The 251,454-nt window shown below is 41.1% G+C and overlaps 4 protein-coding genes across 5 annotated transcripts in view; 2 read left to right on the forward strand and 2 right to left on the reverse strand.

The window, feature by feature from the left end:
* ATP6AP2 (ATPase H+ transporting accessory protein 2) overlaps positions 1-7,741 on the forward strand; it is an 11,958-nt gene extending 4,217 nt beyond the window's left edge. The window contains exons 3-9 of the mRNA XM_009100223.4: positions 990-1,112; positions 2,437-2,532; positions 2,725-2,862; positions 3,172-3,225; positions 4,597-4,746; positions 5,756-5,872; positions 6,649-7,741. Of these exons, the coding sequence (XP_009098471.4) occupies positions 990-1,112; positions 2,437-2,532; positions 2,725-2,862; positions 3,172-3,225; positions 4,597-4,746; positions 5,756-5,872; positions 6,649-6,843 (873 nt within the window). The 3' untranslated portion in view covers positions 6,844-7,741. The remainder of the gene's footprint in view (positions 1-989; positions 1,113-2,436; positions 2,533-2,724; positions 2,863-3,171; positions 3,226-4,596; positions 4,747-5,755; positions 5,873-6,648) is intronic.
* Positions 7,742-23,420: 15,679 nt separating this feature from the next.
* MED14 (mediator complex subunit 14) lies at positions 23,421-58,334 on the reverse strand. The gene is made up of 31 exons (XM_030234427.2): positions 57,980-58,334; positions 56,632-56,658; positions 52,184-52,289; positions 51,422-51,595; positions 50,869-50,998; positions 49,040-49,168; positions 48,562-48,669; positions 47,538-47,670; positions 46,856-47,006; positions 44,269-44,380; positions 43,538-43,663; positions 42,670-42,748; positions 40,921-41,080; positions 40,343-40,537; positions 39,662-39,796; positions 39,160-39,236; positions 37,503-37,663; positions 37,084-37,230; positions 36,901-36,992; positions 35,458-35,610; positions 35,001-35,270; positions 33,648-33,803; positions 33,003-33,114; positions 32,255-32,386; positions 31,038-31,220; positions 30,129-30,364; positions 29,236-29,415; positions 28,930-29,037; positions 28,349-28,474; positions 27,545-27,734; positions 23,421-24,014 (listed from the first exon to the last, which is right to left on the reverse strand). The coding sequence occupies exons 1-31, from the start codon at positions 58,153-58,155 to the stop codon at positions 23,941-23,943; spliced, it is 4,338 nt and encodes a 1,445-aa protein (XP_030090287.2). The 5' UTR covers positions 58,156-58,334; the 3' UTR covers positions 23,421-23,940.
* A 55,654-nt stretch (positions 58,335-113,988) lies between these two features.
* Positions 113,989-210,841, forward strand: USP9X (ubiquitin specific peptidase 9 X-linked). 2 transcript variants are annotated; one of them, XM_009089622.4, is made up of 45 exons: positions 113,989-114,237; positions 137,803-138,056; positions 141,685-141,830; positions 142,127-142,206; positions 146,237-146,349; positions 146,684-146,902; positions 148,070-148,185; positions 148,438-148,689; positions 148,767-148,905; positions 150,399-150,551; positions 154,279-154,383; positions 155,873-156,079; positions 156,906-157,042; positions 162,153-162,286; positions 166,583-166,670; positions 168,263-168,605; positions 170,037-170,132; positions 171,706-171,917; positions 173,436-173,676; positions 173,887-174,036; positions 174,135-174,255; positions 174,717-174,847; positions 175,106-175,384; positions 178,566-178,691; positions 180,721-180,846; positions 183,507-183,673; positions 186,954-187,062; positions 187,648-187,794; positions 187,924-188,070; positions 188,879-189,101; positions 191,391-191,611; positions 192,009-192,199; positions 192,620-192,793; positions 194,693-194,834; positions 195,010-195,760; positions 196,266-196,389; positions 197,562-197,787; positions 198,863-198,992; positions 200,655-200,840; positions 202,468-202,688; positions 203,727-203,815; positions 206,527-206,683; positions 207,074-207,286; positions 207,726-207,821; positions 209,246-210,841. In XM_009089622.4, the coding sequence occupies exons 2-45, from the start codon at positions 137,961-137,963 to the stop codon at positions 209,378-209,380; spliced, it is 7,659 nt and encodes a 2,552-aa protein (XP_009087870.1). In that variant the 5' UTR covers positions 113,989-114,237; positions 137,803-137,960; the 3' UTR covers positions 209,381-210,841. The 2 variants fall into 2 exon arrangements, with proteins under 2 accessions (XP_009087870.1, XP_018769035.1); XM_018913490.3 differs by having other exon boundaries at positions 188,879-189,086.
* A 10,294-nt stretch (positions 210,842-221,135) lies between these two features.
* RPL8 (ribosomal protein L8) lies at positions 221,136-224,978 on the reverse strand. The gene is made up of 6 exons (XM_009089621.4): positions 224,851-224,978; positions 224,564-224,707; positions 222,964-223,105; positions 222,502-222,720; positions 221,595-221,710; positions 221,136-221,335 (listed from the first exon to the last, which is right to left on the reverse strand). Exons 2-6 carry the CDS (start codon positions 224,699-224,701, stop codon positions 221,177-221,179), a joined length of 774 nt encoding a protein of 257 aa, XP_009087869.1. The 5' UTR covers positions 224,702-224,707; positions 224,851-224,978; the 3' UTR covers positions 221,136-221,176.
* Positions 224,979-251,454: the final 26,476 nt, after the last annotated feature.

A 251,454-nucleotide genomic window follows, 5' to 3' on the forward strand; every position in this document is an offset into this window, starting at 1 on the left:
GAAAGCTGTCCCTAAGGCAGAGGTCGCTGTGTGGGCAGCTTCCAGCCCTGGTGAGGAGAATATTGCAAAGCCCAGACACTTCTTTTGCTGCTCATATCAAAGCTGTAGTCCAGGAACATAAACTGACAGTGCAGCAAGGCCACTGTAGAGAATTTGGAATTCTTAGTGCATTACATTGGGAATTCTCAGAAAGAGTCATTCAATATTCTTCCCTTGGTAAAAGAAAACAAAACCAAACGCCATTTTTGTCCCTGATGATGCTTTAAAGGGTTTTTAGTTTGTTTCTGTGAGGTGATACAAATCATAATGTCAATGATATTTAATTCTAAAATGTCTAAAATGCAATTAACTTGGCTTTCAAAAAAAAAAAAAAAAAAAGAGGCAGTTATGTCATTTACACAAATGGGGAAATATGTTTGCCTTTAGTCCAGCTGCATTTGTATTTTGTGCCTGAATAAACCAGTCAGTAGCCTCCATTATGCTCTTACTGATTTGCAATTGTAGTAAGCTACAAGAAATATTTTTATATTTCTGTGCAAATTTGTTAATTGAAGTTTAGTTGCCTGTTGTTGTGATTGACACATCCCTCTCTTCTCCTTCCTTTCCACCCTGTTTCTTTCTTGTACTGATAATATAAAGATATTGGTGGGTTTTTTAAGTTCAGCCTTCACTTACTAAATACAGACTAAAATATTTATAATTTAATTTTGGGAAATAACTCCTCATGTATCCATTATATATAATGTTTTCTTAGGGTAGACCTTACTATGAAGTTACTGGCAGCTTTTAAACTAACAGTCCTTCATGGTTGACTTGGAGGCATTACTCAAAATGAAAGCAATGTAGTATTAACTTACTTCCCCATGAAATTTCCAATAGGCTGTCCTGCACAGAGGCATTAACAGGATAATAAGTTGTTTTGCTTTAATATTGGGATAAACTCTTCCCTTTGCCTGTGAAATACAACTTTTTTTGTTATTTTGTGCTAGGACCTCCCCTGGCCTGGGCTGGGCGTGGGTGATCTGTTTCACCGGCCCCAAGCCACCGTGCTGGTGACCGTGAAGGGCGTGGACAAGTTGCCTGTGAAAGGGTTTTCTTACCCCATTGAGAATGTGAGTATCCACATTTGGAACTGTCACCTGATTCCTGGGACTCTGTGGTCTAATGACAAGTACATGATTCTCTGCTGTAGTCCCTGATGTTCGCTTATTTCCTGCTTCACTTGAAGTTTGCATATTCCCATAACTCCTGGATATCCCCATAACCTAGTCAGGATTCTGTACAAGGTACAAGGCCCTTGAGACCACCCAGGGCTTCCTGTGTTGAGTTCAGTTCAACATGCTCTGCTTGAAAGACAGCGAATTTTAATGTTTGTACCAATCCACTTCTTCCCATGGTAACTTAATATTTTAAAATCAGAATTGTTAAGCTTTTTGCTTCAGCTGAGTGTGTGATAACATTTTATATGGAGTTGATTTTTTGATGTACTGTATTGCTCTATAAGTGGTCTTTTGAGTTTTCCTCAAGTACTTGACTGTGAAATACAACACTTTAGAAACTCCATCCCATTATATTAAATCAAAAGAAAACAACACACATTACATTTACCTATCACTGTCTATTTTTGCTAAGGCTTCTCAGGCTTCTTACAGCAACAGAGAATCCTTTAGGTTGGAAGGGAGCTCTGGAGATCATCTCAGCCAATACCCTGATCAAGCAGGATCAGCTGGAGCAGGCTGACAGCACTGAATTCAGTCAGGATATGAGCATCTCCACAAATGGAGACTCCATGACCTCTGGGCTACCTATGCCAGTATTTGACCACCCTTGGAGTAAAAAACTTTGTACTTGTGTTAAAATTTTCTGGATTTAAATCTATGCTGTTGCCTCTTCTGTCATAGGATACTTGTAGTGAATGGAAATGTGCCATTCTGTGTCTTTTTTTAATAAAACCCACAAGTAAATGTTTAAAAAACAGTTCTATTAGTGTGCCAGTAATGGCACTATGCTGTGCTAGCATTTCTTCTATTTTAGTAGGGTTTTTTTTATAAGTGTCTGTTTCAGTAGTTGGTCTTTCTGCTGGTATATTTTCACCCATCAGTTTTTTGTGGTTCATAACTTTCCATCTGCAGTGAGATTGTTTCCCTTTTGCATTGCTTCTATATTTGTTGGTCTTGTTTTACTGATAAACAAGGCTATACTCTAAGCCTAAATAATCCTCTTAGTTCACAGTTATGGTCCCTTGGAGTTCTTCAGAGTATATTGTATCTGCCACTTAAATAAAATGTCTGTTCAGAGATACACAGGTGATGTTTTGTTTTGCACATAGGTTCTTATTACTTATTATCACTTTGGAAATGTGCATCCCTTTACTTTTATTTTTTAGTTAAGATCAGTAGCCCCTGTTTAACCCAAAAGTCTGACTTTGTCTTCCAGGCTGTTCCTTTCAGTCTGGACAGTGTTGCAAATGCCATCCATACTCTGTTTTCTGAGGAGACACCTGTGGTGCTGCAGCTGGCCCCCAGTGAGGAGGTGAGTATTGCTTCACTCCTGGTTCCACGTGTCCCAAATAGGGAATCCTCTTTCCACTTGTGTGGCTGGAGCAAACCCAATTGATCACACGAAATTCTGGACTGGAGTTTGCAAGCGTGGTTGGTTGTTAGTGTGTGGCTGGAGGAACTGAGCAGGAGGCTGTGCTGTCAGTAACCATGGCTGTTCCTGCAGAGGGTGTACATGGTGGGCAAGGCCAACGCTGTGTTTGAGGATCTCTCTGTCACCCTGCGCCAGCTGCGCAACCGCCTCTTCCAGGACAGCTCCATCCTCAGCTCCCTCCCTCTCAACTCCCTCAGCAGGAACAACGAGGTAAAGCACATTCATCAGTGGGAACTTCTGTGGGCTTTTTTTCCTAATATTCTTAGTTAGCTTGTGCTTTTCTCCTTTCCCACTTTTTCTTCCCCTTTTCTTTGCCTAGGAGCCCACTCCTAATTTTTTCCTTACTGAATTAACTAAGTTCAAACATTTTTTTCTAAGTAACTTTATTGAAAGAGTTATTTCCTTCTAGCATGTTCTGATGTTGTAGCAGACAACTGTTATAAAATACTTGCAACAAAACAAGGCTTCCCTAACTTGGGTTTCATCAAAGGAAATACTTGTCTCTGCCTCTTCCCTCAGGTTGACTTGCTTTTTCTGTCAGAACTTCAAGTCCTACATGATATTGCAAGCCTGGTAAGGTGTTTTGAAACATTTTCACCTGTCTTGTGTTACAAACTTCAGAGATCTTTAAAGTATAGAAGCCATAGCCAGGATAGGTGGCAACCAGTGATACATGATTCTAGTGTGTCATCAGCTGGTTCCATCAGTTTAAATAATGCATTCTATTTGTACCAGCCCCATCACTGCAATTGTGAATGAGAACTTAATCACCTGTAGTTTTCTTTTATGTTGTGTTTGGTCAGAATGGGGGCAATTCTGAAATGAATTGGGGGCAATTCTGAAATGAATACTCAATGAAGAATTTGCTGGGGCTTTCTTTGGTGTCTAAGAGAAGTATAGTGGTAGTTAAGAACATGTTCTTTGCCCTGTCCACCATTTTATTTCAGAATATCACTTTGTCTGAAAAGACTGGAGTGACTTTTGTGCCATTAATAGTGATGGTGATAGAAATGCTCCAATGAAGGGGTGAGCTTTTAATTCTGAGGATCTTTTTACTAAGAAGCTGCTGTCTTGTTGCTCTGTTTTAGGGTTTGTTTTAGTGGGTTAGTGGTGTGTGGGTCTTTTTGTTTCATTTTGGTTTGGTTTTTTCTGTGTGTCCTTTAAGATGCAGCTCTGAACTACTGAAGTGAAAGAATTGTGAAGAAACTCAAAAATTCATGTTAGATAAAGGGCTAGTGGAGAGCAATGGTGCTCTTGAGAAAATGAGGTAGAACAACTTGGGTTTTTTTTGCAGGCTAGAAATGCTGTAGTTTAATTAGTTGAGAAGATGGGATTAAATTTCTTGTTTTCAGAGGCTGTTGTCTTGTGCAGGCAAATATCAGTGCTGCATCTTCTCACTGCGGAAATGCAAGAATGTCACTACTCTCCTTTGAGATAATTTGGATTGTATTAGTTGGATTTTCTGAATATTGGATAATACTTCTTAAATAAACTACTTTTGTACATGGACAACACAAGGTAGAAGTTGCAACCTACTGAGCTTTGCAAGGGCCAGCTTCAAACAAGAAATTGCTAGCATCTAAGTCTTGTAGTTATGTGTTTTTGTTTTCTCTGAGTTTTATTTTCATGGAAATTACAGAACAAAGATTCTGATGTCAATGAGTATTCTATTTCTTTTTAGTACAGCTCTCTATTATGTGGATGTAACTTCACGTTAGAAACAGATGCTACATAATGATCATCTGTTTTCTGCTGTAGAGTTAAAAAAAGAAACAATTATAGACAACTTCTAGTTAAGTTGGCAAGAATTCCATTTCCTGATGATGGAATATGACTGTAAAAAGTGAGACAGGATTAGTCCAAGTAAATTGACTTTGTGCAATGTGTTTTTAAAGTAACCTGTGTATGAATTAATATCTTTCTGCCCTCAATGTTGTGCCCAAGCTGTCTCGACACAAGCACTTAGCCAAAGATCACTCTCCAGACCTTTATTCCCTGGAACTATCTGGTTTGGAAGAGATTGGGAAACGATATGGGGAAGACTCTCAGCAGTTCAAGGATGCTTCTCAAATTCTTGTAGACTCTTTGCAAAAGGTATATTGTCTACCTAATGAACAAAACTCATGGTAATACTAAGCAAATAATTTTTATTTTAACTACAAAGAAAGTAACTTCAATAGTGTTGGCTTGCCTAATGCTTGATTTTGTTGTTTGGTTTTTAAAATGCTGTTGTTTAGTTATAAAATTGAATGTTACAATTTGCTTCTCTGGAAAGTGTTGGTGTGATTCTACAATGTGTTTAGATATTTTGAATAAAAGAGTAGGGGTGTATTGAAACCTTGTATCAACAGGACTTGATATGTTTTTTTTTCTTAAACAAACACCTTGCATTTGAAAGCACCAGAATGTCTCACAAAATGAGGCTCTTGGAAATCTGGAAATATCTTTATCCCAAGATGCAGTGGTTAGTTTACCCTTGCCCACAAAGCTATGTAAATGTAAATTTCTAAGACTTTAAAATAACTGCTGTTCATCCATCAGTGTGCTCAAGATCATTACATAATCATTAGTTAAATTTTTATTAAGATCAGTCACTTTTGAGAGCTTCCAAAGCGTGATGAAAAATTCAAAACCATCAATTTGTTAAGCCCAGTGCTTGTCTTCTCTAAGCATTGCTCTTTGGCCTCTTTGACCTTAAGCAAATATATTTAAATATTACACATTTTAGCATTTGATTAAAATATTCAGGTTCATAGTTTCCCAATGGGAGTTTGAGAACCTGAATATTTTGTTGGAACTGACAGACACACAATTAGGAATGATGTGGGGATGGGCCTTTTGTGAAAGAGATAACAGAGTAAGTTTCAGGCCAGAAAGCAGGCATAAGCCACAGTCTGCTGAACAGTGACTGGGGGTTTGAAAGGGCCTTGTAAACCAGGGGAAGTCTGACACTTAGTGAAATTCTAACAGTATAAACTTTTATAGCTTTCCATAATTATTCCGGAAGCTGACATCTTTTATTTTACTACGTCTTGCTAACAAAACTCTGCTTAATTCATGGCTACAGTCTAGGCTTTCAATTAAACCACCTTTTCTTTTCCAGTTTGCAGATGAGATGTTTAATCTGTATGGTGGCAATGCAGTAGTAGAAGTGGTGGCTGTGAAGGAGTTTAACTCTCCCCTCTCAAGGAAGACTCGCTCAATTCTCCAGGCTTCACAGGTAGTAGAGCCACATTTTTCTACATCTCATTTATTAAAAGTGATCCAAAGTGTATCAGTTCACCGAGGTGTAACTTCTTTTTAAGGACTAAAATACTATGGCTTAAGTGTGGGTGCAGCTTACTTACTTGTCTTGCTTTTCACTTTGTCATTCAGTAACTTCACCTGAGGAGGCCTCTGGAGGTCATCCAGTCCAACCTACTGCTCAAAGCAGGACTAATTTAGAAGCTAGATCAAGTTGCTCAGGTTCTTGTCCAGCCAAATTCTTGGAAAGTCCATCCCTGGAAGTCCCACAGCCTCTCTTGCTCCAAAGCATTAACCACTTTCATGGTGAAAACTCTTTCCCTCATGCCTTGTAAGAATTTGCCTTTCTGTGCTGCATTCTCCCCAGTGCAGGCAAGTCCTCCCAGCTATAGGAAAACCTCTTTTCCTTTGTCCTGTGTCATTCCAGAGGCACTGCTGCCTCCTATTCCCCTTCTCCTCCAGGAGCTCCAGTCCCTCTCTGCAGCTGCTCAGCTGCTCAGTGCCCAGCCTGTGCTGTCACCTGGATTGTTCTGCCCCAGGTTCAGGACTTTGGATTTCATTTTCCTGTCACATTCTTCTTTTGGATTCCACTGATGCCACTCTCCTAATCATGTTTTTGCATTCTGTGCCCTTGCATCAGATTTGTCTAGATAAAAGTGCATCTCTCTTATTTAGTCTGCTCAGACTTTGGATGGAGTCAGATGTTTGGTGTGCAAGCTCACTTTAAATTAATAAATATTTTCTTTATTGCAGAGTAAAAATGAAAATCCATATAACCTTGCCTATCCATATAACTACGACTACTCTGTAATCTTCAACATTGTTCTGTGGATGATGATAGGTCTGGCTTTAGCTGTGATAGTTATCTCCTACAACCTCTGGAACATGGATCCTGGCTATGACAGCATTATTTATAGGATGACAAATCAGAAGATAAGAATGGATTGAACTGCACCGTATTTCAGCGCAGGAAGATGATGAAGAGCATGGTGTCCTTTAGCCTGTGTGGAAAACAAATGTTCTGACATGGTTAATTGTGGGAGTTTTTTAAAGGTGTATTTATTTCTAAGTATTTTTTCCCTCTTTCAAGACTATTTTAAATGTTAGTAGTAGCACCAGATGGAATTTAGAAATTGAAATCTGCTTGTTAAAAAAAACCAAAACAACACTCCCTGGAGTAATAGTTATTAAAGTGATATCATTCCATTTTTTTAATCTTGTAACATGAGTTTTTGAAATGCCCTGTACTGCCTCTGCCTGTGCAAACCAGATAAACTGAAATTATGATAGCAACATATTGTTTGAAACTTTTGCACTGGAAGATCAAAAATTATAGCTAAATTGTTGTGTTGTATATTATGAACCAGCTGTAAATGTTTGATGTAAATATTTATAATGATTATATGTAACTTCAGAGAGGATAGTAAATATTCTTCAGTAAAATACTAAATATAGAAGTACTTCTATCAGGCTAGGACTGTAATAGCATAAATGGCATTTTGATCTCATGTTGATGGCTCAGAGGTGAGCTGTACACAGAAGGATCCTTTCCCCGGGACTTCAGTGGTTGGGAGGTGACTAACACTGGTGTGGCTGGTCTGTACAGTGCAGTCTGCAAATCCTGAAGTAGCACCAGTCTGGTCGTGGTCTAATGTCACATACAGTTGAGAGTTCCTGTTATGATGCTTCATGTTCCTTCCATTTGTGTTGATGTTATTATTATTTAAAAAAAATCAGTTCTTTTTGATGATAAGAGTGGACCAACACTTGATTTAAGTATACCTGGATTATAGTCCTGCTTCAACCATTCAATAAAACAAAGAACAGTTGTTCTTGAATGCATTTATTCCTTGTGGCTTTGTAGGTGTGGTTACTTCTATTTAGGATTTGTTCAGCTGACCAGGGCAGGTGTGGCAGCATCTGATGTGTGACAATGGCCCTAAGGCTGCAGCAGTTTAGTTTAAACTGTCCTTCAAAAGAAAAATAGTCTTGTGTGGATTTTCCTAAACCAGACAGTGAGTGTAGTTAAAACAAGTGGTTGATCTCTGGCTTGGGTCTTTTTTAGAACTGCCTCCTTTGGAACTCATTTGCTCTTGTGGTAAAAGGAGATCTTCCAATCTTAGAGTGGCATGAATGGAAACTACATTTTTTATCGTCTTCCCCTCTAATGTGTTAAACTTTCCCTGCCATTAGGAGATAATTGTTCCACTTCCAGAAAAAATGTTCTCACTGAATCAGTCTCATTTACTGGGAATGTCTGAACTAGGGGTATTGAAATAGTTCATGTCTTGGAGATCCTGGACAGTGATTCAGGTTGAAATGAGCAAATTGCAGGTTTACCTGAGTCCAAGAAATCCAGTTCAGCATATGCTGCAATCACTTGAAATTGCTTTTAATGGCATTTAAAGTTAATCTGGATGATTGATACCAGTAGATGGAAAGGAAAAGTTGCACTGGCAGTTTCTCTGACAGGAATGTAATTACTGAACATTCTGTAACACACCATGACAGAGTAGTCAAGGGAAGGCTCTCAGCCAGCCAGGTGTGAGAAGTAGGACACAGTGATTATGTCAATGATTATGATTAAATTTATTGCTAATACAGTATCTAAATAACAATTCTGTCATCTCTAACAGTGGATTCAGAGGTTTGATCAGATTAGCAGTCCACTTCAGATACTGGTACAGAGTTTTGCAGGAGCTGGTGGTTTAAGGGACTGTAATTCATGGTAAGTATTCAACAGCTGTATTTTAGTCAGTGTGAAGTTGGCAGTGTAGATTTGTTTAAATGCAGGACCTGCCATTGAGATGGTGTCTGCATGTCAGCTCTCTCCCAGCTGCTGCTGTAGGCTCTAATTTTACTTTTTAAAGCTGGTCTTAGACTACTTTGAAGGGTGAATTGCAATTCCCACTTCTCCTGTTAGTAACACATTTGTTCCTTCTCATGGCTGTAGGCCTCCCGCTGGTACTAAAGGTTCTTTAGAGCACTATCATGTGTGCTTTGTCTTAAATACCAAATGCTTTGTGCAGCACAGGCTGCATTTTGAACCACTCCAGAGCCCCTGTACTTCAGTTTGAGTTAGGAAAGCCAGACACACTTTATTATACAACAATACTGGTCCATAACTGCTAATCAAACAGGAATAGCCTTTTCATACTTTGAATTAAGTTAATTAGAATGAAAGTGCCATCAACAGTACCAGACCTGCTCTTGATTGTTCTCTTTAAATTTAAATCACCCCAAGAATATAAATTGTAAAAATATTTGTGATACGGCAGAAATCATAGGTTTTGTGCACAGAACTATGACGAAAGCAGTGAAACTGTCAGGTGAAGGAAGGAAGGTAACAGGGAGAAGCCAAGGCAGGAAGGGGATGCAAGGAAAATAACAGCTGGTATTGGGATCCTGTGTGTGCCCAAAGTGAGAAGGGAAGGATGGTTGTTTTGCAATATCTGGCAGCAAGCAGCTTTCTCCAGGCTGGGACAGGCTCCACAGAGTGCTGTCAGGGGGATTTAGGATGCAACTGCTGCAGGAGTAATGATCTGATCATCAAAGAGAGTTTTTCTTTGGGAGCTTGGCCTCTGTCACAAAGGGTGATGTGTATTTGGTTGGGTCTTCTTCAGACCTTGGTGTTATGTTGTCCTCTCTTTGGCTTGGGGTCTACCTAAGCTGTTCTCAAGAAGTGCTGAAATCTCTGAAGAAGGAGAGAATCCTGAGTCAGAATTGAAGACTGACTGCTGCTTTTGATACTTAGGTTAAAAAGAGAAAATAAACCATAAAATAAAGGGTTCTTTGAAGAGTCAGTATGCTGCTTTTTCTAGATAATGCCCCAAAGTCTAAACCTGGCAGAGGGAGGTTTAATCAGCCTTTGTGCCTGCATCAACTTTCCAGACTTCTCTGTGGCAGGAATGGCAACTTTCAGAGTTCTTGCAGCTGTAGCACCACACAGGCAGGTGGAAGCCTAAAGCAGATCTGAAATGTGTAAATGTTATGTCTAAAAAAAGGAAGTGGAAATGAAGAAACGTCATTGAAATGCAAATGTTGAGCAACCTGGCAAGTGCTTGCTGAGATTTATAGGTCATTCTTCATGGTTCTAAGAAGCACCCTGCCAGAGTCTAGGTAAGGAGATAAGCATCCCTCAAAACAAAACAAAAACCCTCCAAAACAATGACATTCTGTATCCTATACTGACACAATTTTTGGCTGTGGTGAAATGGGTGCTTTGAGCTAAAAGTCACAAATGTTCTCTAAAAAAAAATTTTTTTTTTTTTTCTCAAGTGAGGCTTTGGAACTTTCCTGCATTTTTTATTTTCTCCTCTGCAGGCCCTGAACCACATTCTTAGGAATTTTCATCTTTGTAGAATCAGGGAGAACATTTCCCCAAGTATTGCAGGACATAAATGGAGCAAGATCAAGGAAGACAGAAAGTGGAACGATCAGATTTCACATCTGTCAGAACAAAAGAAACATGAAAAAAATGGGGAAGCTGAACTTTATTTCCTGTCCTGTTGTGCCACTAGTGCAGAGCACTGCTGTGGAGGAACTGAATGTTAAAGGGCTCCTACAGCTCATGGTGTGAAATCACCACCCTGGTGTTTCTTCCCAGACTTGTGCAACGTGTCCTGCCTGCCCAGGGCTGAGGGGCAGGGACAGAAAGCCCAGCTGGCCACACTCCTCTCAAATAAACAGAGCAGAAACTGAAGGATGGCACAAAGCCAAACATCCAAAGAGTCTGCTCCAGTGCCCTCTCCTACCTGAACTGCTGGAAAAGCAGCTGCTACAGATGGTGTCTGTGTGTGGCAGGCAGGAGATGGGGCCGTCTAAACCAGGAGCGCATGGCACTTCCAGTGCTCTGGAAGTGTAGAGATTCTCCTGGATCTCTGTAGCAAATCTCATGAATTATGTTCTAGAACAGGTCAAAAAGGCATGTACTGCATCTATACTCTACAATGGTTGAGGACAGCACCTAGACCTAATCCCATCCTTAAATAGGGACTTGCCTTCTCATGTGCTTTCAGAGTTTAAAGAAATTCCTCTGTTGCTGAAGGATGGATTCACACTAAAGGGCTCTGGCAATCAAATTTAGTATTGTTGTTTATGTCACCCAACATCAACAAAAATACATAGCTAAGTTCTTGGCATGAATACACATCATAAAATGTTTAAAATGTTTCATAAGGGGAACAAAATTGATGGTTGCACATAATCACAAAGCCAGTCAAATTCCATTTAATTATGCTCCAGTGCATGAATTTGTGATGACAAATTTACTTGTTCTTAATCTAGTGAGCATATGCTTTTCATTAGGCCAGGGACACAGAAGCAGTGGCTAAGATAAATAAATTCAGAGTATTTTAGCTAGCAGCTGATGGCCAGCACTCTGAGGTCACAGACTTGAACAACTTCAGTACTGCCAATCTGCTCACCTGATCAACTCCTGTATTTAAATACTTCTTTACAATGGCATGGTCCAAGTACCCAAGCAATTGATATAAAAAAAAAAGTCTGCTGCAACACCTGAGTGATCAGTCAGAGCATTTGGAACACTGGAGAGCTAAATGGGAGCTCCAACCACACCCTATCTTGACTATGGTACAGCATCAGCTTGGAAAGAAAAAAAAACAGCTCTTAACTATTTCTGTCACTTTTAGACTCTGCTGTAATAAAAAAAAAAGGAGGGAAAAATACATAAAAACAGCTGTACCAATTATTTTACATGAGCCCATCCCAACTTTTCTGCAGGCTGCAGAGCTAAGAGGCAGCCACATCCTGCTGCCCGTGCTACCCACAGCAGAGCTGCCAACTCCAGAGCACCTCTGACTCCTTTGGAGACAGATGAGTCTGAACCACCTCTGCCCCACTGGTGAATATGCAGCTCTCCCCTCTGGAAATCTCCAGGGAGCTGTGTCCAAGCTGTGGTGGATTCCGTGGGAGCAGGGAGGCTCTGCTCCATGGCTGAATGGGGTCACGTTCCCCAGGGAAGCCTCGTGGCACCGCACCCAAATGGCAGCAGCTCTGGATAACCTGACAGGAAAACAGGCTAGAAATAGGAAGTGCAATCAGCTGTCATGCACAGAAGCAGATGGGGTGAGGAGGCTTAACTGGAAAAAGCACAAACTAAGATAAGCTTTCTCTATATATGAAATGGTTTTGATCTCCTTCCTGCATGTTTGCATGCACACAGTGTTATATGGGTCTTTACAAATGAAACCTTGGAAGAAGCTTCCTCCCCCCATTAAAAACAGTACTTTTAATAAAAAGTGAAAATATTGTTAAGCTATTTCCATATTTTAAAGGAGACTGAAAAAACAACAATATGCTCAATATTTGGTAAAAATGAGGATTTATAAACTCAGAAGATGAACAGGAATACATCCACCTAAAAAAAAGATGTCCAGGAAAAAAATCTTCAGGAAAACTGTGCCTATACCACTATCATCCCACAGGTGATGCTGACCAGAAGCTGTCTTTGATGTGTATTACTTCTGGAGAAAAACCAAATAATCTATCAAAAATAAGCACAAGTGAATTAGGAAAATAAGCAGGACACAAACAGTACTGTTGGAGTGTAACAGCCCCAGTGCCAACCTGCAGCACAGGGATCACTTTAATTTCACCTTTGTCCCTGAAGTACTGTGTTTTATCCAAGGGAATGAAAGAGTCAGCTCTAAAGGGGACACACAGGGAGTCAGAGGGGCTGACTCCTCGCTTCCCCAGGCCCCAAACAGCAGTGAGAAGCCTGAAGTTTTAGAAAGTGATTTCAGGGCAGCACTCCCTCCAGCTCTGCCTCCCCAGCCATCCCAGGGCAGAGCTGGAGTCTCCTGTGCTCCTGGTGAGGGGACGGCTGCCAGACAAACCACTCCATCCCAGGAACATCACTCTGGAAAGTGGCCCCTGACATGTCACAACTGGAGTCATGATCTTGTCATGAGACCAGCTTCCTGTCTGGGACAGACTGTCCAGACTAGAACAGCACAAACAACCAGTCTGCAGCTTACTTCCTCCTCTGCTCCCTTTCCCCCCCTTTTTTTTTTTGTTTTCTTGTGGTTTTTTTTTAATTATTTTTTGTTTTGTTTTGTTTCTTTGTTGGATTTTTTCCTGTTAACCCAGAGGTATCCAAGAATTCATCAGCATAGGAATCATCTTTGTTTCTACTTTCGACCCTGTGTTCAGCCACTTCCATGCCACAGACCCAATGCTGTAAAAATTCCACAGCTGCTGAAGTATTCAGGTTGTTGGAAGTGGTGAAACAAGTCCTGCTTGCCATCATTTCCAGCACTGTGTGGGAGTAATTGGTTACTGTAGCCTAAATTAACTATTTGGCAGAGGGGAAAATAATCTAAAAAGCGGAAGTCTCTAAATACTGACAAATTCCTTTATGAATTTCCCTGTAACATTCAGCTTAATCTTAGCTGGAAAATAAACACATATGCATTCTCAACTCTTTTTTTTTTTTTTTTTTTTTTTTTTTTTTTTTTTTTTTGTTTCTCCTTAAGCTCTTCTTCTCTGGTCTCTGTTAAAATTTGGCTTTGGCCATGTTTCTGTTTTTTGAAGCATTGTAGCCTCTGCACTCCAATCCTTCAAAAAGTCCTTTATAATCTGCACCTCTTGCCTGCGTTGGAGTAGCACAAATGGACAAGACTATTCTGATGGAATTAACTATTCCTACATAGGACATTATTCCTCATGACATCCCTCACTCAGGAGGAGGACACAAGAATGAATTCTCCAGGGCTGACCTGTTCCTGCACAGTCAGGTGATCTTCATTTCATCAGCTGTAAGCTGCCCTCTGCCACTCCCTGAACTAGGCTGCGCCTGCATTGGCAACATGGGACACCCTGGCAAATATCTGGGATGGGATGGGATGGGATGGGATGGGATGGGATGGAGGAGGTTACTTTTATTTATTTATTTGAATGCCTGTACAATTCAGATGGGGAGGAAAATTTGGAAAAGCAAAGAGAATCAGAGTAAGACTTTGATCTCTTTAGTTAAAAATGAAGGTATGGAAAGCACTGCAGAACAATGATGCAGGAAGGATATTCTGGCTCCCTCTGAGTTGCAGGAAGGATGTGCCAGCACCAGGGCTGGGAGAGAGGCCACAGGGAAGGAGGGAAGAAGCAGCCAGGGGCTGTCCCTCTCCAGACCTCTGCAGGACACTCTGCACTCTGGGCACCCTGCTGCTCTTTTCCCTCTGCTCCCTCCACTCCTTACCTTTAACATCAGTCTTCAAAAGAGCTGAGGCTCTTTTGTGTGGATTTTGTTGTTGTTCTTTGTGCCAAAGAAAGAAGCAAGATGCTTCTAAAATCACAACTTAAGAATAGCTGCCTGATTCTGCTCCTAACTCTGCCCAAAGGGACTGAAACAAGATGGGAAAAGGGCAGGTTTTTTCTTACAATTCTTACAAATATCACCTCATCCTCACAGCTTTCTCCGGCTGACTTCATCTCTGTAGTGCACCACAGAGCTCAGAGCAGTGAGGATCTCCACGAGCCTCCCTCCCTGGGGATTTGGGGAGGCCTTGGGAGTTTAGGCAAAAGCCTGTAATTAAGACACAGCCTGCCGAGTTTATAACAGCATTTTACAGCACATTTGCCTGTAATGGATCTGGGTTTGGAGACACAGGAGTGCCAGTCCTACATTGCTTATGGAGTGCAAAGCAGAGCCATTTGCCTTATTTTTGTTTTTACAGCTGTATGAACCATGGCACCTTCTGCACTGCACACAGTGGATCTCATGTCTCCCTCCCAAATTCCTTTGGCCATGAGGAAGAAGAAACTCTCATTTCTGAGGAACACTGCACCTCGCTGAGGTCTCCAATCCCCCAGGGAGAAGAGAAGAGCTGCAGCAGTGCCCCTGCAGGGCCATGACTGTACTGAGCTCAGCTCTGGCACTGCTGCCCACAAACACCCTGCACAGTGTGGGGCTGTACACTGTGGTGTGCTGTGAAAGGAAAGAGGGCTCTTGGGAAATACTCTGGTCAGGGTCACCTCTGTGACTTTCTGCTGATATCTGTAGTCCCAAAAGTTCAAAGGATGGAGGAAAGCTGCTGTGCTCCACCAAACTGGCCCAAAAACTTTAATCTGCCCACAAGCCAAGCAAATCTGCACAACAAAACCCATATGGCTGATGGCTCACCTTGGACCTGCAGTCACTACCCGCCATGAATGCCACTGGAGTTTGAAATTAAATTAAACAACCTGGAATAATCCTCTTCCACGATGCCCAGGATGTGCTTTTTGCATGCTGCAAACAACAGTGTGTTTGAATAAAAGGTTGATTCCTTCAACATTATCCCTGAAAATCTTCAGAAATCTTTCCCTGTTTGAGCAGCTGACTCTTGGGTAAGAGCTGCACATGGATGGTACCACGCTGTGCCAAGCTGTGCAGCGAGCAAGAGGCAGGAGGTGTGTAGGCAAACTCTGGGTTTTTTTAAGGCACCCATCTGCAACAAAACAAAGCAGAAAAACAAATGCAAAAGTGTGTCAAGAAAAGCAACTTACAAACCTTACAAACAGCTACCAAGTGTGTTTGCAAATCTAAAATGAATTGAAGTTGACTGTGACCAACTATGGATGGATCTGGGCACCAAGAGCATAGAAAAGAATTAATTTATTTCTAAAGATTGCCCTGGTCCCTGTCTGTGAGATACCATGAAAGGAAAGGTGCTACCCAGCTCAACATTTGCTCCCAAGGTAAATTCCAGCCCACAGAAATCATAAGGAACTTATTGTTTCCAAGCACCCAGACCTACCTGAATGTGCACACCAGGCCTGTACATTCATCATGGAGCTTTGTGAAAGGGTGAGACTGTGCCTACACTGCAAAGTGAGAGGGGCAGAGCCCAGTGTGGGCCCCTGGGGCAAACATCCCTGACTGACTCACACCCAAACACTTCCACACCCACCCTGAGCCAATTCAGCTTGCAGAGATCTCACTGGAGCAGTCCCACACTGAGCCAGGGATCTTGCTGTCCTGCAGCTTCTGCACAGCAAGCCCTAGTCCCCTACCTGGCCCACTTTATCTAGCAGAGGAAAACACACCCAAACAGAGACCACCCTTTGGAGACCACTGCAGGGGCCAAGAGTTGCCTGGCAAAAGCCAAGGTCTGAGTTTGGGTTCCCAGCTGACTCCTGCCTGGCTGCTGGAGCTCTGTGATGGTGGAGAACACAAGGGCTGTTTCTCCACAGCAGCAGCTGCTGGGAGAGTCAGTGAGCAGCTTCTGGTGTGGTGCCCTGGCACCTTAATCGAGAGCTGAACTGGAAAACTTGAACTCTGAGTGCAAAGCAGATGGAAAGGGTAGAGCTGGGTTCAAACATGGGTTAGGTCTCAGCTTGGAGCTGGTAGCTCTCCTCTGGGCACTGAGGTGACAGCCAAGCAAGACTGAGCTAGGCTTAACCAGATGCTTCAGTGTGGGGGGAGGATGTCTCAGTAGTATTTGGAGTTACACTTCAGTTCTCACAGAGTACTGTTGTCAAAATAGCTATTTTCACATAGCTAAATCCCTAGATATCAGTCAGCTTTACAAGCTGTCCAAGGAGTTAAAGCATACATCCATTTTCCCTTTTTTTTCTTCAAGATCATTGATGGCACATGTACACAAACACCTCTTTTCTTTGCCTTGTCCTTGTCCTCCTTTTGATGGGAGGACAGAGCACAGATGTAAGTAAACAAGATGTATCTGCCCTGCTAGCTGATGTTTACACAGATCAGCAAGTCAGAGCGTTATTCCACAGCACCAGTGGGATAATCCCAGTGGGATAATCCCAGTGTCAGTTTGTGGAGTAGCTTCTGTGGGGGCAGATGCATGGTGAACAACGTGGGTGTGGAAACCATGACAAGTTCCGACATCTCAGCACTTCACAAGCAGAGGCCTCGTAGGTACAGGAGGGAGAGGGAATGGCTGGAGGCAGCGCTGCAAAAAGGGACTGGGAGGAGTCAGTGCAGCTCCAGCAGCCACGAGTGCAGAGCCCATCCCGGGGTGCTTCAGCCATGGCACAGTGAGGTGCCAGCAGTGATTATCCCTCTGTACTCTGTGCTGGGCCCGTCTGTTTAACAAGGATGTTGAAATCCTTTAATATGTCCAGAGGAGGGCAAGAAAGCTGATAGTAAAGGCTGGAAGGAATGTCCTGTGAGGAGTAGTTGAGGACTATGGGCATGTCTCCTTTGGAGAAGAGGAGGCAGAGAGGCGGCCTCATTCCTCCCTGCAGCTTCCTGAGTAGGGGAAATGGAGAGAGAGGTGTTGAGCTCTTCTCCCTGGGATCCAGGGACAAGGTGCATGGGAATGGTTCAAATCCACACTGTCAGGAGACATTTAGACTAGATATCAGGAAGCATTTCTTTACTGAGATGATGGTCAAATGCTGGGACAGGCTTCCTGCAGAGGTGGCTGATGCCCCAAGCCTGCCAATGTTTAAGAGGCATTTGGATTATGCCCTTAACAACATGATTTAAATTTTGGTAAGCCACAAACTGGTCAGGCAGTTGAACTAAAAGATCCTTGTAGGTCCTCTCCAACTGAAATAGTCCCTTCCTATCCTATCCTATCCTATCCTATCCTATCCGATCCTATCCTATCCTATCCTATCCTATCCTATCCTATCCTATCCTATCCTATCCTATCCTATCCGATCCTATCCTATCCTATCCTATCCGATCCTATCCTATCCTATCCTATCCTATCCTATCCTATCCTATCCTATCCTATCCTATCCTATCCTATCCTATCCTATCCTTCCTCTGTAACCTCTAGCAGCAAGGTGGGAGCTTACATGCAGAGCAGCACCAGAGGCAGCACCACAGCTCCCAGACCTGTGTCAGGCTGGCTCTGTCCCTGCTTTTTGGGATCGACATGACAGAGATCTGTGCTGAAAGCACGGCAAGGCCCAGCCTGGCCTGCAGGCCCCCAGCCGCCCTCTCCCTCCTTCTGCTGCAAAATCAGCTCTAAAGGACAGGAGTGCTTTTCTCTGTCTCTTTTAAATGCTGTTTTGCCAGCTTGCCAGCTGCTTTCAACAGCATACTCGTCAGGGAGGAAGCCTCAAAAACAAAGGTGCAGGAAGGATCGTGGTGCTGCCGAGGCAGGGCCGCAGCACCAGAGCGCCCTGGGCAGGCTGCAGGGGCCGGGGGTCCCGGGGGGGGCTGCAGGTGAGACATGGGGCCTTGCCCACACACACCAGGTCATCACAATGTGGAGGTCTGAGCGCTTCAGGGCCACGGGCAGGTTTCCTGAGGGTGGGTAGGATTCCTCGTCTGTTTCTAATCAGCTGCAGTGACCCTGAGGGCAGTTGGACACCCATGAGGGAGGCACATCCCCAGATGGGGCACAGGAGAGGGAGAGGACCCCTTCTTGCCTGAACCCCCTGAGCCCGGGGAGCTGCTTGCCCTAAGGCAGGGACGTCAGCAACCTCCTTCCCACCCTGGAGCATTCACACCCCTATTTTTGTGATTTCTGACGAGCTCCCCCTTCAGCCGCTGCCCTCCAAGAGTGCAGGTGCGGGTGACACTGCCGGCGCTCCGACAGCCTCAGGCAGCCCTTCCGCAGGCCCGTGAGGAGGTGGGGCACGGCCGGAGGAGGAAAACCACTCCGTGGCAAGGCTGAGCACGACGCTTTCCCCGCTGAGGGAGCCCCGTCCCGCCTAGCAGGGACACGTTTTCCCGCAGCACTGGCTGTGAGCCGAGCTCTCCAGCAGCCTTGCTCCAGGGGCTGTGCCTCCAGCGCTCCGGAGACCTCTCCGAGCTCCTGTTTTAGGGCAGGGATTGAAGCTGGCCTGGCTAAAGCTGCCGCATCCGTGCTGCACAGCACAGCCTCACCCAGCCCTTCCCTCTCAGCATCCCTTATCTCCCGGAGCAGCGGCCGCACGCTTCCTGCCAGAGCCTCCACGAGGGTCATTTCCCAAAGAATTGATTCCTGCTCTGGAGGAACGTGAGGAGCTGGGAGTACGCGGGAGAGCGGCACGCAGTGAGGGGGCAGCTCTGCACCTGCTCCCGGAGCCAAAGTTCAGCCTTAAAAACATTCCCCTAAATAATGATCCACCCGCTGAGCAGCAAACCCCCGGCGGCTGCTGGAGTACCTCCGGAAAAGCGTCGCATATTTGAAGTCAGCATGATTTAATTTAAATGTGAAAGTCTCAATTACATCGCTATTATGGGGTTACGCAGAGTCACAGCTCGGTAATTATAACCTCGATGCTACATATGGTTAATACATTTCAATTACACGTTAATTTATTGAAATACATTCTTACCTTAAAAACCTCTGAAATTCTGCGGTAGATGGAAAATTTGGGCCAGGGGAACAACTATAACTGCTTGAGCTGAAATGGCCAGTGTAGCACAAGTTATGAAGTCACACCTTTGATGAACTAATCAAAGATCTGATTAAAATGACCCAAATATTCTCCTAGTAGCCTATTTTTCATACAGAAGATTTTGCTTTGAAATGCCTGTGAACCACAGTAACTTCCAACTACAGATGAAACTGAGCACATGCCTAAAGACAAACTGCAGCTCGTAAAGAAAAACAGCTTCTGGTTTTATGGAGCTTTGTTTTGTCTCAGCAGTTTATCATCGGAGCTTGTTTCCCTGCAGCCTTTGTAAACTCAGTTTAAAAAAAACATCTGCAGACTCAAAGGCAACCTGTGGAACATTCAAACGTGGAAAGATAACAAAGAATTAAAACTTAGTTTCTAACCAAAACCCCACATCACCTCACCTTGATTCTGCTCCTTGTCTGAGTATTTGCAGGGCTCAAAAAAGTCTCTTCCCTATTTTCTATCTAGAGGAAACCTTTAACAGGATCAGTATTTGTTATCTGGAAAGCCACAAAATCTATGGCTGCCATTGGGAATGTCTTTCTGGACACATAAAAGGTGTTTCCATCTGACACTGGCTAACATTTCTAAGCCGGAAGTGTGGATTAGCTCAGAACAACTACTTTTCCTCTCTGTAATTCAATCATTCAATAACTCATCCTTGTCCCACAGGTGGATTGATCGGGAACTTAGAAACCTCTGGAAATACTGAAGGATGTGGAGTCACTGCAGCACTTTCAGTGAAATAAATGGACAAAGAAATCCACCATAAGGAAGAAATCTACAAATAGTCCCAATGCAGCAGGTGGTCACATCATCTGGCTGCCAGAAAAAGGGACTGAACACACTGAAAATGAAACTTAAAACTGAAATTGTAAATACACATGGAAAAACAAAATTTAAAACTGCAATTGTAAATACAGTCATTGCTTTGAAAGGAACAAGTATCTCTGGTGAGTGGGAAATGCTTCCTTTTAGTAGTAGCATTTACCTTAAGAATTTCATTTTTTAGGAGAAATGTTTAAAATGTGGTGTATGTTACGAGTGCTGTGTATAATATAAAACAAAATTCAACCTTCCCATCATCTGGGATTTGGAGTGTTGTTGTATTGCAATGTTATGCCCACAAGTCGGTGATGACTTGAGAAATCCCCAGACCCAGCATTGGGAAGCTGATGTTGAGTTTGTGGAGGCGTCGCCCCAGGTCGCCAAACTGGCTGCAGTCGTGAGAGCCTTTGAGAAGTTCTCAGAGCCAATTGATTTGGTTACCGATTCAGCCTACATGGCAGGAGTAGTGTCCAGGGCGGAGCAGGCAGGTCTCAAAGACATTGAGAATGAGCATCTCTTCAGGTTGCTCTCAAAACTAATTTATTTAGGTTTCCAGCGGGAGCACCCTTTCTATGTGATGCACGGAAGGTCACACACCGATTTGCCAGGTGAGATCGCAGAAGGCAATCGCAAAGCAGATTCCCTTGCTGCTCCAGCAGAAATGGCACGCCTTCCAGACATCTTTCAACAGGCAAAGCTAAGTCACCAGCAGTACCATCAAAATATTCCAGGTCTAATCCATCAGTTCCAGCTAACACGAAGTAAGGCTCGAGCCATTGTGGCCACCTGTCCCAACTGCCAGCTTCAGGCAATTCCATCACTGGGTGTTGGGGTTAACCCCTGAGGCCTTGGGAGCTGTGAAGTGTGGCAGACGGACATCACACACATTCCCAGTTTTGGTCGCATGAAATATGTGCATGTCAGCATAGATACATACTCGGGTGTGGTTCATGCCTCTGCCCACGCAGGCGAAAGGGCTGCGCATGCTAAACAACACTTGGTGCAAGCCTTTTCAGTATTGGGGATCCCTAGGGAGATTAAGACTGACAATGGCCCAGCGTATGCCTCCAAGGAGTTCCTAGAGCTTGTCCAGCAGTGGGGAGTGGAGCATAAGACAGGCATTCCCCGCTTCCCCACAGGTCAAGCTGTGATCGAGCGTGCCCACCATACACTCAAACAAGTCCTGGCTAGGCAGGGCAGTTCTGCAGTGTGGATGACACCACAACAAAAGCTCTGCAAAGCCCTGTTTACCATCAGTTTTTGGAATTGTTCTTTTGAAAACATGAATCCTCCAGTAATACAGCATTTCCATAATAACAATTGGTTAAAGTTGTCACAGTGTCCACCAGTTCTCATTAAGGACCCAGGAACTTGGGAAACCAAGAGTCCTTATGAGCTCGTCACCTGGGGGCGTGGTTATGTGTGGGAATCCACCCCCTCAGGCCTTAGATGGATACCCCAACAGTGGGTAAAACCTTTAGTCCCCATAAGTCCAGCTCCAGCAGATGGGGATGAGAAGCAAGTAACTGTCGCCTCCAAGAGAAGATGCCATCGGAAAGAGGAGGAAGAACCTTCCTGAAAGAGTTATATGCATTCCAGCAGACCCATGAACTTGAATATGTTTTTATTTATTTTTATTATTTTTTTTAACAGAAAAGGGGGAGGTGCTGTATTGCAATGTTATGTCACATGGATTATTCCCTTCTCCCATCACATGGTTTCTCCCTCATCCACCTCTCTGCCCTGTACCCCTGGTGTCTGCCCCCCTGGCTACCCCTCCCCTCACCCCTCCTCAATGGTATCCCATTGCCTATGGTTCTCTTCCCGCACCCCCATTCCCTCGGGTATCAAAGTCCCGTGCAATAAGGGAATGGCCTCTTTTCTACCGGGGAGGTTGCCAAGTGTCCCTTCCCAAGCCAATAAACAGGACACTCATCCCCACGTGGAGAAGAGCGTTTCTCACCTTTTGCTTTTGTCCATGTAAGACCGTGTGGGCCAGGGTCCATAGCTGGCTGGAGTGGACTCAAACAACAGCCTGAGAGAGATAGTTTTACACAGTGTCAGTCCCTAACCATCTGTCAGTAGTTACATGTTTTGTTTTCTCTGCCCTGTGGGGAGGCCTCTCCCCTCCCTTTTATTTCCAAGTGCTGAAGCTCTGCTGCCACCACACCTGACATCCCCTGCCCCTTCCCACAGGGCAGCAGGTACTGCTCACGTGTCAGGAAGCTGATTTTGGGCATGGGAATGCTCCCACCTCAAAACAAGACCAGTGACCAGAACAACAGCCAGTGTTTTTCAGACATCCTTGTGACACCTCTCAATTTTAAAACATTAGTTTAGCTGTAAAAAGGCAGAAATATGGGCTCTTTCCAACTGAGCAGCAGCAGCATTTAAAAACGGCAGGTTTTCACTCCAGGGGATGGGTTCTGTCTTTCAGAAGCAGAAGCTATATAACCATCTGTTAGATACACACGGGTGACACAGAACCCACTCTCACACCACAGGTCCAGGGCTGAAATCTGTGGTGGGCACCAACTAAAAGGTGATTTCTAGCAGCAAGAGGTTCAGAGAAAGAAGCACTGTGACAGTTGTAGGGGCAATGGGTAGCCTTGAAGACAGTAAGGCAGGCTGGAATACATTCACTTAAAGATATTTAAAAACTAGTTTAAAGCATCCTTCAGCTGAGCAGGGAGCTGCCAGAGCTCTGCAAAGGCAGGGAGGCAGCACAAGTGAAAGTCACTGTTGTAGGAAGTCACAAAATCACCTCCATAAAAATTTGAGAATACTGATCCAGGAGGACAAACAGTTAATTGACAGAGTAACTCCTAAGGACAGACATTTCATTCAATTACAAGAACCTTCAGTCATTAATGACAAAGTTATCTACAAACATCCAATTCAGGAAGTTAAGTGTGAGGTTGTTTCTTTTTTGGATCAGCCTCTCCAATTTTGTGGTAGCAGGTCCAGCTTCTACCTTACCTCCCTCTACAATAAGACAAGAGTCTGTTATTACAAAGATTACAAAGAACATGATAAAACGTTCTTTCTTCCACTAAGCTTTGCTTTTGGGACAGAAGAGATGTAGTTCCTGGTATAAGAAATAAAGCACCATTTTAAATAGTTACTCGTTATTTTTACATCCAGGAAAATGAACAAACTCTGTTCTACTCTGATTAGGAACAAATGGAACCCAGAGGATAAATAAAGATTTGTTTGGATTTTTAAGTTAGAAGTGTGTGTGAGTGTGTGTGTGTGTGTGTGTGTGTGTGTGTGTGTGTGTGTGTACCAAGATCACATACAGAGATAGTGCAGGAAGTGTGAACATAAGAAATCTGATCAGTGGCTACAGGGCAGAGGAATAAAGTTTAAGATGATACAACATTCAGTTTAAGATTTTTTAATCCAGTTTATTAAATATTGCTTTTTGGGGACATGTTTACAACAAGCCCAAATAAATTGTTTAAGGATTCAAAGCAGTCATATTAAAATACAGCTTCAATATAAAGTTTGTCACAGTTTTACAGTATTCAAAAATGACAGACCTGCCTTAAAAAAAGACTATTACACCAAAACATAAGAAAAACAGAAAAACAAACAAGTTTGGCATTTTCATAATCTTTATAGTATAAAACAGATTATTAAATCTATTACCAGCAAGCTGATACTTCAATCTATTACCTAGTCTGAAGTGTCTCCCATTAAAACACACTATACAACAGCACTATACAAAAGTTGTGGTGATACTCATGTGATGAAAGTGCATCCCTGAAAGTTTGCCAGTTTATAGTTAGCTCTTAGAAAAAAAGGTAAAATTAAAACGTCCTCTTTTAACTGAAGGCTTTATTTTATTTTTTTTTTAATTTTTTTTGCTGTTTTGTCTCACTTTCAGCCTTCTTTTAAAAGTGTCTAGGGACGCCCCCCAGGGGGCAGCGTAAGATTAACCATCAAATCACGAACGGCTGCAAATATTGTGCATTCACCTGGAACAGGGAAAAGAGACAGGTTAGCACCGCGCCCCGGACAGCCCCTCCTCACTCTGGAGCAGGGAAAAGAGACAGGTTAGCCCCACACCCACAGCCCTTCCTCGCTGAGCCCCCTGAGCCTCCAGGGCAATGCCGAGGGTGCAGAGGCTGCCACTCCCAAACCCCAGCCACCTCCAGGGACTCAGGGTTTGTGGGAGTTACCAGCTGAAGGAGCTCCAGCTTTCCCAGCAGGACTGCTCGTGTTGCTGATGGAATTGCAAGTAGCTCTTAACTTTTAATTGCTTTTGAATGTCAGATTGAATCTATGCCAGAATTGATTGCACATGGACTGTGGTCCGATTTTTTTCTGTATGTTATTAATTAAGAGCACCTCATCTTACGAAAAAAATAACCCAACTTTTTCAAGTTTTATTTCTATTGATTACAAGCAGAAACGAAACATTTTGAAAGACTCAAGTCTAAAACAGCTGGAAGATGTTTTCTGTCCTAAACTTAGTCTTGGAAACATTTCTAATTCCAAGACTGGGCAACAGCCAGGAATCTGTTTCTTTCAACCAAATTGCTCTGGCTCCACCCTTGACATCCAAACTGCAAAATAAAATACAGAGCAGGTGGACTTCTGTTTCAAACAGCTGAGATTCAATACTGAGAGGAAAAAACAGCCACAGCTACCCCAAGTTTTAAATAGCACTTGTTGACAAAAACACACATGTTCTGAATAGCTTAAAGAAGTTAAAACCAACAGAAGTGAAAGGGTTAAAGAACAACAACAAAAGATGAAGCAACAGGCAGCTGTGATTTTCATCTACTACTTCCTGCTAAGAGAATACAATTAGTAGCCACTGTTGTACCCTAGTCACTGTGGGCTGAATTTTCCCTGCATATTTCAAGAACTATCAATTAGAAGACAATGAATTTTGCTGCTGAAGGAGCAACAGTGTGAGCAGAGAGATAAGAGCAGAGCCTGTTGGGATGCATTAATCTTAACTGCCAGACTAGGGATTCCCAAGATTATTTTGGGCAAGTCATTATCATATCAAAGCTACAAATCTGGGCTAAATACCATCCACTGCATCACTGAAAACCAGACACTGAAAAATGTTTAGTCGTGAAGTGCTTTAAGAACCATCACGAGTCCCCTGATCTCCTCTCTAAGGGTCACCTCCAGCATCCACAGGGACTTCAATTTCCTTACCAGACTGATGTCCACTACCTACTGTAGGTTTTGGACTTACAGCTCAAGTTTAAACTTATTATTGCAGGGCATTGATTTCCTCTCAGTTCATACAAGTATTTCCCCAAAGTATTTTCTCCCACGGAGGCATAGGTAAAGTGGTCTTAGACAACATGTACTCACAATGAGTCAAAACTTTACTGTTAAACACAGCAGAATGTGTTTGCCCACAGATCTGAAAAGAAAACTCTTTCAAAAGAACTTACTTTTCAGGCACTACCATTTTATTAAGAGGAAAATTAAGCTGAATACAAAATACTTTCTCACAAAGAGAGAAAGGTAAAAAAGATACAGCCAGAACAAGGCAACACTGATTCCAGGTTACAATGACAGTGCCAGTAACATCAGCTGTGCACGATGGGAGGCCCTGCTCCTTCCTGACCCAAATAGTGAAAAATTCCCTTAACCAAGCAGATTGCAGTTAGTGCAGCAGAGAGCTAACAGGTAGGAAAGTCAGGAAAATCCTGGGTACAGCACAGGAGCAGCACAAGAGAAAGGAGCATCAGACGACAAAGGACACACATCTGGGATCTCCCATGTCCTGCTGTTTTAAGAGAAGTCTCCCAGCTATCTACCTTCATCTGTTGGCTCTCCTATCACCTTTCAATGGTCAAGAAAAGAAGGTATTCTTGTTCTCTTTGATCAGCTATAATAATGTATGTTTTGACAACAGGAGCAGAGGAAATTGCATTTCAAGTGTCCTCAGGGAAGATCCTACTTTTGCTGGGTGATGGTGGAAATAAATAAAATCATACAAACTCATTCTTTCTTTTGGAAATTAGAGGAAGGACTACTAGAAATTTCTTCTGCTCAGCCAGCTACATTTTCCTTTGCCTGGGCAAGGTTCTGCTTGTGGCTCCAATGCTTTTCCTATGCTTTTTTTTCCACATCTATACTTTGCTCCCTGTACTGGATTCCAAAACTGCTTCAAAACTTGCACGACAAACAAAAATTGTCCATTTTGATCTATCTAGTGATCATTAGAAAACATCTCACCATGCATGTCCAGAGCAGCTTTGACAGTTACTTGCTCGCCCTGTGCTATTTTGTGGAGGGTTTACTTTAAAGCACAACTCAGGGCAATAACAAACAGCAAAGCAAGAACCTACCCTTCCCCACACCAGAGGAACTCTGTGGGGAAGCACCTTCCAAAAACAACACCTGAAGTTTAGTTAATGCATTTTGAAATAAAAGTGCTATACAAACAACAGCTCTTTTCCACATACAGAACTCCTACAGGGAAATCCACATGCCCTCAAGGCTATTTTCTCTCCTATTTACCTACACTATTACAACATCTTAAACAGAAAGTGCATATTAATTTAAATCCCATCACAAGTTTCAGAAATGTATGCATATCCACACCAATTTAAGGTAAACATTGCTCATGTTCTACCAACTGAAATAATACATCAAGCATAGTTAAAATTACTGCATAACAATGAGATGAATAATTACACAAAAGAGAAGTAAGAGTCAACCTCTGGATTCACAACTTCAATCTATTCACTGGGTTACTGGAAAAAGTATGTTCTTCATCAGGACTGAAAGTTATTGTTCTTATGAGCCATCTGTGTACTAGGACCCCAAACCACTGCTACAGACAACATGCTGCCCAAAGAACTTGCTACTGTTCTTCCATGTTTTAGATAAGGAAAGAAAAATAAAAGGTATGACAAACAAGAGGGAAAGCAAAGCACCATGCTGCTCACAGTGTACTACCTACAGGCCAATGAACACTCAGAACAACCTAGCTCAAACACTTCACAGCACGTCTGGTGGACAGAACTGTATGCACCTCTGCTAGTGGACACACTGACAAAGAAGTATACAACCACTGCAATTACTTTTAAATCATTCACAGCATGTGGACAAGTTCTGGTAACTATTTTAACATCCCTTTATATTCTACTGTTAAGCTGAGTAACTTCATAATTAATCATGAAAACTGACACTTGGCCATAGCATATTTCTTGTGACTCATTCTAGGCCCATTTGTCAAAAAGTGTGACTCTTACTGAGCAGCAGGAGTTGGGCCAACAAGAGGCGGGTGCATTCTATCACTTGGGCAGAACAGCAAAACCCAGCCTGAATCATCAGTGCAACTTTCTGCTGTGTTGCCAGTACTTCCTATTAAGTTATGTATTGCCTGTCACATCAGGAGTTTGTAATCACTAAAGAAGTAAGACAGAAACCAAGAAGAATTCAGACTTAAGAAAAATTTAGTTTTACACTGGAGATTTGTCACAGATGTCTGGGTGAAGAGAATATATCTACTGGACATGTACAGTACCTGGTCGTGGTGAATTCAGTTCAGCAAACCTCTTTAGAATATTGCTAACCATCATTGGAGCAGCAACAGAAGAGTTCTGCTGCCTGGGAATGTCAGCCTGTTGCGTTGTACCCGAAGCCATATCATAAATAATTGGGACAATAATACTAACAGCTTCCTGTGGGACTGTTGTTTTCTGTGTTAGCTGAAGCTGTGGGGAAATAAACCAAAAGGTGTGGTAAATTGAGTGACCATGTAATTCAGTGCAACCTCTGATACAGTTAAACACTCCAGGCCTACAGACAGCATGTACTCCCACTCCCCTGTTTTCAGACATCAATTCTGTATCAGAGAAATTATCAGTAAGGTGGAGACTATTGTCTTCTCAAAAGCACCCCACAGTGAGCATTGCCTCGGGCACAACACTAATGCAGATTTGTTCTGAACATCTCATCTCTCTCTCCTCTCCTAGCTCCACTAAATGTGCTCTTCACCAATCTAGGTGGTTCGTGCCTCAAAGAACAACTAAACACCCTCAAGGGGAGCACTTGAAAATGCAGCCCAGAGGGAGCTGAACTTTATATACTGTCAACATCTCTCCAAGAACACAAAACATGAGGAGGTGCTGTGCTTTAGTAGGAAGGAGAGTAGGAATACGAACCGAACTCATTACAAAAGAGACCGAAGCAAATCAAGGATTCCAAACAGCACAACACTTTTAGCTATTACAGCTGTCAGATACAGTGGGTTTATGTTTTGCTACAAACTCGTGATGATCTCAGAGACATGCAGGGCTAGAATTTTAAAACAGATAGCTCTACTTACAAAAAACAACATTTTGGATTTCAGCACAACAGCAGGTGTTCCTGGAGGCGCAATTGGTGGAGCGCTGGGAGGGATTGTTAAACAAAACTGCACGTTCCATTTCAGCTGACTTGCCTGATCAGGGAACTGTTCAGAGAGAGCAGCACAGAGAAAGAACAGCAAAGTTCTCATGTCAGTGACAAACACAGCTATGAAACAAGGAAGCACCACAAAGTACAATGTGCCTCTTTTGGTAAACCTGCAGATGTTGTCAGGTTGAGAGAAATCAGAGTAACTCTGAAAGAACTGAGCACAGTAACACAATCAGAGAGATTCAGGTCAGTCTATGCACGTGCCTGTTGTAACATGCCTGCAGTTCCTTAGAATCATCAGTTTAAAGGAAATGTAATTTCCTTTAAAAGGAAATTTTGAGCATTTCCAGGAAAGCTAGTAACAAAATGAAAACTTCTCCAATAACATTAAATAACTTATGCATATATTTAGAGTAATTCGTGTGTTTGCAGATAAAGATACATCAGCTTTTTTTCAAAAATATAACAACCAAAGCTGGATGAAGTAAATAAATAGAACAGTTGACTTACCAGCTCCAATTTCATGATGTGTACACAGTCCCTGAGGATGTGCGTGGGAGCCCCTAGTAACTTGGTGAAGGCTATCAGGGTGTTTGCTTTAAAAGGTGGTCCTGCAACCTAAAGAAAGACACTGTTTAGTAGTGCCTATTTAGATAATAAATATATCATTTAATAAGCAACCAGCATGCACAGCTGTCAGCTTTATAGTTTGCAGCTCTTACACATGCCAGTGAAAGTCAGCAGGACCACTCAAAACAACACCTGAGATTAAAAGCAAAGCACAAAAACATCAACATGCTTGATTTCAGTACATACCCTTGTTTCAAAGAACTTCTCCAAAACCTGTAACTCCTCTGATTTCCATTGTCCTGTATTTTCAGGTGTTACTTTCAGCTGCAAGGTCTGGTTGGTTTTGGGATTGAGAGCAACCCTGCATTTCAGTGCCTCTGTCTTAAACATAATGACACCTGGTTCATTGGAGTTTATTAACTGTAGCTGCATAAAAAGGAGAGTCACAGTCAATTAGTCATTCATTAAATGGCATGAACTCACAGACAGACAGACACAGACACGCTCTCTCACTCCCTCCCCACAGCGTAGTGATCAACCTCCCTTTCCAGAAAGAAACACATGATATTTTAACACAGGTAACTTTGCCTTGGGAATTAAGCTTGTGCCAGATTTGGCTTCTTTCTCTGTCACTGAATCCATGCCATAGAAGTGAAGAGGCACATTTGTCTGTCCCAAACTCTAAGGTAACGTTCCTGACCGAGCAATTAACATTAACTAGTAACTCACTTCTCTGGCAATCCTGCCAAGGAGTGCTATCCACAGAAACCCTGTGGCTGTTCTAGTAAACTCACAATGGACACGCTAAACCCAAAGAACACACGGCATCTGAAACTTAGATCATATACTTGGTCATAGACTTAGATCTGAAACTTGGTCATAGACTTGGTATTTTAACAAATATCAAATATCACCTGACCAAACTCAATTTGTGTGGAAAAGAAGTGAAACTAAAAGATTTCTCTAAATTTTGACATTTTAGATGGCAAAAATCAGAAGTACAGCACAAGTCTAACAGTTATTACATTTAAGTCTAACTGTTATTAAAAAACAGTTGTTTGAAGCATTTCAGTTTGTGCCTGATTTAAAAGACATGGAGCAGTCACATACCCACAGGTCCATTCAAACTGAAACCATACCGTTTCCTGTTGAATGATCCTCTGAAGATGCCTCCTCATAATCACTGACCCAAGGAATCGCTCAAGAGGGGAGCACAGATAGCTGCCAGCTAGTCCTGGCACAAGCCCAGGGGTAGGAGAGGGCAGGAGCAGAATATTCAAGGCACTGTGGGTGAGGATTGTAGGAATGGATGCAGCCCAAGAGCGCTGAGGTAGTTTCCGAGGTGGAGGCATGCTTGTTGGCATGACTTGGGAACCTGTGGGGACACAAGGACTTGCAGTAAGGGAGGATTTAAGGTGAAACCTTAGATATATGCTCACTTCAATTGTCTCTTCTCATAAATAAGTCCTCTGGGCCAAAGCTCAATCCTTCTTATTTAAGAAATTGCCTGCCTAGTGATAGGCATCAGACAGACAAGGAGTTAGTTTTGACCCTGAACCCATGCAAAGAGTTTCAGTAACATTAAAATCCTCCTCCTTTTTCCTCTTTCTGCAGCATGCCAGCAGACAGCAGGTTTGCACAACAAACTCAATGGGACGTAAAGATGGCTAAATCAGTCGTGCAAGAGCAGCATTACAAATCTATGATGTGAAAAGTTAGTATTTGGGTTGGCAAACGTGCCTATCATTGCTTTCACTCCGAAGACTTTTCTCTTAGTCATGGAATTTAATAGTTTCAGACTGATTTCTGCACTGCAACAAAAGCTATCATCAATCCTGCTGACATTTATGCTGTATGCTTTAGCTCACTTTTCCAATTTGTTATTGAAGATTTGAAGTAGGACAGAATCAAGGCTTAATTTCCTTAGACATTTTACTGCACAAGGACAGTAAGAACTGTTAGACCGACACAAGAACTACCAAAAAGAACACAACCAGAAGTGTTAAACATGAGTGTTTCACAGTTATAACACTGATAAAGAAGCCTACTTGTTCCAGCTCGTGGGGAATGAGAGGCATCAGGGACAGGTGAATGAAGGGAAGGGTTGGCTGGTGACATTCCAGGCATCCGTGCTGCTGGTGATGGACCAGAGACCTGGGGAGATCCCGGCCAATTCCCTGCACGTTGACTGGGTGACATCATGGTGTATGGTGAGCTTGGGTCTATGGTACCTACAGATGTAACAAGACCATTATTATTTCTTTAAAAAGTAAAAGGCTTTCTAATAGAGAAATCTAAAAGAGGCACCTGTGAAGCATGAAAGTGCCTGCAAGCTTTTAGACTACTTTTTACAACCATACAAAACACACGAGCGGGGACAGAGACTGAAAATCAAGATACAGATTTCAAGGGTTTCCAGGTTTATGTTTTAAAAAGTAGAATGTCACGGAAAATAGTCATGTTCAACAAGTAAAAGGTTCTAAACCAAAAGGAGCTCTTGCCTACAGACTTGGACTTCTACTGCTCCTTAGCAAAGGAAGCCTCAGCTAGACAGTTCCTTATTTATTCAGTATTTTACAGTTATTGCTGCAAAGGTATCTCTGCTATACAGACTGATCAGAACCTTAAACCTATTCTGTGGTACATCTCTCTCACTTTGTTCATCTCAACAGTCAAACTGATGTGTGGAAATTAACATCTGAACTGTTCATTTGTTGTGATCTATAGGACAGTTTCCAATGCACTGATTACCCAAAGGATTGTTTTGTCAGCTTTCCAATAAAACCAACCAAATTAATAAAGGAAACAACCAAAGGCATGTTGCTCATATACAGATATGTCAAACCAGCCAGACTTTGACAACATTTTCAAATTGTAAGTATGTGAATTTCTAACCTGTTCCAGTTATTTTTCCAAGAAATGTAAGCAGTGAAAATTCACTAACTAATCTAATGAAAGAAAATGCTCATTAAAAGCTGCAGCCACTGTTCTGCTACAAGACCACATTGAATTTCCCTACATTCGTAGGCAGAAAGGAGTGACTGAGAGTCACTTTTTACTATGTTAGGAATGCCTCAACATGCCATGCAGCTGCTTTTGACTACTGTTAACAATTCACACTCACATATACAAAAACAGCTACTTGAGCCAATTACAAACCATGAATTTTTCTCAATTAACTTAGATCTGCTATGGAAGACTTAATTTTAAGAAACAAATCTGTCCTCCCTGTCACTACATATACACCTGCCAGTAAAGAACTCACCATGTGGGCTGGCAAAGTTAGCTGTTTGTCCCATTGTGATTCCAAGAGAGGAAGGTGAAGGAGTTGGACCAAAGGATGCTGGTGATGGTGCTCTTAAAGCCCCGCTAGGTGAGCTTGCAGCATGCAAATTTCCTGATCAAAGACATCACATCACTTGACATACACATTTCCCATCTTTCTGTTCTAATTTTTTTTATCAACTGCTCCCTCCTTTTTAGGGAGACAGCAAACAAGATTCAAGAGAATTTGGTTTTGCACTCAATGACTTTATTTTGTACATGCATGACTGTTGTATTTTTCAGGTCGATTTACCACACAAAGGAAACCTCCCATGATATCTGGCTTGAAAAATGGCATTTCCCCCCTGCCCAGCCCTTCCTCAAATTTAAATATTTTCAGCTGTTGTTCTACAACAGTTGGGAGCAGAAAGCAGAACTTTGGTAATGAAAAGCTTTTCTGAAAAAGTAGATATTGAAAATTAAGGTTTATGTCTTAGCAAGTTCTAAACAGTAATGATGAAACACCCCAAATATTACACAGCTAAAGATGGCAGTTTTACTTAACAGTTTTTTTTAGCTTCAAAATGTACTTTTAAAAACATGCGTGGCAGGACCCTGCTTTTTCTACCCACAGTGTAAGGTGCATTCTCTTGCCTAATCTGGGGCTAAACACAGCTCAAATAATAGAAGAAACACACAAGCACAAAGACCTATTTTTCTAGGACAGGATCAGCTCCCAGCCATCCTACCTGGTGACTGTGTGTGCATCATGGAAGGGGAGGGTGTCACTGTGTTGTGGTAGGAGGTGGGTGGTGAGGTGAGAGGATATGCTCCTGAGGCTCCTGCCTGTTTTGCAAATGGCTGAAATTGTCAACACAGAACAATTAAACTTTTGATCATTTTGTACCAAAACAAAAGTTAAGTATATGCAGAAGAATACTAATGAGGCTTTGGTCTTACAGGTTCATCCACACAATTGTGGATGATTTTCTATATTATCTTGTTCAGTGCTCTCTGTTTTTTTCAGTTTCTTCTAAAGACATAATGCCTCTGTACCTCTCTCCTTTTATCTGCCACCCTGTAACAGCAAAGCCTCCTGACTCTCCCTCCCATCTTTTATCTTAAACAGTTGTTTTCCCTCCCTCAGTCCTTTGCTTCTAGGCAGCAAGTCTCATGTGACCTTCCAAAGCTGCTGTTCATATGCTATGGGCTGTTTACACTGGAATGAGAAATGCAAAATAAATTAATACATTTTGCCTGGAGGGGAATTCTACAGCAGAGTGGGTTTACAGTCTCCCTTTCCATTTTGTTACTGCTAATCCCTTTAGAACATGAAGTTCTTAGAAATCTACTATTGTGGAAGACAATAAACATTTATTTTGCCTGAAGGGTACCTGTTGTTGTGGCTGCTGTGGTGGCTGCTGGGGTTGGAGCTGTGATATCAAAGAATCCATCATGTCCCCTCCGATAGGAGAGGGTGGGTTATCATCTTCATTTACAGATCGTCTCCGTGCATCCTGGTTGCTGTCAACAAACATGTTCAGGAATGTCTGTGGAAAAAGCAGTGTTGTTAGCAATTTGCTCATTTGCTTCATTACTATACAAATGAAGGCAGTATTTGCTTAGCTTTAAAACTACCTTTATCAGCTACAGCACATAGGAGACAGTCAAGTCTCTGGAACTAAGTACTAGTGGGCAATCATTAATTCCAGTGTAATTAGTCTGCAAAATATATCAATTAATAAACAGACACCTGGCTCTATAACAAGAAATATTTCCAGTAAATTGAAATACCAACATTTTTATTCTCTCCTTAAAGATAAGGAAAAGTCTACACTTGGAAATATCTGTTCCAGAACAACTCCTGAGTATCCAGAACCTACAGGGCTGTTGTATCACACCTACAACTGCTCTGTTTGGTTAAGAACATCTAAGTCACCTGCTCCACAGCATTCCCTTGCACCCAGAGGAACCTGCCAACTTTTTTGAATTAATTCCTCCTCTACTTTCCCACTTCCATTCTCTTCTACCAGTTTACACTAGTATCTACAATATCCTTCTTTCCATTAGCTTTTCATTTGGCATTTGTTAAAGGGGCAGATGTTCAAGATCAGTTAAATGCCATACAAGAAAATCAATATTCAGTTGCAACTGTCAGAAAAAAAAAATAGCAAATTACCCTGTTTCTCAAAGGGTGCCATTTTCCAGTATTTCACTATAACTAGCACTGGTACAGATATTCTGTCAGTGTGCAGATTCCTTTTTAAGGAAGAGTGAACCAGCACTGCATTTAGAAGCAAAGCCACAGGCTCCTGCCACATGCTGATGGGAAGTGTTTTAAGAGAAGTTTCTGTCTAGAGTCATCTGACATGGAGGATTGTCCCACCTGCAACTTATGAGCACTGTACTGCCACACAGAACAGTCTGTGAGGAGCAGTTGCTGCTAATCCTGGAGCACACATCTAGCCTAGGCACAAAGCTTCATCAAGTTTCAACAAAAGGATGCCTGAATACACAGATAAGAAAAAAAAAAAGCCTAGAACTTGATGTTATTTTTTTTAAGGAAATGTTTTAATTCTAACTAATTAACAGATCTACCAATAAATCAAAAACTTCCTTCTACTCTCAGAATTTTGGAAGAACTGCATGTCTCCACAAAGAAAACCTTCAGCAAGCTCTTCACATTCACACTTCCAAGTGAGAAACTCCTTTATTTACAAGCTGCCAGAAAAGCCAGGGGTGCTCACCTTTAGCCCAGGGGCGGGGTAAAAGCCCTCCACGATTTTGCTGTTGTCGAAGAGGCTGTAGGCGCCGTCGCGAATGGCCACCACGCCGCGGCTGCGGCAGTAGATGTCGATGCAGTACATGTTCCTGAAGGCCAGCCTGATGTGCGTGGGGGACTGGGGCAGGATGGAGAAGCACTGGTAGGCAGTGTTGGTGCGCTGGGTCAGCCCCAGCATGGGCACGGTCGGGAGTTTGTTGATGGCATTTAGTGGAGCCTGAGTGTCAAACAAAACCTGGGAGAGTGAGGAGATTGAGAAGTCAGGTAGCTTATCCAAAAGGAAAGGTCAGGGAAAGTGAGGCATATCAGGGAAAATTTGATGCTTCATAAACAATCGTAACACCCTTGAAGAGAACAGTTTAATCTGAATTCAGCTCCCTAGTGTATTGCAATTCTCTTGATAGAAGATTTCAGAACATTACCTGTAACAACTGCATCACGTTTGGCGTCTTATTAAACATCTCCTGGAGCTGGTGCAGAATTGTGTTGTGACAGTTACTGCAACCTGAGTTTGGGCCAACTGTTCCCAGTGAAATATGGAACTTCTGGAGGATGGAGTTCCACTGAATGCTGATCTGCAATGTCACAAACATAAAATGCTCTTGGAAGCCAGAACAAGTAAGTTGTAATAACGAGGTTATAGTAAGAGATTATAACAAGAAAGTTGGTCAGATTTAATTTTTCCCCCCATTTTCTATCAAACCTCAACAGATTCCTAATTCACCTTCCTCAAAAGCTGCTGAGGTTGTGAAGGAAAAAAAAAAAGCACTCTCAGGTTTAACACCTATTTAGCTGCCTGGATTGTTGGCAATCACAGAACTGGGCACTTATATCAGCAACTCAACCAAAAAGCAAAAGAATCTTTTCTGCCAAAGTGAGAGAGAGAAAATTAAACTTGAGAGATTTGTGGTGTGGAAAACTGATTAGTGAGTTGTTGGAGGTGGACTGGTTTTCTTAAGTTACATTACACAAAAATGAGTACTGGATAATATGTAAGGAAGTTAAACGCAAAGTCCATACTGCTGCTCTGGCTGTTTACATATATATAACATACAAATGTATGTATGTATGTATGTATGTATGTATGTATGTATACGTGGATATATATTTACACACACTTCCCATGAAAATGCATGTAAAAATACTCTTAAAAAATTCAGCTTAGAAAATGAACACATAAAGGTCCCAGGAAGCAAATTTCAAGTAGCACCAAGCTACTTCACATCAGTTGCATACAAAACTATATTCTTAATCTGAAATAAATGTGCACTTACTTCCTCCTCTACCTTGCACTTAACGCAAAGATTAAGTAATCTTAATATTTGTGTTAAGTGCAAGGTAGAGGAGGACGCCTACAGTTATTTAAGTAATTAATAAGTTGTAAATTCAAATACTACATAGGAAGCTAGAGTTCTGAACAAGAGAACAGCACTGCTACAAAATGATCAATGGACACCTCATTGAAAGCACAGCTTTCAGACTCTAAAACATTATTAGAGTCCTCTCTTTTAAGGCAGAATTAGGCATTCAGCTTACATATATCCATCCACATATCCCAGTAAAGCAGTGAGCAGTAACAATACTTACACAAAGTTTTTCAGAAAAAGGCTGCCACACCAGCTTTCATCAATCAGAAGCACACAACTGTCCTTCCCACAATATAAAATGCATCTAATATAAATTCTCAAAAATACTGAACTTCCAGCAACCCAGCAAATCAGCAATGTGGCACCCTCTGTCTTTTCTACATTCATCTATATTAATTCCACTATAAAGAAAAAATTGTGCAGCAAAATTCTGAGAAGTCTAAGCCTGCCCAATATGTTTTAAATCATACATTTGAAATCCATTTAGGAGTTACTCACTGAGCTCCCCTTTGTAGTTCCGTAACAAAGGATAAGTTTTCGGTAGTTGTAGATCCGAACTTCTGAGAAAACGTTTAAGTGGTTGGGGATGTCTGTGAAGAGAGGAGGGAAGAGAGTTAGAGTGAGAAAATCACAGTCATCTGTAAGCCCATCACTTTGACAAAAAGGAGGTGATTTCTGTACCTGGTAAGGACCGTGCAAACTCCAGGACACATTCATACAGCCGAGCAATACTGTTCCAGTCGTTGAGGAACATCTCGACCACCTTGCGACCTCCAACTGGTTCAGACAACTGGTTTTCATATGTCAGGTAAACGTGACGGGTTGGTCCTGCAGTGTGAGGAGATGGGAAATACTGATCAACCCAGTGGTTCCTGAGCTGTGGTTTACAGACTGTAAAGTGGCAAGTGACCAGGAAGCACATTGAAATAACAAAAATGCATCAAATCAGCAGTCAGAATTTTGATTAATGTACACTGCGGTTTATTAGAAATCTTAGGAGCAGAGAGCTGGCCAGTTACACCAAGACACTAAAACTACCGGACCAGACAATGCAAACTACAAAGAAACAAAATTTACCAGTGCTCCTTAGTGAAACTTGCCTTGTTCCCTGGATGAAGTGCTGTTCAGTGGGCAGTTTGCAAACACCAGCTCAGCCACCCACGTGCGATTATTTCTACCTTGTAGTCGGAAAGTGCAATCAAGAAGAGATCGGTCCAGAGCCTTCTGCGTTTCCTCGTTTACACCTTTACAGGGAGGAATTCTACACATGACAAAATCAAAATCTCCATTAGACACAGTACAGTTCCACAAGTAACAACACTACCTTCTAATATTTCCTGAAGGACTCCCAAGTCTGGACATGAAAGAATGAACAAATCAACAGCAGAGGCAGCTGGACTGCCCAGTGAGATAACTTGTTCCTCTTCAGGGACTGTAATGAATGTGTCGCAAAAGCACTCTGAGCTAAGACCACTTTTTATATGGATTCAACACCTGCAAATTACAGACTGTTAAAGAAATTGTCCTTATCTCCTGGTGAACTATGTGCTCACCAATATATTTCTCTTATACAGAGAAATAAGCCAAAAAAGATGAAAATAACTAAGCTCTGTGGCAATCTGAATTCATTTGCCTTGTAGAACAAGCTTGCTCTACATGCAATGAACAACCTGGCAGTTCCTTAGTACTCACTAATTTATTCGCATCCCAATGTGTGAATTGAGCTCAGGGGACAGACTAAATAAAGCTTAAGTAAAAACATGCCAAATTCTTTTTCAAATTCCTTGAGGATCTAGCCAGAAATCTCATGTTCCACCCTTAACTTCAGCTTACAAGTTCTCTGCTCATATGCATGGTTAAAAAGGTAGGGCCTGATGCATTTGGACACTGCTGCCTTTATGTCACTGTACATTTCTGCAGCAGAAAAGGCTTTACTCTAGGAGGTGTCTTTGGGGTTTGTGGTTTTCTACTTTAAACTTTATTTGTTGCAGATCCAGTTAGTGGCTGGTTGTGGCAAGATTCCTCAGGGTTAACACAGAGGCAGATACTACTGGCCTGCTATTAAGAATTTCAAAATATCTATTTCAGTAGCCTATATGATACAGAAGAATAGTAAATTTGCAGATGATGACAAACTGAAGGGAGCACTTAACATGCTGGAAGTCAGGTCTGCCCTTCAGAGAGATCACAGATAGCTGGAGGAACAAGTTGACAGGAATCTTATGAAGTTCCATGAAAACACATGCCAAGTCCTGCACTTGGGCCTAAATATCCTGTTAAATTATTGCATGATTCTCAGATACTTCCTCTACAACCTCTTTACCATGCAATTGTCTTTTCTGGGATTCCTGGCATTTTCCTCTGCAGTTTCACATAATTGTCAAGTACCATATGGAGTATGTAGGCCTCTGATCTGATCTAAAATGGCATGTTCATGAATCATCCCCACTTCTTCCTTAGCAGGAAGGAAGGCTTGAGGACTGTCAAACTGTTTTCAGAGCCCCTCAGTTTAGGCTAATGAAGTAAAAAAATTGTAGTTGGCTCTTAGTCTACTCTAATTTTCCCCCTTTTTCTCTAGCACTGCTTCACATGCAAGTACAAGACACAGAGTATTAACACCCCTTTAAAAAAAGAGAAGGAAAAAAAAGCCCAAACCAAAAATCCTGTCCCTGTCCTGATATTTTGATTGTTATCTCCAAACAAGTCTTTTTTTTTCTCTCATGTGTACATACAGTAATAAAATGAAACACATCTTACTTTAATAGACGTATTGCATGGCTGAAGCCATCTCCTTCTACTTGTACTCCCTGGTGAGGAATGTCCATATTGGATAACTAGAAGTGAACAAGAAAAATGTTATTCCAAGCAAAAAGGCAAGCAAAAAACTTGCAACATTTTCAAGGACTTTTTTATTTCTCCCTGAGGGTGACAGATGTTTCACATCCTCAAGCACTGGAAAGCCAAAAAACAGTCCGTGCAAATCTGGTATAAAGTTGTTTCCCAACCCTTCCCACAAGTGCATCTTTCATCCTCATTTTCCCTTTTCCCTCAACTTTTCAAGCTTTTTGCAGTGCTTTGTACTAAGAGAAGCAGCTCTAACAAGTTAGACTAGAGCAACACAGTGCAGAAGACTGAGTCACCGGGGCTCAGCTGGCAGGGGAACTACAGAGTGAGCACATGACCACAATAGTCACATCTAGACCTCAGAATCAGGAGCAGGGGAGGGGAAGAAGGGAAAAAAATATTTTTTAATACCTACCTCTATCCGAAGCCCTATAAAGGGCATATTTGTATCACACATGGCTACAATATGAGCTAGCACTTTATTGAAGGCACACATTTCTCCCGACCGTTTTGGTTTCTTGGGTTCTATGGAACATGGATCTCCAGATAACTAGAATTAAAATAAATACCAATGTACTTGCATATTTGGAGTAAACACTTTGAAAATATGTCAGAGAATAACCTCATTCATCTAAGCGTTAAATGAATCACACCCTCAGCACAAACTCCTGGAAGGATCCACTTCAGGACTGAAACAATTCAGTTAAAGCCTATCCTTAAAACAGTACTTGTAGATCATTGAGCCATGTCAGCCTAGCCCCAGTAAATAACTCTTATCAGCCCCTGCAAGTCCATCAAAATCTACACATGGCCCAAAGTGTATCACACAGATACCAGCACTCTGCATGTACAATATATACACACTCCTCTGCACAGAGCTCTGCCTTGGCTCTGAGAGCAGCAGAGCAGGCTGGCATGAACTGAAGGACAACTGTTACAAAACAGTTTTCCAGCATTTCCCTAGGGAAGCAGTCCAAACTAAGACGTCAGCCATACCAACACTGGAAACGTGGCTACTAAAGCTGAAATTGATGCTCAGAACCTGTGTTGAGCTTTCATGCTCTGTAACCAGCCCAATGGCTTTTGGAACACGTACCTTGCGCTTGACACCACTTTTCATTTGTTTGCCACTTTTTGTGTCCAGTACCAACTCTTCAATGTTTGGTTTGAACTGCTGTAGTAAAAGTGCAGTGGCAGGGCTGTCATCTCCTTCAGCATAGCTCACAGACAGAAAATGGTACTTGTACTCTAGCTCTGTGGGGTTGCCAGGAACATCAAACATTTCTACAACCTATATTTAAACAAAACAAATCAAGAAGATTCTCAAGCTAAGAGTAAGTCTAATTCAGTTCCCATCCTTTCCTTTTCAAAGAACAGACATTTGTTATTTTCAATGTATTAATACTATGTCTACGAAAGGTAACCAAAAAGAGAAGAAAGACCAAACCTTTCAGGAAACACAGAATAGGAAGACTGCTGAGTAATAAATCTGTATGTGCCTTCTTCTGTACGAGCCTGAGCGCTTAACAAACCCACAGAGGAAGGGAGGGAGAGGAGAGAATTAAGCATTACATCACTCACTTGGTTGCTAATGTTAAGAGTTAACGCTACAAGAGACTGCCTGGGATATCCATGACAGGGAGCAAAAGACAGAAACATTTTTCAGTTACTTACAATGTAGTACTGGGGAAGGCGAGTGAGTTTGATGAACAGTTTGTGTTTGGAAAGGTTTCCCACTGGGTGGCTGGCATAATTAGCTAGCTGAAGAGTTTCACTGCTCACTGTAGGCAGATGTTTTATAGACTGTTTGCAGCGCTGCTGTCCAAGCCAGAACCTTGCATGGAAATAAAGGTATTAGTACCCTAAGACTGGTTTCATGATTCTAATACACTGCAATGTAGAGCTTTAGTGTCAAATTAGGAGTCAGTCATATTCTAAGCCAACATCTATCACTGAAGCACAAGTTAAATAAAGGAAAATCACATAGAAAATTTCATTACTTTATATTTTCTTATCACTATATTTACATCTTGTCTTCAGCTTAACAGACAGCTATTAGTTCAAGAAGAAAAGCCCTGAAATTATTTGCTGAATAAATTTTTATATGCTATAATATGAAATTACAAACATTATAAAACATAGAAGGAAAACATTAAAAAAACCGCGCAGATTGCACTCGTTTGACAATCTGGAATCTTCAATTACGTTTTGGTATAGAAAGGAAAATCTTTGCTCCCATACGCTGCTAAGCAATACAGTAAAAGAAAGTCCCTGAAGCTGGATGTCACTCTGAGCTATGTTATAAACAAACTCAATCACCTGAACAAGTTTGGAGATGAAGACACCAAATTTATTCTCATGTTTGGAAACAAAATCATGTTTGGATTAAGCTTTGTCCTACTCCAATGGATTTTGCCTATAGTGGCAAAGCCAGGGAGAATAGCTAGGCTTGAAAGGGGTTCAGAAATGCATGGCCTGGGTATTCAGTCAAACTTCCATTGACAACAGCAGTGGGAAGTGTGGGTGCTCAGCACCTTTCCATCACAACACACCACATTTATTCTCACAGATACATGTCAGATACAGCTGTCCTAAAAGACATACTGTGGACTGCTGAGCTTCCTCAGAAACTGCAGCACTACCCAAGCCATTATCTCAAGTACATTATTTATAACAAAGGGAGGTTGATTAGTTTCTCCAGGGTGCCAGTGCTTCATGCATCATCAAGCTTCTTTTAGAAGCAGAATTCCTCAAATAGAGATTTCACCCTGCAATTAGCTCAGAGCACTGGGAATTTCCAAAACGACAGAGCAGGTGGAACTCAGCTCTCATGCAGATGCAAACTGTGTTTGTATTATTTGCTACAACCTCTTATGGGAGCCAAATGTATCTTGTGCTTAAATCTCAGGGCTTTATGGAAGGAAGATTAGCGACTTAAACCAGCAAGGGCTGAAGTGCAAGAAGATAAACAGGTATTATTTAAATCATCCTAGGCCACTTCCTGGTTTTTCCTCTGTATTGTGAGAAGTGAGGTCATTCTTGTTGAGAAACAAGCAGAGATCAGCTGTAGAAACAGTGGAATAAAGGACATAGAAGATGAACATGAACAGAAAAAGAGATTCTCAGGAAGCCAGTGGTCTGCTACTTCAAAGTGAAGAGACTTCAAGCAAAGTGTGCATATAGCAATGCATGAGGCTACGTGTAAGGGGGAAAATTAAAGTAGGGCTATGGAATCAATCCCAAATAAAACAAGACTTTCCTTCACTGCTTAGAAGAGATGACAAATACTCAAGGCTGCTTACAATAGTGAGAAAGTATAACCCCTAGTGTAGTAAAACACAAAGCCATCCAAGTGTCCCCATCCAGAATACAAATGTGGTGATTCATTCCATGCAAACAAAGGGAATTGTACAGGTCACTCACTTGAGCTGCTGAAGCCAAGGAATGATACGCTTCATATCATCATTAACAGACTTCTCTATGTCATCTAGTGTCAGCTGATCTGCAAGAACATCAGGTAGGAGAATGGTCTTAGCATCAGTCCTTCAAACAAAACTTCAAACTTCCACTGAAAGTGTCTCATCTAACTAACCTCATAATAACAGCCCAGGTTTGGGCTTCAAAGGGGACCTTCTGGTCCAACCTTTTTTGGGAAAGGGAACAGAGATGAGATTATTTAACTGCATCTGGAACATCTCCCAGTGATACAGATACCACCAAAACTCTCAGAGGGTTGTTTGATTTCTCTGTAAGGAATTGCTTTCTCAGATTGAGATGAAACTTCTGGTGCAACTTGTAATTGTTGTCCCTTGTACCAACAGATGATCCATAATGCTTTTAAGACCACAGCAGGATGTTATTAACCAAATAAACTAAAAGAACTTCCTTTCTTTTCTCAAGCAATGTGAAACCTGAAACTGAGACCTGAACAGAAGTAACTCAAGATATATAAGGTCACATCATACAATTCTCACTCAGGTCTACATGAAATGACCCCATCCATTAACAGCACAAGCCAGGAATCATGAGTCATAAAGAATATGAACTGCACTGACCCCCAGTAATAATTACTCTGTTGTCCTCTTAAAATAATCTTAACTGAACTGGGACACTTAAGCACTAAGATCCTCTTTTCTATTCCTCAAACTCCGATACCTAGATTTTGACCCAAGTGTGGGGTTCATTTGCTCACAAAACTCAGCATATCTGACAGAATTGTTCCCACAAAATTACTTCATAGTGCAGAATTCTTGCAAGATATGAAATACCTCCTGGTTTTGTGCCTACTTACCAACACCATACAGCATCAGCTGGAACATTCCAGAGTGGAGATCAACAAATACATGCAGGCACTCTGATCGACCACATGGTTCCAAAATTGGAATTACAAGAGTTGGGAGAGCCGTCTCAATGAATGCTAAACAAAAAATGGTGTTAATAATTTCACTCAAAATTCAAACTTATATTAAAACTTAGTCAATTATAATAAAAAAACCTGTATGTTTTCAGAGAAACAAACTTTACTTGCATATTATTATAGTGTTGATGGAGAGAGGAATCTGAATATAAGAATTTCTCTGTGAAAACAGCGACAAACCAATGAGAAAAGGCAGACTAAATCTGAAGATTATTAATTCTCAAATATCTTTTAACTCACTGCTTCACAATTATCAATCTAAATCCCAAAAGTTTCAACAGCAGTTTAAGGAAAGTCTCATCCAAAACTACTTTAAAAGATTTGCTTTCAATTCTGAACACAAACAACTTTTACAGTAGGCAAATTTTAACCCTTCAAGCCAGACTACAATGCTCTATCAACTTCATTTATTACACTGCATTTAGATGTATGGGTATTTTACAATTATCAATGCAGAATAATTCAAAGCTAATTTTGTTAATTTTGAACATGTTTACCTTTATTTTTTTTTAATTTAATGAAAACAAGAAACATCAAGAGAAAGGGAAACCATCCCTAGACATAAATGGAATTGAACTAGAAAAATTTCATAAGAAAACACGTACAATTGTCATTAACATTGTAGCTCTTAAGAATGGCTTTCAGCTCCTGGAGTTTTTGATGAGATCTTGCATGGACACTGTCAATTAGGAGTTTTTCTATTGATAGATGGTCAATCTGTAAAAAAGCAAAATACTTGAGTAAGATCATATTTGATGTGTAGACTTTCTGCAATAACACACTGGAACAAAGGTACTTAATGAAACAATCACTTCAGAAATAACCTGCTTAACCTGCTCACTGTGGTGAGCCACATTGACTATTAACTTGAGTATTTGGAGCACTAAAAAATACAACAAGTTACCATGAGATTCTGTCGATGCAGTGGGCGTGGGAGGAGTTTTGAGCTAAGATTAGAAGAAGGTGTAAAAGACATTTCACAAATTATGCTGCTGCCACTCCCTGTGCAGACCTACTTGTTCTGGATCAAGGTTGGTCCATTTTCAGCTTAGCTTTTTTTTCTCAGCCATTGTTAACTAGCTTAAGCTGAAGAAAAAAGACTCCAAACACAAAACACCCCAAAGCAACACTTCATTAGGATATGGTTGCCTCTACACAAACACACATGCAGCTGTAACATGAAATCCAACAGTTTAATAGGGTAACAATGCAGTGACAGACACTGAGTATGGCCAATCCTACTGAACACAGAAGTATGTATGGGCTTGCATCTACATTCTGTTGCACTGCCAGTGCTGAAGCTCATGCCACCACTTACATTCACTGTAATTTATTTGTACAATCTAAATTAAAGCATTTGCAATCATATTCATTCACATTCCAGTCACATTATTCGCATATTTTGCATAAGCAAAGCTCCAGATTACAGCAAAACCTTTTTTCTAGGTAACCTCACATTGCTTTGAAAGCTGTTCAAGCTGAATTAAACTCAAATTTTATTCTAGTGTAGGAGATAAATGCAGAAGATAATTATGCTATATTTGGTGCAAGCTTTTGCATACCAGAATGACCTTCTCCTAAAGACAAACTTTCCAAGACAAGGCCTTAAAAATCATGTATTTATCCACTACAGCATTTCACCTGAGCAGCTGCAATGGGTTAAATCTTCCCCACGAAGTGACTACATGTTCTACAGCTCCAACCAATTTTCAGTAGGTTAATGCAGAACAACCTGCTCAGATAAACATGTTTGTTTGTGCCACTGTTTTATACAGTATCTTAAACAAACAGAAACCCAGTGTGCCATCTACGTCATTACAGCTGAGATCATTATTCAAACACTACAACAGCACTGTATTTACCACAGCTGATAATTTTTCTAAGCAAGTCCTCATAAAGGGGGACAGCATTAACTTTGATACATCTCAAATTTACAGTGGCCTCATATCTTAATTTACAGGCTGCAGACTTGATTCAGTGAGCTTAGTCTGTGTCAGCTCCAGTGGATATTCAGCAGATGCTGAAAATAAAGAGTATGTTCTTAGATTTACACATAAATACAGCACCTTCACTACATCAACTTATATTTAGTAGCTAAATTAGTAAATGTAGTATATATTTACTATACTAACAGTAGAATTCCTACTCTAGAAGTAGAGTAGAAGGCTACCATGCTTCACAAGGTTTCCCACATCCCTCTGTAGCTGAAACCTTGGTAGTTCTTGACATTCACCATACAGACTTGTCTGTCAGCACTGGTAAAATGATGGGCCAAGAGGCTGAAACACAGAGTATGTACAGGAGGTGGAAGATACCATCAGTAGGTAGAGACAGGTGAAAGATCTGAGCTGGGGAGCTTTTCCCTGTGGAAAAACTGTACTGAAAGTGTGAAGATTACACCATTCACTCCAGTTTACTAACTCTCCTAAACCCAAACACTGAAAGAAATAATGACAGACAGACATCTGATGTATCACAGCCACATTTGCTGAGGGACTTACAGAGGATTTATTATAATACCCAGAATGCAGTTTTCCTTAACTATCTTTAACCAACATCTAGAATTATCCCCAGTGAAGCATGATCCAAGTAGGAAGTTGACTGCAGTTACTCATTTTGGATCACTGCAACAATCCCACCTTTAAAATACAGGAATTTGAACATTCAGATAAGCCACATGATATTATCTGGTTAGTGATAATGTAAAACTAAGTTTCACCTAACACTTGTAACAAACAAACCACATGAGCTCTTCAGCACAAGATTTCCAAATCATAATGTAAGATTTTCTAAAGTGCATAGCACTGCTATGTAGCCAACTCCAGTGATAAGGGAAAGCTGATTTTCAGAGGAGCTCCAGGACAGGAAAGGGAAGAACTATGTCTCTATAAAGTATTTCAAGCCAAACCCTAATAATAACTGAGATGTTGCTGTTGTTTCCCCCCAGCCTAGCATTCCATTTCACAAGTGGTACAATACACTGTGAAGTAGGTGAAATTTTTAAGATTAAGTCAAGGCCAATAGTTTGTAACAACAATTTGAGGTCCTCACGTAAACATTACACAATCTACAGTAACTGCTTACTAGAAATCTTAGAAACAGATCCTTAAATAGAATCAAAGTTGAACAAACTGACAGTGTAAAGCACTTGAGTTTTCGATATTAGATGGCTCCTGCAAAGCAAACCTTTACCTTCATGGCTCTCTCCATCAGTTTGGAATCACAGGCTGGCAGTGGAGGCTCATGAGATATTTGTAAGGGTTTTGAGACATCAGTTTCATCAATTTTTATAGTGACTTTATGGACAGAGGCAGTCCCTGTTTTCCTGCCAAGTACCTGTTGACTTAAAATAAATAGAATAATTAAACCATGCAACTGGAAGAACAGAAAATACATTTTTCAGTAGCTAAACCTTGATTCTGTGTGCTCTGGTTAAAAATGACATTATGTCAGCTGAACTGAAAAATGACATTTGTTTTAGATGACATTTTAAAGCAGAACTGTTGGTAAACTGTAACTGCATGAAGAATTTTAGATGATTGCAAATGTAACACAACCAGAAGTGTACTCAGATTGCTTTTTAAAATTTTATCTAGTGCAAGTCAAGCAATAAATACAGGAGAAGTTTGACAGAGATCTAATCAATTTTTAGATATCTGTGTAAATATAAACTCATTTATGACTGCATCCACTGCTCTTCTGTACATTAATGTGCAAATCATGCAACACATGTAAGTACTTAATTACAAGAATTTAGGAGTCTCACATCAAAAAGAAAGTACAGTTCTAAAAATTATGGCTCAAGCTTGGTAAATATAATCCCTCCTGTTATTTTAGTTATTGCTTGTTAACAGTCCTTTTGAAATGAACTTACTTCCAAACAGAGAGTGAGAGACATTTCCCTGCATGGTACCGCTCCACTTGCACAAGGTCACCCCAGCGCTCTCGGATCAGCATTAGTGTTTGTGAATGCAAGACTTCCAGCTGAAGAGCCAGGCAGAAGGAGTCTAATGCATGGAGCTAAGGAAATATAAGATGTCCAGGAAGTCTGCGTACTACACAAACCTGTTTGTGTATACTGAATCAACCCTTTTGTCATCTAAGTCACATAAGATGCTGTCTGAAAACATACTAATGTACGAATCCAGAAATAAAGACAAAAAACCAGCACCAAATATTTCTCAAAGGGATTTATTTTTGTGTTTTTCTAAACTCTAACTTAGGACAGGTTGATAGACAGGAGAGTCACAGCCCAGTTTTACAGATTTCTGGTTGTCATCATCTTTTACTGAAAAGATGATTACCAACAAAGAAATTCTACTCACCCTATAGTTACCACTAACTCCATCTCCCATGGTCACCCTAAAAAAACATGACTCTTCTTGCAGACAGACTTTCACTGAAATTCATTTCACATTGTAAAGCAATCAGCCCTTTCCAAGTGGAAAATCACTGCACACCCTGTATCTCCTCTCATTATTTACACAGATACAATAGAGTTAACATACCCTCATCAGCTGCACTTTACTGCTGTTCTTGGTAGCAAGAACTGCCAGCTCCCAGAACTTCCAGCTCTGTATTTCACCTCCAAAATTACCTGCTGCTGCTGCACTGACTCACCACACAGCCAAAATTACCTGCTGCTGCACTGACTTACCACACAACCTGCTGCCTTGAATACCTCACCTTCACCTTTGCTGATTTAGTGTGCAGAATTAAATTTGACATGCACCTGAGAATTACTGCTTCCAAGGCCATCATTTACTTCAAGGCCACCATAACTTCATGCCCAGACATTTCCCCCAAGCTCAGCAAGGAATCCATCTTTCCTGACTTCTAGCTAACAAGAGCAAGGCTGCATTAGACACCTAATTCAGGAGCCCCTTTCAGAAGGATACGTAAGCAGTTGTACATGTCCTGGAGGGGCTTCTCATCAGCAAACAGCCGGGACTGGACCAACTGATGGATGAAGTTGATCTGCATGCTGTGAACCAAGGCTCGACCATCTTTAGCAAATGAAAATTAAGTCACATTAACCATCAGGAAAGTAGGTATTTAAATTAATTCAGTAGATTGATAAATTAAAAATAAAAAAAGATACAACTGTACTGAGCAATTTCCATGCCAGGTATTATAACAAACAACAAAATTCTTGGTTTACTCTGGAGATGTCAGTCATTTTACACACTGTCACTGTATAGCTTTGTTAAGGTATTAAGTGCTTATAAAGCAAGGTCAAAACAGGACAAGTACTTATAACTTCATTCTCTTAAGTGGTGATACGCAGAAAACCCAGCATAAACAAGACTTATACAGTGTTGGAGATGAATATCATGTTAAAAAAAAAAAAGTAAAGGTTTGATTTTTTTTCTTTACCACCAGTTTCCTTGTCTTCAACCAAAATTTCCAGCTTGAGAAGGCGCCAGGGGATGTCAGGGTCATCACCCATCACTGTCAAGGTGGCCTCAAACTCACCCTCAACTCGGAACTTCACACGGCCATTGGCTAAGGAAGACAAGAATGTTTTATTTCACTCAGCCTCCTAAGATGCCTAAAAAATAACAGTGTGGTAGCTCCTGGCACTCATAATGGATTACTTCCCTATAATTTCTGCTCTGTTGCTTATGTTTCCGTGCAACTGTGAACATTTTACAGTCTGCAACAGACCCAAGGTCAATAAGCGGCATAGAGAGATGTACAAACTGTCCTGAAGTTAACTTGTTAAATCTGCTAACTTGTTAACACTTGTGCTTCTGTAATACAGAGTAACACTGAGCTGACTACCAGCCTGACAAACAAAACATCTGGCTTAAATATTCCTATTCTTTGCTACTATCAACAATGAATGCTTTCAGCAATACCCAAATGACATTCAGAACATGGATTTCAGCCCAGACTGAAATGCAGCCCTGAAAACACATCTCACTGCAAAGCATTCATTTCATATTAGAATATTTTAAATCCATTTTCATGTGAGAAAGATAATATTTTGCAGAATTTATAGATACACAACAAGCAAAATTTATGCACCTTATTTATCTAATTGAGATGTGCCTCCTCACACCTGTGAACACTGCTATCTGTTTCACAAATTGGGAGCAAGGACTGTAAAACTATGCAAGCAAGGTCATAAAAACAATGACAGGCAGAGCAAACAAGTAAGTACAAGTCTTTATTCTGACATGCAGGTCAACCTTCTCAATCATTTAACAAACTAGGTTATAAACCTTTACAATTAAAGACATTTAGCAATATTCCTGCAAATATTCAACCATTTAACTCAGGAATTTTCATTTTCAAGAGCACCCCAGACAAACTCTTAAAACAAACCACACTCTAAACCAGAAAATAATAGTCATTGAAATGCTTAGCTAACTGAAAACTCTTAAGAACTCAGACATATTATTCATATATCATTCATATATCCTTCCATTATACAAAAAATACATCTAATACTGATACTGCAAGCACTCACACAGGGACTAGAGAAAATTATCACTAAGATTCTTCAGGAACATCTTTGCTCTAGGTCTGTGGGGAATGGTTTACAAATGGCTAACCTTGTCTTGGTTAAAAGCATGGACTAGGTCCACTCCACCCTGCTCTCTGTCAATCTGCAATAACCTAGTCCAGTTTATAGCCATCCCTCCTGTACATAAGGTTGTCTTAATGTTTGGGCTAAATACAAACAAATCTCAAAACAGTTTAAGAGATTTGCACTGTGGTGAGCCACTGAACAAAGACATGCATAAATATGAACAAATTTTGTGCCTGAACATGAATATCAAAATAGCTTATAAAAGCAACATTAAGTGACTTGTTTAAACTCAAGTTCAAAGAGTTTCTGCAGAAAGACCTAAAAGCTTAACTAATTATAAAATTAAATTAAGAAGTAGACCAAAGACTGCTTCACAAAACATTTACTGAAAGAGCAAGACAATGTCTAAAACTTTTTGGCATTACCTGCACAGGATTTCTTCTTGAAAATAAATAATATTTCAGCAATTTTATCAGTGCTTTCATTTTTCAAACAGTGGAAAACCACATGTTTTGGTGTCATACAGAGACAGGATCCCAGTCTTAATAGATGAAGCATCCTTAATGATCTCAATTAAGCTATCATTTAGCTTTGCTTTAGAGTTAAACCAGCAGTTTTATATCAGCCTGCAATAATGTATCCTTCAAAAAATAATTCCAGTTCTTACCAACTGTAAGATTTGCCAGCTGTGGAGGGAGATCTGTAGTCACGAGTCGATGGCGAAGGATCTGGTTTAGCTGATGAAGTGTAGTTTGCTTCTCACTCTTTGTTATTGGGTCAGGAGGGATTATTTTATCCTGTTACAATAAACACAAGTAAGTCTATGTACCTCAAACAAGTATAACAGATTCATAGCAGCAATTGTGAAAACCAGCCAGACCAGAAGTCTGAAAATATAAATACTACAGGCCATTGCCCCGTGAAGTTTATATCTTACACTCAGATTTGCTTTCTAGCTGATTACATTTTACCCAAGACTGACCACTGAATAAAATCACTAAATTTGGTGGAACTAAATAAATGGAGGGAATGCTTTATTGGGAAAGCATAACTTGTTCAAACAGGAAGTGTTCTGCATGAGAAACTGACACTGCACAGACTTGGCACTGGGCCTGTATTGAGCTACAGCACCATCTGCACACAGACCATTAGTTTGATTACTGTGCATTCGATGCTGTCCAGGGGACATCCAAACCCCCCCAGACAGGGCAGTTACTCACCCTAATGCAGGTGGGCAGCCGAGGGTAAGATCCAGTTGTCAGAACATCAATTGCATATGGGATGGCAAAGCTGGGCAGCCGAGCATGAACCAAAGCATCTCGAGCCAGCGATGCCAGACGATCAGCAGTATCCACAAACAGGATGGCTTGCTGATCTAAGAAACTTGATATCATCTGTAGAGGACAAGGAATTGGAAAAAGAAAAAAAAAAGCAGCAAATAAAAAAATGCACAAATCAATGGCCCTTTATATTCAGTTTATCTGTCACTTCCAATTCAAGTAACTGCATTTACAAAACAAAGAAAGAATGAATATTCTGGCCACTGCTTACATTCACATGCAAGGACACTTAAAATCCACATGCCTTTCCTGCTGCTGTGGGGGATCTGTACAACTCACAGCTCTTTATCTGCTGATTGCTACTGGAATGCAACCATACTTGTTTGTAATCAGTAGGGGCTTGTTTTTCTGGACTTTATTCTTATTTATCCAAGATCAGTATGAAAGTGATAATAAGAACTAACACACTCAGATCACCATCTTCCCTGTCCTGTTATCTTAACCCAAATCACTCCTGACACTATGTGCAGACAAGCCTTTCATTTCATGCTGCTGATGAGTTTTTGGGAACAGGAACTCTTAAACAACAAGATTATACAATTTCTAAACAGGAATATTTTTTAAAATTCCTTCAGTAAGAAGATGTCAGGGTGCAGCAATATCCCTCAGCGCCTCTTTCATGCCAGACTGTGTCTAACTTACCGCACACTTTTCCACCTTCCCAGCGTTATTAGCCCACTTGACCAAGGCTAACAAACGAACAAAGAGCTGACGAGTGCGACTTGCAAACTGCACTATCTCTATTTTTCTGGAAAAAAATAAATGGCACATTAAGCCAATGTTCAGATATATAATAAAGCTGTAATTTAACTGTATGACAATTTTAAAAAAAGAGCTGTAATGATAACTTTTAATTGTGTTAACGCAGGCGTCAGTAATACGCAGTGGCTGGTTTGATTAAGAATATAGGGGGAAAAAAGTCTCTGTTTTGAATACCTAAAAACATACGTGGATTCTAACAAATCATGACTGTCTGGTGAAACAAAAAGCATATTAATAGGAATTAATTACTGACTGTAAGAGAAACAATTCCATTGTGAGCTCAACTAAATTATCTTTACAGCTTTTATAGGATTTCCCCAAGGATTAAGTTTAAACTAGGCAACATACCCAAGGATTACAGGACCTGACAGTAACAATACACTTATATTCACTATAAATAGATAAATAAATAAATAAGATACTAAACTAAATATCATTCTAGCATTTTTACAACATCTTTACACAGTAGACTACAATATGGAAATAGGGTGGTGGGGAAGACCACAAAAAACCCATCCTTTAACTCTGCTTTCCATTCGTGACTTGCAAAGAAATAAAGGTAAGAACTTACTGACTCTCAATATTCCTCCCACCATTTTTGTACAAGACAGTCAAAATGAAGGAGTGTATGTCTGCATGTCTTCAGAGCTATTTTTTGAAAAAGAGAATGCAATAGGGGCACAGGCAGATTTTCATGCTTTATTACAGATCTACACTAGAGATGCATCAGACAAGACACAGATCTACTATGCAGATCTGTAATACCATACACTCTGAAATACCACTTCATCAGCAGTTTATAAAGGTTCCTCCCTTTCTATGTGTTCAGCTTACTAATTTCACCATGGTTTTCTACATAGTTTGGAAAAAAACCAAACCTAAGCTGTTTTCCTGATATGGTTTTCTGAAGTAACAGAAACGTTTGGACAAAAAGAACATTAATTAGTGCATAAGATACTGGCCTCTACCAAACAGAAGCTGCATCTCCTTCTCATCCCAATGTGTAAAACACAAACTCATAGCATGAAAAGAGCCTGATTCTGCTGAGAGGGCTGGTTGTAATGAGGTTAACTCTTTTGTGCAAGCATTATCTGCTTGTAGCAGATGAACATGTAAGGCTAGAAGCACAACTAATACCATCTGGTCCTGTTTCTTCCATTACATACTGTGAACCTCATCCAAGAACTTGGGCATTAAGCCAGTAACGTCTCTGTGTTCTAGAGCACATGTTTTGGAATGGCATTCAGCCTGATATTAAGATTTCAAGTGGTGGACAAGCTGCTATACGTACACACTGCTCTAACAGTAACCACACTATAAAAACAACATGTTGAGAATTTTGAAAGATTCAGGAAAACTTTTATGAGATCTGAAAGATGACTACAGTGAGACTTTAGAAAGCCAGCAATCTAATCTCTCAGATGAACTCCTCATAGAAGTTGCTAAATGCAGTAGTTATGTCAAACATCTATGGTGAAAGCAGCACGATAGCAGGAAAAATTCAAATTGATGTTCTGTGACTGAAAAGAAATTTTAAAAATCGGCTCCCAAAAAGCAGAACAATTTAATAATGAAAATGATTGACAAATCTAGACAGAGTATTCTGGTAACTGTTCCATTAATAACACTTAAATGAAGTTAGAGAAGACTTGTTACTTTGATTTGACAGAACCCTGCTTCCAGAACCACCTCCATCATCCCTGAATGACAACTGCATTGGGAATCTACTTCTCTAATAAAACATAAAGGCCTTCAAATTTGTTACACTGCCTTTCATTATAGGTACATAACTCATGCTGAGCTACACAAAAATAAACATTCAAGGAAGATGAAACTTCAGGAAAGAAGAACAAGGAACAAAAATTTAAAATCTTTCTAACAGTCATGTTGCTCAGTGCAATTTTTACCCTTGGTCTTCACTGCTAAATTTGGATCTCAGGTTTAAGATCCTTTAGACTAATGGCTGAATCTGGGGAGTAAAGCATTAGCTACAGTAGAATTAAATCAAGTTAAGGACCACTTAAGCAAGCTTGACATAAAAAAGTCCATTGGATAGATGGGTTGCATCCAAAGATTTTGGGGGAGCTGATCCATGCCACTGTAAAGATGCTCTATCATTTTCAAAATCCACAGTGATCAAAGGTCTTGATGACAGCATAAAGGCAAACATCATGTCCTTCTTCAAGAGGGCAAAGGACCTATAGGTCACTTGGCCTAAGTTCAGTACAGAAAAAAATTCATGGGATAAATCTTTCTATAAGCTATGTCCTGATAAACACCAAGCATGAAATTAACAACATTAAACAATCATCAGAAATTTGCCAAGGGCAAACCACGCCTGATCAACAAATTGCCTTCTACAGGATGAACTGCTCTGTGATCAAGGGGAGATCAGAAGATAGATTTACATTTGCAGGAAACGTGGAATACAAGGATGGGCTGAGGAAGCTGAATTTGCTCCTGCTTAGGAAGAAAAGGCTGTGGCAAGATCCTACTGACATCTTCAAGTATCTAAAGGGGTATTGTAGGGAAGATGGAATCAGACACTTTTCAGAAGTGCAAAAGGCCAAGGTACAACAGCTACAAACTAAACCAGTGAGAAACTAGTTATATGTGAGGAAAACAAACACACACAGTGATGTGGCCAAAGACTGAAGTAGGTCACCAGAAAAAGATAACAATACTGTACAAAACTCAGTCACCATTGCCAAAAAGAAAGCCCCTGGATTTCCCCCACAACTCAGCACTATTAATTTTTCCACCACAGTACTAATGCTTTTTTAATCCAGCCACTTTCATGTAAGAGTTATTTATTCCTACAACTGATAATTAATAAATGACCCTGAAAAAAAGGCACTATATTATACCACGATGTATAATTTCTCATCAGTTTTTCTTATCCCAGCATCTTTTAAATAAGCATTGCAGTACAGAATTTATATTTCATGTGAACTTTATTAGGGGATAACACCATCACATATTTACCAAAGTATATGTGCCATTTGACGAGGCTCTAGCTCCAAGAAACAGAGCTTGAAGCCCAACTAGAGAATCCATCAGAGTCTCAAAGCTAGAGAAAATATGGATAATTAAGCCACATTCCTACAGATGAGCTCCTCCAGAAGCTGGAAATCCATTTCAAATTCAATCCATTTGGTGAAATGTTTAGAGGAGTTCTAAGTCAAAGCTAACAAGAATGTGAACATTTAATTTCAAGACAGTATCAGTCATAAGACATTTTATGTACATTGAAGGCTGTCTTATTGTCTTTAATCTATTAGGATTTAAGTTGTTGCCCCAGACCCTTTGTTGTTGCCCAACAAAGTAGAACCCAACTTTACCTAGAAATGCTAAATATTTAGATGGGAAAAGCCTGCCCATGAGTACAAGGGAGCTCTGGACCTGGGTCAGAAGTAATTTCTTCAGTAAATAATGTGATAATTAAAAACCCAAAGTAAACCAAATCAAAACCCACACTGTTTCTCTTAATAAAATACTATGCAAAAGGAAAATGGGTACAAGTAATCATTCCAGGTTAGGATTCCATGAAAATGGGATTAATTCCACATGTTATGAGAGTTTTGGAAGGTTTGAGATAACAATTAATGATCACCCTGGTACACAGAATTCGTTATTAAGATTCTTAGAAATATCATAGCTCCTATATCTCTCTGAAGAAATTTAGGTCAATTAACATGTCAAATAAATGCAACAATATTCTGACAAATTTCATAAGATTTATTATGAGAAACAGAAAAGTAAATTGATTTTTTTCATCTCAGTAGGATGCTGTTCTGGTCTCTTACATTTGCTCTCTAATCATTTTCACACTTCAAAACCACATAGAAGAGGAGCAGAAAACTGTTCATGACAAGAAAGACAAGGAATTATGGAAAAATGCAGAAAAGAGGTTTTTACCCTGTTGTCATTGTTGAACTGTTTCTTCTGAACAAAACATTTCTTTATCACACTAACTAGAATCTATTTAAGTTCTCCAGTTCCCTTTCACATCAGCTTTACTGTCAATTCATTGCTTCAAGATTCAGGAAAAGAAAAACAACCTTAACAGAGTTCACCTACTATAACAGCAACAAAAAAACCCCCAAAAATCTATAAATCCAAACACCAACAAATCCCAATATTGTCAGGATGCTGGAAAAAAGTCTTGAAACTATGTAGGCACAGCAAGACAGACAAAGCTTATTTTCTTCCATAAAATCTAAACTTAGGTGAAAAGGATTTTATTTAAGCAACAGTATATCAATATTAACATCCTAAACAAGTTCTATATTTTAATATGTATTACAGATTCTCTTATCATAACTCACCTTTCCATATCAGTCTTTCTTGGTAATCTATATGAAAGAAGGGGGAAAAAAAGATGTATTATATATCATTCTATTACATTCCAGACAACCAGAAATTTTGTTAGACACCTTCAGTTACAGGAACTTCTACACAACTACAAAGTATATAAAAGATAGCACCATCGGTCCCCTGTCACTAAAAAACTGGAACTACTCAAATTAACTGAAAACTTTGAAGAAGGCTGCTGAGATCAATCACTCTACACACACCATAAACATACAGGAATGACTTCTTGACTGATATTTTGGAAGTTTCTTCAAAGCAAACTAAAACTCTGAAATTCCTTGTCCTCTCCAGAATTTGAACACTCTTTAACTCACGAGAGGCAAACTTCTGTTTGCACCCTTACGAAACATGGCAAACAGACTGTACAAGAGCTATACCTATCTTTTCCCATTTGTTCTGTATGTCACTTCTTGAAACACACAGCTTCCCCACAAGAACCTCTACGGTTAAACATAGTAAGAGGGGAACAGGTTTATTCAGAGTCCAAATGCTTTCAGTAAAGTTTTTCTTGGCCCAAAAACATCCCTTTGTTTTGCCACTTCAAACACAACAACACCAGCACAGCAAATCATTAAGTAAATGTAAATAACTTATTTCCCAAAAATAATCAAATGGTATTTTAAAAACTACAGAGGTAAGTCAAGGAGTCACAGCATCTGAAAATATCTCAGTTTCAGGCATTTCAGTTTCACATTTTTGATATCAGTACCAGCACTCCACTTGGGATTCTTTGGCAGTAACCTGGGGGCAAACTTAAGCATTTAAGCAGCCAATCTCAGAGTAATTTTCTCTATTTATGACAGATCACTCAGCAGCTTTTGCTGTGCCCCTAGACACAGCCTGATGCAGAGACCAACCTGCCTGCAGAGGCATCTCCCTGGGCGGGAGGATGGACAAGGGTATTTATGAGAGCAGGGGAATGGGTTCAAATGGGAAAATAGTAAGTTTAGGTTAGATACCAGGAAAAAATTCTTCCCTGTTCGGCTGGTGAGGCACTGGCACAGGTTACCCAGAGAAGCTGTGGATGCCCCATCCCTGGCAGTGCTCTAGGCCAGGTTGGATGGGGCTCCGAACAACCTGGGCTAGGGGAAGGTGTCCCTGCCTATGGCAGGCGGCTGGAACTGGGTGATCTTTATGGTTCCTTCAAAACCAACCATTTTATGAATGGCAAACGGCGACCACCTCCCCCCACTCCAGCCCCGGATGAGCTCCGGGACAGATCCCTGGCCGGGCCTCCGCATCCTCCCGGGATGCTGCGAGGCGGCACGGCCAGCCGGGCACGGAGGGATCCGCGGCACTCACAGGTCGGCCAGCACGGTGAGCTCGGCGTAGGTGCGGTGCAGGAGGAACTCGATGAGGGTGCTGAGGCGGTAGCCGGGGCTGGCGGCGGCTGTCACGGCGCCGGGGGCCGGCGGGGCCGGGGCTGACGCGGGGCCGGCCGGCACCAGCTGGGCGCTCTCCAGCTGCACCGGCGCCATGGCGGCGGCGGCGCCTCGGCCCCGGGCAGGAGCCGCACGGCAGCCCGGGAACGGCTCCCGGCGGCGCCGGCACCGCGCCCGGCTCGCCCCGCGCGGACGGAGCGGGGAAGGGGCGGCGGGAGCGGGGCGGCTCCGCAGCGCTCAGAGCCCGCCGGGCGCAGGGGCCGCCGCCATGATGGGGCACGGAACCGGAAGCGAACGGGGAACCTTTCCGGGAAGCGCGGGCGGGGCGGGGGCAGTGGGAAGCGGGGACACGGGCGGGACCCAGGGACTCTCACGGGATGTGGGGATGGCGCTGCCCATGTGCCATGGGACCGCTCGATCCCGGGATGGGTCACGCTACAAGGGAGCACAGCGCGCCATCTGGTCCCACCTCCCCGGTCAAGCGGGGCTATCCCAGAGCACATGGCACAGGATTGTGTCCAGACCGTTCTGGAATATCTCCAGCGAGGGAGACTCCACACTCTCTCTGGGCAGTCTGTCCCAGTGCCCAGTTCACTGCACAGGAACGAAATTCTTCCTCATGTTCAGGTGGAACTTCTGGCATCAATCTGCCTGTTGCCTCGTGTCCCATCACCCCACTGGAGCCTGGTCCATGCCCTGACCCTCCCTGCAGACACTGACAGACAGGGATCAGGGCTCTCTCTGCCCTCTCTTCTCCAGGCTGGACAGGCCCAGCTCCCTCAGCCTGTCCTCAGTGAGATGCTCCAGTCCCTCCATCACCTTTGTCACCCTCCACTGGACCCACTCCAGTGTCTCTCCTGTCCTGAGGGGCCCAGAGCTGGACACAGCTCTCCAGGTGATCCTCACAGGGCTGAGCAGAGGGACAGGATCCACTCCCTGCCCTGTATCTGCTGATGTTACTGAAATCCAGGGTGAAGGAGAACCAAGTTACAGACTTGGTGCCTCAAAAGTGCCTTTGATGCAGCTCTTGGGGCTGTCAAGGGCCAGTGGGCTCTGCTGGACACCAAGCTGGCCAGTCCCTTCCTGATGACCCAGGGAGTGCAGGACATTGTGAGGGGTATCCAGATGAGAAACACTCATCATCATTTGAGGTCATTGTTAAAGAGGGAAAAGGGAGCCATGAGCAGCAGAGCATCCAGTGGGATTTGGGGATAAACACAAAGCATTGGAAGCTTTTTCATATTTCTGCCTTACAGATCAACTGGCACCGCTGAAGGGAGGGAGAGGGGAGGTCTGTATACAGCTGAAGATTGATGTGTTGTGTACTGGTTACCACAGGGGACTGTGTAAGGAAACTATAAATCCTGGGTGTTTTGTGTCATGATTCAGTCAAGTGTAAAATCATAAATTCTTGCCTTATGATTACAAAGAAACCCTTGAAATAAACATAATAAATACCCAAACTCCTCCAAGTTTAATAAAAAGGAGAGGTCCTATTTGTTTTGTATGAAGTGTAAACTTTACAAAACCTCTCCTCTTACACATCTTTCCAGGAAAGTTAAATATTAAAGGAAACATTTTTCAACCTGAGAAGTGTGTAATGAGTTTAATAATAATAACAATAGCAATAACCCATCCAGGTGGAAAGGGCAGTATTGCTGCAGCTGTGAGCCATGCAAGGTTTGTGGGCTGCTTCACTCACAGTAAGATGAACCTTTGAGCTGGGGCTGGATGATTATTGTTGACTGGAAATTTTTTCACTCCTAAAATCACTAAAATGTATTTATATCTAACCTTTGTTATTTTTTTTTTTTGATTGTAAGGTTTTTTTGTATCAGGTTTTTTTGTGGGTTTTTTTTTTTTATTAGTTGAGAGGGGTTTTTTGAATACAGATGAAAGAACTATTTGTTCTGTTTATATAAATTAATCTCTAAAGGATCTATAAAGGATAGAATGATAAATACTTTTTGGATCATATTGTGATATAAAGTATTGACTTAATGTATTTTAAGTTCTTGTCTGCCCATTTAAAAGATTTTTTTTCCCAAATGTATGAAAATCTTTTATTTTTTCACTCTACATGCATGAATAAATGGAGTGTACTCCTTTTTACAGCCAACTAGCTGCACTAATGAAGAAAATACTGACTTACATGCACAGGAATCTGATTAAGCTCTTTATAAGAGCTGTAACATAGAAATACAGGATTTTTAATTGTTTTCCCTCCTTATTCCCATCTCTTCTCTTCTGATTTAGTCTGTAATAAAGTTCCCATTGATTTCAGTAGCACCAGCTCAGACCTTGTTGATGAAAAAGCAGGTGGGAAATTCTGATGGAGTTTAACTTTGCTGCTGTTAGAATCCTTCCTCAGAAAAGCTCTGGTCTTGGTGAAGTTTTCAGTATTGGTTGAGGGGCTGGATATCTTCAGTGTGTCTGCCTTGCCCCATTCCTCTAGGAGAGATGTTAATTAGTGCTGTGGCACAGATTGTGCTGAGCTCTCCTCTCTCATGGCTGCATAGGAGAGAAGCTCTTGATACTGTTTTCAAAGAAAGGTGGAACAGCTACAGAAGAAATTCAGAAGGCCAAGGCTTACAGTTTTGTGCCCACAGCAATTGTGCTGTTGGGAGACTTGGCAAGATCAGTTGTTTTAACTGATGGAGAGGAGTGTTAGGAGTTCAAAAACAATTGTCTAGCCTACATAATAGTGAAAAAGAAATATTTAAGTTTCCTGCTTCTTGTTGCCATTCTGAGGTTGGCAGTGCTACCATTCTTTGACACAAGTACTTCGAGGAAGGATGAGCATTGTGCCTAAATTCAAAACTGTGGCTTGAAGGAACTGGAAGTAGGTTCCAGAAATCTGTTGGGGTGGAAAAAGCAAAATTATAGGGAGGAAAGCTGGGCCAGTGGGGTTGCTGGAAAGAGCAGTAAGACTTCTGGGGTACAGAGGGCTTCTTGAGAAAGCTACTGTATTTTCATTTGTGTTTGTTCTCTTCATTCAGCAGATTTCAACTTCTGCCATTTAAACCTGGTGACAAATTTTCTCATAGCAATGGGAAGAGAACAGGCCTGGTAAGTGTCACACAAGCCTTGGCTCTGACCTCAGGCTTTCCTGCAGACAAACAACCCCTCACAAGGACACTCCGAGTGGCACTGGGTCCTGCTGAGTGACCAGTGTCACACAGACAGTCAGAGTGGCACTGGGTGGGTCCTGCTGAGTGACCAGTGTCACACGGACAGAGTGGCACTGTGTCCTGCTGAGTGACCAGTGTCACACAGACACTCAGAGTGGCACTGGGTGGGTCCTGCTGAGTGACCAGTGTCACACAGACACTCAGAGTGGCACTGGGTGGGTCCTGCTGAGTGACCAGTGTCACACTGATTTTCAGAGTGGCACTGGGTGGGTCCTGCTGAGTGACCAGTGTCACACAGACACTCAGAGTGGCACTGGGTGGGTCCTGCTGAGTGACCAGTGTCACACTGATTTTCAGAGTGGCACTGGGTCCTGCTGAGTGACCAGTGTCACACAGACCTCAGAGTGGCACTGGGTGGGTCCTGCTGAGTGACCAGTGTCACACAGACACTCAGAGTTGCACTGGGTCCTGCTGAATGACCAGTGTCACATGGACACTCCGAGTGGCACTGGGTCCTGCTGAATGACCACTGTCACACTGACACTCAGAGTGGCACTGGGTGGGTCCTGCTGAGTGACCAGTGTCACACAGACACTCAGAGTGGCAGTGGGTCCTGCTGAATGATCAGTGTCACACTGACACTCAGAGTGGCACTGGGTCCTGCTGAGTGACCAGTGTCACACTGATTTTCAGAGTGGCACTGGGTGGGTCCTGCTGAGTGACCAGTGTCACACGGACACTCAGAGTGGCACTGTTTCCTGCTGAGTGACCAGTGTCACACTGACACTCAGAGTGGCACTGGGTCCTGCTGAGTGACCAGTGTCACACGGACACTCAGAGTGGCACTGTGTCCTGCTGAGTGACTAGTGTCACACAGACACTTATGGGGTTCGGCTGTTTGTCTCTGCTCCCACACATGCTTAGGATGGTTCTTGCACGCTGGGCCTCAAAAGATGAGTTTGGACTCTAGGTTTTTTCGGTCTTCAGAATTGTTTATTGTTTCTTATCTACAAAGTCCCTTCTCTGCCCGACCTGGATCTGACCAGCACGGCAGCCAAAGGCACTCTGACCACCCCCAAGGCGGTCGCATCTTTTATAACGAAAACTATGTATCATATTTACTTTTTATCCCCAATACCTATCACCCTCGTCACCACGTACACCCTCACCCCAGACCAATCCACAAGTGCCAACACCACAGCAGAAGATGGACGACAAGAAGAAGAAAGAAGAGCCTTGTGACATGCCCTGATTCCTCCATCCTGTCTCCACAACCCCCCTGTACCAAAACCCCAAAATCTGTGATTTACCCTATAATTATATCTTCCCTTCACCATTCACACCCGAGTGATTCTCACAGGTTCCGTCTCCTCATACATCGGTGGCACATCCCTAGATGGATCAAAATCAAGCCACCAAGTGCTTTTGGCAACATTCCAAGGCTCCCGAGCCCCCCAAGGGTTCTCTCGGTAGCTCTGGACATCAGGAGTGATGTGCTGAGTTCCCACAACACTCCGAGTGGCACTGGGTCCTGCTGAGTGACCTGATGTGCAAGCTTGGCTGGCCCATGCACACAGTCATAGAATGGCTTGGGTCGGAAGGGACCTTAAAGATCATCTTGTTCCAATCCCCCTGCCATGGACAGGGACACCTTTCAATCACTAGAGGGTGTTGCTCAGAACTCCATCGCACCTGGTTTTGAACACTTCCAGGGATGCAGCATCCACAGTTTCTGTGGTCACGCTGTGCCAGGGCCTCACACCCTCACAGTAAAGCAGCCATCTTGATGAGCAGCTCTGCCTGGCTCATCTTGTCATGGAGCACAGACAGGGCCTGAGAGCCGTAGGGGAAGGAGGGGATTGCCTGGCAGGAGGATGTGGTAGGGACACAGGGGATGGGGGTGATGGCCTAGCATTGCAGCCAGTCTGTGTATCAGCCTGGCCAGCTCCTGCTGTGTGACATGAGGATGGTGAGGGGTCTGGAGAGGAAGCTGTATGAGGAGGAGCTGAGGGGAATTTGTTCCAGGTTTGTTCAGCCTGGAGGAGACTGAGGGGAGACCTCACTGCAGTTACAGCTTCCTTGTGAGGGGCAGAAGAGGGACAGGCACTGATCTCTTTTCTCTCATGACCAGTGACAGGACTCAAGGAAATGGCCTGAAGTTGTGTCAGGGGAGGTTAAGGCTGGGTATTAGAAAAAGGTTCTTCCCCCAGAGTGTGGTTCAGCACTGGAACAGGCTCCCCAGGGCAGTGGTCACAGCACCAAACCTGACTGAGCTTGGGAAGTGTTTGGGCAATGCTCTCAGGCACATGGTGTGACTCTTGGGGTGTCCTGTGCTGGGCCAGGAGTTGGACTTGATGATCCTGATGGGTCTCTCCCAACTCAGCTTATCTTATTCTATGATTCCACGTTTCTAGTCACTGCACCCCTCTGTATGTAAAAAGCCCTACTGAGGAGCCCAGATGCCTGACCTCAGATAGGGATTTGTTGGTTGGTCAGAACCTGTTGCTATTAACTGTGGAGCTGACAGGGTTATAGAGCCAATGGGAAGGACAGCAGGTGACTTTCTGTTCCCAGAGAAGTTAAACATTTACTGTTCTTGGAGCCCTGGGCTGAATGCTCAGTGCGAGGCAGCGCAGACCTTCTTGTGCTCTACAAGGCAGGCTCTGAGCTGTCCTGTGTTTGTGTGGCTCTGAGCGTGGGCATTCCATTTCTCTGTCAGGCTTTTAAATTGGAAAAAAGGTTTAATCACACAGGCACCTCCTGGACTTGACATTTAAGTATTTTTTAAAATAATAAAAAATAATACCACGCAAATATAGTGCAAAGATTTCTTGTTAATCATTTAATTCATACAGTGTTGCAACATTTAGCAATGTTATATCTAATGCCCATATAAATTATGAGTAATAAGAGTTTAATATCTTTCATTCTTTTCAGAAGACATGAGAGAATCAGATATAGTGTGGGAGAGCTCCCACATACAGTATCAGTAATTGCAGTGCTACATATTATGAACTTACAGAGCTTACAATTCAATAAAAGTTAAGATATATATTTAAATTCTAATGAGATTTCATGTGTTGCTATTAGATCAAACACATACCAATACTGAAAAAAGATTAGACTTTTCCATTATAACACTTGCATGAATGTAAGACTTTTTCTATAACATTATGCTGAAAGTCCAGTAGAAAAATATCAATGACCTTTTAATCATAAATGATTTTATGTCCTGTATCTTTATTAGCTATTCTTTTTTAAATTAAAAGGACTTTGAAAATTAATTAATTTGTTGACAGTCCAGTACTTCAAGCAACAAATCATTGTTTTGTGATTTGTGCAGGGCTTACTACACCAAAAATAAAGCATTCTTTCCAAAATTGTGTGTATATGTTAAAGGAAGAGGGTTTGTAGCCGGTTACTGCATGTGCTCTGCTTTTTTTGTTTTTTAAAAGGGTCACAAAGGGAACTAGCTAAAAAAAGGAAAAGCCTTCAATTTATAAGCTTTAAAATTATAATTTTACATCTCTTTTTTGATCTGCTTTGTCTGTGGGAATAAGTTTGACAACTATTTTTTTGAATGATAGGAGACCTATAGTAACAGATTGAGAGTTCTCCATCAGTCAGTCTGGTTAGTGAGACAGAGAATCTCTTGTGTGGTGCGTAGTAAAGCACACCCCAGTTCTAATTATGTGTTGTGAACAACTTAAGAAAAGCAACATTCTCCAAGTCATAAAATAGAATCTTTGATTTTACTTCAATTTACAAAAGTCCTCTTTCTTATTATAAGGCAAAATGGATGATTTTTTTAAACACTGAACATAGCTGTATTACTCTGAGCTTCTTTTGGGGCTTCTTTACTAACAATGTTGATATCCAGTGTAAATTTTAAATTGATTTATTTCTGTCAGACTGGAACTAAAGCCAGCTAAAGACCTTGCTATCCTCAGTATTTTCATTATTATTGTGATTAAGTTAATTACCACTCAATTGACTATTTTAACCATAGAAGATGCATTTTTTTCTGTGCATAAAAAAATGCTTTGTTCACAAGTAATTCTGAAATGGGAGCAAAACAGTGACATCCTTTCTGAACCCCACATCTTTGAAAAGCTTACAAAGGAGAAAGAGCCCCTGATCTGGCAATCTGGCACAAGGGACTAAAGTGATGAATTGCACTGTTCAATCATGGACTTGGACAATTTGACAATACCTTCCAAACCCTGTGATTTCTCCCCATCTAACCATCCCTGGGTGTTACTCAGTATTTGAAAAAGATACATGTGTGCTGAAAAAATACAAAGTGAGCCCTTATTTCAACATGAAAGCACTTTGGGGCAGAAAGAATTTATCTGTGCAAACACCTAAAAGAGATGGAGAGAATGTCAGGGAAGTAGATGTGATTAGTCATACCCAGTGGGAGAAGGCCTGCAGCTGTGAAGAATTCTGTCCTGACCTTAGAAATAGACAGCTCGATTGTGTTTAACTGCTGCTGGCTAATACATTCAGACAGTGCAAACTCTCACGCTCCTCTGAAGACAAAGGTGGGTACCAGAACATGCTTAATTGCAAATTCTTTGTAGATCAGGTAAGGTTTAAATGCTGACCCTCTCTCTCAGAAGTAAGCACATGCAGAATTGTGTCTGAGCTGCCATCCTCCTCTCAGACTTTGGATGTGAAGGAAGTTTCTGGGTTAAGGTGCTATCCAAGAAACTTCCCTCTTGCACAGCTTCTAGATTGGGATATTTTTTTCCCCCAGAAGGGATAAACCAGTATTTTTTGTAACAGTTAGACTCTTATCTAAGCTCTGCCTGTGTCACGAAGCTCCAAGATGCCAGCTCTGACTATGGGGAATGCCAGAACAGGTTCAGCTCCAGACTGAAGAACTGATTACATGTTTAACTCTGTGACTGCAAACTTGGTTGACTTAGTGAACTCCAGCAACTCTTCACTGTCCCTTAAAATTGAAGAGTACTGTAAAAAGGCAAAACCATATCTGTAGCAGTGCAGGAATACTGGTCGTCCTCTAGTAGATTATAAGGTATTTTGCTAGTGGGCAAGGGGTGCAGGTTGCTCTCAGATGCTATAAGGGCTTCCATGCAGGCAGGAATTTTGGCCAGTGCCAGTTTTGGAAGATCAGAAATTGTAGTCGTTGAGGGTGGAATCGTCTCTCTTCAAGGATTGTATTTCACCTGAAAGCACCAGCTTTTTACACCTAACCAAATACAGCCTGTTGTGGCAGAGGGACAGGAAATCCTTTGTGTGGGGCCAGGCAGCCCCTGGCTGAGAGTTGTTTAGAGGTTTTTGTGGAGCACAGAAACTGAGAACTGCATGTAGCCCACAGTTCATGTTGCTTACAGTTAAGCGTGGAAGATTCACTGCCCTACTGATTGCAGAAGTAATTAATAGCCTGTGGCTAGTTGCAGCACTGTGCAAAATGCTAAAAATTGTTACTTTTCTGCACAGCTGTAGAAAGCAGAAGACACAGGAGAATCTCAGTAAATCCTAGCAATGTTTTGTTTTCAGCTGGGGTCAGCCAGGAGAGCTGTAGCCCCTTCTATCCCCCTTCTATCTTTTGGTTGGTTGGTTTATAAGAAATTATTTGATCCTAAAAGTGGGCACTTTTTGTGAAGATGTGCTTTCACCAGAAAGCACAGCACTGCCCAATGGTGCCGTAGTGCAAACAAAACAAATTGTGAGGGGAAATGACTGTGCTTCACCTCAGTATGTCACTTACTGGAACTGATTCCTTCAGGCCTGAGAGCAAGATTGGAAAGAAGAGCAACAACAGAGCAATATCTCTCCCTCTAGTGCCTACAGACCCAGACTTCCCAGAGAATGACAGCTCAAAGGAAGACTGAGAGAGAAGAAAAAAAAAAAAGTCTTTCTGCAATGCATTTAGGACAAGCAAAAGCACATTCACAGCTAATTTTAAGCAGCCTTCAGAATGCAACACCTTGTTAACTCACTTGTACCAAATCCTTGCATTCTGGTATTTTTAGAAGGCATCATGCAATTCAGCAGTAGTTTCAGCTCATGTCTCCTTTGTAATAGATGACACCACTCTATTTCTCATTTTATTAAGAATTAGCTTTCTGACCATAAGCCTTGCTCACATAACACATACTGATTTAACTAAATGAATTTAGAAATTATATTAGATACACATGGACACTCTTCTTTCTCCTCCCCTCTAAGATGGCCTTCTTAATTTGGCTTAAGAGAGCCCTAAGACTAGTCTAGGTGGAGCTGGTTAAGACCTGCCTCCACCACTTGCCTGTCTCATCCTTTGCAGCAGGAGAAGTTTGGTCTAATTTCCTATCTGAAGCTGTAGGAGGGTAAAGTCACCTCCATAGACTAAGGGTGTTTTTCTTGGCCAGCTTTATAGTGCAAGAACCCCCACCAGTACTGGACTGCAGAAATTTGAGTGCATGGATTTGGAGGCTTTTGAAGACAGTGCCTCTTCCTTTGGTGGCTTATTATTTTTTGATTGTGTGGGAACTCAGGGTACAGCTGTATCAAGTATAAACAGTGCTATTTTGTCTGTGCCTGGTTTTATCCTGATCCAGTATCTCCCAGCCAGGAGGCTTAGGTTAGCTCTGGGCTGCCTCTAATGAGCTGCAAATGAAAACAAAGTCCTCTAGCCCGTGGTTTCTCTCTGTTATGTGTTATCTAATCAGGGCTCTCTGGAACAGGACTTTGGAAACCTGTTCCCTGCAAAAGCATATGAACTAGACTTATCAGTACTTTGTGTTAAGGCTGCTCTGGAGCAGAGAGAAATTTAGAGCGGTCTTTTTGATGATTTTTTTTTTTTCATAAATGTATAATATGTTTTCTTACAAAGATTGACATAAAAAAATCTTCCTTCTCTTTAGCATCATGTAGAGCCCTACTCAGAAGTACAGTACATAAAATACCAGCACATCAAGAGATAAAAACTGAATATTTTCTGGAATAAAACAAGGAATGAAAACTAAAACCAATTCCTGTTCCTTTGACTTGCTAGAATGTAGATAAAAAACCTAACATTTCTAGGGATTGGCTTGTGTACATGAGAAAGCTGCTGAAAATCAGTGAAATGTGTACTTAAAAGATGATTATTCTGCACCTTTCCCTGGATAGATCCTTTAATACTGTACAAACAGTGTCCTTCTGCAGTGGAGGTTAATCTGTTTCTAATAGGTAAAAAGAGACCATGTAGTTCTGTAGTGCAAAATGTCTGCTGCCAGAATAGCTGGGCAGAGCCATTTCTCCGTGCAAAGAAGGTCTGTCTTAATTGCAGTTAATCCAGTCAGAAAAGAGCAACAAATCTCTATGCACAAGAGGTCAGTCTGAAATGAGACAGGAAAACAATGAAGACTTCCCCAGAGAGTGCTGAGTCTGAGCTCTTATCTGGAGCTGTCCCTTCATTTCACCCCAAAGTTTCCCTGTTGAAGAGGTTCCCAACTTAGGTTTGTGTCATACCACCTCCTTGTTTGTAACATTACAATGCGTGAGGAAATTGTGTCCAGGGCTTCACTGTACTGGCAAAATGTATCCCCACATCTGGGAGAGGGGTGAGAAGGGACAAGTGGAGGACAGGGCAGGTGTTTATCAGCTCTGGGTATTTTACCTGGGAGGACTCAGATTCTTACTATGCTCTGAGCTGCATCCAGCTGGGTGCCCAAAGGGGCAGATGTGGCAGGAGCTCCTGTGCACACACAGGCACTGGAGGTGTCCATCTGTGTTCACAGCACAGAGTAACAGGCAGGGATCAACCTGGCCAGAGCATTAATCTCTCCTGTGATAAGAGCCATAAATCACAGTATTCAGAACACGCAGGAGAAGTGGCAAAGAGCCCTGAAGATGGGGGATGTCATCCTCCCTGCCTACCCTGAAGTAGAAAAGCCTGTCTTGTAGCCCACAACAATTTCACCCATTAGTCTGTTTAGTCCTTCCTGTCAGAGCACTGTTTCATTTTCAAACACAAAAAATTCCCAACTATCTTGAAATAATTTAATTCCCCTAAGGAGAGCAACCTGCAAATGGTATTTCTCCCATCTACCTCCAGTATCTCAGTATGTCAGAAGGCTTTTCCTACTCTCCTAATTTTTTAAGGACTCACCTGAGCCCTTTGTCTCAGTCTTCTACAGCCTAAAAATAACTGTTCTTAAAATGGGTCTGTCTCTGAACAGATGTGGTTTCCTTAGGGTGGGTGATGTTGCAACAGGAAACCAACTTGCTACAGAGCCAGAGTCACTATTTACACTAGTCCTGGGCCATGGGTAGAAACCTGTCACAAATTTTAACTCAGAAAAACAAATGTCGGTCATAGGAAAAAGGGAGAAAGTTAGAGAAATGAAGGAACTGTAGGAAGCCAGACTAGTTTTAAATTGAGGCAGGAGAAATGCAATCCATAACTTGTCATGACTGATGGGAATGAAAGCTAACTAGGGTACTGGTTAGACCACTGGAGGACTCTGATTCAAGGTGTCTTACAAAAAGACTCCTTAAAAAAAAGACTTACAGAATATTGCCAGGGCAGGCACCCACCACTTTAATGTCAGTAGTTCAGACTGGATTTGTCTGCATGTGTTCTGAATGTAAAAGCGATAATGAAGATAGGAAATGAAAATATTTCTCCTTAACCCATGAAGAGAGGCTGAGAGCCTTGTTGGAATAAAATATCTTCTGCAGATTATGCAATCAGAATGGAGATTACATTTTCAGGGCCTTGAAACTCTCCATGTGGTATTTAACCCTTTGATGCACATTCTGCTTTGTGCTTACATCACAGCCTGAGCAGGAACGTCTGGGGCAGAGCACATAATTTCTTACACCGTGGGAGAAGCAGAAGTGACAAAAGCATTTCCAGAGCATTGCTAGGAGAATGCTGAGATGCCACATGTGCATTCAAAAATTACTTTTCTAAAAACAGAGAGGACACCTGCAATTGTTGTAATTGCTGGTTTGGTGCTCATGCCCACAGATCAAAAGAAAAGGAGCTCTCCTCCTGTTGGATAAGGATTACTAATCCAAAGTGAAAGACATAGGGAGAAGTCCTCTTTGTTTTGGAAGAACAATGGGAATTGGTTGTGCTCATTAAGTAAAAAGTCTTGCTTTGGTATATTTTTTTTTCCCTTTGTGTAATCAGTGCTTTACAGATTTATGGAATATGAGGTTATTTTCATTGACCTTCAATATATTACAGAGCCTTCAGTTTCACTGAACTAACATTGTTGCTGAGCAGAACATGTTATGTACCTTATGTTTGGCACAGTGTACCATGAAGAATGTGCCCAGTCTTGGTCTGAAGGTATAAAAAAATTGAGCAGCCAAGGTTTCATTTCTTTGTCACAGTTTGACTTTCACAGTCTGACAACTGTGCTGCTCTTAGCTCCCCTCATGTGATTCTCCACTAGACTCCATAACAGGGCAGGTCATAGTTGATACCTAATGTTTTTCAGTGCTTCTTGTATTTGTGAAACATCTGAGAGACAGATTTTCTTAGTAGTGTAGAAATGCTGTGCTTGAAGGGGGTCTCTATAACACTCTCAGGCTATGAATTGTGGTAGAACATGCCAGCTGAGCATAGAAAGGAAAGAAAATGAAATATAAATTCATTACTGCAGAGCCAGAACAGCAAGGATAAATTCTGTCTGTTTCCAGGCATCTACTTTATATTCCCACCTAAGGACACCATTAGTGGAGACAAACTGAGCTCTTTTGATCACTTTCCACTGTGAAAAGGGTCAATCTTCCTTGCTCTTCACACTCCCTCCTACATGATCCTGACTCACCCTTGGGCTGACTTTCATATTCATTGAGCTGATGCAGCTCATTAACCCATCAGAAAAGTGTCCTTTTTTTTTATTTTAACTTCTCTGGATTTATTTTCTGTCAGTTCAATGAGCTGAATCGGCTCAGCCAAGGGTCAGGTAAGTGTCAAAAGTAAGGAAGCATGGGTGGGAAACAGGTAGGATTAGGGGAAGGAAGAGGAGGAAGACGGGAAAAAGCTCACAAGGTGAAGGAACAAGACTGCTTCTTTCAGTGACAGAAAGCCTTAAAATCAGCTTACCATGTCTGATTATATCCTTAGGAAGGTGATTTCCCTGGAATTCCTGTGGGTTCAGTGTAGAAAAGGGAGTTTCTTTAGAGAGTAGATAAAAAGGAAATAAAGGGAAGTAATCTAATTCAGGCACATAGGTTAGGCAATATAAATAGACCTGTTGTTTACTGCAAAGAGCCCTGTGACCAAAGCTTTAAAACACAGTTAATGACTAAATGCCTGGAAAACCAAAAGGCCTCGAGTGCAATCAGAAAGACCATGCAAGCCCAGGGAGCAGGGCATGAGCCCCTGGTGGGTTGGCTGTGGGAGTCAGAGTCAAGCAAATGCAGGTGAAGCTGATGTCACTTGGAATTTGCTCAGGCTCTGCCTGAGGAGGAAATCAGGAACACTCCTCTAGCATACACCTTGTTTTCAGCAGAGCAGAGCTCCCCCCTGCCATCCCCTGTGTGCCACCAGCTCTCTCCTTAACTTTGTTTCTGTCTTGCTCTTTTTCACTTCTTGCATCATTTGTAAAACTACTACAGAAAATGACCTACATAAATAAATAAATTGAATGAATAAATCATGAGGGAGAGAATGAATGTGTGAGTGTGTAGGTGGATGACACAGAGAACCAGGCTGGTGGGAGCAGCAGGAGCTATCAGTTCATTTGCTGTCAGCAGCAGAGCCCCAGGGAGGGTAAGGACATTAAGTATCTGATTGTGCAAGGTGCTGAGTGCCTTCATCTTCTGTCATTTTTGGAGATAATCAAAAGCATTTCCAGACCTTGCCAGTAGAGGCTTCCAGAAAGGATGAAGAAGGCAGAAGACTAAACCTGTGACTTTTATGCTTTGCTTTTTCAGTTTTCAGATCCCTAAGAATCTTTTCCCATAATGAATCTTTTGATAATTGCCTTTCATGGAGCCTTTTAAAACAATCAGTTGCAACTGAGTGTCTGGGATTCAGACAATGTAAGGCAGGAGAAACTTCCTTTTGCAAGAGCAAGTCTGGAAGGGTAATTTCAGAGTTTATATTGGTTGTATCCTCTCAGGTATGACTTTTACTCCATGGAAGGCACTTGTGAGCCACTGGTCCCTTGCCACACCACTGAGCCCTGGGACTTTTCTGTATGTGAGCATGAGGTGAACTCTGCAGTTCAGGAAGGATTTTGATGCTCCTTTGAGATTTGCCACATCTCACCTCAGAGATGAAATGTGCCCATTATGCTGACAGCTTTGCTCTTCAAAATGAGGCAAATACAGCTGGAATTCAACTGATTGCAGAAAGGCAAGGTATTATTAAATGGACAAATTCTGACCAAAAAAAAAAAAAAAAAAAAAGTGGTTTAATTATCAGTGGTGTTTGCAGTAAGTACTCAGTGCTCCTGACCTTGCAGCAGTCCTCCCTTTTTCTGTTTCTGAGGAGTTCAGACCTTTGTGTGATATGTCCAGAAGATAAGGTTGTATTATGGTATGAGGTAGATAGAGCAACTTTTTAAAGAATTCCTGGAAATGTGTGTCCATAGATGTGGGTTTTGTATATGTACACTTTCCTCTCACCTTTTTAAAATACGTGGCTCTTTAGCACTCTTCACAGGAGTCTAGGTATTCCTCCTAAATGATAAGTAGCTGAATCAGAACTAAAGAAATTGTCTTGAATTTCTCTTCAAGTCAAGTGTGGCTTGCTCCTGTTCTCTTCTAAAAGTTTGCTCTGCCACAAACTTTACAGTTGACCATTGGAGGTGTTGTAGGAGATCCAAATGACACACAGTGCAGCCAGCCCTTGGGTACATTATGCACTCCCCTGAAGAGCACAGGGAAGGAAAATAGGATTTTTCAGTTTCTTTTTCAGCATTCAGGGTAGCAGCAGAATTGAGACTGGGATATAGAGGATGAGGTATTGTTGGTTGCAGGCTGTGCTTTTGAGAAGATGTGATGTTCTAAATTGATTTCCTCTTTAAACTTGGCAATTGTATATGCAGGAATAGGGAATTACAATAACAAAGTTTGGAATTCATAAATACACTTATAACTCTGGTCAAGTGCAAATCCCTCAGGTGGTGAGGAAGGCACAGTGAGCCTATCAGTCACAGGCAGAACAGTCTCCACAGATTGCTCCACAGAGATTGCTCAGAATCAACCATTTATTCAGCTGCGAGATGCTGTTCACATACAAAGTAGGCCAGGATGTCACCTGACTGTGGCTGACAGCCAGTCCACTGACTGAGTCTAGAGCTCATTGCATATGTGTAAGTCCAAGGTTACCTAAGTTAACTCAAGAAGAAGGAGAAAATTCAAAGGAAAATTTGGGCAGCTGCACCAGAAACCTCATTATTGTAAAAATCTGTGAGCCTCCAGAATGACTTGTGAACATCCCTGTCAGGTCAAACATTGTTACCCCCATTCCTCCAGATAATACTGCTCCCTGTAGGACCTGATGGGTCGAAATCACTGGCAAACTGCATGAGCTTGCTTTGTGCCAGGGCTGTGCAGGACATGTCCAGCCCTTCCAAGTGGTTTCAAGCCTGTGACAGCAGGCCATGGCCAGGACTGATGCAGGAGCTGTGCTCCTTGTCACCCTGGGAATGCCACCACCTTTCTGGATCCTTCCTTGCCTCGGACATCTTCTGTCCATCCTCACAGTGTAAGTCTTGAAGCAGTGGATGAGGGAGTTGTGGCCATAGGCTGATGTGGGCAGCCAGACAAGTGCTGTCCTGTTAGAGATTCTGTGCCTTATCTTCTATTTGATCTCCTTTTCAGGTGGCTGAAAACAATGGAAATTAAAAGGTATTTACATGCTGCAGAAGCCTTCATTCCATCTTCAGGGGGAACTGAGCCATATAGGTACATAAAGCCTCAGTGACAGTCAGTGGGCTGAATCCTATAGAATGGAAAGGGGAAGAAAAAACACCACACTTGGTGGGATTTCCAGAAGGATTTCATTGCTTAAGGTTCACACTGATTTAAGAGCAGGTGCCTAACTACTTAAGCACATTTGTAAACCTATCAAGTGTGTATTTGTATGCATAGATGTCTAAATATTTACCTTTGTACAGCATTTAGTAACTCAGAAATAAGTTTTCCTGTCCAGCTCCAGTGCAGGAGCCTGTACAGTCATGCAAACATGGTCCTGCCTCTCAGCAGGGGATATTAAGTCTGGCACTACATGGATTTAACTCAGACATTTGGCTTCTCAACCAGAACTGCACTTGAATGCTTTTTAAAGTGCTCCCTTATTCAGCTAGAGCAGAAGAAGTGGTGTTAGCACACCACCCTGTCGGTGCCCTCCACTCCTTTGGGTAAGGATTGTCCCTGTGTTGAAGACAGCATCCATGGAAACTGCAGAGGTGGCTGCTCTCCACCCTTTTCCAGGCATACCCTTGTCAGCTTCCTTGTATGTTTCTCAGCATTTGAATCTAAAAAAAGCTATTAAAAATCTTAAAAGGATCAGAGATAACATTTACTTGCTATTTACACACCTATTCCCAGTCAAATAACTCACAGTGCCTCAGCCACCTTGCCTGATAATCAGGACAGTGTATGGAATAGTATGTGCTTCTCCTTTTCACCTCCACTCTCTCCATCACTGCTGCAATCCAGTACCCAGAGCACTGTCCTGAATACAGATTTCCTTCTTCCTGGTCTGTTTATTTCCTTTAAGGCATTTTTTCCTCTCTTGTGGATTGACAGACTTATCAACACCAGCTAAGATTCATTTAATATGCCCAGCATAAGCCAAACAGGATCCAGGCCTGTCTCTCCATATTCTTTTCTCACAAATAAATGGTTTTAGCTGCAATTATTTGCATTGTCTGCTGAAATATTACCAAATGCAATAGTTTGGTAGTCAGGTGTTGCTGTAACCTATCCTGAATGTTAAGTCTGTAAGCCAATTCTTCAGATGCCTGCTTGGATTTTTGTTTTGTTTTTCTTCCTGGCTGTGATGAAGCAATATCCCCAGGAAACAGGGACACAGCAGCACCCTGGGCTGGATGCTGCACTCCTGGTCTCTGTGTTGGAGATGTGCAGGGGCATCCACACACAGCAGGCCTGCAGAATTAATCCCAGATGCCAAATGTGGAGATGAGGAGCACGTGGCAAAGATTTGAATTTTTCATTTTTCATTCATCAAAAGGTAGTCAAAAAGAAAAAAGCTTCCCACTCATCCTCCTGAGTGCTGTCACACTCACTCATATGCACACATACACTGCTGCCTTTCCAGTTAATACCAAGGGATGTAATGCCACAGTAAGCAGAGAACTGTAGCAGATTTCCATGGATTATGGAGTATATTTTTATGGATCCAATTGCAAAAGAATCATTGCTATTTTTTTTTTTGAGGTTTTAGGATATTGCAAAAATATTTCTCTTTTTTTTCCTCTCTGTCCAATTTAAAACCTCCTCTGGCATTAGGCAAAATGTTTCTCTTATTAATCCCCATCAGTATAATCATCCTAGTTTGCTGCAGATGCTCTGCTGGATGTCCTGACTTTCCCCCCCAAATCATCACTTGAATATGCTTATCTACCTGTAGGAATTCTCTCCTTGGTGACCACAACCTTCCTGCAGGCATGGAACAGCTGTCCATGGGCAGCAGCATGCACAGGCACCCAGAGGCATCCCTTTAATCTGAGGTTACAGGTCACTGTCAAGTGCTGGTGGACAGAGTGCAGGCCAGACTGTCAGAGGTGCCAGCTGAATGCAGAGCAGTCACACGGATATCACCTCCTGGTGATAACAGCAGAAGAAAAAATGCCTTTATTCACTGTAAAGAACATTGGCAAGGCATGCCCAACTCATCCACAGTCCTGAAATCGAATGGAGAAAAGGAAGGACTTGCATCTCTGTCTCCTTGTTTATAAACCTGTCTGTAACACACTCCAGGGCTCCATGCTCCTTTTCTGATAGATGTGCAAAGCCTGCAGATGGTCACTTTGTCCAGCTTCCAGGCTAACAAAAGGGCCATATCTGGGACGTCCTGGGGGTTATGGTCTTGATGTTGGCACATCAGAGTATGTGACATCAGAGGATATCCTGCCTGCAGCTTCCCAAAATTACTGGAAAGGCTTTTATGGAAGATTGTACCTTTTTAGTGTGTCACTGATAGACAGCGGTGATGCTGTCACTCTTAGGGAAGTGACAGTGTTCCTGCCTCCACAGCATGTTCACCTTGGTGCATGTGTTCTGATTTAAGAGTTTAAAAAAACCATCTTAAAAGAATTCTCTCAGTGTGTAAATGATATTGACACATCAAGGACACAATTATCATTCTGCTCACACGGAAGGGAAATGTTGAAAAGTAACCCTTCAGCCCATTCCTAGTATTTCCTATTTATCATTCACCAAATGTACACTTTTAAAATTGTGAGACTTTCTAAGATTTTTTTAAGTTTTTGAGTTTTGGGGTTTTTTTTTCCTACATTAGCCCTCTCTCTGTCATGAGGCAAATGGGTTGGGGAAGTCCCCACAAGTGACTTGGGAGCACTTGTTGAACAGTTGGAGTTACAGAGCAGCATTCACCTTTGGCAAGAGCTGTCTCTGATCTTCAGGACAGCATGGGAACGTGCATACAGGGCATTCTAATCCATGCAGGCAGATATTTGTCCTTGTTAAAAAAGAATCCTCATGGCACAGGAAATCTGTCCCAGGAATCTTTGTACAGGCAAGTCCTTGACTTCTAGAAACAGGGAAATTAGGAAAAATACTTGCCCTCTGCTTCTAAACTCTTCTAGGCATGTGGGTTTGGCCCCCTTATCCCCTATTGGATAAAGAGTTGTTGAGCTGGATAGACTACAGGTCTAACCAAGTGGGATATTTGTTATTAGAAGTGATGATATTTGTTATTTTGGGATATTTTTTTATTAGAAGTGGTTAATGTCTGAAAGAAACAGCTAATCAGAAAACCATTTTTCACGCATTTTTTTCACTTCCCTTGGCTTCAGCCACAATGATGGGTCCCAGATCAGAATCATGCCAGTGGCTGAGAAGTGTTTTTTCAGTACAAGCAAGAATTTCCTGCTCTGTTCAAGTTGGTTGGGTCCACTGAATAGCCTCTGTGATCTGTTTCAGCACTAAGAAGCAAGTGTAAGCCACATCTTGGGGATGAAATGTTCTGTCACGGTCAAAGGGCAGCAGATGGAAATGAAAGTTGGTGAAGTAAACAGTTAGGAGAAAGTGCTTGTCATATAACAAACAGAAGTGACTCATGCAAAGTCCCCTTCCCCCTCCAGTCCTTACATGAATCACCTCACCTGTGTCCAAGGAAAGGTCAAACCAATTTCTCAGTTCTTGGAAGAGTTTTCAATTTAAAAGTACTGCAGGATCGTGACATTATTTAGTGTGAAGAGTTGCATGAGCTCTGATTCAGTTTAACTTGGGATTACAGTACAATTCTATGAGAACTGTCTTGATTACACAATGTGATTAATGTACATCTTGACTAGCTCTCACTGCCAACACAGATTTTCCTTTTCCAAATTCCTCTAGTACTCTCTCTTGCTCTTCCTTGTTATTTTTAATTGTTTGGCTTAGAAAAAAAGAGTGAAGAGATGGAGGAAGCTATACTTTCACTGGAGGAAGAGGCATGGGCTCATTTTAAGAGGGTGAGGAATTGGGATTAAAAAATAATTACTCTTCATGGTTTCAACTGCAAACCCATCCCAGTTATGCTAAGGAGGATGTTCACTCTTTTTTGCTTCTCCCTCACATTTGGGCTCTACTGGCCTCTTCTCTGTATTATTCAGAACCTAAAAGGAGGATAAGTGCTGCTCTGGAAAATTTCAACTTGTCAGAAGTGACGCAGTACTGGTAGCAGGAAGGGTTCTTTCATCCCTGGCTTTTCCATGGCTCTCCTCCTGCTCCCAGCCCCATTTGTTTCCATATTACATGCTTGTTACCAGGAAGAATACAGGAAGAAATTAATCCTAGTATGGATTTCTTTCAAGGCACATTTCTCTCATTTCCATTTTGGCTTGAACTTCTGTTAACTGGCATAAGATAAAATCAGGCAGCTTGACATTTTTATTTTGTTCTCCACACAACAGGTTGGGTTATCCTGTGTGAGATTCCCATATGTAATTTATCCAGCTAATTTATGTGGAAAATACCAGCTCTCTTGCCCTAGCTTGAATTTGAGTTTCACTGAGTTTCCTCAGCATAAAAGCAAACCTCATTTCCAAATGAAGACATGCTTTTTCCCCTTCTGAAGTAGTTTGTCCTCCTGCATAGATGTGATATAGAGGAACATATATTCTCTTCTTCTGCCATTTCATTTTCCTCTTTTCAATTGTACACTCCAAAAGCAGGGGGTGAATGGAAAGGAGATGTCCTGGCAAATGTGGTCACTGCCATTACCATACCTGTGAATGAATTAGGGGGCAGTGAACCTTTTAAAATAAGATGTTTAAATTCTGTACATAGGGTCATGCTTGATTTTTATAACAAAATCCCCCTATTTCTGTCTGCATCTTATGCAAGACTGCACCCATCCTGGAAAAATCAATTGAAGAGTTTCTGTGTTATGAAACATAGGCACTTATTTTTTAATTATTGCACTCAGCTTAAGGCTATGTTTCTCTGTGACTGGCTAACCTGGATCTGTTATAACTGCATTATAAAATTCAACAGCATTAGCAGTTTTCATCACACTAAATTGTTATTGGAAATGCTTGTGCTGAGTCTGACTCCAAATAGAACTAAAGCAACTAAAATGTTAGTTCTTCCTATAGATTACTTAGCCTAAATACAAACTAATGAGGATGCAATACTCCATTTTTATGTTTTGAAAGAATTTATTTGCTTGTTTGTAGGAGCCAGAAAGTAAGTTGAGGTGAATGAAGTGGAAAGAGCACTTTTGCTCAGTGAACTATAGGCTTGAGATTGAACAAAATCATTGACAGTTTTACCAGAGAGGGTTTGCAGATGCCCATCAAAATGTCTGCACAGAGACTGGCCCTGCAGCATGGGAGCAGCAGAATGCACTGCCACCAGGGAGATCTGTCTGTGTATTTATACCCTGCTCATTGCCATGGAAACAGAAAGTCTTATGAAATGCAGACATTACATACAGAGGTGTTTGTGCTTTCCTGCCTCCCTCACACTCACTCTTTCCTTCCCCCCAATCCTGGGGCTTTTATGGGTGGTTTAATAGCAAGGAGGCCCAGTGTCAGCCAACAACTTGAAAAGACTCCCAAAACCTTGGGATCCCTGGGCCAGCTGGGGCAGTGCCTGCTGGAGGGTGCCCTCAGCACTGGATCCTGCAGCCCTGCAGTGACCCACCTGTCACAGGTGCTCCCGAGCCCCTCTGAGTGCCTGGCCACTCCAGGCAGTGGGGGGAAGTCCTTCAGCAACATCTGAAGGTCACAGCTGTGGAGAAGGAGCACCAAGACTTAACTCACATCAGGCCTCCTGCCTCCCCAGGGATGCAGGGAGTTACAGCCATGGGGTGGGAGGTCCTGAGCTCAGAGTTTGGTGGTGAGCTCTCGGCCAGGGGCTGAGGGGGGTTTCCAAGCTCTGGACCAGCACACATCCCCTGCTTCTTTGCACAAAACATTTCCTCTTTAAGCAGCCACATGCCAGGGTCATTCAAGATGGGAGCTCTTCCTCCTGTGGTCACATCTGGCATCTGACTATGAGAATTTTAGGTAGGTATTAATCATGTTTTTCCACCTCCATACCTCACTGGTATGTTGTGCCACTTTTTTTCATCAAAATTACAAACTGTAATGTACCTGGGAGCTTATCAAATGAAGCCAATAGCAATAAAACTATCCTAGCTGACTTCAAAAATAATTTAGTCCTTTTCTCCTTCTGTCTATAAAACAGATCTACCCTAAGAGATGGGTAATTGGTAAGCTCTGACCCTCTTAGCCCACATCTATTTAATTTGCAAAGCTGGGTTTAACATGATGCTTCAAATTAATATGCTGACGCAATCTAATTTTCTAAAGAAAAAGGCTGACTACAGGCCTTCAGAAATTCTTTAAAATGTTCTGCTTGGTCTTATGGCAGTATGTTGTACTAGCCAAGAAAAATGCAGGTTTTGGGTGTTTTGGAGCAGTTAAGAGTCAGAAGTGCTGTGGAAGGAAAGGGAAGCTACCTCTTGTTTTCTGTGGACATCTTCTCCATGCTATAAAACATTGCTCACTTTACTTGGCCAGATAAGGAATTTATAAATGGCAGAGAAATCAAGAATCCAGAAGACTCTGGAACTGGGACTTTTGATGTCTAAAGCAAATGAAACAGTGCATTTCAGTCACAGTATATTGTTTTTACAACATTGATTTAGAAATGGTTGTACTGTTAATATAGTACTTCTTTTGCTGTAGCTACACACTTAAGTAGGCATGGTATAACACCCAAAATTGCTACCTAGAGATACAGTATTTGGTACACAGTAGGATTTCTAATTGCTTGAATAATACTACACAATGGAATAATTTCTTACACAGTGAGAGCTGTTTCTCACTGCTTGAGATATAATAACCTCTTGGGAAGTCATGGAGCTGCAAACTGTAATGATCTATGTAGAGCATTTTTGCTCACTCTCTACTCTTAAAATGCTCAGCATTCACTAAAAAATGAATCAGGAGAAACTGGTAAAAATAACTTGCAGAAACAGAATGAGATGGCTCTTCAGATTTATATATAGAAGGCTTTTTAAACACCCACATCCCCTATATTAAAAACAGTGATTCAGAAAATCAGCCAGCGGATTCCTGAACCAAAGTATTGTGTGTGATTTTTGCAGTCCACATTTAAAGAGATGCATTGTTTACAAGACTGAAATGGGCATTACAAGGCACTTTTGCAGTACAGCTGCCTTGTAGTGTAGTCTCTTTACTTGGATGAAATGATGCTAGTTTTAATTTACCAGTTTAATTTGCTATATGCATCCATGCATTTATAAAAACAAACTTTCTTCTCAGAGATACATACAAAACAATTCACCCAGAAATGTATGTGGTAATATTAAATAACCAAAACAGAGTGAGCCTAAAAAGAGTAGCAAAGTCACATATCTGATGCCTACAGCAGAGTTGGGAAGATATTGTGGTTAAACCTACCTGCAAGTCAAGTATTTGCCATCCAAATCCAGAATTCCCTTTTTGAAAGGGCGGAAGGAGCTGACTACAGCCCAAGCTCTCTACATCACTCTTCCAATCCTCCTTAAAGGTGAGGGGCCACTGAAACACTTTGATTTGGTGGTCAAACCACAGCAGCAAATGTTAATTGAACTCCCTGTCACAACCTGTGGAATTGAGATAAGGGGGAGGTTCCAAATGATGCCACACACTCCCCTGGCATGGCATGTTCAAGGCCAGGGAGGTGCCTTGGGACCTCAGTGCCAAGGATCCAGCAGGCATCAGGACCTGGTGCAGGGGCAGCAGCTGTCCTGGACCCACTTCCCAGCAAGGTTTAGGATGCAGTCCAGAACAGGAGCTGCAGCACTATTCAGAAAGCTGCAGATTGTCTTATGAAGGCATTCTCACTTCCTGCCAAGCAGAGACAGCTCAGTGCAAGTGTCCTGCTGCAGTACACAGAAAACCATCACAGACAGGAGCCTCATCAGGGGAAATCCACAGACCCAGTCCAGGGGCTGGACTGCACCTGCTTTTTGCACAAGGAGCTGAGGGGATTGTGTGTCCTTTCCCTTCTCCTCACTCACAGCAGGGTGGGAGCTGCTGGTCCAGTACAAGGAGCACCGATGGTGGCTCTGCAGCTTTCATTGGCACTTCCACAGCCTGGAACCTAAGGCAGTGCCAAATGTAGGATGATACATTTTGAATGCTCATGTGCCCCCCCAAAAAATTTATATTGGCGTGGACTGATGAGCCTAGGTCTAGTTTTTAATAAAGTTCTTAGTGTTATTGACCCACCCAGCTGGGTGTGTGAGCCCAGACTGCAAAACTCCAAGCAGACTGACAGCTTGGCACCGAGAGTGGGGACTCTGCTTTCCCAGATGGAGAAGCTGCTGTGCAAGAGCTGCCAGCCCTGACAGCAGCTGCCCAGGGGGAGGCGAGAATGCCCCAGATGGACGGCTCCTTGCTCAAACCCTGCTCAAAAGACACGAAAGAGAGGAATCACATACTGCAGAAACCCTCCTTCACCACCCGAGAAAACAGCCTAGGACCTTCTTGAATGCCCTTGCCTAGCTGAGTGCTTGATTTTTGTCCTGAATTATATTCTAGACTCGGTATGGAACAGCACTGATGGTGGCTGTGCATGTTTCATAGGCATGTGAGTAGACTGAAATCTGATAATTTTAAAATTATCAGATTTAATTTAAAATATCTAATAATTTTTTAAAATATACACCCTAAGGACTTTTTAGGCATTAGGGGTACCTAGTGGGATTGAAGAACTTTAGTTATTCAGTTTAGTTATTTAGAACTTTAGCCCTTCCTGGCTCCTCTGCTAGAAGAGTAGCAGAGAAACATTTTAAAACATCAGTCAGTGTTTCACCCACTGCCATCTATGATCTTTTTCTGGACAGAATTAATGTTGGAAGGGCTTTTCTGGATGGAAATTAAGAGTAGGTCCAGTACTTCAGAGAAACAACAAGCCTTTGTTCCCTTCCCAGTGTTAGCAAGGAAGAAAGGTTTGCTGTACAGGGTATGACATAACGAAAAGTAGCTGTCACAGAGGATGAAAGTTTAGAATAAGGTGCATATTCAAAATACCTCTGTGTGCTCTTTCAGACTAGAAATCAGTGCTGAACCATCTTCTGAGTTGATGTGGAGATCAGGCTTTGCTGGATGCTAACACAAAGGGAGAAACTGTAGCACAAGGGCAATCGCTGGCAGAGCTCCCATGGGCTTTAAGGAAAGGCAGGACTCACACTGAAGGAATTTGAAGCAGTCAGTTTCATTCTGAGTGTGGCCTCTCATGTGCTATTTCTCCACTGCTTTTCAAAACTAAGCTGGTGGTCACAGAAAGGCTTGTCCTGCATGCCTTCATTCCAGAGGAATTTATTCCAGAATAAAGTCACCCCCACCTTGCATTAGCAAGACAAGATTTCCTGCTCAGTGCCCTTCTAGCCTGTCAGGCCTGAGCTGGAGCAGCCTGCTTTTAAAGGAAGTGTGAGAGCCAGCTGGGGTTGACCTCTGCAAGGAGCTGCCAGCACGTGGAACAGCAGCTCAGCCAGCGTGGCCCAGTGGAAACAGCTCAGGTAGGATCTGAGGTGGTCATTTGTGTTTGGGCAGTGCAGGGCAATTGCAGGAAGCAATGGGCAAAGTCCACACTGGTGACAAAGATGGAGATACACACATGGTGAGTTTTATTCTACTGCTGTCACTTGGGGAATTAGAGACCTCAGAGGTGGCACCAGGAAGAAGTGAAGGGTCAGCCCTCAAAGAAAGATGTGTTTGAGGCAAAGGAGATTCCCCTAATAAATCTCTCACTCTCTCTCTCTCTCAGATTGTGACAGCCTGTCACAAGTCTGCCACACTTTTGTCTGAAACTCCACATAACCCAGAGCTAGAAAAACAGCATTTCACCAAAGGCACGAGGTCCTGCAAGTGATGGTTGCCTGATCTGTCCTAGGGGGAATACACCAGAGGGATCCTGCTGTGTGGGATTTCTGGGAAGGGCTGCCTTTAACACCAGGCTCTGGCTGTGGGAGCTGCCCCTGTAGGGCATTGTGCAGGGCTGTATAATCCCAGTGAAAGACTTTATTGTGATGGGTGCTGCTTATGGCATAGGAAATTGTTGTGAGATTCTCAGGCTGAAGTCTCCTGTTTACTCTATCCCAGCACTGTGCTAATTGTGCAGAGATTGTGCCATGCTGTCATAAAGGGCTTTTGGAAGACAATCCAAGTGAAAGATGAGTGTGCTGGAAAGGAAAAAAGAAAAGAAAACCAGTGTATGGGTGGCAAAAGTAGAGATGTGCTGGAAACCACACCATCTTCTACTCTAGCCTTTCTACAATGAAGCATTGCATCCATTGAGCATAGCATTTTTATTTCTTCTTACCCTGCAATTTTAATGAAGAATATTAATGCACATATAAATTGGGATAAAACCACAAAGTTTATAAAGCCCAATGTGGACAGACTGGAGCATTAGAGAAGAATCCAGGAGACTAAACATAAAAGATCAAGATGTCAAAAGGACTAAAAATTTTTTAAACCTATGTCTGGACTACCAAAATAACAACTGTCACGTTAGATCACTTTTCAGATATTTGGAAGCCATACAAAGTTTCCTCTGTTAGTTAATTACTCCATAAACTGTCCACTACAGAGTTTCTTTCATTTCCTCTCCCAAACATCTGGCAGGAGATAGTGCAGAAGCCCACAGTCAGCAGGATACGCAAGCAGGAGCCTAACTTTAGTTCATGAGTCATCTCTGTGGCTCCAGTGGGACAGTTCAGGTGGTTAAAGTTAAGCATGTACTTAAGCACTTTGCAGAAATGAAATGGATCTGTGCCAGAGGGAGGTTGCTGCCTAGGTGGGAACTGGTTGTTCACTTCTCCTTAACCATTTACAAAAGGAATTTGTATAAGATATAAAGACACCCCTCTGCCATGAGAGCAGTGATTCCTGATTTTTAAAAGTGGATCTCCATCATCCTTTACAGTCTCTCTTAGCCCCCCTGTTTTTATCCAGCCATTGGTTGGAAATACTTTGATGGGGTTGAGCAGAGCAGGGAGTGATTTCTCACCTCACCTTCCCCAGCTCAGTGAGCCTGCAGGGCACAGAGAGACAATCCCTGCTCCAGGGTTCCTGCTCTGTTACAAACCTTCTGCTCTCCTGGAAGCCACAGTCCAGCTGCTGACCTGGAGCTGTGTTTGCAGGAAAACTGTCAGTCTGTGGAGTCACCATCTGCAAGCAGCCCTTCCCACTGCAGAGGCACGGAACCAGAGCGCTTCCTCTCCTTCACCCAGATATTCATGGGGCTTAGAAAATCCTTATCCTTTAAAATTCCATGTGGAGCTCTCTTATCCAGGCCATGGAGAGCACATTCTCTGGAGCCTCGCTCACCACAAGGCCTGCAATTAATTCTGCTCGGGCTCTGCTCCTGTCTCCACCACACCCTCAGTGTTTGCCTTCCTCTGGCTCCAGTGCCACAAACCCAAGCACAGGTAACCAGGTGGTGGGTCAGGTGAGCTGCAGGCTTCATGGTATTCATGCAGAATACAAGACTTGTATTGTTGTACCTGTACAGGAGCTGTAAGATGTGTCCCAATAATCCCTTTAATAAAATCAGATAGTGATTTGTAGCTGAAAGAATGGTTTCAAAACTCTCTAAGAGTACCTGTGTCACCAGTAATTCCTTTTTTTCTGAACATAAAAAATGAAAATCAACTTTTACCAAATAGAGAGCAATTTTTCCTAAGCCCTAATATCTGTGAAGTATTTCTCCTTGCACATTTTTCCCAACTTGTCAGAATCGTAAGACTGAATATTATAAAGCCAGCAGCTTTGCTAGAAAATGCCAGGCAGCCACACATTTTTCAGAAGAACAGAGTCTACTTTATGCTGGGTAGCATTGTTTGAAATTGAGTTTTCAAAGTGCACAATTTTTCATTTCCAAGTCAAGGCTAATGGAAAAATTTCACTTCCAAAGGTGAGATATGGAGCAACTGAAAAGAGAGATTTAGAAAAGAACTGCCATCCCAGCAATCATTTTGAACATTAGGATCATCTGACATTTTAAAATTGGTGGCAGTGATTCACTTATCAGAGGGACTTAACTAGGATTTGTTTATATGTCTTTCAAATGCTAAGTGTAAATCATCAGTCTTCCGTGTCTCTGTTTTCTCCTCTACAGGGTTCCTCTAAGCTCCCAGAGTTTCTCTCACCCAGTGAATCATCATAGGAAATGGACTTTAATATTTCCACCCCATCCAGCATTAAGCAATTCTTTCTTTCTTTTCTTTCTTTCTTTTCTTTCTTTCTTCCTTCCTTCCTTCCTTCCTTCCTTCCTCCCTCCCTCCCTCCCTCCCTATTGGGAGACTCTAGAACTCTAATAGGACTCTTTATTCCTACTTGCCTCAGAGGCCAAGATCGTTCCCATGAAAGGCAGATTGTTGCAAATTAATTAAGAAAATGAGCATGAGGGTGAGTAACAGCATTATGAAAAACTACAGTGGAAAGTTTTGGGTTGACATGTTTAAAAGAAGTCAACTCTGGGGACTTTTTTTTCCATACACTGCATGGGTCAGATCCCAGGGAATGGATGCAGGGCATCATTGTCACACACTAATGCCCTCCTGCTGCTAAGCAAATATCATGGCCTTTATTTAAATACACATGCATAATGAATCTTTGGCAAACCACCCATGAAAACTACCAGCAGTTTCCTTGAAATTAAGAATACTCAAGTGTTTCTTCATTGCAAGAAATTTTTGGTGCAATGCCTCTGATTTACCTGAAAAGCCTTTTCTGGTCCTGCCACACAATTAGTTCCCACCTTCCACTGAAATTCCTGCTGAGTGGCAGCCTGCTGTCCTCGGTCAGGCTGGTGTCTGATTTAATTTCAAGGCAGGCAGAGGAAAAAATGTGGGAGAGGAGCAGCATTGAAAGGGCACATGGGAACGACCTACCATGGCAAAGGAGAAGAGTGGTGGAGTCAAGAAACAAGGCCTTTTTCTCCACAGGATCATCATCTGCACCATTTAATACACATATGGTCCTTGCAGAAATGTTTCCTGCTTGTTTTGACTAGAGGAAATAAGGTAGCAGGGAATATAAAAGTGTCAGGCAAAAGGATTTGTGTCAAATTACAGCTTGTATAGCTGTCCCTGGAGCAAGACTAGGCTGCCCAAAGAAGACTACAGAGGAGAAAAAGTCTAGTAGAAGAAATTCTTCTTTCTGCTCCTCACATCTCTTTTCCCTTCCCATACCTTTCCCCAGACTTTTCTGCCCTGCTTTCATTCATTATAGTAACCTAAAAAAGTTCTGGTAGCTTGACATTAATCTTGTCACCATTTCTTGTGCAACTGAGTGAAGAGTACAGCCTGAGCAAGAAGGCTGAGCATCACACACCAGAGTTTGGAACTAGCCTTGTACACCTTGGATTTTCCCTCTTGTCCCCACCTTGTCCCCATTTAGGTGCTTCATACTGAATTTATCTCTTAGCCTGGTCTCACATGCTGCTGTCAATGAGCTTTTCTTTTAGCAGCCATTTATCTATGATCCAACAGGCTCATAGATTTCATAAAATTCCTTTAAAAAGCCTTTTACTTTGCATTAATAGCAGCCAAGATGTATTCTCTTGAAACGCATACCTGAACTTGCACATCTATTGTATCTGCCACTTACAGAATCACAAAAATATTCTGGATTATTGGTCCCTAAACATGGAGTTTTATCACTCCAAACACTTGAAAATCCTTCTAGAGGGCAAAGGCTTTTATCCAGGGCAATTACTTACCCAATGCAAAATTTTCTGAGGATCACTTTCATTTAGAGAAGAGGTCAAGAAAAGAAAACTTGCTTAAAAATTCATTTTAAATTGCTTTGTGTGAAAGGAATGCAAGTGTTTGATGCAATAGTCATATTAACGTGCTTGCTAACTCTGTCTGGAACAGGAAAGGAATATAAACAAATTATTTCATACAGTGAAGTTCTCTCTGTCTGAGAGGAAGTGAAACTGCAATGACACCATTTAACCCTTGCAGGATCAGGTATTAGCAGCCTGGTTTTTTTGGTTTTTTTAAGTTTTCTCATCCCAAGCAGAAGCAGAAGCAAAGGGATATATAGGCATTTTTCTTAAAGAGAAAGGACCTGTCAGTGTATGCCTGCCTCCTTTCTAAGATGTTACAGGAGGGCATTGTTTTTAAAAACCAAGTAAAAGTTGTTATTCAATGGCTAGTTGTTACCCCTCATTTAAATAAAACAGCAAATGAAGCCAAAATTTAAGGAGGGAGAAGAACTTGTTGTTAAGCATCTATTTTACACTTCCATGAGCATCTCAGACATATTAGGAATAAATGTAATTTGAATAGATGCATATTATTTAGTAAGATAATGTAAGGGAAGTTTAGCAATCTGTGATGAAGTGTGACTGGCTGAGCAGTGTTTATTCCCATTAATATGCTAAAGAGCCTGTCACCAGCAGCCCCAGAATGAGGGAGTTGAAATCAGCAGTGTGGGGTATTTTCAGGGTCCCCCAGGGCAGGAAGGAAATTATGAACCTGACTTCATGTTCTTAGAAGGCTAATTTATTATTTTATGTTACTATATGATATAAAAGAATGCTATACTAAAACTAGACTAAAGAATAGAGAAAAGATACTTACAGGAGGCTTAACAAGATACTAATGAAAAACCCGTGACTCTCTCCAGAGTCCTGACACAGCTTGATCATGATTGGTCATTAAGTAAAAACAATTCACATGAAACCAATCAAACAACCACCTGTTGGATAAACAATCTCCAACCACACTCCAAAACAACAAAACACAGGAGAAGTAAGTGAGATAATATTGTTTTCCTTTTTCTCTGAGGCTTTCAGCATCCCAGGAGAAGAAATCCTGCCAAAGGGATTTTTCCAGAAAATATGACAGTGTCAAGCAGTGGAAACCTTTTACTTAAAGAAATAAAATGCACAGACATCAAAGTCAAGCCCACAGGTACCACTTCTGCTGCACAAAAATCCAGCCTGTGCACTCCATTGACAAAACAGGTGAAGGACCAGCCTTTGTTCCTCGCTGCCCCTGGAGGGAAGGAGTGCTGCCAGTGTGCCTGTGCCTGCACAAGGGGTTCCTTCTGGCAGCAGAGAGGCAGCTCTGCCTCTTTATACTCCCAGGAGATGGAGGTGTGTTGGCAGTTCCTCACAGCTGGCAAAACTCTGTACCAGCACCAGGGTGTCCACACTGAACAGTACAATCTGTTTCTGAGCAATTATTGCTTTGAGGGTTTACACACCCCTAAAGGTAGATTGATGTTCAGGAAAAAATTCTGGTAGCATCTACCTTTGGCTTTAGGGGGGGACAAATAACATTTTGTCAAACAAAAGAATACATCTGAAGATTCTAATGGCAAGAGAAACCAAAACAGACTTCATTACAGGTGTTGAGGCTTAGCTGCAAAGGGGCAGCTGTGTGGTCAGCATCACACTGCATAGAAATATCTGTGCTGGTCCAGAATGAAGCTGAATTTGTGGCAGTTTTCTTCTTCTTTCAAAAGCTTTTTTGGTTTTCAGAGAATGGAATGCTGCTTCTTTTTTCATCACTACCTTTCCCTCGGAGTCTGATGCAATTTTTAGTTATTGCTTTGTGAGGGGAATTGCTTATGATTCTGCAAACGTGGAGAAATATGTTACTCACATTTCCTCATCCTTCAGGTTCTGGGGGAGAAATGGTGGGATTCCTCTGGCCAAGTGAGCACTGCTGCAAGCCACCAAAGGATCTCTGCAATGCCCTCATAGGGCACTACCCTCTCATTTAAAAATAGTTGCCCATGGAGAACTTAGCCTTTTTAAAATATCAGAGTAGTATTTATCACATTTAGCTGTGTGTATCTATACCAGGATGGGATGAACTGCCTCCTAAAAGGGCTTGCTCCTCTTCAGTTGACTCCAAAGGGAGCCTTGCCAGCCATGCCATTGCAGCTGTCTATACTGCAGAGGTCTAAAGTTCATAGAGACCAGTTTTGTCCCAAAATGTCCCTCCACATCAGCCTTTTCAGTCACAGCACTGCACAGGCATCGTGCTCAGCGTGTGCTTCATATTCCTGTAATTCTCATCTGACATCCCTGGCTGTGTTTGACAAGAACCCGGCTGCTGTCTGTCCAGCACACAGAGCTCTCAGCTCTCCAGGGCCACCCCTGCAGCTAATGGGGCTCACCTGGTAATTGAATGCTTCCTTTAAGGCTGCATGGAATGCCAGCCTTGGCTGGGAAGGCCATTGCTCTAGCAGTGTGACAGTAAAGTGGAGCAATGGCAGAAGGCCATGTCACCCGTCCCACACGCTCACAGCGCCCAGCTCCGTGTTGGTGTAACTCCAGGTGTGGTTTGACACACAGCAAAAGCTTGTCTAACCACTCTGTGCAGCTGAAAACTCCCCCTCTGCTGTGCCCAGCACCTGTTCCCACCCTTCCTCAACCTCCTCCTCCTCCTCCTCCTCCTCACTGGCACTAGGAGCTCCCTTGGGAGCTAGTTAAAATCACCCTTCAGAAGAAAGGAATTTTTTTCTCTCCTTTTGTCTCCCTGGTCTGGCTCACATCAGTATCTAAGGAGCACTGGTGGGGAGGGCAGGAAGACAAAGATGAAGCCACCAGGATGGGAAGGGGCAGGGACTGCCCTGGCTGAACCTTCAGGGAGAAATGTTCTGTCAAGGCTCAATACCTTCCAGTTGAAGCTTGCTCAGAACGAGTTATCTTCCCTTGGGTGATGAGAAGTAACATGTTCAACTCCAGTCACTTTATATTTACCTTGAACTTGTGCTGTCCAGCTCCTAAAACATGAGAGCATTTCATTCAAATGCTGCTTGTCAATGTGCTAGGAGTGCTTCCATCAAGCATGGTGTAGTGGGTTCAGTGATAATCAAACACCACTGTACTCACTAGAATGTACTCACTCATTTCTTGCTGTGAGATAGGATTTGGAGGAAGGTAAAGCAAGCTCCAAATTTTGAAAGGGTATGAAGAAAAGTTTATTAACAGTAACTAAAAGAAAGGCTAATAAGAAACAGAACAAAACCTTCAGAACACTTCTCCTCCTACAACCTTTTATTTCCCTCTGATAATGTAAAGAGACAAAACCTAAAATTCTCAGTCAGTTTACCACCTCTATAGTAGTCTTTCTTCAATTCACATATGGAGAGAAGTCCCTCTTGTTAATCTTAACTTATTTCTGGGCTAAGCAGATGAATGGGGATGCAAGCATCACCCCAGGACACATGGGTAGCCTTCTTCTCTAAGGCAGAGATAACAGGTGGAGTTCAAAACCCTGAGACTGTTACCTGCTCTTTTACTGCCTCTTCTGCTTCAGACAGGAGACACTGCACTGACAGGAGACAGATTCCTTCAAACCTTGCCTAGGCTGTCACCTCAAAGTTCACCTGCCTCCAAAATACCAACACAGTAGAGCCAGCAGGTGAGCAGTGAAGTAGCAGTGATCACCAGAGCTGTCTTCAACCAAAATGGATTGTGGTTTTCTTAGTGCCCTTAACAGTAATTTATGATTAATCCATAATATTTTCAAATAACTGTCTCTTTATTACCATCTTTTAATTCCTGGCATTATAAAAAGAGATTAGTTTGATTATTTTCTGTAATTTGAAGTGGTCACCAGTCTGTGGCCTCTTTTCATCTCCTGTTTCTTGTTTCTCCAACAATGGACCAGCCCAGCAGCTCGTGAGAAAACTTCCTTCAAGAGGCAGAGCTTAGTTAAGTCAAGCCTAAATCATATCCCAGGATTCTCAAATAAGGCTTCAACAAAAAGGCAAGTGGAACAAAGACCAAGCTGAGTTAGAAAACGTCATGATCATTTTTGTCATGATCGTGTTTATGACCACCACAACTTCTCTTCCCTGATCCAGAGAGACCAACACAAGGCCAGGGCTGGGTCCTTTTCCTGGCTGAATGAGATGTCACAGCTATGTATGTGATACAGACAGCTTGAAAGAGCTTTAACCAAAGTCATCTGCCAGCACTTGGCTGTCTGGCAGCCCTGAGGAAAAGAGCCCCTCTCCCTGCTCTGCTTCCCTGGGGCTGCTCTCTGCACTGGTGGGAGGCCCTTGCAAGTCTCATCTCCCTCTGGAAGATGAGATGATCTAGATCCTGCCCCTCATCCCAGGAGGTTCCTCTCAGGTCCCTCGTTGCCTGGCAGCAGCTTCTGATCACTCCTGAGCAACACATCCACATCCTTCTCAGGAGCAGTTGCCATCCTCAAATCCTCCAGGCTGTCCTGATTTTCCTATACCACTTATTAATGTTCATAATTGCAAAATAATTGGGCCTGCTGAGTTTGTAATGAAGGCACAATTTTAAATGCTGTAATCAAAGAACTTTCAATTGGATTAAGACTCGAGTGTCCTAGTGGTTTAATTACAGGCCCAGGTAAGCACAAACAAGCTTTGGGTTTACTCCTGCCTTTCAGATAGGCCACAGCAAAGTCTTTGTGCCCACTTGGTGTCACTGAATATTTGACACTAATTGAAGGTTGAACCCCAGTAGCCAGGACTCCTGTGTGGCACCCCAGGCAGAGAGAGTCAGCCCCAGACAGGCACAGATCCCAGGGTGAGGCACCACTAGATTTACTTAGTCAACATGGCAAATATCAGTGAAGAATTCCTTAGGAGGAGCCATCATCCTGTGAAATAAAAGGTTGAACTGGAAAGTGTGCAGCTTGACAAATGCTCCAAATCAGCACAGCCCCTGAAAGGTGGTGTCCTCCTCTCCCCTTGCTCCCAGCCATCGTTCTCAGCCACCCTGCCTCCTCCTCTCTTTGGCAAAATTGGTTCAATATCCACATGGAAAAGTAAATATGGTTAAAGGCCACTTTTTTATTTCTTTCTTTTTTTTTTTCACCTGGAGGAACAGCACAAATATTTACAATAGCATGGTGAGTGAGGGAGCCCAGGGCCAGGGACAAGAAGCTGGTGATGAAAGGAACCCTTTAAGAGTGATGGGAGCATCAGAACCATCAGAACCTGTATGCTGAACTGTTGGTCAAATTGAATCCTAAGGAGAAAGGTGAGAATGACTAAGTTTAAAGGGGGTTATTAAGCTTGAGTCCTGCAAGGACAAATAGTTATTTCTGCACTGCACCTCTGGAAAGGGCAATGTATTTCAACAGCATTAGAAAATGGGATCTATCAAACAGGCTTCAGACAGTCCCTGGTGACAAACCTCCTAATCTGGGGCACGGGGAGACGTGGCACTGCAAAGGAGGTCTGAGCAATAGGCAAAACACTTTGGGACTTCAGTTTCACTTCTGCTTTGGCTCTTTGCAGCTCAGTCCTTTTCTAGCTGCAGTCTTTGAACTCCTCCCAAGCATACTCAGGGACTGGTTGGTAGGCAGGACTTGCTGCTACTGCCAGAGAGATTAATTGGAAGAGAAGTGTAGATCAGCACCATCAGCTGCACACGCACAAACGTATCAATTTAACTGCTCCAATTTAGAAAAGATTGAGATAAATTGGTACAATCTTTTTTCTGGACAAGGTTAGAATGTAGATGCTTTCAGCTTGTCAGGTGCAAAACCAGACAAGCTACAGCACCACCAGGGAAGGGAAAATATATCTGTGGGTCTATGCCAATTATAGAAGTGTTACAACCAAATATATGAAAATAGGCAGGGGCTGCCCATATTTTTGCAAAAATTGCATCTACTTATGTCATACTAAGTTTAATTGTAGTTGATAGCATTTTTCTAGTAGCACAGTGGTTGTTTTATTTTATTGTGAGGTGTTTTTTCTTTATCTCACTGGGATATGTCAGCTTTGATGCCCTATTGAAGCCCCTAAAAAGCTGTGAATTATTTTGGGATCACCAGGAATCCACATTAAATTATAAACCTCAATGCAAAAAGAACTTTAAAAATGCAAATCTGTAGTCATTGAATTTTTGACTGTTCTGTAATTCCCGAGGTTTTATGGACATCCATATTATATTTACTCAGTTTAGAGGTAAGAGGTACAAACAGAAATTTATTATTTCAAAGAGAAAAAACCAACAAATTGCTTCAGCTTTACTAGGCTGAAGCATCCATGAAAGTATCTAAATGCAATTTATCTTCATTATAAAGACTCAGAATTGAGACATGGGTTCTCTGCTGCTGATCATGTTAAAATTATTCCAGCTCCATTTTCACATATTGATAATAATGATACTAAATTATATTTCATAATTATAACCATGATATTGTATTTGTACAGATTTTATTTAACAGGTTAAAATTATAATCTAATCTTATTGGCAGATCATCATCTTTGGTCTGCCTTTGAAGGGGGCAAATGGAATAAAAGCTACAAGGAGGGAGATTCAGCTGTCCAAAGGTAAATGTGCTGCCTTTTCAGAGAGAGGCCCTTTGGCTGCCTTTATGCAGCACAGAGGTGGATGCCATGGGAATGATTGCTCTTAGTCTAGAGCAGCCCAAACAAACCTATTTTGCCACTTTTTACACTCCTAAATGTACACAGGGACACCACCTGATGTTTTATTTACTCAGTAAATTTGAGCAGACATCAGACATTGGTCTTTCCAAGAGCAGGAAAAAGCCACAGTTTTGTCAAATGTGACTGAAAATGGAAAATTATGAGAGAAACAGCTGCTCTGCCTTACGTCTGTGAGTGCTGCACTGGATCATGAACACATTTAGGGGGAAAGGGGAAAGCAGTGTTTGCTAAATTGATTTATTTGTGATAGCTATGCAATATAAACATCCCAGCAGGTATTCCAAGATTATTTCTCGTAACAGGGTGATGAGAGCTGAATCTCCCTTGTGGTCCTGAACCAAACCCATCCCCTTTATCCAGGAGTCCCTTTATCCAGGAGCCCCTGTGGGGATGTTCCAAACCCCTCTACAGCTGCTGAAGGGGAAGTTTAAATAAACTGTGTGCTTCCTCAGCATTAAATCCTCCTGCTCCTGAAATGCTTGCTGACAAAGTGAAGTGGATTTTTCTTGAAGCTAATGTCCCTTTAAGGATTCATGTAAATCCTTCATGGGTTTTGCTTTCATTTTCAGAATGACTGAATTTTATGGTGGAATCACATCAACTCTTCCATTTTAAATTCAGTCTTGCACCAAGGGATGGTTTCTATCATTATGTCTATAGTCAGTAAAAGCAAGGCTTTTGCTGACTACACTACAGTCTGAGCTGCACAAAAAACAGCTAAAAAATTTACAGACTCTGTTTTCCTTTCCACAGTATTTAGTTCCTCAGACAATAAGCAAATATATCACTCTTCTAGAGAGGAGTTTCATTTCCTTCTTATGTACATTACCTCAGGAATGATTAAACTTTGGGCTTAGTTTGCAGCATCCAATTTCTGCTTCCTCCAGCAGCTCTTGGCAGGTTGTTTTTGGGATTATGAGGCACAGAGTCAGTGCTGGCAGCTCTGTCCATCCAGGAGGATGCCCCTGACACATCCCAAGGGATGTGAGGAAGAAATGCCCTCCTTTGCCTCTCTCAGAAGGCTGAGGCAGGAAAGAGGGAGCTCAGAGCCACCCTCTTTGGAAGAGCAAACAAGACATCAGCTGCTTCCTGAAGTCTCCCTGGGAAACGCACAGCTCATAGGAGCTCTGGATCTTGTGGTTCCTCTCCATGAATGTTACCTAAAAATAGAGCTGAAATGTGGCTGTTCAAGATACAGCCTTGTGGTAAACCAGGAAATTGAGCACATAGCCATGAAAGTTTTGCTTATTTTTCTATTGTGGTCTATAAAGTGTTAAAATCTATTGATTGTAGCTTTTAATTTTAGGGCCAATTGCCAATAAGTTTAAGAAAATCTTCTGTTGTTCCACTGGTCCAGCTTGGTGCAGATCTCAGGGGCTTCTTGCCTGTTTCCAAGCTTTTTTCCCAGCAGGCACCTTGATTAGCTGACAATGTAAATGTTATTTGGAGATACATGCCAAGTAGTATAGACATTTACATGATGATTGCCTAAAACTGTCCATTATAACTTAATTTTCAGTTGCCTATCACTTGGGTAGACATTTTCTAGAATTTCCATCAGATTGAAAGTAGAAGCCATTTGCATGTGCATGCTGGACTCTTTCAGAGCCACAGGGAACATCACACACTGGCCTTGCCACCGTGAACTGAGCCTCTCAGGGGAGGCATAGACAAAATTGATAAAACTTTTCCAGTCTTGCTTTGTCAAGGACAGCCATGATTCTGAAATTGCCAAACTCATCCTGAAGGTTCCTTTAGTGCAGATGGCATAACCTGGTGTGTTTTCATGTATGCCCATAGCTTTGCTTCCATATCTCAATCCTTCCCAAGACATTTTGGAGAAAGGCTGCTTGGGAGGGACTGCTGCTCAGGGCAGATTCTGGAAGGTCTGACAATAAGGAATCTAGAAAGCCTAATGATCAACTTCCCTCCTTTCCCAGCTTCCTCTGGAGGAGCACAGCTCTGTCTTTCTCAGGATACAGGAGTGGGAGGAGGGGTGAGACAAGGATGTGTGAGACAGCTGAACTCAGCTACCAAAAAAGCTGCTGCCCTCCTTGTTTAGAGATGTACACAAGCTGAACTTGCAAGCCTTGCTTTAATGATCACTCCATATCCACTGTGAGCTGCCTTCCCACTTATCCATTACATGCTGTGGAAGTAGAACAGGCTCAAATGCAGCTGAAGTTTCTCCAGCACTCTTTACAGCTGCTGTACACTTCTCCTTAGGCTCCTCTTCTTGGGAGCTGGGATGTTTTATTTAACTCTATGTGGTCTTTAACCCCACAACTCACCTGAGCTCTGCCAAGCTCATGCAGGCAGGTCAGGAGGCCATGCAGAGATTCTCAAGAGTGCATGGAACAAAGGCTCCAGAAACCTCATTTTTTTGTCACACCACTACAATTGTTCACCATTATTGTAGTGGCACAGAAATGGCACCTCTGGCCATTGACAGGACAAGCTGTCAGCACTGGTGGAGGAGTAAACATGTTGGGCAGCAACACTGCAAGGTGGAAGCCATAAACTGGGCTGCTTTCCTCCTCTAACACCAAAGCATCAAAAACAGTCCAGAAATGACAGAAAGAGGACAAAACCAAGAGCATGGAGACTTGAGCAATGAGGATTCAGCAGTGTATATGTTAAAGGCTTGTAAAAGGTCATGTAAGCCTTTAGGGACCAGCTTACACAAGTCTTTTAGGGGCCCTGCATCCCTTGTCTTGCTGTCCTGCCTCCCCTCAGAATGCCTGACATGTTTTGCATCTTTGGTTCCCTCACCACCACTCCCCTTATGGATATCTATCACTAGCCTAGTTCCTTTCCTAAAGAAGGAGTTAATTTCCTAAATCCTTCCACCACGCTCTTGGCTTCCTCTGGTTTCTCCCACATTCTTGTTGTATCTCCTTCCAGCTTGGGAAGATGATGCCTGCACATTTGTCATGCAGCAGGAATGTCATCCAGTCCATGAATGTAGCCAGGAGGGCGAATTTTGTGGTTTTTTTCCCCCCCTGCAATTGACTGACCCTTCTTGTCACCAATTTATCATGCTTTCATCTAGTTCTGAAAAATCCTGTTAGAGTGTCACAATAGGGCACAGAGTCTGTGTTGGCACCACACCAGTCTGACATGCCTCTTCTCTTCTTTTCAGAAGAGAAAGGAAATTTCAGAAATTTCATGGGTATTTTTCTTTAGTGTCTCACCTGGAAAAGGATCAAGGAACACAACCTTGAAATAAAGCCCTGCTAGCTTTACCACCCAAAACTCAACATGGACAACCAGCTTTACTTTACATTTTATAAAAACCATGGTGCTGAGTGCTGTAATGTTTATAGATGTATTTTTATTAAATTTACACCTACAGTTTTTCTGCAGTCAATCTCACAAATGACAAACACAGGCCTACTAGTAAGTCAGCTGAGAACTGCACAGAGGAACCAGGCTGTGATGGAAAGGATTTTGTTGTTGTTAAGGATGGCATGAACAAGGGGAAGCAATGAATGCATCATCTTTCATTGGTGGGGCAGGATAACAGCTCTGAAGGAGCCCAGGCATGCCCAGTCCATCAGAAGAAGAAAAAAGAGAACTGCAGAAAACATTCTCTCCAGCATGCGAAAGAGGAACTGAGACTATAAGAAGATGTCACAGGGAAGGCAGAAGTAAACACAAAGCCAGCTGGAGAGTTCCTGGAACAGGGGAGGAGTGGGAAGGCCAGTGAGGCTGGGAATTGACTGAATCCTCTGTGCAGTCACTCTGGTCACAGTTTCTCCTCTCTTCTCCCTGGGGTGGATAAGCAGGAAACTGGGTTATGCTCCCTCCACTTCTGGCTGCCTGTGCACATGCCCAGGGAGAGACTGCAGATGGACCAGGCAGAGAACATATGGGATGACACAATATGGATAAATGGAAATTTTGCCCAGGTCAAACTGTCAGGACAGAGGACAAGGTAGGAGCATGCAGAGGGGTTAGATGTACTCCTGACTCTGTACAACACAGATGCTTTAAATGTCTCAGTCCTGAAAACACAGCATTCTGAAAGCAAACTATCCCTTGTCCTCTCCCACGGGCACACCTTTCCAGCACTGCCCCTCTCTTGGCATGGGGGGACACAAGAACATCAGAAACTAAAGGTCCAGGGCAACTGGAGTGAAGAAGGGGAACCCAAAGAGAGAAAAAGCATCTCCCAGTGAACCACACAGAGCAGAGGCAGAAGGGTGCAAGGCAAGGGGCGAGGGGTAGAATGGGAGATAAAGTTGTGATGAATGGTATGGGAGAGGAGAGTAGAGGAGGGAGCGGCGAGGAGAGGATAGTAGAGGAGCGTAGAGGAAGTCTCGGATCTGCCGGAGCTAGCGGCGCGGCGCGGCGCGGGCTGCGGAGGCCTTGCTCCGGATCGGCGCTTCTAGGAGACGCATCTTCTCGTCGTGGCCGCTTTCTCGCGGCTGGTTAGTTCTCTTATCTTACTCTTCGCTTCTTCTTTAGTAACACTCCGTCTCTGCGGTGTCTCCTTTTCTTTCCTTTCTTTCTCTCATCTTTTCTCTTCTCTTCCTGCTCTTCTCTCTTTACTCTTCTCTGCGCGTTCGCTTCCGGTTCTCCTAGCTTCTTCGTTGCTGCTCTTCTCTTCTTCTGCCTATTCCTCTCGTCTCCTGTCTTCGCTTCTCCTTCCTTCTTCGACGTCTTTCTGTCTTTCTCCTCTGGCTCTTCTCTTCTCTTCTCTTGCTCTCCTTTCCTCTTTCTCTTCTCTGACTCTTCCTGTCTCTTCCTCTCTCTTCTCTCTCCTCTCTTCTCTTCGCGTTTCAGCCTGTCGTTCTTCTCTGGTGCGCTTCAGGCCTTTTATCTTGTTCTCCAGCCTATGGGCTTCATCCTTCGGACTGCTCTAGTTCGGCCGGTTCTCGTCCTTTTCTCTCCTCTTCTCTCTCTCCATTCTCTTTCTCGTTCTCCTTTCTCTACTCTGCTTACTAGTGATTCTGCATGACCTGCACTCACATCCAGTGTCTGATGCTGCCTTGGAAGTACAAATCTACGTGTCCTGAGTAGTGACTCTTTCTTCTGGGCAGCAAAGAAGCTCAGAAGTGTTGCTGCTCATGCTGATGGCTTTGGCACTGGCAGGAGCTGTTGCCATGTGCATTTACAAAGGTCCCCACCTCCAGCAGCACCTGAGCACACCAGGAACTTGACCAAGCCAAGGCAGCCAGGTGCACACCTGCCTACAGCATGTGATGGTCTCTGCTAATAATTTTGTTGTTCATTGAGGCAGCCCCTGCCTGTTCTGCTGTGCACTCTGCACTGAGGGGAAAGCTCCCAGCACACCCATTTAATTCACATTTGTAATGGGAGATTATTATTTTCAAATATTTGTCAAGAATTATCAAGAGCTATGCCAGAAATTATTTGTACATCAGAGTCACTTATGAAGTGCAGGAGAATGCCTGGAGAAGCTGAGGTTTAGATTGCAAGTAATGTGGTATCATGACAGCTTTTCACTTGGAGTTGCAGCACGTGCATTTGCACTTCTATTATAAAACCTTATTCAGCTGCTGAAGGGGCTAAAGCCATTCTTAGGTTCTCTAAAAGATCCTTTTAATTTTCAGCTCTCCCTGTGGGAGGCTGGGGGCCAGCTATTCTTTCCACTTGAAGAGTAGGTACCTACAATTCTTGACAAGCAAAGTCCTTTGTAGGCAGACAAAAGTAGGCTAAAAGCAAAGATGCCTGTTAGGAGTTTTTCACCATGTACAGAAACTGAGAATTGTTGGTTCTTATTCTAACTTGTCACCCCATTTCTAACATATGCTAAAGATGATTATTTTTGAAGAAAAGACCTTTATCATAAGAAAAAAAATCATATTTGTATTGCTCATAACAGAGAGTCTAAAATGTCACTAATAAAACTATTCAGCAAAGGCCATTAAGGTGTTTAAATGCTGACCTATGACAATTTAAAATATTCACTCATTTATGTGTCAGTGGATGAAAAGTAACTCCTCTAGAACAAGTTTGTAACAATCTTCTCCTGGTTTTGAGTCAGTGGTGTTCTCAGGTGTGTCCTGGACATGGCTGGTAGATTTGGAAGGCAGCTTGGTCCTGATGCAGAACCCAAACCTTTGTCCTCCAGACTGTACCCAGGAAGTCACATCTGACAGATCAGAGCAGTTGGACTCCTGAAGAGCCAGGGTCTTAGCTCAGCCATCACTGCAGTGCTAAGCTTCCTACAAAAACCTCTGAAATGTTCAGCCTCCAAACGGAATAAAAATATTCAATAAAGCATCAGAAAACTACCATTCTATACCTTTAACACAAACACAGTTATACTTTTAAATAAATCTGATTTTGTTTTCGTAGGCAGAGTTTGTTCCTCAGTGCCTAATTTTATCTCAGGAGACTCAGTTGCCTAAATCAATATTTACTGCAATGATTCACTAAAACTACCAAATACAACATGTTGTAGAATCACAGCATCTTAATATTGTATTTTACAAGACATCAATTTTAAGAACTGGGATGTATGAAATGTAAGCCTGGAATTATCCACCCTAATTTTTGTGCACTAGGCAAAATTTATTTCCATAAATGAACGCCTGTAAAGCAAGACACTATTTCTATCCTCCCTTTAAATGATATTAGATTAACAGATTAGGAATCATTCAGATAATAATATGGGGTTTAGGTTATAATAAAAAGAGGATTAAAAGCAACAATATATTATTCACGTGATATATTCCTTATGCCACCACTGCCTAAGACAGCCTGAGCCTGACACCACAGACAGGAAAACCCAGTGGCAGAACCCTTGCAGACTCAAGAGTCACTCTGCCATCCCTGTAGCACATTCCAGTTTTTGCAAATGCTCATGAGGGGAGCTGGCTCCTCACAGATAAGATATGAAAACATGACACAGTCACTCATGGCTGAATAATCTTCCCATGGGCTTTGGGGGCTGAATGATCTTAGCAGCCAGGCTCTCAGAAACCAAATTTTCTAGGTCTTAGACAATGTTCTTGATACCATATCCTCCTTGTCAACAGAGAAGAAAGCAATGAACCCTTTCTTTTCTACATCCTTTTCTTCATTTAGCAGCTTTTCCCAATGTAACATTTTAAACTGGCCTTTAGGGATGAGAAACATCTTCATGTATACAACAGCCTTCCTAGAGGCAATTAATGAATCCAGAGAATGACTTTTAAAACATTGTAACTATTATTTGAGTTTGATTTCGTGATCCCTTTGTTGCACATTTGTTGAAGACCATTTGAATTTTGGTTTAAACTGGAATACACACCTAACAATATAAAATATTAAACATTTATATTTTCTTAATACTATTCCCCTTTCCCAGCCAGATCCCATCTGTTAAGACTTCTTAGATCTTTCAAATGTTCATCCCCTTTCAAACCAAGGTTCTCTGAGTCCTGCTCCAGCATATAGAGGCATGTTCTGATTTTTTTGTTTGTTTTTTCTTCAGCTCCTCCCTAATACCCAACATTTTGAGCTTTTACATTTTAAGAAAGGCAATTTTGTCATCTGCAAGTCCATCACATAATGCTTTTTTAATGCTTTTGTTAATAAAAAGGCAAAACCTGGTACATTTCCTTTTATGATCTTGGAATGAATTTTCCAGGATAAATAAAAATGAAACAAACCTTCTTGCTGGTTGCATTAGAGATATTTACCCTTGGCATTAGTTATTTATTATGAACTTTTCTCCTGCATTATCTCATTTCTTATTGGGAAGGTGAACTTTTTCATGTTATATAATGTTCTTGTAAGTTTTACCACTGACAAAAATACAGCAGGAGTGAAGCTGGTGGTTTTAAGCAAACTCCTATGTTTAACTTTCAATCTCAAGCAGAAATAGCTCTTTAAAGTAATAAGTTTTATTTTAAAGAGACACTCAGAGCGAGGACTTCTGACTGTTGCATACCTTGCCTTCTAATCTCTGCAGAAAATCATACAGTTCTAACATTCCTTAGAGGAGAAGCTTTTACTTGGTAAGATGGACAGAGCTGTCCATCCTTGCCTTCAAACCATTCTTCATTCCCACCAAGGGTGTGAGCAGAAGAAAACTCCCAGTCTAAAGTAAACCAGTCACATGCAGACTGCACCCAGCCAAACAATGTGGAGCTCAGCAACTCCTGCCCATCACCACTGCAGAGGAAATACCAGCTGCAGCAGAACAATCTTGGATCCTATCCCTGAATGGCCAGGAATGTGACATGTTTCCTCCAGTGCATGACTGAGAGAAAGTCAAGTAAATAACCATTGTGACTCAGGAAGAATTCACACAAAATGCCCATAGGGGAAGAAACACCTACTTGGCGGTCAGTGGTTGTTTCTCAAAAGGGTCATTTCATCCTAATCCTTCAGTCTGGACCCTCAGGGAAAACCTTCTGAGGATGAGCCTGGTAACTATGGACTCATTTATAACTCTGCACAATCCCAGAAATAAAAGGATTTTCAGAGATATATTTTTGACATTTTATAAACTCTCTTGTCCACTGCTTACCCCTCCATGCTGTACAGGTTATAGAGTACAAGTCTCTCTATTTTTTTGTCCCAGGAGGGAGCAAGCCTGACATTTCCCCATATTTCATGCATCTTCCTCTCTCCTGCAGTGAGGAGCCCCATTCTTCACAGGGACCCATCACCTGCATTTTTGAGCACTATAACTAACCCAAGCAATCAAATTGGTTCATACCCATTGAAGCCCTGAGCCATCATCCTCCATTCATCTTCATCTTACAGACTCAAAGAATCATGGAATAGTTTGTGTTGGAAGGGATCTTTAAAGATCATCTACTCCAACCCCCAGATTTTTGAAATCTGTTGCTTTTATTTCAGAACAATGCCTTTGTGTGTCTGAGATATTTTCTGAATTCTTCAGCTATGACAGTTGGCATGTTAGAAAATTATTTCCTCTCCCTACCAGCCTCATAGCTGCAGCAAAGTAACCCAAACTACCTTTATCTGATGTTCCAACACCATATATCTTGTTAAGGTGCTAGAAAAGCCATGCCATACTTTACAGTCATTTCTTAGTTTTTAATTAGGCCTGCACAATATGTCCATCATTTAACAACACACTGCATACACAAGCATGACGGGGAGGCACTGAAGACTTGTGTGTGTTTTTTTCACATTTATTCCCATGTGAACAGCTGTGTGGTTGTACCACTGCATTAAACACTTCTATATATGTATTTAACATTTCTAATACATTTGACACTGATAGCTCATATTTTGATTACCATAGGATAGATCTTTTTACTGTAATTTTCCTGTGTGGAATACATAACCCATTTCTGCTGTACAAAGGAACAGAATTTACAGGTTAGTTCATCTTGCAGTGCTAGGGATCTCTGTGAAGTCAAAGTTCTCTGTATCCATGGAAGGAATAGCAAGTCAAGGCTAATTAGTGCAGTGAGAATCTGGGAGGAGAAGTTGCTTCCTGTCTTTGAAATTTTCCACATCTTGGGTGAGCTGATCAGGCAGTGAGTGCTTTGTGACAAGCTGCAAGGCTGATTATACACCTTCTTTTGCTATGTGTTTTAAATGATATTGCCACACTAACATGCAGTTGTTTCCCAAGTGAATTTGTGGTGTTTACTTAGGCAAGAAAAATACTCTTTTTTTTGGTATGTACAAGACATTTGGCTTTAAAATTTTGCATTCATAGAAGCTGAATAATGCACTTAATGGTAAGTAATTTTTTTCCCTTTACTCCCCAGTAGGGAGTAGGTTTTAGTGAGAGAAGCTTCCTTAAGAGATGTGTCAGAAGAGAGGAAAATATGCTGGTCTATTACAGCTATGTGGGAAACAGTAATGTAGTAATTGTAATATTTATTAAGCTTCAGATTTTATACAAGCTAAAACTTTTAGCTTGTATTTTTTTTTCATCAGATAAAGAAATCAGGGATTTAGAAAGAATACAGAGCTTTCTAGCACATTCAAAATTCAGCATGTCATGTCCTGGTGTATGAAATTGGATATATTCCAAACAATATTCATTGAAAACCAGCAACTTTTTCTTACTTCACATTTTTGTATCCAGCTAGTATGAGTGTAAATACTATTAATCAGAAATTCAGATGGTCTTTCATGAACACAAGAAAGGGAAATGAGAAAGACAAGAATGTCTTCCTTCTTGTTTCTCTGCTTCTGTTGCTGTCCCTGTATAATGTGAAGACAACATGAAGTCTGTAAATGTGCTCCAAGTTAACTTCAGTAGTGTCACAAAAGCAATATTCTATTTCTCATCTCCCTTTTTGGTCTTTCACTATGAGATTAAATAGTTAGGAAACAATTTTTCCTTCCAAAAAATAAAGAAATAGAGATTGAGGAAACTCTTTTCTAGAGGGTTTTGAATTGATCAGGTACTTATCCCAGATAGTAAGAGTGAGTGGCATGACTTAAAATACTTGATAATAAATTTTGCCATTAGGGGCATCTGTATAACTTTGAAGGATGACCTTTGCATGCTATTAAAGGTATGCAAAAACTGATCAGCCACAGGTAGAAATTGAAAAAAAACCACAGGTATGATCTTGATGAATTCTTCACATGTATGAGATGGAGCCAATCTGTAATTTATTTGTTCTTGCAAGCACCATCAGCATCTAAATTTAGCATTCATAGGGCAACTCCAAGATTCTACATCTGAAAAATGTGTGCAGTGTGGTAAGTCCTGCATTTCCAGAGTCCACATGAAAATTTTTAAGCAATTCTTTGAAGAAAAAAATTTATGTGTGGCTCCCAAGAAAAGCTGGACAAAGAATTTTCAATTTACACATGAAGCAATGGTTGTCTTGTAATTTCTACACCCTGATAAAATGAATTAAGCCTTTCAAGGAGGGAAATGAACAACAGTGAAGTCGAGCAGTGAGGATCTTCCTGTGCAGGACAGACAGAAGATCAGCCAAAAGAACAGCTGACCAAAGCTGGAATCCCACAAGTTTCCACAAACAGTAAGCAAAGGGCATAAATGTGGTTCAGTCAGACAGCTGTTTGCTATTAGAATGAGGGGTTCTAAGTACTATGTAGGTAATACTTGGACAGTGTAGCCCATTGTTTAGGGTAAGTTAAAGAAACCATTCCTGGAAAGAATTGTTTGTGGTCAGACTCTCATTATCACATCTCTTTTCTCACCCCATCTTTCTCTCTCACTGGCTGCCATGGCACCTCATCTGTGTCTGGTGAAACAGATAAGTGGTTGTCATGAAGCCACTACAGGCAGCAGCCATTCCATCTGCTCCCTGAGCACCTCTGATGCTGTGGGCAGCACATTTCTGTTCCTGTGGCCCGGGCAGCTTGTGCCCCATTTGCTGTCTATGTGCTATGAGGGAAACTCTGGTGGGCTCACCCTGCCTGGGTGCCAGGTGCCACCAAAGCCTCTCTGTCACTCCCCTCCTCAGCTGGGCAGAGAAAATACACCAGAAGGTTCATGTGTGAGGTGAGGACAGGGAGAGGCCACTCACCAGTCACTGTCATAGGCAAAACAGGCTCAATTTCAGGAAATTTATCACAAATCAAATCAGAGTAGGGTAATGAGAAATAAACCCAAAGCTTAAAAAGCACTTTCCCCCCAGCCCTCCCTTCTTCCTGGGCTCAGCTTCGCTCCTCATCTTCTCTACCTCCTCCCCTAGGCAGTGCAGAGAGATGGGAAATGGGGACTGCAGGCAGTTCACTGCATATTTTCTCTACAACTTCTTACTCCTCAAAGGGAGGACTTCTCAAACTCTCCCCTGCTACAACTTGTGTTCTTCTCACAGGCTGCAGTTCTTCATGAATTGCTGCAGTGTGAGACCCTCCCTCAGAGTGCAGTCCTTTGGGAACAGTCTGCTCCAGCATGGGTCCCCCATGTTCCAAGTCCTGCCAGCAAACCTTCTCCAGCATGGACTCCTCTCTCCACGGGGTCACAACTCCTGCAAGGAGCCTGCTCCAATGCAGGGGTCTCAGCCTTCTCTGGGTATCCCCCTGTTCCAGCATGGGGTCCTCCATGGGCTGCAGGTGGATCTCTGCATCCCCCTGCCCTCCATGGGATCCTCCACACAGGTGGATCTCTGCATCCCTGTGCTCTCCTGGCCATGGGGAAATCTCAGCTCCTGCCCCTGGAGCAGCTCCTGCCCCTCCCTCTGCGCTGACCTTGGTGTGTGCAGGGCTGTTGCTCTCACATCTCCTCACTCCTCTCTTTGGCTGCTGTTGAACTACAGGGTTTTTCCCCCCTCTCTTAACTGGGTTATGCCAGAGGTGCTCCCACCATTGCTGATGGGCTCAGCCCTGGCCAGCTGGTCTGTCTCAGAGCTGGTTTTGACTCCACAGGACAAGGGGAAGCTTCCAGCAGCTCCTCACAGAAGCCACCCCTGTACCCCTTGGCAAAAAAAACCTGTCCCCACAAACACAGGGCTCTTCCTGGCTAAGTGGCCATTGCTCATCTTGCTTGCAGCTGCAGCACTCACTTCTGGGCAGACACCCCACTTGTTGAGAACCCAGATTTCATTTCATAACTATGCCAAGCTGAAAGTTATGTTGCCATTCACTTTTTATCTGCAGCTACTGGGGAAGGGAAAGCAGCTGTGGAGGGCAAAGGTGGCATGGGGCCAGCTGTGCTCCGGTAGTGCTGCCTTTCCCCATGGTCTGCCCAGAGATGCCAGGGAGCCACCTCTGACAAGGTGCTCCATTTGCAGGTGGCTACAACCCAGTGAGATGAATACAGCTGAAATGAGTATTATTTACCATGTTGGGAGCCTCACTCTCCTTTGAAACAGAGACAGACTTATGATGGATTTAGCCCACTAAGTAGAGGCTGGAGCTGTGCAGTCAGCCGCTGTCTTTCAGCCATATGGTTTTGATATTCATAACATTCCTCGAATTAAGGTTCAAGGAAAACTTCAAAGTCTACTGTTACTTGGTGAAATTAATACTATTAGAGGCATTAATCTGTGGATTTCAGTTGGATTCTCCACCTGAGAAAAATAAGGAATTAGTCTTTTGTACTGATGTGTAGTCACGAAATCATTAAGAACTCTTGGCCATTTGGTCCATCTTATTCAGAGGGGAAAAAAAAGAGCACAAAACATGGGTGACTTTTGATTTTTTTCCTGTCATTTCAGAAAGTAAAGGAATAATTACCTTGTCTCTGGTAAGTTAAAATACATTATTTTGTCCATTCTTGTTTGGTTTTATATTTCTGTTAAATATATTAAGATTTTCTGCTATAGATTTAAAAAACCAGAAGTATGTCTAACCATGTCTTATTATATGTACATCTAAAAGTACAAACACAAGGAAAAAGCAGATAATTAAAGGGATGTTATGATATGAAATTTGATTCTCATTTTAACCTAGGAAATGACCAGCAATAAGTTTAAAAGCAGAAGAACTCCAGAACTATAGTAGTTTGGATTTCAAAAAGAAAATTAACTTGTAGATATCAGATTTGTCCATTTGGTCTCAATTTGTAACTGAGAGCAGTGCAAACTACAGAAGTAGTGACAAGTGAATTGTATTTCTAAAGAGCTTTTGCTTGATATTCAAAAAAGTCAAATCACAGAAATAATCCTCTGTTTACAGCATAAACTTTAGCTTTTGTCTGTTGATGTTATTTCCACATATTTAGATTCTGAATTACACTTACCTTCCCAAAATAGTGGTATAGAAAACAATAAATGGAAAAGAACTAGTGTGCTGAAAAAAAGCAGACTGCCTCTGGATGATAAAAGATCTACTTAAATATTGTTTCAGTAGACCAACTGATATGTCTAGTAAAAACAGACAAGCTTTGATGCATACAAGCCTGTTTTCAGATCTAATAAAAGATATTACCCTCTATACAAGTTCTGGCTTGCTTAATGCCTTATACCATCCTGGCTACAAAGACACAGCTATTGCTCAAACATTATTGCTACTGTGAACCTTCCAGCCAAAATATCACTGCTGCTGCAGAAGTCCTGGTATGAGTTACTTCACATTTATCCAACATATTTTAATGTAATCTCTCAGAAAGGCTGCAGGGCTACATAAAATACAGCATGGCATGCAGTTAATCTGCACTTTGTTCTGAAGTGACCTGTCACAGACACATGATGGAACAGCAGTAGCAGTTATCAAAATTCAGTCCTTGCAAATCATCCATGTAAACTGGCATTTGCTTACTGTACCATTTCATCAAAAGAGAAATAGTGATTGTTTTGGACAATGGGAATTATTTTTTGCAGGTAACTGGCAATAAAATAGATAGTTGAGAAAAACTTCTGGACAAAGTTAAAAAAGGACAAAGTGGAGTGAAACACATAACTAAAGGTTCCAAAATCTTACTAGTCTGCATGCTACTGTATGAAATCCCTCTTTAGACTGAAGAAAGAGAATCTTAGTCACATGGAAGTAAAAAAACCCTAGCTTTACAAAACTGCAAACTTTCTTCCTGTAAATATTTTTAGATTTAAGCCTTTCTCAGAAGCTATTTTTATAAAGCTTAGCTTAAACCATTGATACAAGATCTGAAATGGATATGTGTTTCTGTTCAAATCATGTTTGCATGTTTGTTTCAAAATCTGTGGTTTACTCTTAAATAATTTTTTCCTCTTGTTTCTGATCACACCTTTTTTTTTTTTTTCCTTTTTTCCATTCCAAATGTGTAGTGGCAACGCTTCTCCTTTCAGACTACCCTGTTTTGAAGTTTTGAAACTCCTCATGGTTTCTTAATGGCACTGGTTTCACATAGCCCATTGTCTGGCTCTTCCTCTGCCTGTTGGTTCCCCTTGATTCTTTCAGCCAATTTCAGTAAACCCTGAATGAGGAAAAAGGGCTTTTCAAAGAGATACTAATTCCTACAAAATTTTAGGAAGAGGAAGAAGAAATGCCAAAGAAATGCCCACTGTGGGAAGGGGAAGTACAACTCAGTTATTATTCCTCCTGCTTGCTATTAGCTAATTAAGCTCCTGCCTAGCCCAGCATATCCAACATAAACCAGGCTCTCCAGCACATGAGGGATGTAATTTGGGGTTGAAGGGAGATCAGGGCTGGAAGGGTGTAGGATGCTCAGCCCTAGGAAAAGAAGCTGCTTCCCTTCTGCTGCAGCCATAGCAACACTGGTGTTTACAAACCCTGCTGAGGAGAAAATGGCCATGATGTGTGGTGGCTGGGGTTTGTGAACAGCAGGCTCCTTCAAATCCCCACCAGTGCCATGACAAACACTCTGTGTGCAGAGGCATTCAGAAAAGCTGAGGAAATTGCAGTAGTTCACAAATCTACAGAATTTCTTGCGTTTTTTGGGTTTTTTTTTAACAATGTCCTCATCTAGCACATTTAGGAACAACACTGACAAGTTTTAAGAAGTTTCCCTTCTTCCCTCACTCTACTCTTAAGGCTGGAAGGAAGTCAAACTTCTTCAAGGTTCATGTGGATGAAGAGGACCATATGGCTGTCAAATCAATTTTTTGAACTCTGCCCAAGTCCTACGAGATGGATGCTTTTCACATGGACACCACATGGTTTATCTGAGGACAGTTCAGATAGGAATGAGCTAGACAGGGAAAATATTTTGAATTGCTCCCTCTCCAAAAAGTAGGGGAGATGTTCTTTTAGGCCTATAAACAGACTTTTTGACAAATGGTCTCTGCAACATCTTCTGAGCATTTGGTAGGCACACTGAGAATTTCTGTTCATGCTGTTCATTTAACCTGTAAGTGCACAACTAAATGAATAACATTAAAATGCCACACCATGTTTCTCTTACCACAAGAACTGTTCCTAATCAGATAACATCCTTTCCTCAAAGTGAGAGACCACAGAATCTTTTTCTTATAAAAATCTACAGAATTTTTTACTTAAAAAATTTCTATGATTTATGCCTAAGCAACTATTCTTTTGTACCTGTAAGTATGGAGCACAAACTGGATTTAACTGCTTCTATGAGTCTTTTAAGAGTGACATTATGCCCATTCCAACAACACTGTTAGTATCTCTTACAATCAGAAAACAGAAGTTAAAAGATGGAAAGTGAGTGACCACTATGAAGACAAGTCTTACACTGATGTGAGGAATGGTAATTAAAGCAGATACCTCAGGAGAAACTAAAATGAAATGTCTATATTTGACCTTTACTTGCAACAGAAAAGAGATAGAGCATCCCTGCAGGAGAGTTTTTACAACTTTTTGATACATCATTATCAAGGGATTTTTTCCCCTAATTTTGAATGTTAATTATATGTAGAATAAGGACTGTCATACAACCTGTTTTTTCCTGAGTGTTGGTGGACAGTGTGTGATGCAGCATCCAATGAACTGAACCAGAAAAAAAATAATCTTTTGCGGGTCTGTGGAAAAATTCTGCTTTCTCCCATCTGTTATTCCTCCTTTTGCTACCCCCCTGCAAAACTCCACAGTTTTAGTCTGCATCAGCAGTGTTGTAAATTTCATTTTTGTCTACTCATGGAGCAGTGCAGCATCTACCAGAGTTTAAGAAGTGGGGATAAACACACCCATTAACATACAGATTTTCTAAATTCTGAGTAATTTCCTCACCAGAATGTTTTGGTTTTCATTTTCAGCTAGTTCACAACTGGTTTCACTTTTTGTTTGATGGGCTAGCTGCAGTGCTGGGGCAGGGAAGCCTTCAGGGAAATGCTTCCCTTCCCCACATTTTCACACTGAATTAAAGATGTCATAAAAGCATTTCTAATCACATCAACAATTTCTAATCATACCAAGAGTTGTGTACAGTGAGGAATTAACCAGAATTCTGTCACAGAATTTGGAGCACTTAGTCAGATTTTTGAATTCCTATTGACTTCTGTCTTCATCTCATGGGTGTTCTTTAATCAGCAATTTATCTCGCTTGTATTCTTTTGTTTCCACAGCTGCTGCACAAAGACAAACTGGTAACATTTATTTGCCGTGTTCAGGTGTGTGAACCTATTCAGGCAGAAGAGTGTAGCACAAGGTGAGCCACAGCAATGCCCTCAGAAGCCTGAGCAAAGAGGAGCAGGCATAGATTCCTGTTAGGGGAGGAGAATTCCCGAGCCAGAAGTTGTTGTGCAGATTGCTGGTTCAGGAACCACTCAGGGTTATTGCAGACCCAATACCTTATTTTATTTGGTGCCATAAATAGCTGTGTGCTTCAGCCTATTGTGACCTTTGATTAGCACAGCTTCAAGCTGCTGCTCTGTCAAGGCACTCCAGAATACACCTTTAAACCAGGCAGGAGGTCAGATATAAACAACAGCTTTGATTTTTTTCCCCGTGCAAAATTCCTTGAGTATTGCGGGGCTTCTGCAAATTGTACCTAAAGTAGAATCTCAAACCTGTAAAGTACTACCAAAGGTTCTGGGGAGTTGAAGAGAAGTCGGTTCTTCACCTCTTCCAAGCCTAAGGCTACAATTAAAATAATCAAAGCTTTCACTCTTGGCTGAAGGAATGCTTCTTCTCAAGAGGGAATTCTTGCCACAAGTTGTACCACCATTGTTTCCACAACTGCTGTTCATATCTTTTTGTTGTTGTTGACTTTTATGTGAACTGACAGTCAATTTCTTGGTGGACAATTGCCCACATTATAAAAATCCAGTGATGTGTCACTCTTTGGCTCTGCCAAAAAAAGCCACGGTACTCAGAAGGAACACAGTATTTGGCCTGTCTTTAAAACAAGGGTCTACTCAACAATAAAAAGAAATTACCATCAACAAACACTTAAAGCTAAGTGTCAAAATATAGGCAGCTACAATTGTTCGAGGTGTCACCGTGCCTCTGTAAGTTATCATAAAGAGAGAAGGGATTGAGGGAGAATAATGTGGTGGCAAGTAGAAGCATTATAAGTGCAGCTATTTTAAATGTTTTCCCTGGAAAACAAAGTGGATTAATGGGAAATAGGAGGAAAAGCTGAAAGTAGTTAAGGGACAAAAAAGGAGGCCACAATAACATGCTCAGAAGCATGAAAATCACACAGATAAAAGGGCTGTTTTGATATGATTACAAGTACTTCTAACCCAAACATAAAAGACCTACACTTGCAAACTTTCACCATGGTAATGACTTGTTTTTATTGTTGAAGAAAATGCATATACAGCTACTCCTTCAGTAAACAAACTGTTGCATTTGTACAGTGATGAAGCAGCTGCATCCCTTGTTTTGTTTACTGAGTGGCTAACACAGCAACATATTTCAGATTTCCATCCCAAATCATACCATCTAATGATCAGCAAAAAACCTAATAACACTGCTAAATTAGGAAACATCAGAACTTATCACCACTTGATTTTGAGCTCCAGCTTTTTACTGAAAAACACCCAACCAATTGTTCAATCTTCAGCAATGAGCAATTGTTTTTTTAGTCTTTTGCCACTGCGTGGTCCAAAAGATAAAACATTTTGCACTAGAGTTAAGGTTGTTGGCCTGAACCTCTCGAGCAAATTCCAACCTGGGGAGCCTGAATTCCTCCTGTGTTTTCAGCTCAATACCGTATCTTTCACTTCCTGCTCTGAAATCCTTGAATGATGTTGTTAAAATGAGACTTTGATCTTGGCATACAGACTAACAAAACTTTAAGCACCCAGAAGTCCGAGTTAGCCATATATGCCACACTTCTGTCCTGCCCCAAGCATCCTTTCCCGTTTTCCCAGGTTTTACATCCAGGCTTGAAGTCCTCCCGGTCGCTAGATGAAGCACGTACGGAACTGGGGTTCTACCGATCTCCTACTGTGTCCATGTAAAGGCAGACGTATCAAAGAAAGGAAAAAGAACCAAAAAACGTCAGAATATTCAGAGCTGGAAGGGACGCATGGAGATTATCGACTCCAACTTTAGGCCCTGCGCAGGACACCCTGAAAGTTACCCATGTGCCCTGAGTGCCTTGTCCCAACGCATCCCGAGCTCTGCCAGGCTCGGAGCTGTGCCCGCTGCCCCGGGGAGCCTGCAAGAGGAACAAAAGCTCTACTCAGCTTTCAAAAAGCGGCGGTGTACCCGAGCGGGGTGCCGGCTTTGCTTTGCGGGCCCTGAGGGCCGGAGCCGCCGCCGCCACCGGCGCTCCTGTCCCGCTCCCGCCGCGCTGGGGGCGCGACGGGAGACGGCCGCGCTGACGTCACCATCGTCACCGCCCTGACGCCACCATCCGGGCCCCGGCGCGCGCCCGGCGGCGCGGCGCGGGCCACAATGGAGAGCGCGCGCGCGCCCAACCGACGCGAAACAGGCCCCGCGCGCGCCCGCGCGCCGCTGGCCGTGCGTGTGTGTGTTTGTGTGTGTCCCACAGCCCTCGTCCTTCCTTCACCGCCGCCCCCGCCCCGCACACGGACACACAGTGGGGGTGCCGGCCGGCAGCGGCGGCCCCGGGCGGGCACACGGGCAGCGCGTCACGGCCGCGCTCGGGTGGCCGAACCGCCGCCGCGCTGGGCCGGGTGCGGAAGGCGCTGCCGGCGCCGCCATCTTGCCCACGGGGCCCCGCCAGACGCGGCTGCGCCGCCGCCGCCGGGAGCGCGAGGAGCCGCCGCCACTGCCGCCTCCCTCCGCGCTGCCTTCCCCGCACCGCCGAGTCCTGAGCGCGGAGCTCCCGCCGCCCGGCCCGGCCCCGCCACCCCCGCCCGGCCGAGCCCCGGGCGCGCATCCGCCCACCCCCCCCCGCGTGCGCCCGGTGCCCGGACGGGGCGGAGCGGAGCGCGCAGGCCCCGGCCCAGCCCCAGCCCGAGCCCAGGCAGGGCCGCCGCCGCCGCCGCCGCCGGGCAGCAGCTGGTGACGCAGGAAAAACGCCCCAGAGAGAGAGAAGCGCTCAGGGCTGGCACCCGGAGCGCGGGCAGCGGCGCCGGATTTGCCCTCCCGCTTCCCGCCGCAGCGCAGCCGAGTGGGAACCGGGGGAAGCGGAGCCGCCCCCTCAGAGCCGCGGCCTGGCATGAGACCGTGCCCCGCCGGCCGCCGGGCATGAGGCAGCGCCCAGGAGGGCTCCGGGCCGCCGCAGCAGCCGCCGCGGGACGAGGGGAAGCGGTGCGGGGGTGAGTGCGGAGCGGTGCCCGGGCGGGGCCGGGCAGCTGTTTGTGCTCCCCGGGGATGGGGCTCCGCGGGCCGGGACGCGGCTGGGGGCGAGGACGGAGCTCCCCGGGACCCGCGGGGCGTGAGGCGGCGGCAGCGCCTCCCTCGGAGCCCCGGCGTGTCGGCCCCGCACCGCCGTGTTTTGGAGGGCGAGGGAAAATGGCTGACGGCTCCTCATCCCCGGCTGCCGGCGGGGGGGAGCGCCCGGCGCCCTCGGGGGGCTCTGGCCGCCTCTCCGGGGCCCCTCTGGCCGGACCTCCCCGGTGAGGTGGGCCCGGTGCGTCCCCGCAGCGCTGCACCGGCATCGCCTTCCCTGGTTCTCGCTTCCCTTCGCCCCGAACGCCATTACTGAGGTGGAGTGATTGGGGCCGCGTAGGCCCGGGCGACGCCTGGAAATCAGGCCCTGCCGAGGCGCTTTCCCGACGGTCTCAATGAAATCCACCAGCAGCAGCTCGTTCACGCCCGCTGTAAACACTGTTAACACGTAGGCCACTCCTCTGGCTTCGGCTTCCAGCGCCCCTGCTTCCATGTACGAAAAACGTTCGTGGCTTTTTCATCTAATTCCTGCAGTTCACCGCGCCGCTTCATCTCGGAGTTGTGTCTTAGGGCTTGTCTGTAGCGATTTATTTTAGGCAGGACAGCCCTCTTCCCTTGCCCGACGTGTACGGCAGAGGTAGTTGCGTGTAGTTTGGCCGCAGATACTCACTGTTATTGTCCTCGAGAAAACGGGATTTCACCAGTTGGATGGGTTGTTGGGGTTTTTGTGTGTTAGTTACCACTGTGTTAACATGTGCTGTCCCACTTTGTGCAGCTTTGTTTGTATACAGTGGGAATAGCTTTTGAAAATTTCTTATTTTGTTCTTGAGTGATTTTTTTTTCTCGTACAGGTATCCAAAAATGTTGGGGTAGTTTTTAAGATGCCATATTTAATTTTCAGCTTGCTCCTTCAGAAGTCCAGTTAGGTATTTTGAAGGTTTGCAGTAGCTCACAGCTGTACAGGAAAAAAAGAACCTTTCAGAAAAGAATTGTTCTAATTAAATGTTCAAAGGGCTCCCAGGCTCGCTGCAGACATATTGTGTCTGTCTCAGCTGTTTTTCATGTTATCTATACAACTCGGTTTATATTTGCAGTTTTGCAGCTGTGTTCGTATCACTGGACGTTTGTATCAGCCCGAAGACCCTCTGAAGTCGCAGGCTCAAAGCCAGCACAAGGCCTGCTTTTGCTGACCTACTTGCAGAACTGGGGCCTGTATTTTTTTTAAAAGTTGTTGAATTGAGATACTGTTATGCATTCTTCAGTATACTTGTGGCAACACTTGCTATGGCAGATCACGTAACCTGGGTTTTTAGCAGCTTCTCAGAAGCCTGACAAATAGGTGGTAAAATTGTTACATTTAGGAAGGGGCTATTGATGGGTGTTTGGGGGATTGACCTTTATTGATTATGGTATGGAAACAGTGTCCGGAGTAAGAAAGGGTTAGGGGTGTCTGGAAGCTGTAGGCAGCTAACTTTATTATTCATATTGCACTTGGGAATTTTCTTTTTTCGTATTTTACTTGAGAAACTGTCAGGCCTCCCCACCAAAAGTATTGCTGATCAAGTTGCATATTTATTTCAGCAAGTCATAGATGAGGGAATTGGTTTGTTTGTTTGGGTTTTTTGTTTTGTTTTCTAAAACAATGCTTTTGATTCTTGCAGTTGAAGTAATGTTTATTCTTTGAACCAACAAACTACAGTAGCTGATACCAAGAATTTTAGGGAGGCAAATAGAATACATATATTGATTATTCTGTTGCAATACACCAGACAACAGTGATACTTAATGATAGCTGTGTACAAAACCCAAAAACATCATAAAGCTGCAGTGGAAGAAACTCAAATTATCAGCATGTTTATGGGGAGGGAGTTAACCAGAAATAAATGTAAGATTGTATCATAGTAACTTTTCCCTCTCCAGAGGGTCTTGTGCTTTCCTTTTGTGTACTTTTCTTCAGGGTGTTTCTTTTGGGAAGCTTCTGTCTTAATCTTGCCTGGCTGCTTCTTCATGTCTTGCAGTATTTGTGTCAATTTCTCTGCCCGTGGAATTGACAGGAAGACTACATCTGGAGGTGGTAATCAATAAAGATAATGGTAGCAAAACTGTTTTCCATCTCTGTGGAACACTGTCGCCCTTACATAAACATTTTATTCCCCACATCACGGTGCCTTTGTGCTCAGACCAGTGCAACTACTTGGTGTTCTAAAGGCACACTTTTAGGTTTCTGCATTTTATTAATATGCTGAAATTTGTAGATGAGAGACTCAAAATAAACTAAAATAGTTATTAGTGTCTATTTTGCAAAATTAAATAGACTTCTGAGAAAATAAAGGTACCTGCAATACCTTTGTTCCGAGACATCATATATTTGAAATTAAAATTAGTTTAGGACCTTCCAGTATGAATACAGCCTTAGGTACAAATGGATAGGAATTAATTTATTAATTTATTAGTTTGAGCAATTTATTTTTAAATGTCTTTGAAGTACTGTTTCTGTCAGGTGTGTATTGAAAATATATTAAATTCCATGGAAAGTATTTCTGCCCTTCCTGCTGTGGTTTAGACAAGTTCAGAACTTATTTCAGATATTTGAATGGAAAGTACTTTGGTGTTAGTCAGTACTCTGAGTGTAGAGATATATCTGTATATGTGTATGTATGTAAATATATGTGTGTATGTATTTACTCACATTTTTTTAAGAAATACTGTTTTATCTATTCTAAGAGATCAAAAATAGGTATGTTTTGAAAGCATCCAGATCAAGATAGCCTCATTTGTGAAGTAAATGGATGAAGGATTCAAAGGTTCCCTTACTGTTTTTAACTTAAAACAGAATTTTATTTTTTTTTTAAGGACAATACAAACCCTGCAAAATTCTTGAAACTATAGTACTTACTTTAATTTTTTTCTCTTGTAATCACAAGAGCCTTGCTTGTCCAGCACTTGCAGAGAACAGTGTGAAGATGTAAGAAACTTTGCTGGATTTTGTGTTAATTTGAGAAGTTGTAAATGTGAAGGCTTTTGTGTGCAGTTGTTTGCTGGGTGAGAATTAATAGTAGTCTGGATGTGGACTCTCTTGTGCAGGTATCTTAAGTTTTTCTTATGTGGATGTGTCTTCTCTTCAGCCTCTGTGTAGCTGCACCCAGTTTTATTGTCCATATCACCCCTGTTTTAAATCAGAATTCTAAGTTTAAAGCTGTACTTCAGGGTATGTTTTAGGAACACAGCTTGGTAGTATCTGTCTTTCATTGTAGTCCTTGTTTTTTAACATAACTGAGTGTTGTTCTGATATTCTAGAGCAGAGGCCAAGAAGGTCTTTTGTTAGCACATACTTGCATGCAGTGAGACTTGAATTTTTCTGTCTGGGAAGTTGGAGCTACTTCAGATTCTGTGTTAGAAAAACAGTGGCTTTTTTCCATGTATTAAATCTAGTTTTTTGTTCTCTTACTAAGGTAGGAACATCTGAAAGTTCTCACACTCTTATGAAGGCCGCAATTCATTATGAGTTCCCTTTTCAGAACAGTTATGTTGTATTGGCAGGTTCTCTTACGCTTAGGGCTAGATCATGACTTGAGAATATGGTTGATAGAGGTTTCCTCTGCACTTGGAGATACAGATATTTTGTTTAGAGTCTTCACTAGATAGGGCAGAAAACTGTTCTGTCACTGCCTTGCATCTCAAAATGTCAACTGCTGCCTTTCTGATACAGTACAGTGCCCACCTGAGCCCATTGGTGCATTGAGCATGTTGTAGAGATATGGGTTGGTAAAGTAATTTAAAATGGGGTGTTGGTGACATTACAGGAGAGCTGTTAATAATTGTCCTCACTGTAGAGGGTAGGAGGAAAGTAAGTAAGGTCTTAAGGTAGCCAGTTGTGACTTGGTATTAAAACTTTTTGCTTCTCTTTCGATTTTTTGGGTTCTTTTCTTGAGGGAGCTTAACAGCACAAATGGTTTCTTCTGCATTTTCTGTTGTGAATTTTCTAGTATTTGCTTTGTTTTATAAGAAGCCATTAGTTACTAATTTTATTTGAGAGTTGAATTCAGTCTGCTTGTTTTTAAGGCTTTTTGGTTGTGAGTTGTTGATACATTTTCAAGTAAAAATTGTAATGCTCGAAATGAAAACCACTGGGATATAGGTATGTTCTCAAGCTTGCTTTTTAAAAGAACATTGTTGATATATGATTTTCTTAAAGAATTAGTTACTCTTTACTGTGAGAATGATTACTTGCTTTTGGTTAACTTTGTGTCAGTACAGCTCTGAAAGGGGTCCTTGGGATGTAGATTTAAGATCTAGGTGTATTTTGAACCCTGGTATTATCAACCATTTTCATGAAGTCAGATTGAAGATGCTTTGGAAGTAATGGGTAACTATCAGGAATGCTCCTGTGGGAAGCTTTTATTTGTAGCATCCCTGGTCTGCTTACAAAACCACTACGTAGCCCTGTTTAGTGACTTAGTCTTCATTACAAATGTAACTGCAAACAGAAAAATTTGATTTTCTTGCATTTAGATCTTTGCATGGACATTTCAGCAAATCCTACTGTTTGGTAGTTAGCATTCAGTTGTGGATATACTCAGAAGAGGGGAATTCCACATTGCATCATTCCTTAGAGATGTGCTTTTTTTCCAAATTCTGTTTTTAAGCTGGGATTCAAGACTGTGTGGAAGGCAAGACGTCCTTGTTGCATGAGTTTCCTCATATCCTCTCTGTTACAAATTGCAAAACACTTATTTTTTTAACAGAAGTGTTCAAGTGACTGCTTCAAAGTAATGAAAAGTATGTGGAGGGAATTTCAGGGCTGTCTTTTCATTAAGATTTCATGTGAAATACCCAAAACTCAAGTAATAGAAAATTGTCCCTAGAAGAGCCTTTAAGACAAGTAGCAGTTTCTTGTAACAGTCGAATGGCACATGGAATGACAGAAAAATGCACGTTCCAAATTCCATAGGGTTCAGTCTTTAAGTAATTTAATTGCTGCTTAACCTTTTCTCAAGCTTCAGCAGGACTGGGTGTGGGAAGAGGAAAAGGTTTGGTTTGTCTTAGCTGTAGCAACATGAAATGGTGAAAGGAGGAAAAAAAGATTGCTTAGAAATGTGTTCAGTAAGAAAAATCAGTAGTGATGTGTGTCAGTTGTGATCTCTCTGTTACCAGAGAGGCTTTTTTGGTAGGAGGATGGTGTCCTCACTGCCACTGTGCTCTGGGATAGTGGGAATAGGCCTGTGTTGGCTGTGGGTGGAACTTCAGTTTTCTTGTCCAGAAATAAATTTGACAGTGGGGTGAAAAAAAGTCTCATTTTAAATATAAGATAGGAATGAACGTTGTGAAAATGTACTGGCATCTTGGTAAATTAGCCTTGCATTGTTTATGGTTTATGTTTTTCTGTTGTTTTAGCAATCAAGTACTTCAGTCTGTTTTTTAGTACATTTCAACAGGACAAGTTTATGAATTTGAAAGTTAAATGGGAAAGATGTATCTGTTTAACTTAATTTATAAGAAAATATGTTGATGTAATGCTGAATTTTTGATAAACCAAAACATTATACTATACATTAAACTATAGTTTAAACTGTATTTTAGACTCTGTGAATTTCGGATTTAGAAATAGACTATTAATTGTTTGATAATTTCCGATATTTTATTTTAATGTGTTTTCCTAAATCCTTTAGCTGTGAGGATTTCCTTTTTTTTTTAATCTTAAATTGTGACATAAATCCTCTGGAGGTTGAAGATCTAACTCAAGTGGCTGGTTCTACAGTTTCAGGTTCCAATTTTGCACAGATCTCCATGTGTGTTGACTTGTCTTTCAGACAGTGTTCTATTAACCACAGTGGGACCTTAAAATTCCAGATACTTTCCCTTGAATACTTATACTGTGTGTGTATATAGAAACACATGTGCACACACTCATGCAATGGGACTTTTTCTAGGATGGTGTACTGATTTTTTTTCTTAGTTGAGGTGGTAATGTCAGATTTCTGAAGTGCTTTACAGTTCTCTTGCTGTGTCAGGATGTCTTTGTGATAGTTTTGGTAACTAGGCAGGAACACAGCCTGAAAATTCTTAGTGTGTGTTCTTGTAGCACACACTTGTAGCCAGGTTCCTGTGGTTGATAGTTTGCCACATGTCTAGTGAAGATGCAGCTGAAAACATGAATTCCCTTTGTGCCATTTGGGAAGCCTTTTTTTTTTCCTTTCCTTCCATGTATAGGATTGCAAAACTGAGGTTGGGTTTTTTTTTTGAGGTTTTTTCTTTGAATGGATGCAGCAACCATCAGTTGAGTGATGTTCAATGAGATGGTCAGTGAGTTCAGTGGTAGTGAAGCCTTGCTGTAAGCTAATGTGTAATGAAAAAACCCCAGTCAGTCCCAGCCTCTGGTTAGCAGGTGTATGGCTGGAATTTTCCAATTATCTGCACCATTCTGAGATTTTTGACTAGATGAAAGAGGGTTTGGTAGTTCATCCTGTCATGAATGTTCCTTTTATTTTCTGTCACTTTCCTGATAATGGTGAATATTTGGGACCAGTAGCACTTGGGATATGTTGCCTGGAGGCAGCTGGAGGAGGACAGTGGTTAGTTTAGTTTCATTGTTGGCAGGTGAGAGCCAATATAAGAGTTTAATTTGAAGGTTCCACTGCACTGTGTTGGTTGATCCTTACATGGTACTTGAGAAGATCATCTTTTTCTGAAGATGAAATTGTGCCGATACTCGATGCACTGTTTGTGTCACATTTACCGAGGTGCAAGTGCCACCCTGAAGGCTGATGTGTTGTGCACGTTATGGACTCGTGTAGGCCAGCAGTGAGTAACTCAACAGTTGAGAGCAGAGGATCAAACTCTCTCCTGCTTCGTGCTCTCAAGTATGTGGTTACACTATGCTACACCTGAAATACACTTTGAGGACTTAGCAGTGTTGATGAGTCACTGCAGTTCTTTGTCGGTGTGAAAATACAAGAAATAAGTAGTACTTCACTCTTAAATGAAGGCTAACCCTGTAGTTCTACTTTCAGTTAGTCGAACAGCAAAATTTGCTTTAAATGTGAGTTTATCATTGTATGTCACTTAAGTTCTAAATTGCAGTTGTCCACTAGAATTCTTAATTCCATATATTTGACATAATCAGTTTCTCTAGTGTGTTTCATCAGTTTAAGTTCTTGTCTTAGAACTTCCTTCCAGAAATAAAATGGGGGGGAGAAGCCTGAACAACCATGTTGACATTTAAACAGTTCAGTTGCAATGACTTTTCCTTTGATAGGAATTGTGAAGAAGTTACTTTGGGGATACATTTCTACAGGTATAAAAAGACTTTGCTTCTTCCATAGGCTGCCAAAGTGTTTGTTTTATCTTAAGCTATTTTCATGTGTTTTGTGATGATTTTCTCTTAATAAGAAAATATTGTTTAAATCTTTGTAGTTTGCTCCTACTTGCCTGTTTGGTCAGGTGTTAGTAATCTGCTTTCAAGGAGAGTTGTGTTGTCTCTACTGAATAGCTGATGTTCTGTTTCCCCAGAATTGGTGATGCTAGGGGTATACTTTGGAGACACTTTCTATCTGTGAATAAGAAGGTGTCTGCATTACAGACTTGTTACAGGCTGCATATAATCAGGTGAATTTTTTCTTTGCCTTGCTGCATTTTTGAATAGGAGGTTGATGTTTGAGATGCCTTGTTCTTGCACAGATTCTTGATAAATGGTAGTGAAAAGTTTGTTTTCTTCATATGGTTTCATCAGGACATGGGGTTTGTATTTCAGAGTGGATTTCTCAACAGAACTAAAAGCTTATTTTTTAAAATGTGTCCATTATTCATTTTTTAGTCAAATTGTCAGATAGCTTAGTAAAGTTACTTTAAAATTCACTTTTTGGTGAAAAAAGTGATGCAAAGAGCCTTGGCAAAAATTATGAATTATGGTCTATATAAGCATTTTGCAATCATTTAAGAACCATTTAGGGGGATAGTAAATGGTTCCTGTGGTCCAGCCTGGCCTTGAACACTTCCAGCAAGGTGACATCCACAACTCTGTGCAACTTGTTGGAGTGCTTCACCGCCTTCACAGTAAAGATTTTGTTCCTAGCCCGTCATCTAAACCCACGCTCTTCCAGCTTAAAGCCATTCCCCCCCGTCCTGTCTCTACATATCCTTGTCAGAAGTCCCTCTCCAGCTTTTTTCAAAGTCCCCTTTATGTACTGGAAAGTGCTTTAATGACTCCCCAGAGCTCTCCAGACTGAGCAATACCAGTTCTCTCAATCTGTCTTTATGGCAGAGTGGCTCTGGCCCTCTGGTCCTTTTCGTGATCTCCTCTGGACCTGCTCCAGCACGTCCATATTGTTCTTGTGCTGGGGACCCCAGGGCTGGACACAGCACTGGGGGTGGGATGTCACCAGAGCAGAGTAGGGAACAATCCCCTCCTTCGCTCTGCTGCCCACACAGCTTTGAATGCAGCCCAGGACACGTTTGGCTTTCTGGGCTCTGAGTGCACGTTGTCTGGGTTATGTTGTGCTTCCTGTCCCCCAGTACCCCCAAGTCCTTCTCAAAGCTGCTCTCATTCCAGGAAAAGCCTGGCCTGTACTTGTGTTTGGGATTGCTCTGACCCATATGTGGGAGCTTGCACTTGGTCTTGAACTTCAGGTTCCTCTAAATTTATATAAACATGGAAAATGGGGAAATTGGAGAATGAATCTTGTCATTAAACTGGTGTTGTTCCCCCCCCCACCCCCAACCAATTAGGAGCTCTTCCTCCTGTTGGATCCTTGACTCATTCAGTCAGATGGAATTGGATTGTCATTCAGAATTTTATCTGTGCAATTCTTTCTGTAAATGCATGTGTGACATCAGTCTAAATACTGAGTAGAATTATTCCTCTGTTAATAAGAAAGCTTGAGAAGCTTGCTAAGTTCTTTAGGTTCTTTCTGTTCTCATCCTGTACGTTACCCAATCATTAATCAAAAAGCTTGTGTTGTGTTTGTGTTATGGATGAAGAACTGAGACACAGAGGCTGTGAACTTCAAACCTACCTCCTGTCATGGCTTTTCAATGGATTTTTGTTAGATATTCAGGTGTTACACAGTTTTGTGGGCTTAAGTTGCTGTTGTGCCTCCTCACTCTTTCTCAGTTTTCTCTTTCTCTCAATACCAAGAAGAATGAGAGGACGATAAAAAGGTGAATCTGAAAAAGGCCAGTGTGTTCTTCAGCAATGTTTTTGAACAAGACATAGATTTAACTTTGGGGATTTCTATATAGCTGCCTTATAATCCAGAGATTTCCCTTTTATTTCTGAAGTTCTGTTTCTTTCCTTATAAAATATCATTAAACTTCTGTGACAGATAAGGTACAGATAATTTTTCTTCCTGGTGCCTCAGTTGATTACTGTTTACCCAGGGGACTTTGTTCAATGGAAATGAAATTACAGTGGAAACCAGATTACTCTGAAAATTCCAATTAGGCAGGAGAAAAATGACAAATTCAGCCTTTGACAAATACAGAGAGCATGGTGTGTCTGTCTCTCATGCAATTTGTTAAATGAAAACTTGTGAAAAAGTCCTTAAGATGTTGTCTGTCACAGTGGATGTAGCTGTTGTACTCAGCTACTCATGCTCTGTCATCTCTAGTTCCATTTTGGTTTTTGCCTGAGTTTCCAGGTAATGTTTGAATTGTAGAGTTTTGCTTACAGTTTCATAGCTCTGGCTTTTTGTTTTGTTTTGGTTTTATTTGTTTGTTTTTTGTTTTTTGTTGTTGTTGTCATCAGAAGTAAAATTTTTGCCACCTTCTGCATTTTACAACTTCTGTGTTATCTGCTGTGGCTTTGTCATTAAGTTGTCTGCTTGTAGTGAGAATATTCAAAGTATTACTGCCAAATAATTTTCCTGACTCATTGTGATCTGCTGAGTATTCCACTGGTTTTATCATAATTTCCAGGACAGTTTGTTGCCTTCACCTTCTCAGACTTCTTGCACTTGGCATTATTTGCTGTGGCTGCTTAATATTTCTTTCATGACTGAATTTATGCTGTTGGTGGACTGACATTCCTGGCATTTATCATCTGCTAAACAGCTTTCTCTATGTGCATTTTCCTGTGATATCCCTTGTTCTTGGGAAGAATTTTTGCTCTTTATGACTTTTCTGTGTTGTAAAGGCTCATTTGTGCTATAATGTACATGAACCTTGATTATATATTAATTAAATATGTGCTAATTCTAATTGACTGTATTCTGTTTCCTTCCCTTTCCCTTCTCTTCTAGGGTGTAATTTCATGAGAGATTTGCAGTGATGCTGAAAGAGTTGGTTCTATTCATGGTTATGTGTTCTTCCTGTTTCTCCTGCCATTGTTAGTGTTCATATGGCTTACAATGCAGATGAAAACTAAAATTATTTGATTCCTATCCTCCAGTTACCTTTCAGCCAGCTTGGCTTCTTGATCTGGCTGGTGATGTGGTGATGCAAGGGCTAATTCCATAGTGGTGAAAAAGTGGTTAGGATGGAAGCCAGCAGGATCGCCCTCCTTCCCTTTTTGTCACAGTGGAGACTTCCCTGATTTCAAACAGACTGAGAGGTTTTACACTGGCTGAAGGCTTGTCCACATGCAGAAATATAATGAGACTTATTTTCTAAAACTTATCAGTATAAATAACTTGTACTGGGGGATGAGATGGCTGTTACACACTGAGATTCCAATGGTAGAAGCAGAATAGATCCCGCACACACTGTGGTAGCAAAACCACCTTACTTCTGTCACTCTCACATGGTGCTGGTTTAAGCACTGTCCCTGAGAAGAACAGATCCAGTGTTCCTCCTGTCTCTCCTGGCCTGTTGGTAGGCTCAGCTGAGAAGAGGTATCTTTGTAGGCTGTTTTGGACTGAAGGAAGGGCTCATTAGCAAGGGGGTTTATGGGATTGGCAGTTTATGGGATTATTTCAGTGCAGGGAGAACAGCAGCAGTGTGTGTAGTGGTTTTTTTTCTTTTGTGTGTGGTGGGTTGTGGTTTTTTTGAATGACTTTCTGGTTTTCAGATAGCTGCAGCAGAATTCTTAAACCCATCCTCAGCCCTTATGATGATTGTTTTCTCCTGCATTTCTCAGTAAAAAGAGTTAAGACATGCTTTTTAATAGGCTTTATGGATACAGGAATACTGTGTTTCTGGGACAGTGGTGTCACTTCTTGGTTCTGTGGGGAGTGGGGGGGTGAACATAGTGGAAATAATTCTCCTATTTCCAGCCCTGCTTTGTTCTTTGTGTACTTTCTAGGGGCTTCTTGTTCCATTCCAACATTCTCTGCTATGTATCTTTTTGCATTTATATCAAACTACAGCATTTTATGTTGGCAGAAGGAACATGAAGACAGAAGACAAAACTGCTGTTCTGTTGCCACTTCTTACTTTGCTATAGAGAGGCCAAGATTTTTAAGGGGAGTTGTTACACAAGTTCTCTGGAGAGGGTGGATAGTTTTCAGGGATTTCTGGAGAATTCAGGGAGCATTCTGGAGGATTTCAGGGATTTCTGGAGCATTCATCTGCCTAGGAAGATGGGCTTGTCTGAGTTTGGTTGGAATGGAGCACGTTTAAGGCAGACAATATTAAAGACATGAGCTATCATCTTGTAACACCTCTAGGGAGCGTGTGCAAGCTTGATTTTTCAGGCTAAGTATCTTCTGACTGAAATGGTTGTAAGGCAGCAGAAAATGTCAAAATGTTTACTTGCAGTTATCTGGCATGGAGCAGTACAAAAACCGCCAGGCTGAGTAGGCAGTTGGTACGTTGAAACTGGTTGGAAGTTTGCTAAGTTTGTTAAATAGTTGTGAAGAAGCTTATTGAAATACAAATTTTAATGCTGGTGTCGCTTTCTTCTGTGTTAGATATTTGAATTACACTTGACAATGATGATGGTAGAGTTTGGGTTCTTGTACTTATTTCGTGCTGATTAAACATTACATGAAAAGTAGAGTTTAAAAAAAAGTGAAATTAGCACTAGTATGGTAACAGGAATGCTTAGATATTTGAATTTAAAGCACTTAAAAATATCTAGGTATTTCACAAAGTTGTTTTTTTCATGATTCAAGAATGTAATCTGCTTCCAGCTTAATACCTGTGTTAGGTGTTATGTCATGCTTCAATTATATACAAATAACCTAGCAGTAAGGTGTGTTGCTTTTATACATTGTGTGAAAATTTTCATGTGTTGAGAATGTCACAGAATATTAGATGTAAAGACTACTACTAATTAATTGATTTTCTTTCGTACAGTGTTTAACATAGTTTAGAGAAGCCATTAAGTTTTCCATAGGGAACATGAAGCGAGCCGGAGGGGCTAAGCCTGATTTTTGCAGGTCAGTTTCAAACTCCACTTTTCTACCAGAATCTTTACAGTCCAGTTGTGGTGTTGGCATTGAGTGCTGCACACCACGGTGACACATCAGGAGCTGGGCATAAGCAGGGTTTAAGAAACAGTGCACAAGTAACATGTAACAATAACATTGTAGTAATATCCCTAATTTACTGGCTGAATGACTTCAGCCAACATTTCAAATATTTACAGTCCCGAGTTTTGCAAAGCCTTAAGTGCAGTATAAATACTATAAATAAGGCCATGTTTTAAAGCTGCAAGTGGGACAAATCTGCAAAATGCCATTATCCTTCCCTTCAGATATTTGAGAAAGAATGAAGGTAGCAAAAGCTGTTCTGCATTTACCAGTTGCCTCATAAAAGGCATGAATCTCATCAGAAATTACAGAATCCACAATGTGTTTATGTATCTCAGAAAGAAACTAAGGCACTGAACATGATGTGAGGATTTGAACCTCAGTATGGTTTGGCACAGTCTTCCAAGCATGGAATGTTGAAGAGTTATTTCATTTTTTGCTCTGTTCCGCAGGAAGAATTGGAGTTGTGAACAGTATTAAATGGCTCTCGTACCTCAAGGGGAGTGTTTTGATTTAAACTTTTCTAATTAACTTTTTTAGATTTTTGTCTGCAGTTAGTATTATCTGTAATCCTGATGCAGTTGGACTAGATGATCATTGGAGGTCCCATGCAGATGAACAAAAGAATTCTATTCTTAAATATCCTTATAATAGAGAAAGTAAATACCTCATGATTTTAACTTCATCAATCCTGCCTACAAAATTGTGTTTTTAAAAAAATCTGAGCTTTCTTTGTGAGCCCTGCAGCAAAAGATGGAAACAACATCCAGGGCATCCAAGGAAGTTTCAGAGGTTTATCTTCTGCTAGAGCTAAGGTACAAAAGTTCTTAAAAATTTGGAAGGGTTTGTGCCTCACTCATAAAAAGAAGTGAGATATTCTGTGGATGTCTTTTGTAATTTACAGGACCCATGTTCTTCTCTAGTTAACAGTAGAACGTGGCTTAGCGGGACATTACAGAATCTAACGCGACCTAAAATAACAGCAAAACCTTCCTGCATAAATTGCAAGCTGAAGTACTTTCAGTGGCTTCACCACTACCCTCACAATATTTGATACACACCCCAGTGTTTTTAGCACGTTAGAGGTCCAAGCATTTGATGATGAAAGGAGCCTTGAGCATTGCCAGGGTTGGGCATCCACAGCCTTCATAGGCAGTATGTTCCAGTGTCTCACCATCCTCACATTTAAAAATTTCTTCCTAATATTTAACCTAAATTTCCCTTCTTTCAGTTTGTGCCCATTGCTCATTTTCCTGTCACTGCCATTCCTGATGAAGAGTTGCTTTCCAGTTTCCTAGTTGCTCTCCAGATCCCCTTCAGATATTGGAAAGTTGCTGTGAGGTCTCCATCAAACCTTCTCTTCTCCAGGCTGCCCAGCCCAATTTTCTCAGCCTTTGTTAGGGAGATGCTCCACTGATCTTACCAACTTTGTGGCCTCCTCTGGACTTGTTCCAACAGCTCCATGTCCTTGTATTGGGGACACCAGAACTGTACACAGCATTACCAAGTGGGGTTTCACCAGAGCAGAGTAGAGGAGGAGAATCAAAAGATGTTAGAGATTACCTGAATTTCTGTACTGCATTGTAACACACTCATCTAATTAAATTTACAGGAAAAAAAATAGAGTTTAAAGAAATGAACCTTTACTGAGTGAAACCAGAATTATTAACATGATTTTAACAAACAGGAACACATTTCTAGCCAAACCCTTCACCTAGCAATTCACAATTTCATACTGTTAATATATTACCAATCGCATAGATAAAACTATAAAATTACTAATAAATATTGCACATGGCACCCAAATGAATGGGGTGACAGACAGTGAGAGCACATCACAGAGTAATGTGAGTTATCTGGTAAGCCTAGCACAATAAAATGTGCACCAACACAGCCAAGTGTCAGGTCATTTACCTAAAAAAAGCACATACAGAAAACTTTGTATATATTGGTGAACATGACAAAAAGCAATCAGTTATTTTACAAAAGCAACTGCCTGTGAACACCACAATTGTATGTTTCTAGCAAGAATAAATCTTAGCATTGTTTTTTTAAGAGAAACCTATAATTCTGGTCACAGAACTAATAAGAAACTTGTGAATTACAGCCTTTTACATCTAGAAAAAAAGTTAGTAGCCAGAAAGTTCTCCCTCCGCACCAATTTGCTGCTCCAGTGAGATGAGACTGCAGTGGGATGAATCAAATATCTGAGCCCATTACAGAACATGAGAGACCATCCATTGCCAGGCTAGCCTGGCTGTTCTGGGGTTTGCAACTATTTATCTACTCCCTTGCAGTTAGGGAATAAAGATGTCCTTTTAAGATTGCTGTTTCTATTCTCTTTGACTTTTGGGCTTATCAAAGAAGAAAAAGAACTGAGAAATCAGCAGACAAGAACTACACAAACTGTACTTTTAACTGGCACTTACAAAAAAATCAGAACTGCCAATCAGGCACACAAACAAAATCAGGAAGAGCAGGAGAACCTACCTTTTCCTCCAGCTTTTGAGAAGAGGTGCAGCATTTCCTCCACATGACGTGGCATCTCCTCCTTGGTTCTGAAGCCCCACATTATAAATACAGTAATGCATTATTTCAAGCTAGGAGCTTTTAAGCTGTGGAGTTCAAGAACAGAACCAATACATCTAAAATGTGTGTTTTGCAGGTCTTTTAGCTTGTGCTGCAAGAAAACACTTGACTGCTTGAATTAGCACACAGAGCTAAGAAAAGCAGCTGATACCACTACCACCTATATATAGATACACTTTCAATTAAGAATAATGTACATACAGAGAAACCATCTCTAAACATAACTCCTAAAGCACAAATGATAAAGAGTAACATTAAGTAAAAGTGTTCTTTGTGCAAGTGAAAAGGGAGGATGCCAGATGCATTCCCAGAACACTGGGACTGTTTTTGCTCAAGTGTGATTGAACTTTGATAATGAATTTTGGTCCATGGCTTGCAGAGGTGTAGCTGTCACATCCATTTTTGAATTGGATGAATCCAGGACCAAACTGTGGGTTTAACAATCAGAAGTAAGGGACCAAGAGCATTTAATCAGTCTTCAGTGCAAACTTTAGACGTGCTATTTTCTTGAAGTAGTGACAGATGTAACGATACAATAACAATTACTCCATAGATGATAGATTACCAAGTGCAAATGTATTCCTTGTCCTTGCCTGAACTGTTCTATGGCTGCCTGAAAATGACTGGGTTTGCAGTTGGACCTGGAGTATCAGCTCAGTCCTGATTGGCTCTATTGCCAAGAACACGTTTTTTTGGGTTGAAGAAGGACAGTTTCATGCATAAATAAACTGTAGCATACTTGGAAAAATTATAACAGTGTGAATTGGGTCTGACTGGAACAAATTATATTCTGAAGTTCTTTGATTTTTTTTTTTGTTTTCGTTTTGGAGATATTTCCTATTGTAGCTCGTTCTATTAATACTAAGGTGAAAGGAAGTCTTACCCACTTTGCATGTTCATTGGGAATTCAAGAAAAGGGCTTTATAGTAAATGAAAGTCATGGTTCAAACAATTTAAGCATTTTAAGATAAATTTTTGCATTTACTAGATAGAAGTCACTTAGTTAGTTTGCTTTTCTTACATTCCAGTGTGTGCATTTTCCAGTGCCTTTTATATTTACTGGATTCTGTTCTTGACAAGTCTGGGGTTTTTTACTGTCACAACTACAATTTTCATCTCCCATCATAAAAGCCCATATTATTTAGCTACTTATCAGTGCCTTGAATGCAATTTCTTCATTGCTGGGAAATGTTTAGACCAGTAGTTTAAATAATAGAATTTTAGGGGCTGAACATTTATGTCCCTCTTCCTTCTGTCACTGAGATACACTGAATATCCTTGAGGATGTATTTTGATACCAGTTGAACCAGTGTGACTCCCAGTGAAAGCTTCTGAGAGTAGAAGAGTGGTTGTACAGGATGAGAGGCCCAGTCTTGCTCTGCACTTTGTCTGTGACAGCAGCCTGAGACTTGCACCTATGTCAAAGCCTGACAGCAGGGCCACAGCTCCCTGAGGGGAACTCAGTTAATTGTCTTAACATTTGGTGGGTTTTAGTCTAAGGCATTGACTGGGTGCTGTATATTTGGATTCGTCTCTGTTTACTGTCACATGAGCTAAACACTTCATAACAGTAGCCGAAACTGTTTTTTCCATCTGGTAGCGAGAATGAAGTGTGTGATCTGAAGGCCTGTCCTTTCATTACATTTTTTGTGAAAAGGCATCATGTGCTGTGAGTAATTAGGGGTGCACTCTCTGACTGTTACATGTCCCAGGAATTACTGGCAGGTGAATGTCTTTTGGAGAAGGACACTTGCCGCTGCTCTCCAGTTCCCTTTCAGGGCCTGGCCTTCAGCAATAACTGCTTTGAAGCAAGACAGTCCTTTGATGTAAAGTGTTTCCTTTTATTTTTAAAGTCTTTTGGGAAGTTACTCCACGTGCAAGCATCTCTCTTCTGAAGACACACTGACATGCGTGGGAGTGTTCAGCCTGGAGAAGGCTCTGGGGAGACCATAGAGCCCCTCCTAGTATGAAGAGGGGGCTTACAGGAAAGGCATGTGGTGACAGGACAGGGAGAATGGGTTTAAACTAGGAGTAGATTTAGAATAGATGTTAGGAAGAAATTATTTCCTATAGTGAAACACTAGTGCAGGTTGCACAGAGAGTTGTGGATGCCCCATCCTTGAAAGTATTGAAGGCCAGATTGGATCAAAGGCACAGCCTGGTCTAGTGGAAGGTGTCCTGTCCATGGCAGGGGGTTGGAACTGGATGATCACTGCAGTCCCTTCCAACCCAAACTGTTCTGTAAAGCTGTGAAGCAAGTTAATAGGTTTTGAGTATATTGGCTTTGTTGCCTTGATGTGCAGAGCCAAATCCTGTTGTCAGCCTTGGCTTGAATACAGTTTGTTTTGATTAGAATTTCTTGGGCTTCAGGTTTGGAAGTTCACTTTTTCTACTCTTACTTCTTGCTTAAACTCATGTGAGTGGTGCATTTAGGAGCATCTTGAACAAGGTGAAGTTGGATACTGTTAAGTAGATATATCTTAGCTGAGCTTAGTCCCAACACCAAGTTTTGAAATTAAAAGGAAAATAATCTTGAAAGAACTGAAGTTATGTTTCAGGACAATTCCCCTTTATTTTGTTATCTGAATTTGAGGGCAAATAGAATTGTATGTTTACATAGATGTTCTCAATGTTCCAGAAACTTATGCTGCCAAATGACTTAATTTCAGGTGTATTATGGGGAATGATCACAAAAAAACGTTACTTGAAGTAACCTGTTTTTCAGTGAGAATAGTTTTAGTTTGTAACCATCACAGTTACTCAAAATCTGTCTTGTACTGTACCATTAAGACATATATTGTTTTGAACTGATGTTGGAACCTGATGCAGTTGACCGTGTCTCATATACACTCACTTCTTTAAGAGGAGGAGAAGGAGCATAAAGGGTTTTTTTTTTTTTTGGTAATATTTGCTATTTGAGATAACATTTTCTGACTGCTGCTTATCAGGTATTTTTTAAATGCTGAAAGTTAGACACTTCTTGCTATTCTGTATAGTAGCTTAATGACAGGTTTTGCATTAATCATTGAATGCATTTCACTTTCACTGCATGTTAGTATTAATGAGTGATATGCTGTGACCTCCAGTTCTCTATCCTGATTATGTAAATAATTTCCTCCTTCCTGAAAGATACAAGGTACAGGGAGGAAAGAAAATGGAAAATGTGTGGGGGTGTCTATATGTTGTAACTACTGAATTAGGTCAGTGTTACAGATTTGGGGGAGGTGTTTCTAGTTGAAAAGTCGTTCTGGTTGAAATAAAGGCATAGGGTAGAAGCCTAGAATTTTTAAACTAGAATCACATCATAATCCTTGTGATGAGTCAGTACTTATTAAGGTTTTAAGAAGGCAGTTCCTAGAATCCTGTATGAAACAATCAGTGATACCTCAAATTTGTATTGCTGCTGTTAAGCCTTTTTGCAGTAGGCATCACACTTCTGTTGAAGCACATCTATGACCTCCTGTTTCATGGGAACATCATTTGTAAATAAATTGCTGTGTGGTTGTTAGAAAGCTCTATTGTTACATGTTAAGCAACTCTTACTCTGGCATTCATTGTTACCACATGGCAAAGTAGATTTTGTGACATGTGTCCTCACTTGTGTATAAGCAGAATACTTCAGTTAAAGGAAAAATAGGTCTGTCCCCCTAGATAGGCCTTAGGTAATGCTCATTAATTATAAAATGTATTTTGAGGTCTGCCTCTGTGGTCTGGTACTTTGCATTTGCTTTTTTCTGAGACTCTGTATTTTAAGTAGCTAATTCAGGGAAAAAGACTGTATGTAGTGGGGTATTTGAGTTACTTTTGAAGAGGAGACTTTGAGAAACTCAAATGAAGGCCATTCTAGAAGTCAGCTGTATTAGAAAAATACATTTGTTCCTTTATCATTGAATGATAAAGGATGCCATCCTTTCTGTTATCCTGTAACAGAGTATTGTGTACATATTTGCTTCTTACCTACCACTTATCCAGGAACCCACATCTGATTTTTTTTTCCCCTGGCTTTTGAAAAGCTTGATTTCTCCCCAAAACAAAATTAATCTAATCTGCCATGTAGGCATGAGACTGCAGACTGTGAAAGCTGAGGTGAGGTTCAGGTGTGCAGCTGTACTGGATGGTTGAGTCTGGAAGCAGAGGCTCCTCCTGGAGGACAGTGCTGTACCTGGTGTCCTCTGTGTGGGCAGCTCTCATGGAACTCCTGTGTGGTGCCTTCTGAATGGGGACCATAGGATTCAAAAAATCTATACTTATCTTTTTCTGGAGCTGCTGAAATTCCAAGGAGTCAGGTGGAGCAAAAACTGGCTTTCACTTGTGATTTAGTGGTGGATCAGGGTGACAAAAGGAGGTGTCAAATAGGAACAAAACATAGGACAAAAACATGTCAAATAGGAATTTTCTCAGTTGACATCAAAAGCAAGAGTCAGTGGGATTCATTTGACTCAGTCTTCATAGCCTCATAAACTGCTAGATTAGCAGTAGTGGCGTGAGTTTGTCACTTAACAGGGTTCTGTCTCCATCCTGACCCTGTGTTAAAACATCCATTTAGAGCTTTGGGTAAAGGTGGTAACTTGTACCTCTGGTATAGGGCAATCATGGATGTATGGACAGACTGGGCGATGAGGTACTGGAAGGAAGTGCTGCAGAAAGGGACCTGGGAGTCCTGCTCAATGGAGAGTTGAAGGTGGATCAGCAGTGCCCTGGCAGCCAGGAGGGACATCTGTGTCTTGAGGGGTGTCAGGCACAGCATCACCAGCTGGGCAAGGGAGGGGATTGTCCCCTGCTCTTTGGTGCCTCGCCCTAAACTGGTGCACAACGATGTAAGAAAGACCTGAAGTTCTTAGAGAATATCCAAAGCAGGGCCATGAGGATGGTGAGGGGTCTTGAAGGAAAGCTGTGTGAGGAGCACCTGAGGGCACTTGGTGTGTTCAGCCTGGAGGAGACTGAGGGGAGACCTCACTGCACTTACAGCTTCCTTGTGAGGGGCAGAGAAGGGACAAGCACTGATCTCTGCTCTGTGGTGACAGTGACAGGACCCGAGGGAATGGCCTGAAGTTGTGTCAGGGGAGGTTTAGGTTGGATATCAGGAAAAGGTTCTTCCCCAGAGGATGGCTGGGCAGTGGAACAGGCTCCCCATGGCAGTGGTCACAGCACCAGCCTGGCAGACCTCAAGAAACATTGGTGAATATTCTTGAGCACATGGTGTGACTCCTGGGGATGGTTCTGTGCAGGGCCAGGAATTGGACTTGATGATCCTTGTGGAGCCTTTCCAACTCGGTATATTCTGTTGATTTTAGGATAGTGTGCTGAATCCAAAATCACAAGTAATAGAAATGAGATGTATATAAAAGCTAACATAGAGTATTCATTAGAACTCAGCTGGATTGTTGAATTCAGCTGAATTGTTCTGTTGGGCTGTCTGTACTTATATGTACATATATGTCACTGCATCAGTTTACATTTGTTTATAAATTATGAAATTAATTATAAATAGGTATAAAGGCAATTCTTGAGCTGAGCCAAACTATGCCTTGGTGCGTTGTTGCTCTAAAAAATTGAATAGTCTGTGTTAAAGAAGTGATGGGAATTCAAAGTTTCATACTTTATTGGTTCTAGAGAGGTTAAAGCACTGGTGTGTTCTCTGCGGGAATGCAGTTTGATGTTTTCTCTGAAGCATAAATGGTGAATGAGTGGCTGAAAACAGGACTGGTGAACCACTGCCTTCTAATGCTGTTTAAATTGCATGAATTGGATTATGATTGCACTTATGAAAGTATATTTGTATATTCTGTAATTAAAAGGAAAACACCTGAACAAGGATATCCCTGCAATTGAGAACATGCCTCTGACTACAAGAAGCCCTCAGATGATTTATTGGAGATGGAATGTTTTTAGTTAGCTGCAGCATAACTTGAAGTTACTATTGTGTCTCTTGAGGACATCACATAAACTTGGAGGAAGAAGTGATGGACTCACTTAGGAAGTTAGCTTTGTCTAATGCACATGACTAAGACAAGTGAAACTCTGTGTAAGCCCTGAAATACACTTTCCTGGGAATGTAATTTAAGTAATATGTGTGGAGAATCATTATTAGACACTAAAGCAAACAATCCCTAAATAAGAGGAAGAAAAATATAGATGAGTCCTTCACGTAAATGTTTTGTATTTACTGGCATCTACAAAATTCATAATATTTTTCTTAGATTTTATTTCATTCTATAAATTTGCTAGATTTCGAGTAAATTGGTTATTTCAGTAGTAGATTTCTTGTATCTTCTTAAGTTGTGCTACTTGCCTTGAGCAGAATGGAATTTACAAGAATGCTTTGCCCACATCCTTCAGCTAAGCACAGAGGCAAATCTGAGGGCAGTCAGTCTGGCAGGAGAGCTGCAGTTTGTCCTGGTTCCCTGGCTGGCATTAGGGTGAGAACTCTCTGGCCTTGCAGTGCACTACTTCAGATAATTAAAAAAACTGAAAAATAGTCAGTCTTTGTACATTTGGTGGGGTTTTGTTGTTTCCTTTAGGAGTCTGAACCAGCTCACTTAATGATAATTCAGCCCAAAGCATGGGCTGAGATGAAATCAATCAGCTTGCCCTTGGCATCAGCTATTTTGGAACCGCAGCTGCTGGTGGACACTTCCACCTGCAGTTTAAACCAGCCTGGACCAGGATTGCTGCTGAAATGAGCTGTTTTACCATTTTCCTGCTTCTTTGCTACCTTGCTCCCTGTGCCAGCGCAAGTTTTTAATGTGGCTGTTCTGTGACCCAGCCCTGTTAAGGAAGAATGGTGGCGATTAAAGAAGGTTTATTGTGGTGGTGTTGGCTTAGGGCTGCAGAAGAGTGCAGTGTGAATTGGCAGCAGTTTGATTTCACTGGGTTATGTGAGTACCTCCAAACCTCCATCAGGTAGTGCAGAACTGACTGCATTGAACTGCAGTAGACTGCAGTGTGTGTTTGTGTGTCAGGAAACTTACTCTTGCTGGTACTTTGTACTTAGTGATGTTTATAAACATCAGTAGAAAGCAATTAAATACTCAGGAGGGCATTTTCTAAAAAGCATGGATTAAATACCAAATACATTAATTTTAAGAATTGCATTTCAAAAATCAGTTTCTTCCTAAAGAAAGTTTTGAGTTGATAATGCAAGTGTTCTGGACTTAGTAGGCTTACTAAGCCTTATGAATATGAATTATGAAAGCTGGAGATGGATAACAGTTGAGTGTTTTGAAACAGTACAATTTTACTCAAAAGTGAACATTATTCTAATGACATTATTAGAGATCTCTAAGTTTGTTGGTGCTGTTAATACTAGAGACTAGGTAGAGGAGTTAGAGTGTATTCAGTCAATTTTTATTGTATATGTAATGCCTTGCAAATTCACACAATATAAGAAAAGGTTTTAAAGTGTCTTGGAAAAAGATAACAGCGTTGAAACTTGAGATGAGACATCGTAATAAAACACTTAGGAATATTCATAGTGTTACAACAGAAATTTCACTCCAGTTGTTAACTTGAGGTTTTGGTGATTGGAGCAGGATCTCAGCACTGCCAAATGCATCTTCCTGGAAGCTTATGCAACACTTTGTATCACCTTGGCTTTTTAACTTCCTGGGAACTGTTTTTGCTTTATGTGGTGCTTGGAAGTCTGAGTTGCTCTGGGAAATTACATTTCAGCTTCCGTGGTTATACAATGCCTGGTGGTATAGAGTGTAATTGCTGTTATAACTTAATGCAGCTCTTTTTGTCTGTATAAAACACAGTGAAGTTGAAACACAGTGAATATGGAATTTTTGGCATAGCATTACAAGTTCAACAAATCTGATGTCACAATTTTCTTCATATAATCTGCTAAATTACTTGGTGGGGATGTGATGGGCTTCGTAGTGGGGCTGACAGGCCAGTGGACTCAGGCTTTCATAGGCACATGCTGGATAAAGGGAATACAGGTCAAATTCCCTGGGTGAATGCTGATGTGCTAAGAGGAGTTTGGCTGCAGGGTCTCTGTTAGTCTCAGCTGAGGTAGAACAGTCTCTTAACTCCCTCTGACATCTGCAGTTGGTGTCAGGAGGAGAGTATTGCAAAGATTACAAATTTGGCTTTTTAGGCTCTTAACCAAGTAATTTCTACATAGACCTTGAGCAGCACCATGAATTCAGATGGAAAATCTACTGTAGGAATTCAGGCACACAAGAGTCAGAGCAAAGAGCTGCACACATTTACTCTGAACACAGGGTAAACAGACACACATTTGGAATGTGTGTCAGTTTCTCAGTGGTATAAAGGTGACTGTAAATGTAATTTTTAGTTAGAACATTAAAATAATGTTAAATATTTCAAATATGACTTTGTCAGATGTGTTCAATAAAAAGAAATAATAAGACTAAAACAGGAGATTCTCTATAGCAGTGTATTTGTTTCTGTAATGTTCTTTTCCAGGTGTGGATTGAGTTTCTGTGCGTATGTTAATACAGGATGTTGTCTTTTTTTTTTCCTCTCCAGATTATGCAATGGTCTCTGCAAGATGGCATGTTCTTGAGTTGGAGCTTTTTAAGGCAAGCATATGCTGGTACTTCAACTTTACTAAGTGGACTATAATTTCTTCTCTCACATCAACTACATAAGCAGACAAAATTGCAAAGATCTGCCCTGTGTCGAGTATGACAGCCACGACTCGTGGCTCTCCGGTAGGAGGGAATGATAGCCAGGGCCAGGCTCCTGATGGACAGTCCCAGCCTCCCCTCCAGCAGAATCAGGTATGGTATTAACAATCAGTTCATCTAAAAATAAAGGACTTTGTTCTTTAGAAATAGTGTTCCTGAATTATTTGAATTTTTATATTTCTGGAGATCTCTAGTTAAGTTAGATGTTTTTGTGTGCGTGTCTGGAAGTACAATATTTTGAAGGATGAAGGCAGTGATATTGGCAAAGTAAATATGGTTAGAGAGCATGGTATTGCAAAAATGCTCCCTTTTCTGGCAGTGGCATAGTTCTTTCAAGCATACCTGTTTTGGATAAGAAGTCTTCTTGGATTAGTACCAGAAGCTTCCTCAGAACAACATTATAGAACCTGCCATAGATTGGTAAAACCACACTACATCTGTGAGTTTGGTGTCTGCTCCATTTTGCAAAAGCACTTTCTGGATAAAGCAGCTCACTCAGGTACCAACCTTTCCAGAGCAACTGCATCCGGGTCTCTGTTCATTGTACTTGACTTCCTGAACAGCTTCTCATGATCTTTGTTTTCCAAAGAAAAGCAAAATCTCTCATATATTACATCACAGGGGGATTCTTTGGGTGAAAAAATGCCATTGAGAAGATGCAGTATCATGTAAAGCCAAAGCCATTTAAGAGAAGAACCATGCTTTGTTATTTAATTAAGTGTGAAGATGGTATTTTTTTAATACCACAAGGTTTAGTGATTGCTCCTTCCTGAGAGTGAATTGTACTTTGATATGTGTGGTGGGCTGGCCCTGAACTGCCAAGGAAGTCTCCACTGTCTGACTCCCTCTGCCTCAGTGGGATGGGGAAGGGAATTGGAAGGAAAAAATGAGAAACTGTTTGGACTGAGATAATCACAGTTTAATAAATGAAAGGGGTAGGGGAAACAAGTGATGCAAGTGCCGTCACTTACTACCAGCTGATGATGCCTAACCAGTCCCCAAGCAACAGCTGCCTTGGGAAAAAAACCCCTCTGTTTTATTGCCAAGTGTGATGCTCTGTGGCATGGAGTGTCTTTTGGGTCATTTCAGGTCAGCTCTCCCAGCTGTGTCCCCTCCCAGCCTCTTGCCCTGCTGACTGCTGAGGGCAAAGTGAGAATCACAGGATGGGTAAGATTTGAAGGGACGACTGGTGGTCATCTAATTCAGGTTGCCTGCTCAAGCAGGGTTCCCTAGACCACCTTACTGAGGATTGTGACCAGGCAATATAACTCCAGAGAAGGAGACTCCACAACCTCTCAGGGCAATCCATTCCAGTGCTTCATCAGCCTCACTGTTAAGTTCTTTATGTTCAGAGGGAACTTCTGTGTTTCAGTTTTTGCTCATTGCCTCTTGTCCTGTTGCTGGGCATCACTGGGCAGAGCCTGGTCCATCCTCTGGCACCTTTCTGCAGATATTGATGAGATCCCCTCTAAACCATCTCCAGGCTAAACAGGCCTGGCTCCCTCAGCCTTTCTGCAGTGACATGCTCCAGTCCCTTCATCATCTTTGCCGTTCTCTGCTGGACCTGCTCCAGGAGCTCCACCTCTCTCCTGTACTTACGAGCCCCAAATTGGACACAGCACTCCAGGTGATCCTCACCAGGCTGAGCAGAGGGGCAGCATCACCTTCCTGACCTGCTGGCAGTGCTCTTCCTAATGCACCCCAGGATCCCATTGACCCTCTTGGCCCCAGGGACACGGTGCTGGCTTGGGGACAGCTCACTGTCCACCAGGACCCCCAGGTCCTTCTCCCCAGAGCTGCTTCCCAGCAGGTCAGTCCCAGCCTGTCCTGGTACCTGGGGTTGTTCTTCCCCAGTGCAGGACCCTGCATTTGCCCTTGCTGGATTTCAGGAAGTTCTCTGCCCATCTCTCCATCCTGTTGAGGTCCTTCCCAGGGCTGCAGGGCTCTCTGGAGTACTGGCCTCTCCTCCCAGCCTTGTGTCACCAGAGGACTCACTGAGGAGGCATCTGCCCTCAGCCAGGTCATTGATGAATAAGTAAAACAGTCCTGGGCCAAGTATTGAACCTTGGGGGCCACCACTGGTCACAGGCCTCCAACTGGACCCCGTGCCACAGAGTAGCAACCTCTGGGATCTGCCATTCAGGCAGCTCTCAGTCCACCTCACCGTCCACTCACCCTGTCCTCGCTTCTTGAGTTTGTGAATGCAGATGCTGTGAGACTCAGTGTCAGAGCCTTGCTGAAGCTGAGGCAGACAACATCTCCTGCTCTCCCCTCATCCATCCAGCTAATTTTTTCATCATAGAAAGCAATCAGACTGGTCAGACATGATTCACCTTTAGTGAATCTATGCTGACCTCTCCTGATCACCTTCTTGTCTTCCATGTGGGTAGAGGTGGCCTACAGAATGAACTATTCTGTCACCTCTCCAGGGGTTGAAGTGAGCCTGACTGGCCAGTAGTTCCCTAGGTCCTCCATCTTGCCCTTATTGAAGACTGGAGTGACATTTGCTTTCTTCCAGCCCTCAGGCCCCTCTCCTGCCTCGCTATGATTCCAGCAGTTCTCTCAGCACTTGTGGGTGCATCCCATCGAGGCCCATGGACCTGTGGATATGAAGTTTAATTACATGGTCTCCACCCAGTCTTCTCAGCCAAAGGAAACTTCCTTCCTCTAGACCTTCTCCTCAGTCTCCTGGCTGAGGCAGCAACAGGACCACATCTTCCCATGTATTTGTTTTTTCGTTATGATGTATTTGAAGAAGCCCTTGTTGTTACCCTTGACATCCTTAGCCAGGTTTAATTCCAAGTGAGCCTTGGCTTGCTTCATTGCATCTCTTCATATTCTGACAACATCCCAGGTGGCCTTTCCTCCTTCCACCTCACGGTATCGCCTGCCTATGTCTGAGTTCTGACAGTAGTTATCAAAGAGAAAAACAGGCCTTGAATCTGTGATAGCACTGTTCACCAACAGACAAAACACAGATGTGTTATTAGTGCTGTTTTGGTAACAAATCCAAAACCTAGCACCCTACAGTCTGCTGTGAAGACAATAACACTCCCTGCCAAGCAGATGTGGCACAGCAGGTGAAAAATGCTCTTGAGATTTTGTCTTCCTAAGTCTTGCTCTTATTGTCAGTTCATACTTTTTCTGTGTATGAATAATAAGAGTCATCTTTGTAATGCGTTGTATTTTGCATGGCCCATCAAGGTGGATTTAAGAATCATGTTCTTCAAGGTTGATTAGTAGATGGTTATAGTACTGAGTCACTCATGTTTAGCAAACTCTTTAAGAAAGTGTTTTTCATTATTGTTTTCTTCTGTGCTTTTTTTGAAAACTATCTCTCTACTTAAAGTCATCACCTTTTCTGGACAAGAATTATAAAAGCTGAAGCTTCAGTTTATTTATTTCACCTTCTGGAAAAATCTGCTGTTACCAAAAAACCACCACTTTCCTCACCGGGAAACTAGTTTGATTTTTAAAATGCCAGGATAGAAAAAATATAGCACATTTTATGCTCTGTTTTTATTAATAAATCTGAAATAAAAATATTTTATATTGATATGTATCAATATAAATTTTATATTATAAATATATAAATTTTATATTGATATGTATCAATATAAAATCGAGATGATTCTTTGGAATATCTTATGACAGAAAACTGCCAAAACAAGTGAAACACAAGTGCAGGTAGTACTTGAAGTATTTTCCATCTTAATTTTAGACTTCTTCACCTGATTCTTCAAATGAGAACTCCCCAGCTACCCCGCCTGATGAGCAGGGCCAAGCTGATGCTCCACCCCAGCTTGAAGATGAGGAGCCTGCATTTCCACACACAGACCTGGCAAAGTTGGATGACATGATCAACAGGTATTTTCACACTTTTTTAAAAAGGTGTTGTGCAAACATCTTGATAGTGGAATCAGAATTTTTTAATCTTTGTTTCACTGGACTTCTTGAAATGCTTTTTTTTGTTTGGTTAAAGTTGTAAAGAGCAAGAAGCTTGAAGCAGAATGTGGTTTTCTTTGGGTTGGTTAGTGTATTACTTGTCAGGGCATTTAAAAATCTATGTACTGAGCCTATATTTAAAAGCATTACAATGGGGCAAGAATTCTTGATTTTTCAGAAGCACAATTGAAATTGGGTTTGTTTGTTTTTGAATATAGGCCTCGATGGGTTGTTCCTGTATTGCCGAAGGGGGAATTAGAAGTTCTTCTAGAAGCTGCTATTGACCTAAGTAAAAAAGGTAACTGAAAGACATTTGATTATTGGACTGGTGTGCAAAGTTTTTTTTCGTCATTTGAATCCCCGGTGAAGGCTTAAAAGTTGTTAATAATTTCTGTTACAACCCTGGTCTTGAAGATTGTATCAGAGTGCTATGCAAAATCTTCACAGATGAGAATTTTAAAAAAGCCATGAATGTAGTTAGAAATAGGTGCCTTAGCGTGAGCAGGGAAGTTGAATAAGCTCAGAGACATAAAAATCCTGTCATTCCTGTCATACCTGTTTTTTGTATTCACTTTGATATCAGACCTAGTGGGTTTGGTCTTCATAGCAGATGCTAAAATGCAAAGAATTCTAGTTGGTTTTATTTTTTAATAAGTTTCTAGTCTACCTTTCAAATGTCTTGGCAGAAATTTTTGTTCAGATTTGGCACTTGTACTTTTAAGAATATCAGAGAAAAGTTAGAATTTTAAACAGCATGGCTTAGACTAATAGTCCGACCAGTGCTTGCTGGTGTCTGACTTGGGAGTAAGAGGGTTCCATATCAGGACAGTGTATGTGCCTGTTAAATTTTACTGGTCAGATTGACAGGTTTGCCATGTATTCGGCAAAATTCTGTTCTCATGGGAGGTTGCTTGTGTTTGAGTAATAGCAAGAGTCACAGCAAAATAAATTTTTAGGAGATCTACACTCACCAGCTCTTTGTGTTTCAAATATAGCGTTATACAAAGTGCCTGCTCTATCTTTTGCATAGCTGCTGGCCCATGGAAACTTCATGTCCATGTTAATAAATGTTATTCTTAGGCAGCTTTAAGACTAAAAAGCTGATTAGGTTAATGATATTCTGGGTTGTCTTGATTGTTAAGTCTTTTTTGCTTTGTAGCACTCTATGGAGAAACAAAAGTTAGGGTGCATCCTTGTGAACCAGCAAGGATAATGACATATTGTTGCCAGCACTGGTTTATCAGTTGTAGTTGTGCTTGGAACTGATGGCTTTGTGTGTAGCTGGGTCTGGCAGGAATACTCAAGCAAGTGTAGGATGTTAAAGGGATCACATCTGTTCTGAAGGGAAAAGAATGCCAGCTTTTCAAGAGAAAGTGCAGCCACCTTTGTGTCTGCATTGTTGGAACAGTGCAGTAAGAAGAAGTTATCTGCTTGTGATTTGTGAGAGAGAAGAAGTATATTTTGCCAGCTGTTAAGTCATTTTTAAAAAGAAAAACAACCCAAGACCTAAAAGCTGTCAATGCAGTGAAGTAATAAGAGTAGAATGAGATTTCTAATTACTCCTGACATCAGTGTACTTCCCCAAACCATCAGGCCTAGTTGAAAGTTCTCCAAAAGAAAAGCTTATTTTTCCTCTTGAAGTTGTGAAAAACAGTGGAAATGTATTTATATGCTTTTGCACTCTGATTTTAATTAAGTTGTTGGTGTGCAATTCTAGAAAGTACTTCTGTGTTTCTATGTATGCTTCCTCTTGCCCTCTAGATTAATTGCTGTGTGTAAATGCTAGGATTATTGGTTAAGGAGAAAAAAAGCAAAGCTCTTAAAAGTAGTTGTTTACTGTGTTATCTTTACAGCTTCATTCTAGATTTTTGGAGGGTTTTTTTGCTATTTGAAGTTACATGATGGCTAACATGGTTCCTTTTAAATAACTTCTAGTTCCCAAGGAATATGATAGGGTGTAACTGACACTGTTTTGGTTGCTCGGAGCTTGGCAGACACTGTTTGAGAGTGGGGTATATATAGAGAAGCAATAGAAATAGTTTGGTTGTGTATGTTTCTTAATAGATTAAACTGCTCTATTATCTCAGTAACATCTAAAATTCAACCCCTTGCTACCTGTCATATTCTGACAAGATTTATTTCTAAAAGGAGGAACTGAAAGGATATACTGAAAAATAACCAGCTTTTGAATTATATAAACCCCAGTATTTCTGACTGTATCCTTTTTAAATTGTGAAGCAACAAAACCTAGAAAGACCCCACTACATGTTTTTGCAGGTACTGTTTTCTTGTGGTTAGGGCTCTTTAAAGCCTTTTATTCCTAACACAGCCCATGGCCATCAGCATTCTGGAGTGACTTCAGGGTAGCTACTTCTTTGTGACCCTGGCTATAAAATCAGAGTGGTATTTGCATCATCTTTAAATCTTTTTGGGAACTACAGCTGGACATAACTAAACTAATTGAAAGTACTTATATGAATGAAATGTCAGCATTACCACCTTCAAGTGAAAGGAGTGAATTTGACAGAGTAGTGTGAATCCTGTTAGACTGTGATTTGCATTATTCCTGGCAGATGCACCTGTTTATGGAAAATTCTCTTTTTATGTGTAGGCATCAATGTATTATTCCTTGTTAAACAATGAGCCATGCAACTATCAACAGATAGTCTGGAGTTACTTGCTAATAGAAGAAAACCTATTTGAAAAATAGCATTTAATAGCTAGACTGATGTTTATCTTCACAATAAATCTGGAATACTTACGGAGTATTTTCAGTAATGAGATTTGCTCCAGAAGTAAATGCCATGGTGAATTGGATACTATACATTTAAAAAAGAAAAAAAATGTTTGTTCTAAGGTTTTGATTTTTTATAGGCAAGAATATTCTCTACTATTTCTTTCAGAAGGATTTTATCGCTCCTAACATTTACACTCAGTTTTTAACATGCTGCCAGAACTTTACCATGTGAAACATGCCAGCAAGATGCAAGGCAACTTCTGGAATTTATAACTAACTTAAACTGAAATGAGATTTCACTACACAAAGTAAACCTTCAGACTTGATCCCAAATCTGTGTTTTTGATGAATTGCATGGAATGGGAGAGAGAGGGAGGCCCTACGGACAGAAAAAATTAAATCTGTGTGTGCATGGGCATGTGTGCATCCAAAAGTTAGGCCAGCCCAGCAATGGGAGTTGTTTCCAGCACCCTTTAAAGACCATCTCCATCTCTCTCAAGATGATTCATCTGCGTTTCTGTGGAACCACTACTGAGTTCCTTACTGAAGCTGTATCTTCTGCATTTCCTTGAAATGGGTGTTTTTACCTCTCTTCACTCACTGGTTTTGCTGTTAGCAAGTAGAGAAGAGAGAACATAAAGAAGAATGGAAGATAAAGACTGTACTTACTCTTATTTTTGCTAGTATATCTATTGAAGTATGTTGTAAACATGGGGGAAAAAGCAACCCAAATCACATGTTTTTAAAAACAATTTAAAAATCATGTAAAACAATTTAAAAATCGTGTAATTTTTTGAGGTGGTTTTACTAGAACATTAATCCATCGAGTTTTTTGTCCATTTAAGCTTATGTAAGTTCGTTTTCATCCAAGACTTGTTTAGAATCAGTTCTGAAACTTTAAACACCAAACCTTTGAAGTCCAAAGTGATTTCATCCCAGCCAGCAGCTAAACACCACACAGCCACTTGCTCACTGCCCTTCTGCTGGGATGGTGGAGGGAATCAGAAAGGCAAAAGTTAAAAAATGCACGGGTTGGGATAAAGACAGTTTAGGAGGTAAAACAAAAGCCTCCTGTGCCAGCAAAGCAAACCAAGGAATTCATGCACCACTTCCCATGGGTGGGCAGGTGTTCAGCCATCCCTCGGACAGCAGAGCTCCATCACATGTGACAGTGACTTGGGGAGACAAACAACATCACTTCAAACACCCCCCCCCCCCTTCCTTCTTCCTCAGCTCTGTAGGCTGATCATGACACCATGTGGTCTGGGATAGCCCTGTGGTCCTTTAGGCTCAGCTGTTCTGACTGTATCCCCTCCCAAATCGTTGTGCACCCCCAGCTTGCTTCCTGGCAGGGTGGTGTGAGAAGCAGGAAAACCTTGGATATGAGAGCCCTGCTCAGCAGTAGAGAAAACATCTCTGTGTTACCAGCACTGTTTCCAGCCCAAATCAAAACACAGCCCTATATGAGCTACTGAGAAGAACTTATCAACACCAAGACACCAAATCTCTGCTTTCAGCATGTAAAATGTTCATGTAACAACTAATGAAATTCTGTGTCTAATAGTTTGTTGTTCTTTCTTGTTTTAAATAGGCCTTGATGTCAAAAGTGAAGCATGCCAGCGATTTTTTCGAGATGGGTTAACAATATCCTTCACAAAAATCCTTACAGATGAGGCAGTGAGTGGCTGGAAGTTTGAAATTCATGTGAGTTTTTAAAGTTGTGTTTCTGAAAAGTATGGCAATTTAAAAATTAAGGAGACTGGCATTATGATTAGGGGGAGGCTGTAAAAACTGAAGCTAATCTTTCATATTCAGTAGTGAGTTGTGACAAAACTCTTGTATGCATGGATCTGGACAGGCAGTGGGGAGTCATCTTTCTGCCAGTGTTCCACTTTATTGCCTCCAGAGTTTTGGAAGGAAATAAAACATGAGAGATGATTTAGGGAGGACTGGAACCATGTATGTTCCGAGTTTATAGTTCATATTCATTGTACAGTCCCCTGCCACATTCTTACTTGTTCTTCTGTTTTATTAACAGAGATGTATTATTAACAACACTCATAGACTAGTGGAACTCTGTGTGGCCAAGCTGTCCCAAGATTGGTTTCCCCTTCTTGAACTTCTTGCCATGGCCTTAAATCCTCACTGCAAATTCCATCTATACAATGGTACTCGTCCCTCAGAAACAGTTCCTGCAGGAGTCCAGCTCGCTGAAGATGAACTTTATGCCCGTCCTCCTGACCCACGATCACCAAAGGTATGAGAGCCTTTCCAGAGCCCTGTGTTTTATTCTGTGCACTGTTACCTAATGGCACAGCAGCTGTAGAGAAGTGTTCTTAGAGTGGGGGCCAAAAGCCCTCTTCATCTATCATCACTAAGATGTTCTGTTGGTTATGACTCCTTATTTAATGTACATTTCCCCTTCCTCTGGTCCACCATCAAACTGTTTCACCTGTTTCTGTGGTAAGCTGGCACAACTCTGTTGGAATGCCATTCCTACTGTGTTAATTGGCTTGCTTGCATTTGCCAGTTGATGGATTTACCTTCTCTCTTAACATGAAATTTTGTAGGTGGCACACTTTGAGGAGGACATTTTGTGATAAATCAGGAATTTTCTCTTCCTTACGGTTTCCAGTGGTGGAAGAAATGTTTTTTAATTGGACATGAGATACCACTGTCAGTGTGGTTTTTTTTCAGTGGTTTTTGTTTGGTTTGGTTTGGTTTTCTTTTGGGGGATGTTGAAGGTTTGGGTTTTCTGTTTGTTGGGGCTTTTTGTTGTTTGTGTTTTGTAGTTGTGATTTCTTGGGGTTTTGTTTTTGTTGTTTCATTTTTTAACTGGAAGTGAAGATTAGCAATCTGTCCTGTACATATATGTGTGTGTATATATATATATGTGTGTGTGTGTGTGTGTGTATATGTATGTATATATATATACATACAACTTTTTTTTTAGGGTGTGTGTTTTTTAGTTTTTTCAATTTTTTTTTCTTTAGTGGAACTGCTGACTATTTACTTGTAAGAACCAAGGATAAAAAACTCCACTGTCCTTGGACTTCCCTTGCATTGCTAGTTGTGTTTAGAAGAATGTTACTTTGCATTCTTAATGTTTTTATATGTGATATTATCACATCCAGGACAAAGAAAAAATACCAGAACTATCAGGCTTTCTATAATAATTAACCAGCTAAAGCTGGACCTAAATTATAGTCAGTTTTATTCCTAAATAAATTTCTTGAGTAGCTCATCTACAGCATCTGCTCTTTGATATGATAACAGAAAAGATCTTGTTGCCTGTTTCTTAAAACTGAATATGTAAACTGTGTAAAGACTATTTTAAAGCAAATGTTGTTATTAAAAGGTACTTGAAAGTATTTCTAGATGGTACTTTGTAAATACCAGAAAATAACTGTTTGTTTTATTACAGGGTTGGCTAGTAGATCTTATCAACAAGTTTGGCACATTAAATGGATTTCAGGTCTTGCATGATCGATTCATGAGTGGATCAGCATTGAATGTTCAGATCATTGCAGCTCTCATCAAGTAAGTGTTTTTCTAAATAATGATTTATGCATTTGCAAAAGTTGAACTCAGTATAAAAGACTATGTTAGCAGAAAGCCTAAGACTTTTATTGAAGCATTTCCTTTAACTCCATCTCTTCAGCTGGTTGTGTCTACCTTCAGCATTTCATGTGCTTCTAAGTAGAAATGAGTTTCTTTAATAGTTTGCACCTTATTATCATAATGTGCATGGCTGTTGATTATGACACTTTTCTTTTTTTCTTTGGTTTTTAGGCCATTTGGACAATGTTTTGAATTTTTAACATTACATACAGTGAAGAAATACTTCCTTCCAATTATAGAAATGGTTCCACAGTTTTTAGAAAATTTAACAGATGATGAACTGAAAAAAGAAGCAAAGAATGAAGCCAAAAATGATGCTCTGTCAATGATAATCAAATCTCTAAAGAACTTAGCTTCAAGAGTTCCAGGACAAGAAGAAACTGTAAAAAATTTAGAAATATTTAGGTTAAAAATGATTCTTAGGTAAGATGCTACTCCTAATATAATATGCCACTGGTGACATTTTTTTCCACACTTCTTATATTAAATTTTTCTCACAGGTTGTTACAAATTTCCTCTTTCAATGGTAAAATGAATGCACTAAATGAAGTTAACAAAGTAATATCCAGTGTGTCGTACTACACTCATCGACATGGTAATCCTGAAGAGGAAGAGTGGCTCACAGCTGAAAGAATGGCAGTAAGTGCTCCTTTTCAGTGAAGTTCATTGCATAGATTTGGTTTCTCCTTTGTACTTCAACTGTAGAAGTAGCTCTGCATTGTGGATCCAGCACACGTTGTTTATTTTCATATACAGTGTTAGAAGCATTAGGCATCATGTCATGGTAATAAAGCACTTTTATAGTAGCCTTTCTGTGAAAAAAAATTGCTGCATTTGTGTCAAAGCTGCTGTTGAGAATTATTTTTCAGTGCTGCTAAAATCATGGCTTAAAAATGGATCATTGGATAGTGTGTGTTTTATATAAAGTTTAAAAAAACCCTAGATAAAACAAATGTGATTCATTTGCAACTGCAGTGTTGCAGTAACTAGAAATGTAATGGTCATTTAAATAAGGATATAGTCTGGGTTTGGTGCTTCAGCTTTTTCTCATTAGAGTTCTAAGTGACTGCTCTGCTTCTCACATTTCAGGAGCTGGATACTTCAGTACAGAAAACTCTAGATACCACATTTTTGTTTTAATCAATATTTTTGTATTTTGAATATTGTTGCTTGAATGTATGTATAGGGAAGTATGAGAATGAGCAATTATCAAACTAAAATAAGAATTATTTTCTCTTAATTTTTGTCAAACCTAGTTGTGTTAAGTGATTTTTAGACTGTTCTGCCCCATCTTTCTGACTGGTCACGTCTTGTGAGGTTTGTATTTACAAAACGACATCTGACAAGAAAAAATAACTGCAGTTTTGACTTTTTAAAGCAATAGGAGGAAATAGGTCTCTTTTTTACACATTTCCTACAGTTTGGCATCTCATAGAAACGTGTTTTTAACTGAAAATGTCTAGATTTCATTATTTCGTGAGACCAGCTTGAATATTTTAAGTCTGATCAAGGACAGTGTTGGAAGTGATGATGCTATGGATGTTTGCTTTCTCTTTCTGTGCTCGGAGCACATCTTGCTTTGCTTCACTTGGAACAAAATGGTTTGACTGTGTCAGTGACACCACTGAGAAAATTGCATCTCCTTAAATATGACTTGAATATTTGCTTCTGGTTGAGTTAGAAACATTTCAAAAACCCCAAAAGTGGCAGTACTTAAATAATAATTTTTATATTTCAGTCCTCGCTTAAGTCTTTTTAATGGGATATGCTGTAGGTGTACCAGTAGAGTTGGACGTGTCCTAAACAATTTGGTTTTGATACTTAATGGCTGTGAATTGGAAGATAAAAATTTTGTTGCTTGAATGGAAGAGTCAAGCAAGTCTTCATGTTGGCTTCTTAGGTTTGAAATTGTTTAAACACTTTCCAGTAATAATCCAGAAATATATTGGGTTTTTTTAATGGTGATTTTTTTTGAGAGAGAGGAAATGAAAGCCTTTCTATTGAAATGAAAGCCTTTCTATTGTGCTGCATCTTTTTTAATCTGTAACAGGTTGGATTTTTGTTTTGTAGTTTAAATATTAATGATGGCACCTGAATAATTTGAGATGGCACTACTTTCTTTTTATATTCAGGAATGGATCCAGCAGAACAACATTTTATCAATTGTATTAAGGGATAGTCTTCATCAACCTCAATATGTAGAAAAACTTGAGAAAATTCTCCGGTTTGTCATCAAAGAGAAAGCTCTCACTTTGCAGGATCTTGACAACATTTGGGCTGCACAGGTAAATAATTCAGCTGCTTGTCTGCTGCTGCGCAGGAGACATCTCCTTGTATGTCGTGTTGAGAAGAGAACCTGGGCCGCTTCTGCTCTGTGTTAGACAAAGCTGAAGAAAATTTAAGGTGAAATGGTGTTTGTTTTTGGGGTCTTGGAGCTTAAAATTGTCATCTCAAATGTCTCCAGCTGAAGGGGTCAGCCACACGTATATGTAAAGCCTTAGGAAACAGTTCAGAACATGGTGCAGAGGTGATCCTTTTTAAGTATTAATGAACTTTCAACATTGAGCAGAGACATGATACACGATGGCTTAGTATTTTAAAATGCATGGAGAAATATGTGTTGCTAATATCTGAGTTCCATGCAGTTGTGTAAGTTTTTCCTAGGCAGAGTGTGACTAGTAAGGCTTATAATAATGACTGTTCTAGAAGTTATTTACCTGCAAGTTCTTTTCCTTGTGTTGCAATAATGATTTTTGAAAAGTTACAAATTTTGCAACATTGATTTTCTTACTTGCACAACTGGGGCGGTGGATTTCCCTAGCTGTGGGCTGCATGATTTTAATACACAGACTAGGCAGCAGGAGTGACAAAATCATTGAGAATTACCGACTATACAGAAAATTTTTAAAAATAGGATTGAAAAATAAATAACGGGTAGTGAAACATTAAATAATGTCATAAATAATGGGTAGTGATTGTACAAAAAAGTCTTCGGGCCAGTCCTTCAAGTGTGGGAAGGCTAACTTTGGTTTCCAAGGCAGGGAGGGAGGGCTGTACTGGTTTGAGCAGGGACAGAGTTACATTTCTCCATTGCAGCGTCTGTACTAACTATGTTATCTCAGCTCTGAGTTTTCTCACTTTCACTCTTGTCACTCTCTTTCCCCATGGCACTGTGGAGTGGAGAGTTAAGTGAGCAGCTCTGTGGTGCTCATTTGCCAGCTGGGTTATACCCTGACAAAGGCCAATACAAGTTTGGTTATTTTGATAACACAGTTTACATGTGTTCATGCTGTTTTGAGAGTCTAACAGTTTGGCTTAAGTGGACTTATTTTCATGTTACATTTATAACACAGGTGACATAGGGGAGATCTCTGGTGTTGCAAGTAATTTCATCGTGCCTAGGCTTCAGTTCCAGCCTGGCAGTAACTGCACAGGCTGAAACTCAATACAGTCTTTTGTTATTATCCCAAAGTCCTGTTAAGAAACAAAGTCCATCGTGTAGCAGAGCAATACACAGATTACTTGAATTAAAGTCTGGGATCATACTCTTAGTTTTCAGCTTGCAGTCTCTAGATCTTTCCAGACTAAAAGATATCTGTGAGGGGAAAAAAAACAAAACCCACAAAACTGTGAGAGGTTACTTTGCTGTTAGTAGGCCTCATTTACCTGTTTTAGAGCCTCACTTTTAATAAAAGGAGAAAAAATCTGAAATTTGGGAGAAAAAGTCTTCCAAGCAATTACCTTGCTCCTAGTGCTTGGAAATAGGATGTGTATAAGCTAGTGTAAGTCAAACTTTCTGCCCTTCCAAGAAAATATGAATACATCGTGCAACCCTTGAAAAATGGGGATTGTCCACCTTACCAGTTGGAAAAAAATTAGGAGCAAATAGGAGTAATTTCAGAAGGAATGTTCCATGCCCTTAAATACCCAGCTTGCTCTGCTCACTTCTTATGCTTTCAAGTAGGTGGGTACTGCAGTGCTCTGGCTGTAATTTTGCCCTGTACTTTTTTTATGTGACAGTAACTCTTATTCAGGTGGATGGTTTCACTCTGGCTTTAGCCATGGGATTATAATGGACTAAAAATTAAGAATACTAAAATTTGCTAATACAGAATGATTTTCACCTACTTCACTACTCCCTGTGTATAGTAGTTTTTAGAAGTTCTTATTTAATGACTGCTCCTGAGAGCAGCTGGGGCATGAAATTCAGTAGTGAGGAGTTGATTTACTGTGTAGCTTTATATAACAAGCTATTTTAGCTTGGCCTCAGTGCAGCAGTGAGGAGGTTTTGCTTTCAGGCTCAAGAACTTGTGTTGCTGCCTGGCTTTAGAGGGTGAGCCTGCACCTGAGACTCTTTAAGTATTACTAAAAGTAATGCAATTATGCTGCTTTTGCCTTTCAAAGGCAACCTAAGTTTTAATTTTATTGAAGTGTTTTCATGTCTTACAAAGCCAGTGCTCACAATATAGGAGTGTGTTTGCTTAAAGGAATAGTGTTGTAAGTTTCTAAATGCAAGCATTAAGTTGCAGGGGAAGATCAAGCTGTACAAAATACAGAATGGCAGAGGTTGAGGTCTCATGACTTATGTTCTGGAGTATTTAACTGGAACTTAACAGGCATTTCCCTGTTCTGTGCAGCAAACTGTCAGGTTACACACCAGGTTCCTTACCTCCTCCCACTGTCTGGATTTGCACCTCCTAAATCAAGGTTGCTACCTGCTTTATTCTGGCTCCCCCCAGGATCTGGCCATATTTCTGTATTATTTCTGCCTTGCATGCTCTCAGTTTTTCTTTCTATCAGGAAATGGTCTGGTAAGAGGAAAAAAATTACATTATGTTTTCCAAAGTCAAGTGGAATTATGGGTTTGGTAATTCTCCCTCTTGTAATCTGACCCATAATGTGAAAACAAACATTACTACTTAAAATTACTTTTTTTGAAACAAAAATTTATGACACCTTATAAAGAATTTAAGACACAGCATGTAACAAAGCTGTTAGTCTGGGTTTGGTTTTTAGTTTTGGTTTTAAATTACTGATGAAAGCTTTTAGCAGGAATTGAATTTCAAAAGTGCTTATACATGTATTTTTAATAGTGTACAAGATTAATTACATCAGAATGTGTGTTCTGTGTATTTGTTTTGCATTTTTTATTTCTCACTTAAAACAAAAATTTCTACAGTAAATCAGCTATTGATTCTCAGAGTCCATATTTGTTGGTTTTGACTGCAGATGTAAAATACAGGATGTGTTTTCCAGTCTGGGCAGAAAATTTTCTTCATGCTTGGAGTTAAATGGAACTAGCTTTTTTTGCCCTCATTGTCTTCCTCCTTAAATGTCGAAATTGTGATGTACACCACACTCTCAGTTAAAACTGTGTCTAGTATAAAGCTCAGTATCTTGTCCTTAGTTGTCTCATTGCTGGATTTGTAAGTTAAAAAGCTGCTGGACTTCAAAACATTGTCTGGTAACAAGTTGTTTGTAATAGAAGGCTTTACTTGTCTGTGAATCCACTTACACAAAGGAGGTACTTCAGCCTGAGAAACTGGTGAAATACTAAAGATTGGTTTACACCTTAAAGTACCTCAATGAAATTCAGAAGTGGATTTTGAGTAATTTATTATTAAAAAAACCCCAAACCAAAAAAACCCTCACAAAACAACATAAAAATACCAGTTTGTATGTTAAAATACCCTTTTAGATTTTACTGTCCTCTGTCCCAGTTTGATTTTGTAGCAGGAACCAAAAAAAAAATATTTTGATGCTGCAATATTTATGGTCTAAATAAATACTTGTGTGCACACATACAAAGCACACTTAAATACTTACACTTGAAAGGGAAATCTAAATACTGTGAATTGCCAGTGAAGTATTCGGTTTGCTGTGCTGCTCCCACAGCATCAGCTTTTCTTGCTGGCCACCTCTAATAGTCTTCCTTATAAAAATCCTGTAGAATGTCTTGCTGCTTGGCTTAATATGAATTGTTGGTGGATTCTTTCTTTCTCTTCCTGACAGGCAGGAAAACATGAAGCCATTGTAAAAAATGTACATGATCTCCTTGCAAAATTAGCTTGGGATTTCTCTCCTGAACAGCTTGATCACCTGTTTGATTGTTTTAAGGTAATTTTGTGTTTTGACTGTATTCAGGAAATGGGTTGAGAGGGTGTCTGTAAATTTGTGGCTTTTTCACTGTCTTTCTTTCTCCTTTTAGATTTGCTCAGTTTCTGTGTGTTTAAAGACTTCTTAATGTGTATCAACAGTCTGTAATATTTAATTCTAGAAAGGCTGTTCTTTAATGAGCACTCCTTGTGAGATTTTCTGTTTACTTCCTGACTAAAACAAAGACCTCTTATTTTTGTTTAATAGACAGTTTTGTTTTCTGGTTTGAACACTTCAGGATAATGCAGGTCTGTGAAGCCTGTAGTATTAAAGTTACATTTAGCAATTCTAGGAATATAGAATTTTCCAAATAAAATAAGTTATTTGTCTTATATACTTTTTTGCATTTGTTCCAAATTAAGAAGTGTTGGTGATTTAGTAAATTATGTTTTTCTCCTGGCATTAGAGTAGGTTTTGTCAGGTTTACTGGGCAGTGCTACTTTTGATCTTTAAGTAGAGGAGATCAAGGACTTCCGTTCCTTGCTCCCCCAACTTCCTCTTTATCATGTAATAACTTTTCTCTGTTTAGCTTACATACAAAATGAAACAGTCTCAGGAAGATAAAGTTGAATGTTTATAAACACACAGTGGTTTGTTTGAAGTGACAAAACAACTTGTTTCTGAAAGTTTATGTTATTCACTGGCTTTTATTTGCAGCTTCCAGTAGTGGTGCTCTCTGGCTTTTTTTATTGTTTCACTTTCAGGACATGATCAGCTGTACTGCTTGAAAATGCAAGCCAGCTTTGTAGACTCTGTTTTCTCTTTTTAGATAAATGCATTATGCTCATATTTTGGCTTACATGCAATTTCTGGTTTGTTTAGTGTGGTCCTGTAGTGTGGTGAATGTGAGTCTAATGTTCTGTAGTTCAGATACTTAACCCAGTGGTCAGAGATGCTGTATATAAACTGTTGTGTCTGACCTTGAGATGGATATAAAGTGATGGCATGTTGAAAACTTACTCAGGAGAAGGTTAATGTAATGCAGGGGCCATGTGTTTCAGTCTGATTCGGAGGCATGAATGATACTAAAGTTTTACTTACGTAGTGATTATAAGTTATTTAAGAAATCTTTTAAGTGTAAGCACTGGAGTTTTGTGAAAGCATTTAAAAGAAACAGCTGAGTCCACTCTGATTGTTGGTGCAATTGTCAATGGTAATGTTAACTTATACAAACACATCTGTTATCTTTGAATAAAGAGGCATCTCTTTTTAAGCTTCAAGGTGAATATGCTGTAGTTGTAAATACAGTACTGACAAGAAGAGCTCTTCAGTTGTGTCTGGCTTATGTATTGCTCTAATTTGCTATTTATTATTAATGACAGGAACTAATGTGAAAGTTCTTTATGTAGTTGCATCACTTTATTGTTACGTTATTTGTTAATAATGCAGGTTATGTGTGGAATCTTTAAAAAAAGACTCTTATAATATTTTTTTTAAAATACTGTCTTAGGCAAGTTGGACAAATGCAAGCAAGAAACAGCGTGAGAAACTGCTGGAGTTAATTCGTCGCCTTGCAGAGGATGACAAGGATGGTGTGATGGCACACAAAGTGCTGAACCTTTTGTGGAATTTGGCTCACAGTGATGATGTGCCAGTTGATATCATGGACCAAGCTCTTAGTGCCCATATAAAAATCTTAGATTACAGCTGTTCACAGGTGAGTAAACCAGTGTGAAGTCAGTCTCTGAGTTTCCTTCCATGCCCCGCAAAAAATTCAAGCTATTTGGTAATTTAACAAAAGTGTTACATAAATTTGTATGATTCTGTCAACGTCCTAATACTTTTAAAATTTTGCAGGACATATTTTAATCAACACTATTGATGCTTTAATGGGAGAGAGAGTGCAATACATCAGTTTGCCTGTCTTGTTGCAGTTGGTGATGTACTGTAATTAGCACACTGGAAGAATTGGAAAAGAACCCTACCAAAACAAATAGGGAGAAAGGAAAAGCAACCCCCTCCCCACCCCCTTTGCTTTTTCCCAAACCTCTTGCTAATTTGTTTCAGTTGGTTTTGTTGAGTTTTTTTTGTGCCAGTAAGTCCTTATCTGTCCTGTATGTTAGAAAGGACCTAGCAAGATTCTTTTCATACTATTATACACTCTCCTTCCCTACCCAAACTTCTGTAAAAGTCTGTCAGAGTAGTAATTAATTATGGTTTGAAATGAATCCATTATTCATCTTGTTAAGAAACAGTTTCTCTTTGTTTCTTGATATTTTATGACAGTGAGTAAAAATAAATGGAAGAAGAAAGGAAATTATTTAAACACTTGTTAAATAAGTAGCGCTTGAGTGCAGGGAGTTTATAACACACTGGTAGCTTCTGCCAGCATGTAGTGCTGCTCAGATACCTCTGTTATGCTTTCGTTCTGAAAAACTCAGGTGATTCAGTATTGACTTAGAGTGTTCCATCTCAGAAACAAAGGGGAATTGGGGGAGTTCTGCAATATGCTTGATTTTGATTATAAACTGCTGTTCTTTAAGGATCGAGATACACAAAAGATCCAGTGGATAGATCGTTTTATAGAAGAGCTTCGCACAAATGACAAATGGGTCATTCCTGCACTGAAACAAATTAGAGAAATTTGCAGTTTGTTTGGTGAAGCACCACAGAACCTGAGGTAAGAATGGGATTCAGATAAATTTTTGTCTATTAAAAGATGGATGGATTGGAATTTAATTTTTTTTTTTTTTTTGCAAGAGGTCTGGAAAGTCTAGGTAAAACCATAACCTGTGTTGTAAGATGGTCTTGAGTTTGTTCTAGTGTGTATAAATAGTGTCTAAAAAGTCAGACACCTAAGTTTAGTAAGAGCATTGACTGCTTCTTCCTATATGTTTTTAATAATTTTTATGGTAATCTAGTGGAAAATCTGGATTTCTTTTTCAGTTATTCATGGCGTTCCCTGCCTAACAATGGAATTAGCTTACAAAGCATAAATGTGTTTTACATGCCTATGTGGCTGTATGCACACGCATACACACACAAACATAGCCACTCATCCTTGTTCTTTAATGATAAATTCTTGCAGGTCATCTAGTTCAAATGCTTAAAATCAAAGGTAGCTTTGTGGTCTGGGTGAAATTCTCTACTGATTTTCTCTCTTGAATGGAATAGATTAGAAATGTGTGGAATTTGTTTTATTGGGGTGAGGGGGTTTGTTGGTTTTGTCAGGGGTTCATTTGATGTTTGTTTCTGGAAGGAAGAGATAATGACAAGCCATTATCAGTTTGGACTTGTTAAAGTATGCACGATTCTTTTAATTATTTTTAATCCTTCTCAGTAAGAAAGACTGAGCCCCTAAGAGTATATGTATTCACGTCAGAATTTTTACATACTCCTGAAAAACATTGTTGGCTTATCAGTGCTGCACAATTGCTTTGTTTTAATTCTTGTAAGCAGATAAGGTATGCAAGACAATGTTGCTATTACAGTCAGCTCACAAGAAGGATCAAATCAGGGAAAGTTGAGGAAAATAAGCTGCAGTTTGCACAACACTATCTTCTTACTGATAGCATTTTCAGAAGCTGTTTGGTAATGTTACATTCCTGGCTTCTGGAGTTTTCTTTATTCATTTACTTTGCAGCATACTTCTCAAATATTCAAATATTTATTTTATTAAAATATTCAGTATATTTTAATTCCTTACAGTTTTTTATTGATGATTGTTTGAGGTTTATCCAAAAAAGTCACAGTTACCTGTCAATTAGCAGAAAAGTCTGTTTTCTCTGGAATCCTTAACCTTTTTCATGCTGTAAGATCCAGGCAAACCAAGGTTATTCAACTTGAATGCTTTTGGCACAATGCCTTAACAAAGATGCTTTGCTTTAAGTAATTAATTACTGAAGCACTTCAAGTATTCAAGGCACTGGTTTAGGTTTCTGCTCCAAAGTAATCTTGGGGGAAACGAAACTTCTTTTAATTGTGGAAGTATAGGTTTCCTGTATGGTCTCTGTACAGTTAAATGGTTTGAATGTCTCTCCTTTTTTTTTTTTTTTTTTTTTTCAATCTGACTATATCTTCCTCAGATTTCAGGGCAGTCTGCATTGCAGTATGTAATAGCACCTTATTTTTATGCTGAATTTACTACCATATTTGTTGAAAAACAAATATGGTAGTAAAGCAAACTTGGAATTGAAAGTTTAAATTAAGGAACTTAAAAACCCTTTGTTAGCAAGATACTGTTGAGGGAGTTGTTTTAGTCAGGTGGTATTACTGCTCAGGTGACTGGGAAGTGTGCTGACTGAAAACATAGTTTTGAAATAATCAGTGACTTTCCAGTCCTCTGAGTTTTCTCATAACTTAATACTGATAGAGTTTGGAAAATGTAGTGCATACAATACCTCTTCCTATCAGCTTCCCTTATTTGACTTAAAACTCTTAACATCCTTCTAGAATTTGGAGTGAAAATAAGTCCAAACAGGTGTTTGTGACAACTGCCTCAAAAACACGTCACAGAGCACATATTCTTTATGCTACTCCTTTGAGGTGGGTCAGCTGACTGGCACTGGCTGTGGAAAGTTCAGTCCAGATCAGCAAGTGCTACTGTTCCTGGCAAAAATCTGTATAAATTATCTTATGCCATTGGCACTGTAGAAATTCTTTTGAGGGGGAGGTTTTAATTGTTGCTAGTTATTCATGCAGTTGAAGAAAGTGATGAATTGGTTATACAATTGCTGTGGCAAAATTTAGCTCCCTGAACACAAAGAAATGCTACATGTGTCAGGAAGTTCAGCTGAACCACAATTGCAACAGAAAATAATATTTCTGTAAGTGCAAGGACTCTTACGGGTGCAAAGATGCTTATTAATACTTAGGAATAGTCACCTTTATTACTCATATTATTGACCTTTAGTTTACAGATAATCATCATAATTCTCTCTTTGTTGGGTGGTAGAGCTTCCTGTAGACCAATATCAAATGCTTAAGTTTGACCTGAGCAGTAGAAGACCAGTCTCTTAAATTACTTGCCCAGGAGAATGAACTGAACACTGAGAGTTCAGAGGTTTCATAGTGCTTTAGGGCAGCAATGACGCTTCAAGTCACTTTTTACCCTAAGCAGTGGAGTTTGTGGGGATCGGGCGCTGCGATTTGGATTTTTTATCTGAATAATCTGCATTCTTTTAGTGGTACATAGCATTTGTTCAGTTGGCACAACTGTCATCTTCAAAAGCTGAGTTACATATGTAGTATTATATTGGGTGAGTTATATGTGCAGATAAATAATTCTTTTTAATCCATTTAAATTAAGTTGTTTGGAATTTTGCCGTTGCCGTTTTACCAGTATTTTCCTAACAAATAAACATTCTAATGTCCTTTTTCATAATCCAAAATACTTTGTCATCCCTTTCAAAATGGTTTGGTTTTTTTTTTTATATACATTGACTTTGGTATCCAATTTGACATTGATATCCATTTAGTATAACACAATGAAAATATGAGTTTTACTGTTAACTTCAATTTTTCAAGCTCCTCAGTTACTGCACATTAATGAGTGTCTAGTAACTAATGTGTAATAATATTAAAGGTTAAATGATTGTGTCCCAGGGACAATATCATACTTTAGTCTAACCTTAGATGCAGAAGGAAAATTTTAATTGCATGTAGACTTTGTCTTAATGCTGGAAAACATTCTAGAAGCTCTTGTCAAATCAGTGTTTTTCCTGTGCCTAAAAGACAATAATTTTGCCTTTGAGTCCATCCTAGCAGTGGATCAAAATAATATTGGAAGTTTTGCTCACAATCACTGTTAAAACTCACAGCTCATAACTCTAGTTATTTCAATTATTCAACTTTTCAAAGTCATTGCTAACCAAGATGGATCCGTGCACAAATGTACTTTCTGTGCATGTGGCTGAGAAAGAAGAGAAATAAAAAATATCGAACACAGAACGTTGTAGTCTTCTGCTGATAAAGCTTTGGGTTTGCTGTACTGTGTGAGACTGATACAAACACATATTATGAATATAAATACACACTCTAATATCTTTGATTCCACAAAACATCCCATCTTGGTTCTGTTTGTTCCTTTAGTTGTTTGATCATATGTATTCCCAAATAATCAGTGCTCTTATTTTCTGTTACCCTTTGTGAATGCAGTTCTCTCTCTGGAGGTAACATCTTGGGTAACCATAAAATAGGCATCCAGTCTTTTGCTGGATTTGCTGCTGCTTTATTCTCAGTAAGGAGGTTGGCAGAGATAGAATGAAACATAATCAGAAAGTTTCTTAAAGTGAAAACAGAGGGTGTTTTGAATCTATTAAGTCCTGTATGTTTTCTTTTTTTGTGCTTCCATCCATTTTGTTTTCTATCTGATAAATGTCTGGGTATTTGAGTGTTTTCAAACTATTTTAGAAAATTCTGCATGTTATGAAATTTAATCCTCTGAAAAGCGCAGTGCTTAGCAGCCCAAAGTCTGTTGGTTGCAGATAACAAAATTACTGGTGTATTGGTGGCTTCTGTCTTTTAAACCCAGATGGACGCTGGTCTTTGGCCAATGAATCAATTTATCTGTGCTGTTACATCTACAGTGAAATGTGGTTATCAGCTGCAAAGATCACTGTCAGCTGATGCTGGAACTGGGATTTTTTGCCTTCCCCACTGTTCTGTAAAGGTGTGAAAGTACTGTGGAGTGCTGTAGGCCATGTGGTATGGACACCCTCTTTCCCAGGAAGAATGAGAATTCCTACCTGTAATCCACTCAGCTAATTCTGAGGTCTCCTTGTTTAAGTGAAAGGAGAACAGGTTGGAAATCAAATCTTTGTTTCTTTAGGGCAGGCTATGGGATCAGCTGAGTGGCTGTGAGGAATGCTGCTCTTCCCCCTGACAAAACCCTCTTGTTTTCCTTTTTTCTCTTCACTGTGGAAGAGCAGTTCTGGTTTATGCAGCCAAGATCACTGCTCTGATCTACAGCTACAGCAGTTGAGACACTTGGAGAGTGTTCTGCAGAGGTGATGAGTCTCCAGGCTCTAGAATTTGATAGTGTTCATGGCATGTGGGTCTTGGACACAAGCTCTCTGTAGTTTGCTTCTGTTATCTGAATATTTCTAGTGTTGTTTAAGAGAAGCATTTTGGTCAGGTCTTGATAATACACTTAAATTAAAACATAATTATTTATTTGGGATATTTCTTATCTTGAACTTTTCTGGGGGGTTTAAGGTTATATGCTCTGTGTAACAATTTTTTTTTTTTTGCTTGTACCAACATTTTTCCATGTACTTATTGTTCAGAAAAAATCAATACTATTTTTAGGATTTTTTTAAGTATTGAAATAGTTGCTGTGGTTATTGGCTAGTGTACTTAGACTATGGTATTGAGTTTTACTTGGTGTTTTAATGTTAAATGTAGAAAAAACTATCAGATGGCTGTGGGAGAAACCAGGGTTATTGTAGTTATACTGTAGTGGAAGGTCTCTACTGTGCATTTTGGGCAGGTGTTTATTTATCTTCTGTCTTGCTGCAGATATTCTCCCTCCAGCACACTGAGCTGCTCCCATATGATGTTTTCCATACATATTGTAACTATATAATCCTCATAAGTTAGCTGCTTTAGTAACTCCTAAGAACTGTTGATATGTCAAAAGATAGAAAAATATTGTCAGAAACTTAATCTGTGTTCTGTTTGAGATATTGTAGGAAAATTTGGATCTTGCATCAAATATGTCTCTTAAATTGATTTTTGAATTTGGTGCAAAACTTCTTTCTCTTCTTCTAACACATGTATTTTGATTTCAGTCAAACTCAGCGAAGTCCCCACGTATTTTACCGGCATGACTTAATCAATCAACTTCAGCACAATCACGCCCTCGTTACACTGGTTGCAGAGAACCTCTCTGCCTATATGGAAAGTATGAGGCAGTATGCTAAAGGTGAGTCTTAACATCAAAGTTGCTTCATGAAGTATAGGAGAACTCCAGTTAAAAATGGAGTTAAAAGTAAATTCCCATAATGAAATAACTATTAAGTTTATTTGTTTAATTTTCAAGCTTCTGTGGGGTTAATAGCCTTTGTGGTGACTGGATAAGAAAAGCTTAAAATATTACTTTTTTTCTTTTTTGTAATTGAAAATGTGTGTTTTACATCAGAATATGAGAAAGTGGCAGCCATTGTTTGTGTGTGGATTGATTAAAAATTGTCTTGCCCTTCTTAGGCTAGGGTAGTTTTTTTGTGGAAAGTTCTAATAGTAAACTTCTAGTTTTGAATTTTGAAGGCTCCTTTGACAAGTTTTTAAATTGCCTTAGTTTGCAGCCAATATTTGGAATTTTTCACGGAGAAGAACTTCAAACCACAGGGATACCATTTCTTTTTCCCTTCTAACTCCCGCGGCTGTTCAGGCTCTCTCACTGTGTTTGTTATTAGCAGCACTTGAGCAGCACATTGTGTTAGTGTTTTTGTATTTTAGGCTATATCCAGCTCTTTCCTGGTGCATTTACCCTCTTACTCTGGATTAACTTTAACTACTGAGGTAGAAGCATGGAAGTGAAGGAGAATGGTGGGCCAGGAAACTTGGTACACTGGACCACAGTTCTTTAAATATAAAATTATGCCAACAGAAGTGAAAGGAGGAGATTTACACTCCTCCTTCCCCACCACTGACTTTACTGGCTGGAACCCAGGACTGTTCTACCCTGGCCTCATAACAGCCTGGCAGCCTTTCTGTTGCATCTCAGAAATAACACAGTGTGTTCTGGAGGGATTCAATGTAGGTCATTCAGAGAGGACAGGATATTTGCACATTGGAAAGCTTGTAGCTACCAGTGCACAGGAAAGTGGCCTTTTTGGAATTCATGTGTTTTGCAGTATTAAGTTTATTTATTTATATATTTATTTATTTATTTGCATGTATGTGTGTGTGGGTATATTTATATATGTATTTCATATAAGAGACATCCAAAATACATACTTGTGGACTTGTGTAAATAATGGTGCTCTGTAAAAATAATCACTTCAGCGAGGTTTAGGCCAGTGAGAATAACGTTCAGTTAAATCTATATACTGCAATTGTATTTCTCTATTCAGGAATACATGGAGGGGTTTACCCTAATTTAAGTACCTTAACTAATTAGAGCATTGCACAATGTTAAAATAATACTAAATTTTTTGGTCTGTTTTCAGTATTAGCGTAGAAACTATTTTTAATTTATCTAATTTTTTAACTCTCAAGCCAAAAGGTCATTTTTGAAAATATTGTTTACATATCAAATTGTTGAGGGCAGAAGAATTAGGCTGATGACTTGCATTATTCTTTTCCTTTCCCAAAAACTCACATTGCCCTGCCCCTCCCCAGCTGTAGTGACTCAGTTAAGCAGTGATACAAACATCTTCAATGCAGTAGGAATTACAAGTGTGTAAAGGGTTTAAATTTAATCTAATTACAAAGCAATTAAAATGCTCTTTCTTGAGATGAAGGTGCTGCAGAACTTCTCATTTGTATCAGAGTACAAAAGCAGAAGAATAATAGCATGGTTTTTTTTATTAGGTACTTTATTACATTATTAAGGGCAACCAGGAGATCTTCCTCATGTTCCAGACACTGTGCTCAGACTGTAATCCACAGCTCCTATGCAAAAACTCTTTAATTTTCAGTTTTATATACTAAATAGAGCAGAACATACAATACTGTGATGTTTGTCTTCCATGCCTTCATGGAGGGGGAGAAAATATGCCAGGGAGCTATATAAATGAAAGGGAATAAAGGAAAAGGAAAGAAAGAAGATTATGCATGTGAAGACATAAAGAAGTGGAAGCTGTAGAATTAATCTTGGCTGGAGAAGGTGAATGAGACAGATGGGGAAAATTCAGGGCAAAAAAACAAACAGCACTGGTCAAACGAATGCTATAGAAATCCAGTTGTTGACAGATATTCTTGTCACTTTACACTGCAATTACTATGTAATTTGGATATTTTTAAATTAATTTTGAATTTGCCATATATTTGTTTTACTTGAAGTCTTCCCTAGTTGTGTTTGGTGATGGAAAACAGTGTTTCTAGTTTTCTGTTATTCACTAATACATAGTGTTTTCTGGGATACTCCCCATTAATATGTTTGCCTTTTTAGGGTTAAAGAGAAGCCTAATCTATATTTCTGAATTTTTCCATGCTCTCTGGTTTTCCTGTCTCTTTAACTCATCCTCTCCTTCAGCACTGCAAGGTCCTCCTTGAGATGAGACAACTGCTCTTGGATTTTGTAGTCCTGAAGGAGGTCACAGTTTCATCTTTTCAAAGATTTATCAAAGATCTTTTGAAAATTTCAGTTCTCCTTTATTTCTCTTTTTCTGCAGCAATAAAAAATCATAAGTGTTAATGAAGTGGTTTTGTAGAAACTGTACCATATAATCTTCTCTGTGTGTTTATCACTAATTATACTTAAATTTTCAACCAGTTGTTTTCTGCTGCAGTGTGTAAAAGGAATTTTTAAGGAGATTGCACTTTGACTTGCTGTGGGATGTACAAAGTGAAAAATAAATCTGGAAGATGTAGAAAGAATGTGATACAGAAAATATTTAGGAAAGTGGAATTTTTTTGTAGTTCAGAGTTTTTCAGAATTCTGAAGTATGTCCACACACTGCCTGCAGCTGGCTGGATTTGACTTCTCCTGTCATTGCCACTATTGATGTTGTGTCTGTGAATTAAACTTTAGTCAGGAAAAAAAAGCCTAGGTAGTTCCCACAGTGAAAATAAACAAACACCACCACCTCCCCCTCAACAAATGAAAATCAAACAAAAAACCCACTCTCAACACCCAACACTTCAAGTAATCTATTTTAATTTCTCTGCAATACGCTTACCTACCCTGATTTTTTCTGCTGGAGACACAGCATATTTTACGGGTTTTCTGCTTCTAATTATTAAATATTTTCTGTTTACATACTTTTATATTATTTATTCAGATTTTTTTCACATTTCTCCTTTTTCCAATATGCTCATTTATGATTATTTCATGAAAGTTATGATTTAATTTTAAGGATTTCTGATGAACATAATGTCTTCAGTTTTGCAGACATTAGTTAACTGCTGGTTTTCTGTTTCCCCTGTCATTCAATATTTAAGGTAGTGAACCTTTTACACTTGGATATAGAGAGGAGTATTTATGACTTTTTTTTTCTCTTTATTTTGAAGCACTGATGTCCTTCTTTTTACCCCATGCCTGATGTAATAGGAGATACTGATTTTCAGCTCTGAAGATAAATTTTAGTGTTAGTCTTGATGTTGTCATGAAATGGTCTACCATGGCTGTGTCACCTTAGTTAAAGGCAATCTGTACATCAATGCAAATAAAAAATAAAGCATTGATTAGTTCATAATGGAGCTGTCGTAATGAATGTATCATGATGAAATACTGCTAGTACAGATGAAGGTAATGCAAGTACAGATCTAGATTGTATCTTTTTAATTTAAAAAATGTAAACAACAGCCAACCACCAAACAAAACTACACCAAAACCATGTTCCTCTGAACAAAATTGCTGTTAAGAAAATACTATGATGAACGTTGACAAAATGCAGGTAAAATCTTGACTTCATGCCTTACTTTCAAAAGATGACTTCTGTTTCAAGCTTGTCAGTATTACAGGCATTTGGAGTTTATATTTGGAAACTTGCAGTAAATAAAGTGGTCTTATATTTTCTTCCTCTGAGTGATGGTGTGTGCATAGCTATGTATAAAGGTGGTAAAGAAATGGAGTCATGATTTCCTCTGGAGAGGAAAAAGCCTAAAAAACAGAAAAATGAAATTTTGGAAATATGCTGTGTAACAAAACTAAAGCATCCTCAGGGAAAAAGCACTGGATAATTGAGTTATATGCTTGGTATACTTCTATTTTCAACTGACTTCTGACTTCAAACTGACTACTTGAAAATAGGAAGAATTTATTTGAATAAATAGAGTGCAAGGTCTTAATTGTTCTGTAGCACTTTCATTATTCTGAACAATGCACACATAATTGTTGATTTGATTATAGACCTCAGGAGTCTGCCTGTGTTTAGCATAGGAAGAAGCATTAACTGGTGGCCAGCTGCTGAAAACTCTTTTCATACGCCTCACTGAAAATGTACTGGGGTTGGATTATATTCAGCGTAACAAGTCTTCAAACACATCCTGTCTTCTGGAGCCAGCATCACTTTTCTGAGGGTGTTGTGTAATTAATAAAATGTTTTATTTGCAGAGCATGGTGAGTATGATCCTCAGACTGTGAGACCAGGAAGCCGATACAGTCACGTGCAGGAAGTACAGGAGCGACTGAACTTCTTACGGTGAGTTTTAACTTGAACATTTGTTTGACTTCTTAAAGAATATTTTGACTGCTTTTTGAAGAAAAATGCTTTGCATTTCTCTCTCTTCTATAGCTTTAATTTGTTTTGTCAACTTATTTCAAAACTCAGATGCAAAAATACATTGAATGTTTTTGGTTTAGTTTGTTTTTTTTCCCTGGAGAGCTTTAATTCTGCTGTTGGATATATGAAATAAATTTTATTGGACTATTTGGAATCCAAGGCTCTTATTCTGCACTAAGATTTGTATTTTTTCCTGTCTGTGTGCAGAACCTTACTGACTTAAATATAGTGTGTGGTGGATACAGTTACGTTCCTATTGGGGTAACTTAGTTTAAAATTTAAAATATTCCAAGTAGGGGTATGGCCTTGTGTCCTTACTTGTATCACACTAGAATTAAATCCATGATCATAAACTGACACATATTTTCCTCAGTCAGTGATGATGTGTTGGCAGCAACTGAGCCCCAGAAAGAAAGGTCAATAAAAAAATTATTTGGATTATTTTAGCCTGCTCCTGTTGGAGTAAAATAAGAAAACAAAAGATCTCTGCTCATCACAGAGCTGCAGAATGCTGATGCTTTTTAGGCAGAGTCTCTCTCAGCTTTTTCTTACTTGGTTCTAATCTTGTTTTAAATGAGTAAAAATATTTGAACTGCTATGTTTGAATTATTTTTTCCTTGTTTTCTAAAGGATATTTTTTTATATGTTTTAAAATTTTACTGAGAATTTTCGTTAACTAAACCAAAGTGTTAACTGTTTAATGAAATTATACCATAGCACATGGATAGGAGTCTTAATGTGTCATTCCTGTATGTTCAAAACTGTAACTTCCTTCGATTTAAGTTCACTATTTGTTAATGTACAGAAATTTATGAAATTCTATGGATGTCAAATGTAGAATATGTATGTAGCAGTTTCTGAAAAGCAGTGCCATAACTCAGTCCCTGATTTCTTACACATAAAAAAAAAAAAAAAATTAATCTAAAGAACTTTGATTATCATTTGTTCTTCCTGAAGAAGCATCCTTAGTGTTAGCTCTCTGATTTGAAGTTCTTAATAATTGTTTCATAATAATTGAACACAAATTAAAAACTTGCTTACGTAAAAGGAAAATTTCCAGTTCATTGATTTCTGCTTCTGGCTCTGCTCTATGCTAATGATTCCTTTTTTGCAATTTTGCTAAATCAGGTCTTAAAACATAGTGAATCATTGCAGAATTAATTTTTTCTCATATGTTGTGACCTGATTTTTAAACTAAATACTGTACATTAGGAAGTGTGCATTTCTTTGTATATAAAATGTAAATAATGCTTGGTATTTTTGTGTAAGGCACTTTTTTACTGAATTGTGTTCTTTTTTTGTTTGGAATTGATTGGTCTTGATTCATTCAAACTTACTAAGATATCATGGGGCTGATTATGAGTGGACTTATGATGTAAATAAAGTTCTCATACTGCTGATATATACATGTATAATGTGCATATCCAACTTTGTGCCTGTACTTTTTACTGCATTGTAACTCTGGCTGTGTATTAGACAGTGCTGTTAATTGTCTCTTTGTTTTGCTCAAGATTTTTATTGAAGGATGGTCAGCTGTGGCTCTGTGCCCCTCAGGCGAAGCAAATATGGAAGTGTTTAGCAGAAAATGCGGTTTATCTTTGTGATCGCGAAGCCTGTTTTAAATGGTATTCCAAACTAATGGGGGATGAACCAGACTTAGACCCTGACATTAATAAGGACTTCTTTGAAAATAATGTGCTTCAGCTGGATCCTTCCCTATTAACAGAAAATGGAATGAAATGTTTTGAACGTTTCTTCAAAGCTGTGAACTGTCGAGAAGGAAAGCTAGTAGCAAAGAGACGAGCCTATATGATGGATGACCTGGAATTAATAGGATTAGACTACCTTTGGAGGGTGAGTTAATTGAAGGAAGCATCTGAAAGGTTAACTGCTAAGACTTTCTCAGTCTCTTTATGCTTTTAGGAATGTGTAATTTATTAGTAATGGACTGAAATTAGGAAAATCTGCTTTTTCCCACTAAATACATGGCTTTTGACTCCACTGTCTTCCCAGCAAGTATGCAAGTTGGTAACTTTGTAGACTGATCTTAAATGGAAAGTTATTTGAAACATAAGTATATTTATGTATGCACATGACATTTAAAATTTGCCAATACTGTTGAAGAAGAAAAGATCCTTCCAGGTGAAGTTTCTGTAGATTTCTCTTTTTTTTCACATGCACATTATAATTAAGCTTTGTTTCATGCACTTTGTAATTAATTAATTCCATGGCATTCCTTCTAGTGGGGTAAACTGAAGTGATTCTAGATCAGACCAAGTGATGGCTGGTCTGATTCTTCCTCTTATAACCACAACATTTTGACTAAACATGGTGGTATTGTAGGATCCCTTTTTGTTAGATTCCATATAAAACCTATTCTCTCGATATAGAATCTTCTTTTCAGTAGAAAGGTTGAAACTTCCTGAAGCTTGCCAAATCTGTTGGTGAAAACCATCAGTATTTAAACTGTAACCTGATTTTTTCAGAGTATTTCTACATCTCAAGAGCTGCATTGGAGCTCACAGTGGTGCCCTGTGACATGATTGTCATGGCTATGTGTTTGTAAAATGTGTACAGCAGCAGTCTTCAGTAATTTTGGTTGTGGCATCTTGAAGGATTGGGTATTTTAATCCTGGTGATAATAGTTAAAATCAAAGTAGATCCCAATTTTTATACAAATAAGTTCACATCATGTTTGTGAACAGAGTCCCTACAGAACGTTAGCATGTTTTAGTTTTGGGAATCAGCTTACTCTGATCAGCAAAACTCATGAGGCTTGAGCTGCATACCCTGCAGGGGTTGTCTGTAAAACCTGCTGTCAGACCTGGTGACTAGTAATTAAAATTTAGGTTATCAGGTTAGAAGCAGAATTCATTTGCTTGTCCCCTTTCCACCCATTAAGAGCCATTTAAATACTTGAATATTCTGTCTCGTGATGCTGATTGTTGAAGCACTGAAGTTTTCTTGCTCTCTGAAACAAGAGGAAAATTTCAATGTTATGTGAACATGAATGTATAAACAGTGTTTTTACTATCTTTATAGAGTGTAATCCTTTTTTGCCAACTCTGAACTTCAAAACTAATTAATTATTTTTTCCCCTCATATAATCATCTTGAGTGTAAGTTTTATTAATTGTATTTTCTAACTAAGTGTTTTAGTCCCTTTCATCTCATAAGATAATTAGACGTACTGTTGTGTTGAGATTCCTGTGTAGTAGTTTTGGTTTGCATTTTTACACCAGCAAGTTTTAAGAGATGTAAATACTTTTTTTTCCAATTGTGCTAGGTTGTGATTCAGGGAAATGATGACATTGCAAACCGAGCAATAGACCTTCTTAAAGAGATCTATACTAATCTTGGCCCAAGGTTGCAAGTTAATCAGGTAAGAAAAAGCTACAAGAAGACTGAACAGAATAAAGATAAAAATAGTCTTTAAATAATAGTCTTAAACATCAGTTTGGTGATATTTTTGTAGTTGGAAGATTTGAAAACAGGAAATAGTTTCTGTGTTTTGGCGGGTGAGTCCAACCATCAAATTCTGGGCAGATGCAGAACTAAAGTTTTTTTCTCATATTTGCAGACTGAACTCTCTTTAATTTTTCTGACTAAGTTCATCTGCTGTATTTGCTCTTGTTACTTAGAAAACAGTAAATGTCATAAGAGGAAAGCCTTTTGTTGCACTGCAGATTGTGGCACTTACTCATACGAGTATGTTCAGGGGCTGGGTCTGTGGGGTGTTGTCACAAACTAATGTAATCTTTTTCTGGCATGCCCCTTACAAAGGGTCACTGAGTTTCTATATAGTGGTCAAGCTGAGGTCTAACAAATCAGATATTATCTCCCTGTATTAATATTTGCTGGGAGCTGTATGGAATGGACAGAGAAGATATACTGGGTTTCTGGGAAGGGGATTTCATCCATAGGGTCCTTGACAGGCTTGAGTAGTGGACCCTTCAGAACCTTGTGAAGTTCAGCAAAGCCAAGTACAAGGTTCTGCAGCTGAGTTGGGGCAATCCCAGGCACAGATAAAGGCTGGGGGATGAACAGATCAAGAGCAGCCTTGCAGAGAAAGATTTGGGGGTGTTGGTTGATGAGAAGCCCAGCGTGCACTGGCAGTCCACAAAGCCACCAGTGTCCTGGGCTCCATCAACAGCAACATGGGCAGCACGTCCAGGCAGGGGGTTCTGCCCTTCTTGTCTTCTCTGGTGAGACCCCACCTGCAGAGCTGCATCCAGCTCTAGGACCCCTAACATGGACCTGCTGGTGAGAGTCCAGAAGAGGCCAAAAAAATAATCAAGGCCCCTTCCAACCCAAACCATTCTGTAATTATGTGACAGCACAAATTTAGTGGAGGAATATTGTCCTTTGGACAATCTCCAGTTGATAATTTGCCAGGTGTATTTCTTTAAACTGATATTCTACTTGTCTTCAAAAACACTTTCATAATCTTCAGAGCTGCCAGTCTGCCAGGTCCAGCACAGCTGCTCTAGGTGGTAAATTCACAGCCATTCAAGCTGTATTTTCCTGCAGTGGCAGATGGCTGGAGGCTTCTGTCTAGCTGTAGGTCTGGGCTTACTAAGCATGCATTGATCTGTCCATCTGCACATGCTTAGCTCTGACACTTCCAGAAGTGCTGGATTTACATGCACACAAGACTTCTTTAACACAGTCTCAGAAAAGGAGAAAGTGAAAGTCCAATTCAGTGTTCTCTGTCCAAATTTTCACTTTTTCTGTATACATACAGTATGGTTAGAGCTGCTGATGACGTGAGATTATTGAAGTGCACACTAAATTAGAGATACCTATTGACGGCAGTTGCTGGAATAAAACAGGTTTATTGAGTAACTTGCATGTGTTGGTTTTGGGGAATTTTTTTTCTCTATCACTTGGTCATCCTTCTGAAAAGATGGATTCTAATATGTCTTGTAATTACACCAATTTCTTAATGTAATTAGGTAGTGATTCATGAAGACTTCATTCAGTCCTGTTTTGATCGTCTGAAAGCCTCCTATGATACATTATGTGTGTTGGATGGAGATAAAGACAGTATCAACTGTGCAAGACAAGAAGCAATAAGGATGGTGAGAGTGTTGACTGTTTTAAGGGAGTATATAAATGAATGTGACAGTGATTACCACGAAGAGAGAACTATTCTACCTATGTCAAGGTATGTGTGAAAAAGCAGTATCATGATTTTGATTTCTGTTAAACTCAACCAGTACTATTATCCTTGAGATTTTTACTTTCTAAATGGCTTCTATTCAGGAAATGGTTTCACGGTGTTTCAGAATTCCCCTTTCTTTGTTAATATATGAAACTATATTTAAAAAAAATTTTTTGAAAGATCAGGCAAATACAAGTGAAAGGGGCAGCAGGCCTAAAAATAAACTTGGTGGTTTCTTCTCTAACTAGCATAACATGCCTTGAGGCTCAATTGTTTTGGATATAATTCTTTATTTCAGATAATTACTTAAAAGCTGTACTGTTCTTTACATTAGCATTGGCAAAACTTTTTTGTTTCTCATAGTCTTATTACACAAAAACATATTGTAAATGTATATATTCACCTTCCAGAATTGTTTGTAGAGATCTCAATCTTACTTTACAAGATTAAATTTTTAATTATCTCTAAGTGAAATATTCTGTAAGCTCCTCACGAGGAGGGGAAGAAGAGAACCAGTACTTTGAAGTATATTTATTTTGTGTACACCTTCACTCTTCTTATACTTGTCCTTGAGTGAAAACTTACCTTAAATCCTTGATGTCTCTATGGATTTTTGATACAGCTAACATATTTTTAAACATGGTGGAGGTTTTTCATCCACTTACTTTAAATGACCTTTTTGTCAGAAAAATTGAAGCAATTGCTATTTCTTTATGATGTGTCAGTAATTTGCAGTGTTGCTACAACTTTTTTACTGCATATATTGATTGATTGATGAGTCCTAACAAAGTTTTCTTTTTAAAGATGTGGGTACATCTTTTTTTTATGGGCTGCTTATTTGATTAGACTAATCTTTCACGGGCCTTGTTAGCAAGGAGCTTTATGAGGAATTTTTGCCTTTTGTTACATGGGATTAGTTTCTTGGGCTTATCTGGGCTCATCTTGCCTAATGAGCTCTCTGCCATTGTGGGGAGTGTGATCACTGCTAATGTGAAACCATGTCTTCCTTTTTTGACCACTTCAAACTTTCTTTAAAAGATTGTGATTCTAAAAACTGGAATTCTAGCATAAAACTTCTAACAGCTTTTGACAGAAGAAGGCATTAAGGCTTGGCAACCTGATGGATTTTTCTGATCTTGGTGTATTTAAAGCTTGAGTTGCTTTGCTAAAAGAGCAAAACATCATTGCCAGTCTGATTAAGCTTTGTTTGCACATTTTGATCAAGAAGTTACAAGGCAGAGAAGAGATCTAAAACTGTGTAAGAGACTTTTAAAATTTCTATCAGTGTTCCTAACCTGACTGTAAATTTGACCATATGATTAATGCATTTGTGCCAAGTGTAGCTTCTTGAAAGATTCTGTGTATGTTGTTGCCATAGTTGCTGGGGCTTTCACTAAATCTTACACTGAAAAATACCATGTAAAGATTTGATATTGAAATACCTGCTGCAAAAAATGCAGGAAGGAAAAGAATTTGTTTCACGAGGGCAAAAATAACTTTTGGTTTTCTGTTTATTTTCAGAGCTTTCCGTGGTAAACATATCACACTTGTGGTTCGTTTTCCAAACCAAGGCCGGCAGGTGGAAGATTTGGATATTTGGTCTCACACAAACGACACAATTGGCCAAGTGCGGCGCTGCATCCTCAATCGCATTAAAGCCAACAGTGCACACACAAAAGTAGAGCTGTTCATTGGGGGTGAGCTGGTAGATCCTGCAGATGACAGAAAATTAATTGGGCAGCTGAATCTCAAGGATAAAACGGTAAGTGTTGCAGGCTGGGTATTTACATCAATTCAGATGTTCCTTTCCTTTTGTAAATGCTTGAAAAATATTGTGCATGGGGTCATTTATTTTTGTGGAATAATTCCATTCTTTCTTCTTTATATTATGCCATTAACATTATATCAGATGCTTATTTGGTAAAGAATCTTAATTTTTGGAGAGTATTAAAACTATAATTGTGTTTTCCAGCTAATTACAGCTAAGCTTACGCAGATAAATTCTAATATGCCCTCAAGTCCAGATAGTTCTTCTGACTCTTCAACTGGTTCTCCGGGCAACCATGGCAATCACTACAGTGATGGTCCAAATCCAGAAGTTGAAAGTTGTTTGCCTGGAGTGGTAAGCACTTTCTGAAATTACCAGTTCAAACATGTTTTTTCTTACATTTTGTCTTTGGCTAACAATTTTATTTTTTTTTTTAATTTGCTTATTTTAAGATCATGTCACTGCATCCTCGATACATCTCTTTTCTTTGGCAAGTTGCAGACTTGGGCAGTAGTCTAAATATGCCACCTCTTAGAGATGGAGCTCGTGTTCTTATGAAGCTCATGCCACCAGGTAAACTTGATCCTTTTTATCATCTTGTAATATGCTGTAAAATAATTTCTCATCTGATACATAAAAGTGAAGATAGGAGAGTATTTTCTACTTTCTGGTAATTTATTTGTACTGTAATTCATTACTGTTATCCTAATTAGGTCTGTAAAAGATTTCCCAAGTAGTTATTTCTTACCTGCTATGTGAAGTTGCATAGTTTGCAGTTGGTACTGGGGTTAATGCCACAGTGCAGTGAAAATGGGGAGCATTGTATTTTAAGGTGGTTTTATAGCACAGCTTTAATAGGATCACTTTTGACTGTAATAATCATTGGAGAACACTCTGTAGTCTGATTTTGTCTGTAAGTTTTTGCAACTGTTCAGAGACACTTAAAATTTTTCAGATTTATAATTGTAAATAGTACTGGCTTGTTGTGGAGTACTTTTGCTGCAGAATGCCTATAAGTTGTGTTTTTATTTCAGATAACACTACGGTTGAGAAACTAAGAGCAATTTGTTTAGATCATGCAAAGCTCGGGGAAAGCAGTCTTAGTCCATCCCTTGACTCTCTGTTCTTTGGTCCTTCTGCCTCACAAGTGCTGTATCTAACAGAGGTTAGTGATGCTTTGCCTGTTCTTTAAAAATTGTCAGTTCTCTCTGTGGCAGTCCTGTCTGTAACATTATGGAAGCCTAAGATCAAATTCTGGTTTGAAATTAACAATTGAAAGTACTAAACAATTTACTGGCATAAATATTTATGGCCAGTGCTGTCAAAGCATTGCTTATGTAGTATTGCTACAAATTCTCATGGTCAGTCATCTATATCCAAGCTGGTGCATTTCCTTTAGTTAACTCTGTTTTTTCTTCTGCAGGTAGTTTATGCCTTGTTAATGCCTGCCAGTGCACCTCTGGGAGAAGACGCCAGTGACTTCCAGTACAACTTCCTGAAAAGTGGTGGTTTGCCTCTTGTGCTGAGCATGCTGACCAGAAATAACTTCCTGCCAAATGCAGATATGGAAACTCGAAGGGGTGCCTACCTTAATGCTCTAAAAATAGCCAAATTATTGCTAACAGCAATTGGATATGGCCATGTTCGAGCTGTGGCAGAAGCTTGTCAGCCAGTTGTGGAAGGCACGAGTACAATTTCACCGGTAATATAAATCTTCCTTGCTGCAAATAGCAATGTGCTCTGTGTTTTATAATGTGTGCAGCAGCATCTCCTTATTTTTCACTGCCAATCTGTTCTTTGAGTGCATTGCACATCAAGGACTCACAGTACTTTCAGATAATGTTTTGCAGGTCTGAAAAAGATACCAGCTTACTAAACAAATCCTATTTCTTGGTGACTGTAAAAAGTTAGGTGTGAGTTGCACTTGCTGTGTGTATGATTTTCAATGGTTTGCATGATTGTCAGTGTAGGTAACTTCTCATTTTTAACTCTATTCATCCTTCTGGACAAAGTGTCCAGCACACAGCAGGATAAAACACATCATGTGATGTGTGAACAGTTGGCTCAGAGGTTGGGCATAAATGGTTATAGTGAATAGTGACAGAGTGGTGACCTGTCACACATGGGGTTCTGCAGGGCTCCATCCTCAGCCCTGTGCTCTTCAACATCTTCATAAATGAGCTGGATGCAGGACTGGAAGGGATACTGAGCAAGTCTGCAGGTGATAAAAAACTGAGAGCAGCTGTTGATTCCCTGGAGGGCAGGGAGGCCTTGCAAAGAGGTCTCAGCAAATTAAGAGGACTGGGCAATTACCAACCATACAGAGTTCATCAAGGGCTGGTGCTGGATTCTGCACCTGAGATGGGGCAACCCTGGATGTATGGACACACTGAGGAATGAGATGCTGGAAAACAGTGACACAGAAAGGGACCTGGGTGTCCTCCTTGATGTCCAGTTCAATATGAGCCTTGATGTCCAGTTCAATATGGCAGCCAGGAGGGACATCTGTGTCCTGAGGGGCATCAGGCACAGCATCACCAGCTGGGTAAGGGAGGGGATTGTCCTGCTCTGCTCTGCACTGGGGCAGCCTCAACTTGAGTGCTGGGGGCAGTTTTGGGCATCATGATATAAGAAAGATACAAAGCTCTTAGAGAGCATTCCAAAGGAGGGCCACAGGCATGGTGTGAAGGGCCTTGAGGGGAAGCTGTGTGAGGAGCAGCAGGGGACACTTGATCTGTTCAGCCTGGAGAAGAGGAGATGAGACTGAGGGGATGCCTCACTGCAGTTACATCTTCCTCATGAGGGGCAGAGGAGGGGCAGGCACTGATCTCTGCTCTGACAGTGACACGATTTAAGGGAATGGCCTGAAGTAGTGTCAGGGTTAGGTTTAGGTTGAATTAGGAAAAGGTTCTTCCCCAGAGGGTGGTTGGGCACTGGAAAAGGCTCCCCATGGCAGTGGTCACAGCACCAGCCTGGCAGAGCTTGAGAAGTGTTTAGACAATGCTCTCAGGCACATGGTGTGACTCCTGGGGATGGTTCTGTGCAGGCCCAAGAGTTGGACTTGAGGATCCTTGTGGGGCCCTTCCAACTCAGCATGTTCCATGATAAATGTGAATTTCCCATCTGTGAGGTTCCATCTTAAATAGTTTCTTGATCTATCAACCTGTCCTCAAGAATACACAGAGACCCCCACTTCAGAGCACTTAATTCCAAAATACTGACTGAGATCCATCTCTGAATTGAAGAAGTACATTCCCCTTAAATCTCAGACATAAGTACCTGTTCTGGTTAGCTGCATCTGTTAGAAGATACATAATTAATTATTTTTCAAGTAAATCAAAACTTGTAATGATTACAAAGAAGTGAAGATCCCTTTTTATGTCTCATGTTAGAGTATAATAGGAATATATTAAGGCAGACGTTTGCCACCCTGTCTTTCATCTATTTAAAATGGGTACATTTTACTGCCCTGTTTTCTTACAGCAGTTATTTAAAGGGCAGTTTGGAACACACATTGCATCACTTGAGTCTTGAAGTATTGTTTGAAACAGACGTAGACTGACTTCTTAGAAGGTGGTAACATTTGTCTGCAGTTGCTGAGTTTCACTATTTAGAGTTATAAACATCCGATTTAATAATAACAGATTTGTTGGAAAAAACACTGCTATTCTTGCTGTCACCATCATCCTTTTTGAAGGACTTTTGGTATTTTTTTTTCCTCTGGGATGCAGGTGGGATTAGTTAAAACTTTTAATTTCTCTTATCTTAGGCATAAGTACCAAAGCATAATTTCTGTCTTGGCTTTCCATCACTATTTAAGAAAAGTAGGCAACCAAGGTTATGTGTCTGTAGTTTTTCAGTTATTGGTCTGTTGCTGTCACTAGTACCTTTAAAATTTTCATAGAAGGTTGAATTAATAATGTTAAATACAGTGTTCTGGTACACAGAACTGATTTACCCCATATATATTGCTGTTGATCACTTCCAATAGCATCCAATAGCTGATTGACTGGGGTAGTTCTGTTAGTCTTCAGTGGAGGAGGCTTTGTAACTTTGCTCTCTGAATCAAGTGTCTTAGTGAAGCTGACAAAGCAAGGGGTGTGACCAACACTAGACCTTACCCTGCAGCCTCACAGTGTGTCTTGAGCAGCGTTTGAAATGGGCTTTTTGAATGACCTGGTACAGGAAAATGAAGAAACTCTTCTGTTTTAATTTGTAACCACAGCACACCATCTTTTGTTTGTCTGTGAGAAGGAAACAACCATTTTAGGTTTTGTCAAAACTATGGAGCTCTGGCAGACTAAGAAGAGAGGGATCTGTGCTAAAACCAACACCAAAAAAAAAAAAAAAAGATAAAAACTTGTCTTGCTGTTTCTGTTTTGAAAATATTACGAAAACCAGGAGGGATCATTTAGAACAGAATTCTTCAAGAGTAACTTCAATGTTTAAAATGTACTTCAGTATAATAAAAACTGCAGCCATATTCTGTCTGAACACTCTTATCTAATCCAGAGGGAGCCCCTATGTTTGACCAAACCCTTTCTTTCCCACATCTACTGAAAGGGAAGGAGGCATTGTAACAGAAAAAAATTCTGTTAGCTTGAAGTAATCTGATCAATAAACAAACCCCCAAACCTAATAAGTTTTGAGCAAGTGCCTTTCCTTTCAACTACTTGTACTCCGTCCACTGCAGCATAGTGTCTTCAGGTGTGATGGTATCTGTTTGAAAATGAGGAGATTTATTTATGTTGGCCTTTGCACTAAGTTTTCCTTCCAAGATCTTATCTACTTCTATCAAACCTTTCCAAGTAACTTTAGACTCTTCATATCTTTTTGCTTTTTTTTCCCATGTAAAAGTAAGTATGAGAAATACTTTCTTCCAGATAAACCAGGCTACGCATGACCAGGCAGTGGTGCTACAAAATGCCCTACAAAACATTCCTAATCCAACTTCAGAATGCATGCTGAGAAATGTAGCAATACGTCTTGCACAGCAAATATCTGATGAGGTTGGTGAATTCCTTTCTGTATCACCTTTTTCCGTATAGCATCTTTTCTATTTTCTTAATCCTTAAATTTGTTGCTTTGTAAGACACAGACTTTCCTTTTAAAATGTTTTAGGTAATGACCATTGAGAAAAATCTCAAATCATTGCCAGTGTATCTTTATATATTGAAGATGCTTTAATGACACAAATGAAAACCTCAGTAAGGCTAAACAATGTGCTTTGCAAACATAGTGGTCTTATGTGTATGGTGTGGCCAAAGCCCATTTGGATCAGGAATCAGGAATCTTGTTAGAGAATGTGTCAGTGAATTCAGCTGAGTTCAGCAGGAGCTAAATTCATGACTGCTTTACCTTCCTCTTCCACCTGCATCTGGATCCCTTGGTTTCCAGGGTGGAAGCCATAAATACAGTGTTTCTGTACTGTGTAGCATATCTGCAAAACTATCTCCAAAACATTTCTGAGCTATCTGGATAGAAGATATTATTGTATTCTCATCTTGGTGTTGACAAGTTCAGTATCCCTTGAGAACAAAGGGCAGTGTCTAAAGAAAGCACAACATGCTGCACTGCAGGACTGAGCCATCTGCCTTCCATCAGTGGTGGTTTTGCATCCATAGGTGTAAAATCAACCGATTCAACTCTGATTTAATCAAATTTCTTCTATAGAAGAAGTATCTTTTGAGGTGAGATGTGAGGAAAGGTTTTTTTTAATTCTGCCTTTGTCTTTCCTAGAGGCCTGCTAATAAATAAATAATTTTTCTTTCACCAAGTACATCAAGCAAACAAAATCTGAATGTGTTTAACAGTATTGTTGTGAAAGATTTGTCTGTAATTTTCTGAAATTATGAATACTGCTGTAGATCTAAATTTCATGTGTATTGTAGTTTGCCTTTGAAAGGGTTTTTTTTGCCTTTTCATGTTTTGATGGTCAAAGACTCTTTACAGTGGATCTCACAATTTTTAAAAAAAAATCTGACATAATTTTCATAGGCCAGAGAGAAGGCTTTAGCACAGAGAGGAATAATTCACCTCTTTTAAAACACTTCATCCTTAAAGACTTTAAAACTACAATGAGATAAAAAAAGCCCTGTTGTTTTTCTTGTGGCACTGTTGCTGTAAGGTTGCTTTGCTTGTGACAAATATAAAATACCTTTTATTTTTCTTGGAAATACTGTTAATGTCCATTTAAGTTGAAAAATGCACATTGTTCAGGTTTCCTGATGCAGATATCTACCTAGCTCAGTTTCTTAAGTCCCCTTTTTTTATTGTCTGAGCATTAGAAAAATGAAACTTGAAATCCATCTGTCTGCCTTCTGCTTCTAGAGATCACCTATTTTTTGGACAATTCTGTTTTGAATACAGACTGCAGATAAGTTTGGTAGTTTTTTTTTTGAAAGTTGATATGAACCCTAAATAATAGCAGTTGGAGTATGTTTTGTAATGTGTATATCAATAGAAACTACTGGATGTTAACTCAGACCATGCACAAAGTACTGAAGAGTGACTCTGCATTCATTCAGTACATGAGCTGTGTTCTTATTCGTGTTCAACCCTCTGTGTCTTGAACATGAAGCAATCCCTTTATATAATGATCACATACTTGAGAACATCAGGGTGTTCTAGCTGGCTATCAGCTAGCACAGCATGGGGAGAAACCCTAAAATAAGTTCAACTTTTTACATTGCTTAAGAGGCTGGCTGCTTTCCAGATGAATGTTTGGTGTTTTCTTGGGTTTTTTCCTAAATAAAGAAGATTTTAGCATTGATATTGGTAGTTTCTGCTAAGTCTTAGAACTGGAGTTGCCAACATCCTACTTAAAAAAATTAAATTTTACGTAAGTGCAGTATCAATACTCTTCAAGATACATCATCTCTTTACTATTTAAAGAAAAAAAAAATCTTTGTTTTAGCATTTTAAATCTTAAATTTTCTGTGAAATACATTTTTGGGAGTTTAGAATCCATTGCTGAGTTATTTGCAGCTGTATTTTAATGTTGCTTTAGTTAATTTCTCTTTTTTTTTTTTTTTTCAGGCTTCAAAATACATCCCTGACATCTGTGTTATCAGGGCAGTACAAAAAATTGTTTGGGCATCAGGTTGTGGATCAGTTCAGCTGGTTTTCAGCTCAAATGAGGAAATTAGTAAAATCTATGAAAAGGTAAGAATTCCTGAACAGCTGCTTTTCTGTATTACTGTTTGTTTGTGTACAAAAGGGAATGGGTACAAAGGGTTGACCTGGTCAGGTTTAGAGTGTGATGAGCTTTTAGGTGGATACAGTGATGTGTTTCAGAATCTAGTGTATCATTGTCATAGCACAGCTTAATTTTCTATTCCAAATTCCTTTCCTCAGTAACTGGTGAATTGTAACTTGAATCTGGTATGAATTGAAAAATGCACCAGTTCTGTAACATGTTTTCAGCCCAGTTAGATTCTGCATCTACATAAGGAATAAGCATTTCCTGCAAGGCTAATTTGTCTAGTCTTCAAACTTGAAAGGTCTGTTCTGCAGAAGTGATTCAAAGCATATGTGCAGTCTAGAATGAGAAAGAAGAGCTAATTGATGTGAGGAGCATTGGGAAAAAAGATTTAATTGCTAGTTCCGTATGGCTTTTCTTCTTTTATTCATGTGTTCATGTGTGGTTTACACAGCTAGTTTGGAGTTGGGAGTTCTGTATCAGTAGATTATCACACATCTTGTGTTTAAATCATGTTGCTTACAGTTACAGGAAATAATCTGGATTTGGACAATGATTTAAAAAAAGCATCTTCCTATTTTTATCTTGTAAAATCAGGTTTAGTACTCATCAATACTTGCCTGAGAGTGAAAGCAAAAAGAATATGTAGGGAGGCTTAATTCTTGTTGTGTTGGCTGTTGGGTTTAAATGATCAATTGAAAGAAGAATATTTACTTCAGTAAAATGCAACTCCTCTCCTTTAGCTTTCATAGGGTTATAATGGCATCTGCTTCTATTGCTGTGAGCATGACTTCTTCATGAAATAAACTGGGGGTTGGGTTTTTTTAAAGTTAATACTTCCATGTAAAACATGGTTTAGTTTGTGTGACAGTCCAGACATGTGAAGATAAACTCTTATATCTATACATGGGGTGCTTTAAGAGCAGTAGTGCACTAGAGAAAGCATACCTAAAAGAAAAGAGAGCTAAATTTGCTATTTAAAAATTCTTCTGGGTAGAAATTGTGCAGTTAAGTTCTGTAAAAATATTTTCAGGTAATGGAAGTTTTTAAAAGATGTATGTTATTGGTCATCTTTCACATGATTTTGTGGGTTCTTCATTTTTGGTTTTTTTTTCTTTTTATTCTTATTGACACATACATGGACATTTGTAATAAATGGTGGCTGCATTTGGTTTCTACTATGCAAAATGGAAATAAAAATTGAAGGGGAAAAATTGGAAATTCAAAAGAGGAAAAAATTATAGAAGTAACAAGAAGGGGAAATAAAGTACCCTTTGTTAATATAACAATAAAATAGAGGAAAGTATCCTAGAAATAGAGGAATATCATGGAAGGAAAGGCAGTTTAAGAGAAGTGTATCTGGCTGTGGAAGATTAGAGGAAGCAATTTTTATGATGGCTTTATAAAGATTGAATATAATGATGTACAGACCCCCCAGCTCTGGCTGCCCGAGTACTGCGAAGTACTTCATTGAGTGTAAAATGCACTTTGCCTTTCTCTTGGATCCCTGCAGCTGTGCAGAAATGACTTTCCCTTCTAAACCAAGGCTTCACTGCAGAGCAGGTGCAGTTCTGGACTTGCTGAAGGCATTCTGCTTTTGCTTTCTGATCTTGTCTCAGAACTGCCACATCCTCCTGCTGCAGTGCAGTGACTGCCTTTGATTTTTTAGTTATTGTGCATAGACAAAATAGTGTTTGCTGCCAGAGTGGGGCATATTTTGGCCTGTTCACAATTAGCTCTCTCCTCTGCATTGTAATCCCTTCTTTCTGCCTAATTAATCTTGATACCTTTCCACATATAAAACAAATATTTAATGCCTGTAGTTGATGTGACTAATCTGCACTAATGATTTATAAATGATAAATTGAGACCTGCTCACATTCAGTTTCTTTGGAACTTCTTGAATGTAATTACTTCTAGATGGAGGAGAGGGTTTGCCATTATTCTCAAAGTATTTATTTTGAAAAAATGTATCAAAATCAACTCAATTAATTCAAGTGTTTAGTTTAAGAAGTAACGTATGCACCAATTAGTGGTAATATTATTTTCTGTGTCAAAAATCATGACAGCAGCTATGTTTAAAACTTGAACTTAAACTCTTTCATCTTTCTGAAAAATAGCAAAGTGATTAATAAATTCTAGCAATATTAAAAAGCTTTTGGTCAAATAAATTGTGAGTGTCAAAACCTCGTAAAACTGGATTGATAAATTAATTATACAGCACTATAGCCTTTCTCGTTTAAGTAGTAGAGTTTTCCAAGTTTTAAATGTCATTTTTTGAGTGGTAAAGAAAAACAAAACAAAATCCCAAATAAAACCCCAGATGCAATCCAAGAAAAACTCCCAACAGTACTAACTGATGTAACTTGCCCATACTTTTCCTATTTAACTTCTGTCTCCATAAGTTCATGCTTGGAATTCTCCAGTGAGAATCCTGGAAGTTCAGGTCATCCCACATAGTGCTTTGGCTCAGATCTGAGTGCATAAAATACTTGGCACTGATAATCACTTAGTATACAAAGCTGTGGTTTGTGTTTGTGTTTAGTGATATACCTTGGAGCCAGTTGGGTTTCTTGGGATTGTTTTCTGTACCCACTTTGTGCACTCTTGTTTGTTTTCACAGACAAATGCAGGAAATGAACCAGACATGGAAGATGAACAAGTTTGCTGTGAAGCACTGGAGGTGATGACCCTGTGCTTTGCTTTGATTCCAACAGCACTGGATGCACTCAGTAAAGAGAAGGCGTGGCAAACATTTATTATTGATTTACTATTGCACTGTCACAGCAAGTAAGTTTTGGTCACATCTATTATTTTACAATTCAAAATGAATATAAAGCCTAAATGCAGAGCAGTGGCTTCAGCCCATATGAAATTGTGAAGTATTGAGTGTTTTCAAAAACCATCTAGGTGGAAAGTTTATATGTTATTAAACTTGGTTGCCAGTGCTTTGATCTGTTACTAAAGAGTTAATTTTAATTTTTTAAGATACTGTTGTTTCATGAGTATTCCAACTTTTCTTTGAGAAATGACAGAGATCTGAAATTAGTAGTGTCTTAAGTTTTTCAGTATGTTTTAAAGGGAGTCACATTATGGTGCTCTCAGATGAATGGGGTCAGAATTTGTATTTTAGGGTTTTTGACTTCTGGATAAACAGGTTGAAAGATCTTATGTTTAGGAATTTTGCCTTAATGAAAGGATCAAGTATCATCAGAGCGTCTCTTTACAGTGAGCTCTTTGCACACTTTGGTGAAACTGGAGGGTTACCAAATACCACCAGCTTTATTAGTTTGCAGCCTGTGGTACAGGGTGTTGAATTTTCAGTTTCACTGAAAATACTTCATACTGAAAGTACTTCATACTCCACTGAAAGTACTTCCATACTTGCTTTTATCATCACTCATCATATGGAAAAATAGTTCATACTACAGAAGCTGCCACTTCTCTCATATGCCTATAAAACTTGTGATAAACATAATCTCACTTAGAATGGTGCAACTGTTCATTGTTACATGGTAAAATAGCATAAGCATGAGTGGAAACAGAAGTCTGCTTTGGAAATTAAGATGGTGAAGTTGAACTAACCTGCTGAAAAGTTCCTCTTCTGAATTAATGTGGAAACAAATCAGTGTTTGCAGTGCAGAGAAAGTTTAGCAAATACCAGACAGAACTCTGAATATCCTTCCACAACTATTGTTCTCTAATCTCCTATGCTCAATCAGAGAACAATGTGAGCAGAAATATGCGTGTGAGAAAATATTTTTGGTGCACCAGAAAAGACAAAGGCAGAAGATGACCAAGTTCAGATCTCACAAATAGGATCTTTCTAGAAAAAATCAGATGGATTGTTAGTTTTTCAGAGTTTGACTGGGACTTCTGTTTCCAGTCAAATGTCAGAGCATTAACCATGCTATACCTCTAAACTGAGAAACAGAATGCAAAATGTTTAATACTAAATGCTGGAGTAGTTTTTCTCCTACAAGGTAATTAATTTTGTAGTCGTGTCCTCTGAATGCAAGACCAGCTTAGTTAAGAGGAGATAGCCAAACAGTCCTAAATAATCCTGGAAGCCAGAAGTGTTCTGCTGATCTCTGCAAAGTGTTTGGTGGCCACATATATGTGGCCTAAATACATTAAAATTCTTTGTGCTGGTGTAAAGCAATGGCACTTGCACCCACTGAAGAAACTGTCTTTTATGAACTGAACAGAGACCTGTGTCCTGGAGCTCTCAATAGGGCAGGATTCAGGTTGCCAGCCTTAAGGGACGTGCTTGACCTCCAGCTATTCCTCTTGCTGAGTGTGAGTTCATTGTGCAGCTCATGTCCTGTGTGCCAGCTCTGTGCTGTCAGCATGTGTCTAAAACAGCATGAGATGCCTGTGCTCAGGCAGCTGCATCCCTCTCATGATTCCTTAAGAGCTCTTAGATGGTTACAGCTTCACAGAAATGTAGTACTTGTGTTCAAACACTGCATACTCAGAAACATAACAGTGTGAGGCATGTCACATTGGTCACATTTCTCACTGTAGGAGAATATCACCTTTGTCTATTTCATTCTGCCTTCAAGTGCACAGAGCTGAGGAGTGTCTATGTGATGTGTCCCAAGCAGTTGAAGGATTGTATCTTAAAATAACTTTCCGTGAGATGTTCTACAAAAACATCAGCTCAGCAATCAGACCCCATAAAATGTCAGTTATTTTTAAGAACAAAACAGACCAGCCCCACCCCACAGTCTGCTGCAATTCAGAGCAGAGTAGGAGAACTTGCAAAGATCAGGGAAGGGTGAAAAGGGAGATCAGAGCTCTGCAATGAGTTCCATCTGAGGAACAGCTGAATAGCTGGGGGCACTTCATACTGGAGGAGAGCTGAATGGTGGGAGGAGAATACTACAGAGACCCTTAAAATCAGAAGTAGCAAAGGGAGAACAAATGGAGAGCTGTGTTTCTTTGTATAAGACCTTCTTGAGCATAACATTTAAGCAGTGCAAACCTTCAGTTTGGAAATGGTTTCAGGGGTTCTTTCATGAACTTGTCCAGTGAGGACTATGAAATACTGCTCTTGGTAGTTTTCTTGAGCCACAAATTGCTAGAAGGTGAGAGAACATTCTGGAGAAGTGTCTCTGCATGATTCCTTCTTTTTGTGGACTTGCCTTGTGCATGGTAGCAGAGATGGTGCTCAGCCAGGTGCATCTTTGCTGTGACCTCAAGGTCATCCTAATGTGGCCTTGAAATCACAGTTAACCACACATGAAAAAGCTCTGAAGGGAATAGGATTCTTTTGTTTGCTTTCCACCCTGACTCCATGGGCACAGAACAGAGACAGCCACACTGAACAGACACTGCAAAACTCAGTTTTTCGTATGTTGAGATACTTCCATAAAATCATTCATTCAGCATTCATTTGTAGTCTCTTCCCACACAAAAAGAGTTGCTCCCAACAAGGCATACTGCTCAGACAATTAATCCTACAACTTCAAAGAAAAGGATTTGCCCTAATATTTATTTTTTTAATTAACTGAAGCTTATTCATTCCTGCATTGCTCTAGTGATTAGTTTAGGTTCTGAGGAGAAAAATTTCCTTAATTATAGCCACATGAATTTTCAGGAGGGTCATCATCTCTCACATCTTACTAATGATAAATTTTGATCACTTCAAAGATACTCAGCAAACTGCTGCAGTGACACATAAAAGCAGTTTTACTGGAGTAGTCCTGGTAAAACCAGGTACAACTGGTGCTTGATTAGAAAAAAAAATTATTTAGGATTGCAAATTGTTGTGTTATGCAATATTTGCTGTCAGTTGCAAAGGTGTAGTGGCTAGGTGTTTCTAAGTTTCTTTTTCTTTTACCTTTAAATATTTGATTTGTTGAACAGGTTTTGTAATACAATTCATGCATCTGAAATTTCACTGCAAGGAGAAATAATATGATGGGTAGGGAATAATTAAACTATTCCTGTTTCCAACATTATGTTCAGTTTTAGAAAATGGCATTAAGCAGATAAACACAAATTTAATTAATGTCCTGTTTGGATAGGGAGATTGAATTTAATGTTTCTATTCAATTATTTCCAGAACCGTTCGTCAGATGGCACAGGAGCAATTCTTTTTAATGGCTACCAGGTGTTGCATGGGACAGAGACCTCTCCTTTTCTTCATTACCCTGCTGTTTACTGTTCTAGGGGTAAGTTTTCAGAGATAAAGTCTTCAGTATGGGAATGTATGTAAAAAGTAATAGGACAAAATACCTACAAGAAAAGACAAATTGCTATTAATAACAGTAATTATAATAGAGATTGCTTCTGACCTACAGACAAGCAGCACAGATGATTTCCATTTGAGCTAGATCAGGGGAAAAGGGACTCTTTTGCATTTTCTGATAAGAACATGAACAGTAGGCTTTAATGTCTGCATTTGATCTTTGGTGATTGTTAACCTTTAAGTAAAAATCATTAGCAGGTTACAGAGATACCTACAGTTAGTGCCTTCTCCAGCCGGTCCTGCCAGGGCTTTTCAGCTCATGGCTCTCTTGCGCATTTGATCAAAAGTTTTGATTTAGTTTTCTTTTTCCCATTCAGGTATAGAAATTGTTACTAAAATAGTTGAGAAGTCATTCATTAGCAGTTAAATACAATTTTAAACTTGTAAAATATTTAAAATTACCGTACACTTGTTTTCTTTTACATTTACTGTGAGATTTAGGGGAAGTATTTTGGTGTTGCACTGTAAGTAGAAGCACATCTAAATTCTTTGCTTTTGGTTTACACAGAGCACTGCAAGAGAGAGAGCTAAGCATTCTGGAGACTACTTCACCCTCTTAAGACATCTTCTTAACTATGCTTACAACAGTAATATTAATGTGCCCAATGCTGAAGTTCTTCTCAATAATGAAATTGACTGGCTTAAGAGAATCAGGGTAAGTTTTGGGATCAGTTTATTCCTGATAATTAAGATTTTGCTGCAAAACTGTAAAGTTTCTTGTAAACTGCAGTTCTGAGCTTAATGTTTGCTGTTTGGAGTATCCTAACTTTCTCCTAAATGGCAGGATGAAGTAAAAAGAACAGGGGAAACAGGTGTCGAAGAAACGATCTTAGAGGGTCACCTTGGAGTAACAAAAGAGTTGTTAGCATTCCAGACACCTGAGAAGAAATACCATATTGGTTGTGAAAAAGGAGGTGCTAATCTCATTAAAGTAAGTTCAAGTTTTTTGACCTCTGGAGGGGATTTTTTTGTCTTTGTGAGGTTTTGGGAGCAAGAGGGGTATTGATTTTTGGGGTTTTTTATTGTTTGTTTTTACCTGTAAATAAGTAAAAAGAAGCTTCACATCTTGTGCGTTATAGCCATAAAAGCACTTTTGATTGAAGTTTAATGTTTTCTTTTAAAAAAAATTAAATTGCATGTTTCATTCATAAAGTGTATTTAACATTTTCATTCTTACTTAAGTACTGTATTTAACATTTTCATTCTTATTTCAGTACTTGACAAGCATCACACAAAGATAGTGAGATACAGTATCACTGTACAGGACTGCTGCTTTCCTTCCTTACCTCTGTAATGGCTTTCCTGCACATGTTCGTAATTAGTGCTATTAATGCTTAGGGCAGGTTTGAGCAAATGCATCACATCTGAGCATCTCTTTAATCAGACATGTTTTCTTTGTACCTCTGATATTATAGAGCAGGAGTGTTGGTTTTTCAGCACTAATTGATAAAGAACTGTGTTGATAATACTGGTTTTGCAAAAGAAATTTTTTACCAATCAAGAACAGTACAGATTTATTTTTAACTTGGAGTGGGGAAGTGGGTTTGCAGGGAACCACTTTGGAATGGAGTTCTTCTGTTCTAAGTTTAAAAGCTCATTATGCTATTGGTCTCAATTTTTACTCTTGTTTTTTTGTTAAGTACCCCTCTGGTTCTCAGAATTCATTTATGTAATAACCCTTACTCTCTTATAAAATAATTTCCATGGTAACAGGTGATTTTTTGTCTTTTTTTTTTCAGGAGTTGATAGATGATTTCATCTTTCCAGCATCCAATGTTTATCTACAATACATGAGAAATGGAGAATTGCCTGCTGAGCAGGCCATACCAGTCTGTAGTTCACCAGCTACTATTAATGCTGGCTTTGAGCTCCTCGTTGCACTAGCAGTTGGATGTGTGCGAAATCTCAAGCAGATAGTAGACACGTTGACTGAAATGTATTACATAGGTACAGCAATCACTAGTATGTAATACTTTTTAATTATCTATTTTCTACTCTTTAATGTATATTTCATTTATAGATTTTGTTTATATTATCCACTGAACCAAATGCTGAGTTTTTTATTCATGGTTTGTTTGTGGCTGCTTTTAATGTTGCAAAATCAGTTTGCCAGTGTAGGCTTTATTTGTTTTTCTTTATGCAGTAAATGTACTGACCTGCATTCCATTATCACATCCAAATTCCAGCCCCAGTCACAGCCTGACCCTTCCTGTCCCAATCTCTGATTACTCCCCTTTGTCTGTACCAGCTCCAAGGAACTTCATTCTGTCTGTATCTTCTGCTTGCCTCATCATTTCAGGCACTTGCTAACCAATCCCAGAGCCTTACCAGGTCTCTTCAGTTTAGTTTTAGAGCCAGTTTCTTGGCTGCTCACCTGATTTATCATCGTTGCCCACACACAGATGCAGGTCCTCTGTCCTGCTTCTCTTAGTTCTGAACTCATTCTCTGCTTGTCATACTCCTTTTTCAGGCTCCTTTTTGGCCTTGTCTCAGCACAGCTCTGCACTGAAAGAACTTTCTCCCTCTCACTTGACAAAGGTTGTAGTGATTGCTGTCTGTTCAAAAATTTGCAAATATTAGTGCTTCAAAAGCTAATAGTCAAGTGCAACTTGGGCTGATTTTCACAAGGATAGCAAAAGGCTTGTTTTTAGTGCAGACTATTGTTGTCATTAAAAAAGCATTTCTTAAAAATGATCAAGCAGGAGGATATTTTGTCCAGTCAAAGGGACACTGAAACTATTCTGCTGTAATATTAACAGGGAAAGGGAAAAAAATCAACAACCACCAAATAAAATCCAAACACCATCAAACCAAGGAAACCCAAGCTCATATGGTGAGAAAGGCTGGGAGAGTTGGGGTTGTTCAGCCTGGAGAAGGGAAGCCTCCAGGGGTACCTTATTGTGACCTTCATTACTTCAACGTGGCTTGTAGGAAAGATGGAGAAAAAGATTTGTACCAGGGCCTGTAGTTACAAGACTACAGAGGCAATTATTTTAAATAGGCAATGATTTTTTGAGAATAGATTTAGATTGGACACAAGGAAGAAGTTCTTCACCATGAGAATGCTGAGACACTGGAACATGTTGTGGATGCCTCATCCCAGAAGTGTTCCAGGCCAGGTTGGATGGGGCCCTGAGCAATCTGGTCTAGTGGAAGATATCCTGGCCAATGGCAGGGGTTGGACTAGATGATCTTTAAAGGTCCTTCCAACCCAAACCATCGCGTGATTTAACAGATGTTTAAACTCATAGAGTTGAGCAAAACCATAAGCAACTAAAAATAGTATCCAAAAGTGGAAATTGTCCACTGCCTTTCAGAGTGTCAGTGCTACTTGCTTGAATGGTGCTGTCAGTGAGTCACTTGAGAGTTTTCAGTCTCTTCCTGTTCAGTTCCATCTCAGATGAATAAACTAAAAGGGCAGCTTTATGGTTTTCCCCTCTGCCTCCTCCTTCTTTCTTCACCCTTTTCTCTTGGGAAGTAGTGTATTTCCTATCACCTCACAGTTAGGGGGATTTCATGGCATTCCCTTCCAGAACACCAGATCTCTCTGTGGTATGTCAGACAGAAGAGAGAACAAATGGATGAACTGTGCATGCTCTGGGATTCACATACCAAATCTGCTTGTGACTATGCATGCTCTCTTATATCAGAATTATTAATATCAAGTTTTTTGTGTTAAAACTACAGACAGAGCAACAGGTTAGCTTAGGTGATCATAAATGCTCTCAAAGAGATGTGAGGGACCTGAAAGAGAAGACTCAGGAGGAAAAAAATGTATATCAAGTTATATAGATAGCATTTGCTACAGCTGTTTCCCATCCTGGCAAGAAAAAGTGAGGCTTAAGGGAAATTCTATAATTTTTGAAGGATTGTAAATATTTAAGAGTACTATCATTTTTAGAAGGCTTATAAATTGGTTATATATTCTATATTCATTCAGCTGAATTCTTCAGCTAAGAAACTTCCTGGTATTGAGGAAAGACTTTTGTTTCATATATAAATAGACTAAATTTTTGCCTGGCCACCTCTTTAGTTATGCAGTAGAATAAAATGTTACAGATAGAACAGTGCTTCACAGAAGTTGTGTTAATTTTAGCAATTAAGTTGTATAGTGGAGCATTGTTTTTTATTAAATTGCAGTATGATACAGACTAATAATAATCTTATGCAACTGCCCTTTGTACTGCATTGATGTCCTCTTTATTTTATAACAAACCAGTTCCCTGACCACATTCTGCTGTTTCCTCGTAGCTTGTGAAGCGCTCACAGAATGGGAATATCTGCCACCTGTTGGGCCTCGGCCACCAAAGGGATTTGTGGGACTGAAAAATGCTGGTGCCACTTGTTACATGAATTCTGTCATTCAGCAGCTGTACATGATTCCAGCCATCAGGAATGGGATTCTTGCAATAGAAGGCACAGGCAGTGATGTAGATGATGACATGTCTGGGGATGAAAAGCAGGACAATGAGGTAAATTTAATTATATAAATTTACCTATTCTTTAAATTGTAATTACCTTTTTTATTACAAGGTTGTAATAAATTTCAGTTGCTAATCAATCATTTTGATTTCCACTGATACCTGTGGGGAAGATAGGATAATATTTCATGTTTGAATAGGCTCACTGCCAGAGGGGCACTTCAGAAGATCCAGGTGGCAGGGTTTGCAGAATTCCTCCTCTGGCATTTCTTCTGGAAAGCACTGCACCTTATTTCAGCCACCACAACTTTGTTAATGCAAACAAAAACAGTATTTGGGTTTTCAGCTGAGTATGAAACACCTTAGATTGTCAAATTAAACAAAGGATAAAAGTAACTACAAGACAGCTACATATGGAAGTGAATTGCACAAATTTTCTGCTTTTCAGAGCAATGTCGACCCACGAGATGACGTGTTTGGTTATCCACATCAGTATGAAGATAAACCAGCACTGAGCAAAACTGAAGATAGAAAAGAGTACAATATTGGAGTTTTGAGGCATCTCCAAGTAATTTTTGGCCATTTAGCAGCTTCCAGGCTACAGTACTATGTACCAAGAGGGTTTTGGAAACAGTTCAGGTAAGTAGAAAATTGAGTATTGATGTTGGTTCACTGGATCACTGAAGTGCAAAAAGACTAATCATGGTAGAATGGCAATGATGTGAAGTGTAAATTAGCAGAACTTGTGCAGCTTTATCTGCCTTTTCACCATTCTGTAGAAGTCTGTTAATAAACTAAAGTTTACAGCAGAGTGGTTCTTTCAAATTTCAGCAGTTCTTGATAGTGAAACTTTGAATTAACTATGAAGTAATACACAAGAGCTTGTTTTCACTTACCAGAAAGTGTCAGGGACAGAACTACAGGTCATATAGTACATCAAACACCAGTAGTTTGGCTCTTCAAGGAGGGGGTTAGGAGCTTGAATCATACATTTTTTCAAAAAGAAATTGTTGGCAAACAAAACAAAAAATATTTGACAAAATGTGTTTTCATTTTCAGACTCTGGGGTGAACCTGTAAATCTACGTGAACAACATGATGCTTTAGAATTTTTTAATTCATTGGTGGACAGTTTAGATGAAGCTTTAAAAGCTTTGGGCCATCCAGCAATGTTAAGTAAAGTTTTAGGAGGGTCCTTTGCTGATCAGAAGATTTGTCAAGGATGCCCACATCGGTAAGTGTTGAAGATTTTCATCTTTTTTTATAGGAAAACGACCTATGTTTGTGTCCTTATAAAGGTAATTAGAGTCAAGAGTGGGCTTTTTGTGTGGGTTTCTTAAGCTAATAGATTTTGCCACCTTTTTTCTACAGCTGAGCATTCATTTGTTTACAAGTACCTTGACGTACTTAATCATTATTGCTTCTACTTCACAGATTGTATGTGAAGCACTGTGTATTGATTAAGGCAGGAAAAGATTATGCTTTTTCATGTTAAAAGTGAAAACAATTGTAGGGACCAAATGCGATGTAGAAAATTTTAATACCTGGCCGACAATTGTTGCTGTCTTTGGTTTTCCATAATGTGTGTTTAGAGCTGAGCCAAGTAGGAATCTTCAGTTCCAGTGAGTAAAACTGTTCATACTCACCATGTAACCTATAATTAAGGTCAGTGGTGTAGAAAGTTCTAAGACTTCTGCTGTATTTGTAGGTACCTTTAAATGTGAATACTGAAATTCAGTTTTGTAGAAGGCATATAAGAAACCACCCGTGCCAAATCAGACTGCAAGTCTGTAGCTCACTGTTTTGATGATGGATGGTTATTAATGAAGGAATAGAGCTCAGTATTGTAAAGTTTTAATTCCCCAGACTTTTTAATTTATCTCTTTTTTTGTGATGTATGGTTAAAATTGCATGCAAAATTCAGGATGGCTTAATGATGAACTTCTTCTTTTTAGCATTTGGCTTTTTTTAAATTATTGTGTTTATTTCTCTCACTATCAGTTGGCTTTCTTACTGTTCAGATCATGTGTGATTCTTTAACAGCACATACCTCTATACATTGCCATTGCAAATTCTCTTTATTTTGAAAGCTGACCATTTCCTTTAGCTTCCAGTTAGCAATTAAAATACAGCAAAAAATTATACAAATGGATTTTATTGTGGTAATCTTTCAACTTCAATTGACCTAATGTATGAATAAGAATAGTTTGTAAAGTGAACATCTTAGGTTTCATGGATTACAATGAGTGACTAGAAGTGAGTTGAAATACAGCAGGGTAAAATGGTAGCACTGATTTCACCTTATATGCAGTGGGTAATTAAATGGCAGATCCAGACCAGAAGCAACATGAGTTACATTCATTGCTGATATTATGTATTAATACATAATAAACACAGAAGTATTTCTGTGTTTTTTGAACTCTACGGGATTTGCATAATGTTACTTATTAACAGAAATGTGGTTTAGGAAGAAGAGAACTGATAGTAACTAAACTGTGGATTTGTGTGTGGCAAATTAAAAGCCTTTCTATATTTTTTGTAAGCTATTTATTGGATGAATGAATATTGCTGTTGGTTGAAGTGTTTATAAATATTTATTTATTCAGCCTCTGAATGCTTGATTGCATATCAGGGAAACAAGCCCTTCAGGGTTACACTGGAATAGATGTGGCTTTTTAAATTTATTCATCACTTCTTTATTTTAAAAACAAAACGTTGATTCCAGGATGTATCAGCTGGTTGTCTCTCAAGCATTGCTGGCTCATTGCTAGAGATTTGTTCACAGATTATATTTAGAACATGATGTCAAGCCAGTCATAAACATTCAAAGAGGTTTTATGAAGATGGTGATTCAAGGTTTTTTAGATAAAAAATAAAAAGGCTTTTTGTTTGTTTTTTTGCTGAATTGACATCTGTTTTGAACTATTGTCTTTAGGTGTGATACAGTGTTAGTGTTTATTGCTTTAATTCCTGACCATAAAAATACAGTGTGCAGATACTCTAATGTAACTGTAGGAAAACTGCATTAAAAAATAGTTCAGTTCTTTTACTGCTTGCACACTGTAGCACATGTTAAACATAAAAAGTTGAATACATTCCTGCCTTTCTCATACATTTACCTGTTCATTGCTAGGTACGAGTGTGAGGAATCCTTCACAACTCTGAATGTAGATATAAGGAATCACCAAAACCTTCTTGATTCTTTGGAACAGTATGTCAAAGGAGATTTATTGGAAGGTGCAAACGCATATCATTGTGAAAAATGCAACAAAAAGGTAATGATTCCTTATATTTCTAATTTGTGTACAGCTGTGATGTTACAGCTGTACTAAGTTCAGTCTTAGTTCATGTTTGGGGAGAAAAGTCAACCTTTCATTAATCAGTTTGGTATTTGGTGAGAGTATGTGAATGGAAATTTGAGAGCTGGTAACTGTTCATGTCCTTTTGTAGGTGGATACAGTGAAACGCTTGTTGATTAAGAAGTTGCCTCCAGTTCTTGCGATCCAGTTGAAACGATTTGATTATGACTGGGAAAGGGAATGTGCAATCAAATTCAATGATTATTTTGAATTTCCACGAGAACTGGACATGGAGCCTTACACAGTGGCAGGTGTAGCAAAATTGGAAGGGGATGATGTGAATCCTGAAAATCAGATAATACAAAATGAGCAGTCAGAAAATGAACACTCTGGGAGCACAAAATACAGACTTGTGGGTGTACTTGTGCACAGCGGCCAGGCCAGCGGCGGACATTACTACTCTTACATTATCCAGAGGAACGGTGGAGATGGTGAGAAGAACCGGTGGTACAAATTTGATGATGGAGATGTGACAGAGTGTAAAATGGATGACGATGAAGAGATGAAAAATCAGTGTTTTGGGGGAGAGTACATGGGCGAAGTGTTTGATCACATGATGAAGCGAATGTCCTACAGGCGCCAGAAGAGGTGGTGGAATGCTTACATTCTTTTTTATGAACGCATGGACACGATAGACAAAGACAATGAACTAATAAAATATATTTCAGAAATCTCTATCACCACTAAACCCCACCAGATTAAAATGCCCTCAGCCATCGAGCGAAGCGTGCGCAAGCAGAACGTGCAGTTCATGCACAATCGGATGCAGTACAGCCTGGAATATTTCCAGTTCATAAAGAAGTTGCTTACTTGTAATAGTGTCTACCTAAACCCTCCTCCAGGTTAGTATGGTAGTGTGATAATCATGGATTCATTTCTTGCAAGAAGAGTTTTGGTTTGTGTGGCCAAGGATTTATCTAGCCAGTGAAAATTTGGTGTGTCCTGCTTTGAATACTCCTGTCCTTCTGCAGTTAAACATCTCTTGTTGAGTTGTTCATCAGTGGTAACTTGACAGAATATTTAACAAAAAATACTTTGATAAACTATCAGCTATTACTCAGTTGCTGTACTAAATCAAGTTAAAATACTCAAATTTGAGGGCACTTCTGTTGAAAACAATTCTCAAAGGTGAGATGCTGAATTTGTAAAAGACGTATGTTAGCCTCCAGGTACCTGTATTAAAGCTTACATTTTCAAATTACACATTGTAGAAGCTAGGGGCTATTTTGATCAAGTTTCTTCTAAAATTGGAACACCGTATCAGACAAAACAGTAATCTGAAATCAGTTAAATCATTAAAAATTGCTTTTACTTTGTCTACATGTGAGTATTCTGATTTTTCTTTAGGACAAGATCATCTGTTGCCTGAAGCAGAAGAAATAACTATGATTAGTATTCAGCTTGCTGCTAGATTTCTCTTCACCACAGGATTTCATACAAAGAAAATAGTCCGTGGCCCTGCTAGTGATTGGTATTTTGTCTTTTAACAACAATTATGATTTTGGAAGTTGGATGTCTGTTAAAAGATCCCATTTAGATACATGGTGAAGGAGAGGGGGGAAAGTTTGAATAGAAAATACTGGGAAGAATTTGATCCTTGAAACATCCTGCTGATCTGAATGGCTTCAAATTTCATTTTCAAACAGAGCTTAACTCTGTCTTTTTAAAAGAATAAAAGAATGGAATCTGTCACTAGCACAGAACTAACAGGTTATGTTTTCTGACAAATTCAGAATGGTTTTACATTGTTTAGTATTTTTAAACAAAGCTCTTTACAAGCCATTGTTGCAGGTTATATTTGAATTCTGTTTGTGAAACAAGGATAATAGTCTTTAAGACACTGTTGGCAGAGTACTTTATGTACAATGCTATGGGACCTAATTCAAATCCACACTGTGACAAACAGTGCCATCTTACTCGTTTTAGTCCTTCAGCTGGGTTATTCTCTGCTGGGGAGAAGAGTGGGAGTTACTGTTGGTCAAATTGGAGAGTAAAACTGGCATTCATGGCCAGTAGTTTACCAGCTACTACTAAGTAGTTGTGTAATAATGGCAAATTTCATACCTCCAGCAGCAACTTCCAGAGTAGCTTAAGTTACTCCTTTTAATTTAAGAGATCAAGAAGAGTTCAAAAATTCCTGCTGAAAGGACAGAGTAACAAGGCCCTCTCTGAAACAGATATTTTAGTCTTTGGGTATTGGCTTTTCATTTTGTGGGGTTTTTTTAAGGTCTGTAAATGAGACTATAAATTCTTGTTAGGTTACATATTTAGTTGTGTGTTGTATATGAAATCCGCCTGTGTTCTCTGCTGCTCACCCTCTTCCCCAGTTCCAGTACAGAGATAAAATAACACCTGCTTTAGATAGTTAGGGAGTGTAATGCTGTCTTAATTCCTATAGGTAGTAGAAGTAAAATGCTACAGTTAAAGTGTTAGGTTTTTAATTGAAGAATATCTTCCTTTTCTGATTGCTCATAAGAGTATTACTATAGGAACTACAAAGTATCTAATTAGAATCATTTTGTGAACAAAAATGTTGGGGTATCACCTTTAACGCATATTTTCTTCAAACTCTGCAAAAGAACATGTCTGCCAGAATTCACTAATGTCTGCATTTGGTCCTAACTGTGCCATCTCCTGTTTCAGGTATGATGCCCTGTGTATCCTACTCCGTCACAGCAAGAATGTACGTTTTTGGTTTGCACACAACGTCCTTTTTAATGTTTCAAACCGCTTCTCTGAGTATCTCCTGGAATGCCCCAGTGCAGAAGTGAGAGGTGCATTTGCAAAACTTATAGTATTTATTGCACATTTTTCATTGCAAGACGGACCATGTCAATCACCTTTTGCCTCTCCTGGACCTTCCAGTCAGGTATTTAATTTTCTAATGAAAAGCTTTTGAAACTTATTCTTACTTCTTCATTATAAGCATTTAATGTAAAGCAAACTCTGGAGCAGATGCATCAATGTTGGCTGGAGAGCTGTACAGCCCATTTTGCACTACAAAACAAGATGTAACTCAACCAGTTAGAGAGTTGCTGCCAGAGGGTTCAGTTTCCCCTCATTTGTAAATCACTGTGAAGGCTCAGTGAGAGCTTTGAGCTGGGAGTGTGAAATCTGCAAAAAAAAAAAAAAAGCAGTGGCTATTTTAGTGAAGTAGTGTCTGGGGAAGTGAACCCTTGCTTTTATTTAGAACTGTAAAACAAACAAACCCCCACAAACAAACAAACACACTAACCTGAAAACCTGCAGGAGTTCCCTATGTTCTAATCCCATGTATCTTGCAACAGTGAATTTGTCAAAAATAGTAACTTAGTGTTGGAGTAGACAGTGAATTGTCTGATTTTACCCACCTAGAATTGACAAACAACAACAAAAAAGCCTGGGTCTTATTGTGATAGTTGTGAAAACAGTGTTAAAAAGATCAACTTTTAGAGTCTTTGCTTTGTCATGTTTTAATGTCTCTTTTTGCTTACATCGTCCCGTTTACTTTCCCAGAATGTTTTCACTACTGTGTCCAGCAAAAGAATTTGTTAAGAATTAAGTTGAAGCACCATAGGCTTAGGAAGTGTTCTGTGTTGCGAGGTATTTGAGATATACCTTAGAGGTGATTTGGTTGTCTTAGTCTACAAAGTTAATAGTGGAATTGCATGTGTGTTTCTTCAGTGTTTTGGTCTATCTGCTATTGGAAAAAAAGCTCAGTTAAAAGTTTCTATAGCTGTAATTTCTTGGATTTCCACGGTACTGAGTGATGGGAGTCTTACTCCCTGTCTCTTGTCTTTTTGTCTGCGTGAGACCCTCAAGACTGACCAGCTGCTGCTATTTTGGAGCTTGTATAAATCCCATACCTTCTAACCAGTTCTGTTTTCTCTCATAGTAAAAAGTAGAAACTAAACCAAGATATGATAGATTCAGCCACTAACAGTAGAACTTGTTTCTTTCTGTAGGCTTACGATAACTTAAGTTTAAGTGATCACTTACTGAGGGCGGTACTGAATCTTCTGAGAAGGGAGGTATCCGAGCACGGGCGCCACTTGCAGCAGTATTTCAATCTGTTTGTGATGTATGCCAATCTAGGTAAGCAAATTGCTTGTACTGACAACACTGTAATAAACTGGGGCTTTATTGATGATCCAGTTACAGAGATAACAGCAGGAGGATCCAGTTTTCCATCCTTAGGCAGATTGTTATAGTTATATGTCATATAAATACTCCCTAGCATCTGTGTTCCTCCTCTTTGGAGTTTGGGGCTTCAGTCTCCCTGTCATCCATGGAAGATAAACAAGAGAAGCTTGGAGCTGTAAAACAGTGTCCTGCTGAGAGAGGGTGGAGGTGAAACTGTAAAAAACTTGACTGTTGCTGTTTATCAGCTCATGCAGGAAGTAGACAACTTTAAAGGAATTTAATTTCCTATCTCTAAAATTAATCTAGACAGTTGTGTTAATTTATTTACAAGTGTAATGTTTGTTGCTTTGCCTACCAAAGCATTCTCTGTCTGGCAGGTTTCTGTCATGACACCAGAGTAGAATTAGTATCATGGCAGAGAAGAGAGATGCAATTCTTCTGCTCCAACTTCTCTTTTCTTCTTCACTAGCTTTTCACAGTCAGTGGAGTTCAGGCCTCTGAGTAGGTGAGCACTCAGAGGCCAGATAGGAAAATATAATTTTATTTGTGAGTCTGATCTTTATCACGATCTACCCTGCAGAGCAAAACCTGGAAATACTAATACAGTAAGCAGTTGTCCTTGTCTCACTACTATTACTTGAAGGCTTCTGTATGAGTGTAGAGTCCATTCAGCAAAAGCCACAATAACATCATTCCTGCATTTTGTGGAAAAGATTAAACTGTCTGACATTTTGAGAAATCAAATAGTAGATTGTTCACATCAGAGCAAGTGAGAGGTCAGTTCTACAGGATGCAACTACAGGATGCAACTACAGGATTGTAGAACTACAGTTTTACAGGATGCAACTACAAAACTATCTAGCATAATCAGAAAAAATGCCATTAAAAACCACTTACACTCCTCCTTATCAGAAAAATGGAAGGTAAGGCCCAGTTGTATTTCAGAATAAGACAGACTTGAAAATGTATGAGAAATCATTACTTTTAAGCAAAATAAGAAACAGAATGCAAGAAGGGATATAGTGAATTTCCTGGTGAGTACTTTTGTAGTATCTGCACAGTATTCTTGCAGTAAAACCAGATGTAAGTTTGGGTTTTTTGGTTGGTTGGGGTTTTGGAGGTTTTCTTATTTATTTTGTCACTTAATTTACATTTATTACACTGTGTGTCACAGTTAAAAAATGTCTCGAGTTTGTGGTTGATGTATCTAGGACATGATAAGAAAAACCAAAATACACTGTGGGGGTTGTTTTTCCTATCCTGGGCCTCACAATAAAAGGATTAATTTTTTTGTCCAAAAGACTTCTCTGAGGTTTTACTATTAACACAGATGCTACTTATGTGTTGCTTAAGTGCTAATGAGCACTGTGAAGAAATGGTAGTAATTTACAACTCTCCTTCAATGTGATTCTACAGCTGTATATAATTTTCTTTTGCATCTTAATTGATTTGATTATTTTTTCCTCAGAAGGTATAAATGAGGGTTTAATAGAACCCAAGAACTAAAAGGTTGTGAGTCACGTAAACTCTTGTTATTTTTCTTTCAAAAAATTTTAAAAGTATTTTCAGCACCAGAAACAAGATTTTTTTTTTTTTCCTCCTTGCCCCATAAAGGTGTAGCAGAGAAGACACAACTTCTGAAACTAAATGTTCCTGCAACCTTCATGCTTGTGGCTCTGGATGAAGGTCCAGGCCCTCCAATTAAGTACCAGTATGCTGAGCTGGGGAAGCTGTACACTGTGGTGTCACAGCTGATCCGCTGCTGCAACGTCTCATCGCGCATGCAGTCTTCTATCAATGGTACAGTGAATCTTTAGTTTGCTTTAGATCCATTGACCAAACCAGTAAATGTCTTTTTGTGCATGTTTAGCTATTATTTATAAAGTGGATCAGCTGGAAAAATGTTTTCCTTTGATGTTTAGCAGCTCCTTTCATTTAAAGAAACAAATCTGTTTGTTGTAAGCAAAACTGATTTGTTGCACTAAAAAGGCCAAAACAGAAATCTGTTCTGTATTTTATATTGCTTGGCTTATTCCTTAAAAATATAGGGAAATAATTAGTAAAGTAGGAGGCTGTTCATTACAAAATAGTAATGCTTTTGTAAAGAGTTGTCCAAAGATGTTTTTATCCTGAGTAGGTGATGAAAAATAGACTACAGAAGTAATCTGTACAGGAAAAGCACCACAGCAGGTAGTGAGATAACTGATAGTGCTTAGCACTGAGGAGATGTTGCATTGTTTTGGGTAGCTCTTGAATATGATTTGATGCTCGTTCACACTCAATACAGCAAACAGCAGCCAGCATGTCAGTTTATAAAAGATAAAGAATCAGATAGAAATTGATTAACCACAGTGTAAATCATTAACATTTCCAATAGCTGAATAGAGTGCAGTTATTTTTGAGGAATGGCGACAGGATATTGGGCCATGTGGACTTTATAGCCTGTATCTGTTCATGTTCTGCTAAGCATATTTTAGAAAACCTAATTAGAAATCTGTAGAGAAGCTATTTAATGGGAAACTCATTACAGCTTGATGTGTCAGGCCATAAAGTCAATAGGCTAGATTGTGCTGTAGTGAGATTAATGAACTGAAAATTTTACTGTGCTGTAATAAGCTTCAGAATCATGTGGCAGTTTTGGTTAGGATTTTTTCCAGTGCATTACTTGAGCTTAAACTGAAAAGGTAGCCTACCTGTGAAAAACAGTTGTATATTCAATATATTTATAATATTGTACTAAAAAAGATTATTTATATTAACTTTGGCTACTAATTATGATTACTGTTTGCATAATAAAGTTATTTTTTGTTTCAGCTTATTAAACTAGAAAAGCCTTCTCTAGTCTTCTGGGCATCTTCAAACAATAACTCAAAACACTGCTAAATTTAGAAACATCAGGAGCAAATCAACATTCTTTCATTACACAGAATGAAGCTGATTAAATAAGATACATTAATTATAAAAGGATGTTTATTCTCTACACTCGAGAGATTCAAATGGGACTGTTCTTATGGAGATACACCCCTGAACACTTTTGCATTGTCTTGTAAAGTAAACAAACATTGTGTCCTTAAAATATGGCTTGGGCTCTGTTACACTAGCAGTGAAGTTGATAAATGCAGGAGATAAGAGGATTTCTCTGAACAACTTCAGTGAATTCTCCTCTTGCATGTGAATATGTCTCCAGCTGTTCTGCTTTGATTGTCACTGCATATTCTTATCAGAGAGGGAGAAGTAGCCCTCTCAGGCAGCAAGTGTCAAGCTTCACAAACATAAAAATTAGTTATTTCTTACTGGTTTTTTTCAAAGAAAGTCAGCTGTTAAGAGAGGGTTTGTGTTTTTGATGAGTTACACCAGTTTATATTTTGGACTGTCTACACTGAAATTACTTCAGCACTTTTTAATCTGTAATAACTGTTTGTTCCAGGTAATCCCCCACTTGCCAACCCTTATGGTGATCCTAATTTATCTCAACCTATAATGGCACTTCAGCAGAACGTAGCAGACATTCTGTTTGTGAGAACTAGTTATGTAAAGAAAATTATTGAAGATTGCAGCAACTCTGAAGAGACCATCAAGTTGCTTCGTTTCTGCTGTTGGGAGAATCCTCAGTTCTCTTCCACAGTCCTCAGTGAACTACTTTGGCAGGTAAAAATAAAAAGCTAGGAGAAAGATGGGAATAAAAATATGAATGATTCTGCATTTATGTGTAAGAATGTTGTATTAAATACTGAAGGGGTGCTTGATAAATAAATTTCCTCAAGATGGCATCCTCTGTCAGTATTTACAGTCTTAGGTCTGTACATCCCATTGGAGTACTTTGGGAAGTGCTTTATGAATTTAAGGAAGCAACCTTTAACAAGTCAGGAATGATGTATTAAGGGTGGACAGTAGACTGAGGTCATCTTTGTGTATTTCAAGAGCATCTGCTAAAGCTTTCTGTCATTATCCATAAAAGAGATTCATAGGTGACATGAAAATCTGGAATAATTTCCTTAGATCTCCCTTGTATTTATTTCAAGCATGTTTGTTAAGTAAGGTTTTTTACAAGTCTGGAAAACATTTTTGGCTTCAGACTCAGCAAAGAATTTTTGATACTCTCTTACATTTCCACTGTAATTTCTGTAAGGTCCGTTACGCTTTTCCACTCCAAATAAAATTCTTTACTTCTGTTAGCCCCTCTTTATATTTGCACTCTTTTTTTTTCTTGTAACATGACATTTTTTTGTGTCCCTTTGTTTGACACTTGAAAGATTCTTAAAAAAATCACTTTATCAATATTTTGCTAGCCATTTATTTTGCATTTTAGGTTAACCTTTATACACATTGCCTAAAAGTAGAGATATCAATGAAAAGTGCCATTTTTAAATATTTCTTTTCTAAAGGCATTTTTTAAGGTACTTTCTTCAGCATAACATGTTTGGGGCTTCAGATCAACTGGGTCAGAAAATCATAAAGAGACATTTTTTCCTTTACAGAACCTACTGTATTTAAAAACAAATCAAATTAAATTGCAACCTGCAAAATTCCTGACACAACCAACACTTTCTAAAAAGGAAGTATTGTATCTAGAAATATTCTTTGAATTACAGTACACTTCAAATGAATTGTGTTCTTGTATTTCACTGTGTAAGCTGCCTGCCTCAAGAAATGCTTTCTTGTGTTCTCTGCACTTTCACTTTTTAGGTTGCATATTCATACACGTATGAGCTTCGACCTTATTTGGATCTGCTTCTGCAAATCCTGTTAATTGAGGACTCTTGGCAAACTCACAGGTCAGTATTTACCTGTCCTTTTATAATTCAATATTGTTCTGTACAGATTGTTTTTCCAGTGGTTCTGTTGCTAATCTTTTCAATATATTTTTTTAAATAGGTGTTAAATCAAAATTCACAAGTAAAGCAATTTTCTGTGTTTTTATCTAAAATTTTAAGATAAGTACAATTTTTCATATTCCTTACTATAGGGAAGTTTGCTATACAGCCAAGATTTCTCACATACAGGAGAATGTGCTGTTTAGGTTAAACTCAGGTTAAACTTCCCTGTGAGGTGCTCAGATTGATTCATAGCAATGTCCCCTTGAGGTGGGTCAGCAACAGCCTGGGCTTGCTCAGGAGCACATCAGATGTAGGAGTGGTACCAAGACATACATGAAATGTGAATGTGTGAGGAAATAATATTTCACATTTAGGTATTCTATGTATGATCACATTTCAAGAGAATTGTAACTCGGCATATTACATACTAATCCAGTTGAAAACCAAATTTTTATATGTTTACAAAATAAAGCTTTTGAAATTTATTAAAACTATAAATTACTGCAGATACTGTTTCTGAGAACAGTCAGTTTTTCAGAAGTTTAATATAAAAGTAGGTGAGATAACACAAATGTCATCAATGTGCTACCTGTCAGTGTTTTAAAATGTCACTGTTTCATAGTAAGCAGTTATAGGTAGTATGGGATTTACTGAATCATTTCCAATTGTGTCTCATAGGACATTTCAAATATTTTCAGTGAGAGCACACTTGTTGGGTATGGGGGTGGACTCCTGTCCTTAGCTGTGGAAGCAGGCTGCTCATTTAGAATGTTACCAATTGCCTGGGCTTATTTTAGGAGAGACTCGAAGGAGGTAGTGGTCTGGCTTAACCACACTCCAGAATATGATGACTGAGTTGTAGGGATTTGGTAATTTTCTTTGTGGGATTTGCTATGCATATATAATGCAGTTAGCTTATATTATCTTCTTGATAAACAAATGAATGCTCCACAGAATGCTGGAGGATGGGCATACTTTAATAAATATGAAGTAAAACAATGGATTTTTAGGGTTGAACAGGTGAGAGAAATGGAAATGGTTGTTGGGGATAATGCTGTATTTGAAATAGCAGTGTATGAAGGAGGTGGAATGTTGTAGTGTGGCTTCCCTAGAGAAGTACATCACTCCATGTCCCTTTGCAGTGTCAGGAGTAGCCCTGCTCCATGGAATTCTGTTAGGCTTCCACAGAGGATATTAAATGGCCAGCTCCAGTCATTCACTACTTCTTCCTGCCACTTCTGGCCATAGCTTGAAGTACTTGTCTCTGTCCTGTTCTTGGTTTTGCTGTGTGTCCTGGTTTGAAAAGGAAGTGATTTTTTGGAAGTTTGGTGGTCAAACCAATAGCTGCTGAGATTTGAATATTGGCACCTGGTGTGGCCACCGAAGACATGGATACACCTCTGAGAACACGGGGTTAAAAGCAGAGAACTCTCAGGGGGAAGCTCTCTTGGTTCCAGTAGGTGAAAGAGGTCAGTTTGTAATTATTTCCAGAATCCCAGGGTGATTCAGTTTTCCAATACAGGTGTGCTGTGTTCTGGTCACATCTCACAGTACACACCAGGGAGAATATATTTTCATAGGGGTACTGGCATTGCACCAGCATCAAACCATGACACTGTGATAATCAGAGAGTTTAAGTGATCTTTGTCTTCTCTTCTGAAAAAAAACAAACAAACCAAAACCCAACAAACCACCACAAAACAGTGAAATTGTCCGTTGTAAATGGTGGCTTGTAACTGCTGGAAAGCAAGTCTGATCTGACCCTGGGCAGTGTGCATCCCTTGGGGCAGCTTGTCCTCTGGTACTGCAAGATCACTGCTGCTGTCCCTTGGCATCAGACCCACTCTTGAATTTCTCTTGATTTGACAGGTTCAAGTGCCAAGTTTGGAATGGTGCAAGTGCCATTAAATTAAATTACCTGAAGTAAAGCTCATCATTGCTTTACAGATGGAGCCTGGGCTGATGGCTTCCAGGTCTATGAGGAAAGAGGGCAGTTCTTTCCCTGCCATGAGTGTAGCTCTTTGAGACACCAGTGTGGGTTCTGTGCCCCCTCTGACTTTTTTTTCATAGCCAAAAGTGTGTCAGTTCTCAGTTCTTGCACAGTTTCAGGGTAGCAATTAATTCCTCTGCCCTGTTCAATAGCAGAAGGCACAAAAACTGGGCTTAGTTCCAGGGAATGCCCAAGTCCCTTTCTCATGCACAGATATATGTACCACTTAAATGTCCTCCCCTTCAGGGGAGCTGCATATAAAAGGGTGTCTTTGAGAAGCATACCTGAGTGAAAGTAACCATTCTGTTGAGGATTTAACTGTTCCAATTCTGTAAGGACCTACTGGGTTAACAGGGCTGATTTGTAAATGCAGTAGATACTTTAGTAATAAAATTGAACTGTTAACGCTGATTACTCTGACTAGAATTAATCATAATTACATTTTTTTGTATATCTTGTTCAGTTATATTTTTAGCATGTTTGGTAATTTTTAAACTAAGTTATATATATGACATGTCAGGTAAATTTTCTGATTTGAGAAAAACCCTTTTGGCTAACACCAGAAGTCAGAACATCAACTGTCCCTTTTGTAATTGCATTGTATATAGAGCCTTACTTCAAATGTTAAAACTTTTTAACACTTAAAGTTTTGTTGTTGTCCTGGTTTGTTTTTCCCTAGGATTCACAATGCACTTAAGGGAATCCCAGATGACAGGGATGGGCTCTTTGACACCATTCAGCGCTCGAAGAATCATTATCAGAAAAGAGCTTACCAGTGTATAAAGTGCATGGTAGCTCTCTTCAGCAACTGCCCTGTAGCTTACCAGATCCTTCAGGTGATACCTTTTATTCTGTTTCTTGCTGCTTTTTTCCCATTTCTGTGTTTAGTAAAACCCAAAACAAACCCCACCATTATTCAGTTTTTAACACCTCAATTAATTTACAACTTCCAGGGACAACTCATTTGCACCTTTTGTATGAGAAGGTCATTATAAGGGATTGAAAACAATCTGGTTAAATTCACACTAATTTGCAGCTGTGATGCAGCTGCAAATCTGCAGACTTAATTTCAAATTTGAAGTTTTCTTTGGAGAAAAAAGGATATTTGTGACTCCTCTAAAGATCAGCAGATAGGGTGGTGGTCTCTGACAGTATAGGAAAGGTAAAATGCTTCTTTTTTCAAGAACACAGGAAATAATTGTGAATTGTTCATTTTCCATCTGCAGAGCAATGGAGATTTGAAGAGAAAATGGACCTGGGCAGTGGAATGGCTTGGAGACGAGCTGGAGCGTAGACCATACACTGGCAATCCCCAATACACCTACAATAACTGGTCTCCACCAATACAGAGCAATGAAACATCAAATGGCTACTTCCTAGAGAGGTCACACAGTGCTAGAATGACTCTTGCAAAGGCTTGTGAACTCTGCCCAGAGGAGGTAAAGAATTCATTTGACTTTCAATTAAAATATAAAATGCTTCTGTAAATAATTAACCTTAGCAACAGTCTCCACTCATTTAAGAGGTAACACATTTCATATATACTTTATAAGTATGGAGTTAGGTTTTTATTTTTCTTTTTTTATTACTGTTTCTGTAGACACCTGTCACTTAGAGAATTAGCAGTATAAAATTGAAATTGACCTTTTGAAGTAGATTATGAATGAGTCTGTATTTCCAGTAATACATTGATAGAGGGAATTTTTATTTATTACAGTACAAGCTATAGGTGACAGAGTGGGGTGGAATTTTCTGTGAATGTCTAAAATATGACTCTAGCATGTCTGAAACAATCATCTGCACAGAGGATTGGTTTGGGTTAGAATAATTGTAATATGTTTTTAAAAAGTAAAATAAATGGGCTGTTTCAAACTTTAGGAACCAGATGATCCTGATGCCCCAGATGAACATGAGTCTTCTCCACCTGAAGATGCCCCACTGTATCCCCATTCACCTGGTTCCCAGTATCAACAGGTAAAAGCTCAGAGTTGAACTATTTATCCAGAGTTTCAGGTTTGCTTGTTTTTAGCATTTATGGTGACTTAAATTGTAGGCATTTAGCCAGAAGCATGTTATTGTCAAATATCATGTTTGGAAGAGTAAAGGTACAGCTCCATTTCAGCAGGAGCAGTTTCACCATCAGAGCTTCAGGTGGGAATTTGATCAGATCAGGGATTAATCATCCACAGAAAGAGCAGATGTAATCACAGCTTGGTGCATACTGAATTTGATTCTGTTATATTTATTGACATTGATAATATTTTGTGAGCTGCTTTTTGTTTTCAAATATAAAATCAAGTCTCAAGGCCTGAATTTGGATAAGTAGATGGCTTTTGGAAAAGAGCAGATGGCTTTGTGGCCATGTAACTTGTGCTATGAACAGTGATCTCTAAATTTCAAGTACATATAAAATCCAAATCTGTTTTAAATGGCTGCTTTGTTAATACTTTCCAGTGGAAAGCCAGATCTGGAAGAAATCATAACCAGGGCCTTCTTATTGAATTGACTAAATTATGGGATCCCTCGCTTAGTTGCCATATTTTGTTCCAATTCATTTTGTATATTCCAAATCTGCTAATTTAATTTCCTTTCCTGCCCAAATCCATTTTCCCCTTCATCTTGCTTTCCTTATTTGATGTTCTCAGCAGAGCAGTTGGTAAGTCATGCAGATTTTCCCACTCCTTCCTGAGCTCCCAAGTTCAGACACATTCGGTAACCTCACGATTGCCCTTGTCATGTGTTCACTTTCTTGCAAGAGATAGCATTTCTCACTAACACACACCCAATCCTCAAACTCTTGGTTTCTCCACAAACTCTGCAAAACAGCAGATAAATGAGGTGGTTTTGTTTGCCACATCTGTGTGAGACTTTTTTAATTGGGGTAGAGCATTTGCAGAAAACTGCTGGTCTAGATTTCATTCAGTTCTGTAACATTGAGATTTCCCACTTAAAAATTAAAGTATACTGCATAAACACAGGTTTGTTTTTTCCATTGTTTTAGGGAAAAAAAGTCAACCTGGTTGAATCTGTTAATAAAATATGTGCTCAGTGTAAATGTGGCAGCACATAGGCAACCTCTCTTGGTCTCCTTTTCTCCTTTCTTGCTGCTTTTGCTTTGCATGTAACTGTAATTCAAAAGCTGAGATTACTGTTTCAACTGATCCTTTTATCTTTACAAGTTGAAATTTTGTTTCCCTTGTGTGTAAATTGGCAAGGTAAGTGAAAGGTGTGACTCAAGGGAATGAAGCAGCTGGGATGTGTGTTCATACCATGTTCACACTAGAAGTTGGTGTGCTTGAGGATACTTCCCAGTGGTCTGAATGGAAAGGGGGAAAGCAGGGAGTCAAGAGACAGTCCACAGGGTTAAATCCCTTTGAAATGTGTGTGCTTTGTTGCAGAATAACCACGTGCATGGACAGCCATATACGGGCCCGGCAGCACATCATATGAACAACCCTCAGCGAACTGGCCAACGAGCACAAGAAAACTACGAAGGCAGTGAAGAAGTTTCCCCGCCTCAGACAAAAGATTAGTGAAATGCACATAATCAATTAACTTGCTCCATCAAGACTGTGCACCCAGGCCTTACAGTCCAACTTTTCTCTGTGTCTGGCTAATATTTAAAACTAGAAAAACTATTCCTAATCAACATGGAGTGGAGAGTCTATTCACTGTCTTATCTGCAGAAAATTGCTGTCAATATATAACCCGCCTGCAGTGGAAAGTGTATAGTGTTTTGTAATAAATGGCCTGATGCTAATGTGTAAATGGCAAAGGTGTATATAGTATATTAATGTTTGACTGTTAATTCTTGAGCAAGAAACATTTTTTTTTGTCTTGATGAGACTCACAGATTTACGAAAACAAAAAAATAATTTCTTGATATATCTGCTGCGCTCTGCAACCAGTGTTGCCTGCCTCACGGCAGTTGGATCAACTCCTTTACGAAAAAGCCTATCCATGTCAACCACAAAAATAGTTTCATGTTAATTCTTTGCCACTGGAGTCGATTTTACTATGAGCAACGTAATGGCTGGTAACCTTTTAATTATTTGGTTGATGTGGAAAATTGGTGATGTAACATTGTTTCTAGATCTTTTTTCATTGCCTTTTTCATTCTGGTATTAGGTTAATCACTTTGAAGCTATAGTTATGCTGTAACATTTAGCATGGCTTCACACCAAGTTAGTGTAGCCAATGAGGGGAAAAAAAAAAAAAAACAAGCGTGACAGCAGTTGTCCCAATGTGACAACTGTATTGCTCAGAACTTTTTCTTCTTACACCTAGACTATAAAATGGGGAGGGAAAATGTGACAAACAAGTGGTTTTCAGTTTCACATATGTTCCTCACATCTGATGTTTGACAGTTCTCTCTCTGGGTGGGATAAAGAACACTTAGTTTTCAGTAATAGGAATTTAAAAGATTTAAAACAAATATGCAAAAATTTGCTATGCCAGGATGCCTGGAGCATAATAGACTGTATTTGGTGTGCTTGTTTTGTTTCTTTGGTAGAGCTTATTAGATAAACTTCTAACACTTTCCTTCTACTGCATCCCAGTGAAGTGGAAGTCAACAAAATCACAGAGTACTTGTGAGTGCCACTGCACCAAGTTAACTTGCTGGTTTTCTGCTCGTTCACAGTTCTACTTGAAAGCGAGAATTGTCTTAGCTCTTTATCCATTATACAGAAAATCTTAACATTAGAAGCAGGGTTTAAATATAAAAGAAACTACTGGTTAGTCAAATACAATTCTGAGGTATCTCTATTCCAGAATAAACATTTGTTTAAAGACTTAAAGAAACGCATCAGTAAATACTGTATTTAAATGAAAATTGGTAACTTGAATGTGTGTAATTTTTTTGGAACCTGTCTAAAAACCAAATACCCCTGCAAAACAGATACAGCCCACCCTATACTATTTAAATATTTTGCTGTTTTATTTTATAGAAATTATTTTGCTGAATTCACAAATAGAATTTGATTTAAGAAGAATGTTTTGTCCTGTGGTGTGTGTTGTTTTTTGGGGTTTTGTTTTTTAATGGACTGCACAGAAAGGTGAATTCTGTGCAGTGGCACTATGCTGAATTCTGGAACAACAGTCACAATGAGATTCTGTGCACAAAAAAAAAAAAAAATTGGCCCTCAAGAATAAAATAATCAGGACAATTACACTGTAAAAGTTTCTTAATGTGATTTATCTTGTACTTTTTGTATGTTTTTATATATACATATATATATTTAAGAGCACAAGCTTGATGGTGTTTTTTACAAATTAGTTGATAGAAACAAAGCTGCTTATCAAATTAAAGGTCTGTAGTTTTGAAATGAACAATGGAAAATTCAATCCAAGTGCATTCTTAGGCATTTAGTGTAACAAGGGAGAGACACAGAAGATTTTTGAATATGCTGTGTAGCGATGATCACTTTTATGCTTCCATGTTTTTCCTAGTGCTCAAGTTAATTCAGATTTTCTTCATAGTTTTTTAGTAATACCATTTTACCTGGATTTAGTAAATTTGGATAACGTGTTCCCATTTATGTTTGGGGATGCTTGTTGGAGGTTTTAACTACAAAAATTCTACCCTGAGTTCTCAAGTTGAAATATTTATTTGGACCAGTAATTGTTAAACAGGCTATCTCAGAGGCGATTATTATGTATTTTGTACTATATAGGTAAAATATATAATGTGCTAGTTCAGCCTTGCCAAATGTGTTTGCTTTTAATAGTGCAATGATTGTAGAGACATGTCAAACCTGTGACACTTTAAGGCTGTGGCTTTCTCCAGCCATACCCAGCCCTGCCCCAGAATTGGGAATGGCTGCTGTGGCAGTTGTTTTCCTGGCAGCAAACTGAGGATTTTTTGCATCTTTGTGACATGAAGAAGGGTAAACCCATATTGTTTGCTGCAGCTGTTGCTTTTTCAACAGGCAGCTCCAGTGTAAGGTGCAATGTTTTCTTCACTCTGGGCAAAACCATTTTGAATTGTACTTCTTAACAAATACTGTACAAGAAAAAAGTTTGATATGCACGTTTCTGTCGCAGCATTTTGGCAGGTGACTTCAGGCAATGCACCTGGCGATACCTCGTTGGTGATGGCACACTCTAAAGCAGTACCCCTCAAAGTGCCTAAAGATTCAATTCCCCCATCACTGATTTCAGTCCTGTTTTCTGTTTAGAACAGTTTCTAGGGAATCTCTGGTCTTCCATAAAATGAGCCAATAAATAGTAAAGCAATTCCTCGTGTTCCTGGCGATGTAACGTGGAATACATGGAGACTGAAAATCCATAGGTGATGTTGAGTCAGGGTTAGTGTGTAGTTTGACCTTGGGGGAAATCCAAAACCTTACTGAGCAGAATTTCTCCATCTTGTACATTTGGATTGTGGTTGTTTAGTGACTAAATTCAGCTTTTAACACTTGCTACTGTCAGTGTTAAAAGTAGTACAGCCATATATAAAAAGAATTCAGTCACTGTTTGTGTATCAGTAAATGTACTATGTTTTGGTCACAGAGTTGGTCACCTGTGTTACCCCTTTGACAAGAAGGAGATGGCTCAGGGTTCTGTCAAAGCTTGTTTGTCCTGCAGGACCCAAACTTGTGGAAATGGACAAGCAGAACAGGACTCTGCTTGACTTGGAATTTTTCACATTATTTTCCCAGCTGACTACAAGCTCTGAAAATTTGAGTTCTTTGTTTTTCAAGCTTGTGTATCTTGCTGAAATCGAGCCAGAAAGAAATGAAATTCCCCCATTGACATTTCTTTTTTTATTTTTCTGAGTGGAACTTCAGACAACATGAGAGATTTGTGTTATCATATTTGCTATTATGCCTTCTCAGCCACTCTGTTGTGCCTAGCTTGTGTGTTTTAGCATATGTATCATGAAAAAGCACTTACAGTTCCAAAACTTCCTGTATATTTCCTGAGATCCAGGAGAGAATGAGGTTAGCCATTCTGCCAAAGCTAAAATGGGCAAAAATTGGCTGCTGTAGCAATTTACTTCATTTTTGATTTCAATAAATTTTGTCTACCTCTTAAGTCTTTTGCCAGAAATGAATAGGCTGATGAGCTGTGCCAGGGCAAAGTGGCTCCATGTTTTTGTTGGTGTGAGTTCCAGTTACTGGGCATTGCAGGGAAGCTTTCAGTGCAATGAATTTAACTAAAAATGAAGTTAAAGACTGACTGTATAAATTGGAGAAGTGGCGTGTTGGGAAATTAGCAGAGTAACAAATTAAGTATTTAAATATCTTAGTTAAACCTTGTTAGACCACACTTTCAAATCCACATTGAAAGCAAACTCTCTCCCTCATGACAAAAGACACACCTTTATTTTTGGGAGGCTGAGATGCTGATGCCAACCTCACATTTCTTAGGACAGGTGTGGGAGTTTCCCATTTGTGGCTCTGCTCCAGCACAGCATAATCAGGACAGCAGTGATTTTGGCTCTCTGTCTACTTACTTTTCATGCCCACCATCATGTTCATGATACCACTTTCCCACAGCCATGAGGTCTTGGGAGTGAAGTGTGCACCTGCCTTGCCTAGAGCCAGAGAGAAGAGGCGTTCTGGGAGCAGTAGGAAGTGTCTTGTACAAACCACGTGCTGCACCATGGTGCTGCACTGGCAAAGGTGAAGTGGAGGGGTCCCAGCTGCTTCCTCCTGCAGGATTCCTGCTCTCCTTGCAGGTGGTGTGGTGGGGAAGGTGACACCAAACCTCTCTTTGGAGCTCAGTGCATTCTCTCCTGGCTGGCAGCTGGGGTCAGAGTGAGCTCTGTGTGCCCTCTGTGCCATTCCAGGGTGTCCCTGTCCCTGCCTTCAGTGGGGTTGCCATGTCAGCACAGTCATTTGGCTCACACTTGCCCTCCAATCCAGACTGGAGGAAAGGCTTTAACCCAGCCTGAGCACTGTCGCTTTTCACACTGGAACTTCCTAAGATTCTTACCATAAATTTCCTTTTATTTCTAAGGTGTAAAGGTCTCCCTTGGGCTTTAAGTGTCCAGTAACCATTCCTGTGTCATTTATTCACAAGAGCAAGTGCACAGCCCCACCCCTGCAGTGTCTGTTAGGGGTAGGCTGTGTCTCGAAGTGTGTTAACAAGAGATTCCAGCCATTAAATTCAGACCTCCCCATCCTGCACTCTGATTTTCTAATGCAAGTTGTGGTGGATCCATGGATTTCTGCAGCATTTGTGCGAGTTCAGTTGATTTCAGCACTGTAAGAGTGGAAGTTGGTGATATGTTGGGGTCAAGCCAGCTCAGTCAGCGGGTGGCACAGAAGACAGAGCTCTTGTTTGCAGACAAATCAAAACAAGCATGGGGGAGCCAGTTTCTGAAGGAGAAAAACACTCCTGAATAAGGGCTAGCTTTTAATCAGATTTTTAAATACCCAACTCTGTATTTTTTAGCTTTAGAACTCCTTGAAGCCACTTTTTGATAATAAAACTGACCTACAGGCTGTTTCCTTGGAAGAATTTAATATAGCCTTAAATCATAGCAGCACAATTCTGAAATGACAGGGTCATTGTTCAGTGGTCAAAATAATGTGCAAAAAAAGGTCTTCTAGTTTTTAACCATTAGATAACCTTGAGTAATGAAAACAAGAGGAAAAAGGTTCCATGACTACATCCACAATCTGACCATAACAAAACATCCAGTGCAGGAAAATAAGATCATTCCCTTCTCTGTTTCTATAGTATTCAAAATGTCTGATAATGTTAATTTTTGTTCTTAATTTGCAACTGCTGTTCCAGTAAGTTGGTGTATTTTGCCCAAAGTGGTGTGAGCTGCACAGTCTGCATTTGCAGTAATGTCCCCTTTAGTCCACACCAGAGCAAAATGTTTAAATGTTTGGTTTTCCCCTATAAGCTGTTCCCTGATCCACATTTCTGTTGTGGTGTTGTGCTGTTCCTGTTTTCATACAATGCCCAGGGCTGGATGAATGCTTTCCAAGTGTGGTTTCACCTGAGCCATTAAGTGAGCAGTTCTGTTCCTTTGCTGTAGTGATACCTCTGTAGGTGCAGCTTTTAAAGGTATTATTGGCCTTTTTTGTAGCTTTATTTATTGAAATGCTGCTCAGTTCTTGTCCCTCACTCTTAAATTCCTGTCCATCATTTCTTGTGATTCTTTCTTACAGAGTTTTTCACTCTGGATTGCAAGGATCATTTTTATATTCAGAATTTTTGTATTCTCTTGGAATCAAATCCCTTCACTTGCCATGATGGTTGTTTACCTCCCGTTTTTACCCATACCTGCTGTCCTGCTGTTTGCTGCTGCAAGAAAAAAAACCCAAAAAACTCCACATTTGCCAGGCAGCCTGGAGACTTTCACAGTGCAGTAGCAGCAGCCACAGCCTTGACCAGGTGGGCTTTGTCATCTCTTAAATCTTCTCATTTATGTGGGATAGGAAAGCTTTGTGCTACTGATGGCAGTCTGGAATTCTAATAACTTGTAGCTTATTGGTTTTTTTTGGTTGGTTGTTGTTTGGGGTATTTTTTCCCTTAATTTTCTATATTGAACCATTATTCTACAGGTGAATAAAAGCAGTAGGTTTTGCTGGAATCTACTCTGGAAAAGAAGGCGGATTCAAAAGTTGGACACTTAATATACTTGATTGTATTTAAATATCTGGTAGGTGCTTTAAAGTCCTCAGAAGGTCTTCTGGAAGCAAATTCCAAAGCCTAGAAATGTGAAGATTAGTTCTTCAGGACTTACTGATACTCACCAATTCTATCTGCCTGCGCTGTGCATGACTGAGGACAGGTGAAATAGCAGAAATGGGAATGTTTTGCTGAAGGGAGAGGTCATGCTGTGTGAAATCCCTGGGGAGCTGGAGCTCTGCTTTGCCTGGCCCCTCACACCCCTCTGGCAGCAGCTGCTGAGCCTTTGTGTGAGACCTGTCCTGAACCACAGGGCTCCCCGGGCACCAGGAGCTGCTCCGAGCAGCAACTTCAGATTAAGTAGCATGTAAAGCATTTTCTATTCTTCTTCTTCTCTAAGATCTGTACCAAGTCTAATCCTCTGAGCAAATAAAGGCAGGGAGGGGGCTGAGTGAGGGCCTTGGCAAAGCTGCTTCTGTGAATCCTTTCTACCTCTTGTCGTTCATTGCCGGGAGCGGCTCCGGCCGTGCGAGAGCTGCCCCGGGCCAGGCCGAGGTGCACAAACACCTGGTGGGGCTGTTTGCTGGGCAGGCACTGCAGTCCTGCCTCCCTGGGGATAAATGGAATCGTTTGGGGTACCTGTGTTTGCATCCAAGTCAAGGAACTGGCGTTTTTCAGGTGGCACTGTGAGGACTCTCAAACACTTCTCAGCCTCCCTTGTGAAGTAGCATCAAATCCTCTCACATTTAATGTTCCCATAATGCAGAAATCGCAGGGAGGGACTTGGTTTTCCAGCTGTGTTGGTGAGGGTTTAGAAAGGGAGATGTGGGAATGTGAAAAGCCAGGATTCTGCAGATCAACCCAGGTGTTAATCTAGAACAAAAACATGTTACTGATTGCTACTGTGGTTGTGTGTAAGACTGAAATGCTGAAAGAGAACTGTAACCCTCCCACTCCAAGCCTGAGAGAGACCTGGCATTGGCATTCTGAACACTTCTGCAACCTGAACCAAAAACCTGCTGTGGGAATGTAGACTTACCATAGAGCTGTGGAAGAAAACTTCAATCGTGTCACTTCTCTCGGTCTTCAGAGCAGTCAACATGGTTTTGATGTAGGTTTTAGATTATGTATATATAAATCTGATTGAAGTACCAACAGCAAACCATAAATAAAATGTGGACTTAATTGAAGAACGGGCTAGTGGAGGCCTCTTGTGTTGAATTTATTAAAATACAATATAACCAAGTTGTTGGTGGAGGAGACTTGCTGCGATGAAGACAGGGAAATGAAGCTGGAGTTGAGCCAGGTTTGCTGCTGCCTCTGCACCTCCTGTAGCACCCACAGAGTGGTTTGATGGTGCTGTGGTGGCTGGAGAGAAGCTGGGAACGCTCCTGGCATCACCTTCGTGCCTGTGAGGGCTAGAGGCTCTGGGAGTGGTAGCTGCTGCAGGGACAGTGTCCTGTCACATTCCAGGCCAAGAGGAGCTGGTGCAGCTGCTGGGGATCTGCTGTGCCCCCTGTGCCTGCCACTGCCCCTTGCTTTGCTCTGCCAGAGAAAGGGTCGTCTCCCAAAGGAACATGAGGTGGGTCCAGTGGAGAGCTACTGGAAACCTCTGGTTCCCCAAGTTTGCTCTTGAAGATATGCAAATGAAAGTGGAAAACAGTGGCAAATTTCTGGGGATTTGTGGTGCTAACATGAAATAAAAAAAACAATTTAAAAAGGGCATTACGGAAGGAGGTGACACAAAAGGTTCCAGCTTGGCATGAGGAAGAGCTTTACAGTGAAGGTGGCAGAGCTCTGGAACAGCTGTGGAGTCTCCCTCTCTGGAGACATTCCAGACCCACCTGGATGCACTCCTGTGTCACCTGCTCCAGGTGACCGTGCCTTGGCAGGGGGATGGACTGGGTGATCTCCAGGGGTCCCTCCAACCCTGACACTCCTGTGGTTCTGTAACACCCGAGTTTATCCTTGGTCTGTTCAGTCCATGTCACCCATCTGAGTGGACGTGAATGTGAATTCTCTGGACATTGACATGGTGGCAAAACTGAGAATTTAGGGTACACTCTGGATGTATCCCAACAGATCACTGGGGGTGGGGGTTGCTGTAAACTGGGAGAAGAAAGCTTTTGATGAAAACAGCAAAAATGTAAAACAACTCCCACAAATGTTTCTGTTCTCACATTTCTCTCTGAGAATTTGTTAATGCCACAGGACAAAAAAAGCCATTTTTTAATTTAACCTCTGTGGAGGCTGTAAAGACTTATTGATCACCTAACTCCCTGAAACCTTTTATAATTTGGGCTCCTGTGGTTTTTACATTAGCTGAAAATACAGCCCAGAGCATTTCCCTTGGATTTGATAGATACTTACCTGGTGACTTCAGCACAACAGTCAGGATCATTATCTTGCTGCTGGAGTTTGTTTCCCTCTCTTCTTTTTGCAGAAACTCCCTGCATGGGTTTGCTCTGGCCTTTTTTCAGCTCACGCTGTTTCCTTGCATCTCCCTCTGCAGTGTGTGCAGGCAGTGGGTCCTCCAGAGCTGCTCCCTTTTCTGGTTTTCCAGGGCTGGGCAGTCAGGGTGGGCGTGGGGCTGTGGAAAGCCCCGGGGCAGTGACCCTCCGGGTGAAGTGACCCTCCCTACTGCTTCCCTGACCCTCCGACGGCTTCCACGGGGGTGCTGGCAGGGCACAGTGATGCTAATGAGGGTTCTCTTACCGGGAAGGAATTTGTGATGCCTGTCCATGTTTAGGTAGCACTTGGTGCTTCTCAACACACCCTTAAAAAAGTGTAAAGAAAATGCTGTTTGCTCTTTCAGTAGATGGAAATTTGAAGCCCTTCTAAAGGAAGGCTTTAGTGCTTCACTGGTAAGTATCTTTTTTTTTTTTTTAATTTTTTTTTCTTTCAGCAAGCAAAGCCATATACTGGAAATAATCTCTGAGAATTCTGCAGGAACACTTGACATCTTTCTTTAAAACAGTTTGCTTAATTTCAAGATTTCTGTAACTGTGCTAATCTTTATGCGAGGAAGTTTAGTAATATAATAAAAATCATTGTTGTTTTACTAATGAGCATGGCTTTGGTTTTTAAGTTTGACTGTATCTGTAGTAGCTCATGTCTTCTGTGCAGTGTTGGGGTTGGGAACTGAGATGCTCCTCCATGAAGTGAAGTATCCTGGACACGAACCATACAAGCAAATCGACTGTCATGCTGCTAAAACAGTTGGTTTGAGCAGGAGGTTGCTGATTATGATACACAATTAAAGCATAATTACAACACGTTACATAATTACTTCCACAGCACGGGGGCTGGAACTAAAAGATTTTCCAGGTCCTTTCAGCCCCAAACCAGCCCATGATTCCATACAATGAGCAGAGGGGTTAGAAGGAGGGCAGGACCACAGAAGGAGCCCTGTGCTTTCTACTGAACGTGGTTTGCATTGATTTTGCTTCATTTACGTCTGAAAGTGGTTTTTTGTTGGAGCTGCCTCAGTCGAGTCGGGACACCCGCCCACCTCAGGGCCAGGTTTGTGCTTTCCTGGGCTCAGCAGCTCCTCAGCTCCTGCTCCTCTGCAGTGTCCCTGGCTGGCTGATTTCTCATTTCTGCAGTGCAGGTTCGGAGGGAGCTCTGGCCGGCTCAGCTGAACCTGAGCCTGGTGCTCAGCCCATGCAGAGGACAGGGACTGGCTTAACTTCAGCCCCATTTTTATTTTCTGTTCAGTGCTATTACAGATCCTCTCAGCCTGAAGTTAAGTTTGGTAGGAACTCACCTGTATATTTTTATTGGTATTTTTAAAACTTTTATTGCATTGTTAATTGTCTTAACTTCCCCTGTCATGTAAACTGCTGGACTTCACCTCTATTCCACAGCTTAAATTAGACCTTTGGTTTAGAAAATTTGTTTACATACATAAATTTTTCATTGAACATTGGTTTCTTTAGAGCCTTTCATTGTTTATTTGCCTAATCTTACTCCCTCTTCCCTCATGTTTATTTTCAGAGACTTTGAGCACTGAAGGTGTTGGGGCTTGAGGATTTTGCCCCTCAAGTCTTCTAGTCATTTGCCAGGATCACAGTGGCTTTTTTAAGTTCATGTTGTTAACAGGAGACTGCACTGGAATAGTGGTTGCAACTGGAGTTTGGTGGAGGGAAACAATCTTTGAAATCCTCATATTACTGTGTGAATTTAGAGACTTCTGGCATTGCATCCTGTATGTTTACATTAAATGTGTTTGGAGCTGCATTAAACTCTGTAATATGGTACTTATCTATTTTTAATAAGTTGTATTAATTACTCCTACTCATGGGCTTGGTGCACTGACCCTGTGGCTGTGAACACCCATGGGCACTGTCAAAACCTGGAACAGCAGCAGAGGCAGCCAAGGGTCAGTAACCATCTCCCTCTTCCCAAAAAAATATATGGGGTCAATAGACTCAAATGTGGTTGGAAACCTTGATTTTCTGTGAGTCCTTTAGGTGCATTTAATGCAAATTCTTGTGGAACATTAAATACTTCAGCTGCTCTTCTGATGGTGTTTGGGAGGAGCGTTACACTGTGGGCCCTGTCAGGAGAGCACAGGAACCCAAGAGCTTCTGACCACATGGCAAGAACAGATGTGAAGTTCAGACCTTGATGCAATCGGAGTAATATAAACATACAAAACTTGCCTTTGCTTTGCTTTCTCTTCCCAGAGGGCTCTGATGCCTTTCTCCAAGGTGTGGTTTGGGCTTTTTAAGTTGCCTTTCCCTCCTCAGACACGTGTGGCCAGCTCCAGTACTGGTTTTGTGGGTGGGTGCAGTGTAGAAAGGACTTTTCCCACTTTGCATTCCACTGGGTTCCCATTAATGCAAGTCATTCCCATATGGCTTGACCCCTCCAGCACAGCCAGAGCTGCTGCAGATCAACAGGAGCCCTGGCTCTGGGTGTGCTGACACATGAAGCTGAGCCCCATCTGCAATCTGTGATTTTTCCCTCCTAAGGCCAGTCCTGAAAAGCTGTAAAAGCCATTTTGCACTAAACCCCATTACTTTTCTCATTCCCTTACAGAAGCTGGCTTTTCACAGGACAGCTGTTCTTAGGAGAACACAGCTTCCCAGTGGACATTAGTGCTACTGCTCACATTACTGCAGCACCTTGGAATATCCCATCATGACCAACCTGCTAAGGGGAGATGTTTGAAGCTGTCTGCCCTTCCCAAAATCTGATGAGGGAGCAGTCTGTGTAACACCTTGAATTTTTGGCATCTTTCATTTGGCTTGAGCCTCAGAGATACAAAAGGAAGACCAAACCTTGCAGTGAGAGCAGCTGAAATACTTCCCAAGTCTGCAACTCAAGGTTCCCCTGCCCCAAAAGATGAAAATGGATAACCATTATGTTAGAGATTATGAATTTAGGAAACTGAGCATCCTTTCAGCCAGACTGCCAAGTTTAACCACAGGATTACTGGATTGCTTTGTCAGGCCTCAGCTTCCACAGAACCAGGCCAACAAGAACATCACACCATGGCAACAAGAGCATCCACAGCAGTGTTACTCCAGCCTGCAGGACCAGCTTACAGACTGCAAGTGCTGGCTGAGAGAATCCCTGCTCTGCAAGGCAAGGGGAAAACCCCCGATCTCCACTCACAGCTTCCTGTGCTGAACACAATCCCAGCTCTATCCCCACTGCAGCAGCAGACAGCACGGACTGCACACGAGCTGGGTTGTACAGATTTATTGTGTGGCTCCCAGGGTGGGAGCTCAGTTCTCCTTCTCCTGCACAGTCTTTGTGCCGCGCAGCCGGCCCGTGCGGCGCGCGGCGATCAGCCCCACCTTGCGTCCCGCGGGAGCGTCCCTGCGGATGGTCGAGGGCTTCCCGATGTGCTGGTGGTTGCCTCCTCCGAAGGGATGCTCCACAGGCTGGGTGGGGGGGAAGCAAGACAGCAATGTAACCACAGAAACTGGTGCTCAACAGAAATCAACAGGTTCAAGGGGACAAAGAAATAAATACTTCGCTTTTCACTGGTGCAGTCACCATTAAGTGCTGCCAATTCACCCTGTGGCTGCACAATTATCTGGGAAGCTTCCCTCCCAGATACATGCCAGGCTTGTCCCAATATCCCACAAAATCTTTCCTGAACTGTCAAGAGGGGACAGGGATGACTCTGGACAGACTCACGTTCATGGCCACACCACGGACACGTGGCCAGCAGTTCCTCTTGGCCTTGTACTTGTGGTAGGCACGGCCGGCCTTCAGGATGGGCTTGTCAATACGGCCTCCACCAGCCACGATTCCTGCAGGGAATGGCAGGAATGGTCACACCCAAACAGAGCACACACCAGTACCACAGAAAGCCAACACCAACAGTGACATCAGAGGTGAGCTACAGCCTTCTTTCTAATCCAATACGCACAGAGTGAGTTTTCTTTCTAAAGCACTACCAGCACTATTGTGACAATTTCCTGAGCAACATCAAGTTTTCTAAGTGAAGTATGAATTGAAAGAGCTCAGGGGACTGTGAAGAACTTTGAGGTCAAATACCTACTTGTTTCATGATTTACTCAGTCAATTTTACTGGATTAACACACCAGATTACTCACTTTGGTGTCTTCCATGCAGAGGCAGGCAAGTGTCACCAGCAGCCATCTCAGCTGTCAGACAGGTGCACAACAAACTTGGTGCAGCCTCTGCTTCTTGGCAGTAGTTTTGTCATTCCCTGTCAGACCTCCCAGAACACTCCACCCACCTGACACCACCAACAGGCTCCTTCAGTGTACCAGAAGCAGGAAATCAAAACGCCATTTCCCATGGAAGTTTTTCCCCAAGAAATGCAGATTTTACAGACTGAACAATACCTGAGGACAATGAGCATCTACTTTTCTGTCCTCTCACTAGGTCAAACCTCCAAATTTAGGTTAGCAACATGCAAAAGAAACGTGGGTGTAAAATACAAGCCAGGCACCTGAGCACAGACTGTCCAGCCTGCACATGACGCTGTTTTCAAGGTGGTTTTTAAAAGTGGGGCCTTGTTTGGAAAATTCAGCTACAAGCACCTGGTGACAAGTTCACAGTGACTGCTCCTTACCCACAACAGCTCTGTTTGCAGAAGAAATGACCTTCTTGGAGCCTGAGGGCAGCTTCACTCTGGTTTTCTTGGTTTCAGGGTTGTGGGAGATGACGGTGGCGTAGTTCCCGGAGGCGCGCGCCAGCTTCCCGCGGTCACCGGGCTTCTCCTCCAGGCAGCACACGATGGTGCCCTCGGGCATGGTGCCCACGGGAAGAACATTCCCAATGTTCAGCTGGGCTGCAAAGAGCAAGAGAGCAGCCACGGGTTCACTGGGGGCCCTGGGCCGGGGTTACAGCCTTGCTGAACACGGGAGGGCGGTACCACAGACCCTGCGGCATCAGGGTACTGCCCTCCAGCATCCCCAACTCCAGGAGCTGGGACACCCTGCCCTGCCCCAGCCCAGCCCAGCCCTGCCCCAGCCCAGCCCCTGTCCCAGCTCAGGCGCAGCCCTAGCCCAGGCCCAGCCCTAGCCCAGCCCACCTTTCTTGCCGCAGTAGACGAACTGGCCGGTGTGGATGCCCTCGGCGGCGATGAAGAGCTCCGTGCGCTTCTTGAAGCGGTACGGGTCGCGGAAGGCGATCTTGGCCAGCGGCGCGCCCCGCCCGGGGTCATGGATGATGTCCTGTGGGAATGCAGAGCTGCTCGAGGGCAGGACACGGCCCCTGCCAGGGGCCCTACAGGAACCAAAGAGAACTGGGGGATGGTTACTCTGGGATTATTCTTAGCAAGACACGTCTCAGGGCTGAAGGTTCACATTTGATACAACACAAGCTGCATCCCATCCTATCAGAGAAAAATTCCTCCCTGTAAGGGGGGAGGCACTGGCACAGGCTGCCCAGAGAAGCTGTGGCTGCCCCATCCCTGGAAGTATTCATAGCCAGGCTGGATGGGGCTTGGAGCAACCTGGGATAGTGGAAGGTGTCTCTGCCCATGGCAGGGGATTGGAACTGGATGAGCTTTAAGGTCTCTTCCAGCCCAAATCATTCACTGATCACAAGATAATGCCTGGATAAGTGTGCTGCTTGTAGCTAATCCTGTCTGAACAGTTTTATTCCTGACATTCTGCAGGAACCCAGTCTCTCCATACTAAGAAAGCCACTTTCACTTTGCCCCACCACCTTTGGGCAGGACAAGCTGGGCACAGGCAGAGACTTCTCCACGCATTTCCTTGGGATTGAAGCATTTCTAACATTCTGCAATCAGCTAAAAAACAAAGTTTCTGAAGCTCCTAAATAAGGAAGCACAACTTGTTGTTTCTTTTACACTTGAAAAAACATGTGCATTCTGTTCCTGAAACACTCTGGGATTAAAATACCCAACCATGTATTTACAAACTACAGTGATTGACACATCTCTAAGATGTGTTTATCTTTTAGAACAGCTCATAAACTGTTGGTGTCCACTGCTGACGTTTTTTCAGCCCTGTTGGCCAAATCCCCTGTGTAGGACCAAGTTCAAATCAAACTCTGCTACCCACCTTCTATCACCACTTCAGTTAGGTGAGACTGAAGAAAATTCTCTCTACAACTGAGCATGCCTGGGCTGTAGAACAGTGAAGGGCTGCTCAGAGAATCCAGCCACTACCACTGCTGGCACTCTACAGTCCCTGACACCCAAAAAGTCCCTGCAGCACCCCTGAGCCACTATCATGCCCCAAATACAGCTACTGCCTTGCTTCTACTGCTCAAGACTAAAATGATGGGTATCACTTGGCATTTATAAATATTAGATTTTCTTTTTAAATATACCATTAACTACATGGGAAACTCCCCAGCCACGTTTCCTGAGGCACAGGGAATTCCTAGGCAACATAAAACCACGCTGGTAGTGCTACGCTTAGCAAAGCTCCAGCAGAAAACCCTACTGCTGGCCAAGGGTGCCCCCTCTGCTGAGATGCTCTAGTACACCTAAAAAAGTTTAACTTTTCAGGAATACGATCTATTTAAGAACAGAGAAACCTGGATCCGGACCAAACGGGATGAGGACCGGCCAGAGGGCCGCGGGCAGTGCTGGCAGCGCAGGAGTAGCGGGGCTCTGCTCCCCGGGACGCGGTGCCCAATGGCCTCCGAGCCGCCCGTACCTTGACGATGCCCTTGATGTAGCCGTGCCGCTCGGCGAAGTCCACGGCGCGCAGCTTGGCCGGGCCCTTCCTGTGCTTCACGTGCGCGCGGAACACGGAGCCCGCGCCTTTCCTCTGCCCGCGGATGACGCGGCCCATGGCGCCCTGCGGGGACACGGGGACAGCTCAGCGATACCCGCGGCCCGCTCAGCGACACCCCGCTCGTGCCCCATCCCCGCTCTGCCCCTTCCCGCGGCCGCTCGGGCGCGGATGACGGCGGATCGGGATCACGGCCTTCCCGCTCCTACCTCACTCCGGCCTCCCCGGGAAAGAAGGAAGGGCTGACGTCACGGACGCGCCGAAGGCCTTCCGGCGCGCTGACGTCACGCGGGAAGGGGCGGAGCCTGGGGTTCCCTCATCTCCTCCGGGCCCGGGACCCCGGGAGAGCCCCGGGATGGGGCGGGCGCGGACAGCGGGCACGGACAGCGGGCACGGACAGCGGGCACGGACAAGGACAAACGGGTGCGCTCCGGGATCCGGCCAGGAAGGGTCAGGCGCTGCGCGGAGCCGGAGTTCGGGTGCGGCCGTGCCGTGCAAGTCAGTACATTTACCGCACAAAGGAACACAAATAAAAGCGGCGCGCGCGAAGGCGTCTCGATTCCCTCAGAGTGGTTTTACAACGTTAAGAGCAGCGGCAAACAAAGCCCAGTCTGAAACACTCCAGCATGCGTTCCAGTGGATAATATAAGCAAAACCTATACATTATATGAATATAGGTAGAGAATAGATAATGTAAAATATTCCACAGCAGTGATTGCTGTCTCCGAGCAGCGTGGTTCCACGGGAGGCCCCGCGGGGACCGGGGCTGTTTCCCCTCGCTCCAGACCCGCAGGTCCCGATCCAGGCGGGAGCCGGGTCAGAGCCCGTCCCGGGCAGTTCCCAGCAGTGCCCATCCCGAGGCAGTTCCCATCCTGGGGCAGTTCCCATCTCGGTTTAGTGCCCATCCCCGGTGTGAAAAACGCCAATCACTTGTTTTTAAAATTTTAAAAGTTTAATAGTAATAAACCGGTTATAAAAATAGTAATATAATATAATATAATAGTAATAATAAATATAATTAAAGTGTAATAAAAATTTGAACACTTTGGATTAGGACAATATGAGACAATAAAAACACGGAGTTACGGACAGTCCAGATACCTCTTTCTGGGCAAAATAAGCCCAAAAAAGGATCCACGTTAACAGAGGATTAACCCTTAAAAGCAATAGCCTGTTGCATATTCATACACCTCATACATGATGCATAAATTCCATTCAAACACAGGATTCTGTCTGGTCAGTGTCAATTTCTTCCTCTTAATCCTAACAGCTCTTCATGTCTGAGCGAGGCAGGAAGAACTCGATAAGAGCAGTAAATTCTTTTCCTCTGAAAGATTTAGGTGTCCTGTGGCTGCTATCTCGGTGCGAGCCCTCTCTTTTAAAAAAGCATCTTACATAGCATAGTTTCTATTTAAACGTTATGTTATAGTCTAAAACTGTATTTTACACACTACTTAAGCAAACTAATACAGCATAGCTTTCTAACATAACACACATAGTATTCATTTTAATATTTGTGAAAAGCCAATCATAAGGTACGCATTTTTCATACCAGGACAGTTCCCATCCTGGTTTAGTGTCCATCTGGGGCAGTTCCCATCCCGGGGCAGTTCCCATCCCGGTGTTTCTGGGCCCGTTTCTCTGTGTCCTAAAACACTCCTTGACACACTGCGAGGGGCCAGGGAGGAAGGGGGGCAGAGGCAGCTCAGAGTTCACGGCTCCATTCCTCCAGGGCTTTCTTCACACAATCACAGATTGAATTATGCTGGAAAAGACCTCGGAGATCATCAAGTCCAACCTGTGACTGAGCACTACCGTGTCACCCAGACCAGGGCACTGAGTGCCACCTCCAGCCTTTCCTTACACACCTCCAGGGACAGTGACTGCCCCACCACCCTGGGCAGCCCATTCCAATGTCTAATCATTCCTCCTGTGAAGAAATCCTTCCTGCTGTCCAACCTAAACCTCCCCTGGCAGTGCTGTCCTCCATCCCTGGTTACCTGGGAGAAGAGACCAGTCCCCAGCTGGCTACACCCTCCTGTCAGGGAGTTGCAGAGAGCAATAAGGTCGCCCCTGAGCCTCCTTTTCTCCAGCCTAAACATTCCCAGCTCCCTCAGCCTCTCCTGACAGGACTTGTGCTTCAGACCCTTCCCCAGCTCTGTTCCCTTCTCTGGGCTCTTTCCTGCCCCTCAATGCCCCTCCTGAACTGACGGGCCCAGAACTGGACACAGCACTTGAGGTGTGGCCTCACCAGCACCCAGTACAGGGGGAGAGACATTTAGTTTAAACCTAAAACTAAGAGATCCCAAGCCTGCTGTCCTGGGATCTCACATTAACAACCAAGGGACCCTGAGCTGAGAGCTGCCATGCCAAATCCTTCCCTAAGTAGCTGGACCAAAGGTGCAGTTTGTAGGAGGAGGCTCCAGCCATCACAGGTACAGCTGGATCTGTAATAGACTGCATTGTGCAGTTTCAGAGCTGCAGGTTTTGGGTGAAGAAGTAACTGAGGATAAAACCCCAGCAGGTACTTTAAGCTGCCTTTGCCAGATTTTAATCAATATTAATTAGGGCATAATTGAGAGGTACAGCAAAGCAGAGGTAATCACCTTAGTGTTCCTAATCAACTTGGGCTTCGCCTGGAAGGGGAAATGAAAAGTGCCTTAACACCAGATTTTCTGCATCAGAGGCCACTTTTCCAGAACAGGTCACTGCCAATGACCCAATTCACTGAAGATGGACTATTTAACCTTATTTGACTCACTGGAAATTAGGAGCAGCTCATCAGCCCCACACATGCCATTGCTCCTCTCCTGCAGCTGAAGAACCTATGCATCCACCACACCTTGACAGGTGAGCTTTCCCACCACAGTCTTCCTGGGGCTGGTGGAACTCACCCTCCTGTAAGATGCAAAACCCCTCGATGCCAAGGGCTCTGAGCTGGGATCATTGTTGGATTCAGCCCAGATAAAAGGATTAGCATGGCCAGGAGTCCACTCTGCCCATCTGCTGGAGGTCACTGTCCCTCACACAGACAGTGTGACAACTGGGCCCCATGTGACAGCTCAGTGCACCATGGCAAAGTGCCACTCCCTTTGGTTTATGCTGAGTTTATGTTCATGCTCAGTGAGAACATCTCGAGACTTTGATTTATGGCTCCTGTGGCAGCAGGAGTCTGGTTAGTTTTTGCCACTAAAGACAAGGGACAGATCTCTAAGGAACTAGATAGGAACCTGCATTTCCAAAAAATGCCCATAAACTCAGCAAATTACATTGGTCACTCCTCATTCATGTTCTTAGTAAGGACTTTGTAATCACGGAAGTAGTTGTGTAATGATTTAGAACACTCATCAGTTTCATTATCCTGTATCAACTGTGCTTTGTTTTAATTTTATTGTTATTTAATTTGTGGTGCAGTCTCCACAGTGCTGTAATCATCTGTGAAGCTGCAGCCTCCTGATCCTATTGTGGGCTTGGGCAGCTGCCACCCTACCCAGGTACTGCTGCAACACAGAGGGTAAGGCTGGAACTGGGATCATCCTCAACTCCTCCCTGCCACCTTTTGGGTGCCCTTAATATGGGTAGAAATGTCTGTTCCAGAAGAGTGTGAAGAGTTCTGAGTTCACCATCATCACATCAGAGGCTGTTTCAGCCTTTCCTCCCAGAAGTGCTGAGTGGTTGTCACCTATTTGTGTCACCACAGGCTGTGCTTATGCACACCTCAGGATCAGAGCATGCTGCTGCCCAGGGCCCCAGGGCTGGTATCATCCAAGGTGACTCTTAAGTATTTTTCCATCAGAGAAAACCAGGCGGAGGCTGGGAATATTATGCATCTAGGTCTCTATGCACTCAAGATTCTTTAGGATGCACACTTGAATGCAAAACCCTGAAAGCCTCCAAGTTTTCTAGCCTAGATGGCATTCAGAAATTAGAGAAGAAATGCAAAGAGATGACAGAACTGCATTAATGATGATGTAATTTTCTTCTGAAAATTTCCTTCTGATTTATTCTTTTATAAGAGACAACATTAGTTAACACTTTCATCATCAAGGAATAACAACATTGTATTACCTGGCCCATCCAAGCACAAACTGAGCTCAAAACAAAGTTAAATATTTACTTTAGCTGTGCTTTCAAAATTAATGGATCCAAAGAAATGCAAGCAAGTGATTTACATTGGATAGCAATTACAAAATACTGCCCAGGTTTGTCAGAACAGTGTGGCCAAGAATTTCAGTGACAAAGAAATACGAGTGTGGAGCACTACCAGAGATCATAATTCTCTTTAACTCTGAGGAGTGGAGGTGATGCTGTGGTTTGAAAAGAGGCTCCCAGGCCTTGGGCTGATGTGATCTCCCAGAACCAATCTGTGGGATATTTCTCAGCATGAGGAGGAGGTGGCAGTGCCAGAGCTACAGCAGGACAAGCTCATGCTGGGCAAGACAGTGTGAGCCACGGGGCTGCTGAGAGCAGAACAAAAGCAATGCAGGTGTTCCTGGCACTGCCTACCATCTGCACTGCTGTGCAACAGCTGCTCTCATGCAGCTTTCAGCCCTGAGATTTTTGCCTTCAGGACATCCTCTCTGGCAGTTGTATCCTGCTTTTGGCTAGAATAGAGTTAATTTTCTTCCCAGTTGCCAGTACAGGGCTGTGTTTTAGATTCAGCATGAGAACAACGTTCACAGCAACAACTAAAACATCAGTGTGTTTAGCAGTGCTTTCTCTAAATCCAGGACTTTCCAGTGCCTCATGCTCTGCCAGTGAGGAGCGGTGAGGGAGCATGGCCAGGACAGCTGACCCAAGCTGGCCAAAGGGATATTCCTCACCATAGTGGGTTGTGTCCATATGAACTGGGGCTGACCACTGCTCAGGGACAGGCTGGGCAGTGGTCGGGGGGGTGAGCAGCTGTACTGTGCATCACTTGTCTCTTGAGGGCTTTAGTCATCTCTCTTTTTTCCTATTCTTATTGTTGTTATTATTTTTTTACTTTATTTCAAGTATTGAACTGTTCTTATCTCAACCCATGAGTTTCGCCTTTTTACAGTTCCCCTCCCCATCCCACAGAAGGGGGAGGTGGGTGGGTGAGTGAGTGAGCAGCTGCTGGTACTTAGTTGCCATCTGGGATTAAACAACAAGAAGCTGCTTTGCTTTAAGACATGACAGCCTTTACCAGTCTCACTGCCTCTCTGCCAGGAGTTACAGCTGGTGGGAAGAGGAGCAGAGGCAGGGCCACTGTGCTGGAATTCTCTGGCCAAAGCCTGTTTTTCCACCAGCACTCAGACTGTGCTGGAGCTGGGAGAATTTTCTTACTCCCCTGAGGATTCTCCAAGCCTGGAGCAAGCACAGGGTTGTCTGCTAACCCAGGCACATCCTGCACATCTGCACAGCTCAGGGGTCTGAGGCTCTCAGGAAGCCCTGGCCTCCTGTGCCTCCCAGGCACAGGAATCCAGATGGAAGTCTGATGGTGCTAGGCAAAATAGGATGTGCTTCCAAAGCATGGCTGCAGCACATCACAGCCTGATATTTTGGAAGCAGCTTCATCCTTTGGCTGCTTCAACTACAACTGTGAGCTGAGCTGGCTGAGTCATGGCCCCACATCCTGATTCCAGGGCAGTGACACTCGGCAGCGGGGAAGCATCCCCACTGCTGGGCAAGGCCAGGTCTTCTCTCTCCACAGCCACTTCCATGGCACTGTGGCTGCTGGAGCCCATCCCTCAAGCATCTCCCCTGGCTGGCAAATTTGCAGGGATAATAGAGAAAGGATAAAAACAACTCCCCTGATTCTGGAAGGGCTTTGGCAGAGCCGTGGGTGCACCCGCGTAAATGCACAGTGGGAACAAGTCAAGGGTGTGTTGCCTTAATTAATCCTTTCATGACAGTCACAAGCTAATTTGCTGAAGGTTAATTGCACTGTAAATAGCAAGGGGTGGTGTTCTGCTTGCAACAGATGGCAGCCACCAAGAAATTTTGATGAGATTGCTGTTTGTAAAAGGGGAAGAAACAGCAAGGTTTCTCTAGGACCCTGCCTTGAAAGAGAACTGAGAAGGGAAGCCCTTAACTCTGTGCATCTTTTGAAAGGGGAGGAAATAAAGAATGGCTGTAAGTGTTTTCTCTCTGGGAATGGTATGCTGCTAGGAATATAATCCTGACCTCCTTTAGGTGGGCACTTACCTCTGTTTATGGTTTTACTCGGGGGCTTTGCCTGTGATCAGGAACTGACACGTGGACTGCTGCCAACCTGCAATCACAGTTCCAGTCTGCAAAAATAACACACCTGCTAATCCCAGCAAACACCCTCGGGGAGATCCTATTACTGCTGCTCCAGAGCAGGGCACAGGGGAGTCACCTGCTGCCACATGGCAAGGGAGGGGCCACGGACAGGAGAACAAGGGGCAAAGCCACATCTCCTGTTCTGCATCCAGAAAAACTCCTTGGACTCCGAGGAAACATCCTGGGCCTGCAGTGCTCTGTACCTAAAAGCAAAGGAGCCTTTGTGGGGACCCCCTTGCAGCAGCCCCCCCGTAGCACCCTCAGCATCCTGGCAGGGTACAGACCACTCATCTGCATTCAGCACTCCTGGCTTTCCAGAGAGAAAAATTCCCCTCCAGAGACACCACAGACCACTTCCAAAATAAATACCTTTGCTCTCCCCAGAGGAATTTCTCCTGAAAGGATCAGCTTCTGTTTGCTAACTTGAAATAGTCTCCCTTAACTGTACCAAGTTCCCTATAGCCTGTCTCATTCCTAAACCCTGGAGGGAGTTCAGGGAAATTACTTGAGCTTTCCCTTTGGCTCTTGCATGTAGCAGATGAAGTCCCTGACCACATGACAACCACTTCATCATAATTGCAGCTCTCCTCTAAACCTTCCCTGTAAATAGAGCACAGGGTGACCTGGAAGGAAACCATGCTCTTCACAGGGTTTCCTGTGCAGATCATAATTTGCAAGGCAAGGATTTAGGCAGAAGGATCCTTGCCAAGTGCCCAAAGTTTTCATACACCTGGCAACTCCTGGCTTTGGCAATACCCCTGGAATTCCCTGGGCTTGCAGAGGTGTGGCAAAGACATCGCCCGGGGGCACAAGAGACTCCGGCTGTGCCAGGGCAGGATTTATCACAGAAGCACGGGATAAAATCGGAGCAGTGTGCAGAGGGAAAAAGCCATTCAGGTGACTGTGCCTTGTGCCCCAAAGGAGCTGCCTGCTGCGCAGCCCAGGCTCTCCAGCAGGGAATGGCTTTGCCGGTTTCCTGTTATTGCGGGCAATGACAGTCCGGATTGCTCGGAGAGGGGAGACCTAGAGCCGCAGAGGTGGAAATTCCCAATCAAAACAAAGCAGTTTGCACTTCACAGACGGGTTTAGCACTGCTCATTAATTAGGTTCTGGTGACCTCTAGAGGCCCTTAGCCCAAAGCACCTGATTTCTGCGGATCTTTCCTGAAACAATGAGCACGATAATCCTGCTTTATTTTAGTTTCAAACCAAGATTCACTTTAGCCTTAGCGAGGAAGGCATTGAGGAACAGCAGTTGATTATTATTCTTTTCTTGTTGCTCTTTTCCTCCCACTAAACGCGGTAATAATAATTCCCCGTGTGCAACAGCCTCAAAGCCTGCACAGTAACTATGGTAAATATTCACATTTTAAAAAGAAATTTGCTTTGTGCATAATCAATAAGAGAGGAACTACTTCTCTCTAATGATATATTCATAGCTAATCACTGATCCTGGAAAAACTGACCACCTCTCTGGTGAGATAATCCCATTGCTTGCAAGTACCTGAATTGTGTGGGGTTTAGATCCAGGGCTGGGTGTGAGTTACAGAACGCTGCCTTTTGTGCACAAGTCCTTGCAAGGCAGAGCTCAGACTGGAGCATGACTGTCTGTTCTGAAAAATTATTCTCAGCTGCAAACGGGAAAATTGACAATCCACCAAATTCAGGGCCAAGCAACTCTGTATGTAGGAAAATTACCTTCTGCCTGTGTTATAAAATAACAATCAAATTGCCTGCAGGGAAGAGTGATGCAAGAAAATGGGTAAGAAAATAAGTGGTTTTTCACTGATACATCTGGATCAGCTTATTTTTTTTCTTAATGAGATGAACAACAGGGGCAGCTGATGGAGAAAGGGAGAAATCCACTGAGCCAATTTTCTGTCCTCTTGAGCAGCTGAGAAACAGGATTGAAACCTCACCAAGGAACTAAGAGAATTGGAAGGAGAGATGGAAAAGGAGTGAGACCCTGGCCAGAGAGACATTGGGGAGTTAACAGAGAGGCTGAAAGCCACGGAGAAGCTTAGCAAGAAACAGAAAATCTGGAGGAGGTGAAACATATCTGCAGCAATGCACAACTCTTCAGCAAACTTGCAGGGATGTGTGGGAGACCTCCTAAAGATTTCTAATTTAAGAGCACCCAGCTGTACTTCCAGATTTAGCTATTAGCTGGTTTTCCTACGCAACACACCCCCCAGGAAAAAAAAAAAAAAAAACAAAAAAAGGTTTTTCTCCTCGCCTTTCCCAAAGGACCTCCTACCAACATTTTAATGGCAACATTTGTTTGGTGACAACATTCCTGGAGGCTACAGCCAGGGCAGTTTGTGCATCCATCTTAGTAACCAAACAGAATAGCATGGGATTCTCTCTTGCTTGATAGATGTCTGTGTTCCCACAAGACAGGGGAAAGTGTATGTTTTGGTAATAATTTGTTGTTGTTGCTTTCTTATGGCATAATGATGGATAAGGTTTTTGAAAAAAGAAAATTTAATTATTTTCTTGGGGGGGTGTTTTCTTTTTCGTATTCTCTTGCTTTGTTCTTCTCCTTTGCTGTGTAGGCAATAGAGCTAAAGGGATTTCATGCCTCAAAACAGAAAGGAATTCTGAGCTACTGAGGGAATTAAAAATGGAGGAAGGGAGAAAGGTTCAAAAATGGATTTTAAAGGAATTTTTATTCAGACTGTGTAAAAACTCTTCTGAGATTGATTGAATCAAAACTCCTGAGAAACACATGGGAGAAAAGCTCAATTTGTTAAAGACCTGCATTCTCCTCTATCTTCTAAGTGCAGCCTACAAAACTAATTTGATTTTGTTGGTCCTCCGAGAAGTCCTTTAGCAAGAGAAGGCTGGGGGGGGGGGTGGGGAAACTCTCTTTTTTGATATTTGTGAGATAAAAAGAAACCCAAGCTTCAAGGCCACTTGCATAAGCTTTGTAAAGCTCTCTGAATTAAAACAGAAGAAGCATTTCTTTTGTAGTTGCCAAGAAATGCTGGCTCCATAGAGTGCACAAGCGTGTTTAATTTACACAGGTTTGTTGGCTGGATACTTTTGATCAATAGTATCACAGTGCTAATCAGAAAATGACAGGTACTTTTCATGTGGACTTTTTCTGGGTAAAACTTTTGAACTTTTCTAATCTCTTGACTGAAAACGAGGACAAAATATTGCTCCTACCTTGCCCCCAAATAGTGGTTTTCCTTCCTTTTTTCAGAGATAAGAGAAAGAATAAAAGGAAGGAGGTGAGAAAGAAAACAAACATAAAATGGGAAAATAGAGAAGTAAAATTCCTTCTCCCTCCAAGCAACTGTCAGGGTTTTTTTCCATTAAATATGCCATTACACTTAGGATTTCCATTTCCAAATGGGAAAAAAATGCGACTGGCTCCAAATATAAGAACAATGCTTGGGGACAGGCCTAAAGTGAGCAATAAATCAGAGCAGAAAATGTTTTGCTTGGGGAATACATTGTGATTAGTTCATAAATAATCCTCTTTTCTTCTATATGCAACATAAAGTAAACACAGCTGTGAGCAGGGGCAGATGCTGGTGCACAGACACGTTTGTTTGCACACACAGAGCACTCAGCCCCTTCTCCCAGTCCAGCTCTGGGACAGCCCAGGAGGAAGGGCTGTGGCAGAGGGGATGAAATGGTGTCAGCTGGAAGCCTCCTCCAGCCAGAGGAGCAGAGCCAGGCAAGTAGGGAGCACTGGGAGACGTCACCAGGAGGAAGCAGCCCCTTGGCAGCAGGAAACTAACTCTGTGTATCAGTCCCTGCAATAAAATGCTGTTTAGTTCTTAGTAATTGTGGCAGTCACAAAATATTTGTTTCTCTGTGGCAGGATCACATAGTGGAGGAGGCTGTGCTGAGAAAGAGGCTTGCCAGGGTGTCTTCCCAATTCTCAACCCAGACTCAAATATAAGGTTTATTTTCTCCATTTTGGGCCCTGTTGCTGGCCTTGCAGAGTTTGCCCTCTCAACAGGCATGGAGGTACTAAATATCATTGTTATTATTATTATTATTATTATTATTATTATTATTATTATTATTATTATTATTATTATTATTATTATTCCTTGTCCATCTGAACATTTCCTTAGTAATTTTTAGCACTTAGAAGTGAAAGGTTTTTTCCCCTTAAAGGCCCCTGAGGAAAGGCAGCTTCAGTATCTCCAGGGATGCTTCCAAAATCCAGCACAGGTGAGCCTGGGGTGACAGACACAAGTGGGAGCAATGCTGGGACAACTGCTTTCCCTACCAGACTTGAGGAACTTTGCAAGATTAAACCAATTAAATTCAAAGCAAGTCTGAGGTATCTAGAGGGATCCTGAGTGAGCCAAAACTCTTTTGCAGGGAGAAAAGCAAATCCATCCACCTTCCAGCAGAACTTGCTGGGATCTGTGTGGCAATTTCCTCCCTCTCAGATCTTCCAGTGAATTTTTCCATGACAGGGATAATCCAAGCTAATCACTTCCATTTGACCCAGTATAATCACCACCTTCCCCAAATGGAGTTAATAGGCACTTAATTCTAAACAAGTGAAGAGGATGGTTCAGAAAAGAGCTTGGAAAATCACTCTTCTGTTCCTAACACACTCTTTTATTTTATTTTTTTCCCCCTTTTAATTTGTTACCCAGAGTTGGTAACTTCTGAGGCCTAAACCACAATACATCTTGAGCTCACTAAGCTAAAAATACTGACTCACCAATCACAGCATACTAATGAATCCTCCACAGGAAAACTAATCTGTCATTTCCCTTCCCACAGGAACATGCACAAGTGGTTAAATAGCCAAAGATTTTGTACAGCCTCTCTGCCTGTGCCATTGTACACTGAGATCTTGATTCAGGTACTGGAGGCACACATTTCCTTTCTTTCAAGAATTAGTTTTTGGCATATTATTCCGTGTCTGTCATTCTGCAGCTATACTAATTTTAATTTTGCTTTGCAAGTATGGCAGCATTCACAGAGTCTCTGCTTTTGAGATGGTTCTGGTTTTATTCTTTTAGATACATGTCAGGAAGCAGTGGGAGCAGGGGGCTGTGCACAGCAGATGGGCAGTGCCCTCCCTGCTATGCTCCCAGGCCAGAAGGAACTGGGATGGGGGTCCCAGATTGGGCTCCTAAGGGCCCTGGAAATCCCCCAGCAGGGCAGCAGTGCTGTCCAAATTAAAGCTTAAAACTGCTCATAGGTGTAGACTATTCTGTGTTCTCATAAATTCACTTTTGTCACGTCCTCTTGAAATCTCCTGTAAGTAGAGATTTTCTTTTTTATGACTGCTTACTTTTTATTCAATTGCTTGTTTGGTTAGATTCAAACATGGATCTTTGAAATTGTCTTCACTGCCTGGAAAAATTCTCCCATGCAGTGATTGGGGCCCTAGTGGATTTACACAGCAACAATCTCAGCTGGCTGTAGTCTTCTCATCTCTCACCAAAGACACCTTCACCCTCTCTGCCTTCAACACCAAGGCCATTCTTCCACTGAGGAAAGGACCTTGAGATCATCTGGAGTGCATTTGCTCAGTCTTACCGTGGGATCTGCAGTGAGTGGGATCTGGTGATCACACAGATATCCCACCAGGAGGGCTTCCCTCATGCCCCAGCCAGAGACAGGAATCACAGAAGTGCCTCAGTCTTCCTATTGAGTAACTCCTGGCTTCCTGCTATTGAAAACATGTCATTCATGGCAATGTGGTGGTTTAAGGCACAGTCTCAAATAGCAGATGTTTATCTTACCAGCCCAAGACCTCTTGTGTAATACTCCTGTCTTCCCCCAGGCCAGCAGGAGTGAGGGTGAAGGATTCGGGGGCAGCTCCAGCACTTGTGCTGGCTGTGCATTCTTGCTGGGAGCCCCGTTGCCAAGGAATGGGAAACTGTGGAGTGGCAGGGCTGAGCCCTGATTGATGTCGATCCTGAAAAACGACTATTTAATAAACAAACAACCAAACAAGGCACCATATCCCCACGAGCAGTGTTAGCAGGGAAGTGGGTTGCTTGCAGATCCTCACTGCCATCTAGCATGTGAGCTTGGTCTATATTTAGCCCTTTGAAACTTTCCAGATAAGAATTCTCTTGATGTGAACTGAAACCTTTGACCACCACAAAATACACAGCGAGGCTCCGTGTCCCCGCTTCCTCCCGCCGCTGCAGGACAGCCCTCATAGTTTGTGTCTGAATCATCGGGTTCCCAGCGCTAACACCCAGGCTCCAGCAGCCCTGCCACACGGCAGGCAAACAGAACACGTGTTGGTTCGAACCTGACAAAGCAACACTGGGATTTAGGTCAGGCACAGCAAACAGGAGTTACTTGTACGCTGCACCTGGCTCCCGCTCAAACGCAGCAGAGCCTGATGAATTCACACCAGCCCAGACATGCAAAGCGGCATCTGCCTCTCCCCTTCCCACCGCGATTTCTGCTCAGACCGTGCCTTCAGCTCCTCGCCCTGTGCCCCGCGCACCAAGGCAGCCTGGCCCTGGTGGGCAGGCACACCAGTGCTGCTGCCCTGCTTCCTGCCAATCACTTGTTTTTAAAATTTTAAAAGTTTAATAGTAACAAAATGGTTATAAAAAGAGTAATATAGTTAGAGTAATAATAATTTGGACAATTTGAATTAGGACATTATCAGACAATAGAAACAAAGAGTTATGGACATCCAGGTACCTTTTTCTGGGCAGCATAAGCCCAAAAAAGGACCCACGTTAACAGAGGATTAACCCTTAAAAGTAATAGCCTGGTGCATATTCATACATCTCATACATGATGCATAAATCCCATTCAAACAAAGGATTCTGTCTGGTCATGGTCAGCTTCTTCCTCTTAATCCTAACGGCGTTGTCCTGCCCGAGCGAGGTGTGAAGAAGTTAATTTCTCCTGATAATGGAGCAATACATTCTCTTTCTCTGAAAGATTTAGGTGTCCTGTGGCTGCTGTCTCAGTGTGAGTCCTTTCTTTAGAAAAAAAAGTATCTTACATAGCATAGTTTCTATTTTAACATTTTGTTATAACATAAAACTATATTTAACACACTACTTAAGAGAATTAATACAGCATTACTTTCTAACACAACACATATAATATTCACTTTAATATCTGAAAAAAAAAAAGCCAATAATAAAATAAGCATTTTTCACACTGAGCACAGGCTGCACAAGTCACTGTTGGCACGGGGCACTGCCCTGCAGCCCCTTGCAGGCCACTGGGCTGTGGCACACAGCAGGGAGCAGACACTGCTCCAGCTGCACATCCCAGCCTGCCCACGCTGCTCAGCCTGGCCTCCTGCATGGCTGTGACCAATGCTCTGCTGGACCTCACCCCTTCTGTGACTGTCAGGACTCACAGCCTTCACCTGGAGATGGTGAATTCACCTCTCACCCCGCTGGTCTTTCAGCCTTTGTGTCTCACCTCACTGTTCCTTCATCCCTTCCCATTTTCCCCTGGCTGCTGTCACTTCCTGGTGGTAGGAGCAGGCTTTAATTTCCATTCCAGAATTGGCAGAGGCTTTTAACTCTGGATTTGTAGAGGCTTCAGTTTCTAGTACTTTAACTCCTTGATTGCTGGTTGTTGGAGCTGAATTTTGTCCTTTCTTATGTTTTGGCCCATCTCAAGATCCAGAGGATTCCACACCCTAGTGCCATTTACTTTGCATTAATGAAGTTATGGACAAATAGTATTTAATCTTTCCATTAATATCAGTGTTATTATTCCTCAATAAATGCATGGTTACATATTCATAGAGATTACATTTACTTATATTTTAAATACCAAATAGAGAATTACAAATATCACACACAAAATATGACGAGTTTAGCCATAAAACATTTCTTGGCTTTGCCAGTTCTTGATGGAAAAGAGATTTGATCCGGCTGAGACTGGAGTAACCTCACCTACAAATTTAAGACTGACTTGGTGGAAGGAGATTACTTTTTATGGGATCACTTGGGATTAGGTAGCATCTTGAATATATTGTCAGGCTGTACCAGAAACCAATTTAGCACGGCTCTATTTGTTCTTCAGCTTCTACTCAAAGTTTAACTTGTACACGCCTCAATCTTGAAATGATTTTAAATGCTTCTATTAAAAACATTCGAGAGCGAGGCACGGTCGACCGCAGAATGACTTCTCTGAGACATGTCCTAAGTGCTGGGATTCCTGAGCAGCTTCCAGACTGTTCTGAGGGAAACACACAGCTCCTCTCTACAGCACCCATCCCACTTGGCCTCTGCACCTGTGTGCTCTGGAAGGCCAAGATCACTGGATGCAATGACTCTGGTCTTCCCAATTTTTCTCTGCTCATGGCTTTGAAGCAGTTAAATAGGGGGGGTTTTCTTCACATTTCTAATTGTATGTTGGTTCACAAATGCTTGGGCATCCCCTCCTTAGCAGCCAGAGTAACTTCCCAGCCCTGGCATTTTCAGTGCATGTCTGGAATTCTGGAATTTGGACCCCAATGGTCCTTGTATGCTGCAAGTGTTGATTTGGACATAATTGCTTCTTGCTTTTTCTCCATATATTGTGTATTTGTATCAAAATTAAGAATCCTGATGGATATTTTTGGTGCAGGTTCCATGGGTTCTGGCTTTTTTAAAAAGCATTTAGAAGTGGGACTCTGAGTTCTTCATTAGGCAGTGCATTGTCTGTACAGTTGCCATACATTAAAGGAGCTGGAATAACAGTGGTGCAATATCCAGTTTCACCCAAATGAGGTCGTTGAGCAGGATCCAAGTCTGTATCCACAGAAGGCAAACACAGTATTTAAACAGAAACAAAGCCTTCGATTTATTTCATTATTTACTGAGTGCTGCCATGGTGCCTAGTGCTACATAAACATTCCCTGCCCCGGGTTATTAATACTACCAGGCACAAGCAGGTTCAAGGCTCAAAACACCTTACTGGAGATATTCCCCCAACAAGAGCTTTAAGGACAAGTTAAAAGGACAAGATATCCATAGAGGAATCCTGATAATGAAATTTCAGGCTTCAAAAATAGCGGTGTGTTCCAATAAGAAGAAATTCACATTTGAGGACCCAGCTCTCCACCCATCCCAAACAACTGCCCCTCACTGACTATGGCTGTAACATGACCCTGCCCTGTTGAGTGTGCAAGTGATGCCAGTCTGGCCTTTTCTGTGTTTGTTAAGGAACATCCACTCCTCCAACAAATATGGAGAACTAGTAGGAGATCAGATTTTGGGGCTCATACTGCATAATGATCCCATAATTAGGGAGAATGAGAAGGTTCTGGCCTTCAGAGTGCACAGCTCTGGAAATGCTGGGGAGTCACTGCAGGGTCCCCAGCATGTGTCACCAGTGGGTGGGCAGTAAAATGGAAAATGTTGCTCTGGAGGAAAGAAAGGACTGTTCAAGAGCATGTATTTAGCTCTCATAGAAGGAGTAAGGAGATAAGCTATTTGGAGGCACCCATCCAAAGAAAAAAAGAGTATTTTACTTCAAGATAACTTAAATGCATTATAAATTCTTGAGAAAGGCTGAAAAAATTGTTCTTAAACACATCAGGTTGAAATAACCCCAAACAATTACAATACAATACAATAACAATACAATACAATACAATAACAATTCTTTGATGAAAACATCAATGAGCATTAAGAAAACTGTGTATGCATGCCTAGGTCAGTGAAGATTACATCTTATGTAGGGCCATTTAAAAGACAGAGCTCTCACAAGAATTACAAATCAGTTGGGGCCCATGAAAATCATCCTGGTTTTAATTACAATATTAAAGACAAATCCACAAAGTTTTAAGTTCTGCTGGCACGGCAAGCAACCATTATAAATCTGGACAAGGGATCACACAGAAATTGTAAGTAATGACTGTGAGAGATTTCAGTACTAGCTATTTTTGTCTTTAGAAATGCTTTTCATTTCAAAAAGTCATTAGCACTTGTGCTCAGCCAAAACTTGCTCATAAGAGTAAGCAGGATTTCTTAACATAAACTGTCCTTAAAAGGACACTCTCAGCTTCCAACTAGCCTGTTTTTAAGAAGAATTTTAAAGATGTTTCAGTACATTAATCCCTGGGGTGATGCCTGTCCTTTTATCACAGTACTCCACCTTTTCTTTTTCCTCTCTGGTGTTTTACCTTGCCCTTTTGCAGCATCAAAGACACCACATGAGCTCAGGGAACCAAAAAATAGGGAGGTGAAACTGAGAGCCTGGAAAGCACTGTAAAAAGCTGAAAACAAGCCAGAGGAGCTAAACAAAGAACTGAAAAAGTGTATCTCCTTTTATTAATTTGCAGTTCCAGATACTGTTTGGAAAAGAGACAAAAAAATGTCAGGTAGTGATGTCCCTGTATTTTAAAGTTTCATTACAGCCAATATTGCAATTAAAAAGTGGAAATATGGACAAAATCTAAAATTCTCTTTGATATTAAGATGACTTTGAAAACAATATTTTTTAAAATACAAAAAATCAGCCAAAGCAAGAGTTCAGCACATTTTAGAACAGGCATACAACAGAGTTCCTCTATCCTGGCACTTGAAACCAGAAGTTTGTTATGTATATCATGGTCCAATGTCATGATGGAGGGGATAGTTCAGTGAGTGCTGAGGGGCAAACTGGGAGAGCAGTCCCTGAGATCATCAGACAAGAGTTACACAACTCTTCACTGCATTTTGTTATATTACATTTGTGTCAGCAGCCCTGTCCTGCCAGTGGGATTTGTATATTTGGGCCCATCCTCTTGCTGAGACCCTAAATGACAGCAACAAGAATCTTTCAGTAAGGCTGGCACTGTGAGCCTGGGGCCTGAGCTGCTGGAACAAGGGAGCAGTTGAACAGGATGGAAAGTTCTCTTAGCTAAAGGTCTAGAGTTTAAACCACACTGCTTTTGCCAGGTTTATCTCAGTACAACTCATTTAATCAGTACCATTCAGCAGAAAACTCCCTTGACTTTCTGATTCTAGCTGTACTGTCAATTGGCCTGGAGTGTGACAAGGACAACTGTGTGTTTATGCAACTTTTGGTGATGACTTCTTGGGAAGTTATTTGCAAAGATGGAAAAACCCTAACTCTTCCTGCTCATTGGAATAGTCTAGATGCCAGAAATTTTGTGGCTGACTAGAAAGAAACTTGTACAGCTGGACCTGTACAATAAGAAGTCTCAACTATTGATGTGCTGATAAATAGGAATTCACAGCATTAAAACACCAGGCAAGAATCAGTTCCAATGAAAGTGGGAGGCAGAGGTGGGTGAAGAGGTAGAACTGCTGACAGTGGGGCAGAAACATCTGCAGTGTAATCCTTATCTTTCTCCTGATCCCTTTTTAGAAGCTCCCTTCTCAGATTCCAAACACTGTTGCCCCTCTGAAATGAACCTGAATCCAACTGAAACCTTTGTTTGTGTTTCTCTTACCTTCTTCATTGGCTTGAGAAGGGCTGCAAGGAGAGCCCTGAGAAACAGCCACAGTGAGCCTTGCCCAGCCCAGTGCCAGCTTTACTCCAGATGAAGAGATCTGGAGCTGGCAATCCAGATCATGCATGCAAAATGAATTCCCTGCATAAATGAGCATGCACACGAGCCTGTCATTATAGGCTCCTACCACGTAACTTCAGCTGCCTAAGACTGAACACCCAGCAGGCAAGAGCCCCGTTGGAGGTGCTGTGTCTCCTGCTGACTCAGCAGGATGACAAACCTCCTCACTGGTGCCTACAGCCAGCCTGGCCATGCTCCCCCTCCCACTGTGCCAATCCCTCCCTAGGCACTTTTCCATATACAGCAGGCAACTCACATGCTACATATACATCACTCCTGGTGCCTGCTGCTATCCTACAGACAATTATAAAATAGTTACTTGGAAATGGCAGAGCTTCTTAAAGAGGCAGCCTGCTAAATCTTGGGATGCAACCCTTCTTTCTCTGCTTTCTTCTTTCCATTTGTCTTCTCAGCTGCTCTTGTCCAGCATTTGGCACTGTTCTGAAAGCTGTTGTGCCAGAGGGTTTAAAAAATGAGATAACCTTCTCCTGTGTTTTATATAGGTCCATTATGAAGACCAGAACTTTCTATCCTGCAACACCAGAGTTAATATCTCTGAGATACTCTACTGTTCTACATCTGTAAAAAAGAAGCCAAAGCAAATCTGAAAGAATTTAGTATGGAAAACATATTCCAGCTTCAATGACACACTGGGGTTTTGTTTAGGTTTCTTTATTAAGATGAGTCACAGTATGTAAACTTCACATGCAGTTACTGAAGTCATGTGTCTGCCTTATTTTAGCTTCAAAAACAGCAGCAATGCCAACATCCTTTGCTGCCTTTGAGACTTGAGAAGTCTTGAAAGCCAACAATGTTATGGTCCCCTTGTAAGCACTGTGTTGCTTTTTCACCCTTTGGCTAGAAAATAAAGGGGATGGTTCTCCAGGTGAGCCTTCTCCACTTTGGGTGCTCCATTTTAGGACTGTGGCGTTGGTAATGCTGGCTGGACTCTGCTGCGGTCAGCAATGGAGGGTTCCCCATTTGGGTTGGTCTGACAAAAGGATGTCTCATTCTGTCTCTCTTGCCTCAAGAAGAAGTGAGCCACACACAGGTGAAATCAGCATAGTTGTTAGTGCTGGAAGTTCCACTGCTACTTGCATTACTGGAGCTGTTCCAATCAGAAGTCCAGTTAGGGTGAATGGAATCCAAATCCAACTCCCCAGTCCTGTCCCCATCTTTCAGCCAGGCCCTGCAAGAGGCTGAAACTGAGGAATCTCTAGGCAGAATCTCTAAGCAGAGAGATTCCCACTGCTCCCATTCCCAGGTGAGGCTGTGCAGAGCAGCTCTGCAGCCTCATTCACAGAGAGGCAGAGCAGATTCCCCTGGCTCAGTGAGTGCAGTGCCCATCCTTGCAGGTATAAAAGGGCAGCATGCAGCCATCTATATAAAGAATGTACTTCAGATGGGTTATGTATAAACTGCCTGATGGCAAGGGTATCAAATGAAGGTCGAACATCAGAGACCTTTAGGCTATTACGAAATATGACTCATGGATTAGTTAACTGCCTGTCAGATTTTCCATTATGAAATTTAACCACAGCCCATATCTGCACAGCAGCAACACCTGTAGAAGTGCAAACAAACAAGTGGTTATATATGCACTTGCACTGAACTGGGTCAGCAGATGTGCTGTGGTATCAAAAGAATCTTTTTCCTTATTAATGAACTATGAGCTAAAGAACAAAAATGAGAGAAGGGGGAGAAAATGCTCTGGGAGTAAAACATCATTGTTTTGAAGTTCCTGTTTGCCAAAGAATCTGCAAGATAAATCTTTACAGTTCAACTGTATCAGATGAATTAACATAAAAATTCCCCTCTGCAGAATATCATTATTATAGCCATGATGAATAGCTGTGCTTCCTAATCCAAGCATTTGCTTTTCATGAGCAGAAGTCAAAAAGCAACTATTGCTGTTCTAGAAAATGACAATTTACACACTAAACTAAAAAAGAAGGTTGTAATAAATTTTGTTTCTGAAAATCAGTGAAAATATTTAGCCATTTGGTGGAAGACCCTCATAATTCTCTCAGCTGGTTGTTTGGAGGTAGCTGTAAATTCAGAAAGGCAGAAGCTATGCTCTGAAGTTTCATCATGGCAAGTGGGGCTTTTGACCTGTGTGTCACTGGGTTGATTCCACAGGTGAGAGAGACTCAGTTCACCTACTTTTAGATGCCTACTGTGTCTATCAATACATCTGAGCCTGTTGCCCTGTAGGCAATTTAAAGGTATGTCTTATCTGATCTATTTTAAATATCTACCTTAGGATGAGATGATTCATGACCTCAGTGTCTTTTTCTTGCTGTGGCTGTATCAGGGGACTAGAGGTGACTGCCTTGGCTGCAGAGCCTTTCCTGTGGCCAGAGATGAACCCTGCCTGAATGCTCTGCCCCCACAAGGCTAGCAATTTATGTGAAATGAGTTGGTTAACACAGCTCCTTGCTATGCAATGGTTTGTCCATATCACAAAGCCACCACCACATCTGGCACAAATGAATGCTAGCAGGCTGAAGCAGCCTAGAGGCTACTGATTAAAGAGGAAACCTGAACCACTTTGATGGATTTCATCATTACATCCTATTCTTGCCTCTAGAGATGTTCCAGATCACAAGGTAGGAATGGAGTTCTCACTCCTCCTACCACTGTGGCATCTAATCTGTGAAGACATAAGTCTCCATTTCTATGCCTGTCAGTCCAGCTCATTTCATAAACACTACATTCATTTAAATGCTAAACTGCTGCTCTACAAGAAGTTCAGAAGACATAAACTGTAAGGCACAATGAAAAACAATTCAGTCTCAAGAAGGAAAGTCTGAAGAGGGACAAAATAGCAGCACACAAATACATAAAAAGCAACTGCAAAGAGGAAGGAAATAAACTATTCTTCCTGTTAACTATGGAGACTTAAGTTACCCCACAGTGAGGTGACATATAAAAAGCTGTGCAGCCACTTCTCACAGCTGAACAGCAGCATTCTTCCATCTTTTAGAGAATGGGGAAGCCACCAGGAGCTGCTGTCTCGCAGAGAGGCAGCAGCAGCAGCTCCTACCTCACTGCAGGCACTGAGCTGCCTGCCTTGGAAAGAGGTGGGAGGGTTACAGCTCCACCGTGTCCGTGGGTGTCTGAAAGGAGCTGGGATCCCTTGGCTCACTAAGCAGCTTTTCAGTCTCAGCATGAAGCAGGGTTCCTTCCTCACAGCTGGGGAGCAGTGGCTGTGGTGATGTGACAGCATCCTGGGACCCTGCCCCTCAGGAGAAGCCAGTCAGGGCTGGGAGCCCTCCCCAGTTTGGAGATGCAGTTGGTATTCTGGAGATCCAGTCTGATGAGCATCCACCCGGAGTGGATGGATATATTTAGTCTCAAGGCAGTGTGATGGACTAGATGTCTCCAGAACCCTTTATCTTTAATTATTTAAGTGGAAAGGTTGCAATATGCACACTGAAGCCTGAGCTAAGCCTCTTACAAGGGAGTGGGCCAGAGCTCCAGCTGTGTGACCTGCACTGCTGACCAAAGCCAGCAAGTGAAACAGGATGGCCTTTGAAGACCTATCTAGAAAAAGAGAGACTTTTCTCCTAACAGTAAATTTTAAATAAAACCAGCCTTTCAGATGGCAGAATCTTCTTCTGCTGCCATCTGAAAGATTATGCTTCAGAATGCTCCTCTTTACTACTCCTTGTTCCTCTATAGGAAATACTGTTCTAACACAGTATAAACAAGGTAGAAAACATTAGGAGAGGTGGGGATGAGGGGGAAAGGGGAAGAAATGATTTAATTTAAAATGAAATCAGAAACAAAACAGGTTTCACTCAGCCACATTCCTATTCTCACACTCACAAGAGCTGCCACCAGGCACCAGGTCAGCATGTTTAAGCCATTTAACCAAAAATCCAGGCAATATGAAGTTTGTGCCCAGGTAATGGGTCCAGGATCTGTGTGATGCCATAGAGAACACAAGGGGTGCCAGCTCTGAAGTCCTGGGTTATTCCTGGATTGGTGACTATGCACAGGGTTTGGGTATCTTTTTGTAGCTCTTTGGAACTGTCAGTATCTCCACGTGTCTCAGCTCTGGCAGTTGTCAGGACTAATCATGTTTTTTCCTTATCTGAATGCCCTGAGAGACAGCAGGTTGATGCCCTGTGGTCTTGATGACCTGCTAACCTGGTGGCATTAACTCAGGCCACCAACCTTTGTATTACAAGTCCCTACACTACCCCCATTCCCTTCCTGGTGATCCTTCCCCTGCCAGGTGACAGAACCAACACTGCAGCAACAGGGAGGAAAAGAGGAAGAGGGACCTTCTTTCCCCTTTCTCCCAAAGACCAGTGTTGGCTTTGCTTAATGGGCTTCATGGCTTGTCCTTTCAATTCCTGGCATGGCTGTGAGGAGCTGGGGGTGTCCTCAGGACCCTGACAATCCCACAGTCATTTCTGAGCTGTCAGAGTCACCCTCTCAATAAGGAGCAACACTGGGCATTCCTCGGATGGCTGAGGCCACTCTCAACCCAAGCACTCCTGGCAGCTGCACCACAATGCACAACCACCATCTGCAAAGGTCAGACCTTACCAGGTGCTCACAGCTGGCAGCTGAAGTCAAACCCCTGCACACCAAAGGGGGGAGTGCTGGCAAGTGGTACTTGGTCAGTGAGACTCTGAATGGCTTTCAAAGAAGACTCTAATGTTACATTTATGTTACATAACATAGAAGTTGCACTTGGTATTTAGAAATGGTAATTAGAAAAGGCTTACAGAAACTGAAATGAGAAACATTAGTGCCTCCTTCAAAGTATAACTGATGCTGATTAACGTAGGAGCCATCTTGACTAGGTGCCTATTTTGATTTAGGCAATTAAGAGCTTACTAGTTCAAACCAGTTCACAATGAGAATGTGAATCCAAGATTTACTGATGTGCCTCTTTCCTTTCTTCTTGCTGCTATGAGTTTCTCTTCTTTTGTCTTCATCTTCTCTTCTTTGGGCTTGCCTACAAGAGTAAGGCACACTCATAAAGTTACAATCTACTTGTACACCAATAGTTAACTCCAGGCATTCACTCAAAGCGGGGCAGTAGATGGATACTCATGACTTTGCCATATTGAACAACATCAGACTGATTTTTTTTTTTTTGCAAAGGACTCAGTTTTTAATAGCTACATGAACAGAGTGGAAGGAAATGCACAGAGGCAGCAGTCCCTACTTCTGTCCTGTGAGTGCTGTGGATTGGGCTGTCCTGGTAGGAAAAAAGCTGCAGTGGGCAAGAGCTGATCCACAGCCCAAGCCAGGGCAGCAACAGCAGCAGTCACTGGTGTTGTGCTACCTGTGTCCAGCAGATTGTGGCTCCTGCAGAGAGCAGGACCGTGCCCCCAGCCTTCCTTCCCATTTGGAGGTGGCAATCTGCAGAAGGAGCTGCTGGACTCACTTTGTTCTGATGTAGGAAAACTTACTGCTTTGCAAGTTCTTCCTGCTCCTAATTGACCTGATCTAACCTGAAATAAGCCATTTGTATTTCTGCAGAGGAATACCAGGGAGTCCACGTGGCTTTTTGCCCAGGTTTAATGTAATTTCTTTAAAGCAAACTGCAAATTAATAGTAGTGTAACTTTCCTGTGCAGGCAAGTCCTTAATCTAATTGGAACATGTAAAACAGCATTTGGGAAGACAAAGCAGTGCATAGACTTGGAGAGTGAAAGAGGAAAGCAAATGTAATTTGGAATCCAGTGGGGATGATGCAGAAATCTGAATGCAGAGAAATAAAAATGATTAAGGTTTTTAAAATCCAAGCTAGCAAGGAATCTAGGGATATGAGAGCCCAACTCAGAAATTTTCAATGTTCAGAGAATTGCCACATTCTCCATTCATTCTTCCACTGGGGACAGCAACCCTTGTCATTTTAGTCAAAAAACATTCTCTCTTCCATCCCCTAAAAGTCTGAGTCCACATTCAAGGCCTCACTTTCCCCTGTGTCTGATCCTCATGTAACAAGAAGAAATATGAACAAAACTATGCTTGTACTTCCTCAGTTCTCACAGAGGCTTGTGACTACTTGATCTTGTCACTAAATCATTACAGAAAATAAAAACAGGACTTCAGTAAAGAAAAAAAAAAAGAGAGAGAGAAGCCTTGAGTGTTGCCTCAGATAAGGACTAGTGAATGTTTGAAGTGACTAAATCTTTTGTGTGTACCCTGCTCTAGAGTCATAACTTATAAAACTTCCTGATTCTGTCTCTCCTTTCAGCTAAGAGTCCCTGCTTTCTGTAAACAGTCCGTTGTGGTTTTTCAGAACAAGATGAGAATTTCTTTGAAGCTTGAAAACAAACTCCAGGCATCTCTTTGGAGAATAATAATGAATCTGCTCTTCACTAAGCTCCCTCCAATGGACTGTGTGTATTCCACCTACTAGTCTGGGAACATGGAGAGACAAGGGAAGGGGAGCCAGCAAGGCTTGGGTGGCAGCACAGTGGCCAAAGGACCAGCAGCTCTTAATCAGATTGCCTTTAATTCTTCACATGAGTTAAAGGCATTATGTGCTAAGATTGAGGATAGAGGTGTACTCAGCAAAGGCAGTGACAGAACAAAGTACTGCAGGACAGGGGAGTATTTTGTAGGAATTCTGTCAAATGCTGTCCAGGCACAGTTTAGTAATCACTGGCAATGACAGTGAGAGGAACCATTGGGTTCACTGAAGTGGCTTTGCCCCACACACTGAATAAGATTCTGCCTTTTGATGCTGTAAAATGTCCACAGAAATTTAGGAACTGATCAGATGGAGCATGTGGAAATTATGCTGCTAAAGACAGATCTCTGATATTAATGAGAGATAGTCACTGCTGACTAAAGACTGTTTCCAAATCCCTTTGCTAATTTGTGGCTGGACAGCATTAAATTTATATTTTGATTACCCTGCCATCTTACAGTATGAAAGACTCACAAAAATACAGTATGGGGTCTTAGCCTCATAGGCAGCTGTGTAGAAATAGAAACAACTCTTCACTGCTGCGACTTGAGAATTACATCCATGGTAGGATCATTTTTTATGACACTCTGGATGTCTGAGCTGCATTACCATTGGTAAAATACCTCCTTTCCTTAGAAGTGAGTCCATAGCTGTGTCCAGTGAGAAATCTGCTAGTTAAGATGGTCAGCAGTGTAGGACCTGTTGACAGTTTCAAAACAGATAAGGAAACTCATGTGCACAAGGTCAGTGTCTGTCAGCATTGGGTAAAACACTCTAAAACTCAGATACAACTTCATAAACACAGTGATTTCACAGCACACGTGGCTTGGTGGCAGGGGGTGATATTGGCTTCCTAACACAACCTCCTCAAGACTCAGAAACCTGCATTTCTGGCTGTTTTGGGGCTTCAGTGGAGCCATTCAGAACGCCTGCCAGATGGGGCTCTGCAGGTGAAGGAATGCCAGATTTGGGAATTTACTGGGATTTAAGAACTGAGTGTCCAAAAGCCCGGCAGAGTCAGCTTTTGAGGAGTTTTGGTTGAGCCCACTGGCAAAATCTTGCTGAGGGCTTGTGAGGACTCTGGTGTTGACTCAAGTGCTCATGAGCTGCTCAGCTTCCTCCAGGGAATTGTCTGAGTCAGCTGTGGGAGAATTAAAAGTGAAACTGAGAAGATGGCAACTCGGAGGGAAAATTGACTTCCCTGACTGCAGGATCAGGGTTTAAATTGCTGTGATACCTCTAAAACAGCAAAGGATTAATTACTGTCATTTTCTAGTGCATATGAATTATCACAAAGAATGCCCTTGTTTGTAAAACACTGCAGACCTTGCAGGGATGTAAAGGGAACTGCAGAATTCTTTAGAATTTAGGATTGTCTGCAAAGTTGTAAGAAGAAAAGGAATTAAAAGTATTACTTAAAACCTGCTTTCAAAAGAAACAAAATTTGGGCCTACATCCAGTAATACCTTATTAAAAAATACAGAAAGCTTTTCCTTTTAACTGTCAGGAAGCTTCAATGAAGAAACCTGGGAGCTTTTAGATTATATAAATAGGTGCACCTGGGGAAGAAATACAAGCATAAATCTTTAACTCTGGAACTGTAGCTGGATGGAGAAGTGTTATGGAAGGTGAAAGCAGAGGACTGGTAAATGTTTTGTTTAAGACCAGAGCATCACAGAATTGAGTGGTTTGTTTGTGAGGAACATGTGTTGCTCATTCAAGGACTTGTTTGTGAATGTTTAAATCTTAAGTCTTGTTTAAACCCTGTCTCATAGGATTTTAATTTCTGCATCAGGAAGTCTTTGGCTCTAGAGCTCCAATTTTAAGGGCAGGAAAAACCTAAGCAGAGATGGGCTGTTTAATGTATGAATACTGTGGAAAAGTTCAGTCTTGTTTTTAAATCCCATGGTGAATCATCCTTCTGGAGAATGGATCTTCCCTGTGGTTTTCTTCTTGGAAGAGGCAGGAGCCTGAGGAGGAGGGAAATGGAGGAATAATTGCTATGTGAGTGAGGATCAAGGCCAGCCAACCCCCGTGTGCTTTTCCCTGTGCCTTCAGAGCTCCGGCCGTGTCCTGATCCCCTAAGCACGTTCATCACTGCTTTTACTGACCCAAATTCAAGGAAGCAGCTTTACTATTCTCTGTGTCAGCAGGCTGTGAGACAAGGGAATGGGGTTACTTGTGTATTTTTTTTTCCTAATGACAGCTCAATGTTAACTATTTGACTGATGCTTACAGTCTAAAAGTCCTGATGAATGCAAGGTGCGGCTATTTCTGGATGTAGAGATAGCGGGCAAAACTGACGCTACAGGGAGAACAAGGGCAGTCCTTTGGCACGTCAGTGTGTCTGATGGCTGAGGGGCTTGGAGAAAGAGCTGATGAAGATGCGCAGTGACTACTGGAACCCACCAGCGGTGTGCTGGGGGGAGCGGCTCACAGGGGATGGTCTGAGCCTTGCAGAGCCGCAGGTTGGCGAGTCGGGGCCTGCGCTAGGGGCAGGCGGGGGAGGCAGGCCGGTGTGTTTGCTCCGGGCGCAGCAGCCCCTCCTCCCCGCCGCGCCGCCATTACGCGCTGCGCCACTGCCCACCGAGGGGGGAGCGACAAGATGGCGG

Source organism: Serinus canaria, chromosome 1, assembly GCF_022539315.1.
Source record: "Serinus canaria isolate serCan28SL12 chromosome 1, serCan2020, whole genome shotgun sequence".
NCBI classification, from domain to species: Eukaryota; Metazoa; Chordata; class Aves; order Passeriformes; family Fringillidae; genus Serinus; species Serinus canaria.

What these genes read in the sequence shown, in the direction of transcription:
- RPL8 (XM_009089621.4), bottom strand. Translation starts at nt 224,701, where the DNA reads ATGGGCCGCGTCATCCGCGGGCAGAGGAAAGGCGCGGGCTCCGTGTTC. An exon ending in CGTCTACTGCGGCAAGAAAG is followed by an intron (nt 222,721 to 222,963) that starts GTGGGCTGGGCT and finishes TGCTCTTTGCAG; the next exon opens with CCCAGCTGAACATTGGGAAT. An exon ending in TGCAAACAGAGCTGTTGTGG is followed by an intron (nt 221,711 to 222,501) that starts GTAAGGAGCAGT and finishes CATTCCCTGCAG; the next exon opens with GAATCGTGGCTGGTGGAGGC.
- USP9X (XM_009089622.4), top strand. Translation starts at nt 137,961, where the DNA reads ATGACAGCCACGACTCGTGGCTCTCCGGTAGGAGGGAATGATAGCCAG. An exon ending in GAGGTGCTAATCTCATTAAA is followed by an intron (nt 188,071 to 188,878) that starts GTAAGTTCAAGT and finishes TTTTTTTTTCAG; the next exon opens with GAGTTGATAGATGATTTCAT. An exon ending in TCAGTGAACTACTTTGGCAG is followed by an intron (nt 202,689 to 203,726) that starts GTAAAAATAAAA and finishes TTCACTTTTTAG; the next exon opens with GTTGCATATTCATACACGTA.
- MED14 (XM_030234427.2), bottom strand. Translation starts at nt 58,155, where the DNA reads ATGGCGCCGGTGCAGCTGGAGAGCGCCCAGCTGGTGCCGGCCGGCCCC. An exon ending in ACGTGATGCAGTTGTTACAG is followed by an intron (nt 35,271 to 35,457) that starts GTAATGTTCTGA and finishes TCACTCTCCCAG; the next exon opens with GTTTTGTTTGACACTCAGGC. An exon ending in GGATCATTCAACAGGAAACG is followed by an intron (nt 29,416 to 30,128) that starts GTATGGTTTCAG and finishes CTTTTTATGCAG; the next exon opens with CTACAGTTAATAAACTCCAA.